Consider the following 288,358-nt stretch of genomic DNA (forward strand, 5'->3'; position numbering starts at 1 on the left):
ACAGGAATGGGGGAAAGAAATACAGTAGAAGAAGAATGGGTAGCTTTGAGGGATGAAGTAGTGATGGCAGCAGAGGATCAAGTAGGTAAAAAGACGAGGGCTAGTAGAAATCATTGGGTAACAGAAGAAATATTGAATTTAATTGATGAAAGGAGAAAATATAAAAATGCAGTAAATGAAGCAGGCAAAAAGGAATACAAACGTCTCAAAAATGAGATCGACAGGAAGTGCAAAATGGCTAAGCAGGGATGGCTAGAGGACAAATGTAAGGATGTAGAGGCTTATCTCACTAGGGGTAAGATAGATACTGCCTACAGGAAAATTAAAGAGACCTTTGGAGATAAGAGAACGACTTGTATGAATATCAAGAGCACGGATGGAAACCCAGTTGTAAGCAAAGAAGGGAAAGCAGAAAGATGGAAGGAGTATATAGAGGGTCTATACAAGGGCGATGTACTTGAGGACAATATTATGGAAATGGAAGAGGATGTAGATGAAGATGAAATGGGAGATACAATACTGCGTGAAGAGTTTGACAGAGCACTGAAAGACCTGAGTCGAAACAAGGCCCCCGGAGTAGACAACATTCCATTGGAACTACTGACGGCCTTGGGAGAGCCAGTCATGACAAAACTCTACCATCTGGTGAGCAAGATGTATGAAACAGGCGAAATACCCTCAGACTTCAAGAAGAATATAGTAATTCCAATCCCAAAGAAAGCAGGTGTTGACAGATGCGAAAATTACCGAACTATCAGTTTAATAAGTCACAGCTGCAAAATACTAACACGAATTCTTTACAGACGAATGGAAAAACTAGTAGAAGCCAACCTCGGGGAAGATCAGTTTGGATTCCGTAGAAACGCTGGAACACGTGAGGCAATACTGACCTTACGACTTATCTTAGAAGAAAGATTAAGGAAAGGCAAACCTACGTTTCTAGCATTTGTAGACTTAGAGAAAGCTTTTGACAATGTTGACTGGAATACTCTCTTTCAAATTCTAAAGGTGGCATGGGTAAAAAACAGGGAGCGAAAGGCTATTTACAATTTGTACAGAAACCAGATGGCAGTCGAGGGACATGAAAGGGAAGCAGTGGTTGGGAAGGGAGTAAGACAGGGTTGTAGCCTCTCCCCGATGTTGTTCAATCTGTATATTGAGCAAGCAGTAAAGGAAACAAAAGAAAAATTCGGAGTAGGTATTAAAATCCATGGAGAAGAAATAAAAACTTTGAGGTTCGCCGATGACATTGTAATTCTATCAGAGACAGCAAAGGACCTTGGAAGAGCAGTTGAATGGAATGGACAGTGTCTTGAAAGGAGGATATAAGATGAACATCAACAAAAGCAAAACGAGGATAATGGAATGTAGTCGAATTAAGTCGGGTTATGCTGAGGGAATTAGATTAGGAAATGAGACACTTAAAGTAGTAAAGGAGTTTTGCTATTTGGGGAGCAAAATAACTGATGATGGTCGAAGTAGACAGGATATAAAATGTAGACTGGCAATGGCAAGGAAAGCGTTTCTGAAGAAGAGAAATTTGTTAACATCGAGTATAGATTTAAGTGTCAGGAAGTCATTTCTGAAAGTATTTGTATGGAGTGTAGCCATGTATGGAAGTGAAACATGGACGATAAATAGTTTGGACAAGAAGAGAATGGAAGCTTTCGAAATGTGGTGCTACAGAAGAATGTTGAAGATTAGATGGGTAGATCACATAACTAATGAGGAAGTATTGAATAGAATTGAGGAGAAGAGGAGTTTGTGGCACAACTTTACAAGAAGAAGGGACCGATTGGTAGGACATGTTATGAGGCATGAAGGTATCACCAATTTAGTATTGGAGGGCAGCGTGGAGGGTAAGAATCGTAGAGGGAGACCAAGAGATGAATACACTAAGCAGATTCAGAAGGATGTAGGTTGCAGTAGGTACTGGGAGATGAAGAGGCTTGCACAGGATAGAGTAGCATGGAGAGCTGCATCAAACCAGTCTCAGGACTGAAGACCAACATACATACAAGACAAAAAAAAGATACACCACGAAGGAATTATCTGAATGAGATGGAAATCGGTAGACGTGATGTATGCATACAGAAAAACAAATGATTACGGTTTCAGAAACATTGGACGATTTATTCAAGAAAAACCGCTCCCCAAATTGATCAAGTCAATAACGCATTGGTCCACTTCTGGCCCATAGCAAGCAATTAGTCGGCTTATTATTGATTGATAGAGATGTTTGATGGGCTCCTGAGGGCTATCATGCTGAGTTCCGTCCGGTTGGCGCTTTAGATCCTCAGTATCACGAGCTGGTTGGAGGGCCCTGCCCATAACGCTCCAAACATTCTAAATAGGGGAGAGGTTTGGCGACCTTGCTGTCAAAGGTAGGGTTAGGCAAACACGAAGACAAACAGTAGAAACTCTCGCCTTGTGTGGGCTGGCATTATCTTGCTGGAATGTAAACACAGGATGGCTTGCCATGAAGGGCAACAAAAGGGGGAGAAGAATATCGTCGACGTACCGTTGTGTTGGTAGGCTGCCTCGGTTGACAGCCAAAAGAGTCCTGCTGTTAAAAGAAATGGCACCCCTGACCATCAACCTTGGGTGTCGAGCAGTATGGCGAACGACAGTCAGGTTGCCATCCCATCGCTGTCCGGGTCGTCTCCAGACGAGTCTTCGGCCTGGAGAAGAATTGGCTGCAGTGCTGAGTCACGCTTCGCTGCAAATTGAGCTCCAACGACCTGCGGGATTGGGGACCACGAAATAGACGAAGTGAAGAAATTCGGCTACGTTGGAAGCAAACTAACCCACGACAGACTGAGAAAGGAGGACATAAAAAGCAGACTAACTCAGGCAAAGAGGGCATTCCTGGTTGAAAGGTGCCTGCTAGAATCAAACATCGACCTTAATTTGAGGAAGAAATTTCTGAGACTTTACGACTGGAGCACAGCACTGTATGGAAGTGCATCATGGAGTATCGGAAAACCGGTTCAAATGGCTCTGAGCACTATGGGACTCAACTGCTGTGGTCATAAGTCCCCTAGAACTTAGAACTACTTAAACCTAACTAACCTAAGGACAGCACACAACACCCAGCCATCACGAGGCAGAGAAAATCCCTGACCCCGCCGGGAATCGAACCCGGGAACCCGGGCGTGGGAAGCGAGAACGCTACCGCACGACCACGAGATGCGGGCACGGAAAACCGGAAAAGAAGAGACTCGAAGCGTTTGATACGTGGTGCCACACAAGGATGTTTAAAATTGCTGGAATGATAAGAAACGAGCATGATCCCCTCAGAATCGGAGAGAAAAATACTGTCAAGAAGAAGGTTCAAATGGTTCAAATGGCTCTGAGCACTATGGGACTTAACATCTATGGTCATCAGTCCCCTAGAACTTAGAACTACTTAAACCTAACTAACCTAAGGACATGACACAACCCCAGTCATCAGACAAGAAGAAGGGACTGGATGATAATTTTCATGATACTTGAGGGACCTAAGGAGGGTTCAAATTGATGGGAGAGACAGAGTTGGAATACATCGAACAAGTACCTAATGATGTTGGTTGTAAGTGTTACTGTTAAATGAAATGCCTGGTACAGGAGAGTAAATCGTCCCCCTCCCTCACCCTCGAGAAAAAAATAGTACTTAGCCGCTCGTAGCGCCACTATATTAATCCTCCTAGTACCAATAGGGTCAGTATGACCTTATAATCACAGTGAAAATATAAATCTCCCTTGTTTTCAGAACTATCGTTTTCAAAATATGTGACTTTCTCCCTCTGAGTCAGTTGCATCCAATGGTGCTTTTCTCATTTTTTATATTTACAATACATTAAAATTTATTCATGGTTTTTCCTCTGAGTACCAGTGGGGACAATAAGCCCCCCCCCCCCCTGCAGTTAAAATTGTTTGTTTCTTGAATGCAACATTTATGAAAGTAGAATGATGACTGTTACATTGAACAGCTATTACAGGGAACACCTGCAACAATGAAAATATTATTTCCCATTAAGTTTAGTACCCATTATTAGGTTAGCTTGCCTCAGCTGTTGCTCTACCCTTTCTAGTATCACTGGGATCATATGACTCCATACGAGTAAGCGCATTGCAAATATATATCTTCCTTGTTTTCAAACCTATTATGTTCAAAATATATTATTTTCTGCTTCTGCATCAAATGTATCCAATAATGCTTTGTTCGGTTTTGTATGAACATAATATTAAAATTTATTCATACTGAGTACCACTGGGATCAACATGACATCAATCAAAATTTCTTTTTGTTTCTGGAAAGTAACATTTATGAAAATAGAATGATGACTGTTTGTTGAACGTTAGTAATTTATGTTTTTACGTTAGTTCCTTAAAATACTGGCAAAATATCCCGTGAAAATTAGTTGGGGTCCTTATGATTCTACTGATGCTCAATAAAACAAATAAATCCTGGTAGGAGGGTTAAACGAGACAACAAACGTGGCATGCTGGGACTCAGCACCTCGATAGATAGATGATACCTGAAGGACTTGCTCACAGCCACGTAGAAGAATGATCATCTTTGGGTCATTCAACCGACCATACTGGTGTCACAGTTGGAAAAAATAATCTTCAGGAATAGGGCGTTAGGGTGCCGTCTATATTTTATGAATGTGAGAGTCAGCAGCGTCAGACTACTCGCAGCGGCGACTACGTCTAATTTTGTTCACCACACAGATCTCGCAGCGGCGACTACGTCCAATTTTGTTCGCCATACAGGAGGATTTCCCAAAAACTGCGATCAGTGCACTTGATGTTGCCAAGCAATGTTCTGCAGTTTTTCAAGTTTTTTGTTATGTTTCTAATCCGTCTTTAGTTAACTTGGGCACATAAGTCGTGCAGGCTATTTGCTTTTGACACAATAAATAAATAAATGACTACTTATGCTATACAGAATCATCACATTCTTTTTGTACATTTCAAACACTAAATGATTTCTAACATTATTTCTTTATTTGTCACAATGATTCTGTGATTTGTTTATCGCTGATAATGTGTGTTACGCTTCGGCTAAGTTTCATTACACTTGACACATAAAGTTCCGTTTTATCGCTATTTTCGTCATTGTTTCTCTGTGATTTGTGGACCCCAGTTTACTATCTGAAAAGGGCTCATAAGTCTCACGTTTGTTGCACGCATAATCCAGTAAACGCCGTGTGGTCAGCGAGGACGTCACACGACAGACAACGTCAAGATAACGCCCGAAGCGGCGATTGTGGACGGCTGCACGCCAGACGCAGATCAATAACTGGCTGCCATGACAACAGCCCCCTCCCCTTGGCCACTTCGCCACCGCCACCGCACCACGGGCTAGCTTTACGCCTGGCGACCTAGTTCACTGCGTGTGTACGAGTTTGCATGCTCGTCGTCAGGTCGACGTAGCGGATCATCGCATCCGACGGGTTTCACACGACACGAGCTTCATGCCGTCCATGGGTCTCCGCGGAAGATAGCTTTAACCAGCTGAAAGAGGTTAGTGAAGGTAGTTAAATGGGCTTCCGGTCAAATTGGGCTCGGAATCCACGCTTTCACCTTATTTCCTGGCATCCGGGATGAACAAGTCCACTTACACGTCCAGAAACACAACCTACATTTAGGTACCCGCACATCGCTTGTTAAATGCAGAGGTTACGAATTTTTAGTGGCATAATATTAAAATGTGCCACCTGTGCAATAATAGTTTCAGTGTATTGCGTCACTGCAGAACCAGCGTTTGAAAAACTTAATAAAGCTGTAGGTACAATAAAGCACAAACAAAATAAGAAGGGTAGTAATTTCTGAACAATAGTCGCATATATGTGTTGTCTGTGTACAATGAAACACCTGTTCCGGTTGCAACTGACAATTCTGAGAATTGTGTGTACACAAATATCTCTGGATGTAAGATATGTACACACGCTGTAGTCTAATTGAAAAATCGCCTAAAAACCAGTTATGAAACTGAAAGATAAATGCGATCTATTTTAATAAATGAAAATGAATCAAAAACTTCTTTCACAAAATATTGTTATTATCTTTTATTTTACATGGTTGCGATTCTTTTTCAGTAGTCCTATGTTACTAACTATTAATTTAATTGATGCCATTTTGGTTTTGAATAGACACGCGTTGACGTAAAATTACAGCTTGAAATAGGCAAAATAAATGAAACCGCGTTGTATCTTAATCATTATTGACAATGAGAAAAAAGACTGTCAGTAATGTAAGTGAGAACTGGTCTGGTAAACTAATGACTATCGTTGAGATCTGCAATGATAACACGCATAATTACAAACATCATACAAAGTGTAATTTGCTGCAACGTTCTACGAATTTTAATTGAAAGTTCGTAGTGCTGGTGCTTCCTCATTAATTCAGAACATAGTAGAAAGATATTACTACGTCTCGTGTGTCTGCCATTTAAGGTTATTGTTTATGTTTTTTCAGCGACTGAGATATTCCACAGCAAAACTATGACGTTGTGGGCAATTGGCGTTTTTTTTGTTGATGACATGGGGAGATGTTGCCCAGAATCGAAATTATTTTTTGATAACAGTATTTGATAGGATCTCACTTAATATCGTATGTTGTTAGAGATTTGTCACAGTCATTAAAATAGTGATGCGAAATCCTGTTTATATCCATAATTTTCAAATAGAATCAGGTGTTGCTATTTTTCCGCGAAGAGTAAACGACTAGCGGATTGCAATGCATGCAAAATAAGAAAACTGCTGACTTACGGAGAGAATTGTATTTCAACTTCTTTTGTGTTGATTTACTGCAAATTCGCTAACAACTCATTGTCGTCATCTCTTCATTTGTAATGAATGATTCAATTTATCACTGTAGCTGACAGTATATCAGATTTTGAGCTTGAAGTTCGACATTTTTCTTAACATTAAGTCTGTTACGTAACGCTATGTTGAAATGTGGCATTTGATAGGAGATGTAGCATGACGAAAGACATTGTTTATTTACTTTCACTATTTGTTTTGATGTACTCGCTATGTCTGCCGCATGTAAAACAGAACGTAATTGAACTATACATAAAAGAACTGTTTTCAGTCGAAGGAACTGGGACGAAAAATGTGGGATGTTCAGAGATAACCTACTAGGGGTCTGCAAATAAACATATACGCAGTAAGCGAGGAGAAGTATTATGGTAGAATGTAGTACTTTATCTGTTCGGTGTTACATTTAAAATTCAGTGAATGCTTCTTCCTAACTTTTCTAATAAGTTCACCGACAACAAACCGTTGTTTCGTGTGACAGAAGCACAGTAACACGACATAACATGCCATATGAATGCCGAGAATCGTCGCTGATGTAGAATAACTTTTATGCTTAGTTTTAACTTGAAACAGTTCTGCAGCATTGTAAAACGAAAATTATTCGGACGAACTATTATAGTAAACTACTTCAACTTCAGCCATGTGAAGAATGTGATAGCCAAACACCAAAATAAATCACGAACTGCTATGTAAAGATCGAGAGCTGCACAGTTGGATGGGGGTAAAAAATTAATAGCCTGTTTGACAGTTATTTTTAATTATGTATTTGCATACTCCGCATCTTGCATATTTCTATGTTAATAATCATCCATGAGCACTTTTTTTACTCGTTAGTGAGCCAGAAATGTATGTCCACATCCTTTTTAATGACTGCAGCTCGTATTCTACGACAATTTGTACAATGATTTAACCGGTATAAACCTATTTTGTTGATACAAGAGTAAAATTTTGTTTATGTTGTGAAAATTAAGATTTAGCTGCGCATTTCTGGGTTTATCAGAAAGTTGTCCACGATTATTCGAGAATAATATCAGCCTTATCCTTTGGCAGCAGCAGAATACGAAAAAAGAAGTTCTTTCTCCAAATCCAAAGTCTGCCACTTATCTGACATACGACTGAGCCCATGAGATCATCCAGTGTTCATATCTCCACAAATTTACAAACTAGGTACATTCATGAGTCGACGGGTTCCAATACTGGCTCACTCACGTCGGAATCATTAGCTAGTATTTTCCAGAACTTGTGAAGTGCACAATCATTTTTTACATGAAAAACAATTTGCCAATCTTTACTTCACTTTGAAATCTCATCAAGATCCGACCGGATGTTGGCGCGGCTTATTTCCGACAGTACTTCATCACAGATAGCATCATCCGTAAATATTCTGAATTTGCAATTGATATTGTCTGTCACGTCACTGACGCACAATTTTAACGTCAATGGTCCCAACACACTTACCTGTGGCACGTCTGAAGCTGCTTCCACTTCTGTCGGTGACATTCCATTCCAAATGGAAGGCTGCGTGCTCCCAACCAAGAAATCCTCAACCCAGTCTCACGTTTTGTTTGATGCCACATATAACTATACTTGTGTCAAGAACCAAACCGTTGGTGCGTACAGAGTCAAATGTTTTTGGGAATCAAAAAAGCCTCCACCTGACTGCCTTGATCCACGGATTTCATGTGAGAAAAGTCCAAGTTCGGTTTTGCATGACCGCTGTTTTCGGGATCCATGTTGACTGGCATGGAGGAGGTCGCGCTTGCCGAGATACTTCCATTAAGATCCTGCGTCATCTTAAAATACGTAAACTACAAAATTCATATCCAACGTTCGCTCATGTTACACTGGTAGAATTTGAGTATTTTATCGTTTACCCGTTTTACTCATATAAGTTTATGCGCCTGTACTTACAGAAGGATTTTAATGAAATTGACGCTGGCTGTGGAAGCCTACGTAATTATGGCTTGTCCCGGTTTAACAGAACACCCATTTCTAGAATGTCCCACACTGCGTCTTACTAGGGGTTGCACAACTGATTTTGGAATGCGATTTTCATCCAGTCCCATTGCATTTCTGCCCAATTCTTTGTGATATTTATAAATATTTGCCTCGGAAATAAGAGATATAACTCCTTTTTGATACGATAGTACGGTAGGTTCTGGAGAAGCCCTTTCCTACACGTGGAAACTTCATTTGTGCTGACATTTCTCAGGTTCCCTCGGAATGATTGCTTAATTGTGAGCTTCCGGGTGTTCTGCCGAGTTGATTTTTTTCCGTTTTGTGTGCAATATTTCGACTACCGACCAAGCCGTTCTCTTTAAGTGCTGCGGCTTTTGCTATTATGTGGAGGCCTACTCGCTTCCTGCACTACAACCAGGCTGTGTTTTCGATCTTTCCAGATACTTGGTCAACAGAAAATAAGTAAGAGATCTTTGACTTCTCATCCTCGGTCTCAGTCTCCACCTCTTTCACAGATATTCTTGAGTTTGACTGCATCATTCTTTCAGTTTGATGGTTTCACTACCCAGTCCTTCGGGACACTATTCGGCGAGGTACTCCTTGTTTGAAAGTGTACCAGAATCTTTAGCATCGAATTTCTTTGTGACGGACGGTGATGGGTCGAGACGTGGAGACAGTACACTATTAACTCATTTATGCTGCTAACTTCGCATGTTAGTACCCATGTTTCACCGTTATCCAACTGAGTTGAACAATTATCTTTTCGTTTAATTTGTATTTCTTTTCGGTCAGAGTTCCATTGGGTCCTTTACGTAAGTATCCTGAGAAAGTGTACTAACAAAGTTTCAAAAATCGGCTTTAAATGATTACTCTAGGGATATACTACAACCTCCTACGTATCGCTCACACGTCGTAAGGCTAGAATTAGAATAATTACTGTACGCACAGAGGCATTCAAACAATCATTCTTCCCGCGCTCCATACGTGAATGGCACATAAGAAACCCTAATAACTGGTACAATGGGACGTACCCTCTACCATACACTTCACGGTAGTTTGTGGAGTATAGATGTAGATGTAGATATGGTGAAGGGAACATAATTATTCATGTACTGATATCAAAAGATGCTACCAATGCCTAGTATCCACTTAGGATGTAAGTGTCAGAAGGAAGGTCCAAATGGCTCTTAGCACTATGCGACTTAACTTCTAAGGTCATCAGTCCCATAGAACTTAGAACTACTTAAACCTAATTAACCTAAGGACATCACACACATCCATGCCCACGGCAGGATTCGAACCTGCGACCGTAGCGGTCGCGCGGTTCCAGACTGTAGCGCCTAGAACCGCTCGGTCACCCCGGCCGGCTCAGAAGGAAGGAAGATTTATAATTTTACTGAACACTTACAGTGAGTCCAAAAAGTATTCGTCCAGCAGTAATTTTTTTAACTATATGTCACGTGAAAGAAAGGGAACATAAAATGTGAACTTCCAGTCATATGCAACGAACCTTGGTTAAGTCATTTTTATTGATGGACAAGGAAATAAATAACATCCATAGCGATAAAAAAATTTGACAAAATGGAGGATTTGTTCAAGGGCTACTTCAAAAAGTTTTCGTCCACTCACATTTTTTTTTATTTACAATCAAAAATTAATATTTAGTGGGGTTTCTCTTTGCTGCTATTACTTCTTCTAGTCGTCTGGGCACTCGTCTGAAAGTGCTTCTTTTAGGTCTCTCGTGTCAGAAATGTGTCTTCTCCTGATGCTGTCTTCCAGTACTGTTCAATAGGATTCATGTCTGGGCTCTGAGGAGGGGTGTTTAATTGTTTTGGGGTATTGTACAGGAGCCACAGCCTTGATTTAGAGCCGTATTCTTTGGGTCGTTATCTGGTTGAAAAATATAATTTCCTTGCAGACCTAATTTTTCGGCGCTAGGATTCAGATTTTTTCCCGAATACCCGCACTTTCATTATGAGGTACACGTAACCATATGATTTTTAAATCTTTGTAACAATTAGCACATTGTGATATTTAAACAAAATAACACTAATATCGTATGCCAAACAACGAGCACAACGTGATATTTTAACGAATACACCTGTATTCCGAATTAAACAATCAGCGCTGTGCAATGCTTACAGCGTTCTTAGATGGTGATGAGATGATGAAGGCGCACGGTAGGAAGATCTGTAGCGCCAGTACAAAAATGCGATGAGATGGGTGTCAATAAAGGATCCAAAATTATAAAAACGGGGCTGCAAATAAAGACATAAGGAACGTCCTAAAAACTTGCAAACTCTCTCTCTCTCTCTCTCTCTCTCTCTCTCTCTCTCTCTCTCTTACACACACACACAAACACACACACAAACACACACACTCACTCACACACAAACAAACACAAAACAATGCGTATCATAACGTCAGATGTAATACACAATGATAAGGGAAAAAGCGAAAGGAAATAAGTAAAAGAAGATAGCAGATGCCTTCGGATGGCTGGTCACTGGAATGGAAGGGATGAGCCAGCCGCTCTGCAAGACACTAAAATCTGTAGCTTAAAAGCTTACGCTAGAGTTTACACAAGTCACAGATTTTCAAAGCTTGATCACACTTGTCCCGTCATCAGCTAGAATAGAGGACAGATCCGTAGCTAAATTTGCTTCTGCCCACTTATTACAAAATAAAATGCGCTCAGTTAAAATGTAACGTACAGTAATTTGCACGCCACAAGTATCACAGACTGGAGGGTTCTCCCACCCGAGCAGGAAGCCATGCGTTAGACGACAGTGTCCAATTTGGAGGCGGGTCAGAGCCACTTCATCCCGCCGAAGTGACCGGCAATAGGACCACCACGGCCGGACAGTTTGCTTCACCAAGCGCAGTTTATCGTCTGTCACTACCAGCCACTCCTGCCCTAACTCTGTTATCTGCGACTCAACAACGAGATGATAGCCTGCAATGGGATGACACACTGCGTACCGTTACGCTCCCTGCAGGCTTCCTTGGCGACTTTGCCTGCATTTCATTTTCACAAATTTCCATGTGCTCTGGTACCCAGCAGAATGACACCACCTTCCCCAAACACAACGGTACAGGTGAGCCCCTGTTAATCAGACGCCATTACTGGATATCCAGCTGGAATACACTGCCGAATAACTACCACCACGCAGGGTAGCTGTACCGTACACTGCATGCAGACAAGCTCCACACATCCCCCACACAGTGAGATGATCTATGGCCGATCTCCCACTACTGTATAACGATCTAGATTGTTCCAGGAATGTAGCGGCTGCAGCAACTGGGATACATAGCCTCGCTTGCCACGGTAATGATGCATGATACCCATACTAACAAATCCAATCTTGCATGAACTATCGCAGCTAGTAAGCCACTACTGCTCTTACTACCCATCCCACTGTCGCAGAGGGTTTTTTTTTTCCCACGGCACGAGCCTTGGCACTTTTTTCCCTCTGCTCTTCAAATCGCTACCCTCACTCGCGTTTCGTCCACTATCTATCACCTGATGGATCGTGTTAATACGTAGTCTTACCCAGACGCACGGATAACATCACAGCCCAGCATCCTGTGACCCACTTACTAGATAACTAACATGTTGACGGAGGTGACAGTAGAACTTTTGATTTGGTCACCACGTTGGTGCGGGCGTGGATGCGCCCCATCTCTTTTTTTTTTTTTTTTTTTTTTTCCCTGCCGCTGTAGGAAGTACAGTTGGTCATGTGTGAACTGGACCATTTTCTCTGTTGGGTACATGCGCTGCAACGATTGTAGGACACTAAGGAAATCGGAGCTGATGAGGGACTGTTTGCCCTGCAGGCGGCCCATCTGCTCCATGAGATGACGTCATTATTTTATAGTACGCCATAAATTATACCACCGTTTTGCAGAATATGCCATGATGACATTAAATTATAGAAATTCGGTCGCACACCGTAATGTCTATGTGCCTTAACCTCATACTAGGTTGGTGCATGAGTTCGTTGCATTTTTGTTTCGCATGTCTGTATTCCGGTTGCTATGGATTTATTTATCAGTTGTCATTTTTTTATTTGTAGTTCACCGTTGTTATGTGAGTTTACATACTGTTATTTTGTCATTTGGAGGTACTGAGTGGAGCTGTGGACGCTAGAAAATTGAATGCCCAAGAGGAGGACAGAGGAGGAGGAGATTAGTGTTTAACGTCCTGTCGGCAACGAGGCTATTAGAGACAGAGCAGAAGCTCGGATCTCGTACGGATGGGAAAGAAAATCCGCCGTGCCCTTTCAAAGGAACCATCCCGCCATTTGCCTGAACCTATCGAGGGAAATCACGGAAAACCTAACTCAGGGTGGCCGGACGCGGGTTTGAACCGTCGTCCTCCCGAATGCGAGTCCAGCGTGCTAACCACTGCGCCACCTCGCACGGTGAATGTCAGGAGCAGAAATCGGAATATTTCCGACATTCTTGTATCTGAGTTCAATAGAGGGGCGACAGCAGCGTACGCAGCCAAAAACATGTGCTTCGTGTCTGGGGATAATACCATTGGACAGAGCACGACAAGAAAATGGCTTTCTCGTTTTAAGGAGGATCGTTTAACAGTGACTCTACACGTTCAGGAAGAAACGAAGATCGTTTAAACTCATTAATCCACAATGATCCACGTAAATGTACTCGAGAACTGGAAAATGTGATGAACTGTGATCATTCCACCATCGTGCGACATTTGCATGTAATGGGGAAGGTCCAAAAATGTGTGCTCTCATCCAAAATCACAAAAATCAGCGGGTGGCCATATGTGCATCTCTGCTTTCTTATCATGAATTAGCCGCCCGGAGTGGCCGAGCGGTTCTAGGCGCTACAGTCTGGAACCGCGCGACCGCTACGGTCGCAGGTTCGAATCCTGCCTCGGGCATGGTTGTGTGTGATGTCCTTAGGTTACTGATGACCTCAGAAGTTAAGTCCCATAGTGCTCAGAGCCATTTGAACCATTTTCATCATGAATTGACTCGTGATCAACATCGACCCTTGCCATCCTGAATCGTTACTGGTGTGACGAGAAATGGTGTCTTAATGCTAATATAAGGAAAAGAAAAGAATGGTTAGCCCAAATAAAGCAGCAGGTTCCCATACAAAGATCTGCGAGAGTTCACAAAAGACAATGTTATGCATCTGGCGGAACAGGGACGGTGTTGTGTACTACGAATTGCTCCCCCGAGGTGAAACCGTCACTGCTGACGTTCATTATCAACAACTGAGACGTTTTGCAGACCCATTCCGAGAATAACGACCAGGAAGACTACGTGAGTGATGCTACTCCACGATTACGGCCGCCCCACAGTCTGCTAGACTAACAAACACTATACAGGAATTGGGCTGGGAAGTCTTTCCGCACCCACCTTATTCACCTGAACTTGCGACCTCCAATTTTCACCTTTTCCGCTCTCTATGAAAGAATCTTTAAGGAACTTGCTTTTCAGACGAAAATGCGCTCCGAACACGGCTCTACATCTACATCTACATGAATACTCTGCAAATCACATTTAAGTGCCTGGCAGAGGGTTCATCGAACCACCTTCACAATTCTATATTATTCCTATCTAGTATAGCGCGCGGGAAGAATGAACACCTATATCTTTTCGTACGAGCTCTGATTTCCCTTATTTTATCTTTGTGATCGTTCCTCCCTATGTAAGTTGGTGTCAACAAAATATTTCCGCATTCGGAGGAGAATGTTGTTGATTGGAATTACGTGAGAAGATTCTGTCACAACGAAAAACGCCTTTCTTTTAATGATTTCCACCCCAAATCCCGTATCATTTCTGTGACACTCTCTCCCACATTTCGTGATGATACAAAACGTGCTGCCTTTCTTTGAACTTTTTCGATGTACTCCGTCAGCCCTATCTGGTAAGGATCCCACACCGCGCAACAGTATTCTAAAAGGACTGACAAGCGTAGTGCAGGCAGTCTCCTTAGTACGTCTGTTACATTTTCTAAGTGTCCTGCCAATGAAACGCAGTCTTTGGTTAGCCTTCCCCACAACATTGTCTATGTGTTCCAATTTAAATGGTTCGTTATTGTAATTCCTAGGTATATAGTTGGATTTACGGCTTTTAGATTAGACTGATTTATCGTGTAACCGAAGTTTAACGTGTACTTTTTAGCACTCATGTGGATGACCTCACACTTTTCGTTATTTAAGGTCAACTGCACTTTTCGCACCATTTCGATATTTCTTCTAAATCGTTTTGCAGTTTGTTTTCATCTTCTGATGATTTTATTAGTCGATAAACGACATTGTAGGCAGCTGCTCAGATTGTCTCCCAAATCGTTTATACAGGATGTTACAAAAAGGTACGGCCAAACTTTCAGGAAACATTCCTCACACACAAAGAAAGAAAATATGTTATGTGGACATGTGTCCGGAAACACTTACTTTCCATGTTAGAGCTCATTTTATTACTTCTCTTCAAATCACATTAATCATGGAATGGAAACACACAGCGCCGACCGAAGTGGCCGTGCGGTTAAAGGCGCTGCAGTCTGGAACCGCAAGACCGCTACGGTCGCAGGTTCGAATCCTGCCTCGGGCATGGATGTTTGTGATGTCCTTAGGTTAGTTAGGTTTAACTAGTTCTAAGTTCTAGGGGACTAATGACCTCAGCAGTTGAGTCCCATAGTGCTCAGAGCCATTTGAACCATTTTTTTTTTTTTTTTTGAAACACACAGCAACAGAACGTACCAGCGTGACTTCAAACACTTTGTTGCAGGAAATGTTCAAAATGTCCTCCGTTAGTGAGGATACATGCATCCACCCTCCGTCGCATGGAATCCCTGATGCGCTGATGCAGCCCTGGAGAATGGCGTATTGTATCACAGCCGTCCACAACACGAGCACGAAGAGTCTCGACATTTGGCACCGGGGTTGCGTAGACAAGACCTTTCAAATGCCCCCATAAATAAAAGTCCAGAGGGTTGTGGTCAGGAGAACGTGGAGACCATGGAATTGGTCCGCCTCTACCAATCCATCGGTCACCGAATCTGTTGTTGAGAAGCGTACGAACACTTCGACTGAAATGTGCAGGAGCTCCATCGTGCATGAACCACATGTTGTGTCGTACTTGCAAAGGCACATGTTCTAGCAGCACAAGTAGAGTATCCCGTATGAAATCATGATAACGTGCTCCATTTAGCGTAGGTGGGAGAACATGGGGCCCAATCAAGACATCACCAACAATGCCTGCCCAAACGTTCACAGAAAATCTGTGTTGATGACGTGATCGCACAATTGCGTGCGGATTCTCATCAACCCACACATGTTGATAGTGAAAACTTACAATTTGATCACGTTGTAATGAAGCCTCATCCGTAAAGAGAACATTTGCACTGAAATGAGGATTGACACAGTGTTGGATGAACCATCCGCAGAAGTGTACCCGTGGAGGCCAATCAGCTGCTGATAGTGCCTGCACACGCTGTACATGGTACGGAAACAACAGGTTCTCCCGTAGCACTCTCCATATAGTGACGTGGTCAACGTTACCTTGTACAGCAGCAACTTCTCTGACGCTGGCATTAGGGTTATCGTCAACTGCACGAAGAATTGCCTCGTCCATTGCAGGTGTCCTCGTCGTTATAGGTCTTCCCCAGTCCGAGTCATAGGCTGGAATTTTCCGTGCTCCCTAAGACGCCGATCAATTGCTTCGAACGTCTTCCTGTCGGGACACCTTCGTTCTGGAAATCTGTCTCGATACAAACGTACCGTGCCACAGCTATTGCCCCGTGCTAATCCATACATCAAATGGGCATCTGCCAACTCCGCATTTGTAAACATTGCACTGACTGCAAAACCACGTTCGTGATGAACACTAACCTGTTGATGCTACGTACTGATGTGCTTGATGCAATGAGACGCATGTTAGCACAAGCACCGAAGTCAACATTACCTTCATTCAATTGGGCCAACTGGCGGTGAATCGAGGAAGTACAGTACATACTGACGAAACTAAAATGAGCTCTAACATGGAAATTAGGCGTTTCCGGACACATGTCCACATAACATCTTTTCTTTATTTGTGTGTGAGGAATGTTTCCTGAAAGTTTGGCCGTACCTTTTTGTAACACCCTGTATAGATAAGGAACAGCAAAGGGCCTGTAACACTACCTTGGTGAACGCCAGAAATCACTTCTGTTTTACTCGATGACTTTCCGTCTATTACAATGAACTGTGACCTCTCTGACAGGAAATCACAGATCCAGTCACATAACTGAGACGATATTCCATAAGCACGCAATTTCACTATGAGCCGCTTGTGTGGTACAGAGTTCTCCGCCTTAAAATACACGTGATTTCTACAGTCGCGGAATCGAAAAGTTACCCCAGCTTTGACAGACTGTTGTAAATTGTGAAGGAGAATACGTTACTGATGAGTAAAGTCTCTGTTATGTGTATCTGTTTTGTTTAATTAAATTTATGGAGAAACGCTACGGACTTATGCAGCAAGCCAATAAATTAAGTAGTATAACTATGCTGCTTATGATTCTTCCTCTCGCTGTGGTGCACATTGCACAAATGATGAGGCTCATGCAACTGAACTAAAGAGAAAGTGTGAGGATGGGATGGGTTTTCCGCCGCAGAGCCATGGGCTTGACCAGGACACCTGCCAACTTCATTTTCCCACGAATTTTTTCCGCACAAGTGCCCGAGACATGACCTGGGCATGTGTCAGCCTCAGCCGGGGTGAAGGGGTTGATAATAGGCTTCCAGTATGTCTTATCTCATCACCACGAGATAAGATAGTTATCTGTCCAAGTTCTCTCCTTAGCACACTAGTATAACACTGCGTATCACTTGGCACCCATACCATCATGCCAGGCGCTGGGCCTTCATGACGATGAGAAAAGCAATCTGACAATGTTCATTTTACTCGGAGCCTCCACACACGGATAAGTCCATTGTGATGCTATACATAAAAGCCGCGCGGCCTACGGCGCCTTTTCACAGTCCGTGCGGCTCCCCCCGTCGGATGTTCGAGCGTGGGTGGGTGTATTGTCCATAGCGTAAGTTAGTTTAAGTTAGATTAGGTAGTGTGTAGGCTTAGGGACCGATGACCTCAGCAGTTTGGTCCAATAAGACCTTACCACAAATTAAATTAATTATACATAACACCAAGACTCTGAAAGGACGATGACATGGCACTTCTACACTGAGGTGACAAAAGTCATAGGATACCTCCAAATATCGTGTCGGTCCTCCTCTTGTCCGGTGTAGTGCAACAACTCGACGTGGCACGGACTCAATACGTCGTCTGAAGTCCCCTGCAGAAATGTTGAGCGACGCTGCCTCTGCAGCCGTCCACAATTGCGAAAGTGTTGCCGGTGCAGGATCTTGGGCTCGAACTGATATCTCGATTACGTCCCATAAATGTTCAATGGGATTCATGTCGGACGACCTGTGTGGCCAAATCACTCGAATTGTCTGGAATGTTCTCAAAAAATGTGTGTGAAATCTTATGGGACTTAACTGCTAAGGTCATCAGTCTCTAAGCTTACACACTACTTAACCTAAATTATCCTAAGGACAAACACAAACACCCATGCCCGAGGGAGGGCTCGAACCTCCGTCGGGACGAGCCGCACAGTCCATGACTGCAGCGCTTAGACCGCTCGGCTAATCCGGCGCGGCGGAATGTTCTCCTAAGCAATCGCAAACAATTGTGCCATGTGTCATTGCGCGTCGTCACCCTTAAAAATTACATTCATCTTTGTTTGTACATCTACATCGACGTTCCGCAAGCCACCGTACGATACGTTGCGGAGGGTACTTTCTACCACTGCTTGTCATTTCCTTTGCTGTTCCACTCGCAAACAGAATGAGGGAAAAACTACTATATGTACGCCTCCGTATGAGTCCTAATTTCTCGTATCTTATCTTCGTGGTCCTTACACGCAATGTACACGCCTGGAAATTGAAATAAGAACACAGTGAATTCATTGTCCCAGGAAGGGGAAACTTTATTGACACATTCCTGGGGTCAGATACATCACATGATCACACTGACAGAACCACAGGCACATAGACACAGGCAACAGAGCATGCACAATGTCGGCACTAGTACAGTGTATATCCACCTTTCGCAGCAATGCAGGCTGCTATTCTCCCATGGAGACGATCGTAGAGATGCTGGATGTAGTCCTGTGGAACGGCTTGCCATGCCATTTCCACCTGGCGCCTCAGTTGGACCAGCGTTCGTGCTGGACGTGCAGACCGCGTGAGACGACGCTTCATCCAGTCCCAAACATGCTCAATGGGGGACAGATCCGGAGATCTTGCTGGCCAGGGTAGTTGACTTACACCTTCTAGAGCACGTTGGGTGGCACGGGATACATGCGGACGTGCATTGTCCTGTTGGAACAGCAAGTTCCCTTGCCGGTCTAGGAATGGTAGAACGATGGGTTCGATGACGGTTTGGATGTACCGTGTACTATTCAGTGTCCCCTCGACGATCACCAGTGGTGTACGGCCAATGTAGGAGATCGCTCCCCACACCATGATGCCGGGTGTTGGCCCTGTGTGCCTCGGTCGTATGCAGTCCTGATTGTGGCGCTCACCTGCACGGCGCCAAACACGCATACGACCATCATTGGCACCAAGGCAGAAGCGACTCTCATCGCTGAAGACGACACGTCTCCATTCGTCCCTCCATTCACGCCTGTCGCGACACCACTGGAGGCGGGCTGCACGATGTTGGGGCGTGAGCGGAAGACGGCCTAACGGTGTGCGGGACCGTAGCCCAGCTTCATGGAGACGGTTGCGAATGGTCCTCGCCGATACCCCAGGAGCAACAGTGTCCCTAATTTGCTGGGAAATGGCGGTGCGGTCCCCTACGGCACTGCGTAGGATCCTACGGTCTTGGCGTGCATCCGTGCGTCGCTGCGGTCCGGTCCCAGGTCGACGGGCACGTGCACCTTCCGCCGACCACTGGCGACAACATCGATGTACTGTGGAGACCTCACGCCCCACGTGTTGAGCAATTCGGCGGTACGTCCACCCGGCCTCCCGCATGCCCACTATACGCCCTCGCTCAAAGTCCGTCAACTGCACATACGGTTCACGTCCACGCTGTCGCGGCATGCTACCAGTGTTAAAGACTGCGATGGAGCTCCGTATGCCACGGCAAACTGGCTGACACTGACGGCGGCTGTGCACAAATGCTGCGCAGCTAGCGCCATTCGACGGCCAACACCGCGGTTCCTGGTGTGTCCGCTGTGCCGTGCGTGTGATCATTGCTTGTACAGCCCTCTCGCAGTGTCCGGAGCAAGTATGGTGGGTCTGACACACCGGTGTCAATGTGTTCTTTTTTCCATTTCCAGGAGTGTATGTTGGCGGCGGTAGAATTGTTCGGCAGTCAGCTTCACATGCTGATCCTCTAAATTCTCTCAATAGTGTTCGCCTTCCCTCCAGGGATTCCTATTTGAGTTCCCGAAGCATCTCCGTAACACTTACGAGTTGTTCGAAGCTACCGGTAACAAATCTAGCAGTCCGCCTCTGAATTGCTTCGATGTCCTCCTTCAATCCGACCAGGCACGGATTCCAAACACTCGAGCAGTACTCAAGAATTAGTCGCACCAACATCCTATATGCAGTCTCTTTTATAGTTGAACGTTCTTTTCTAAAATTCTCTCAATAAGCCGAAGTCGACTAATCGCTTTCCCTACCACAGTTCTCACATCCTCGTTCCATTTCATATCGCTTTGCAACTTTATGCCCAGATATTTAAACGACTTGACTGTGAGAAGCATGACACTAGTACGAGAGCAGTTCAATAAGTAATGCAACACATTTGTTTTCTGAAACAGGGGTTGTTTTATTCAGCATTGAAATACACCAGGTTACTCCCCAATCTTTTAGCTGCACAACACTATTTTTCAACGTAATCTCCATTCAATGCTACGGCCTTACGCCACCTTGAAATGAGGGCCTGTATGCCTGCACGGTACCATTCCACTGGTCGATGTCGGAGCCAACGTCGTACTGCATCAATAACTTCTTCATCATCCGCGTAGTGCGTCCCACGGATTGCGTCCTTCATTGGGCCAAACATATGGAAATCCGACGGTGCGAGATCGGGTCTGTAGGGTGCATGAGGAAGAACAGTCCACTGAAGTTTTGTGAGCTCCTCTCGGGTGCGAAGACTTGTGTGAGGTCTTGCATTGTCACGAAGAAGGAGAAGTTCGTTCTGATTTTTGTGCCTACGAACTCGCTGAAGTCGTTTCTTCAATTTCTGGAGAGTAGCACAATACACTTCAGAGTTGATCGTTTGACCATGGGGAAGGACATCGAACAGAATAGCCCCTTCAGCGTCCCAGAAGACTGTAACCGTGACTTTACCGGCTGAGGGTATGGCTTTAAACTTTTTCTTGGTAGGGGAGTGGGTGTGGCGCCACTCCATTGATTGCCGTTTTGTTTCAGGTTCGAAGTGATGAACCCATGTTTGATCGCCTGTAACAATCTTTGACAAGAAATTGTCACCCTCAGCCACATGACGAGCAAGCAATTCTGCACAGATGGTTCTCCTTTGCTCTTTATGGTGTTCGGTTAGACAACGAGGGACCCAGCGGGAACAAACCTTTGAATATCCCAACTGGTGAACAATTGTGACAGCACTACCAACAGAGATGTCAAGTTGAGCACTGAGTTGTTTGATGGTGATCCGTCGATCATCTCGAACGAGTGTGTTCACACGCTCCGCCATTGCAGGAGTCACAGCTGTGCACGGCCGGCCCGCACGCGGGAGATCAGACAGTCTTGCTTGACCTTGCGGCGATGATGACACACGCTTTGCCCAACGACTCACCGTGCTTTTGTCCACTGCCAGATCACCGTAGACATTCTGCAAGCGCCTATGAATATCTGAGATGCCCTGGTTTTCCGCCAAAAGAAACTCGATCACTGCCCGTTGTTTGCAACGCACATCCGTTACAGACGCCATTTTAACAGCTCCGTACAGCGCTGCCACCTGTCGGAAGTCAGTGAAACTATACGAGACGAAGCGGGAATGTTTGAAAATATTCCACAAGAAATTTCCGGTTTTTTCAACCAAAATTGGCCGAGAAAAAAAATGTGTTGCATTACTTATTGAACTGCCCTCGTAGTACTGTATCCGAATATTACAGGTTTGATCTTCCTAGGCCGCGCGGGGGTGCCGCGCGGCAAAGGTGCATTGTCACGGACCGCGCGGCTCCCCCCGTTGGAGGTTCGAGTCCTCCCTTGGGCATGGGTGTGTGTGTTGTCCTTAGCGTAAGTTACGAGGGGCGTTAGAAAAGTCCGTGCAAAGTCTGAGAGATGGCACCACTGGCGCGTATCGAGGTCATGTTTAGTCAGTAGCATCTTAGGAAAGAACGCACGCCAAGTTTCAGGCATATTAGTCTCTTTCTTTGTGTTTGGCATTCGTGTGAATCAAGGAAGTCGAGTGATTGTCAAAAATGGACTAAAAAGAATTTCGTGTGGTCATTAAACATTACTTTATGAAAGGCAAAACGCCTCAGGAGACTAAAGAGAAGCTTGATAAACATTATGGTGACTCCACCTTCGATTAGAAGAGTTTATAAGTGGTTTCAAAATTTTCGGAGTGGTCATATGGGCATAAGTGATGCTGAACGTTCTGGACGCCCTGTGGAGGTTATGACTCCAGAAATCATTGATAAAATCCATGATGTCGTGATGGATGACAGAAGAGTTAAGGTGCCTGAGATTTCTGGTGCTTTGGGCATCTCGAATGAACGGCTACACAATATTTTGCATAAACATTTGGACGTGAGAAAGCTATCCGCAAGATGGGTTCCGCGACTGCTGACGCTTGACCAAAATCGGATTCGTGTGAAGCGTTGCAAGGATTGTTTGCAGCTGTTCAGGAAGAATCCGCAGGACTTTAAGCGTCGTTTCGCCACTGTGGATGAAACATGCATACATTACTATACTCCTGAGACCAAAGAACAATCTAAACAATGGATTACCAAGAGAGAATCTGCACCAAAATAGGCGAAGACCATTCCTTCGGCCGGAAAGGAAAAGAGTAAAACTATTACAGGTGCATATTATTCATCTTTACTGGACAGTTTGAAAACCGAGCTGCAAGAAAAATGCCAGCGATTGGACCGCAAAAAAAGTCCTTTTCCATCACGACAATTCACCAGCACACACCTAAGCAGTTGTGGTCACAAAATTAATGGAAATAGGATTCCGGCTCGTTTCACATCCCCCCTGTTCTCCAGACTTGGCTCTCTCGGACTACTATTTGTTCCCTAATTTGAAGAAATGGCTGGTGGGACAAAGGTTTTATTCAAACGAGGAGGTGATTGCAGCAAATAATAGCTATTTTGCAAACTTGGACAATTCCTATTATTCGGAAGGGATCTACAAATTAGAACAGCGTTGGACGAAGTGTATAAGTCTAAAAGGGGACTATGTCGAAATATAAAAATGGTTTACCCCAAACACGTAAGCAGTTTTAGTTTTTGGACGGACTTTTCAAACGCCCCTCGTAGTTCAAGTTAGCTTAAGTAGTGGGTAAGCTTAGGGACCATTGACCTCAGCAGTTTGGTCCCATAAGACCTTACCACAAATTTCCAATTTTGATCTTCCTACTCATCCGCATTAACTTACAGTTTTTCCACATTTAGGGCTAGCTGTCATTCGTCACACGAACTGGAAATTTTCTCCAAGTCGTCATGCATCTTCTTATAGTCACTCAACTTCGACACCTTACCGTACGCAACGGCTTCATCAGCGAACAACCGCAGACTACTGCCCCCCTGTCTGCTCAATCATTTATGTATACAGAGAACAACAGCGGTCCTATCACACTTCCCTGGGTACTCCTCAAAATACCATTGTCTCTGATGAACACTCGCCGTCGAGGACAACATACTGGTTACTATTATTTAAGAAGTCTTCGAGCCACTCACATATCTGTGAACTTATTTCACATGCTCGTACCTTCGTTAACAGCCTGCAATGGGGCACCGTGTCAAAAGCTTTCCGGAAATCTACAAATATGGACTGTCTGTTGCCCTTCATCCGTATCATATGAGAAAAGGGCAAGTTGAGTTTCGCACAAGCGAGGCTTTCTAAATAAGCTTCTCAGTCCCAAGAAAGTTTAATATATTCAAACTGAGAGTACGTTCAAGGATTCTGCAGCAAACAGAAGTTAGGGATATTGGTCTGTAATTTTGCGGGTCCTTTCTTTTACTTTGCTTATATACTGGAATCACTTGCGCTCTTTTCCAGTCGCTTGGGACTCTGCCTGGGTGAGAGATTCACGATAAATGCAAGCTAGGTAAGTGGTTAGTGCCGTAGAGTACTCTTTGTAAAATCGAGTGGCCGTGCAGTTGTAGGCGCTACAGTCTGGAACCGGGCTACCGCTACGGTCGCAGGTTCGAATCCTGCCTTGGGCATGGATGTGCGTGATGTCCTTATGTTAGTTAGGTTTAATTAGTTCTAAGTTCTAGGAGACTGATGACCTCAGAAGTTAAGTCGCATAGTGCTCAGAGCCATTTGGGGTTCCATCCGGACCTAGTGATTTATTTGCCTTCAAATCTTTCAGTTCTACTCTGCGCCAGGTATGGTTATTACTGTGTCGTCCATGCGGAAGTCTATGCAATGGTCAAATGACGGTACGTTTGTACAATTCTCCTGTGTAAACGATTTCTTCAATGTGAAATTCAAAACTTCAGCTTTCGTTTTGCCAATTTCAACTGCCACACCAGACTAGTGAACAAGGGACTGAATGGAAGCCTTAGACCCGCTTAGCGGTTTTACGTAAGACCAGAATTTTCTCGGGTTCTCTGCCAGATCTTTTGCTAATGTGTGACGATTGTGGTTCGCGCATAGACCTTTTCAGAGACGCACGAATCTGTACTAACCTTCGCTTGTCGTCATATATGCTGCTTCCTCAGCATCGCCGTGCAGGGTAGCCGTGCGGTCTGCGGCGCCTTGCCACGGTTCGCGCGGCTCCCCCCGTCGGAGTTTAGAGTCCTCCCTCGGGCATGGGTGTGAGTGTTGCCCTTAGCGTAAGTTAGTTTAAGTTAGATTAAGTAGTGTGTAAGCCTAGGGACCGATGACCTCAGCAGTTTGGTCCCATGTGAACTTACCACAAATTTCCAAATTTCCCCAGCATCTGCCGAATTTCGTTATTAAACCATGATGGGTCTTTTCCATCCTTTATCACATTATAGGCACATAGCTCTCAAGATCACGATTTACACTCTTGTTAAACTTTGCCCATAATTCCTCTACATTCATCTTACTGGAACTAAGTGATGACAATTCAGTGTCGAAGTGAGATGTTAATAGCTGCTTATTTGTTCTATCTAGCAGAAACACTCTCCTGGCCTCCTTGACTGACTTATTAACTTTCGTAATCTAGTTGCTATAATGACATCATGATCGCTAATCCTTGTTTCTGTACTGACAGCGTCGGTAAGGTCCGGCCGATTTGTAGCTACAAGGTCTAAGATACTTCCATTGTGTGTGGGTGCCGAGCTACCTGCTCAAGACAATTTTCAGAAAACGTGTTCAAAAATATTTCGCGTGACTGTCTGCACCCCCCCCCCCCCCCAATCGCCTCCCCGCCCCCAATGAATCCATAGACATCCCAATCTATACTCAGCAGGTTAAAGTCACCTCCAACCAGTATTGCATGATCTAGGTATTCATGCGCTAATGACCGTAGACTTTCTGTGAGTGACTCTAGTAAAAACATCCAACAATTAGCTTTATTTCATCTGCTCCTGTTATACGCGACCAAATGACTTCACTGTCACACTCACGTTCGACCTCAATAGAGACAAAATTTTTGTCAACTGCAGTGAACACTCCCCCCTCCTATAGCCTCTAATATGTCTTTCCGATATACGTTCTACGACTTGCTAAATATCTCAGAGCTTTCCACTTCGGGTTTCAGCCAGCTCTCGGTCCCAAGAATAATTTCAGAGCGAGAACTTCCCTGGAGGGCAGTAAATTCGGCAACTTTATTACGAATATTTCGACAGTTTACTGATAAAACTGTTACGGTTGAAGCGTCTTTATTCTGAACGCCGTTTGACTTACCTTGCTGCATATCGACTGGCGAGTGCTCGTCAGAGGACTCAAACTACTCACGTTCAATCCACAAGTATTCTGTTACCCGAGTTGCTGCTTGCTTAGTGTAATGCATCACTGACCTATCAAGGGAAGTCCTACAAATTCCCACACGATAAGGCAGGTCTAGAAATCTGCCGCCAAGACCGTCACAGAGTCGACAAAGCCGTTGATTGAGACTGTCCACTGGGCTCTTAACCAAAGCACCCTCATCAAATCTGGGAACGATGCTGCAAATTGCGAGCTCTGCTTGTACCCCTCGCGTGGGGCCAGCAGTCTTCACCACCTTCACCAGCCCACCTATACGAACTGAGGGTCGCCTCAGAACTCATGCGATCGCCGTTGTTGGAGCCACGACATGCAGGCGACTGCGCCCTGCACGCTCGATAGCCACAGGCAAGACTTCCTCCACATCTCGGATGAGGCCCTGCGGCAGACATACTGAGTGCACATTGGCTTTTGTTCCAGTCCTTAACAATATCTGCGTAAGGCGCTCCATAATGCGCCTAAAATTGGAGCTCCCCTTCCTCCGTGTGCCTGCTCGGGCCTGCTGAAGGAGTGGTCACCTGTCCAGTCACTGGATGAATGGGTGATGCCAATCTCCACATTGTCTCTCCGCCTCGAGTGAAGCGAACGCATTACCACCCACCACTCACCTTGCTGTGAGGGTAGATCCACTGCGCTAGGCGCAGAAGGTGCCTCGGGAGCAGAGCCCGTGGACAAAACAAGTGACACCTGAGGTCTCTCACGCGGTGCGCCAGATTCTCCGCCAGAGCTACAAGCCGACGCCACAGCCTGAAGGTGACTGACCGTAGCCAAAAGCACAGTCAGCTGTTCGCGAACTGCGGTGTCCGCACACCGCACGCACAAATCCTAGCCATCCTAGCAAGGGTAACTGAAGAAGTGAACTATAAAAGCGGACAGTCCTTGATATGCAACTTGCTACCCTCCTGATGTTTCAGCAATGGACGCTGATGCGTTAATGAGATACGTAGCTGGCTGTTCAGTGAGCAGCTACAAATACAAAATGCGAGAGTAAACCTCATAAACAGAGAATAAATATACTACGTGCAAAACACAGAGAAAGATAAACACTTAACTTGCCGCTCTGTAGACGTGTGTCAACTGAGAGCTGCCATGAATAGCTGCAAATGGTCTCCAGGTAGCCGATCGTAACGAATTCCAGTCAATGATCAGTTCAGTTGGATTAGAGGACCCAGTCCGTTCCATGTGAACACAACCCACACCTTTATGGAGTCACCACCAGGTTCCACAGTGCCTTGTTCACAACCTGGGTCCATGGCTTCGTGGGGTCTGCACCACACTCTAACCCTATCAACTGAAATCGGCACTCATATGACCAGGCCACGCTTATATAGTCGTCTAAAATCCAAGTGTCCGGCCGCTGTGGCCGGGCGGTTCCAGGCGCTTCAGTCTGGAACCGCGCGACCGCTACGGTCGCAGGTTCGAACCCTGCCTCGGGCTTGGATGTGTGTGATGTCCTTAGGTTAGTTAGGTTTAAGTAGTTCTAAGTTCTAGGGGACTTATGACCTAAGATGTTGAGTCCCATAGTGCTCAGAGCCATTTGAACCATTTGAACAGTTGCTCACAAAAGTTCCAGTCGAATCTGAGCAGCGTGTTCCGGTACACTGGTCTCCAGATCAGGTACAGACAACGTGTCCCTGGTAAGTGCGCCCTTTTAGATACCCCCAGAGGCAGGTCACATGGATTCAGATCAGATGATATTGCAGGCCATGCGTCTGGAAAATCTCTGGAGATAACACGTTCGTGGAAGGTTGCATTAAACAGAACTTTCACTGGGCGAGTGATATGATGTTTTGCCCAATCTTGCGTGAAAACTGTGATTTCCACACTGTTGCGCCCTTCCAGCGCTGGAATTACATGCTGTACAAGGAGGTCTCGGTAACGTCCAAATATCACGGTACACCTGACAGGCCGTCTGGGTGTATTCTCTTCAAAGATGAACGAGCCGGTTATAAAGGTGCTTGTGAATCCGCACCACACAGCCACATATGGAGAGTGCAATGTCCCCCGAATTCGGCAGTTCTGTTCAAAAAATGGTTCAAATGGCTCTGAGCACTATGCGACTTAACTGCTGAGGTCATCAGTCGCCTAGAACTTAGAACTAATTAAACCTAACTAACCTAAGGACATCACGCACATCCATGCCCGAGGCAGGATTCGAACCTGCGACCGTAGCGGTCACGCGGTTCCAGACTGAAGCGCCTTTAACCGCACCGCCACACCGGCCGGCGGCAGTTCTGTGTTATTCACTGCACCCTGCAGTGTAAATTGTGCTTCGTCACTCCACAGAATATTGCCTGACCATATGTCAACATCTTCAATCTGTGCCACAAACTGAAGATCAAATTCAGAACATTGCTGCGGATCCAAAGCTTTCAGTTGCTGCACCATCTGGATATTGTACGGGTACCAATATAAAACAGACTACAAAACTTCCCGTACTGTTGACCATGGGATGGACAATTCTCCTGACACTGCTCGAGCACTAGTACCGCCTGGAGTACGAGCTGCAAGGACAGTTACAGCAACAGCAACCTCGTCAGTAACTTCAAAAGGGATAGGACACCTACCTCTTCCAGATGCCACCCCAAGCTCACCCGTGTTTTCGAATGTCATCATCATCTTCTTTAAACAATTTTAGGGTATCGGGCCTCTTCTCAGACCTTTCAGTCAGTGATACTGTCTCAATGCAGAACTGTAAGTATTCACACAAAACAGTTTCGCCGCGCGGGGTAGCAGTGCAGTCTAGGGCGTCTTGTCACGGTTCGTGCGACTCCCCCCGTCGGAGGTTCGAGTCCTCCCTCGGGCATGGGTGTGTGTGTTGTCCTTAGGATAAGTTAGTTTAAGCTAGATTAAGTAGTGTGTAAGCCTAGGGACTGATGACCTAAGCAGTTTGGTCCCATAGTCCTTACCACAAGAAAAAAAAAACAACAGGAACTGTTTCACTAACAACGCACGGTCTCTCATCTCAGTAACCATACTGTTCACTCACATCATAGCTTGTCAAATGACAATGGGGATGTCATAGCATCATATAAACAGTGCACAGCGCCATATTTGCACCTGGTGGCCAAAATTTGAACTAATTTGTTTTCCGGCGTACATCAGTTCCGCATTAATGCACTAGCATCTGCACCCAGTTTCGCTACTGTACCATAATTACTGCCCACACTGGACCTCCATGAGTTGCTTGCACTTTAATTATAACCACCCGATACAACATTCAAATGTGATTTCTTAACGAGAAACCCACTACATGATCTCGTTACATATAGAATGCAGAAGACACTATTCATACCTTCTTCGTGCTGTTGCACCGAAATACTAGTCATTTTCATGTACAACCATGCTGTACAAGTCATCCATTTTGACGTTTGTTGCATGCCACTTTCATGGCGTTGCAGTTTTAATGGCCAGTAATGTTACATGAGCACCTCAGCCTGCTCGCTCGTGTATGCAGTAGCGCTCACACAGCAAAATAAAAGAATCCACTCGGGCTCGCTTCAGAGGTCGCTCCTTCCAAAGGCAATTTCACACCCAAATATCAAAGGAAGCCACGGGTTGGCGGTCACGTAGGGAGCCGCCGGTGTCGACGCGATGGCGCAGCACTCGAACAGAGTTGTCAACATTGCATACAGGTGCAGCAGCATGAAAAAGACATCCGTCACTTCCCTACTGCCAATTTTTTGTATAATTTTGACCGATCACAGTGTATTGCCAGATGCTAATTGCACAGTCTAAGAAGGCAGTTCTCTGATTCGTGAAATTCGACTGACTTCGGATGGCTACGGAATGTTTACACTCGTTGTGAACTTTGGCTATTAAATAATATTGAGCGCTGTAACCATAGAGTAAATGTCTCTGGAGTGCGCATTCACATGCGCAGAACAGATTTTGTGTTGTCAACATACATTGCCGGCCTGGTCACGTGTTCTTGGGACGTCGTGTGTTTGTCCGTATAGCGCCCTGTATATTTAGAATGTCACTACATCCCTAGTAATGACGTATTCTTTTCGTATGTGTCGTGGATTATTTATATATGTTGCGCAGACATTTTAACAGTATCCATTTGATACCGGGAATAAACCAGCTACATAACTTTTAAGGGCAAGTGATATTACATCCTGCTTCTTTGCGATAGGTTGGTTGGTTGGTTGTTTGGGGAAGGAGACCAGACAGCGTGGTCATCGGTCTCATCGGATTAGGGAAGGAAGTCGGCCGTGCCCTTTCAGAGGAACCATCCCGGCATTTGCCTGGAATGATTTAGGGAAATCACGGAAAACCTAAATCCGGATGGCCGGACGCGGGATTGAACCGTCGTCCTCCCGAATGCGAGTCCAGTGTCTAACCACTGCGCCACCTCGCTCGGTTTTGCCATAGGTGTCACAGTTCAGATGCACTCGATTTTTGGTAGTTTTCGGTATGATACGGCACTTCATAGTATTACAGAGCCTGACGTACATTTTTACAGCGATAGTCTTGCAAAACGACTTGTCAGTACGCTAGTACTTTTGCAAGTGTCTGAAAAACACCGGATTTGCCACACATTAGCGATTACATTCCTGCTAATTCGTCCTTTTTTCCTGCTATTTCTGCGTATTTGTTTTCTCGTTTTTGCGACCTAACGCACAATTTTTCTTACTGGTGACACTTTGAAGTATTTATTTAACGCATTTTACATACTTTGCTCCCAGTTTATTAAATAATTAGTAGACTGAGTAATCTATATACATAATCGACAAGTCACTGATAAATGCATGGAGGATAGTATTTGCTGAAACAACTAACCATTCCCTTTCCTGTTCCACTAGCAAATTTACGAGAGGAAGCGATTGTAAGTTTTTGTACGAGTCGTAATATCTATCATATAGTCATAAAATCGTAGAAAAACAGGTCTACAGAATCAAGCTTAATTATAATACGTTTCGAAATTTTTATACATATACAGTCTCTCTTACTAATATGATAACTATAATTAGAGGTACATGGTATGTACACATGAAAAGTTACTATCCCTCCTTTCACATATTTTTATTTGTATCCGTAGCAACAACAGTAATTCACCATCGCTATTACACTATCAACAAACGGTGAAACACAACGAAAAACGCTTGATATTATAAGATGATGATGAGGATGATGATGATGATGATTAGTGTTTTAGGGCGCACAACAGCGAGGTTATCAGCGCCCGTTCCCAAAAGTTCAATTCAGAGCCGAATTGTGAGAGAATTGGTATTGTTCAAATTGCAAGATTGGACACAGCACATCAAAACAGGGAGATAAAACTAAAAATAAAATAGCAGTACAAACAGGGAAAAATAAGTAACGGTGGCTGAGTGACCACTTACAAATAATGGGTGACCAAACCACTGGACAGCACATTAAGACTTCAATCCCAATATTTTGGGAAGAAGGCCAGACATCACACAAAAACGTAAAACTCTAGCAACACTCGCCTCATTATTAGTTAAAAGAGAGGGTAGGTCTGGTGGGAAACTGAAATCGTCCCTCAAACCCGCATATAAAACACACTCAGTTAAAATATGTCGTATCGACAGCTGTGTCCCACATGTCTGACACGTTGGTGGCTCCTCACGACGTAACAGGAAACCATGTGTCAAAGGACAATGTCCTATTCGAAGCCGTGTAAGGGCTACTTCCTCAGCGCGTCGGTGGCGGAAGGAGGTGAGCCACGGTCGGACAGAATCCTTCACCGCTCGCAACTTATTATCCCTCACGTCCAGCCACTGAGCCTCCCACCAACGCATGACCTTCCGAGTCACGAAAGACGTAATGGCCTGCAGGGGGACGGAACAGCGAGCAGGAGGTGGGATGGAGCAAGCCTCCTTGGCAGCCGCATCTGCAAGTTCATTGCCAGGAATCCCTATGTGCCCTGGAACCCAGCAGAAAATTACATCCTTACCCTGCTGTTGCAAGAGCAGGAGTGCGTCCTGCACCTCGTGCACCATCCGATCTGCTGGGTACATCTGTTCAAGAGCGTGTAGAGCACTTTGGGAATCGGAGCAGATGATGAATTTCGTGCCACGATGTCGGCGCATATGCTCTAATGCTTGCAGAATGGCAAACAGTTCTGCATAGTAAACTGAGAACTGCTCTGGGAGCCCTATCCGATGGACAGTATCGGGAAACACAGCAGCGCAGCCCATAAAATCACCCTGTTTAGACCCATCCGTGTAAACAGTAATAAAATCGGAATGGCGTTCTAAAATCTCAGTAAGTTTAATTTTAAAAAGATGGTCTGGGGTACAATACTTCCTGTAAGCAGCCAGATCAAGAAGTAATCTTAACCTTTGTAGTCGCCAGGGAGATCCCCTACTCCATCCCTGGTGGAGTACCTTAATGCCCTCCAGGTGGACTAACTCGAGACTCTCCTTCGCACGGATGCCAAACGGCTTTGTTGCCTTCGGACGGTGGCGGAAGAGACGTTCCAGTGCCGGCTGGGAAAAAGTGTTGGACGCCAATGAAAGAGGAGTGGACTTGGCCCTGTACGCGTGCCGTACCACGAGGAGAAGACGCCGAATGGACAGCGGAGGCTCTCCCGCCTCGACACACAGACTAGCAACCGGACTCGTGCGATAAGCCCCCGTTGAAAGCCTAATACCCTCATGGTGAATCACGTCCAACATTTTGAGGTAGGAAGGTCTGGCAGAGCCATAAGCTTGACATCCGTATTCCAGTCGAGGTCGCACAAAGGCCTTATAAAGTTGGAGCAGACGTGCCCTGTCAGCGCCCCAGGATCTATGACTGACGCATTTAAGGACGTTTAATGCCTTGAAACAGCGGACCTTTAGATCCTTTAAGTGTGGCAACCATGTGAGCTTCTCATCAAAAATAAGCCCGAGATATTTCACTTTTCCCATAAAGGGGAGAGCAGTGTCTCCTAGTTTTAAAACAGGGATATTAAAAAGAGAACGGGAACGGTTAAAATCTACACAAACGGTCTTCTCCAAAGAGAATTTAAAGCCCGTGGTCTTAGACCATTCCTCCAATCGCACGAGTGTCAGCTGTAATTGGCGTGTAGCAGCTGTGAGGGAGGAAGACGCACAGAAAATGGAGAAATCGTCCACAAACAAGGAGCACTGCACGGGCCGTCGTACTGTGGACGCAATACTATTGATGGCAATTGCGAAAGCTGTCACACTGAGGACACTTCCTTGAGTGACACCGTTCTCCTGCTTAAAACGGTCAGACAGGACATTCCCAACCTTATACTGAAAATATCTGTCCGACAGAAAGGATCGGATGAGTGTGGGTAGACGCCCACGGAAACCCCACTCATAAAGCTGCCGCAAAATGGTATGCCTCCAGGTAGTATCGTATGCCTTCTCCAGGTCGAAGAAAACCCCGATAAGGTGTTGCTTACGTAGGAAAGCATCTTGTATCGCTGTTTCGAGTAGGATCAGGTTATCGAGGGTGGAATGATACCTCCTGAACCCACACTGGCAGCGGGTAAGTAAGGATCTGGATTCGAGAACCCACACCAGGCGCCGATTGACCATACGCTCAAATGTCTTTCCTACGCAGCTCGTGAGACTAATGCTACGATAGCTACTGGGTTCGGTCCGATCCTTCCCTGGTTTTAAAAGGGGAATTAAAATCGATTCTTTCCACGAACTAGGAAAGTCGCCTGTCTTCCAAATTTCATTAAAAAGTTGGAGGAGGACTTCCTTCGACCGCAGATCCAACTGCTGCAGCATGCTAGACGATATCAGGTCTGGACCAGGTGCGGTATCCCGAGATACGGACAGAGCAGAGTCCAACTCCCACAAAGAGAAAGGCTGGTTGTATTCCTCAGCGTTCGTTGAACGGAAATCAAAACCAGCCCTCTCCTGTGTACCCCGATAGCGCAGAAATTCCGGGTCCTGGCTAGAATCGGCCGTAATAGTTTGGAAAGATTCTGCCAACGCCCGGGCGATGTCTCTCGGAGATGTTAGGAGACACCCCCGCTCACGTATAGCCGCCATTGGCGGTCGAGAGTATCGCCTTGAGATCCTCCTAATGGCTTCCCATACTTTGCTTGAAGACGTGGACCTATTGATGGAGTTCAGGAACTCACGCCAAGACCTCCGTTTACTCTCCCTAACGATTTGTCTCGCCCGCGCCCGTGCTATCCGGAAAGTTGTCAGATGCGCAGCAGTGGGGCACCGACGGAATCTTCTCAAAGCCGCCCGTCTATCTCTGATGGCGGTACGACAGTCGTCATTCCACCAAGGGACAGGCTGCCTCACAGGTGTCCCCTGTGACTTTGGTATGGATACATCAGCGGCATGGTGCATCACCGCCGTAATGTGATCCACCCAATCCTGGACGCCTTCACACCGTTCAAAAACAGCCAACTGCCGGTAGAGCGTCCAGTTTCCTTTCCGGAACAACCATTTCGGCGGCTGTGCGACACGACCCATTTCAACTGGCAGATGAAGCCAGATAGGAAAATGGTCGCTGCCATGAAGGTCGTCGTCTACGACCCACTGAACAATGTCCGCAAGCACAGGCGAACAAATAGAGAGGTCTATGGCAGAAGACGAACCTGAAGCGGTGCTAAAATGCGTGGCCTGACCTGTGTTCAGCAGTATGACGTCGGAAGTCCTGAGCAACTGCTCAATCATCTGGCCTCTGGGGCAGGTTTTGTGGGAACCCCATAATGCATGATGAGCATTAAAGTCTCCTAAAATGAGAAAGGGTCGGGGTAGCTGATCAATGAGCCGTGCGAGGGCTTCACTGTCAATGTGCTCAGCAGGTGGTAGATACAGGGAGCACACTGTGACATCAACCTGGGCCAGCATCCGAGCTGCAACCGCTTGTAGCGTTGTGGTTAAGGTCACAGGTGAGGAGTGGAACGTGTCCTTAATGAACACGGCCACCCCACCCTGAGCCCTATTACCAGTCAGGTCGTCTTTCCTGTACACGCGATATCCTGGAAGTACAGGCGTATCGGTCTCTTTAAAATGCGTCTCTTGCAAAGAGATGCAAAAGGGGTTTGCCTGTACTAACAGCCGCAATTCTGCAAAGTGAGGTCTGACTCCATTTAGATTCCACTGAAGTATGGGAGCCATATCAGCGTTTCGGTTTAGATTTCCCCCTGTCTTTGCGCCGCGCTGGTGAGGCACTTGTAGAGCGAGTGGCAGCAGAGGGGCAGCCAGGTTCTGGGGAAGAGGTATCAAAATCCATGACGATTTCCTCCTCATCAGTCAGGGATGCCATGACGACATCCGATGGCGCCTGCGGCAGGTTTGACGTCAAACGCCGTGCCCCTTTCCCTGGTCCCGTTTTCTTTGTGGAAGTCGGGGATGGGGGAAGTGGAGAGGCACTCTGTTTCTGGAGGGCCTTCGAAGGCTTCACTGGAGCTTTCTCAGCAATAGCGGTTGGTGCAGGTGGAGCAGCCTGAATAGCTATATCGGTAGTGGGAGTGCTCTGGCAGGTACAAACGCAGGTACAGGTATTGGTGGAAGATACTGCGACGCTGGACATGGTCTGCGTCGAAGCGTCCACTTTCGACGCACGGTTGTGCACCAAGGAGGCATAGGATGTGGCAAAGACAGGGGGTTTTGTAGCCCGATACTCTTTTTTGGCTTCCACATAAGGTAGCCTCTTTGTCACCTTGATCTCCTGAATTTTGCGTTCTTCCGCAAAGACGGGGCAGTCTCTGCTCCAGACGGGATGGCTCCCAGAGCAGTTGATACACAGCGCTGGAGATGTGCAGTTGGTCCCAGCTTCATGGGCTGCCTTGCCACATATACCGCAGGTCGGTTCACCCCCACAACTCATTGTCGTATGGCCAAATCGCTGACATTTGAAACAGCGCATAGGGTTAGGTATATAAGGCCGAACCCGAAGTCGGAGGAAACCAGCCAGAACGTATTCAGGTAAGACAGGCGAATTGAATGTCACAATGAAGGTGGCAGATTTCTCAAGAACTCCATTATTCCTACGCGTCCTTTGTTCCACGTCTACAATCCCCTGTGTTGCCCATTCTTGCTTCAGCTCGTCGACATCGATATCCATTAAATCACGGCAGGTGACAACGCCTTTACTGGAGTTGAGGGAATTGTGCAACTCGACAGTAATATCATACTCGCCTAACTTGGTTGACTTTCGAAGCAGCTCCACTTGCTTTGCCCTAGTAGTCTCAACTAACAGGGTACCATTCCTCAGGCGTTTGATAGATTTCAGTGTACCTGCGAGTCCTTCTAAACCTTTATGTATGTAAAAAGGAGACACTTTTTCAAAGGAGCCCTCCTTCCTCTTAATCACGATGAAAACATTGTCATTAACGACTCCAAGAGCCCTGTTACTCTTTTCCATCTGCATATCTGGAGGACTAGCCTCCCTCATGCGCTTGACTGATTGCGAAGTTGGTGAAGGAAAATACGTGGTTGCCATGTGCGTCCCACGAGCAGCTAGGGAACGAAACGTCAGCCCAGACAGAGCCCCGCATGCCTGGGTAAGCCTTATACAACTGAGGTGCGGCAGGTTCCTCAGAGGTCGCCCGCTAGCGACTGTTCCACCTCAACAGCCATGCATCTTATCGGCGCGCAGCACACCTTAAGATTGAAGGGTTTTTTATAGAGGTATGTACCATCCTCGCGATCCAGGCAATCAAGCCAAGATCCCCGGACCCTGCGACACACAACGTTCCACCGTTGCGCCACACGGTGGTCGCTGAAGCATGCCCAGAGCTTACGGTGTCAGAGGACTGGCGGCGCACACCAATCCACAGCTCGGGGACCCCGGGTTCGCCAAGCCCGTACCCAGCAAATAAATGCTGAGTCCCCTGAGGGGGATATTATAAACTTCAAACGTTGCAGGAAGCACACACGCACAGCAAAGTCCCGAAAACACGTGACAATCCTAGTTTAATGTTGACAACATGCGCAGAACGCAATGCTCACTCCAGGCTGTAAGAATAAACTAGCTTTTGTGGAAATACATAGATAGAAACAAAAATCGCAGCACCAAATAGGGGTTGTACGAAATAAACGAAATTTGGTAAGGGTGTTTTACATTTCACAGATGATGTCTATTGAAATTCCCTTCCAGTGGTGTAACAGTGGTGCTCGTAGCGCCTCTATGAGGATGCAAATGAGGTTCGCTTTAAATACACGCTCTAACGGTCGTGAGCATTAATTACCTTTGAGATTGGACGTGTTGATTGATTCAAATGGCTCTGAGCACTATGGGACTTAACATCTGTGGTCATCAGTCCCCTAGAACTTAGAACTACTTAAACCTAACTAACCTAAGGACATCACACACATCCATGCCTGAGGCAGGATTCGAACTTGCGACCGTAGCGGTCACGCGGTTCCAGACTGAAGCGCCTAGGACGTGTTGAGTTCACGTTAGTCAAGAATGCCTTTACGGCGACAAAGACGCCATTATCAATTCGTCACTGAGTTTGAACGAGGTTATGCAATAGGTGTACGAGAAGCTGGAATCTCCTTACGCGATATTGCAGAAAGACTTGGTAGGAATTTAGCCACTTTACGTGATCGCCGGCAGCGGTGGTCACGGGTATGGACGGTCGCGAGAAGTCCGGGCTGTGGACGGCCAGGTGGTACGACCGGAAGGGAAGACCATCGTATTCGGTGCGTGGGTCTGGCCCATAGTACTGCATCTGCACCAGCAATCTGAGCAGCAGTTAGTACCACAGTGACACAACGAACTGTTACAAATCGGCTACTTCAAGGATCACTCCGAATCAGAAGCTCTGTAGCGTGCATTCCACTGACCTCAAACAACTGTCATTTGCGACTTAAGTGATGTCAAGCGAGACCTCATTGGAGATCCGGATGGAGGTCTGTTGCGCATTCTGATGAAAGCTGATTCTGGCTCGGTGCTAGTGATGGCCGTGTGTGTCGGTTAAAGGTGGCCAGTCACCAGTTGTGGACCTGCGACCAACCTGCTTGCATGCTAGACACAATGGAACTGCACCTGGAGTCTGGGGTGCGATTTCGTATGAGAGCAGGAGCACTCTCGTGGTTATCCCACGCGCACTGACTGCAAATTTGTACGCCAGTTTGGTGTTTCGAGCTGTTGCACCGCAATTCATAAACGGCATTCCAGCAGGTGTTTCCAATAGGGTGACGCTCGCCTACATACCGCTGTTGTAAGCCAACAGACTCTACAGAGTGTCGACAGGTTACCTTGACCTGCTCGATCACCGGAACTGCCCCCAATCGGGCACGTATGGGACATCATCGAACAACTCCACCGTCATCCACAAACAGGGTTAACCGTCCCTGTATTGACTGACCAAGTGCAACAGGTATGGGGCTCCATCCACAAACTGGTATGAGCCCCTGCACAACACAACACGTGCCTGTTTGGATGCTCGTATTCAACATTCTGGCGATTACACCGGTTATTGATATACCAGCATTTCACATTTGTAATGGCTTATCTCGCGCTTACATTGACCTATGGTCTTGCAATGTTAACCACTTACATACGAGGGTCAAAAATGGTTCAAATGGCATTGAGCACTATGGGACTTAACTTCTGAGGTCATCAGTCCCCTAGAACTTAGAACTACTTAAACCTCACTAACCTAAGGACATCACACACATCCATGCCCGAGGCAGGATTCGAACCTGCGACCGTAGCGGTCGCGCGGTTCCAGACTGTAGCGCCTAGAACCGCATGGCCACTCCGGCCGGCCATACGAGGGTCACTCCAAAAGAAATGCACACTAGGTTTTTTTAATCCATCTTTTATTCTACATGTTTGAAAGTTTTACAGTGTGTAGATACATCCTTTAGGAACAATATTTTCATTTCTCTACATAATTTCCGTCCCTCTCAACTGCCTTACGTCATCTTGGAACCAGCGCCCGTATACCCGCACGGTAAAATTCTGGACCAACTTGTTGGAGCCACTGTTTGGCAGTGTCCACAAGGGAGTCATCTTCAAACCTTGTTCCACGAAGAGAGTCTTTTAGTTTCCCAAAGAGATGATAGTCACATGGAGCCATGTCAGGACTGTAAGGCGGGTGTTTTAGTGTTGTCCATCCGAGTTTTGTGATCGCTTCTATGGTTTTTTGACTGGCCTGTGGGCGTGCATTGTTGTGCAACAGCAAAACATCCTGCTTTTGCCGATGTGGTCGAGCAGGACTCAGTCGAGCTTGAAGTTTCTTCATTGTCGTCACATATGCATCAGAAGTTACGGTGGTTCCACTTGGCATGATGTCCACAAGCAAGAGTTGTCTGGAGTGTCTGCAGTTGCGAGGCCTGCCACTACGAGTACAATCCTGAATATTACCGTGCCCCCTTTCATCACGTAACCTGCTTGCCCACAGACTAACTGTACTGCGATCGACAGCAGCATCTCCATACACCTTTTTCAACCTCTTGTTCCCCACTGTCACGTTTTCACAGCACAGGAATTCTATGACAGCACGTTGCTTCTGACGAACGTCAAGTGTAGCAGCCATCTTGAAAAAAAAATGGCTCTGAGCACTATGGGACTTAACTTCTAAGGTCATCATTCCCCTAGAACTTAGAACTACTTAAACCTTACTAACCTAAGGACATCATACACATCCATGCCCGAGGCAGGATTCGAACCTGCGACCGGAGCGGTCGCGCGGTTCCAGACTGAAGCGCCTAGAACCGCTCGGCCACACCGGCCGGCTGCCATCTTGAAGACATGCTGTGACGGCGCCACTCACGGGAAGAGGTTGAACCAAGTTTGAAAACAAGCGGGAAGGATGTATCCTCACACTGTAAAACTTTCACACATGCAGAATGAAAACTGTATTTTTACAAAAGTAGTGTGCATTTGTTTCGGAGTGACCCTCGTATGTTGCCTAGACAAATATATTCCCAAAATTTCACTACTCCACATAGGCATTTTTTGGTGTTGCGATTTTTTTCCATCAGTGTCGTATAAATTCGTGTTGTACGTCGTAGTTATTATTTTTCAGAAAAGTGAGCAAAGGGGTTGTAGCTGGTCCTTCTAGAGGCTCGCCATCAACTTTCGTGTCACTGCGACGCATTAACCCATAACATAATCGTTGCTGTTATAAGCTACGAAATGGCAGCCCTGGGAGAAAGTGATGTTTGTTCCAACACTGTATGTGCTACGAACCGATCGTAAGCTTTTGCTCCCAACACCCATCCCAAAATGGATATCATACAGTGCACAGAATGTACTCTAACTGATCAAAAGTATCCGGACACACCTATGTAATGGCGAGTTGACCACTAAATGTCAGCCGCGCGGGATTAGCCGAGCGGTCTAGGGCGCTGCAGTCATGGACTGTGCAGGTGGTCCCGGCGGAGGTTCGAGTCCTCCTTGGGCATGGGTGCGTGTGTTTGACCTTAGAATAATTTAGGTTAAGTAGTGTGTAAGCTTAGGGACTGATGACCTTAGCAGTTAAGTCCCATAAGATTTCACACACATTTGTACATTTTGAACTAAATGTCACGAGAGGCGGACACGCCAGGAGAAAAGGAATTGGGGATTTTTCTGTTATCAGTATGGAACCAGAATGGGTTTGCAGGAGAGCTCTTTGACTTAGAACGTGGATTAGTCATTGGACATCGTTTGAGAGAACAATCCTTCAGGGACATGTTACCCTTTCTAAAGGTGTCCAAGTCGACTGTTGATGCAGCTATGAAGCAGAAACGCGAAGATATAAACATAGGTAAACCAAGACCAGAAAGACCTCATGCCCTGATGGTGTGCGGACATTTTCCACGCCGGACATTTGCCACGATTTTACCTGCTCCGAAGGGCTGAGTCCCTTGTCTCCCCCTCCTTCTCCTCCTCCTCATCACTTACTGAGCCTTTCCGCTGGTTTGCTTAAGATAGAAGCAGAACTCTTTCGATTTTCCGCCACATTTCTAGAGAGAGTTTCGTTGTTGTAACTATTAAATGCATCTCACATTGAAATATGCACCAAATTTCGAGCCTCAGTTAAACTTCGCCAATCTTGGACATTTTGCGTTCGTCTAAATTATACTTGGCTTTTTCGGTGCTCCTGCATCAGCTTTCCGTCGTGTTTTGTGTACCATGGGGGATCAGTTCCGTCTCTTATTAATTTATTTGGTATGAATCTCTCGAGTGCTGTTGATACTATTTTTTGAACTTAAGCCACATATGGTCTTCACTTAGACAGTTTGGAAGGATTAGAGACTGTCTCTTAGAAAGACGTCAACCGAATTTAAAAGATATATTTTGCGTTTAGTTTTGGTGAATTTCTTTGTTATGGAACTGAGCCTCGCTACGACTGTGTGTTCACTAATCCCTGTATCCGTCGTGATGCTCAGGATTATTTGTGGCTAAGAGGTCAAGTGTGTTGTCGTAATCATTTACAATTTGAAAGGCCTCGTGAACTAATTGTTCAAAATATTTAAAAAAAGCATTTAGAACAATTGCGGAAGTTGTTTTCAATCAACAATAGGGTCTGAAAATGTATTTTTGTCAACATAAGGAAGGTAGATTGAAGTCACTGCCAACTATAATTGTATGAGTGGGGTACCTATTTGTGATGAGACTCAAGTTTTCTTTGAACTGTTCAGCAACTGTTTCATCTGAGACCGGGGGTCGGTAAAAGGAGCCAGCTATTAATTTATTCCAGTTGTCGAATATAACCTCTGCCCATACTAAGTCACAGGAACTGCCTGCTTCAATGTCGCTTGTGAGCTGGAACACACATTAATTTTTTTTTTAAGTTGTGCTTCTTGTTTCTGTTGTAGTGCAGATCATTAGAATCACTGCTTTTCCCTCCAAAACCTAGGATGCTTTCTCTGTGACCCTGTAAATACCAGAGCTAAACAATGTAGAACAACTACGTACGTTACAAGCATAGCATTCTGTATTACTTCATTTCCTTATTTCAAACATTTTAAAATTGTATGTCGACTTTAGATGACATGTCAATCATAGATGAACTTATCTCTATTTAGTGAACGTATTTTCAGTCATGTTTTGAACATTGTCCCGCTACACTTTATTAACTATGTTTCGCCGCAAGGGATATCACATTTTAGAGAGTAAATTAATATGGAGTATGTCGTTCTTCTTTTTTTTAAACATTCGCATACCCATTTCTTCTTTCCTTATTGTCTTTTGGGCATTCAGTTGTAGTAATTAAGGTAGGCACAAATGCAGTGATCAAAATGAAATGATTAGCGTACATTCGCATTATCTTTACATCGTTCCTTCCTTGTTGCTCTCACGGCGATGGGCTGTTTCTATCGCAATCAGTAAGCGTGAAAGGAAGCTACCATACAGACAGAGGGATCTATATTTATACTTGGCAGAACTAATTACATACTGACATAATCGTCGATATTGCTTTCGTTTCCCAAAAGTTATAAATATTTCTGTTTCGGAAAAGAATGTATTTGGCCAAGATGTCGAAGAAGAAGGTCCCTTACGTACTGGTTGTATCGAGTAAGATGTGGAGACGGCGGTTTGAAAGCGGACAGAAGTAGGAAGGGCGTCCCTTACCTGAGGGATCGCTACCTGGCGAAGGGGCAAGTGTGGCAAATGTCCGGCGTGGCAAATGTCCGGCATTCGTCCTGATGGACAGGGACCATCGAGCATTATACTGTAGATGGTGGTTGTAATAAATCGCTTTAAATCGGTGGAAGGAAACACTCCGCTCGTTTGTTCCCAAATAGTACCAGCGGTCAAGCTAGCACAATGACCATGCGTAGGAAGTTGAAAAGAATGGGAAACATAGGAAGTTGAAAAGAATGGGAAACAATGGTAGAGCAGCTCTGCATAACCGCCACATTTCTGAAGTCAGTGTTAAGCGACGCTCGATGTGGTTCAAATGGTTCACATGGTTCTGAGCACTATGGGACTTAACATCTACGGTCATCAGTCCCCTAGAACTTAGAACTACTTAAACCTAACTAACCTAAGGACATCACACAACACCCAGTCATCACGAGGCAGAGAAAATCCCTGACCCCGCCGGGAATCGAACCCGGGAACCCGGGGCTCGATGTGGTCCGAACAGTGACGCCACTGGACAGTGGATCACGAAACGGGCGATTTAGAGCGAAGAATAACGCCATACCCTGCAGCAGTGCGATGGAAGGGTTTCGTTTCGGTGTATGGTTAGAGAATGTTACTTGTCATAGTGTGCAGTGCCAATAGTGAATTACGGGGGAGGTGGTGTTAGCGAACGACGGTGTTTTTCGTGATTAGGGTGCGGCCCCCTTATTACTACATAGAAAATGCGAAATGCAGAAGGGTACGAATACATTTTGCAGCATAGTGTGCTGCGTACAATAGAGGCACAGTTTGGAGGTGATGACTGTATTAACATAGCAATGCACCCTGGCAGAAAGCATCATCTGTGAGTCATTTGTTTGTGGACAATAACATTTGTGACGTGGGTTGGCCTGCCCACAGTCCCGACCTGAACCACACGGAATACCTTTGGGATGAGTTAGAACGAAGGGTTCCCTCCAGACACCAGTCACCGACATCACTAACTTGCCATATTTCCATATTTCGTCTCTTGAGGAAGAATGGGGTGCCATTCCTCCACAAACATTCAGATGCCTCATTGAAAGTGTCCCCATCAGAGTTCAAACCTTCATACAGGAGAACAGTGCACACATATTTCTGATCAGGTAGTGCATCTGTCAAAAAACAAGAATGCGTTGCATCTGGCTGAAAAAGTTGGGAGAAAACCGATACAAAAACAATTTTTATCAAAAGGCTTGTCATTTATCAAAGTGGTTCAAATGGCTCTAAGCACTATGGGACTTAACATCTGAGGTCATCAGTCCCCTAGACTTAGAACTACTTGAACCTAACTAACCTAAGGACATCACACACATCCATGCCCGAGGCAGGATTCGAGCGTGCGACCGTAGCAGCAGCGCGGTTCCGGACGGAAGCGCCTAGAACCGCTCGGGCACAACGGCCGGCCTTGTCATTTAACAGAAATTCCCGAAATTTCCTAGAAACTTATTGGGCTCATCAACTGATCCATTGTACATTGCATCGTTCATGACCAGAATGCAAAAGTCTGGGCATACAGCCAACAGGTTCCAAAACGTGACCAGAATACAGAAGTCTGAGCATGTAGATAACAGGTTCAAAAATATTTTATTTATAGGAACCCTTTGGCATAATCACAGTTTTGGACAACCTAACCAAGCTACCAGTTTCCGCCACCGTGTGCCACCTCAAATCTAGAATATAATAATTAATACTAAAATAGAAAATAATGTTTGAGAGACGGCATCAAATAAAATAACGGAACACGACTGTGATATTGTGCAACATTTTATTATTCTGCAGATTGTAAATAGCTGCTTATTTGTTATTTTTTATATAACCCTCTTTTTGGATAAAATTTTAACAATGTTTCAACAAATGCCAGCGACAGAGCGCGCTTTACTTGCATCTCATTACAGGGTCACACCAACTGAAAATGTGGGGGTCTGACACGGCCTCCTTCCGTACAGCTGCGTATGACAGTTTGATGTCTTGACGTTGTTATTCACAGATTTCTGGTTATACTGTATAATGCCTATGATTATTTTATTCTGAATTTTTTTGTTGTCAATTATAATTTTCTATACCCCTCTTTTCTCTTTTCGTATTTATCAGTTTTTACTACATCCGTAGGTGGGATATAGTGGCTGAAACTGGTGATTTGGTAACTGATTATCAAAAACTGTGAGTGCACCAGGGGTTCATTGCGTGTTGTTGTTGTGGTTTTCAGTCCAAAGACTGGTTTGATGCAGCTTTCCACGTTAATCCATCCTGTGCAAGCCTCTTCACCTCAGTTAACCACTGCAGCCTTCATCTATTTGAACCTCGTTACTGTAGATTATAAAACAGTTCACGTCATGTTTTTTTTACGTAAATAAGTGATTACTTACAGTTCTTCACGTTTTTGGTTGGCATCTGCGTTACCTCTCCTCTGGTCACACGCTGGAGTGTGTATGCTTCGTAAGTGAGGTTATAATACGACCTCCAGTATATGCCCAGATGGGAGGAAACGCAGATGCCAACTAAAAACGTAAGGAGCTGTAAGTAATCACTTATTTACGTAAAAAATAAGACGTGAACTGTATCATAATTTGTATATCTCGCATATCAAACAAAGCTGTATCATTCTAGATTCCACTGAAGATGGCTTAAAGTAAAAGGCGAAACGCGTCTGGAAGAAATAAAACACATTGCACCAAGAAAAGGGGGTATTTATTTACAAAACGAACCCATGATCACTGCTGCCGAAAGAAATGTATTTTTCTCAAATGTGACAGTAGAGGACTAGGGGCGTGTACAGAAAGTTAAAACATCCATAAATATATCAAGCTGTTCTAGAAAACAACTCGAAGAGCATCAGAGGCTCGGAGGAGACGTATATCCACTTGTATGGTCAGGGAGGCAGCTTGTTCCAGAAATAACCACACCGTCGAAGGTGCTGCGGGGGAATGCCCCGTCGTCGTGTTTTGTCGCCACGCTCAACGCAAGAGGTGAGAACAGTGCCAAATGTGCGATGCGCGGTGTAAATTTGAGAGGGCCACTCGGCCGTCACTGGGCTTCCCAGAAGTCTCATTTGCACCTGTGCCGATGACTCGACAGATAATTGTGGCCCCCTCCGAAGTATCAGGGATCCGACAAGTCTCGAAGTAGACGTTAAGTCGCAAAATAATTGTTGATCAGGGGAATCAAAAGAGCACTTCTTTTCAGAAACAATTGCTAGTGCTGAGCGCACCGTCCGCCGTTCAGTTTTTTTGGAGTCCAAACAGAGAGTAACAAATCGGCCTTCGATTCCTGAGAAGGGTATTAAAGAGTTTGTCGAAACATTGTGCGAAGATAACGTGCCAACTCAGCTGTAAACCATCCTGTTCGCCGAGAAACTCTGAAAGTTCTCTGTCATTCATCGTTTCACATCGATTGTCTTCGTATTCATCTGTTTATGTAGTTTTCACATTAATGCCATATTCCGAAGTTTCGATGACTTTGCACATCATGGACTTCAGTAGTATGAGGCGCAGGAAATCACAACCTTGTGAGATTATTCACCTCTCAAATAATTTATATTTAATGGAACGCTCATTACTTTATTCCTTTTTCTTGAATTTACAGATAAGTTCATGTTCGTAGCTATTTTCAATTTAAAAAGAAATCTTTTTAACTGCAGCAAATGAAGCTGGCCCAAAGGAATACAGACGCCTACAAAAAAGAAGTTAGCAGAAAGTTGAAAATAGCTAGAGGAGAAATGCATGAATCATGCATGACTTTGGGAAAGATGGAAGCCATCTTCACTGATGAGTCAAAACATTATGACCACCTGCTTAATAGCTTGTTTTTCCAACTTTGGAACGAAATACATCCCTGATGTAGTGTAGCAAAAAGCGCCGACGCATTTCCATTGATCGACGGTCGAATGGCGATGGTCCCGCGCTCACTGCAACCGTAATTGACGGTCCCCTTGGGTCAAAATGTGAACACTGTAATCTCCTCCCTTCTTCCTAATTCCAGTTACTGTCCACAATAAGCAAAGTCTTTTATGAAAAATTTGAGAGGAGCGAAGATTACAATACCGTACACATTCTAGTTACTTAGCTTTTCGTGTAGAGCTGGCTCCAGCTCTTCTTGTCTATGGGATTCTAGAAAGCCGAAATTCTCACATTTTAGGTCCTCATACTTGAATTGATCCAAATAAATTTGAAGATTGTTGTTGCAGAATTTTTGTCGTTAAGTTTATATATTTTTTCAGATTTTAGTATAGCGTACAGACTTTTGAATTTTCACATTAACAAAACCGAAATTACATTATTCGCCCAAAATACAAAAATAAGTCTGATCACAGCAGAGAGATGCTTATTACTACTTAACTCTGCGGTAATAATCATATTCGAAAGCGTTTACAATTTTCCTTGACTAATGAATTTCTATTAATTTCGATTGTTATTTCATAAATGAATCCGGAAATAAACATAGTGCACAGTATTAGATTGTGTAATTATTAATAGAAATTTAAAGTGTGCCAAATAATTCGTAATTTCAAATGTTTCAAAAAAAATATTTTTAACTGTACATTCAGAGCTAGAACTTATCGTTTGGAAAGACGAAAATAAAGTAAGTTCTTTCAATAAATTTTAACTTGATATGTAACATATTGTATATAAAATTATATGAAAGTTTTCAAAAAGGCAGCTAAGATAATGTTGACCTGTCCAAAGTTCGAAAAATATTACTGGTATCGACAACTACTGTTGAGGAAAAGTAATGCTAGAGGAGTATGTCCCATTACAACAGTAAGGGTGTTCTGCTACGGAGCTCCATGTTCATCAATGTACGATGAACGGTGTGTATGAAACACTTGTGCGTGCACACCCTTCGGCAGAGATGCTACAAATCGCCATCTATCCTACTGTACAGAGCAGTTTCCGAAAACCACGTTCTTGAAGAGTAATGGACAGTGAAACTACCACTTGGCGCTGAATGGTTGACTCAGCGCCAAGTCGTAGTTTCACTGTCCTTCTACCTCTTTCCGCAGATGCTCACGGCAGTAGCATGTGAACATTCGACCAGCTTCGCCGTTTTCTAAATACTCGTTCACAGGCAATGCGTAATAATAATCTGCCGTTTGTCAAAGTCGCTTATCTCAATGGATTTCCCTATTTGCAGCCCTTATCTTGGCTACGTGATCCCCCCGTCCGTGTCAGCTCCGCTACCGCGTCACGTGCCCCCAACGCAACCAGGCGGCAGCCAACCGCACGGTGTGCAGTGGTCATAATGCTTTGGCTTATCAATGTAGAATGTTTATAGCGTGCATCAACTAACAGCCACAATTCGGTTTTGGTTTAATTGAAAAAGCAGCTTGCATCGTACGTTGGTTTTTAGCTTAGTTGCCCTAAACAGAAACACTATGTTTACACAGAGATTTAGGAACCAGGTTTTAAATTGTAAGACATTTCCAGGGGCAGATGTGGACTCTGACCACAATCTATTGGTTATGAACTGTAGATTAAAACCGAAGAAACTGCAAAAAGGTGGGAATTTAAGGAGATGAGACCTGGATAAACTGCAAGAACCAGAGGTTGTACAGAGTTTCAGGGAGAGCACGAGGGAACAATTGACAGGAATGGGGGAAAGAAATACAGTAGAAGAAGAATGGGTAGCTTTGAGGGATGAAATAGTGAAGGCAGCAGAGGATCAAATAGGTAAAAAGGCGAGGGCTAGTAGAAACCCTTGGGTAACAGAAGAAATATTGAATTTAATTGATGAAAGGAGAAAATATAAATATGCAGTAAATGAAGCAGGCAAAAAGGAATACAAACGTCTCAAAAATGAGATAGGCAGGAAGTGCAAAATGGTTAAGCAGGGATGGCTAGAGGACAAATGTAAGGATGTAGAGGCTTATCTCACTAGGGGTAGGATAGATACTGCCTGCAGGAAAATTAAAGAGACCTTTGGAGAAAAGACAACCACTTGTATGAATATCAAGAGCTCAGATGGAAACCCAGTTCTAAGCAAAGAAGGGAAAGCAGAAAGGTGGAAGGAGTATATAGAGGGTCTATACAAGGGCGATGTACTTGAGGACAGTGTTATGGAAATGGAAGAGGATGAAGATGAAATGGGAGATATGATACTGCGTGAAGAGTTTGACAGAGCACTGAAAAACCTGAGTCGAAACAAGGCCCCCGGAGTAGACAACATTCCATTAGAACTACTGACAGCCTTGGGAGAGCTAGTCCTGACAAAACTCTACCATCTGGTGAGCAAGATGTATGAGACAGGCGAAATTCCCACAGACTACAAGAAGAATATAATAATTCCAATCCCAAAGAAAGCAGGTGTTGACAGATGTGAGAATTATCGAACTATCACTTTAACAAGCCACAGCTGCAAAATACTAAGGCGAATTCTTTACAGACAAATGGAAAAACTGGTAGAAGCCGACCTCGGGGAAGATCAGTTTGGATTCCGTAGAAATGTAGGAACACGTGAGGCAATACTGACCCTACGACTTATCTTAGAAGCTAGATTAAGGAAAGGCAAACCTACGTTTCTAGCATTTGTAGACTTAGAGAAAGCTTTTGACAATGTTGACTGGAATACTCTCTTTCAAATTCTAAAGGTGACAGGGATAAAATACAGGGAACGAAAGGCTATTTACAATTTGTACAGAAACCAGATGGCAGTTATAAGAGTCCAGGGGTATGAAAGGGAAGCAGTGGTTGGGAAGGGAGTGAGACGGGGTTGTAGCCTATCCCCGATGTTATTCAATCTGTATATTGAACAAGCAATAAAGGAAACAAACGAAAAGTTCGGAGTAGGTATCAAAATCCATGGAGAAGAAATAAAACTTTGAGGTTCGCCGATGACATTGTAATTCTGTCAGAGACAGCAAAAGACTTGGAAGAACAGTTGAACGGAGTGGACAGTGTCTTGAAAGGAGGGTATAAGATGAACATCAACAAAAGCAAAACGAGGATAATGGAATGTAGTTGAATTAAGTCGGGTGATGCTGAGGGAATTAGATTAGGAAATGAGACACTTAAATTAGTAAAGGAGTTTTGCTATTTGGGGAGCAAAATAGCGGATGATGGTCGAAGTAGAGAGGATATAAAATGTAGACTGGCAATGGCAAGGAAAGCGTTTCTGAATAAGGGAAATTTGTTAACATCGAGTATAGATTTAAGTGTCAGGAAGTCGTTTCTGAAAGTATTTGTATGGAGTGTAGCCATGTATGGAAGTGAAACGTGGACGATAAATAGTTTAGACAAGAAGAGAATAGAAGCTTTCGAAATGTGGTGCTACAGAAGAATGCTGAAGATTAGATGGGTAGATCACGTAACTAATTAGGAGGTATTGAATAGAATTGGGGAGAAGAGGAGTTAGTGGCACAACTTGACTAGAAGATGGGATCGGTTGGCAGGACATGTTCTGAGGCATCAAGGGATCACCAATTTAGTATTGGAGGGCAGCGTGGAAGGTAAAAATCGTAGAGGGAGACCAAGAGATGAATACACTAAGCAGATTCAGAAGGATGTAGGCTGCAGTAGGTACTGGGAGATGAAGAAGCTTCCACTGGATAGAGTAGCATGGAGAGCTGCATCAAACCAGCCTCAGAACTGAAGACCACAACAAAAACACGTTTACACGAGGCTCCCTAAACCGGACCTCATAAACCAATTTACCGGTATCGCTTTTGGTTGGTTATGTAAATACTTCAATATCGATTCTGGAAATGCGATTCTATCTGCCGTATGTTCTCCTCCACAGTCGACTGTCGCTCCCATGTAAAAACACAGGCGTTTAGGTCGTCAGGTTACGTCTTGTTTGCTGGCCGATATGGCCGAGCGGTTCTAGGCGCTTCAGTCTGGAACCGCGCGACCGCTACGGTCGCAGGTTCGAATCCTGCCTCGGGCATGGATGTGTGTGATGTCCTTAGGTTGGTTAGGTTTACGTAGTTCTAAGTTGTAGGGGACTGATGACCTCAGATGTTGGGTCCCATAGTGCTCAGAGCCATTTGAACCATTTTACGTCTTGTTAAAAAAAATTCTCCTAATCTGGACGGAGCGACTTTTCCTGCAGTGAAGGAGAAGTTAAACTGAGCATGATGTCTACCTCGGGCATTTAATTGGAAGAGAAACAGCCATTGTGCTTGTAATGTCTCTTGCAGCGGTCTCTTCGCGATATTTTCAGAAATTTTATAAATTATATAACTCAGTACATATCTCGAAATATCTCTTCTTATCTTACCGATTCCTAGACTTTAATATACGATGATTATCAATGCAAAGTAGTTTCAAGCCCTATTATTCCTTGGAGCGTGCATTTACTCCACGGAATAGTTTCTCTTCTATCTACACTCCTGGAAATTGAAATAAGAACACCGTGAATTCATTGTCCCAGGAAGTCCCCTTTATTGACACATTCCTGGGGTCAGATACATCACATGATCACACTGACAGAACCACAGGCACATAGACACAGGCAACAGAGCATGCACAATGTCGGCACTAGTACAGTGTATATCCACCTTTCGCAGCAATGTAGGCTGCTATTCTCCCATGGAGACGATCGTAGAGATGCTGGATGTAGTCCTGTGGAACGGCTTGCCATGCCATTTCCACCTGGCGCCTCAGTTGGACCAGCGTTCGTGCTGGACGTGCAGACCGCGTGAGACGACGCTTCATCCAGTCCCAAACATGCTCAATGGGGGACAGATCCGGAGATCTTGCTGGCCAGGGTAGTTGACTTACACCTTCTAGGGCACGTTGGGTGGCACGGGATACATGCGGACGTGCATTGTCCTGTTGGAACAGCAAGTTCCCTTGCCAGTCTAGGAATGGTAGAACGATGGGTTCGATGACGGTTTGGATGTACCGTGCACTATTCAGTGTCCCCTCGACGATCACCAGTGGTGTACGGCCAGTGTAGGAGATCGCTCCCCACACCATGATGCCGGGTGTTGGCCCTGTGTGCCTCGGTCGTATGCAGTCCTGATTGTGGCGCTCACCTGCACGGCGCCAAACACGCATACGACCATCATTGGCACCAAGGCAGAAGCGACTCTCATCGCTGAAGACGACACGTCTCCTTTCGTCCCTCCATTCACGCCTGTCGCGACACCACTGGAGGCGGGCTGCACGATGTTGGGGCGTGAGCGGAAGACGGCCTAACGGTGTGCGGGACCGTAGCCCAGCTTCATGGAGACGGTTGCGAATGGTCCTCGCCGATACCCCAGGAGCAACAGTGTCCCCAACTTGCTGGGAAGTGGCGGTGCGGTCCCCTACGGCACTGCGTAGGATCCTACGGTCTTGGCGTGCATCCGTGCGTCGCTGCGGTCCGGTCCCAGGTCGACGGGCACGTGCACCTTCCGCCGACCACTGGCGACAACATCGATGTACTGTGGAGACCTCACGCCCCACGTGTTGAGCAATTCGGCGGTACGTCCGCCCGGCCTCCCGCATGCCCACTATATCCGTATGCTACGGCAAACTGGCTGACACTGACGGCGGCGGTGCACAAATGCTGCGCAGCTAGCGCCATTCGACGGCCAACACCGCGGTTCCTGGTGTGTCCGCTGTGCCGTGCGTGTGATCATTGCTTGTACAGCCCTCTCGCAGTGTCCGGTGCAAGTATGGTGGGTCTGACACACCGGTGTCAATGTGTTCTTTTTTCCATTTCCAGGAGTGTATGTTTTCTCTTATGAGAAGAATGATTGAGATCTTGCGGATTAGCCGTGAAAGAACGAAGATGTATATGTATGTATTTTTGAGGTAGTCGCCATCTTGATGAGATTCTGTATGAGAAGGAATTTAATACATGAACTAAACTAAAGTAAGTGTGTTCGCGTATTATTTAACTGATTATTGACAGTGTCTGCTTACTACGCTGTGTTGCACGGGATCAGTGGGGAACGTCTGATTTACACTGGACGAACCTGCCGTTTTGTATGCTCAAGATATCCAGTTTATTACTTCCAATAAATAGGCTAACACGGTCTTACCAGCAGATCTCCGGTCTTCCCCATGTAATCACCGAAAGTTAATAATTGTTACAAATGTTTTCAGGAGATCGACTGACAATTTTCGTCGCACCGAGACTTCGAAATTGCTTCACTGCCTTATGGAATTTAAGTTAAGCTCAATTTAATCAGGATTGAGCAGTATTGAACTGTGTGAATGTGATAAGCCTGCTTTGTGAATGAAAATCCCCTTAATATACGCATGTTTCTTACTATCCTGATCAGTGAAGCTAAATCAGGCCGGTGTGAGAGAGGTTTTAAATTTTAGATCCCACACAAAAATATTAAATGCTGACTAAATCAGAAACCGGAACAACTGATTCCCAGAGACTATTTGTGTAAAACAGCTGGCAATAGCTAAACCGATATCTGATCAGCCTAGAAAAATCGCTTCATGCTTTTACATGTAAATACGACAGTGGAAAACGGTTTCCGAAATTCGGTTTTCGTCTTCCGGAAGATGTCTCTCATATGGACAAAGCATTTACGGTTGCGCTACAAACTCAACTGTTAACGTGCTGGATAGGGAGAGGTTGCATCCTGTACTCTCCACACCACCCTGAAAACTTGGTCAGGAAGTCGTGAATAAACTATCGACGGCACTATTGAGGTGAGACATTAGCATTGTTTTGAAATCTGTCATTTGTTATTGTTAAAACGATGGCAGCTCAGAAACTGAACGAGTAGTTTGTTTACAGAACGTGTTTAAAGAGAAAGTGTCGTGAAAAAATGAAACTTTCACTCGAAGGTTTTAATTGGATGATTGTTTAGGATTTTCATAAATGACTAACTCAATGATTATGCCTCGAATTCCTTCTTCCTTTTGTCAAAAATCAAAGTGGCCCTATACTCTCAGGGAATTAGTAAGGGAGCTGATGCAATATTCCTGCATCGCCACTCGTGGCAACAGCAGAGCGTAACTGGTTCTCTGTGGACTTCATCCGAACTGTTTTGAAATGTCAGGTGTGTACCTATGCCGTGCGATGAGTGCTTGTGCAGTGTAGTTTTGGATATGTTTAGCCTTCCGCGTGGGGAATATCTGTGACTCACCCATTTCGTTGTCTATAATTGCATCGTGCGTACGCGTTTCTTTGTATGTACGTGTTTAGTAATAAAGTGTGTGTGTGTGTTTGTGTGTGTGTGAATTGCATCTTACTGGCGTTTTGCCACGGTAACACAGCCGAGGTTTTCTACCACCCTGATAGGCCTACATTAGGCCGGCCGCTGTGGCCGAGCGGTTCTAGGCGCTTCAGTCCGGAACCACGCGGCTGCTGCGGTCGCAGGTTCAAATCCTGCCTCGGGTATGGATGTGTGTGATATCCTTAGGTCAGTTAGGTTTACGTAGTTCTAAGTCCAGGGGACTGATGACCTCACATGTTAAGTTCCATAGTGCTTACAGCCATTTGAACCATTTGAGCGTACGTTATGTGTGAAACACAGAAGTGACATTCTACCGTGACGTACTGCGACTACAACAATGATGGGCGTGTGAGAGAACAGTGCATAATGACTTTCGACCTCCTTGGCAATTTCGGTCATAAGTTCAGTCTTTCCCCGCACGAACAAGACAGTATTTCGCCAGCTGCTCCATGTGTATGGAGCATCACCTCGTGCGATTTTACCGGTCTGTCCGTCTCGGACAGCCCAGCTTGCTCGGCCACGCGAGAAGATTTTCGGGCTGCCATCCGCGCACTGTGTGGTCCCGGTGATCTCATCTGCGTCGCCCTCAAACAACGACAAAATATCTGTGGAGAATGTATACAACCGAGTTTTCTCCTTAAACTACCGCCCTTCCAATCGGAACACCTGGCAACGTGGCTCAGATCATCGACTGCATGCTATACTGCGTTCGTCATTAATGTAACATTACACTGAGTATTCTTCCGTGTTTGCTGGAATCTCAGTGGATTTCGTTTCACGTGGAAATTTTTGGAAATTTGTGATAAGATCCAATTGGGCCAAACTGCTGAGGTCATCGGTCCCTAAGCTTAAACACTACTTAATTTGACTTAAACTAACTTACGCTAAGGACAACATACACACCCATGCCCGAGGGAGGACTCGAACCTCCGACTTGGGGGGCCGCGCGAACTGTGACAAGGCGGCTGAGACCGCGCAGCTAACCCGCGCGGCCGTTTCGCTTGGAAAGCCAAGTTGCCTCGAAAACAGTTAACTACGGTAATAAGCAGTGACGGCTGCTGTGTAAGAGCACAAAGCATGTGAACACCTTACGTTCTGCGGATTTATTGGTTATTTTTCTTTGAATGCTGTTAAGCGTAACATACATGTGGTAATCCGAAATATACGGCCCTAAATCTACCACGCCGTGTTACATATGAATGGCTGTTCTATATTTGGTGAAGCTTGGCATCAGGGTCGCGAGCACATATTCACTCGCGCACGTTATAATGAGCTTCTGCGCATGCGCAAGTGGCTTTTTTGCCTTACGGGCCAAATACGCACGGATTTGATTATCGTTGTGCAAGGTGCAGAGTGCACTGCCAGCCCTTACCACTCAGCTACAAGTTTACGTCAATGCCACCAGGTGGTAGCACACTGCAGTTGGCTTTTATCTACGTTCTCTTGATCCGCTAGCGGTTGCACGCTCCACAGATAACACGACTTCACTCACTATGTAGTAGAATTTGATCGCACTTCAGTATATGTTTACAGTTATACCAGTAGAAAAGCTTATTTTGTGGAATTCTAAATGAGATATAGTACATTAAGTTTTGAATTTTATCATAGAGTAATCCATTTGAGGCGCTGGAACCCATAAAGCACTTCATCGTCGATAGTGAGACGCATTTTTTCATGCTTCTGACGTCTATTGTCCTGTTGTGGGTCAGGTTTATCTGCACTGTAGGCGCACTTCGTACGTATCTGAACATTAACGAAAAGCTGTCTCACTCGTTTCTCTGATATTCACTTAAATATGGGGGTTGCTTTTGGCCCTTATAGCTCTCTGCATCTCAATTGTATTCTAGTCGGGTGACCTTGTTGGTAGGAAGTAGCACCAGAATTTAATCATTTCCGCAAACGGCAGTTTGCGTTTGGAGTTGGTTGTCTACGGTGCAGGGATCGGCTTTCCTGTGCAGTGTCAATATGAGCTATGCTGAATCCGTATTAAACGCTAACAGAAAAGAAAATTACCAAGAAAAGTTAGCCGCAAGGAAGATAGGCCATTCCAGACCAGGTCCGTTCTCTGAGAGACGAAATCGGATAAGCATGACCGCAAGCGAACATTTAACAAAGGAGTGTGTAATAAGCGTAAGCTGTTGTGTGGGTGTACCGTAAAAATGCCTCATTTTCAACTCAGAAGTTGATTTGTTAACTTATACATAAATTAGGGATCTTGTACATTTTCACACCCTCATATGTATCAGAATTTAAAAATTTGTGAACAACCAGAATGTATACCTACGAGCCGCCTATGATAATAAGGTTACATTTCATGCTGTGCATTACGTACACAACGACTCAGCGATAATACGGGACAACAGCTTTACCGGCACATTTAACTTGCACAAACTGCCCAGATAGCTGGTCAAACTAATCTGCAGTGACTTGAATAGCTGCAGTTAAGAGGTAAAAAGAGACAGCAGAGAAGTAATACAGCGTCGAATGTCATTTAATTTTTAAGCAGAATGAAAAAATACTGCAGAACTTCCACAATACACTTCTTGGACGGCAAACGTTAACATGCTCTCGTTCTTAATTAACATACTATTGTAATTAAATACAAGAGTGGTGGAAATTCATAACTTAACCACAGGGTATTTTTTCTGCATAAGCTATGTGTGCCGTATGAGAGTATTGCAGGGATTTCACCTTACAGTTAAATATTGAAGTCACTGAAGGGATTAATTACAGTCAATCAGATGGTAATCTCTGAACACCTTCCACATCCGAACCCGAGGAATACATTTCAGCCCTCGAACTGTCATTTGCTACGTTAATAACGAGGCGATCGACGACAGAATCCACGAATCCATCCAGGCGCCAAATTTTCTCCTCTTCTTTTAGCCGGCCGAAGTGGGCGTGCGGTTAAAGGCGCTTCAGTCTGGAACCGCAAGACCGCTACGGTCGCAGGTTCGAATCCTGCCTCGGGCATGGATGTTTGTGATGTCCTTAGGTTAGTTAGGTTTAACTAGTTCTAAGTTCTAGGGGTCTAATGACCTCAGCAGTTGAGTCCCATAGTGCTCAGAGCCATTTGAACCTCTTCTTTTATGGCGTGCTGTTCTGCATCCCCCTAGCGTTCGGGAGTGACGTGTGACATTGCTTCGTACATTAATTGCAGTACGTCTGGCAACTTAAAATATCGTTTGTTATTCCTCACGACAAGCCCCTTAACCTGACTCCAGGATCAGCTATATAGAGTTCAGATTGTAGTGGTACGGTGCGATATCCTAACGACAATGTGACCTGCAGACTTAGCAGCTTCATCAAAAATACAGGGTGTACATAAAGTGAACACGTTCAGTCATTTATTGCACAAGAACTAAACATTGTACAGATGCCATTTTGATGAGAAACTCTGAAAGTTTTTTTACAAACATTCTATGTGAGAATCATGAGTGACCCGGCAGACGTCAGTACGGTAATCGAATTCTTGCCATACCCGCCCCAGCATGGCATCGTCGAATGTGGCAGTCGCTTCCCGTATTCTCTCCGGGAGCGTTACATACACCAGACCTTTATTGTGTCCCCAGAGAAAAACGCCAGACGGAGTGAGATCCGCTGATCGGGGAGGCTATTTCATGAAACAGCTGTCCCCTTCTGTAGCACGGCCGATCCATCGATGCGGCAGCTCCGTGTTCAGGTACTCACGAACTTCACGATGAAAACGGGGTGGAGTCCCATCCTGCTGAAAGATGAACGGAGAGTCCGATTGCATTTGAGTCATCAGCCATTGCTGCAACATGTCCAGGTAGGAATATCCAGTGGCAGTGATCTCGGCGAAGAAGAATGGCCCGTAGAGTTTTCGCCGTGAAAAGGCACAAAAAACATTTACCTTTGGGGAATCACGCTCAAATTCAATGCATTCATGTGGTGCTTTGTACCCCAGACTCGACAATTATGCCTGTTCACTTTCCCGTTAGTGCGAAAAGTGGCTTCTTCGCTAAAAGTTATGCGATCAACAATGTCATCCCCATCCTCACTCAACTGTTGCAACTGCGAACAAAACTCAAAACGCTTGTTTTTGTCGTCGTCAATGAGCTTCTGCAGTAGCTCCAATTTGAATAGTTTCATAGAGAGCTTCTGTCACAGGACTTTCCACACTGTTATTCGAGCCATTTCGAGTTCATGGGTTGCACGACGCACCGATTTCTTTGGACTCCTGATGAATGTACGCGCTCACTCACACTGGGACGTCCACTTCTCTTTGCCGGGCACAAGCAACCCGTCGTAACGAATTTGTTGTGCCAATGGTAAATGGCCTTCCTTGTTGGTAGATTCTTATCGTACTTGGTTCTAAACATCCGTTGAACAGCTGTAGCACACTAGTTTTTGTCGAACTCCAACACACAGAAAGCTCGCTCAGCACCTGAACTCGCCATGTTTGCGACTGACGCTATCGGCAAATTACCAAACTACGCTTTCAGGGTTTCTCTTCAAAATGACATATGTATGATATCTGTACAATGTTTGGTTCTTGTGCAATAAATGATTGAAAGTGTTCCCTGACTTTATTTACACCCTGTCTATTGTTCTACGGTATAACATTGGCTTGTAGCAGCAATTCAACTTTAACTGCGTTAGGATTGACATTGGCTGCCTTTTCTACCAGCCAGTTTACAACGTCTGCTTTTTCCAATATTTTTAAGGCCTACACTCAACTTTCACACTGTGATAAAATTCATTTTTCACTACAATAATACTGGAGGGCTCCAATTTTGGCAGGACATCTCTAAACCACTTAAGAAACCATTCACCAATAATTTCTTCGTAATAATCTCCTGTTTTCCTAGATTCAAAAATTAAATCACCACTTTTCACAAAACCACAGTTGCTACCTATATGCACAGTAATTAACCTCTTTTCCTTTTTTATCCCCTGTGACAGACCTGCAACAAAAACACGCCTATTATCGGTAACTGTTGTGTCAGGCCATACTTTTTGTGCGATATGCCACGCATTAACCCAAGTCTCATTAAAGTAATAAATATTACGTTTCTCACGTCTAAATTCGCGAATCTGCGAAGATACTGCCTCTTCCACAAAGAAATATCATCCCTCTCTGTTATTACACTCAGTGGCGGATTAAAAAATTTTGCTCCCCTAGGCACATCGTATTATATGCGCCCTCCCTCCCCCCCCCCCCAAAAAAAAGGAAACTTGTTTTAAATAATAGCTATTACCAGTTCACTTAACAATTGCCGTTTCGGTTGGGAGTGCTGTGAGCCGTTTCCGTATCTGCTATTCGTTGTTCTGAAGGACGCGTCAGCGGTCTAGTCGCGCTAAATCAAAGTGTAATATGGTTCCTGAACTGTACTTGGTGTACGGCAGAGGATAAAACGAACTTAAAACTGCATTGTGTTAACACATTCTTCTGTCGAAAGGCAACAGAAACAAACACAAGGAAAATAACTTTTCTTTTACGGCCTAAAAACTCAGCAGAGCGAGTAGGAGAAAATGGATTTTTGTTATACATTCACTTTTAATATGGTCTTTTACATGAAACCACTGAAACTGAAAATAGAAAAGTTGTGTTACGCTCTAAAAACTGAAGCGAACGTATCATACATTAGGAATTAATACTTACTTTTACAGAGATGCGATCAAAACTAAAATCAAACTGTCGTTTTACTATCTAATAACTTGAATGTGTAGCTGATAAAAAAAAACACGTTTGGTATTAATACGTGAATCTGTAGTAAAGCATAAGAATTGAAAATGAAATAGAGATGTCGGTGCACGAACTAATAACTAAATACTACGAACAAACACATAACTGGATTTGCTGTTACATAATTTTACAGACTACTGTGGAAAAATCAAATTTGTTTTCTAATCTAATAGTTAACATGTAAAGCATTAGGGTCTGTGTAGCTAGATGCTGCATAATAAGTGTACACAATACCTTTAATCCATGTAAGGACTGAACAGTTTTGTACTGCAGTTAATGCTGTCACCATAGCCCTTTCTAATGGCACACTACTGGCCATTAAAATTGCTACACCAAGAAGAAATGCAGATGATAAACTGGTATTCATTGGACAAATATATTATACTAGAACTGACATGTGATTACATTTTCACGCAATTTGGGTGCATAGATCCTGAGAAATCAGTACCCAGAACAATCACCTCTGGCCGTAATAACGGCCTTGATACGCCTGGGCATTGAGTCAAACAGAGCTTGGATTGTGTGTACAGGTACAGCTCCCCATGCAGCTTCAACACGATACCACAGTCTATCAAGAGTAGTGACTGGCGTATTGTGACGAGCCAGTTGCTCGGCCACCATTGACCAGACGTTTTCAATTGGTGAGAGATCTGGAGAATGTGCTGGCCAAGGCAGCAGTCGAACATTTTCTGTATCCAGAAAGGCCCGTACAGGACCTGCAACATGCGATCGTGCATTATCCTGCTGAAATGTAGGGTTTCGCAGAGATCGAATGACGGGTAGAGCCACGGGTCGCAACACATCTGAAATGTAACGTCCACTGTTCAAAGTGCCGTCAATGCGAACAAGAGGTGACCGAGACGTGTAACCAATGGCACCCCACGAATACACGCTTCCAATGTGCGTTCACCGCGATATCGCCAAACACGGATGCGACCATGATGATGCTGTAAACAGAACCTGGATTGATCCGAAAAAAGGACGTTTTGCCATTCGTGCACCGAGGTTTGTCGTTGAGTACACCATCGCAGGCGCTCCTGTCTGTGATGCAGCGTCAAGGGTAACCCCAGCCATGGTCTCCGAGCTGATAGTCCATGGTGCTGTAAACGTCGTCGAACTGTTCGTGCAGATGGTTGTTGTCTTGTAAACGTCCCCAACTGTTGACTCAGGGATCGAGACGTGGCTGCACTTCTTCTCCTTACACGAGGCATCACAACAACGTTTCACCAGGCAACGCCAGTCAACTGCTGTTTGTGTATGAGAAATTGGTTGGAAACTTTCCTCATGTCAGCACGTTGTAGGTGTCACCACCAGCGCCAACATTGTGTGAATGCTCTGAAACCCGGGTTCCCGGGTTCGATTCCCGGCGGGGTCAGGGATTTTCTCTGCCTCGTGATGACTGGGTGTTGTGTGATGTCCTTAGGTTAGTTAGGTTTAAGTAGTTCTAAGTTCTAGGGGACTGATGACCATAGATGTTAAGTCCCATAGTGCTCAGAGCCAATGCTCTGAAAAGCTAATCATTTGCATATCACAGCATCTTCTTCCTGTCGGTTAAATTTCGCGTCTGTAGAACGTCATCTTCGTGGTGTAGCAATTTTAATGGTCAGTAGTGTATTAGCAAAACTGTTACGTATTTATCGACAGAACTGAACTACGTTATTTATTAACAACTTTTCATCTGAGGGTACTCTCCGATAACGTATATTTCCGCAATAACTATACATTTTAGAAGACGCCAAGAATAAGTATCAGCTGTATATACTACAGTATCAGTGTGAATTGACTGTACAGCGCCGAGCGGCCTGGGTCGTTCGGGTATCCTTTAAACACGGAGCGATGAACTGACCAACTTGGATTACTCGGCGTAATTGTGCTATGAAAGAACGACAATACAGAATAATTTAATTTCATTGTCGTCTGTTTTTTTGTTGTCAGCGAACAGTAGAAGCACACCTGCCGGCTGGAATTTCTCGTGTAGAGAAAACGGGACCGTCCCTTTTTTGGCTTCTCTTTCCCGCATCACCGGAATTTTAGCTGGGACGCAAATATGTTCTGAATACTCTTGACACTGTCTTCCTAATTTAAAAAGCAAATAATGTTTGCAATTTCTTGCAGTGAGGATCGACTCTTATCCCACTTATAAATAACATTTTAGCGGTTTCTGTGGGGAGGAAAGACAAAAGTTTAAGTAGTCTTGTTGGCAGTTGATGTGGTGTATTGTTATTTGTGTGAACACTGCTGTTAACGTCTAAACGCAAATGCACCTTTTGTTCCAACATAAAAATAACCTTTCCTCGAAGAAAAAAGCTTAGATATGAAGTTTAATATAAAATTTGCAATGCCACGTACTATTCGATTGCACACAGTTGGAATTTTGACATCGTGCAGGATGCCGCACAATAAATGAGACAAACGAAAGTTGGTTTCTTCTTTTTTTTTCGCCAAAGAAGTAACTAAGTAAATAAATAAGTTACATTTTTAAACTGTTGTGAAGTGTATTTCACACATAATTAGATATTCTGTTTATGTTCTTTTCGCATAAACATGTGTTTAAAAACATTCGCAGTATCAACAAGTTTTGTTAAATGGGTGTCATTAAACCAAAGCTCAGATATTGAAAACCACGGAGCTTTCAGATTAATTACAGTAATGGAGGGTTGACTTGGCCGGCCGTAGTGGCCGTGCGGTTCTAGGCGCTGCAGTCTGGAACCGAGCGACCGCTACGGTCGCAGGTTCGAATCCTGCCTCGGGCATGGATGTGTGTGTTGTCCTTTAGGTTTGTTAGGTTTAATTAGTTCTAAGTTCTAGGCGACTGATGACCTCAGAAGTTAAGTCGCATAGTGCTCAGTACCATTTGAACCATTTTTTGAGGCTTGACTTGACACTTCCCCGTAATTTCCACAAGAAATTTTAGTTTATCACAGCTTTTCAGGGGTCCCGGTATTTTCACAGGGAAAATATGGCATGGTTAATTAGAAACTGACAACATTCTCAGAATAATAACGTTTCAAACATTGTATTGTAGATTGCCGTCCTGCCAGCTTACTTCAAAATATTTTGAATAATCATGAAGACGATACCAGACAGAAACCCAATGTTAAATTTCCATTCAGTCACCAAGTAAACTATGTATATTTCCAAGCTTGTATTGTCGAATTTTGATCTTAAGACTTATTTAAACTAGCAAGTTGTTTAAAAATATTAAAAAATTTTGTCATTTCAAAGCGCATTTATTTTAAAACATAAAAGGTTAAAAATGAGTTGTTGTTGTTATTGTGGTCTTCAGTCCTGAGATTGGTTTGATGCAGCTCTCCATGCTACCCTATCCTGTGTGAGCTTCTTCATCTCCCAGTACCTACTGCAACCTACATCCTTCTGAATCTGCTTAGTGTATTCATCTCTTGGTCTCCCTCTACGATTTCTACCCTCCATGCTGCTCTCCAATGCTAAATTTGTGATCCCCTGATGCGTCAGAACATGTCCTACCAACCGGTCCCTCCTTCTAGTCAAGTTGTGCCACAAACTCCTCTTCTCCCCAATTCTATTCAATACCTCGTCATTAGTTATGTGATCTACCCATCTAATCTTCAGCATTCTTCTGTAGCACCACATTTCGAAAGCTTCTATTCTCTTCCTGTCCAAACTATTTATCGTCCATGTTTCACTTCCATACATGGCTACACTCCATACAAATACTTTCAGAAACGACTTCCTGACACTTAAATCTATACTCGATGTTAACAGATTTCTCTTCTTCAGAAACGCTTTCCTTGCCATTGCCAGTCTACATTTTATATCTTCTCTACTTCGACCATCATCAGTTATTTTGCTCCCCAAATAGCAAAACTCCTTTACTGCTTTAAGTGTCTCATTTCCTAATCTAATTCCCTCAGCATCACCCGACTTAATTCGACTACATTCCATTATCCTCGTTTTGCTTTTGTTGATGTTCATCTTATATCCTCCTTTCAAGACACTGTCCATTCCGTTCAACTGCTCTTCCGAGTCCTTTCTGTCTCTGACAGAACTACAATGTCATCGGCGAACCTCAAAGTTTTTATTTCTTCTCCATGGATTTCAATACCTACTCCGAATTTTTCTTTTGTTTCCTTTACTGCTTGTTCAATATACAGATTGAATAACATTGGGGAGAGGCTACAACCCTGTCTCACTCCCTTCCCAACCACTGCTTCTCTTTCATGCCTCTCGACTCTTATAACTGCCATCTGGTTTCTGTACAAATTGTAAATAGCCTGCCGCTCCCTGTATTTTACCCTTGCCACCTTTAGAATTTGAAAGAGAGTATTCCAGTCAACATTGTCAAAAGCTTTCTCTAAGTCTACAAATGCTAGAAACGTAGGTTTGCCTTTCCTTAATCTAGCTTCTAAGATAAGTCGTAAGGTCAGTATTGCCTCACGTGTTCCAACATTTCTACGGAATCCAAACTGATCTTCCCCGAGGTTGGCTTCTACTAGTTTTTCCATTCGTCTGTAAAGAATTCGCGTTAGTATTTGGCAGCTGTGACTTATTAAACTCATTGTTCGGTAATTTTCACATCTGTCAACACCTGCTTTCTTTGGGACTGGAATTATTATATTCTTCTTGAAGTCTGAGGGTATTTCGCCTGTCTCATACATCTTGCTCATCAGATGGTAGAGTTTTGTCAGGACTGGCTCTCCCAAGGCCGTCAGTAGTTCCAATTGAATGTTGTCTACTGCCGGGGCCTTGTTTCGACTTAGGTTTTTCAGTGCTCTGTCAAACTCTTCACGCAGTATCGTGTCTCCCATTTCATCTTCATCTTCATTCTCTTCCATTTCCATAATATTGTCCTCAAGTACATCGCCCCTATATACTCCTTCCACCTTTCTGCTTTCCCTTCTTTGCTTAGAACTGGGTTTCCATCTGAGATCTTGATATTCATACAAGTGGTTGTCTTTTCTCCAAAGGTCTCTTTAATTTTTCTGCAGGCAGTATCTATCCTACCCCTAGTGAGATAAGCCTATACATCCTTACATTTGTCCTCTAGCCATCCCTGCTTAGCCATTTTGCACTTCCTGTCTATCTCATTTTTCAGACGTTTGTATTCGTTTTTGCCTGCTTCACTTACTGCATTTTTATATTTTCTTCTTCCATCAATTAAATTCAATATTTCTTCTGTTACCCAAGGAGTTCTACTAGCCCTCGTCTTTTTACCTACTTGATCCTCTGCTGCCTTCACTACTTCATCCCTCAGAGCTACCCATTCTTCTTCTACTGTACTTCTTTCCCCCATTGCTGTCAATTGTTCCCTTATGCTCTCCCTGAAACTCTGTACAACCTCTGGTTTAGTCAGTTTATCCAGGTCCCATCTCCTTAAATTCCCACCTTTTTGCAGTTTCTTCAGTTTTAATCTACAGTTCATAACCAATAGATTGTGGTCAGAGTCCACATCTGCCCCTGGAAATGTCTTACAGTTTAAAATCTGGTTCCTAAATCTCTGTCTTACCATTATATAATCTATCTGATACTTTTTAGTATCTCCGGGATTCTTCCATGTATACAACCTTCCTTTATGATTCTTGAACCAAGTGTTAGCTATGATTAAGTTATGCTCTGTGCAAAATTCTACCAGACGGCTTCCTCTTTCATTTCTTACACCCAATCCATATTCACCCACTATGTTTCCTTCTCTCCCTTTTCCTACTCTCGAATTCCAGTCACCCATGACTATTAAATTTTCGTCCCCCTTCACTACCTGAATAATTTCTTTTATCTCATCATACATTTCATCAATTTCTTCCTCATCTGCAGAGCTAGTTGGCATATAAGCTTGTACTACTGTAGTAGGCGTGGGCTACATGTCTATCTTGGCCACAATAATGCGTTCACTATGCTGTTTGTAGTAGCTTACCCGTACTCCTATTTTTTTATTCATTATTAAACCTACTCCTGCATTACCCCTATTTGATTTTGTATTTATAAGCCTGTATTCACCTGACCAAAAGTCTTGTTCCTCCTGCCACCAAACTTCACTAATTCCCACTACTTTTAACTTTAACCTATCCATTTCCCTTTTTAAATTTTCTAACCTACCTGCTCGATTAAGGGTCCTGACATTCCACGGTCCGATCCGTAGAACGTAAGTTTTCTTTCTCCTTGTAACGACGTATTCTTGAATAGTCCCCGCCCGGAGATCCGAATGGGGGACTATTTTACCTCCGGAATATTTTACCCAAGAGGACGCCATCATTATTTAACCATACAGTAAAGCTGCATGCCCTCGGGAAAAATTACGGCTGTAGTTTCCCCTTGCTTTCAGCCGTTCGCAGTACCAGCACAGCAAGGCTGTTTTGGTTATTGTTACAGGGCCAGATCAGTCAATCATCCAGACTGTTGCCCCTGCAACTACTGAAAAGGCTGCTGCCCCTCTTCAGGAACCACACGTTTGTCTGGCCTCTCAACAGATACCCCTCCGTTGTGGTTGTACCTACGGTACAGCCATCTGTATCGCTGAGGCACGCAAGCCTCCCCACCAACGGCAAGGTCCATGGTTCATGGTGAGTGGGGGGGGGGGCGTAAAAATGAGTACGGGGCAAAAAATGCCACCTCCCTTAAGTTGCCCCCCCCCCCCCCCCTAGGCCCGTGCCTAATGGGCCTATATGTAAATCTGCCACTGGTTACACTATTTCGTTTCCTTTTTCCAAAGTGGAAACCAGTGTGTCATTAGTCTATAAAATGTTGTCCTTTTAAAATTGGGCAGGTCATCATCATCATCATCATCATCGCTTACCACTTGAAGTACATTTTTTGTAGAATAAATTTATCTTGCAACTTTTTCATTTGTCCGTGTTTACGTAAAAACAACTTTATGGGATTGTGAGTCCTCCTTGATGCAAAACACTTTTGTGATTTATTTATTTATTTATTCCCAAACTAGTTTCAGCGACAATATCGTCATCATCGGTGGGTTCTTTGATTCTAAAACGTGAAAAAACTTATAAAGAATGTGAAACATTATTACCTGTGTACTGTTTGGTTCCAAATATTGTTTTCTGTGAATAATTCCATAACGCCTAATTTACTTTAAAGCACAGCACGGTTTTTACAATTGTTGCCGTTGTTTCCGGCGTATTTTCTGTGTTTTTTGTTGCCGTTTTTCTCGGCATACATCATGTCATCTGCAGCTATGTGAATGGCTGTTAGTAAACAAATATACACTACTGGCCATTAAAATTGCTACACCAAGAAGAAATGCAGATGATAAACGTGTATTCATTGGACAAATATATTATTCTAGAACTGACATGTGATTACGTTTTCACGCAATTTGGGTGGCCGTGGTGCGCCAATTGCTTGGACCTCACGTTCCCCAGATTGACACTACTCGATTTTGTGTGTGTGTGTGTGTGTGTGTGTGTGTGTGTGTGTGTGTGTGTGTGTGGAGATTCATCAAGGATATCGTGTTTGTACCTCATATGCCGGCTTCTCTACCTGAACTTGGTGCAATAATTTACGCCGCCACTGAGCAAGTTACACCTGCAATGCTACAGCGCGTTAGGGAAGAAATTGACTTCCGATGGGGTGTGTGTAGGATAACCAGCGGAAGCCACATACGACATCTTCAGTTTAAGGTAAAAAGCTCGATGCGTTTTCCTACAACAAAATAACACTAAACCCAGCTCTATATCTTCTTTCAATAAATTTATATGAATTTTTAAAGTTGTGAAGTCCTTTTTGAAATACCCTGTAAAATAAACGTGAAACGACGTTGTCATGGTTGAAGGACAGGGCGGGGAACGACGGGTTCAGAACGGTTTTATTTCCAGACAGATCACTTGCCACTACGAAATACCCAGCGGCATTGAACCTGTGGCAATAACATCACAGCTATCAGCCGACGGTTTCCTAATGATCACGGCTCCAAGGAAACGACTGCTGCCAGCAAGCACGCCACCAGAGACGGATGATACCGCTCCTCCTCTCCAGTCACCACAGTAGTCGAGCTCTCCACCCTCACAACTTGATTATCACAGTCCCTACCAGCATTCCCGCTACGGGCATCCCCGACGACCGCCCCCCTCTCCTCTCAGGGTCACCAGCACTAAGTTTTTTCTTGTCGCCGAGAAAGGGCCCAGCCACATCCTGCAGTGCAGCCAGCCATAGCACAATTGGCCAAGTGCAACTGCGCGAAGAAATCAGCAGCTGCGACCTTCGACGACATACTTCCGCAAGGGCTCCATACCCTGATGATGGAGTGCCTCTGTGGGGACCTCACCATCGATGAGGTAAAATATTAGAAAACAAGACTACAATCAGCCAAAACATTATGACCACTGTCCATCACGACGTTAGATGCCGCCTGGTGGCGTTTCGGGGACGTGATGAGGTAAACATAAGTATATAAGCGGAGCAACACGGTTGGGGGATCACCATAGAGAAGATATTGGCTGCAGATGGGGAGATCCATTGAGATAAGCTACTTTGACGAAGGGGAGATTATTATTATACAGAGTCTGTGAAGGAATATCTTGAAAAGGGCTCAGCTGGTCGCATGTTCATGTGCTACTGTTGTGAGCTTTTGCAGAAAGTGGTAGATGGTTCAAATGGCTCTGAGCACTATGGGACTTAATATCTGAGGTCATCAGTCCCCTAGAACTTGGAGCTACTTAAACCTAACTAACCTAAGGACATCACATACATCCATGACTGAGGCAGGATTCGAACCTGCGACCGTAGCGGTTGCGCGGTTCCAGACTGAAGCGCCTAGAACCGCTCGGACACTCCGGCCGGCTTGGTAGAAGGACAGTGAAATAATCACTAGGCGCTAAATGGTTGGACGTCCACGGCTCTTCACAAAACGTAGGGTTCGGCTGTGATCGGTGACGTCTCTGCCGAAAGAACACAATGCTGGTGCACGCACAAGTGTTTCGTAGCACACGTTCATCATACATTGTTCAACATGGAGCTCTGCAGCATACCACCCCTACGTGTTCACATGTTGACCCAAAGACGTCGTCAATTGTAATTGCAGTGGGAACGGAACCATCGGGATTCGACCGCCGATCGATGGAAACGTGTCGTCTCTTCGGATGAGTCTCATTTTTGCTACACTAGGTCGCTGGTCGTCTCCACAGACGCCGTCGTGGAAGTGAACAGCGGCTCGAAACATGCGCGCCACGAACGCAGGCTGGTGGGAGCAGTATTATGCTAAGGGAAACATTCTCCTGCGCTTGCATGGGACCTTAGGTAGTAATCGAAGACACATTGACAGCTGAGAACCAACTGCAACCCTTCATGCTTGATGTCTTCCCCGACGGCGATGTCATCTATTAGTAGTATAATTGCCCCTGTCTCGGAGCCAGAACTCAAGTTGATGTCTCGGTGACCAAATTCGCTTGATGTAAATCCTACGGAACTCATATGGGTCGCTATCGGGCGCCATCACCGCGACAGCAGATCAGTGGCTCGTTCTGTACGCTGTGCATAGATATCAATTGAAAAATACCTCTACAAACCTACCTGATACGCAGAATCAGTGATGATCCAAAGACGGCCAGACAAGCTGTTTAGCAGGTGATCTTAATGTTTTGGCTCATTAGTACACTACTGGCCATTAAAATTGCTACACCAAGAAGAAATGCATATGATAAACGGGTATTCATTGGACAAATGTATTATACTAGAATTGACATGTGATTACATTTTCACGCAATTTGGGTCCATAGATCCTGAGAAATCAGTACCCAGAACAACCACCTCTGGCCGTAATAACGGCCTTGATACGCCTGGGAATTGAATCAAACAGAGCTTGGATGGCATGTACAGGTACAGCTGCCCATGCAGCTTCAACACGATACCACAGTTCATCAAGAGCATTGACTATCGTATTGTGACGAGCCAGTTGCTCGGCCACCACTGACCAGACATTTTCAGTTGGTGAGATATCTGGAGAACGTGCTGGCCAAGGCAGCAGTCGAACATTTTCTGTATCCAGAAAGGCCCGTAAAGGACCTGCAACATGCGGTCGTGCATTATTCTGCTGAAGTGTAGGGTTCCGCAGGGATCGAATGATGGGTACAGCCACGGGTCGTAACACATCTGAAATGTAACGTCCACTGATCAAATTGCCGTCAATGCGAACAAGAGGTGACCGAGACGTGTAACCAATGGCACTCCATACCATCACGCCGGCTGATACGCAAGTATGGCGATGATGAATACACGCTTCCAATGTCCGTTCACCGCGATGTCGCCAAACACGGATGCGACCATCATGATGCTGTAAACAGAACCTGGATTCATCCGAAAAAATGACGTTTTGCCATTCGTGCACCCAGGTTCGTCGTTGAGTACACCATCGCAGGCGCTCCTGTCTGTGATCCAGCGTCAAGGGTAACCGCAGCCGTGGTCTCCGAGCTGATAGTCTATGCTGCTGCAAACATCGTCGAACTGTTCGTGCAGATGGTTGTCTTGCAAACGTCCCCATCTGTTGACTCAGGGATCGAGACGTGGCTGCACTATCCGCTACAGCCATGAGGATAAGATGTCTGTCATCTCGACTGCTAGTGATACGAGGACGTTGGGATCCAGCACGGCGTTCCGTATTACCCTCCTAAACCCACCGATTCCATATTCTGCTAACAGTCATTGGATCTCGACCAACGCGAGCAGCAATGTCGTGATACGATTAACCAGACTCGCGATAGGCTTCAATCCGACCTTTATCAAAGTCGGAATCGTGATGGTACGCATTTCTCCTCCTTACACGAGGCATCACAACAACGTTTCACCAGGCAACGCGGGTGAACTGCTGTTTATGTATGAGAAATAGGTTGGAAACTTTCCTCATGTCAGCACGTTGTAGGTGTCGCCACCGGCGCCAACCTTGTGTGAATGCTCTGAAAAGCTAATCATTTGCATATCACAGCATCTTCTTCCTGTCGGTTAAATTTCGCGTCTCTAGCACGTCATCTTCGTGGTGTAGCAATTTTAATGGCCAGGAGTGTATATAGGGCAACGAGTTAGCCTTCAGCAGGGAGAAAATCTTTGACTCATCCGGTTTGTTGTTTACACTTTTATTCGAAGCACGTGCTTCTCTGTATCTCGTGTTTAGTAGTGAAGTGTTTGTTAATTGCATTGTACTGGCGTTCTGCTCCTTCCGGTGAGCATTCCCAGCCGGAACTCTCACAAAGGGAAGGAAGAGGATGGAACTCGATAGGCACACATAGCCTGCTCCTCTCAAATTCCACGAAGCGGGCCATCCAGCTTAACGCCCTCATACGTTGGACAGATCGAAATTTGTAGAGTTAACAGAGAAGGTAAAAGAAACACTTTTGTCATGTGTCACAAACATCACAAGTGAATCATTTCCCCGCTAGGTAAGGGGTTGACGGTGTGTATCCATTTTAGTAGTCAATATACGAAGGTTTGCTGAAAAGCAATGCCTCCGAGTTTTTATGTGAAAACCTTAAAGCTTTTTAAATAAAACAAATGTTATTAACTTTCTACATATTTATTCTTGCTGTCTACATATTTATTTCACAACATAGTTAGCCTGTCGAGGAACACGTTTCTCCCAACGAGAGGCCAGTTTGTTGATACCGTCACTGTTGAATGTTTGCCTTTGTTGATGGAGCCCCAATCTCATGTCTGCTTACACCGCTTCATCACTGTCAAATTTAAGTCCAAAACGGTTCTCTTTAAGTTTTGGAAGCAGACGAAAATTTGATGGGACAAATTCGGGACTGTGTAGAGGATGATTGATGATAGCAAACCCAGGGTGTCGGATTGTTGCAGGGACAGCAGCGCTCGTATGTGGTCTGGTATTGCCATTATGAAGAAGAGGGTGCTCCATGTGTAGACGAACTCTTCGAATTCGATATTCGAATACAGCACACCGTTTCTCACGCACCGACATAGTTACGTTATGCACTGCAATTCGGAGCTCTCTAGTGGTAGAGGGCTGCAAATATGTAGACATCAAGAATAGAGCTGTAGAATTTCAATAACGTCTGTTTTATTTAAAAGACCTTAAGAGTCATTGCTTTTCAGCAGTCCTTGGTATATCACTACTATGCTGCTAGGGGAGTGGTAGGACACGGTTGAGCTGTGAGTGGTTCTTGCTCCTTGCTAAAATAGTTTTTATTTGATTTAAACAATTTCTGAATATTTATTTTCTCATAAAAATGGCACAATTCAGTAATTTAAAAGACAGTTACTTTTTCCAGAACAAAACTGTTACAGTAAGGGCAAACAAATCAGGTTTTTAGCTACTCAATAAGAAGAATTTACTCAATGCCCAAATGCTCACTTAACATTCTGAGATTCCAATACAGTGAAAACACAGTATCAATCCCGCTTCGTAATAAAAAATTGATTTAAAATACATACGTATTAAAAGTTATGCATGACACCATTACGCAAGGAGCAAATTCTACTTCAAATCTTTAAGAGAATTTTTATAATAAAAATACGCTCCGAATAAGCATCACCTGAAACGTGACTGTTAAATAAGGAGCGGGTTGATTGATAGAACATAACGAAAACTAATGACATCAGATCCAGTGGTCAAAACAATACACATCTGAAAAAGCTAGAGAGTCGAAATTTGACTGATATGAAGCATAGTTAGAAGGCAAGTACTGGTTTCATAATGTGTGCTTATCACGTTGAATTCACTCAATACACACAGCCGCGCACACCACTTAACATCTGCAGACCTTCCGCATAAGAGAACAGCCCTGTCTAGTAACACACTCACACAGGCAATTCCGCTGTCTCCAGGTTCTGCTTCTGTAACAGCTAGCCAGATAGCCCTGAAACAAACTGCGCCCAGTCTCATCGTATTGCAAGTCTCCGTCCATCTTCCTCTTTCTCGTTGTTGCCGTCCACCACGGCAGCCACGACGCGCAGTTAAATCCAACGGCCGCTTCCACTGCTGAGCTCTCGCCGCCCAAACACCTGATTCCTCGTTCTTCTAGCTGTTCCGCGTAGTTTCGCTCAGTGGCACCTGTGTCGCGATGCATGTGGCGCAGCACCGCCCCTGAGCTGCTCAACCATGTATGCAGAGCAATGGCGCTGGTTTTAACGTGTGGCCCCCCTTCTTGCAGCGGTGTACCGTAGGTCTCTAGAAGAGCGTAGCGTTCCAAAGGATTGGAAAAGGGCACAGGTCATCCCCGTTTTCAAGAAGGGTTCGAACAGATGTGCAGAACTATAGACCTATATCTCTTACGTCTGTCAGTTGTAGAATTTTGGAACACGTATTATGTTCGAGTATAATGACTTTGCTGGAGACTAGAAATCTACTCTGTAGGAATCAGCATGCGAAGAAGACGATCGTGTGAAACCCAGCTCGCGCTATTCGTCCACGAGACTCAGAGGGCCATAGACACGGGTTCCCAAGTAGATGCCGTGTTTCTTGACTTCCGCAAGGCGTTCGATACTGTTCCCCACAGTCGTTTAATGAACAAAGTAAGAGCATATGGACTATCAGACCAATTTTGTGATTGGATTGAAGAGTTCCTAGATAACAGGACGCAGCATGTCATTCTCAATGGAGAGATGTCTTCCGAAGTAAGAGTGATTTCAGCTGTGCCGCAGGGGAGTGTCGTAGGACCGTTGCTACTCACAATATACATAAATGACCTTTTGGATGACATCGGGAGTTCACTGAGGCTTTTTGCGGATGATGCTGTGGTATATCGAGAGGTTGTAACAATGGAAAATTGTACTGAAATGCAGGAGGATCTGCAGCGAATTGAATCTCAATGTAGACAAGTGTAATGTGCTGCGAATACACAGAAAGAAAGATCCCTTATCATTTAGCTACAATATAGCAGGTCAGCAACTGTAAGCAGTTAATTCCATAAATTATCTGGCAGTACGCATTAGGAGTGATTTAAAATGGAATGATCATATAAAGTTGATCGTCGGTGAAGCAGATGCCAGACTGAGATTCATTGGAAGAATCCTAAGGAAATGCAATCCGAAAACAAAGGAAGTAGGTTACAGTACGCTTGTTCGCCCACTGCTTGAATATTGCTCAGCAGTGTGGGATCCGTACCAGATAGGGTTGATAGAAGAGAGAGAGAAGATCCAACGGAGAGCAGCGCGCTTCGTTACAGGATCATTTAGTAATCGCGAAAGCGTTACGGAGATGATAGATAAACTCCAGTGGAAGACTCTGCAGGAGAGACGCTCAGTAGCTCGGTGCGGGCTTTTGTTGAAGTTTCGAGAACATACCTTCACCGAGGAGACAAGTAGTATATTGCTCCCTCCTACGTATATCTCGCGAAGAGACCATGAGGATAAAATCAGACAGATTAGAGCCCACACAGAGGCATACCGACAATCCTTCTTTCCATGAACAATACGAGACTGGAATAGAAGGGAGAACCGATAGAGGTACTCAGGGTACCCTCCGCCACACACCATCAGGTGGCTTGCGGAGTATGGATGTAGATGTAGATGGCGGCTGCGTGACGTCTTGTGACGGCACAACTAGTTGGTTGGTTGGTTTATTGGGGTTGAAGGGACCAAACAGCAAGGTCATCAGTCCCTTGTTTCAAATGCGGTCCATTCAGACAGATTGACATCTCAGAAAAGTCAAAACGATAAAAGGTAAAAGGCTAAAAAACGTAAAAGTGCAGTCTTGTTGTCAATGGTAAAAACAAAATGAGGGAAGTCAAGAAGTGAGCAACCCCAAGGCTATGCTAGAGGCAGGAAATATCCCACCTCTGATGCAGTACAGGCAAGACCACCTGCTATTCAAAAGCGTTCAACCGCTAGAATGTAGAAGTGCGTATTGTAAAAGGAGACTAATCAATTCTAAAAAGTTATAAAAACCGAGTAAAAGGGAAAGAAAAGAGGATCTTGGTCGGGGAGGGGAGTGAGGAATCTCCAAACAAAGCTCACAGTGGGAGACATCCAACCCTCACCGCCCTGCCCCTACTCCAGAGTGAGATTAAAAACCTTAAAACTGAAAATAAGCCGCCCGTTGTGGGCGTGCGCTTCTAGGCGCTTCAGTCTGGAACTGCGTGACCGCTATGGTCGCAGGTTCGAATCCTGCCTCGGGCATGGATGTGTGTGATATCCTTAGGTTAGTTAGGTTTAAGTAGTTCTAAGTTCTAGGGGACTGATGACCACAGATGTTAAGTCCCATAGTGCTCAGAGCCATTTGAACCATTTTTTTAAAAATAAAAACCACTTTCACAGAGGAAACTGAGAACCAGTTCGACCATCCGGGAACCGTCTGCCAATATTAAAGGTAAAGTGCGGGGAAGTCTGTACTTGGTACGCAGAGCCAAAAGAAGGGGACATTCCACCAAAATGTGGGCTTCTGACTGGAAGAGTCCACAACCACAAAGTGGAGGTGGCTCATTACGCAGCCTGGTACAGCCGATGCGGAGACGACACAGGGTGGTCGAGTCCTTTCGGGAGAGGCACGGCACAATTGCATGGCTAAAACAATTACCAGGTCTAAGTTGCAGGCTGCCTATCTAACGTCTCCAAGGGCAACACAAATTTGATTTTCAGTATTTCATATAATTACTGACGGAATTTAAAAATTTAAAGTCCGTCATAATCTACTCATTAAAAGGTACAGTGTTCGTTAAAATTTTAACACAACGAGTCACGTAATAAAGTTAGGTATTGTGTACATGTGTTGAGACAGTGTAACTGCCTGACTATATACGTCCACTATTTGAGAATGAGAGAACTTAGCGATCTCCAAGAAACGTTGCACATAATTTCAAGTCTTTTCGAAACATTTCCTCGCTGACACCCCACACATAATTTTGAAAGGAAAAACGTTTATCGCTTACTACATCTTCATTGTTCATGCAGTAAAACTTCAGTAATGGGCGTATCATTTTAATTTATTACTTCTGTATCACTGACTATTCGCAACTCATTTTGCGGACAGCATCCGAATACACCACTGGATGTGACTGCAAAATTATATCAGTACGACACATTGTACTGAAGATATGACACCACAAACACAGGGATGCATGAAAAGTTAGCTTTTTTTTTTTAATGGGTCACAAACTGCCCAGACTGTGCTTATGCAGTGATTAATAATAGGAGCACTTACCGATTTCCAGCAAACGTTAAACGTAATTTGAAGCTGTTTCCAGTATGAGAGTTCGGTTCTTTAAAGGATCAGTGGTGGAGAGGAGTGATGGGATGGGGTTTAGTGGTCACCTTCAAAAATACTGTTTACAATTTGTTTCGTCGTGTTCGTGTTTCTGTCACCGCTGAAGTTTGACCAAAATCGGTTGTTGTGCCAAAACAAACATTGTTCGCGTGCACAACACGATTAAGGGGTATCAGCATATTGAAGCATGCAGTACATGAATTAGCATGAATATTTAACTGTGAAAGAGAGTAATTAACAATGTATTCCGTGCCAAAGCCCAAAAACACGTTCGTCCATTTACTGTCGAAAATGCTAAAAAAAAATTACCTTGAAAATGGAAAATACGTTCATAACATTGTAACAGGAGACAAGACTTTGGTATCTACACCACTAAATGGGTAAAACACTCATCCGGTCCCAGTCGCAGGTTGCCAATTCAACAGCTTACAGGGTCAACAAAAATTTAACCATCAGTTATTGACCGAACTGAAAAATTAAAATGTGATCTACTTATTAAGAGATATAATTTTAAGTCAGCGGTTTAACACAATAAACCAAGTATTAAAGTTAGAAACTGCGTACATGTCTTGAGGCCGTAATCAGGTGTTTGAAGCTGTTTTGTACATGGGATGAAGATGATGTTTGATTTATGGGGTGCTCTATGACGCGGTTATCAGTGCCGGTACAAAGGCAGTCTTTTCACAGCCCAGTCTCGTCATTTTGGCGAATGATGATGAAATGATGAGGACAACCCAGACCCCAGGTGGAGAAAATAACCGACCCGGATGGGAATCGAGCCTGGGACCCAATGATCCAGACCGAGCGAGGTGACGCACACTGCGCTCGCATTCGGGAGGACGACGGTTCAATCCCGCGTCTGACCGTCCTGATTTAGGTTTTCCGTGATTTCCCTAAATTGTTCCAGGTAAATGCCGGGATGGTTCCTTTGAAAGGACACGGCCGACTTCCTTCCCCGTCCTTACCTAATCCGGTGAGACCAAACGCCTCGGTGTCTTGTCTCCTCCCCCAAAAACAACCCAGTGATCCAGAGGCAGCAACGTTAGCGACTAGACCACGAATTGAGAACTTATAAGTGAGAGTTCGATTCTTTAAAGAATCAGAGGTGGTGGTGTATTTGTAATAAGCACCAGTCAACTGGTAGGGTGTCTCAAGATGATCCCGAACCAAAAAAGTGGTTCGTTCCCTAAGTGCTGGGCCTGGGCACATTGCTCACCAACATGACTGAGCCGTGGTAAAATTTCCTGTTTTGAAGAGCGCGCTGCAGCGCGTAGTGTAAAGCAGTCGCCTTCCGTTTCTGGCGGTGGCGCCGCTGTGGCAATCGCAGCTTTGGGGTCTCCCTCTGGTGGGAAAGGGGAAAAGTTGCCTGTTCACGTGCATCTAAGGGATGCTATGAGCTCGGCAGTCGGTGAGTCTGTCAGTCTCGGCGAGTATGGTCAGTTGGTCAGCCGGGTCAGTGTGGGGCAGTCAGTGTCTGTCTGTCGTCCGGAGTGTTAGTATGTGTTAGGCCGCCAGTCTGCTCGAGTTTGCTCAGGCAATGGTCATTGGCGGTTGGATCGATTGGTTGGTCGGTCGCGCACTGAGACACAAGATGACTTGTCCGTCTTGAGCGTCGGCGAGTGTGAGGTCCCACGTGAGTCCAGTAGCCCCCCGTGCAGCGGGAGGAGTGGCTTCGCGACCGACGCGGGAGCGGCAGGGGTCGGCCCACGACGTCGATCTGGCCGGTGCGAGCTCTAACGCCGTGAGTCGGGAGATCGGCGCGCCTTCCTGCGTTCCTTGAAGCGGCTGGCAGCGGACGGTTCGGGAGAGCGTTTTGGGGGTGCTACGCCAAGTCTTCGCCAGACATCGCAGTTTATTAGAAGTTAAGTGATTCGAGATATGTTGTTTCATTTCACTTGTTAAATTCTACTTGTTTTCTTGGTCAGTCTCTCGTCCCCAGCTTGCTCATCTGTCTCTAGTCCGCATTTGTTTGGCACTTAGTGTCTGTCTGTCTGTCGGTCTGCCATACGTTAATAGCTGCCTCTGTCATGTTTGTCGAATTCGGTGTTAACGGATTTATTGCTTCAAGTGTAAAGGCCGAATTCCTGAGATATGTTTTTATCTTGCCTATCATCTTGCGAGGTGGTAGATGTGTAATGCAGAGCATGTTGGTACATCTTATGTAATACTGCATTTCATGGATTGTATTTAAATGGTCATTTTAGTATATAAAGTTGCCACCATTCCACCGTAAGAGTTCGTTTAAAAAACAAGTTGCACTTTCGCTGGCAAATAATTTTTAATGTGACTGTTTTGTACCATCTCCATCCCTCTTACGGGCCGTGTTAAAAGGGAGCGGCAAGTTTCTCAGCCCGAAAGCTCATACTACAAAAAAAGTTATTTCTGCCTCTAGATAAATTGTAACTTGATATTTACAGGGTGCTTTCAGATTATAATTTTAAATCTGTTTTTAAAAAAAGGCTTTTAGGAATAATTTGTTTCATCAGTTACCAATTGGCAACTACTTCCATGCTCACATAGTGTGATTAAATGTGTTAATGTTCTTGATGAATAGCTAGTAAATAAAGTAAATTCTTTAAGAAAAGTTTTTGAAAGTAAATTCACGGTTAAATGACAATTCTCTGCCATGGTTTACCTACACGCGAGAGCGTAGGTACTGTGCCGTGCGCCCACGTTTAATTTCGCGTAATTCCCGCGGATTTGGAATCCCTCTGGCCGCAAGAGCGCACGGGGCGTTGCTGTCGCCGGTAGAGGGCAGATCGGAGGAGAAGGTAGTTAAGGGCTGCGGCGACCTGGAGAAAAGGGGAGGGTGACATAGGTGGTGGTGGTTAGTGTTGTGGCGTAACAAGACAGCCACGCCACTCGGAAGTAGCCGAAAGGCACGCGCTAAGCTCACGCAGATGGGCGTGATGTCTGAAACAGGATACGTAATGAATGCTATAAAGAAAAGTACGTAGCTCCTGGAATACTTAACTTTAATCCATCATTGTTGTACATCGCTCTTGACGATACAAGTGAGACTCTGTAGATTCATGCAATGTCATAATAATGGCGCCTTGCTAGGTCGTAGCCATTGACTTAGCTGAAGGCTATTCTAACTATCTGCTCTGCAAATGAGCGAGGCTTCGTCAGTGTGCATCGCTAGTTAAGTCGTCCGTACAACTGGGGTGAGTGCTAGTCCGTCTCTCGAGACCTGCCGTGTGGTGGCGCTCGGTCTGCGATCACTGACAGTGGCGACACGCGGGTCCGACATGTACTAATGGACCGCGGCCGATTTAAAGCTACCACCTAGCAAGTGTGGTGTCTGGCGGTGACACCACAGTTAGTGTTTAACGTCCCGTCGACAACGAGGTCATTAGAGACGGAGCGCAAGCTCGGGTTTGGGAAGGATTGGGAAGGAAATCGGCCGTGCCCTTTCAAAGGAACCATCCCGGCGGTGACATAGGCGGCGAGGAGCGCAAGTGAGGCGGCGTATTGTTACGAGCAAGCGTCCGGCGTGGCCCGTTGGCCAGAGTTGTGCCTTTGCTCACTGCGGGTTTGGCGCGGCCGAGTGTTGGTCGCAGCCGTGAACATTGCTCGTTAAAGGCTACTTCGGCAGGACGCACAGAATTCGGAGTGTCCTCTGCTATTGAAGTTGAAGGCAGTTTGTGTCCATTGTGGTGCCGGGTTGGAGTCCGGTCTGACCTTTGCAAGTACTGGACGCGGTGGCGTCTGCTGGATGATACCCGTGGGTTTCCGACTACGAGTAATCTTCTTTACATCCTTCTCTCGGCGCTCTCTAAGCAAGCGTTTGTCAATGGGCGCTGGATTTTACGAGAAATCACGGTGAGCATCCGATCAGCGTGCACGTCACTTGGTGTCGCGTGGTGGCTATTTTGACTCCGTATATTGGTTGCCCGTTCTTACATACAGGGTTATTACAAATGATTGAAGCGATTTCACAGCTCTACAATAACTTTATTATTTGAGATATTTTCACAATGCTTTGCATACACATACAAAAACTCAAAAAGTTTTTTTAGGCATCCACAAATGTTCGATATGTGCCTCTTTAGTGATTCGGCAGACATCAAGCCGATAATCAAGTTCCTCCCACACTCGGCGCAGCATGTCCCCATCAATGAGTTCGAAAGCATCGTTGATGCGAGCTCGCAGTTCTGGCACGTTTCTTGGTAGAGGAGGTTTAAACACTGAATCTTTCACATAACCCCACAGAAAGAAATCGCATGGGGTTTAAGTCGGGAGAGCGTGGAGGCCATGATATGAATTGCTGATCATGATCTCCACCACGACCGATCCATCGGTTTTCCAATCTCCTGTTTAAGAAACGCCGAACATCATGATGGAAGTGCGGTGGAGCACCATCCTGTTGAAAGATGAAGTCGGCGCTGTCGGTCTCCAGTTGTGGCATGAGCCAATTTCCGCGGGCTACGCGTGGAACTTGCCCGCACGCGTTCAACCGTTTCTTCGCTCACTGCAGGCCGACCCGTTGATTTACCCTTACAGAGGCATCCAGAAGCTTTAAACTGCGCATGCCATCGCCGAATGGAGTTAGCAGTTGGTGGATCTTTGTTGAACTTCGTCCTGAAGTGTCGTTGCACTGTTATGACTGACTGATGTGAGTGCATTTCAAGCACGACATACGCTTTCTCGGCTCCTGTCGCCATTTTGTCTCGCTGCGCTCTCGAGCGCTCTGGCGGCAGAAACCTGAAGTGCGGCTTCAGCCGAACAAAACTTTATGAGTTTTTCTACGTATCTGTAGTGTGACGTGACCATATGTCAATGAATGGAGCTACAGTAAATTTATGAAATCGCTTCAATCATTTGTAATAGCCCTGTATATGTAGATGTGTTACTTATGAAGGTTTTGCCTGGTACTACTTGAGTGTACTTCTGTCAATGTGTGTGGGCTTGTGGCTGTCACTATTCCAAACTGATTTTAGAATCTAAGGGTATAGAATGCATATGTAATTCTTCTGATTTACCAATTTTACATCATAGCCAGTGAAAATTGTTTAATCTACCTACCTTATTTCTGAGGCGTTACTATAATTATCTGTTGGCTAGTATCATGAGCTCGAGCTGTTTACTAAATTGTCTGCATCTTTAAAAAAAATAAAAATAAACTTTCACTCCTCAGTAGCCAAGTCCAAGTTTCCTCAGTAGTCAAGTCCAAGTTTCCTACATAACGTTCGTACTTTTCTGCATTTGTAGTATGCTAAATTTTTTACTACATAATGAACGAGTTCTCTCTGTGTAATAGGATAGGTATTTGTATCTCTTCTCAACTGTCTAGTTAAAGATGTCTGTGTACCATGATTGAAATTTTTAATGAAGTTTTCGAGTACTGCGTTAGCGCCGTCCTATGTTAGTAGAGAAGGAGGAATTATTGCTGCTGGTGTTGCCTGTGCCCCCACCTCTATCATCATAAATCTGAACCACATTTATCAGTCATTTTGGCTACTTCGAAGGCACTCTCGTTTTGATAATTACTAACAATAGCCGATGGTTGATATTTGTGACCTATTCATTTGATTATAGGTTTTGCTGTTTGTAATGTAAATATATATCTTACTTCATTTAATATGGCGGTTTTGAGGTGTTTGTTATCAGTTGTGTTATTGAAATTTAGTGTTTTCAGTTGGAGGCAATTTGTTAATGTCATTCTTGGATTTTTGCCTTTTAAAAATAAATTCATTGGTGTTTTTAGAAACTTTAATAAATTCATTATGGCTCAGAACCTGTCCACTCATCACCAGCTCCCTACCGCATTTCAGCTACCGTAACAGGGCAAGCAGAACAAAGTGTGTCAGTAGGACAATAACAGTAACAAGCCATGTTGTGGAAAACGACTTCGGATGCCACCTCTGCTACTCAGAACGCTCGATTCGCCGCCAGATGGCAGCGGCATCGCTCCTGTGAGGCACGGTTAGCACAGACCTATTTGCTTCCATTTTCACTATCCTTTTTACGGTAAAAGAGTTTCGTGGCTATGTGTATGTACAGCGATTCTTTCTTTCAGCAAACCGTAAGCCGCTTCTGCCGTTGTTTAATTCCCACACTAACTTACCAAGACCGTCTGGCGCCTCCAACAGTGGGCGCTACTCGTCTCTGAGTACCACTACGACATCTGTTACCACTCTACAGTGCAGTATGCGAATACAGGTTCGCTATTCCACCTCCCGATGGGAGGACCCTGATTTTGTTGTTGCACCAGAGTCCTGTTTCCGTAAGGAATCATAGTAGAAGGCACCAATCAGACGTTTGTCAATAGATAGCAAGACTGCCACCCAGACCCAGGGATCACCAGAGGACCTAGCCCTCCTGGACACTGTGAAACAACGGTGGCTGATGGATCGTAAACTCATCAAGCAGCCTGAGATCCAGGTGTGTTGGCACCATCGGCATGAATTATCCATGCTGAACTGCGTCTTGTTACTGCACAAAGGCAATGGTCACAGCAGAGTAATCATCCCAAGAGCTGTCCAACGCCGGCTATTGGCGTTGTTCCATCAAGGTCATTGGGGAATAGTTATCGCCAAAAGATTGGCGTGAGAAAATGTCTTCAGGAAGTGCATTGATAAAGGCATTGAACAGAACATTGCGGTGAATCAAACACTCCAGATCGTCAGGCAGTTCCAGCATGTCAGTATCACCCGTGGCCCGAAGCAACATATCCTTGGTCCTGGATTTGTGTGGATTTCACTGGTCATTTTGTGGGTTCCTCTTGGTTGATGCTGGGAGCAAATTACCCTGTGTGTCTCAGACGCTATAATTTCGTTTCTTTTGTGAAGAGGACATCATCAGTTTAGTCTATATGGACCATTCCATCTGGTTTCCAACAACATGGCTGTATGCTTTGCCTGTACTTTTACCTCACAGAGGGTAAAGTTGCAACAGCATCTGGTCTCAATGGGGCACTTACCTTGCTTGTCGCCTGCTATTGCTCCACACCAAGGGACGGATGAAGCCTGGCAGAAAAACTGCATGGCAGACTGCAACGATCCCAGGTCTCCATAATTCATCCCACCACTCATAAACTCCTACCCTGGCATCCTCGCTGCTTTCACTATACCCTTTGGGACGATGTATGGGGACTGGTGTTCTTTGCTAGCAGCCAGCACAGAGTGCTGCCTTGCATTACATGCCTCCCGGGCAGGGCCAAGGACAAGGTCGAACTTACAGATCGTACCCAATGCTGCAACTGTATCAATCGAGTACACCCTCGCAAGGCTACAGTTGCCATGACAGAGTTTTCTCCTCGATTTCTCTTCCAGATCCATCCCTTGCAACATCCAAGAGTGACAGCCACTAACGCCAGTTGCTCCAACCTCATCACCCAACAGCCATGGCACACACGGACACCAGCCTCCTGGCAGGCACATCTTCAGCACCTGACACCCCCATCACTGTAGATGTCAACAGCAGTTCACCATGTTCGCCACTTCCTCTACTGTTCGAGGCGCAGTGGTTAGCACACTGGAACTGCATTCAGGAGGATGACGGTTCTGACCACCCTGATTTAGGTTTTCCATAATTTCCCTAATTCGCTTCAGGCTGGGATGTTTCCTTCGAAAGGGCATGGCCAATTTCCTTCCCCATCTTTCCCTAATCCGATGGGGCAATGATCTGGACGTTTGGTCCCTCCCCCAAACCAACCAACCAACTATCCAACCAACCACTTCCTCTGGACACCAGCAACAGCAACGTCATCTTCTGGTACGCTGAAATCTGTCACCCTTTCTCCCCTGGGGCAGAAATGGATGTGCTGTCTGAGCAATATAGCCATCCAACATGACAGTACTGCACACGGGTTGGGTGCACATGAGAGTGCAGGGGCCGAGACATTGCAATAACAAGTCATGTTATGGAGAACAATTTGGACCACTGTGACTCAGGGTGCTCGACTCGCCGACACACATCAGCAGCATCACTCCTAGGAGGCATAGCTAGTGAAGACCTACTTGCCTGAGCCACATCGTGCGGCCACAAATAGTTCACAAACACTTCATCTGTTTGCTGGTACTCAAGCCATAACCTGGCTCGTAACACACAGCTGCAACCACTTATAATTGGAGTCACAAACGACGGCGGTCAAGTTTAGGACCTTTCCTTGCACCTCTGTCAGATATTCTCCGCCAGCCAATGAGCATTTGTAGTGTTCTGAGCCCTATGCTGTGAATGAAGTACCCAGTGCAAGCGTTAAACGTAATTCCAGAATGAGATTTTCACTCTGCAGCGGAGTGTGCGCTGATATGAAACTTCCTGGCAGATTAAAACTGTGTGCCGGACCGAGACTCGAACTCGGGACCTTTGCCTTTCGCGGGCAAGTGCTCTACCAATTGAGCTACTCAAGCACGACTCACACCCTGTCCTCGCAGCTTCACTTCTGCCAGTACCTTTTCTCCTACCTTCCAAACTTTACAGAAGCTCTCCTGCGAACCTTGCAGAACTAGCACTCCTGAAAGAAAGGATATTATGGAGAGATATCAGCGCACACTCCACAGCAGAGTGAAAATCTCATTCTGGAAACATCCCCCAGGCAGTGGCTAAGCCATGTCTCCGCAATATTCTTTCTTTCAGCAGTGCTAGTTCTGCAAGGTTCGCAGGAAAACTTCTGTAAAGGTATTAGACGAGGTACTGGCAGAAGTAAAGCTGTGAGGACAGGGCGCGAGTCGTGCTTGGGTAGCTCAGTTGGTAGAGCACTTGCCCGCGAAAGGCAAAGGTCCAGAGTTCGAGTCTCGGTCCGGCACACAGTTTTAATCTGCCAGGAAGTTTCACTAAACGTAATTCTTACTACTTCTTTAGTGAATATTTATTCCATTTGTTGCTAATTGTCATGGATAATGGTGATGGTAAGCCAAAAATTCTACACAAGCAAGTGAGAGACATATTTTGCAGGCTACACGATTGCATCAAGCGCAAAGGCGCAACTGTCACTTGGAACCGATAACAATGCAATGCCCATCTGTTTCCCGACTGCACGGTGCCATCGTTCATGGATCGGACTATAGCCAACCTGGGATCGCATCTTCCAGAGCTACGTGGTCACCAGCAGTTTTCATCCTGGCTATGCAGAGACTTGGCCTCTGGACACTTGCGTTCCCACGAGTTTGAAATTTCGGCTCTTTACAAATCCGCAGCTCGTGGTCTTGCAGTAGCGTTCTCGCTTCCCGCGCGCGGGGTCCCGGGTTCGATTCCCAGCGGGGTCAGGTTGTTTCCCTGCCTCGAGACGACTGGGTGTTGATGTGTTGTCTTCATCATTATGCATCCCCATCATGGTCGGAGGAAGGCAATGGCAAACCACCTCCGCTACGACCTTGCGTAGGCGGCGGTGCAGGTCTCCCGCATCGTTCCCTACGCTCCTCGGAGTATAGGACCTCATTATCATCATCATCACTGTGATTGTGTTAAGAGATAATTTCGGTTCATTGCTGTAATTGTGTCAAGAGACAGTCGTCGCACAGTGTGGGCGTGAAGACTTTGACCCTATCATGTAGTAGTGACTTAGCCATTCAGAGCAAACATTTGAACTTTGACTTACCTATTAGAAGTGTAAAGAAAGTCAGATATAAAGGTCAGATACTTTGACTGAGAAACTATTTTTGTGTTCTTGTGAATTTATTTTCCTATTCGGAGGAGAATGAATTTATGTTATTAGTAACAAAACTGCTTTTGATGTTTGCATGCGCAATGTCAGCTCAGAAGGCTTTAAATAGCGGAGCTCAGCGCGTACTCGCCAGTACTACTACAGTGGCATTCACCTGAAGATGGCCAGAAGACTCTGCGCCGAAATATCGTGGCAGGAAGTTACTGATATCCGGCAGTTCTCCCGTGTTTTTATGGAACAACAAAACTGCTTTTCATTGTCTACAAGGATGTTAGTTTCTTCGCAATGAACCCAGTGCGGGCCACTTTGCTAAGCGCTTTCAAGAAAGTAGTGGCGTCTTTCTATTGTTACACTGCACATACCGCTATCATTGCTTTAGTGGATCGAAGAACAGTTAAAACTGAGTGCTATGTAACAATTTATTTTTGAAGAACTGACAGACTGCCAAGCGGCAGTCCGCGACCTTATTAATGTTTAAATAACTATTTACGTTACCGGTTTCGGCACTTGATTACTGTCTTCAGTTCGATTAATCCATCTCTTTTGCTATGTGGACGATGGGACGTATAATTTGTTGAGGTATTTTATACGACTCCATTATGTTCAAAATGCATAATCACAATTGTTATATGCCTTACCCAATTATTAACGTTCTTAACGTAGTAAATTACTATACCAACAATTTGTTTCACAGTAGTCATCGATGAAATGAGGAAAAACAACCCCAAAACGTCACATCGTTCTTCATCATGAGAATGACAGCTGTCACGCGATACGTCAAATAATTAATTTTTTGGAGGAGAAAACACTCGAATTAATGTCTCATTGTCCATATTCACGTGATTTGTCGTGTAGCTACTTTTTTTTGTTCACTTATGTAAAAAAATCCATGGACAGAGATTTTCACCACTTCAGACCACTGTTATAGCCTCCCAAAATCATGTCTCTGATGTACCCAGATGTATACCAAAGTGCAAAAAATATTTCCAGAATTGTTTCAGAGTCATACAGAAATGTACAAATTTTAAAGGCGAATATTTTATGAAATACTACAAAGAATTGTAGGTTGAATTGGTAGTTCCATTGTTTTTGTAAAAACTTAGAAGTTGACTCTCACGATACTCCAGACAAAACAGTTGCCACCTCTTCATATCAGAGCAGTACTTGCACCCTCCGTCTTCAGTGACTTCTTGGATGTATTCCAGTCTCTGTCTTGCCCTACAGTTTTTACCCGCTAAAGCTCCCTCTAGTAGTGCCCGCATCTCGTGGTCGTGCGGTAGCGTTCTCGCTTCCCACGCGCGGGTTCCCGGGTTCGATTCCCGGCGGGGTCAGGGATTTTCTCTGCCTCGTGATGGCTGGGTGTTGTGTGATGTCCTTAGGTTAGTTAGGTTTAAGTAGTTCTAAGTTCTAGGGGACTGATGACCATAGCTGTTAAGTCCCATAGTGCTCAGAGCCATTTTTGAGCTCCCTCTAGTACCATGTAAGTTATTCCTTATGTTCCTAACGTCTTAGACTTTCTTCTAGTTACGAAAGTTCTCTTTACCTGTGATAGTCTGATTCTTATGTCCTTGCATCGTCCTTCATGTGTTATTTCGATTACAACGTATCAGGTGTTTTGCACTTGGTCTACTGTGTAGTCCCCAATTTGAACGCTAATTTGTAGTTAATCTCGTATGTCATACTCCTTTTTACGTTCGTCTTTCTTTGCGCTCTTTAGATTCTTCATAGCATTCAACACGTTCTTTAATTCTTCTTCACTTTCACTGAGGATGACAATATTATCAGCAATTTCACTGATATCCTTCCACACTAAATGTTAATCCACTCTTGCAGGATAACAAACGATGAAGTAGTCATTAGCCCAAAGTATGGTTTGGACACCTGTTGTAATAAATAACAATGATCATATACAAAGTGGCAAGCTTTAATCGACATTAAAACTGACGAGTAGGAGAGGGAGACCTGAAATTTAATGCAACTTTTTATTCCAATTGTTGGTAGCTCTGGGTAAGACCACCAAAGCAACGAATGTTTGCTGTGTAATCGAAGGAGAAGCAACGTCTCCAAGCAGATGTCGTTGATGGCGATGAGCCAAGAACTTTCTAACTCTCTGTCTTATTTGCTGCTGTCAAATCTGAATCACGGAGCCATGTGACAACAAAAATCTGCACGAGAAAACTATGGCTTCCCTTGCAGGATTAGGCGACTGAAAGCTCATACGACCTATGCTGAACTACTAAAGCTATGACGCGAATCTACATCACATGCAAACCTACAATCATAACGAGAATACTGTAAGGAAAAGAGGTACAGTTGTAGCTTAGCTGTACCGTCCCATTGTCGCGTCCAGCGAACGGTCTAGACCAGGTGTCTCCAAACTTTTTAGTCCGCGGGCCACATTGACTCCTTCATGAAGTCATAAGGGCCAAGATCTACCTAGTGGGATTAAAACACCCTAGCACTCCATGATCACCTTAATGTAAGGCTAAAGGAAACATGAAATTGCAAAAATCTAAGGTTGTGGGAATAGCTAGCACTGAAACGAACTACGATTTTTATTTAATTATATAATTTTGATTGGTGGACGTACTTGACCGAAATTCTGGCGTATTTTATTCTGGCGAATTTCACCAACAAAAAAGTATGTCACTGCACATTCTTCACGAAAGCGTCCAGCAAAGTTAACGAAATCTCAAAATCATTGTTAGCAACACTATTACTGCAAGACGTAACAGAGGTAGGGTATGTCAACGCATTGTTATTTCAAGCGGCGCAACAATAAGTTTAGTTATGTAGTATTGTAGCGAGTAGCAGAACCAGAGCATATATTTGATAGTTCTGTTGCGTGATTGTGTCTATGTTGCGAGTGTCTCACGAGTTTTTTTAGTGTTTTATGCGCTGTACTAGTAGGTGAGACGGCGAAGTGTGGGACAATTCAATGTCTGAATTCGAAGAGACAAGGAAAATCTGAAAATCTAAATACGTATAGCACGACTTGAGTGTTTTTTAATTGTATTTTTAGAGGAACTACAGTGTAATTGTATTTAATTTAGTAATTAAAGTACCTTAAAAATAAATTCATTGCATTTTGTTTAGGCAGACTACTCCTTAGTTTTATTAGTATTAAATAGCATAATTTTATTTTCAGGTTACAATCTTTTGTGAAGTTCTGTACAAATATGGAAAAGAAACGAAAGGTTGACAGTGACTAGAATTTTTAAAGAGCAGTGGGGATGTCAATATTCCGTGGTGGGGTCAAGCAACAAACCAATGTGTATTATTTGCAATGAAGCAATATCAGCCTTCAAAGAATACAATATAAAACGTCATTATGAGACTAAGTATTCTCAGAATTACTCAAAGTTTACGGGATGGGAACGATTAGAAATGTATGAGTCTCTGAAACGCCATCTATCGTATTGGTCACGATAGCCCTCGAAACTCAATTGTTGGCAGTATAGGTACCATCTCAAATATTTGGCGGACCGGATACCGGGGATGTCCGGCCAGCTAACGCGGGCCGGTTACCCGCGGGCCGTAGTTTGGAGACCCCTGGTCTAGACCCTCATTGACATTGTAGACTGCGGAAGGTCCGTCCAGTCAGCTAACGCGGAGATGGCTAACAGGAAGTCTGAAAGAGTTATGAAACTCGGTCGAGAAATAATCGAACGAAGACAAGACTTGAATAATTACAATCTGTAATTGCTCGTCTGAGCAAGAATTTGATAACAACTTGAATGTAAGTACACTACTCCTGATTGCAAAATCCCAGATGATTATGATGTTTGGTTTGTGGGGCGCTCAACTGCGTGGTTATCAGTGCCCGTACAAAGTCCCATCCTTTGCTCATCCCAATCTCGCCAATTTGATGAACGATCGCTACCGAATACTGGTTTCCTTCTAACCGTAGGCCTACCGGTAGGGGTTGTTGGCGATTCCCGAGATGGGCCAGCAACTGCCTCTTCACTCATTTTGATAATGTTTAGCACAACTGCACAATACAAACACGCAGAACAGTACAGCGCAAAACAATAACGAAGCAGACGACAATGGCTACCTTGTACAACACAGTCAGCTACGTAATGTTGGCAGCAGTCGAAACTGCGTCCCTACCGAAGCCTCCCGACGTTTACCGACTTCTACCGATTCAGGACTACGGAGAGGTCTGCCATCTAAAAGTATACACACTATACTAGTGGTGGGCAGGAAATCGCATATCTGTTAGAAATCGCAGTGACTGAGAAGTCACAGATATCACAGTAGCAACTTTACAGAATCTAACTGCGATTTCAGTCACAGTTAGCAGTCGCAAGTAGTATTTCACATTCAAAGACGTGAGCCATCTATTGGTCGAATTTAGCACTGCTTTCTGCGATTTCAGTGACAAGTCGCAACTAAGAGTCGCAAGTAGCAACTAAAAAGCGCGGTTAACAGTGGCATCTGTTGGCCGAAGTTCGTACTACGTCCATCTCAGCGGTACGCTATGGAGTCTAACTGCGATTTCCGTGACAAGTCGCAACTAAGAGTCGCAAGTAGCAACTAGAAAGCGCGGTTAACAGTGCCATCTGTGGGTCAAAGTTCGTACTACGCCCATCTCTGCGGTACGCTATGGAGTCTAACTGCGATTTCCGTGACAAGTCGCAACTAAGAGTCGCAAGTAGCAACTAAAAAGCGCAGTTAGCACTGCCATCTGTTGAGCAAAGTTCATACTACGCTATTCGCTACCGAGTCAAACTGCTATTTCTGTGACAAATCGCAACTAAGAGTCGCATGTAGCAACTAAAAAGCGCAGTTAACATTCTTTTCCTAGTGCCATCTGTTGACCGACGTATGTACTTCGTTATGAGAGCTTCGTGCCTCACGAGATCGGTGTGCTGTGTGTGCATATGAAGGACTTATTTTATTAGTGGTACAAGTCCATTTTTGTTCATTTTGAGATACAGAGTCGTAAAGTTAAATGAGCGCTGAAAAATCTGCAGTTGAGATACCAGAAATATTCAAGCATATGGCTTCTTGCTAGAGATGAACCTTTATTTATGTTTGTCTGGATCACTAATTTCAGAAGCATTATAGACAGAAAAGTGGAGGTAATGGACTTGTACCACTATTGAAATAAGCCTTTCATATTATATGACACATGCACATTCAGCATCAGTTATGGTTGGTCAAATACTGCTGTGACTCTGAATGTATTATATTAATAAGAAGCAACATTGCCGTTTTCTCCTGAAAATATCAAGTAACGTAACAAATGTGTTTGATTCTGCTTCCAATATGACAGTTTTGGTTAATACTCCACATGCCTACAGGACTTTGCAATGTTAACACAGCAGAACTCAGACATCTGTATAAGTGTAGAGAAATGAAAACAGTCATATGAATGCCTCACTTTTGTTCCGACACAGTTCAAGACTCGGGAGAAAAGTTTTACACCTGGTGTTCTACATGGCAACTTCACACACAAGAACTTTTTGCCGACACTACTACCACCTACATAAGTAAGCTTTTCCTGTGTTACTTTCAAGTAATGCACTTAAGCTATTCCTGATTTAACTGGAAGATCTGTACTTCTCACTTTCATATCAACAGCCTCAAAATGCATATTGTAGACTTCGGGATATGTTACAGGTCAGTGTCACACCAAGATTGGGGAGAAAGGGGGCGGGGGGGGGGGGGGCGGCATGTCGCTCTCCAACAAGTGTTTACCAATAAGTAAGTGGCGGAAAATTATGGGTATAGGACGGCTTAACATGTGGAAAATGAGATTTTTATTATTCACTCACTGTATTTGACATTTATTATTCCTTTAAAATCGCACAACTTCAATAAAACACAGCTTAATCATTCACACACTTATTTCACAATTGTTTCACTTTTAAACTGCAAATCCTCTAAGAGCTGTCTTGAATCTTCACGAGTCTCTCCCAACAGCCTTGATGTGGATAGATACGTACAGCAACCAGTAATCAGAGTCAGAACTGTGTCTGCAAAAACACAAGGATTATTAAACAATTTTTGCTGTCATTAATTACTAGAAATATAATGGACAGAGTAGATTGCTAATATTTGCTATAATGAATATCACATTTGCAAGAACGATCTCACTGAAGTAATTAAGTCCATCGAAACGCTTAGAAACTAACCTCTCGTCTGACGAAAACGGTCTAAAGACGCAGTGGCAATTTCTTCAGATCTGTTGACAATGATATTTTGAGTTATCACTTTACTGAGTGACTGAAATGTAGTTCAGGTACCTGTGAACATAACAATATGTTAGAATTCATTTTCTAAAGACGAACTATTACGGTACTGTACGGCTACTTACATATTAATTACACTATTAATATTTTCACAGTTGTTTCTTTAATACAAAATTAAAGCCAACGGAAGAAAAAACGTAAAACATACTTGCCAATGACAGGTTTGTTGGGATGCAATTTTCCGTGTTGACAGATGTAACTTTTTCATACAGTAGTAAGTCGCAGAAATCGCAGGAGTCACAGAAATCGCAGAAGTAGCAGAAGTCACAGAAATCGCAGAAGTAGCAGAAATCGCAGAAGTCACAGAAGTAGCAGAAATCGCGGAAGTAGCAGAAATCGCAGAAATAGCAGTGGCGGAGGGATACACGACCTATGTTCCTTAACTGCGACTCTTAACTGCGACAAATCGCAGTTAAGAATAACAGATACTGAAAAGTAGCATTCACAGAAATCACTGATATCGGAAAATCGCAGTTTAGCCCATCACTACACTATACTGAACTCTCTACCCCGCCTCCGCCTTTATACTGTGTGGCAGGCCATGCCACCCCTTCCATGTTATCGCTTCCGAACACCGCCCTGCGAGGTTTCGTGCGTGAGCATATATGGTCATCGCCAACGCACTGCCGCACCTCGTGGCTCGACCTTTGATTACCTCGTAAGTCTATGTAACACTTTTGGCCGACGCCCAGACCAGTGTTCTTCCTGTGGCGTCTGCTTTATTATCTGAGTACCTTCTAAAAAATTTATTCGTTCTGGCTGCTGTTCTGTTGCCTTCAAAATCGTTAAAATGGCTCTGGGCACTATGGGACTTAACATCTGAGGTCATGAGTCCTCTAGAACGTAGAAATACTTAAACCTTACTAACCTAAGGACATCACACACATCCGTGCTCGAGGCAGGATTCGAACCTGCGACCGTAGCAGTCGCGCGGTTCTGGACTGAAGCGCCTAGAATCGTTCGGCCACATAGTACTGCTGTTGCCTTCAGGGATTGCATTTTTTAAATATGCATTTTTTAAATATGCATCACCACTACTATTACTGTTTTGTTTGAAATTTTTAGAACATTTCTCATGGAGAACAGAGGTCTGGCAAAAAGCACTTTAAAATGAGCGCAAATAGTCTCGACCGCAAACAGTCTCTATTTGGTGCTAACCGCTTTTGGGCAGTTTTTGACCATGGTAATGAGGTCTGAAGATGGTCAAAAACTGACTGAAACCCTACTTTAGTCTGTTTATCGAAAATCTTTTGCCCCGTCTCACTTGTCACAAGTTAGTGTAGGGTTGCCATCCGTCAAGTTTTCGTCGGGATTTTCCTGGAATTTAAAGTACCGTCCGGAGTAAATGGCTCGGGACACACTTTTATCCCACCTGTTGCCGAATTTGCAAATCATGCAGACCAATGCGAAGAATGATACGTGCACTCTCACCCCCCTTCCCTAAATCACTACACATGATTCAAAATGTGTATTTTAGTCTGAAATTAGTGGTTACTGGGTAAATGAGTTAGCAGCGCATTACACGTGTAGTTTGAGCATTTTAGAATTATAAAGGATTGGCGTTCGGAAAAGATGTTTCGTCCTTTCTCTGATGATGAAAAATATCAAGTTCGTCTCTTCCGAAGAAGGGAGTTAAGTTACACCGTTTAATAAAGACTGGTTAGAAAAAAAAAAAATGGCTCTAAGCACTATGCGACTTAACATCGGAGGTCATCAGTCCCCTAGATTTAGAAATACATAAACCTGACTAATCTAAGGACATCACATACATCCATGTCCGAAGCAGGATTCGAACCTGCGACCGTAGCAGCAGCGTGGTTCCGGACTGAAGCACCTAGAACCGCACGGTCACAACGGCCGGCATGGTTCGAAAACAAAGATTTTTGCACGTGCTTGCTGAGAGAAAACGACTTGACAGCAAAGTGTAACTGTAAAGTAGCAACATCCTCCCTACTGATTGTTGCATCTAATTATTCATAAACCCTTGGGAGAGTAGTACAAAACAATTTCAATATCTTCAATATTTAGTCTATAAATAGAACCCAATAAGCTCCACCTACAGTCACGAGCATTATCACGTATTATGTTTTAAATTTCAATTAATTTTCCTGTTTAGATAGGAAAGCATTATATGATCGCGTGGCTGTACTGTTTTGAGTTACATGTTGTAACGTAGACTGTGGTAGGGAAACTTTCGTTTTTGTGTTCACAATTGTATTCGGTATGCGCAAAAATAAGTGAATGAAAATAAAGGACAAAAAGGAAACTAATATGCCTGACAGAGCTGTTCTATTCCCTGTCTTCACTCAGTAATGTTATTTGCTCTTCAACGTGTGAGCTGAGTTTTTAATTTTCGGGATGCAGAGAGCGAAAAGTATTGGAGACACATAAAGTATCAGGTAATATTATTAAATAATTTTCATTTCTTTCCTATACTCTCATACATAATGGCACTGCATTGACACCTTTCAGAATGTTCTGAAAAATATGCCAACTGTTTCAGAGCTCCTACTCTTGTTGTTAGCTGCGTTCGAGATATCGATATAGCTGTCGCTAACGTAACACCGCAGTTTAATTAGACTGTGGTAATATGTAACACTACTAATGATATTGGCATCCATGGATTTCAAGATGTCAGTGTTGCCACTTAATTTTGTGTTTGTGAAATGCGTGTGGGAAACAACAATGCAGTCCAGTTTTTTGTGGATTACCAATTATGTGCTTAACAGTTATTCTCAAATAACAAAATGAGGAAAAGAAATTATGGAGCCAGATTACGAGTGGATTATGACAACAGTGCAGCCCGATCCAGAATTACACGCATCTTGCACTTATTTATACAAAAAAAGATCTGACCGAATCAAAAAACAGCGTCATACGAAGTGTGGTAAATGTCAGGTAAATTAGGCTGTGATATCCCGCACTGATGTACCAGATTTACTAAAAGGGTAGCGTATCGAGGTGCCATGTGGCGGGAAATGTTCATCGTATTGTACCTTGCAGATTATGTTACTTTGTATCTTCACTCTTTTAAATTGTTATATTTCGCTCCCCCTTTTGGGGGCAGGCTGATAGTAGCTGCATTGTTGCCCTTTAGCATCAGATTATTAGATTCGTAGCCGAAAATTACGGTATTTACGATGTTGGTAAAGGAAAGATGTGATTGTGTGGTGATAACATGTGCGCAGCTACGCTCAAGTGCAGGAATGGTTACTGATGGGTGAAGCAATATTCTTGATGTTCATTTTGTGACGAAAGTGATGTAATGCTCCTGATGGTGGAGGTAGTAGAAATGCCCGTTGTTTGTTGGTTGGATTAACATTTGATCCTAGGTGCTCATGGTAGCTGTAACTGTCTGAAAGACTGCAGAAGTTGATGGCGGTATTGAAAGAGAAGGCTAGGCAGCGTGTTATTAACAGGAGGAATCGTTCTAGATAATTGGTTTGAGTGCATGTTTGGAAGCTAAAGAATGTAGCAGTGTTAGGATGATATTTTTTAAATGAGAAGTTAACATTTGCTTCTTTGCTAACATATACGTCAAGTTGGTTGAATATGAAATGGGATTGGTTTTGGGAAGGCAGCTTTTAGATTTACTGTAATGTGATTTGATGGAGAGCATGTGGCTTTTCAGAAAGATTAATGTTACGAATGGAGCTAGCCAGTAATACATGTGCCTTCTCTTGTGGGATCGGAAAGTAAATTGTGATAAAGTGTACCAACGGGACTAATGGCTACAGCGAGTTCGAATTCATAACGAGGGAGTTTTATCGTAAACTTGTAGGAGTGTCTATGTTGGGCCTGGTTGCAAATATTGAAGGTGGACATTAAGTAGGTACTTGATTTAACACTAAGGCCAGTTGTTGGAGTTCTAGTAGTAATGTGTGTTTGGCACTTCGAGGTTTCGTTAAAAGTAAGATCCATTGCGTTGACAAGTTTGTGGAGTTTTGATGGGTAGTGAGAGGTCAGAGTTAATAATACGCACAGTTCCGTATCCGTCTGGAATCTGAGGGTATAACTTTTTTATTCATTGCAGAATTTTTGGCAATGTTTGTCTTCGACTCTACTAAACTGCACATTTAACATTACCGAGCGCAACGGGAAACACTGTGAGTTTAGCAGTGACTACGTATCTGAGATATTTGTTTTTGTCACAGTGTTCTCGGGAAATTATGCGGATTCTTCCGTGCGGCGGCGGTTTCGACGCCATTGTGCTGTCAAGATGGATTAAATCTGTACAGAGCAGTGGATTCCCGGCCAAATATGCCATACGCATATTTTCATTGCCGAAATATGGTCCTCGCGCTTTTTTCTTTGTCGTCCTCGTACAGCCCTTTCTGAGCTGCAGGTAGGGGCCAATATCGTGAAGCGCAGATTCTTAGTACAGCACAAGCACAGCGGCAGTAGACACGTGCCCATCACATGCCCAAATTCCCACAAGAACGCGTCCTGCACTTGCTGCCCAACGGAAACACAACAGTAGTTTATCATTTTACTGCCCGCAATAAGACACTCCAATTGGCTTGCTTATTCTACTTTGTTTTACCCGGCAAAGCTAGTGTAGTAAACTCTGAAGAACATAGCCATGCTGTGTGTCCATCTTCACTCAATCAATGGGGCCAAATATGTCAGCGCAAGAAGAATGAGGAAGAAATGTCAGATTTCGAGTTCAAAGAGATATCATCCCCAGGAACTGGAATGTTCTCAACTTTTTAGCCCTAGCCCTATAGCCTAATGGCTCAAAGCTGCACTTTACTTAACCAACCTCAAAAAATGGTTCAAATGGCTCTGAGCACTATGCGACTTAACTTCTAAGGTCATCAGTCGCCTAGAACTTAGAACTAATTAAACTTAACTAACCTAAGGACATCACACACATCCATGCCCAAGGCAGGATTCGAATCTGCGACCAATGCGGTCGCTCGGTTCCAGACTGTAGCGCCAGAACCGCTCGGCCACACCGGCCGGCATCAACCTCAAAAATATAGATTTCAAAACACATATTTTTCAGATTTAATTTTTGTTCAGATTTAATCCAGTAAATCCAGTAATGCTTTTGATGTACTAGGTGAAGTGTTGTAAATGGTATTAAGGTTGAATAAAACTTATTTAAAGTTTATATCCTGTTTCTCCACGTCAAGGAATATTAATGGGGCACTATCTGTTTATTATGTTTGTTGGTATCCTACTCAGTAGTTCTGATTTTTCTTTTCTCTATCAGGTTTGTAATTTTCGGTTTCGACCCAACGTTTTTGGAATATGACATGTCTCGTGAATGCTTTCAAGCTTTATACTCCACAACTTGGTTTCCCTAGATTTGTTCTTACGAGGGGATAATTTTAGATCGTTGAATGAGAGATGTGACTTCGTATTCAGTTATATTCCATTTGAATGGAATATTTTCAAAAAAGTGAACATTTTAGGCGTTATTCTGATTTTTAGTTTTTGCAGTTTGAAGATTTTAATTGCATCACTTGTTTGATCTCACATTTCTACTCCATAGCTCTTTTGGAGAATAAATATGGCCGAATTTAGTTTGATCGGTATCATAGCAGTGTGGTCTTCCCACAGTAAACAATTATCTATGGTGAGTCCTAATAATTTTGTTTTTTGAACTACATTTATACCCAGTGCTTGTAAGTGTTGAGATTCCTCTATTCTTCTACTGTTGTTGTTCCTGAACAGTATTGTTTTAGGTTTCTCATAATTGAGAATTAGCCTATTGGTTTCAAGCCATTGAGTTGTAGACTCAAAGTATCATTTTGTGTTCTTTTATAATATCCTGCAAATTTGTGGCTTTGCAGGCAACTGAGCCTATGTGATCATTCCAGTTTGGATCCCTATATGTTTTTACTCATTGGTATTTGTATGAATTGACTGATTCTGATTGTGATTTATTGATATTATTATCACAGAATACTGCATTTTTTTTGTGAAATGCATAATTTTATATTTCAGTACATAAAGCAAGTTGGCTATCATTGCACCACTTTGAAATCTTATCAACTTCTTACTAAATTTTTCTGCAACTTTTTTCAGACAGTACTTCAACCATTTGCGATATAGTCAATAACCATTATTAGAACTGAAAAAGTTTTGAGTACAGTTGTGAAAATAAATGTGGTAGGCTATATTCCTCAGAACATGACAATAAATCTGTAGTTTGAAATGCTTCATACCATAGACAATGGCAAGGGTGTAGAGTGAGAGGGGGCATTGCACTCCTCCATCCCCCCCCCCCCTTTCCTTTCCCTAGAGAATACAGAGATTTTATTCATGTATTGAGTGCATAACCATTAATTCTCTGGTATTTAATAAGTTTTGATGTTACATATAAAATTTACCCCTTCTGGCAGCACAACTGACCAACTCATTTACATAAAAAATATCAGTGTTTGAGTCCAGCCATCTAGCCACTACCAGGTGACCTCTGTAAGTGACCTGTGAACTGTATGTATGTGCAAACTCTGAAATCACACACATCTGATTTGTAACTGTGTTTTTTGCCATCTCCAGTAACACTCATCTGCTTGTGGGCAGTTGAGTGTTTCATTAGGCTATCATGAATATTGATTCCATCCAGAAATTTACACTTTCATAGGTTTTCTTTTTATGACAAAATCTAGTGAGGTGATCACTGAAGGCTGAATAACATTTCTTGATTACATGTATATCTACTCTGCATAATTTTTCATTTCAAACTTGGCAGAGCTTTCTGCTGCCTGTTTGATGTATGCATTTCTTGAAGATCTCCTTTTTGCATTACAAAATATGGTAAATATAGATTTTTCGATCTGAGTAATAAACCTGTTGCAAGGATAGTTCGATGGAGATTCCTCATTCGTAGCTGGTTGGTAGAAATCCATAGTTTTTGCCTTCGTTGCATTCTACTTTTCCAGTTTATAAAGGAAGCTATTCCAGTTTCACATATTGTTTGTATTGGTAAAAGGCAGTTCTTTAATAACAGCTCAAGGATTCATAAACAGAAATAAATGATTTGTATGAATTAATTAATTCTGGATAGAGTACCAGTGGCAGTGCAACTGTTTCTGGAAAAATAACCATGTTTCTCTAACACACACTGATTGGTTCTTATGTTATCCCCTCTGAGAAACGCCCTTCTTGAAAGATTCAGTATGTGAATTTCATACTTCTGTTAACTATTTCATATGCAAAATAAGCACTGCCTCAAAAAAAGTGAAGCACCCAGAAGACGTGATCGAATGTCGATGTAACTTTGTACATGTGCACACAAATTGTCGGGTAAGTGAATGGTTCTCTGTGACATGTAGAGTGACCTCCATAGTGTTTTTGTGTTGTTCATGTTTATTGTTGTTACCAGGCATCATAGGGTGTATAAGGGATGTGACCAGCATCAGATGTTAAATGATCACGGTGAAGGACAAGGAGATACTTGTGTGAGAGAGCATTATCGGTACATGAGTTTGAAAGGGGCCTCATTGTGGGTCTCCATTTGGCCAGGTAGTCGAAAAATGCAATATCCAGATTTGTGGGGCATTCAGATGTGACAGTGGTGACCCAATGTTGGGCTGCATGGGAATGTGAGCACAAGTATACTTGTCGTTGAGGTTCAGGTGGATCATGTCTGATGATCTCAAGGGAAGATTGCCATATTGTGCACCAAGCACATTGTAATCCCTTCACATCTGCACCTGCCATCAAAGATCAAGTAATGGACTCCCTGCAACATTCTGTGTCATCCCACACAATAGGTCAGAGACTAGCAGCAGGCAGATTATGGAATTAACATCCATGCATAGACTGCCATTAGCACCACAACACAAATGGCTACACTCGGAGTGGTGCTGTGACTAGGAAGCATGGACTACTGATGAATGGCATCATATTGTGTTCAACGTTGAGTTGCATTATCCCAGATAACCAACGTCGGTATGTATGGTGGCAACATGGGGAAAGGTCCCATTTTTCGAATGTTTAGGAGAAGTACAGTATTGTTATGCCTGATACTCCCGACATTGTGATTTGTGGAGCCATTGGGTATGTCTTCAGGTTAGGGCTGGTAATGATTGAGGATTCTGATGGCACAATAGTACGTCCAGAACATCCTGTGTCCTCATGTGTTACTGCTCATGTGACAGTATTATGGTGACATTTTTCAACAGGACAATGCTTGTCCGCACTTGGCACATCTAGAGAGACTGCCTGCATGAAGTTGAGTTATTCCACTGGCCGGCCAGATCCCCAGATCTTTCCCTGATAGAACATTTGTGGATCCGGCTCCTACTTCAACTCCATCCCAGTGCCATGTCAAAGACCAGTTACAACAATTGGGGTCGACAGAAGCGTCCGATCCCACACATCGGCTTTGACCCGTGACGTAAGGGCGTTGTGGTGTGTGATGTCATGACGGCGCAGAGTTTGGTTTGTGAGTGTGGCGTGTTTGTAGATGTCGCCGTATTGTGGTTTGTTGTGCCCTCTGGTGGTATGTTCAGGGTTTTCGTTTGTTTGGTGTATTGGGCTCAGTTTGCTGTTGCTCGGTGTCGAGTATTGTTCGAGTGTGTTTGAAGTGGAATTCATTTCAGTGAGTTAACGATTTTGTGGTTTTGTGTGAAGGTTAATGTAGTGATGATCGCTGTATGTCGTGTGGTATTGTTATTAAATTTAATCAGTTGTTGTTTTTCGTTCAGGAATGGATATGACAGATAAGATTAATAGTTCCCGTTTGAGGGCTATGATGGGGGCACCCCTTTAGAGCTGATTAAGTTTCTGCAGCTTTTTGGCTTAATTGCCAAGGTGGTCAAGTGCAGTGTTTGCCGTGAAGATATGAAGTTGGCTAAAGTTCCGGCCTCTCGGACCAGGGACGGTTATATGTGGCGCTGTCGGAAAGACGACATTTGGTGTTCCATATGGCGCGGTACCTGGTTCAAGAAGTCTAGGTTGGTAGGTTGGGCATGCGCGAGATTGTACTGGTTACTTATTATTTTTGTTATAGATCCCCACACAGTTTTTGCGCGCATGAGACTGGTGTGAGTGAGAGGAGTGTGCTTGATTGGTATTGTTTTTGTCGTGAAGTGTGTTCAGACTTTATTAAGTACAGGGGTAAGCTGGGGGGGGGGGGGGGCATGGGGTTGTTGTGGAGGTGGACGAGTTGCAGTTTAGGAAAAGGAAGTATGGGAGGGGTAAGTCTGTGGCTGGTCTCTTGTGTGGGGGGCTGTTGTTCCGGGGGGGGGGGGGGGGGGGTGTTCCGAATGTGTTTTTAGGGTTGTGGAAGGAAGGTCTAAGGCCGAATTAGTGGGGTTAATTGAGGAATATATAATAGTTTCTTATGCTTTTTCTTGGTATAGGGGGTTGGGTGAGAGGGGATTTTATCATTTAGTAGTGAATCATAGCTTAGAGTTTAAGAATTATGAGACGGGGGCTTGTACCAATACAGTAGAGGGGATGTGGGGGACGGTTAAGTCAGTTCTTTGGAGGGGGAAGAGGCGCTCTTCCAACCTTCAGTCTCATTTAGATGAATACTGTTGGCGGAAGAGTGTCCCTGAGGATTATTGTGTTGTTCGGGTTTTCTTAAGGGCTGTGAGTAAAATGTATAGGCCGAAAGTGGTTGGTTAGGGTGGTCTGGGTAGGTGGGTGGGTGGCTGTGGCTTAGGGTGGGGTGGATGGTTTATTTTGTGTTTGTTAAAGGGGGGGGGAGTGAGTGTGTTTGTGTTTTAGTTGTGCAGGATCTATTTTGTTGAAGGTTTTGGTGAGTTGTAGTGTGTGATTGAGATTTTTTTATGTTACATTTGGTTTTTGTATGTGGGTTTTTTATTTTGGGGGAGGTTGGGTTGGTTGGGGGGGGGTTGAGGTGTGGGAGGGTTGGGTTTTTCTTTTGGTTGAGTATTTTTTCGTTGGTTTGTGTGTGTGTGTGTGTGTGTGTGTGTGTGTGTGTGTGTGTGTGTGTGTGTGTGTGTGTGTGTTTTTTGTTTGAGTGTATGCACCTATGTGTGATTGTGGTGGCCAATCTAGTTTGTGGCACCGGAACTTTTTTGTGGTAAGTTTTTATTTTTTTGTTTTCGGTGTATGTGTTGTGTGTTGGGGTCTAGGGAAGTGTTTCATTGAAATTTGTGGCTGTGAAGGTTGGTATTGGTATTGGGAGATGTTTTTGAGTTACATAGGTAAAGGGAAGTGTTCGATCCTAACTCATGGGACTGGGAGCTGCTGTTGAGCTATATAGGTTGAGGGAAGTGTTCGATCCCAATGTTTGGCGGAGTATGTTGTTATTTGTATTGGGGTATGGGATCGGGAGTTGCTGTTGAGCTATATAGGTCAAGGGAAGTGTTCGATCCCAATTTATGGGACTGGGAGCTGCTGTAGAGCTATATAGGTCAAGGGATGTGTTTGATCCCAATGTTTGGCGGTGTTTGTTGGTATTTGTATTGGGAGATGGGATCGGGAACTTCTATATAGGTCAAGGAAAATGTTCGATCCCAATTTATTCTAGATGATATTGTGTTTAGTGGTATTTGGGGAGTTTTGTGATGTAAGTTTTTTTTGTCGTTTTGCGTGGCTTTGTATGGGGTTGGGTGTCTAAATTTGTATATATTTAGTTTGTTCCCACCCAAAAACCCCCAATCTCCCGCACTTGTCCTGTCAGTGTCATTAAGCTTTTTGTGGAACATATGTGTGTTTGTTTTTCGATGTATTTTCGTCTTCATAATGTGTACGTAACGACTTTATATACGCCATATTGGAATTGTCATTGATGGTCGTTTCCGCCATATTTGTGACGTTGTGGGTCCAAGCAGGCGGGCGGGATCGGATGCTTCCGTATTTCCAACAATTGAGGGTCAGATTGCCTCAGGAGAGGATACAACAGCTTAATGACACCCATCCCAACAGAATCAATGCACGCACCCAGGCCTTAGGAGATGTAACGTAATACTGATAAGTGGGCTCAAACTGCCAAGTTCTTTGTAAATTTTACTTGATTTTGTAAACATCACATACCCTCTCAACCTCAACCCACGAAGCTTCATTTTGTTTCCACATCCCCATCTTTGTGCTTCACTTTTTTTTGTGAGACATTGTTCATTCATGACTTCTCTATCTGTAGTAGGTTTCTGTGATGATTACAGTACCGTAGTTAAATCAAACTCACATGAGCTGTGCCTTCACAAGACCACATCCAAACTCCACACTGTAACATGTAATTACAATCGTGTGTGCTGCTCTTGGAATACAGTATGTTAAAGAAGTCTATTGCATTTCTTGTCTTTCACACTCAGTACTACCGGGGTTGCCACAAGTTCTGGAAATCAGAGAATTTCAAACATATTAGGGAAATTTGGAAAAAAACACAGGAAAAATCTCGTTTTTGTATCAGTAGATGAAATCGTTTGATTACTGAGATGTCATGCGTTGTTGCTGGCTGGGTGCAGCTGAGAACATGCGTCATTTCCCTACTCCCTCATTCTTACTCCATCTTCCCTTTCTACCACTCCCCTCAGCTTGCAGTCAGTGCTGCCACCACATCTTGCCGCTAGCCTAGCAGCAGCTGATGAGAGGCAGGGAGGCATGAGAAGTGGTTTGTTTGGACCTGATTCTCAGAGACTGTTGACACAGTGGCTGGAGATGGCAGTCGTGACTGCATGAGTTGTGTCTGAGTGATTGTGTGAAGGTGTGTGTGCTCTCATTTTCTGACAAAGGTGATTGTCTTTTCTATCTGCCTGCCTGTGGCTCAGCGATCATATTTACGATGAGTTGCTACCTGTCCTCATCAGCATTGATTCTCAAGAATATTCACGCAAGTTGTCTGTTGCATGGATTGACTGCTGCAGTCTCATTTCATCAATATGGTGCCAGTGGCACATAAATACCTGGCCACACAAGTGAACTTCCATGAGGGATCAAAACCGCAGGTCTTTTCTGTGGGTATCACTAATGAATCGGGCCTGCTGATCTGTAACCCATCGTTTCCCACTAATGTGCAGGCCCTGCCCATCAGATATAGTCTCACCGATCTGCCTGCAGCACAGCTCTGTTTGTGTGTAGTGTAATGCGGCAGATTTTTGTGGTTTATCCATGGACCAAGAACTGTGGTGCTCCTTGGCAGGCCGGGGCCGCGAGCGATGGATTTCAGGAATTGCTACTGTCTCACTGCAAGTACATTGTACAGTGTGGTGTTATATAGACATTTTATTGATTCTAGTACATTTTGGCACTTCGAAAGTAGTTTATACATTAGAAAGTATGGACAATGAGAAGAAGAGAACTGTGGCAGTCACTGGCAGTTGGTACGCTATGTACTTACATATTTCTGGAAAGAAATACCACACAATAGCTGTAAAATAATAGACATAACACAATAGGTAATAAACGACAATAACGAACATAGTGGAGCCAACATTTTATTGGTGGTCACCTATAGTGTTCGTTTACACGACTCTTCCCTGCCTTATACTCTTCTTTCAAGAGGCCTACTTTTTTCTGAGGTTATTTCTGAAATCAGTGAAGGGTCAATCCATTTCAAATCACCCAGGTGATGTTGCTCAACATTTTTGATTTTCTTGATTTTTTTATCATGACTTCCCTATAGACAGACATTCACAAAACACTGTTTTAAAAATTTTTATGTCATAGTTTTTTTCTGGCAGCTGCTTCTACAATGGCGGTTGGGCAAATTTTAGTGGAAATCGACATTTGCGGAAAGTTTAATTGCCAAGTTATTTTAAAAGATATCAGAATAATTCAAAAACCAGTGTGCTCAGCATGAAATGAACTTCAGGCATAATTTTTTTTTTTAAATTTTTCTGTCATGCAAGAGAGTCACTCAAACTCTTTCTGTAAAGACTCTGAAAAAATTTATCAATCTTCACTTTTTAAGGCCTTCAATTTTCATGAAGGAAGAGAGACTCACTAATATGTTATCTCTGTGTTGTGTACTTACATAACTACCTGCAGTAAAAGTTGCAGTCCTGAGAATGCACCCCTGTTTTTTCTAGAGCTTTTCAAAAATGGCCAAAACCCTTCTAACGTCAATTTTCGCAGGTCAATATCTAAAACGGAACTGAATGAAAATAAGTGAAAATTTTACAGCTAATGTTCTTTATTCTCGTGAGAATATCTGACAAAAAAATTATGACTGAGACTCAACTACATTGAGAGTAATAGAGCAGCAAATTTCAGTAAAAACGCTACCCCTCTACATGCTCGTGCAGTGCCAAGTTAGCAAACAAGAGCTTGAAATTATTACAGTTGACATTGGTCAAATGATGTTTAAATCATTACATACAATAAATGATCAAATATTTCTACTTTTAAATAACAATGGGCAGAGATAACAATTGGTAAGGGTTCTAATTCTTAAAATTAACAGTACATTTGTTGTACTACACTTGCGTTCAGTATACACATAATAATGTTTCCCCATGTATACAGATTTAAAACTTCAGTTGTAACTACTTGCCAGCTGCAATTTTCATTAGGGAGTTAAACAAACACGATATTTCATTGCATAGTTTATCAGTTATGTTGTGTGTTCTACCAGACACTTAGTGAATTCCATTGGAGTTACTTTTCATATTACTTTCTTTGCAGGACCCAAGACAATAAACAAGTGAATAAAAGTTTTGTAAGTGTAGATCTGAAGTCTCCCATCTTCAACTGTTTTCAAGAATAGTAGATTTTTCAAGTATTGAAATGAGTTGTTTTGTGGGTGAACTAATAAGTGAACAGTGCCATAAACAACACTACAAGAAGAAAGTGGATCAAGAATTAATAAGTGTGAGTGACTTGTCAGCTGAAGAACAATGTTTGTTAAAATTAAGAATTTCGAAAGAAATTTCTAATATTTCTTATTTCCACAAAGATAAATATTTAGACAAATACAACCACATTTTTGGTAAAAAGTGTTGTGACCCATTTGGTACTCACAAAAAGCCAGTTAAAAATGGTTTGCGTAAAATGCTAGTTGAACACCTTAACAAAAAAAAAAAAAAAAATGTGGATACTAACCTAATTCCTGGACAAGCTCTATGCCCAACTTGCGCATCAAGAATATTTGTAAATAAACCAGCTGAAAAAGTGGCAACTAGTGTTGAGAATGATCCTGAATTTCTCCCTGGGCCTTTTGAATTGGTTGAGGATGATCGTTTGCATCAAGTAGAATCAATCTGTGAAACTTTGGAATTATCTCCTTTACGTAAAATAACAAAGCTCAACAAAGACCAGCGACTATCAGCTTTACAAAGAAAATCTTATAAAATTACAAGTGCTGTCAAGCGAAAATTGGAAGAATCTTTCCATAATGACTTAGATGCTCAGAATGGAAATAGTACAGAAAATGTACAATGTGAGTATGATATACTTATTACCAAAATGAAAGAAAAATTCAAAGTTTCCAGTAAAGATGACAAAATTAAGATAATTAGCCTCTTGCCAAGATCATGGTCAAAGAAAAAAATAATCGAGGAATTTGGTGCATCTGAATACATGGTGAAGTTAACTAGGCAGCTAGTTATGGATCAAGGTATCTTACCACATCTTTTGAAAAGACAAGGTGCCAACAAAATAAGTGAAGTTGTTATTAATAGTGTTAAAGAATTTTACGGGGATGATGACAATAGTCGCATGTGTCCTGGTAAAGAGGAATGTGTTTCAACTGTGATTGACAATGCTAAGGTGCAGAAGCAGAAAAGGTTAATTCTTCTCTCGCTGAATGAGCTCTACAGCCTCTATAAACAAAAATACCCAGATAACAAAATTGGCTGCTCTGTGTTTTGTGTTCTACGGCCAAAGTGGTGTGTTCTTCTGGGTTCATCAGGAACTGATACTGTATGCGTTTGCAAGCATCATCAAAACACAAAGCTTATGATGGAAGGAGCAAAGCTTAATGCAAATTATAAAGACCTGATAGCTTTCATGGTATGTGATATTGGTAATGAAAAATGTATGCTTGACATATGTGCAGGATGTCCTGGAGCAGATACCCTAATTGATATCTTAAAAAATGAACTTGACATCTTGCCTGATGATGAAGTAGTTTTCAAACAATGGGTACAAACTGATAGAGTTGAGCTTATTACACAGGTAATGCCCAGTGAGGAATTTTTACAGTCTCTTGTCGATAAGCTGGTGCTTTTAAAATCCCATCACTTTATCTCAAAAGCTCAAGCTCAATATTTTAAGGAAACGAAAGAAAACCTGAAAGAAACCCACTGTTTAGTGATTGGCGATTTTGCAGAAAACTATACATTTACAGTACAGGATGAAATTCAAAGTTTTCACTGGACTAATGCACAAGCAACACTGCATCTGTTTATCATCTACTTTAAAAAAGAATACGTGTGTTGCAAATCTATTTGTGTAATTAGTGACCACCTAGAACATAATACCACGACTGTGCATGCATTTCAACATCACCTCATCAGAGAAATTAAGAATATCGTACGTAATGTTGAAAAGATAATCTACTTTCGTGATGGCGCTAGCAGCCAGTACAAAAATAAGAAAAACTTCATTAATATCTGCCAACACAAAAATGATTTTGGTTTACCAGCAGAGTGGAATTTCTTTGCCTCATCACACGGAAAGAATTCTTGCGATGGGATAGGCGGAACAACAAAAAGAGAAGTTACACGAGCTTCCCTTCAAAGACCTTACCCAGAACAGATCCTGACTCCACACAATTTGTTCAAATACTGTCAACAGAATATTACTGGAATTAGATACATATTTGTTTCTTCAACTGAAATTGGACAAATCAAAACAAAGCTGACTGAGAGATTTGATTGTTGTTTACCATTGAAAGGAACAAGAAGCTATCACAGATATGTTCCCATAAGTGACAATCAAATAAGATGTTTTGTTACTTCCAAAGGCTCCAATTTTGATGATCATCAAACTTCAATACTTTTTACAAGTGTATCATCTTTTACAAATAATAATTTTGTTGTTTATATGTATGATGAGAAGTGGTGGCTTTGAAAAATTGAAGAGAAAAGTGAAGATAACAATGATGTTTTAGTGCATTTCTTTCACCCTTCTGGTCCAAGAACTGCCTTTCAACTTTCCAAAAATGACATTGCTTGGGTGCTTGCAAATAAAATAGTACGAAAGCTGACTCCACTGGAACTCACAACAGTGTCTGGTAGAACACACAACATAACTGATAAACTATGCAATGAAATATCGTGTTTGTTTAACTCCCTAATGAAAATTGCAGCTGGCAAGTAGTTACAACTGAAGTTTTAAATCTGTATACATGGAGAAACATTATTACGTGTATACTGTATGTAAGTTTAGTACAACAAATGTACCGTTAATTTTAAGAATTAGAACCCTTACCAATTGTTATCTCTGCCCATTGTTATTTAAAAGTAGAAATATTTGATCATTTATTGTATGTAATGATTTAAACATCATTTGACCAATGTCAACTGTAATAATTTCAAGCTCTTGTTTGCTAACTTGGCACTGCTCGAGCATGTAGAGGAGTAGCGTTTTTACTGAAATTTGCTGCTCTATTACTCTCAATGTAGTTGAGTCTCAGTCATAATTTTTTTGTCAGATATTCCCATGAGAATAAAGAACCTTCTGTAAAATTTTCACTTGTTTTCATTCAGTCCCTTTTTAGATATTGAACTGCGAAAATTGACGTTAGAAGGGTTTTGGCCATTTTTGAAAAGCTCTAGATAAAACAGGGGTGCATTCTCAGGACTGCAACTTTTACTGCAGGTAGTTATGTAAGTACACAACACAGAGATAACATATTATTAGTGAGTCTCTCTTCCTTCATGAAAATTGAAGGCCTTAAAAAGTGAAGATTGATAAATTTTTTCAGAGTCTTTACAGAAAGAGTTTGAGTGACTCTCTTGCATGATAGAAAAATTTTAAAAAATTATGCCTGAAGTTCATTTCATGCTGAGCACACTGGTTTTTGAATTATTCTGATATCTTTTAAAATAACTTGGCAATTAAACTTTCCGCAAACGTCGATTTCCACTAAAATTTGCCCAACTGCCATTGTAGAAGCAGCTGCCAGAAAAAAACTATGACATATAAAATTTTTAAAACAGTGTTTTGTGAATGCCTGCCTATAGGGAACTCATGATAAAAAAATCAAGAAAATCAAACATGTTGAGCAACAAATTTTATTCATATTGGGTGATTTTTAAATGGATTGACCCTGAAGGTATTTCAAATCTATTTTGCGAGTCTAACAGATTGCGTATTTTTGTTGAAATAAGGTAACATCAGTGGTCTTAATGAAACACATATACCATTTGGCTTGCTTTCTTGATCTAAAAACGGTTCATTACAAAAGATGTTGATGCTAGTACTTAAGATTTTTGCTTACACATTTAGAAATGCAGAAGTCTTTACATTTTTTGACAACTTAGATTGTTACCCATCATTGAGATCTCAAAATTTGTCATTGAAAAATGCTGAAACTTGTCTGGAAATCAGGGAAATATCAGAAAATTACACTCGGGGAAACTTCTGGCAATCCTCACTACTAAGGGTGACATGCAGCACCATTTTGGCACTGAACCAGTGTTTGTGTAAACAGCAATAAACTAATGTTAGATTTATCTGGTAAACAGATCAGTAATTTATTTGAGAAATATTACAGGTTGTATTTGTCATCACAGAAATAAGCTATAATTAACAATGAATAAAAAAAGTAATCCAAGTACAATAATTTGTGGCGAGGGAGATAAAAATAGCATTATAAATTTATAGAACTATCATGTTTCATTTAATTATATTAATGAATTTAACTGAATCAATGATGGTTGAAGTTCATAATAATTCTGAGTACATACTGTACTAAAGTTCATAATTTGTGCATTAATGACTATACATTTTTTGGTTTACTCTACAAACTGTAGCATCAAACAGTCAGTGTCAATTGTAAGTCATTGTGAAAGATTTTCTGATTTCTTAGGCTTTCTTAGCATGATTGGCTGTTATTTTCAGATTTATAGGTGAGTTAACAATTCCATTTTAATCGGCTTATTCATTTTTTTCATGTGTTAATCTCATGTATGTTCACTCTCTGTGTAACATAACATTTGCTATCTGCCCAGACCTGTTCACTATTGTAGTTGCCTCGCCAGTTTCTGCTTTTTTTCTGACCTAAATATGATTGGCCGGTCTGTCCCTGCTCTTCAAAACTGGTTGGTGGTTGGACATGACTAAGCTGAATTTAAGGGTGAGAATTTTCTTCATGACAAGTGTTTCCAGCACCTGTGGCAGAGAAATTTCTGAAACTGCTGAATGAAAGGATCATTTCACCTGAACACCAAATGGTCTGGTTTGGCTCCAGACAGCAAGAATATATAAGACCACTGCATGAAACATCTGAAAAAGCCTAGATCAGTCATTAAAGCCTTATGTGCAAAATGGAACAGACAACTCAGCTAGATACTCAAGAACACCTAAATCTGAATTACATTCATGACTTATTATTTGCATGTTGTAACTCATTTGCAGCCACATTTAGTAATTCTGTTTCATTGTAGATATGTACCAGAGATTCTAGTTCTATTTTATTTCAACTTAATTTTATTCGTTATGCATACTATTCCCAAAATTATGTAACTGTTCAAAATGGTTCAAATGGCTCTGAGCACTATGGGACTCAACTGCTGAGGTCATTAGTCCCCTAGAACTTAGAACTAGTTAAACCTAACTAACCTAAGGACATCACAAACATCCATGCCCGAGGCAGGATTCGAACCTGCGACCGTAGCGGTCTTGCGGTTCCAGACTGCAGCGCCTTTAACCGCACGGCCACTTCGGCCGGCTATGTAACTGTAAAACATAGACTGAAAAGAAGGCAATCACTTTACCTGCTTGGTTTCTTCTCTTGAATCTTACCTTATTTTGAACTGATAGGGGCTGATACTTCAATTTGTAGTGGCATATCGTTGAAGAATATGACTGCTTTACAGGATAAAACAATGTAACTTTGTGGTTTAACGCTGTGATTGTAGTTCTTCACTGCGCTCGGAGGCTTGGACTGCATCTAGATTAAGTGTACAAGCTATTCCAGGACTAGGAAGTACTTGCTGAGCAACAGTCTCCATAGAGTAAAGATTTCTTTGCTGCCTATGCAGAATTCTTTAAGTCACTTATCATCATAAGTTCAGGAAGTTAACTCATTATTTCTTAAGCTCTTTTGTATCTTGAGGTATTGCTTTTGCCATTCTCTCTTCCTTTACTAGAAAAATAGCTAATGCTTGTCTGTTGCAGGGTATTACATGATGGCCAAAATTGATGGAGCAGGTCTTGGATATTCATATCATCTGCCTTCAGCTGGATGGGGATTAAAAATCCGCAGTACGTTATCACAATTTAGTGACCTGTTCAGCGAGTTCAATCGATACATTGCTCCAGCATACCATCATGACCGGTGTGAAAGGTGAGACGGCTATATCTAGCTACACAAATTTTACAAAATTGTACGTGTTAGATGGGCTGATCTACATGATCAATTCATATTCTGAGGTTTATAAAATACGCATTCTCAGTCATTTGCAAAGGATTTTGGATTACTTTTATTTATGGATTTGCTAAGAAGGGCACAGGAAGCAGGCAATACTAGACTGTGGCGATTAGGAAAACTCAGGTTATTACATTGGGAGAAAGCTGAGTAGAGGATCTTCGGTTCATTTCCAGAAATAAGAGCATAAGCCATTGACCGTTCACCTTTCCATTAGAGGGTCAGTGAAGTGCTAATACTGGTGTGAACTCTATTCTAATCACAGCCCATTACAAAATGCATGACAGTATACAGTGCCTGACAAAAAAATGAAGCTACCAAAAAGAGAGGAGGAAATGATATGAAAATATGAAACTTCACAGGTTGAGAGGATTGTAATGACATTTCAGTGGTAATTATGTCGTTAGGTCACAACAGCAGTAGGCAACATCACACACATAATATAATATAGTTTATAATTTAAAAAAAAAGCTATAGTAGTTCTTAACATTACTGTTTTATGTACAAATTTGCTAATTGGTAAATTTCTTTATATTGTAGAATAGTTTGTCTATTAATTAGTCATGTAGTGTTTGTTTGAATGCTTGTTCTGGTAAATCTTGTACAGTTTGTGGAAGCTCATTAAATAATTTGTGCCCCATGAGGTCATAGCTGTTAAGTGATGTTGACAGTCTGTGGTATGGAGTATAAATGCATCTATTGCTTCTTGTGTTTAACAGTGTATATTTTCTCTGTGTTTTGCTTCTGCTAACTTCTTCTTTGTATAAATTAAAACATACAGGGTGGCACACGAAATGTGTTACCATTTTGTTTTTGAATATAAACTTTATTGTCAATACAATCTGAAAGGAACATACACCACAATGAAGAGCTGTCCATGGATATTTGTTCTAACTCAGCACATGCTCAATATGTCCACCATTTCGTTTCCTAACTTCCTTCAGATGAACACTGAAGTTAGTGATTGCCCTACGGCACATGTCTTCCGTAATTTCACTGCAAGCTTGAAGAATAAGTCTTCTGAGCTCCATTAAATCACGTGGATGCTTCGGGAAAATTTTTTCCTTTAGGTACCACCAAAGAAAAAAGTCACATGGGTTGAGGTCTGGACTATTGGCGGGCCAATTTTGTCCACCATTGAAGCGACCTGGAAATCTGAGTGAAATGATCTGCATGTCGAAATGATCATGTAAAAACTCCAACATAGTGTTTGCAGTATGTGGCCTTGCTCCATCTTGCATGAACCACTGCATGTTGAAGGGCAAGGCAGTAGCAAGAAGCTGTGGAATGAAGCTATTGCGAAGCATGCTCAAATAATGCTCACTGTTCACAGTTTCTTCAAAGAAAAAGGGTCCAATAAGTCCGTGACTGGAAATTGCTGCCCACGCTGTAATCGTCGGAACATAATGTTGTCGTTCATGAAGCACTTGTGGGTTTTTAGTGGCCCAAAAGTGTACATTTTGTTTGTTAACCACACCGTCTAAATGAAAATGCGCCTCGTCTGAAAGCCAAACGTTGTTGAGAGTTTCTTCCCTATCTTCCGCCCACTGAGCAAACAGTAGTCTCAGCTGCTTGTGTTCTTCAGTGAGCTTCTGTGCACTAGTCATTTTGTATGGGTACATATGGAGGTCACTTTTAAGAATGCATTGAACGGAGCGTCTGGATATTCCCAGTTGCACTGCTGCATTTCTACACGATTTCCCGGGACTTCTCTGTACAGCAACTCGTACCCTTTCAATATTCTCCAGCGAAAAAACAGGCTTAGGCCGAGGTCGCTTCGCTTCCAGTACTGTTCCTTCCTGTACAAATTTATCGTACAACCTGTGGATGGTCTTTTTGCAAGGGACCCATCGTGTGTTAAACTGTTGTCAAAAACGCCTCTGAGCCACAACAAGGCTTTTCGTTTCATGAAAACGTAACACAATTGCCGATCGTTGCTGTGTCGTCAGTCTTCCATTGTCAGCCATTGCTGCTTACTAGTCTCCTAGCGGCAGTATCGTGAATTACATGTCATTTTGTAACTCATTTGTTTTTCCAAGCTCTGCTGGTACTGCTGTAGAGATCCCAGCGGTATATGTAATGTGCGTCGTAAATTGTGAAAGAAACAAGTGGTAACACATTTCGTGTGCCACCCTGTAGTATATATCTAAGTTTATTACTGTCAATATTTTTTTGTTCACAAAACAAAAATTTACATTGTGCTTTATATCAAGAACCAGTAATTACTGTAATAGCTTTCTTCTGCAATATTAAGATGTCATGAACACAACTAGAATTACACTGTAAAATAATACCATTACAAAACTGTCTCAAATTAAAGTATATGCCCACTTAGCACTGTGATGTTGCAATCCATTTTGCCTTTATGCATGCACTTAATTCATTTGGGGAGGGTATCATAGGCCGTTGCGACCATTCCTGAGGCAAGCTGACCCACAGCTGTTGCAACAGTTCTTTGTCACCCCTGTCCTTTGACATCCTGGAGACTATACTGGGACAGAGTTGACATTTGAGCTGATCCTACAATATTCTATTGGGGGCATATCTGGGGATGTTGCTGGCCATGGGGGCACTGGAACATTATCAGGAATTCATAGAGATACATGGCATGTGTGGATGAGCATTGTCTTGTTGAAAAATGTCACCATGATACTGTTGCATGAGGAATAACACACGAAGACACAGCATGTTGGTGACATACTGTTGTGCCTTGAGGGTGCCCTCAATCACTGTCATCCATGACTTGAAGTCATATGTGTTGATTCCCCACACCATGATGCCTGCAGTAATATTGCTTTGCCTCTTCAGAACATTGGATGAATGGGGAGTCCTCCCCAGGTTGGTGCCATATTGCTGATGATGGTCATCTGAAGTAGTGCAGAACTGCAATTCTTTGACTGAACACAGTGGGGTGCCATTCATCAACAGCTATTCTTCCCAGTGATGGCACTATTCCAGACACACTTGATGTGCTGATATGTTAATGGTAGTCTGTCTGTGGTACAGTAATTCCATAGTGTGGCTGCTGCTAGTCTCCAACAAATGGTGTGAGCTGGCACAGAATGTTGCAGGGAAGCCATTACTTGTTCTTGGATGGTATATGCAGAAATGATTGGGTGGTAATGTGCTTTGTGCACAATACAGCATTCCTCCCTTATGGTGGTCAGAAATGGTTGACTGGAACATTGACAACCGATATATCTGCCCTTGCATTCCCTTGCAGTCCAACATCAGGCTGCTGTCACATCCAAATGTCCCACAAATAAGAATATTGCTGGATTCAGCCAACCAGCCAGATGGAGACCCACAATGATGCCTGTTTCAAACTGTCAGATGCTGATAATGCTGTCATATGAGTACTTGGCATCTTTGTGTTCTTCACAGTGATCAGTCAACATCTGTTCATGCCCCCTGTATACCATACCGGGCCTGGTAACAACACTAAACACAAACAATACTAATGCACTCTGATGGCCATTCTCCCTATCACAGATGATTGTAACTCTAATCATTTACATATCCACTAATGGTGTGAACATGCTTGGAATTACATTGACATCTGACCATGTCTTCTGAGTGCTACAGATATCGTGTCAGGCATGGCATTTTTCATTGGAAAAAATACTTTGCTAGAGAGTAAGCATTTCATCAGAGTACATAAGAGGTGAAAGTATGACATTGAGATACAAAGTAGGACTTAACAACAAAAATGTACATATTAGTACAGGAGTAAATTTATTGAAGTATTTGCATTCTTACTGTCACCCGACTCGTCATCATCGATTTGCCTGGCTGTAAAGTGATAAAGCGCTCAGATGTTTTATTGGAATAAGAGAGTCTGGATTCCAAGGTGACAAGGAAAGAAGCACAGGGATGAAAGAGTGATAACAATACAGAGCCATAGTTCATCATCTCAGTAGTTTAAATTATATTTTGAAGAACCAGTTAAGGAAATAAAATAATTATGAATAGCAAGAATGAATTGTAAGTAGGCTGGATGCCATTCCTAAGCTTTGAAGAAGTGATGAGAAGTGCCAAGAATAAGAGTAAATACCACACACTTATGTCAAGGGACACTAGCAAAATTGACATCAAAGTTATTCTCAGTCTGAACACTGAGAAGATTTTTCTACAAGCAATAAAGTTTTTGTGGCTGGCTCAATGGAGGATTTAAAAGAACTGTGCAGATTAATCAACTAACTTTGTTACTCAGAAGTTGAAATGATATTTGTAACTAACACAGAACTTATGAAGAGCAATGAGTCTGAAAGTAACAGCCTGTTAAGCATGAAAATTCAGAGTGTATAATAAAAGCAATGCATTGATATAGATATCTAGGAAATAAGATGAGCACAGCAAAGGAGCGATAATGAGTAGAATGGTGAAATAAAAGGAAACATCTACCACTGAAAGAAGCATCCTTTTGTCAAAAATGATTTGCAAGTGGAAATGTATGTGGGCAGTGGGAAAATTGGGCCAAAGGTAACTAGAGGTGTACAAATGTGCTACAGAGGCTGCAAAATAATATCAGCAGTATAGAAGACTGCTTGTTTCTAAGGTATATTATTCAGCTGCTATGTGTCTGTTGTTATATACTTAATGAGTATTGCTGATGGGGATTTGCAACTTAAGAACACAGATCTTATATATAAAAGCATTTGGCTGTGCATGTCAATTATAATTCGGTTCTAAAGATTCTGTTTCCTACTTCACTTATGTGAGTAACTTAGTAAAAAATTATTCCAATCATATGTGATCTGCATTTGTAATGCTGTAATCTCTTCCTTACAGCATTTTTAAGGATCCATGTTTCACAACCAAAGATGGCTATGATAGTAATGATGCCATTAATCAGTTTGAATTTCATAAAGCTTCTGACTCCCAGAACCATATCTGTACACTTATTCCTACAGGGTTCCCAAATTTATTTTAGCATCTCTCAAAATGCTATGCACCCGTAGATACCAGGGACACTTTTATCTTTGGTGACTGTGCACAAATATATCAAATGAATGTGATATTAGTAGGATTAATAAATTATCATCATCTTGTACAGTTTCAAGCCACTGGCTGGATCTGTTTGGAAAATAACCTCTCCCTCATTTTATGTCACCTATCATCTGTCCGTTTCACCTTCATCCAGTCTTCTCCTCTCTTCTGCATCCTGTCCTTTCAGCCCCATGTTTCTTAGTCTTCCACTTGGTCTTTTTCGCTCCCCTTTCATCTTGTTCACATTTCTGGGTATCCTCTTATCCTCCATCAGCTTAACATCTCCATTTCATTAAGCCTTGATTCCTCTATCCTACCGAGCGAGGTGGCGCAGTGGTTAGCACACTGGACTCGCATTCGGGAGGACGACGGTTCAATCCCGTCTCCGGCCATCCTGATTTAGGTTTTCCGTGATTTCCCTAAATCGTTTCAGGCAAATGCCGGGATGGTTCCTTTGAAAGGGCACGGCCGATTTCCTTCCCAATCCTTCCCTAACCCGAGCTTGCGCTCTGTCTCTAATGACCTCGTTGTCGACGGGACGTTAAACACTAACCGCCACCGCCATCCTCTATCCTATCCGGTAATGGTTCATGCTTCACTAATTCCCTGATCCTCTCATTCCTTAACCTGTACATATTTGTCACTCCAATACTATTTACAAAGAATTTCATCTCACTCGCTTGCATTTTGCTTCCCCCCTTCCTTTCATTACCCAGTAATAGTAATAAATAGATGGTATAACATTTCATCTGTTCATGTTACAATGTTAGTTTTGATGAGATCATTGTGAAGTAGGGCATGGGAGAGAAGAAAGAGTTACAGTTTCTGCTGCTTCAATTACATCACATCAGCATAGAATGTATTGTAGGTAGTTTTCATAGAAAGCATTAAGTTGTAAAGTATTACAAACTTGGTTATTTTTATTTGAGGAACCCTTCACTTCTTATTTACCTCATACCAGCTCTATGCTAGCTGAGGCTACATTGAAATTACTACAGTCCTAAGACTTTTTATTAGAAACAGGAGTCAGAATTTTAATATCCTTGGTGTCATGTCTCCTGTCTACTTTGGAGCCCATGTGAATGTGTTTAATGTGCTGATAATCAAGAAATCTGGTACATGATGTTGTTAAAAATGTAACATAAAATTCATTTTGAATCTTTTGTACTAGCACACAATGCAGGTATCCAGGATAATATAATTTGTCCACTTGCTGGAGTTGACAGTAAACAAATTGAAACACAAGGAAAATGCACACTGGCTGTTCTGCTAGCTTACATTCTCCATAGATGAATAGCACTTCTACACTCAGTTCATTGGTGTACATCGTATTCCGACAAACCTTTTACTGGAATTGGTTGCTTAAGTGATCAATGTGCATTTTCCTTGTTTGTTTACTGTCAGCTCCAGCAAGTGAATGAGTTACATTACTCTCGATACCTGCACTGTTTGCTAGTACAAGAGAGCCAAACTTAGTTTAGTCTTGCGTTTTTAATAGGTCATTTTTATGTGAAAGGTACACTGTGCTACATCTTTGAAAATATCTTGAGGAGAGGAAATGAATAACCGAATAATAAATATAGGGTGCTATTTAAAAAAGATGTAATGCTATTCGTATCTGCAGTTGAACATAGTTACAAGAAAAGCATTTTTGGTAGTTAATGTTCCCAGGTGATTAAACAACATTTGCTTGATTGATTTTTGCTTCTAGATAAAATTGGTTAAGACAGTTGTGGCACAATATAATAAAAATCTCTACTGACAACATTTTTGGAGTTATGAATGGTGGGCTCCATGTGGTTCCCAAGTCATGCAGTGACCGCAAACCATAAAATTACCAAATATGCAGCAACCAGTCGAAAAATCATGTTTTATTTATTCACTTTTGCAAATGGATTTCAACTGATTAACAGCCATCATTGGTGCTACAAAACAAGAATAAAAATAATTAATAAAAGTGACCAAATGAATAAATGTACATAAAGCAACGTAAACCAATTAAATGTATATAGACGCATTAAACCATTTAAAATGAACCCTTGAACCAATATGTGCCTTGAGTAGTAATACTGTCTTAAGCAGAGGTCAAACATAAAGTGATACATTGAGAATTTACTATGACAACGAGAAACAATAAGGGGGCATTTGCAAAGCAAACCTGCCCTCTATGCGAAAAGATACAGCTAAAATAAAAAAGAGAAGAAGAAGAAAGAGGTATGACATACAAAGTGAGGTAAAATATAATGATATAATACTAAAATATTAACATGAAATGGATATATTGACAAAGATTTTGTCAACCACATAGTACAGTTATATACACTAAAAAGCAATTGTAAAAATTAGTAAAAAGGAACTTTTGCTCTTAGAAAAAATATGATAAATAATTAAAAAATTTAAAAAAAGGTTTTTTACATTTTTTCGATGGTGTGCTTCTCATCTATGTTTGTTCCTTTTTACTAATTTGTACAATCGCTTTTTGGCATATATAACTGTACTATGTGGTTGACAAAATCTTTGTCAATATATCCATTTCATGTTAATATTTTAATATTATATCATTATTTTTTACGTCACTTTGTTTGTCATACCTCCTTCTTCTTCTTCTTCTCATTTTTATTTTAGCTGTATCTTTTCGCATAGATGGTGGGTTTGCTTTGCAACGCCCTCTTATGGTTTCTCGTTGCCATAGTCAATTCTCGATGTATCACTCTATGTTTGACCTCTGCACTGAAATCGATTTGCAAAAGTGAATAAATAAAACATGATTTTGCAACAGGTTGCTGCATATTTGGTAATTTTATTTTTGGAGTTATTCAAGGATATTTTCTGTGCATTTTGGTGTAGGTGACTCCTGGAGTGCAGTAGCTCATTACACAGTAATTTCAATTCATTTACCCCCGTTTATCTTCATATCTATACTTCACTGAATATATCTGTACTTCACTGAATATATCTGTACAACAATGCAAATTTTGGCATTATGTGCTTCGTGTCTTGTTTTGAAACAAACTGTCTCCATTTATTCGTGATGCTTGCTGTTGACAACACTAACACCCACTTTACCCTTCAGCTCAAGCTCGCATTTAGTAGTATTTGGTTCCATCTCAGGTTCATTTTTCCAGCAATGTTAGATGTATGATAACAGACACTGACACTCTGCCATAATCATGGTGGTCGACATTTTGAATAATACCTGCATGGAAACATTTCTGCATTTGTTATGTATTGTACTGTGCAGTGACAGAACAGATTAAATGCTCTGAGATAAATCTATATGAGGTCTGTTCAAAATATTCTGGAACTTTGTCCACAAAATTTTTCTGAGCTTATCTTTTACTTATTGTGCATGGTCGCCTTTGAAATACCCTCCTCCACAATTGATATATCTATCCCAATGCCATTTCCACTTCCGGAAGCAGTCTTGGTACACCTCTTGCTGGATCATATAAAGCACCATCTGTAAACTTTCTTTTATCTTGTCTATTGTTGCAAATCTTCATTCTTTCAATGGGGTTTTCAACTTTGGGAATTAAAAAAAGTGAGCAGGGGCCAGGTCTAGAGAGTACAAAGGATGGGGCAGTGCAGTGATTTTGTTTTTTGTGCAATAGTCACACACAACTTGGATGAATGTGAGGGTACTTCATCGTGATGCAAGAGCCATGAATTGTCTCGCCATATTTCAGGTCATTTTCTTCTCTCATTTTCTCGCAGACTCGCTTCATGTCCCAATAGTACCATTGATTAACACTTTGTCCCTGTGGCATGAATTCTTGATGAACTAATCCTTAAAAATCAAAGAAAAGTATCAGCATGGTTTTGACATTTCACCTGACCTGATGAGCTCTTTTTTTTTGTCTTGGAGAACCTTTCCCAACTTATTGTGACTGAACCTCGGTCTGAACATCATAACTGTAGACTCACATCTCATCATCAGTTACAATTCTCTTAAGGAACATCTTGTTCTCATTTGCACAATCCAAAAGCTCGTCACAGATTGTAAGGCAAAGGTCTTTCTGGTCTTGATTCATGAGCTGTGGGACGTACTTGGCAGCAACATGATGCATTCCAAGATGCTGTGTCAGGACTTCATGACATAATCCAGCTGAAATGTTACATTCTTCTGCAGTCTCTCAGACAGTCAGTCTTCGATTGGCACACACAACTTTATTGACGTTCCTGACATGAGCATCGTTGGTAGACGTCTAAGGGTGTCCTGAACGAGGGTCATCTTTAACTTCTGTCTGGCCATTTTTAAACCATGTCAACCATTTGTAACATCAACTACAGCTTAAGCAATCATTATCATAGGCTTCCTACATCATTTGGTGTGTATCTGTAAGGGTTTTCTTGAGTTTCACACAAAATTTAATGTAGATGCGCTGCTCCACTAACTTGCCTTCTCGTAATTTGCAAACTGTGTGTCACATCATTCTGCTCAATGCAGCGCTGACACCGACAGACAAACAACAATGAAACTTCCGGCAGTTACTCTTTAAACTCAGGCATATGCGGGGATGCCAACCACATTTCACTCCAACACACCATGGCACAAAATTACGAATGTTCCGTGATTTTTTGAACAGTCATCATATGTGTTTCATATGTGATATATATTTCGGTAGTTGCATATTACATGCTTTCAATTGAGGAGCTACTTGATTAAGGGGTAGTGGCACCAGTCATGAAAACTGACAACAGCTGGGAGAGCAGTGTGCTGACCACACACCCCTCCATAATCCACATCTGTGATGCCTAAGGGCTGAGTATGACACGGTGGCTGGTTGGTACCATTGGAACTTCATGACCTGTTCGGACAGTGTTGTTATATTACAGGCGTTGTCACTGTTGTGAAGATATGGTCACAGAGAGGAGGGTGATTGGGATAATAAACTGAATAAGCCATAACTACTTTATTGCCTGTAATGAGCCAGTTGAAACCACATGTCCCTTGTATCAAATACTAAGAAAATGTCCCTGAACAACCTCAGAAAAATTTGTTGGTGGAGTTCAGGTACACACTGTATATTAACATGACTTGTTGAAGCACAGTATCTCACTTTTTGAGGAAATGCACTTTATAAGTGTTCCAGTTTTGTAACAAAATCAAGGTAATAGAACAATCATTTTTCAAAATGTTTCCCCAAATTTTTCCATAATAAAGCTAATTGTTTCTTGTGTCTGTAGCTCAGTACAAAAAAATGCAATATCTTCACTTTTTTAAAATTGGTCTACACCATTAATATGTTAACAGGTCAGTTCAGATGCGACTGTATTCTATGCACAAGAGGGAATTTGTCATGGTATTCCTTGCATTCTTTGCGTGTTTTGGACTTGGGGTCTTCATTGGTTTGGCAGGTGAGTATGTCTTCACTATAGGCACATAATTTAGAAGCATCTGGTTCACTGATAGCCCTAACATATACTGTAGTTATTTTTTCTTTCTAAATTGTGTAGATTTACTGCCAAAACCTGAATGAGGAATGGTGTCCTTGTGTCAAACCTTCTGAAATTCTTTTACATCGATATTGTGATCACATGCCATGGGTGATGTGTACTTGCTGCTGAGTGTTTTTCTCTTGTATAGCTCAAGAGTGTCTTCATTAATCTATTGAATATGCGCACCGAATCAATGCACATTATTGCTGGTAATACAAAATCAACATCTATACAATTCCCGTCTGATCTGTTCCACATGTCCTCACCATATTTGTACTAGAAAACTGCACTTATGAGAGAATACAAAGAATCTTGGCCAGCCAGATCCTTCCAGTTCACCAGTAACTCAAAAATCCCGAGGTGTTCTAGACACCTATCTCTGCCAACAGCTAGATGCTGGCACAGAGATAATTTTATCCTTAATGGTACTTATGAGGACAATCATTAAATCTTAATCTTCCTTAAACATTTACAGTTGAGACAGAATAAGAAGCTCTGTGGCAGTTGCAGAGGTCTGGGTGCAACAACTTTGAGTGTCCACATCAGCAAGTCACATAACACGACTTGATAAAAGTCTCTCTAGCAATGCCTCAATTTCCTCGCAGTGCTACAGGGGGCACTTGTCTCAACTGAAGGCATTTGTGCTTCACAGTTAAAAACTGTCCATAGTGCTGTTAGCTTTCAGGGAGCCTCTTAAGCTGTCTCAACTATAGTACATTTTTATAGTATTCTCTAATTTTTAATTATGCTGTAATGACCAAACTGCAAAAAGTAAATAGATAAATGTTATTTTCTATTTGTACATGCTTGTGTACGACAGCATTTTCTCAGAAATGCATTGTCACAAAATATAAAGATGTAATGATCATTTTTAACAATAAGTATATAACACTCGGTTGTTACCATAAAATATTTCAATGGCTACACTGTTTTCAACTTATTTGTCAGTTTTAGTAGCACTATAAAACAATGAGAAAAAAGCATGGAATGATTCGTAGTTTCATCTGTACATGTGGAGGATTAGTATACAAGAAGGGCTTGTAATAACCTACCAGTCACAGTCTGTGCAATAGAACACAACACGATTTAAGAGAAACAAAGTTGATGTGGGAGAGCTAAGTGATTATATTGCAGTCATAATTTGACAGAGTACTTGATGATTTGAGCTCAGATAAGTCAGTTGGTCTCAGTGAGATTCAATAAAGTTTATTACAGTCAAACAGGAAAATCCAAGATGGAATGTAACAATATTATGAAAAGGATAGCTGCTACTTATCATATAGTGTAGGTGCTGAGTCACAGATAGGCACAACAAAAAGACTGTCAGAAGTGAACTTTTGACCAACAAGGCCTTTGTCGAAAATAGACAACACATGCCCACACAGTAACACAAACATAACACATGACCACAATATTTGGCTGCTGAGGCCTGGCTTGCAGTCTAGCCTCAGCAGCCAGAAACTGTGGTCATGTGTGCGCAAGCTGTATTTGCTTGAGTGTGTGTGTGTATGTATTTTGGAAATTTGTGGTAAGGTCTTATGGGACCAAACTGCTGAGGTCATCGGTCCCTAAGCTTACGCACTACTTAATCTAACTTACGCTAAGGACAATACACACACCCATGCTCAAGGGAGGATTCGAACCCCTGATGGGGGGAGCCACACAGACAGTGACAAGGCACCTTAGACTGCATGGCTGTGTGTGTATGTTGTCTATTTTTGACAAAGGCCTTGGTGGCTGAAAGATCACTATCTGGCAGTATTTTTGATGTGCCTATCTGCAACTCACCATGTCTGCTATATGGTGAGTAGCAATTATCCTTCTCATAATATTATTACAGTCAAAGATACATTTACCTGTCAGGCCTCAGGGTTAGTACAATACAATGTAGTTGGCTGGGGCCATGCAGTTGTATTTGCAAGTATTTGTATGTATGTATGTATACTCTGTTAGCCCTGGAAAAGGATTCATCTGAAAGCTTGATTATGTTCTAAGTCTTGTGCATCTGTCTGTTAGTCACACAACTGTATGATGAATTGGTACTTTTACTCTCATCATTATTTATATTCTACCAAGGAATTTCCAAAGCCAGTCTTGAAGGTTGCCATTGTTTCCACCATTTTGAATGAAGTTTGTAGTCCCACTTTTGTTGCTGTGTTTCCCAGATGTTCAGTTTGGAGCTGTCTCTTTCTTGCTGATCCCAATAGTTTGAGACCATGTACAAATACGATGCACTCAACTTTTATATTTCTACCAATCTCAAATATTTTATCACCATTTCATTTGCTACTCACCTGTGACTGCCTCCATTGCACAGTTAAACAGTGTTGGTGAGAGTTCATCCCACTGACCTAGTCTAATTATGATTAAAACAGTCACCTATAAATTTAACTCTTCATTTAATATTACAGTGTCTGATTTCAATGATGTCAGTAAGTTTTGGTGTGCACCAAATTGCTTATGGTTTTCCATAACAACTCCCGGTTGGCACTGTTACATTTTTTGAAACAATAAAAGTAATAAAAGACTCTTAGTTCAAACTGTTTGATGGTCATGATACACTAAGAAATGATGATTAGGTCCAGAAAACTTTGCCTGGACGGAATTGACCTCTGTTTTCTCCAAGTTCTTGTTCAAGCTCTTGAATTCCTGTGTGACTAATTTTGGATAAAATCTGAAATGAAATGAAATGAGCCATGTGGCATAGTTGGCCAGGAGGCCCCATCCAGGGAAGTTTGGCCACCAAGTGCAAGTCTTATTTCAGTTGATGCCACATTGGGCGACTTGTTGTGCCAATGATGAGGATGAAATGATGATGAGGACAACACAACACCCAGTCCACGAGCAGAGAAAATCTCCAACCTAGCTGGGAATCGAACCCGGGCCTGCTGCATGGGAGGCAAGCAAGTTACCACCCAGCTAAGCAGGCAGACAGGATAAAATCTTATATGTGATAACCAGTAGTGATAACCCCCTGACAGATATAGATTACCAATTTTTTCCATTCCTCAGGCATTCTTTCAGTTTTCAAAATGTTGATTGTATGTTTATGTGGGTTCTCAAGTGTTTGATCATTGGCATACTTCCAAAATTCTGCCATCAGTTGAATTTCTGCTGCTGCTTTGTAACTTTTGAGTGAGCCAATTTCTGTGACCACTTTGTTGTAATTTGGTAGTGGAAAATTTTTGGGTGGTGTTTTCCTTTTAATGTTGTGGTCAAACTTGAGGTAGCCATTTTTCTCTTCACACTTGGGTAATTAATGGCAGCATTCTGCGAAGTCTTGCCATTGTCTTGATTGTCATGTGCCATTTTCATATTTCATCATAGGTGTCAGCGAAGTATATTTAGACTGATATTTAAACATGTAGCAATAGTCCTTTATGCAGATTGAATACTTCTTCTGTTGAGTTTCATGTTGATGATTCCTTCTAATTCTTGTAATGTCTTTGGCTGTTTGTCGTCTGGCATTTATTAGGTTCTGGATTTTTTCAGTTTTCGTTTGTTGGTCATTTAGCGATTAAGCCTTTTTGTAATTGCCTAGTCGCAATTCTTGTTTTCACCATGCAAGTTTCTTGTCTCTGTAGTAGGAGCTCCTATTTTTTAAGCTATGGCTTTCTATTTATTAATTATTGTCCCCAGTTTTTCATTTAAGTGTGTTATGGATCTACCTGTGTATACTTTGTTGTTTATTAAATGTCTGGGGTCATAATTCCTCCTCCTCCTGGCTTGAAAAGGTGGTTATTTCCTTTTGGCTTTAACTTAATTTTTATTTTTGAAATGTAATGAAAATGGAAGAAGAAGGAAAGGGGTGACCACCTAATACTTGGATTCAGGAATTCAGTACTTAATGAGGGAGAAGAATACTCTTGGGGGGACAATCATAAGTTCAGATAAGACATGTAAACATTGTTAAACCATATATACGAGGGGTGTTTGGAAAGTAAGGAATGATCGGTAATGAAATGGAAACCACAGTGAAAATCAAAACTGTTTTCTTTGGACATTTAGCTATACCTTCCAGGTACTTCTATACATAGTTGCCACTCTGACTTAGACATTTGTTGGAGCATTATACCAAATTTCCAACACCATCGTCATAGAAGGCAGCTGCCTGTGCTTTCCGATAATTCTCTACGCTGGTCTATAGCGCGTAGCCTGCGCCCAAGTATTGTCTTCGTATCCAGTGTTTCATGTGAACAGAGACAAACCAATTATGGCTGTGTTGTGGGTGATCGAACACTTCCCATCGAAAAGGCTGCAGGAGCTTCTTCACAGCCCCTGCAGAGTGCAGCTGAGAGACACTACCCAAAAGTCTGTGAAAAGCCTCATTGGATTATTCACAGTGGTTTCCATTTTGCGACCGATCATTCCTCACTTTCTGAATAGCCCTCGTGTTATCATCATCAACCAATTTTTGACATCATCACTTGGTGATGTGGGCTCTTTGAGATGGCATGCAACATAGGATCCTAACAGGTTCTTCAATCCTGAGCTTCCCATGTCGACTTGAATGCAGCTGTCTTTCATATGTCTCTGGCCCCTCTGTCTGGTGACCTTCACCTCGGTCCTTTTCTTTTAACACAGGGCTCCAGTCTAGTATTTGTTTTGAGGCTCCAATCTAGTATTTTTTTTTAGCATCTGCCATCCCTTCTTTGAGTGATTTCACCAGCCCATTGCCTTTTGATGGTGTTCACTCTTTCCTCTATGTCACTGACCTTTGTTGTGTCTTATGTCTTTTGCTTTCTTTCTTTCTTTGTGTAGCCAAACACTGATCTTTTCATTCTTCTTTGAGCTGCCTAACAATGAACTCACTTAATGTCCTTGTCTCACAGCCATAAGTTATTATTGGTAGTATACACTGGTCAAAAACTGTTTTCTTCAGCTCAGTCGACATCTTAGACTTGAAAACTGAAGAATATCTTCCATAAACTTCCCAGTCCAATTTAATATGTCAAAATATTTCTGATTTTAGGACTGCTTTTATACTTACAAATTGACTCTGATGACTACATTCTGTGACCGTTTGGAGTTGTGTACCTGCAACATGTATTTCCCTCTTGTTTTTGTTCATTCATCATGATATTGGTTTTGTCGTAGGTCATTTTAGACCAACTTCAAAGTAGACTAACATAAGTTTTCTAACAAATATTTGAAGTTCTTCTATTCTATTTGTGACTAGAACAATATCATAAGCAAAGCTCAGGTTTTTAATCTCTTTTTCCAGAACGTGGATTCCCTTCGTTTTTCGAGTTCAGTTTGGACATTGCTTAATTCCCCTGCCCCTCCCTTCTCCTTACCACCCTCTTCTTCATTCTATAACACACTACATCTATTGAAATACGCTTAACATCCGTACTTTGACCTGTAGTCTTTGTCTTAAAGAAGTCCACTTTTTCTCATATAGTCTGATGTTATCAATATTACATTTTTCTTCTCTTGTGATACAGAAAGATTGTGCTCTCTAGAAACAGTTGAAACTTATCTTAGAACTCCAGAAGACATGTCTCACTTATTTCCTTGCGATAGTAGTCTTGTATATTTGTGCATTTCTTTCTGCTCCCTTCTGTTGCATTGTAATCACCATCCTCAAATATTTCACCCACTCACTTATTTCGTATTGTCACTTTGTTTTGTTTTGTCATCATAAGCATTTAAAGTAAGAATATAAATCTGTAGAGTGGCGAAACCTCTCCATTGATTAATATTGATTGCTCTACCATTGATGAGCAGTACTGTTATCAACTGATTTATGCAAACACACCTTTTGGCCCAGATCCTACCATTATCTGCTTCCACATTTACAGTGAGTCTTCTACATATATTACTGTGGTAGTACTACAGGATTCTTTGAAGAAGAATGGAAGTTTAATGGGTGAGTTGTAACATTGAACTTATTGTTTGTGTTCCTAACTGCTACACAATGTTTCCTTAATATGGTAAATGGTTATCTTTATTTTCCCATTTATTGTATTAAACACAGGATTTTCCATTGGCATATTACTGCAGTTCACTTATTTTTTCCACAAAGCAGCAGCTTATAGATTGTTGCTCTGAAGCTGCAGTTTTTTTACTAGTGCAATTTCTGCACTACTAGAAATGCCAACACTCTTTTAGAGCACGCTGAGAAGCTCAAGCATCAAAATATATTGTTACTAGCAGTTGCAGTTATTTGCCTGTAAAATTGTTCCATGAAAATCAGGTGGACAACTTGTTAAATAATTATGTGTTTCAGTAAAACTGCTATTTTTCTTGTACAGGACCACCAATTACGAGTACAACAGAAAAAAGAGTTCATCTGAATGCAAGTGACTCAGTAAATCGAGCTTTCATTATGAGGAGTCCTGCAATGACTACGTACAGCCAACAGTTGTGGGTTATTGCCAAGGTGTCTACTGAAAACACTGACGGTAAGTATTCTCTGCAAGAAACGTTAGTTGATGTGAACAGAAGTTCATTTCTGAGCTGTGCGTCTGTGAGAGAAATGGTACTTAGCAGGCGCGGCTCATAATTAAAGGCTCTGAGGCAGAGCCGCCCCAAAATATATGTTAAAGTAAATTTCACAAGAACATATTACAAAATTTAAATTATGAGGATGAATTTCGCACATTTCCCATTCCGATTAAAATAACGACGGTCAACGTTTTTGGAACTGTTTGTATCGATAGATGTTTTCCGAACGGTTAGTAGTGTTTAGGCTGCGCCTTGGAACGTCCGTAAGCTGCATGTAGTAGCGGTATGGGGGCATGGCTTCTACATAGTACTGCTCTTTATGGGCGACCCGAAGGCTCAGAGCTTGCAGCCTAAGGGTGTCATACCAACCACCACACGTTTTTTACGTTCCACTATCTATGTAATAAAGGAATGCAGAGTGGCCGAAACTTCGCTATCCAATCTCTGTCTCTGCACATCTCTACTACGCTTCGATGTGTCATTAATCGACATTTAGTATTATTGTTTTGATAATGTTTTACATAGTTGTTTTGTTTCTACCATTGGCTATTTTATCCACATTTACAATAAGTTTGCAAATATCCCGCCAGAGTGCACTACACGACCGTAACTACAGGCTCTCTAACCGTAACACCAGTACTGCCATCTAGCGAGAGTTTCATAAGTGATTAGAGGACAAAGCGCGCGAAATTTGTCCCGTGACTTTACTTTCCTTGCTTGCTGATGCTGACTGCTTTTGTTGATATCGTGTAGATTTTAGTGAGTTTTACTTGCTTGTGAATATCTGCGACATACCGCGAGTGTGAAACCAGCGCAATATGAATTCAGTGTGCAATTTAATAGGTAAAAACTTGGAACACGGCCATAGGATGCAAGTGAAAGAACTTGGTGCACCCAGACCTGATCTAACGATCAATCAAGAACAGAAACAGTGCAAATCTAGGCAAGGATACAAACGCGGTTTTAATAGAGCAATGTACGATGCAGCTGAGTGGTTGTGTGGTTGTGAAGTGAAATATGCATTTTTCTGTTTCACCTGTCTTTGTACAAATAGTACTGATAGTGCCTGGACTGAAACTGGTATCACTGACCTAAAGAATTTTCACGCAAAGTTGAAAAAACATAATTCCAGCGAAAAACATTTAACTTCGAGCTTTGGAGGTAAACTACAATAAAAGCCTTAAATTTAGAACTCGAAACACCAAAAATATTAAGCAACCGCAAAGTTAACATTCATCGCATTAAAGATCTCTCCGAAACGCGTCTTTTCATATGATTTGCTGCGAAGTGTCTGAAAATGTAATGATGACGTATAAAAACACTAACCAAAGATTTTAACTCGAAGTTAGCTTCTAATGATATTTAATACCTGATTATAGAAGACACAGTACGTAAAATTATGGGTAGAGAGTGATCTGCCCACCCCCCTCCCCCTGAATTCTTAGTTGTTTATGTCAGACTAGTCTGTAACGTAACCAGAGGTCTATATTGGCTCCGATTGATAAACGCCGCAGCCTTCCCCAGTATAGAAACCACGAGCCGCGCCTGGTACTTAGCAAACAATTATGAACATAGTTTCTTGTATGAATGCTGTTAGAGAGTATTAACTACCTTTCTGCAGTTATATACATTTTGTAAAAAAAAATATTTCTATTTGAAAAGCATTGTCAGAGATCTGTAAAAGTACTATAACAGAAACTTTTTTTATGTGAAGGCTGGAAAATTTTGTTTGAAAATGGCCAAACACACCTCAGTTTAAATGTTAAAGCAGTGAAAATACATGGAAGCAGAACAGAGATGATGATCTGTAATTCAGAATGTGTAAGTGTGTTCCTCTGGAGACCTAGATAGGGACAAGATCAAGTTGTTTTTTCCTCTTCGGCAGTAAAACTCACTCTCTCTCTCTCTCTCTCTCTCTCTCTCTCTCTCTCTCACACACACACACACACACACACACACACACACACACACACACAAACACTGCAGCATGATCTCTGCTGAGGAGGTGCAGGGTGGGAAATGGTAGATATTCTTGTGAAATGAAGAGAGAAATGAGAGAAGATTGTGAGAGAAAGACAAAAGCTCAGGAAAAACTCGCTGATACCACTGCACTCTGTTCTGTGCATCAATATGAGTACAGATCAGTCAAGCAGAAGAGAAGAAGGATAACACAAAATGGGAACCAGTAAAAATAAACAAAGGAACCTGTGGAATAGGAAAAATGAAACAAATTTATCAACGGTAGTGGAAGAGTGAGGCAATGGAGGGCACTATATAACTAGCACTCTCTTGCAAGATAACATTATTTCCACTATGACCATAAATGTAGTGAGCCATTAAGTAATAATTATCACCTCAAAAAAGTCAAGCAGCCACCTTGAAACTTGGTGATGATGTTATTCCTTCTGTACAATTTCACCCTTCGATATGACATATTTTCCCTAGTGATGGACGTCTTGCCACTGACCTTGGCTGTAGAAGTCTGCATTTCGACTGTTCAGGAATCATTCTGTCTCAAAAATCAACTTGAGATCATTCTGGAATGCCAACCACACAATGTTGTCTGTGTTCGAGGAAAGAGTAACAAATTGTTAAGTTTGTCAAACCCATTTAAATGATATTGATATGTGAGGAGCTATGTGTGTGTTATCTTTGACTGTTTCTACATCTTTGTTGCTACAAGCTGTTCTCTTCAGTTCTATTTCGTCCATATTCATTGTATGTGTGCTAACATGTAGTAAAGTGTACCAATGTGAAATGTTATAATAAATCACCGAATGTGTACATGTATATCATGTTCTCAATATCCACGGAACCTCAACAGGTTATGGGCCCAGGTACACAGATAACCCAATCATTAAAAGTATCAGGAATCACTGATTAAAACCCACGTGTCATGATTCAAAGTCCAGTGCGTGCTGCTGTTCACAAAGGGGAATTGTTCGAGTCGACAAATACGCTGACAAATTATCTGATTAATGTGCCGAAGCTGAAAGGACGTGAGAACTATGGAGATTCAGTGTTCCCTATCGAAAATGTGCTTATTCTTGAAGGATTAGTGAAATGTGTCTCAGAAGTAGTTTCACTGGAAGATTCAAAGGCCAAAGTGAAGATAAATCTTATGATTGATTCATCTTTATATGTGCACATAAGAGAAGCAAAAACAACAGTGGACTTGTGGAAGAAACTGAAATCAATGTTTGATGACTCTGGTTTTGCGAGAAGAATAAATATATTGAGAACACTGATATCAAAACGTCTAGAAAAACGTGATTCAATGACGAGTTATGTGAACCAGATAGCAGAAATGGTTAGAAATTACATGGAACAGGTTTTGCTATTAATGATGAATGGATTGGTTCATTACTACTAGCAGGATTGCCAGAAAAATATTCTCCCATGATAATGGCAATTGGGCATTCAGGAATACCAATTGCAACGGACGCAATCAAAAGTAAGCTTCTTGACATGGAAGAAGACATTACCACAACTGGTAGTGCTTTTAGGTCCAAAAGTTGGCAAAGTAAACCAAAGTTTTCTCACCGAAATGGAAATACAGTGGAAAATCAAAACAGGAAGGACGTTGTTTGCTATAAATGCAAGAAACCAGGACATTTTGTAAGTAAGTGCCCTAACAGTGACAATGAAATAAGACAAAGTAAAACTTCACATGTTTTCAGTGCAGTGTCTATAAGTGGCTCTTTTGACAGAAGTGCCTGGTATGTTGATTCAGGTGCTAGTGTGCATCTCACAGCAAATGAAGAATGGCTGAAAAACAAAATAAATGATGTTAAGATGCAAAAAATGATGGCTGCAAACCAGACAGAAATCCCAGTGTTGTGCTCTGTAGAAGCTGATTTAACAACAGTACCCAGAAAGAACTCGTTTGATATTACTGTAAAAAATGTAGTGTATGCTCCTGAACTAACTACAAATTTGCTGTCTGCGAGCAGGTTGATTGAGCAAGGAATGACATTACTGTAAAAAATGTTGTGTATGCTCAAGAACTTACTACAAATTTGCTGTCCGTGAGCAGGTTGATAGAGCAAGGAAATTTTGTTGAATTTAATAGTGATCAGTGCAATATTTATAACAAGCATAAAGAATTAGTTGCAACTGCAGATCTGATTAATGGCGTGTTCAAGCTAAACATTGACAGAAGAAGTCATTTTTTGGAATGATTACAGCATCTGATTGGCATAGAAGATTAGGTCACCTTAATGCAAAGGATCTTATTAAAATCAAAAATGGTGCTGTAGAAGGAATGGTATGTGAAGACATTAACATTAATAATCAAAACTGTGTAGTATGCAATGAAGGCAAACAAACAAGACAACCTTTTCCACCTGGAGGCACTAGATCCTCTAAACCACTTGAAGTTGTACATGCAGACCTGTGTGGACCAGTGGAAGTTATGTCATTAGGTGGTGCAAAGTATTTTCTCATTTTGGAAGATGATTACACCTGAATGGGATTTGTGTATTTTCTGTAGATAAAGAATGAAACTTCTGAAGAATTTCAGAAAATGGTGGAGAATTAGCAAGAAAGAAAAATCAAAACTGTAAGAACAGATAATGGAAAAGAATTCTGTTGTGTGAATTTTGACAGTTTGTTGAAAAAACATGTTATTATACATCAATTATCCAACAGCTATACACCAGAACAAAACAGTTTGGCAGAATGGCTGAATAGAACTGTTGTAGAAAAGTAAAAATTGATTGTAAACTTGATAAAAGATTTTGGGCTGAAGCTGTTAATAGCGCAGTATATTTTCGAAATAGGTCAGTGAGTTCAAGTTTAGGGAATAAAACACCATGTGAATGATGGACTGGCAAGAAACCCAACATTACTCATCTCAGATCAATTGGAAGCATGGTCATTCTGCATGTTCACAAAGTCAAGAGAACAAAATTGGTTAAAAGGCAAAGGGAATGATCTTAGTGGGCTGTAGCAATACTACAAAAGGTTATAGACTCTATGACCCTGAGACAAATGATGTAGTGATGAGCCATGATGTGACTATAGTAGAAAATATTAATGTTGCGGGAACTGAAATAAAGAACCATGAAGAAATCACCACTTCAGTGGAGGATGATGAAGAAAATGATAAGTCTGATGTTGTATTAAGAGAGGACTTACATGATGTCTCAAAAGAAGCAGTTACATCAGAGAAAGAAACTGATGTTAAAAAATGTGTTACACAAGAAGATGAAGTAAAAAACATCACGAAGGCAGCTCAAACCAAATAGAAGATTTGATGATTATGAGATTTATTTTTCTGCTGGAACTTCAGACCAACTCGAGGACCCAACAACTGTGCAGGAGGCCCTTAGCAGACCTGATGCAGAAGAATGGAAACATGCTATGGGTGACAACATACAAGCTTTTGAAGATAACAATGCATGGAAAGTGGTAAATCTTCCATAAAGTGCAAGTGATGTGCAGTGTTAGTGGGTGTTCAAGAAAAAAGTCAACAGTGAAGGTGAAGTGCAGCTTTGTGCTAGACTAGTGGCAAGAGGATTCACTCGGAAATCTGGAGTTGATTATGATGAGACCTTTTCTCCTGTGGTAAGCATTCAACACTTAGACTTCTAATGGCTTTATACGTTGAACTAGATTTGAACGGTACACGTCTTGATGGTAAGGCTGCTTTTTTAAATGGTATTCTCAAAGAAGATATTTTCCTACAACATCCCGAAGGATTAAATCTCTGTAATGGTAAAAGAAAAGTTTTGAAGATCAAAAGGGTTATGTATGGTTTAAAGCAATCATCCGGAGTGTGGAATCAAAGAGTAAATGATGTCTTAAGCTGCCTAGGTTACAAGAGATCTGGTTTAGAACCTTGTTTGTTTACAAAACATAAAGATAAAGGCTTAGTTACTATGATAGCTTTATATGTTGATAACTTTTATATTTTTTCAGATGACTCAAGTGAGACTGAATTTTTGAAAAGTAAGTTACATTCAGAGTTTGAAGTAAAGGATTTAGGAATGGCTAAAAATTGTGTCTTTTGCAGAATGAGGTGCGATGTTGTAGTGTAGCATGTCCTTGTGCCACTTTGCCCCACATAGGAATGATCTGTTAGTGTCAAACCATACCAGTCCCAAGAAACACTCAGCATCACCTTGGCCTATGATATATGTTAAAAAATGACAAAATTCCTGTCATTTTTTTAACTTATATTAAACTGGCTGACTTCCCAAGTCATCCATTTCAATTATGGATTTACGAATATTGCCCTATGATGGTTGGGTCTTCACTTCTTTCAAGCGATGATAAAACCACATGTTTCCATTACTTGCTTTGCTGTTTTGTCTCAGGGTCACCCCATCAATCATCCATTGTGATAAGGTGGTTGAAGAAGTCATCAGAATAAGCTTGACACAGCTCAACGTATCGGCTGCCGCCTCAGTTCAGCGTGCTTTTTGAGACAGTATGAGCTGTCACAGAGTGCACTGGGTGGCAACCTTTGTCATATTGAAAATGTCATGCAATATGTTGTAACTGATCCATGACTGGTTTTTCACTTTATTCACTAGTGACTCGAATATGTTACACAGGTCTTCAAGAAAGAGGGCTTCCAATTCTCTAGCAATTCCTGGTTCTTCACAGAGAGATGGTCTTCTGCTTTGTTCTTTGTCATTCAGGCTCATTTGACCACACAGGAAGTGTCGTGCCACCTAACTACTGTGACGCAGTGTATGTAGTTGCAGTGCTGTTCCCCTCCAAATTCAGAAAATAAATTACCACACAATAGTCCACTTTTTCAGTGGGCTTCAGGTTGTCTCTTCCTCCCCCCTTTCTCCCTCCCCCCTCCCTCTCCCACTCCCAATTCTATCAGTGTTGCTACACTACTGTGGCACAGGGATTTCAATGTGTACCAGGAATACAGATGTTCTTGTAAACAAATAAAAAAATTACAACACCTTTTTTTGAGTTGATAATTAAAACTTTATAATGATCACATCTCAAATCTGAATAAAGCAGTATATACGTAAAACATTATTCTCCAAGTGAGGACCATTTTCACGAAAGTCAACATCTACAAAACACAAACTTTTCAGGAAACACATTTTACCGAACTGCTTAAAAAATATACATTGCTGATGTCCTACAAAATAATATTTCACAAATAAACTCCTGATACATTATACAACTGTGGAAAAACATTTCTATCTTTCAGTTGCAAATAAAAAAAATATGTAAAAAATCATGAATTTTTTCCAAAACTGACCCTCTACAGATTAATTATTTTATAGCTGTAATGTTTTAGTTTATTTTAACCTGCTGAGCACGTAATAATTTAATAAATTGGTTCATTAAGGTACTGTGCTTTATTATTTTCATTGTCACTTTCATTGTAACACTCTGTCGCCTTCCCAAAGAACTCAAAGGCTTCTTGTGGTAATTTATCAAAAAATATCTTCAGTTTCTTTTCGCATCAGCTTTTTTGACACTCACTTGATTTCTAGGTGTTATTCTAGCTGACTGATGAATGTTCTTTAAACTACCTGTATTAGTTTTTTTCACTTCATGCATTATCAGAGAGGAAAAGTATGTGTTTTGACTTTACAGATGGCACTATCTTTTTGTGTGCTTAAGACATTTTGAGTGGTAGCTTCTCTCTTATTAATCTATTAGCAGAGATCTTGAAACAGTACACCTGCCAGGCCATGCTCAGAACCATATGAGTGCCATGGTTGTTCAGAACCTCATGATAGCGTGATGCTAAGGTTGTGGATTTCAAGTTTTCTCAATTCCTTTTTAACGGTACCAAATACCCGATTGGTGGTATGAAACTTTGACCCCTGATTGGGAAGTTGTGAGCTAATTTGTCTAAAACCAATGACAAATGTCATTTAGAAGTACATGAATACATATATAACTCATTTTTGCAAATTTTGTAGTTGAATTTTGAGAAAATGATCCTCAATTTCAGATATATAACCATTTTCAAATGGACAAGTCCTTGAATATATGGCATACGGCATCCAGACAATAATCAGGGCATCTAATTGGGCAATGTATCCATACACACGACACAATAATTCATTATCAGTGGCTGATACTCATATCCGAGTTTGGCTTAACAGACAAATTCTGGTATGAAACATATGGCCACATAGATGACACATAATAGAGAGTGGAGGGCGTGGTTGGGCCTGGCGAAATTTGAATCTCGGACTTTCTCGTTTGTCAGCTTATGCCTTTCCTGCCCAAAACATAAAACAGTGGCTGAATTAGTTGTGCACTAGTGAGTGTGAGCTCCTGTTGTGGCACACCAGTTACTCAGGTTAATGTTTAGATTCTTTATATTCTTGAATTGATCCTTTCGGCACCTCAGAGGAACACCCTTCGCCCTTCCATCTGTGCTGAAGTCACTGTATAAAATTTGTTGAGGAACACTCTTGTCCATCATTTGCCTACATAATAATTAAAATTCCAAGAACAGTATAAAATGCATAATGGATATCAGACAACATTATAATACACGTAAAATTATAAAATAATATTAAATAGTAAACATGTATGAATGAGTCCTGTGAAACTGAGTGCAGTTCATATTCTCATTTGTGCTTGTTTATACTAAAGGTGATGGCCCACTGGTTAGCCAACTGGACTTGCATTCAGGAGGATGACGATTCTAATCCCCTTCGACGATCCCAGTTTAGGTTTTTGATTATTTCTTTAAATTACTTAAGATAAATACTGGGATGGTTCTTTTAGAAAGAGCTCATCCAGTTTTCTTCACTATCTTTTACCAATTCTAGATTTTGCTCTGTCTCTGATGGCTTCATTGTTGACAAGATGGTAAACCCTAATCTTGTTCTAATGAGTGATAATATTTACTGTGATTTTATACACAGTAATCATGCTTCCATGTTTACTGATGATGTGATAACTATGGTGTTATGATTTGATGGGCTCATGATGTAAACAGTGTTGTCTGACGATAATTATTTTATTCTTTGAGATGCACATCATATTGTTCTTCACACTAGTAATGATTGTCATGTGCGTATGTATAGGTATATCGTGTTCTGTGTATGGTCTTATAAAGATTGAATGCAAGTCAGATGTCAGTTGTGTAGTGCTGTGCACACACTGTGGACCTGGTGATGGCAGTCAATGACTGGGCTGCCCCTGGTACCTGGGAGCCGCCTCAGGTAGTTGCGGGTGCACCATTTGAATGTTGGCCAAGATGCCCCTGGTGGCTGCCTCAGCTAGTTGCGAGCTGTATGTCTGTGCACACTATGACTATTGTAGTGGTCCGACTTAACATCCACAGTGGGCAGTAGATATAGTAACCAGCCAATTAATCCACTCCTCCTTCCTTGTGGGGGTAAAGACCAGACATCGCTGTCCACAGTTCTGCGATTGAAGAGATGCCAATAGCATCCATTGTGGTGCTGGGGCAGCTGCCATAGCTGTGGGAAGTTCCTGATCTGCCTGGACCAGTGGATACAGACAAAGTGAGTGGGACAAGGGCCACTCACAGACATTTGGGTGCCTGGTGGGAGCCATCTGGACGTTGGAATCGATGCGAGGGGAGTGCCGCCACAGGCAGTGGCGTCGGCAGACTGGAAAGGAGAAGCTGTGGTGATGGAGACTAGATTTCTGTCCTCACTGACGGCAGCACCTGCTCAGCGCAGTGGAAGGCGCCGACATCGGCCACAGGAAGCAAACCTGCCATCACTGCTGATGTAGCCCCAATTGCTGAGGTAGGCAGGCATGACCAGGCCAGCTCCATCCCTGGAGTGGTCAGGGCAAATGAAGAACAAGATGTCAGGCCCATGGCCTGAGGAGGGCCCTACACTCATCCATGGAGTGCAGCTGTTTCTGGATGCATGCCACAAGTCAAACATTGGTGCAAACCATGAAGATGCAATGAGTATGCTGGCTGTAGATGACAGCCAGAATCCATTAAGGGTGCCGTTCAAAAGCCCTGACCCAGATCGGTGTGCCGGGCATGAACATCAACAAAACTGATGCCACTAGAAGATGCCTTCCGAGCAGCAGGAGGTTGAACACTGTGTGCGCTTGATAGCGATGCAGGAGCTCGGCAGGACTCTTAGCCACAATTGTTCTCATTCTGTAAGAGCTTACCAAAAAATGATAGCCTCCTTGGCTGGAAAATTTTGTATATACTTGCATATCTATGTCTTAAATGATTGGACAAGGAGTTCCGCCTTGCTGTTTGACTGCAGGTGGAAGTGAGGCGCCATTGTGTATACAAAAGTTTTCAAAAGATTCATAACAAACTTAGAACCCTTCTCCAAAACCAGGGTACAAGGCAAGCCGTCTATGGAGAATTTCTTCAACAGGGCCTTGACAGTTGTGTCTGCTGTCACCAACGGACAATAAGCGACATAAGAAAAATGAGAAAAAGCATCAATTGCCATCAGCCAGAAAGTGTGTAAAAAAGGAGCAGTGAAATCAGTGTGGACTCTTTCCCAGGGCTGTGTAGGGGTCAGCCATGGCAAATAAGCAGCACCTGTTCATCTAAGCACTTGCAACAGGCTGCAACAAGGTGTTCCACTCCCTGAACGATGCCTGGCTGAAACACATGATATCATGCCAACAGTTTTGTGCGAGAGATCTCCCAGTGACCCTGATGTAATGAGCAGAGGACACTCCACCACTGGAACCACAATGCGTGGAGTAAAACCTTCTGTCTGCCGGAGCATAATGCCATCCAAGAGGGAGAGGCAATGGTGCAACACAAAAATTCTGGAGAGGGGCCAGTGGCCAGCCTGGCAGGTCGGACCTCCCATATTGTGTCAAGCCAGAGCAATAGATCCGCCACTACAACAGAGCCAGTACAGTCATTGGTGATGGGAGAAGCCATCCACTGTGTACCTCATCTCCGTATCCTGTTGAGAACAAAGCTGTTCCTCATGGATGAACAAGGGGGACAAGAACAGAGCCCAATGCTGAGGATGATAAGTGGCTTTGTCCAGTGAGGAGACCGACATGCCAAATAAGGAAACTGGGGGCTTTTACTCCACACAGGAACACACAATTTTTTAAGGCATAAATAACAGCAAGAGGTTTTTTCCACCTGAGAATAATGTTGCTGAGCCACGTTGAGAGTTTTTGATGCAAAAATAATAGGCTGTTCAGAGCCATGTGAATGGCGATGGGTCAGGTCTGTAGCCAGTACCAGATACTCACTGGGTCGAAATGTTGCAAGAAATGGCATGGAGTGAAGACTAACCTTAAGCTGCACAAAGGCACACCTACAGCCTGCAGACTAAACAAAAGATCCCCTTTCCCAAAGCAATAAATGCAAGGGATGGGTGATAGTAGCTGCTCTGCAAATAAACTCGTACATCGCTTTGCCGAGGAATGCTTGAAGTTCTCATAGATTAGATGGGCAGGGCAAAGTTGTAAAGGTGGTGATATGTTGCTCTATGGGATGCACACCCTGCTGGGAAATTTCATGACCCAAATAACCAATGGAAGGTTGGAAGAAGTGAGGTATAGTGTGGTTATGTTTCAGGCCTGCATTATGTAAAACAGTAAGCAAAGAACAGAGGTTAGATGGGTGATCCTCTGTGGTAGCACCTTTCATGACGATATCATCAAGGTTGTTAATGCAATGGAGGACAACTGTGGTAACCTATTCTAAAAAATCATTGAACGATGGCAGGTGCACTAATTACCCCAAACATCAATTGTTGATACTGATAAAGGCCGAAAGGCATATTAATCACAAGCAGTTGTTTTCATGCTTTGCCCTATGGAATCTGAAGGTCTGGGTGTAGGCTCCAACCAGATCAATTTTCAAAAAGAATTGACCCCCAGCCAACTTTGTGAGCAACTCCTCTGGGCATGGAGGAGGTGGCTGTCTATGACTGCCTGCTCATTAACATTGACCTAAAAGCTACTGGCACTGGTCATGGACCAAAAAATGCAAGGATGGGCAGAAGACCTGATGTGTGCCATGAAACTGTCTGCACAACCCAAGCCTGGGGCAAAAAGATCTGATAACTCAGAACACAAGGAATACAGTTCGGAAGGCACTTGGTCTGACACTAGATGCACTACATCCTCAATAAAAAATCCAACAGTAGCAAAGGCAACTAACCCAAACAAATTTTTGAATGAAATGGAGCAATGGTTTATAAATTGTCTTGCCATGAATTGGCTGAGAATAGGAGTTTGAATTTGCTATTTGTTACAGCTTATCAACAAACAGTAGACATGTGCCAGTGGTGACAAAAGGGACGCGAAGGAATGGCATTTGCTGTTCCTTTTGCTGACGACATGTTCGTCTGCTTTGGCCCAGTTCATTTGCCTCCTCTTCCCCCAGCGCACTATGCTCCCTGTGCTGGAGCTGCATGCTGTCAACAATGGCACCATCATTCCAAGCCTCTGATTGGCAGCCCATGGCACGGGAGACCTCGAACAACTGTGCAATATTCAAAACCTCTTTTAGTGAAGGTTCCTCAAACTGAAGGCCATAATGATGCACTTCATTACCAGGGGCTAACGAATGATTGCATCTCTGACTGTGATGTCAGCATAAGACTCCTGAAACTTAGTCTTGAAGAACTGACATGTGTGACTGAGGTAATGAAGCTTAGTCGTCCAAACTTGATATTACTGCTGTGGCTGTTTGAGACATTCGTAGAATTCAACATGCGCAGTGACCACATGCTGCTTGTAGTGTTAAGAGAACAGCAAACAACACATATTGTCGAAAGAAAGTGATGCTGGTTCTTGCAGAGGAGCTAACTGGCACAGTATGTGATAAGAACAGACCCTTACAGACCTCTGTGATCCCACCCGGAATGTCACAAAAGCTGCTTTTTGTACGTGCCCCAGTATTCTACGGAGTGGTGGTGGATGAACACCCCTTGGCTGACATTGGGTTGTCGTAGCCAACAAATGCTCCAACTTGGCTGTAAGTGCCTGTTATTGTTGCAGAAGTGACCAGAGTAAAGCCTCTATGGAGAGCCAAATGGCGAGAAAATCACAGAATCTAAAACTGCAAAAACTCTACCCTGCTCTAACTAGGAACACAAGGAAATATATGGCCATAAAAGAGATACAATTTATTGGATCATTGATTGACATCAACGAGAATACAATGAACTAGTTCACACATCTTTTAACAACTGAGGACCTGGAGGCCTGTGCTTGCCATTATAAAGACGTTATCCACATCATGTGTCACTGGTGTAGTGCTGCGTGTGCACGGTGAACCAATCGGTGGCTGGGCTGCCCCTGGCAGCCGCCTTGGGTAGTTGTGAGCAAGCTATTTGAAAGGTGGCACGCTCTGTACTTTCTCTGGTGGCCTGACTTGCATCTGCTTTGAGCAGTAGGTATAGTAACCGACATATTACTACACATTATACAGTGTGGCATCCTGGTTGTTGCCTGGATAACGTATAGCATGTATTCACAGACTTGTCAATTATAAAATGGCTGTATAGCTGAAATTGGTTAATTGTGGTTTAAATAAACACTGTTCCATGCAAATACACAGTATTTGTAAAAATAAGGTCATCTTTCAAGAAAACAGGACTTCAGAAACAAATCTCAAGACAAATTACCAAGCAGTTGTTTGGATAAGCATGGAGATGACAGACTGTGCTATTGGTGGGGCTAAGTAAAGGGTGTGGAAGAACCAATTGTCATGAGTTGCTGTGAGCATCAGTTTCATGCAGTAGGGGATTCTGTTAATCCCTGATCATGACTTTGCACTACCTTATTTCCTAATCATATGCATATAATTGCCAAACAGTGGCTTGATATCAGTGGTTGAGTAAGGTGGCAGATGTACAGGGAAGGTTGTATGTCAGACTTGTTATCAGAAGTTTGAACACAGCATGTAAGTTTGTAAATGTGATAACCATAAAGAGAAATGCAGGTGGCAAAATGTCACTATCATGAGAATGAACCAACTTCTAGATACTATTCTGTGACAGATGGTTGTAAGTAATTTAGAGACTTTTAGCCGATAGTTTTGACTTCTTGTAATTGTTGTCCCACAAATGAAAATGCAGCAGTAATGACAAATATTTCCTATTAATGAAGTCTCCTACAGATGTGAGATAGTTGATGGATGTAGCTTCTAAAAGGCATGCGGAGAAATCATTTTATGTCGTTTTTGTGGGGAAAAAGGAAGGAATGGCCATTATGGAAATCACTTTTAAAAAAGAAAAATAAATAATGCAATAATGCTACTGAAGACAACGGCGACGTGCAAGACAGACAATCTATAAAACAATTGAAGACGTCGAAATGACAACTTCAGCCGCCGACAAGAAGAAGAACACAATTAAATCTGTCGCCGCACACGCTCTTCTAGATGGACCAGCAGTATTCTGTGGATGTAGATTGAACTTCAGCATTGATCTCAATGATCAGTGTATAAACAGTTGCCAAAAAATTGTTTTCATGAAGTGAACAATAACTGCTTCTCCTAACACTTAGTATCTGAGCACTATGCTGTGTGTATGTTTTGAAGCAGTAAACAAAATGTATTGAAATTGATTACTGGAAATCACCTTGAAGTTTTGTCAACTTTATTTCAACTGACCCTCCCCCTTCTTGTTGCTCCAACCTGCCAACTACTTTTCTTAGTCAAATGTGTCAAGTCGTAAGCACTAGCTGTGACTGGTGTGTGCAGAGTGTAGCATCAGGCTTTTGTGTTCATGGTGTCAGCGAGAGAGATAAGAAGTTGTGTAATCCCAGTGACAGCACAAGTCTTCTCTTCAGTAGCATCAAGTGGACACACAATCTTAATATTCTCATCCAATTAACAACTTACAATCAGCATGCTTATATGAAGAGGACATATTTTCCTGACATCGTCAGTGTGGGGGCGATTTGCAATGTGTGCAATTCTTCTTTAGTTATCACTCATTGTGAAGACAGTTTGAAAGAAAAATGAAGGTTACCGTTTAATGTTCCACTGATGACAAAACCATTAAGAACAAAGGACAAGCTCATAGTGGAAAGGGTGGGGAAGGAAACTGGCTTTTGTTCATTTTGGAAGGACCATATGGCATTTGCACTAAGCAGTTTAAGAAAACTACAGACAACCTAACCTTGATTGCCACTCAGGGATTTGAACTCCACTTTCCCAAAATATATCCAGTGTCATAACCACTGCATCACATCATATGGTGACAGGGTAGAAATTTAATCCAGAACCATGGTGCATGGTTTTGATGACTGAGAAGTTTACACTACCACCTTTCATTTCCTTGTCTGCCAAATAGTATGGTAATATTTTATGTGTCACCATGATTTGCACTAGTGTGTATTAGTGACCTTGTCTAGTGACAGAGGCAAGTCGTCAACATAAAGTTTTCTGTACATAATGATGTCTTACCACCTTTTAATATCTTGATAATTGTACTGCTCTTTCTTTTATTGTCTTTCTATTTCCAGATGAGACTTTTGACAAGACATTCCATGTCAGTGTTTCTATTGAAGGTTTAACTGCAGACCATAAACCTGTCACCATAGTACACAGTGACAGGGCCCACAACAGGTAACCAAAAAGTTGATATGTACCGTCACATGGTCAAATTTCTTTAGTATTTGAAATGTGAAAGAAATATACTGAGATAGAGAATAGTTTAGTTTTGCATTAACCCTCTTTTCAGCTTCCTGTACCTCTCTCTGCCATCTGGTATCTCAGGTGTAAATAGATTACAACTGTTAATAAATCTGAGGAAATTAGTAATTCCATGGGTGATAAAAGTGTATCTAGTGAACTGTACAAATCATATACCAGTGTGATAGTCTTCCCTCCATCTTGAGCCTTTTCACTTGAATTATCACACAATATTAATTTTTCCCCTTTCAATTTGAGACTTATGAACTGTATTGAGATTCAAATTTTTTCACCACCTTTGGTGTCTATAGATGTCATTAAGTATATGTTTTCAAGTAAATTGTTTGTAGTTGTGTATTATTCTCCATGCAGTGAGTTATGAATAAAGTTGTTCTGTAACTATGTGCTGTGTCTGTATTGTCAACCCATGTCTCAGCAGATGGCATGTTGACAATCAGAATCATTTTCGACATTTAGATCTTATTGATCTGATAATATTTTTCGAGCCCATTAGCCATTTTTTCTTCTGTCTCGGTAGAGGCTCTTGCTGTCACCTGTGTTCTGGTTCCACTTCAAACTTTGGAAGATTTGTATTATCTGCCTTAATTTGTTGCTCTCAGTGATGGTGTTTTCCTTCTATAAAACTTTTCCTTCTATAAAACTTTCACATGAATAACACTACATGCAGGCAGTTGTTAAAGGCAGTAATGGGGCAGCACAAGGGAGGACATCTGACCACCCCAGAAATAAACTACACGAGATTCGTTCATACCTGTACCGATCCTGTACCAGGAAAAATGCATAAGAAAAAGAAAGAAGAATAATGGTCTGTTCCAGGGCAGCAAATTGTCAGATATTTCTTACGTTTCTGAAATAATTTTGATTGTTCTCTTTGGGTTACAAATTTCAGATCTGGGTCAGACAATCATGGGCTACTCTGAATGCATTAAAATAGAACAGCAGCCACTTCTTTCTATTTAAATGTGTTATCAGTTCTATTTTCTTGTACAATTACTAATTTGTCCATCACTCTACCTATTGAAATTACCCACTATTCTCGTTTTTAAGTCTTCTGTTTTGATAACTGTGCCCTGTTATGTTATCTTAACTACAAAACAGAGTGTCAGGTGACAGGATCAGTTTAATTTTGAGATGCTACTATTTATTTTCTTCCTGTGCTACCAAATTATGTGAAATATTTTGTGTCAACAGCCTTTTCACCCATGTACCATACATGAATAAATAGGAAATGGGGAAATAAATATCATTTAATAAGTACCCTGTACCGTGCACTGTATGACACCATGCTGAGTACAGATGTAGTCTTCATAGTGGTCCTCCATTTGTGTCCATCATTGAAGTCAGCCATGTTGTTCAAATGGTTCAAATGGCTCTGAGCACTATGGGACTCAACTGCTGAGGTCATCAGTCCCCTAGAACTTAGAACTGCTTAAACCTAACTAACCTAAGCACATCACACACATCCATGCCCGAGGCAGGATTTGAACCTGCGACCGTAGTGGTCACGCGGTTCCAGTGTAGCGCCTAGAACCGCTCGGCCACTCCGGCCGGCAGCCATGTTGTCTTAAAGGAAGTTTGTAGTCCTGGTGTTCTGGCAGCTTGCTTTAGATAGTTGAACTTCCAAATTATGTGGTAACCTGGATAATTTTTTTCTGTTTCTTTGCTCAATTTTCCTCAATACTTGAACTACTTTTTTCCAAAACATAGTTGAAAATGAGTAATGAAGAATGTCAGTCACCTTGCCTGACACCATTTTTGACCTTGAATGCTTTGGAGACATCATTCATAAATGTCTTCAACACTTTTTTATCAGGGCCTTGGACACATCATTGACATCAGACTCATCCAGAATATTAACTGGTTCTGCTTTCAGTTATATCACAGTACATATTTTATGGAAATCTAAAATTTTCATATGTGTAGTTCATCTATGAAAGTCATGTTTTGCTTTACGCTAGGAAAAATTATTCTCGCAGAATATTTTCTGGTCTCATAGGGACTGTTGATACCACAGATCATAGATGTTTATTTGAATAATTTTAATGCCACAATATTAATGGTAGTTACATCTCTTTGCATTCTGTTGATTTACCTCCTTAACAGAAAGGATGATGTTTAGATTTAAAATATTTCACTATAAAAGTAAAATTAAACACAGAATAGAAAAATATCAACTATGGCATTATAACAAAAATCGAAATTTCTGGATGCAATAATATATAAAATTAAGGAAAGGAAGTCACTCACCTGTAGGTGATGTAAGTGTGGAGCATAGAAACATGCAACAGGAAAGATCATTTGCACTAGCTTTCTAGCATTTGCTGCTTGTCTATTATAATTACTAGTGCACACAACCACACAAACACCCAGACTTTGGGTTTTGGTGTATGTGTGGTTGTACGTGGGAATGTGTGTACCAGTCTTTTCTGTTGCATGTTTCTATGCACTACACAGTGGGCTCCTGTGGGTGAGTGGCTGCCTTTCCTCACTTTTACATATAAGTATGGCATTACACAGTTTTGGGCTTTAGCCCTCCCAATTTTTGCTTACATAAATTTTTAACCAAAGCTGATTGAAACATTTTTCAAAAACTATGTTAACTGGCGTTAAAGTCTAATGATCATAAGCCTAAACTCAGTCATCAGCCTCGCCACTATTTCTAACAACTATGCTGTTGTGAATCGCTGCAGTTACTAACAACTAGGCTGTTGTGAATCCTATAATCCATTCATCATAAGAATAAACCTGATGTAAACAAACACACACGCGATGATTGGTCAGAAGCCGTAACAAACGTACACTGGCGCTGTTACGCTTTTCGAGGTGGGTCCTACTTATGTATTAGATATCATATTACTAAGTTATGTTAAATGGAACTTTAAGAAATTCAAATGTACTAATAGCCATCAACGTTTCTCGTAATCATGCTTCAGCTACGTAGTTTTTATTTAAAAAATCCTGCATAGTCACAGCCTCTGCAGCAATGTTAATGCACAGTGTGAAAATGGCTAAGGCTGCTTTCTGTTCCGTAGTGAAACACGCATGTGGAACACAGTTAAAAAGTGCTGAGAAATAGGCTGGTCTTAATGTTTTCATAAATTTATGGAGATATTCGGCTTTGAAGTTTTTCCAGTGTTGTATATAATGCAGTCGATCAATAAAGTTACATTGAACGTGTAGCGCAGTCAGTTGCGTAATGGAATGGGAAACAAATGCGGCTATTAGTTTGTTAGTTCAGATCTCTCCAGTATCACTTTTTTTTCCTCATTCTATTTGAAATGTCTACATCTCTTAATTATAAAACTCATCACCATTTTTTATGAATAATGCACGTCTTCTTATTTCTAATTACATATTGGACACAAAATTCCTGTTTCCATTTCAAATACAAATTCTTAATTATTGATGTTTTATGAAAGACTGTTCAATATTTAATTAACTATATGGTGAAATCCTTCAATAGTGTCTTGCATTACACACAGCTTATGCAGAAAAATTACAGTGTGGTTAAGTCAGGAATTTTCATCATTCTTGTTTTTAATTACGATAGTATGTTAGCTAAAAACAATAACATGTTGGGGTTTTTGTCTAGTCGTCTAAGGAGCATATTGTGGGAGATTTGCAGTGTAGTATTTCATTTTGCGTAAAAATTAAATGACATTCGAAGCTGTATTGTTCCTCTGATCATCTCTTTTTACATGTGAATTGCAACTGGTCACATCACTGCAGGCCTAGCTGTAGCAGCTAAACGGCCAGTGCTGTCCAAGTTAAATGCACCGGTAAAGCTGTTGTCCCGTATTATCGCTAAGTCATTGTGCACGTAATACATAGCACAAAATGTACCCTTATTATCATTATTGACGGTACTCGAGACAGCTTGGCTGCAGTCCCACGTGAAGCAGAAATCCAATGAGGTTCCAGCAAATGTGGAAGAGTACATATGGACATGTTTACATCAGGTTTATTCTTATGATGAACGGATTATAATACGAACAGCAAACAATGGTCTGGGTAAAGACAATCATTCATGATATAGAAGATCTGTAAAACAATAGACATCCATTTAAGCAAGAAATTGATCATAGTAACACAACTTTAGAAGTCATGTTCTTCTTGAAAGATCATCGGTGCAGCACATAGATACGTCCTGCATTGTCCCAACTTCGTGATCGCACTGGAATGATTATTTGTCTTGGACAGAGTGAGTCGACTGAATGCTTAAAAGGTGAAAGATAAAGAAGGTCTAGAGAGAGAGAAAGAGAACTCAAGCACATGCAGGCAAGAGTAGTCGCATATTATGCCAAGGTAATTGAAGGAGAAAGGGCAGCAGCATAGAAGCAGTTCTCTGTCTTTATTAAGCCAATCATCCGTCAGTAATATGTCCACTTCAGTAGCTGTCATTCCTTTTACACCAAAAAAGCTGTCCTTTATATTCTTGCAAATGGTGCATCTGCAGTGATGGACATTATTATGTCGAAAACCTCACCAAGACCTTCAGGGACAACATCTAGCCACCAAACTTAGTCCACAGAACAGATTGTTGTTGCTATACCCTCCCATACACCCACACCTAATTCGCAATAACAGGATAATTGAGATTTAGACCTGAAAGCAGGTGAATTCTACAGTACCCACGTGCACATTATGCTGTGAGAACAACAGCCATGTAATTCAATACTGAATCCTTCACACATTTCCAGTCAGCATGCAGTACAGAGTTCACTTTGCAGTATCATAATGACTTTATCACTTTCTTCCTGACTTTCACTGCTAGCTTCAGACAAGCTGTCACTTAAAATAAAGAAAATCAATACAGTGAGATGAATCACATTACCGAAAAGATCATAACAGCTACATTAGTGACCACAGTTCTCATTCACAGCTGCATTTGGTAACTGGGCCCTATGATAATATGGTGATATTACAAAAATGAAATGAACACATGGTGCAACCAAGCTTGTTCTCTGGCTGTAAACAACTAACCAATCATTTTGTTAGCCCAACCTGGGTATAATACTCATTGTATCCTCACTAGCAACGCTGATAAGTATTTGGCTCCTATTCTGCCCAAATGTCAATCCAGTTCTTAATTACTGCATCATCTCCCATACATGACCCTTGTATTTGAATGTTGTTTGGTCCTTCCTCCCCCACTCACCCCAGCCCATCTGTCCGACTGTCTTGAGCTGTGGGGCAATGATTGCCCCTCTTTTTTGTTGTTATATCCTTTAGTTTGTAATCCTCATGATGTCAGTCTTCGTTAGTTCTTGTCATCCACGTCCATCTGTCCTTATTCCCATCCCATATGCCTCCATCTCCCACTCCCTCCCACACACACACACACACACACACACACACACACACACACACACACACACACACACACACTATTCAGCTTTGTACTTCTCTGGATCCATTGCTTCACTTATGTTGATAAACATAAACTTATATCTAAAAACAAAGATGATGTGACTTACCGAACGAAAGCACTGGCAGGTCGATAGACACACAAACAAACACACACACAAAATTCAAGCTTTCGCAACAAACTGTTGCCTCGTCAGGAAAGAGGGAAGGAGAGGGAAAGACAAAAGGATGTGGGTTTTAGGGGAGAGGGTAAGGAGTCATTCCAATCCCGGGAGCGGAAAGACTTACCTTAGGGGGAAAAAAGGACGGGTATACACTCGCACACACACACATATCCATCCACACATATACAGACACAAGCAGACATCTCACAAGCAGACATATTTGAAGACAAATATGTCTGCTTGTGAGATGTCTGCTTGTGTCTGTATATGTGTGGATGGATATGTGTGTGTGTGTGCGAGTGTATACCTGTCCTTTTTTCCCCCTAAGGTAAGTCTTTCCGCTCCCGGGATTGGAATGACTCCTTACCCTCTCCCCTAAAACCCACATCCTTTCGTCTTTCCCTCTCCTTCCCTCTTTCCTGATGAGGCAACAGTTTGTTGCGAAAGCTTGAATTTTGTGTGTGTGTTTGTGTTTGTTTGTGTGTCTATCGACCTGCCAGCGCTTTTGTTCGGTAAGTCACATCATCTTTGTTTTTAGATATATTTGCTTGTGAGATGTCTGCTTGTGTCTGTATATGTGTGGATGGATATGTGTGTGTGTGCGAGTGTATACCCGTCCTTTTTTCCCCCTAAGGTAAGTCTTTCAGCTCCCGGGACTGGAATGACTCCTTACCCTCTCCCCTAAAACCCACATCCTTTTGTCTTTCCCTCTCCTTCCCTCTTTCCTGATGAGGCAACAGTTTGTTGCGAAAGCTTGAATTTTGTGTGTGTGTTTGTGTTTGTTTGTGCGTCTATCGACCTGCCAGCGCTTTTGTTCGGTAAGTCACATCATCTTTGTTTTTAGATATATTTTTCCCACGTGGAATGTTTCCCTCTATTATATAAACATAAACTTAAATCCATGTCACCACAATGTTTTCATAGTGGTTTCCTCATCATGCCCCTCTTCCCTTTTCAGAACCCACACACCACTGCAGAGTAGAAATTCATTCTAGAAACAATCCCATGGGCTGTGGGTAAATCATTTCTCTGCAGTATTCTTTCTTCCAGCAGTTCCAGTCTCGCAAGGTATGTAGGAGAACTTTTGTGAAGTCTAGAAAGTGGGACAGAGGTACTGACAGAAGTAAAACTGTGAGAACACAGATGTTTAGCCAGAGAATCGCTTGCCCACGAAAGACAAAAGTCCCAGGTTCAAGTCCCAGTTTGACACACAGTTTCAATCTGTCAGAAAGTTTCAGATCAGTGAAAATTCCACTATAGAAAGAAAATTCATTCTGGTTGAGCACTATTCTTTAACTACTTCATTATCTACTTAACACTTTGTCTACATGGTAACTGTGTTCACTCATTTAATTTTTTTATTCAACCCAAAATGTTTCATTAAAATACACACAGCCAGTACAATAGCTGAAAAGTCTTATATATTTTGTGACATTTTTTGTAAAATCGTGAGGTTAACTGTGTTTGGTCACAATTAGTACAAGAAGCGATGTAAGTGTTCCTCAGCATAATAAAAGTAACAAATTTTAGCAACCTATTGGAATTTCAACAACCTTTTTTTGACTTTATATAAGAAAACAAACTCTAAATCATAATTTGGTTTTGATTATCATAACCATCATTTGACCAAAATTAATTTACCCAGATCACATGAGGAACCAGCGATCAAAACCAGTGTATCAGCTCCATTCGATAGTACTCAGTGGCAGTCATGTAGTCTGGGTAAATTAATTTTGGTTAGATGATGGTTATGACAACCAATACCAGTTTTCAGCAGTAGAAAGAAAAATAATTGTGGTTTAGACTGTTACTTTTTATTCTTATAAAAATATATAAAAATAGGCAATATAGTTGCTACAATACTGGTGGCCAATAGACATTTACCTAAATCAATGACCTGTCTTTGTTGACGGAATCCAAACTGAAGAAAAATAATAATAATCCATGAAGAAGATAGGTTTTGTAAAAATTCCAGCATGGTGGATAACAGAGAAACAATTTTTCTCTCAACAAAATTACACAACATGATGATTTCAGGAATGCACGCAGATATTCTCTTATAACAGAAGTGTGCCCAGAAGGCATACTTTCCCATAACTGTGCTAGAATTTTGTACAAATTTCATAATTTGAAAACTTGTCTAGTTGGCAGTAGTATTGTTTTCTCATTGGTGGTCAGTTGTGATACATTGAAAAGTAAAAACAGAGACTAGTATTTGTTTCCCTCCCTTAACTTTATGTAACGTAAAAAATGAAACATTAATTTTTCCATATTCTTTCTCGTGTTGAAAAAATATCCCCATATACCGAATTAAAATGTACACTCATTTCACTTGAATTTTCTTCTCAAAAGGAGACCAAAATAATGGAGTAAAATAGAATCAACAAACTGAATAATATTTAACAAATAAATATAGCTTGGAACACAGGAGAGAGGTAACGACAGAATTCAAGATGTGAAGGTGTTTTCTGAGCTGTGCCTGGGTAGCTTAGTCACTAAGCCACTGCCACTGCCACTATCTGGGAAACTGCAGTCAATCTGCAAAGGAGACCTTTACCAAATGGGGCTGACAAGGATGACGGACATATACAATGAAAGCCAGCACTACTGCTCACAGTTTTCTTTGACTCTTGGAAAAACATCATGGAAATACTAAAAATCCTTAATTGGCAGATGTTTGAGGATCAGCCTCCTAAGTATCCCTTCTGTAGGGATCATGAAAACAAGAATAGACTATTTACAGCATGCACAGAGTCATTAAAGCAGTCATACCTCCCGTACTCCTTACACAATTGGAAGAGGTAGAAAAGTACTTTGCTAAGTGCCCTCTGCCATGCACTTCACAGTGGTTTGCACTTTATGTATTATGTAGAGGTTACCATTGCCCATAAAAGGAAAGATCCAGGATCAAGTTCAAGTCCAGCACACAGTTTTAACCTGTCAAGAAGTTCCAGAGTTATTGCATTCCACTTGGAATTATCTCCCAGTGTGTTGAGCTACAGGCTACTGAGGTAATGCATAGATATCAGTAAATAATTGGTTTTAAAAACTGAGCAGTAGGACACTGTATAAACTGTGTAGTTCAAATGGCATTTCTGCCCAGTTCAGATAATTTGTTACATATACAAATGTAACACAATATAGAAACAGTTTTTATGTAAATGTTGTATCTTTGTCTTGAATTTGAAGTGGAGTATTCTAATGCACGACTGCTACGGTCGCAGGTTCGAATCCTGCCTCGGGCATGGATGTGTGTGATGTCCTTAGGTTAGTTAGGTTTAAGTAGTTCTAAGTTCTAGGGGACTGATAACCACAGCAGTTGAGTCCCATAGTGCTCAGAGCCATTTGAACCATTTTTTTATTCTAATGCAAATCCACAAGAAGTTGTCCCAAGATGAATGGTGGGAAGTTGAGGATTCATAGAAATACTATTCCAATGTGATAATAAAATCTTCACACACACACACAATCTGCTTACTGTTGTGATGGATCAGGTTTGTAGTGTAGCGACGCTGCCGCGCGCTAATTCAAGCTCGCCAGTGTGTGTGTGTGTGCTGTGCGCGTGTGTCAGTACAGTGATGTAGCGACGCTGTGTAGTTCCGCGCCCAGCCTCTAGAGGCGCTGTGTTTTATAACTTTTATGTACGTTCTGTTTCTTATGATTATTATTCCTTGTTTTTTAGAGTTAGTGAGTAGTTCCTTGTCTCCTGACTTGTGTGGACGGATACTATTTTCTCTCCTAACTACAGAAGTTCCCGAGGATTGAGGATCCTCTGTATAGATCGGAAGCAAAATTTTATAGCCCCGAACTGTCCACGCATGCCGGGCGTCGTCAGATACGCGCCGCAATAAAGTTATTATTACTCAACTGAAGGTCTTCATTCTTCCGAATCACGTCAAGCAAAAGTCGGACAGCCACCAGTTTAGCTGTACCCGACAAGTGGTGACCCCGACGTGATTCAAGCAGAGACCGACGTGATTCAAGCAGAGACCGACGTGATTCAAGCAGAGACCGACGTGATTCAAGCAGAGACCGACGTGATTCAAGCAGAGACCGACGTGATTCAAGCAGAGACCGACGTGATTCAAGCAGAGACCGACGTGATTCAAGCAGAGACCGACGTGATTCAAGCAGAGACCGACGTGATTCAAGCAGAGACCGACGTGATTCAAGCAGAGACCGACGTGATTCAAGCAGAGACCGACGTGATTCAAGCAGAGACCGACGTGATTCAAGCAGAGACCGACGTGATTCAAGCAGAGACCGACGTGATTCAAGCAGAGACCGACGTGATTCAAGCAGAGACCGACGTGATTCAAGCAGAGACCGACGTGATTCAAGCAGAGACCGACGTGATTCAAGCAGAGACCGACGTGATTCAAGCAGAGACCGACGTGATTCAAGCAGAGACCGACGTGATTCAAGCAGAGACCGACGTGATTCAAGCAGAGACCGACGTGATTCGAGACCGACGTGATTAAGAAGAAGCAGTCGTGAGCTACGCAAGTAACGAGCACATAATGACCGAACAGCAGGCCGTCTCCAGGATTGCAGTCCATTTGCCGCCGTTCTGGTCCGACAACCCAGTACTCTGGTTCGCGCAGGCAGAGGCAAGTTTTAGCTGCGCTGGAATAACGGTCGAAGCAACTAAATTTGCGCTGATTGTGAGCCAACTCGACCAACGTTATGCAGCCGAGGTGCAGGACATAATCACAGCACCGCCCGAGGCTGGAGCTTATGCCAGGCTAAAATCAGAGTTGATTCGACGGGTTGCCGCGTCACAAGAGGACCGGATACGTCAGGTTCTGACACAGGAAGAAATTGGCGACAGGAAGCCTTCCCAATATCTGCGACATCTACGCAGCAAGGTTGACACCGTTACTGTGCCAGACAGTCTGCTCAGAACGCTGTGGAGCAGTAGGTTGCCGCCGCAAATAAAAGCCATAATCGCCTCACAAACGGACATGCCGCTGGATGACGTGGCGCAGCTAGCAGACCGGATTCAGGACGCGATCACACCGGCTCCGGTCAGCGCAGTCGCGGCGTTGGACAACAGTGCAAACAGTACCGCGTCTGTGGCACGAGCCGACCATGATTCTCTCGCTGCCAAGGTTGAGCTTTTGTGCGCCCAGGTCAGTGCGCTGCTAGCACGGGACGACGACAATAATAGAAGAAGTCGATACAGACGGCGGCGTTCGAGAAGCAGATCTTCCGGCAGTACTACCACTCCGCAAGGCGAGGTACCGTTGTGCTGGTACCACCGACGATTCGGCGATCAGGCAAGGAAGTGCACATCGCCATGCTCGCACCCAAACGCCACCGGCGGTCGACAATAGGCGCAACCGACTGCCAGTTATCCCCCAAGCGCCTGTTCGTTACCGATAGGAGTTCCGGCGTTAAGTTTTTAATTGACACTGGATCGGACCTGAGTATCATACCACGAACAGCCATACATCGTTGCCGGCCGCCAACTGCCTTCCGCCTGACGGCTGCCAACAATTCTTCCATCGCAACATATGGCACACAGAGGATGGAGCTTAATCTCGGCCTACGTCGCGCGTACGAGTGGAATTTTACAGTTGCTGACATCACGGAGGCGATCGTCGGGGCTGATCTCCTCGCGCACTACCACCTGCTGCCGGACGTCGCGAACGCACGCTTGGTAGACAGCGTCACTGGCTTAGCTGTCACGGGTTTCCGTCGCAACACCGCAACGCACAGTGCCAAGTTGGTCCATGCTACGGAGGGTGAGTACACTGAATTACTGCTTAACTATCCGAACTTGACCAGGCCGCCCGGCGCTCCCAGGTTCATACCACATGACACGGTGCATCACATTCAAACGACTGATGGTCCCCCAGTAGCATGCCGACCTAGGCGTCTCGCTCCGGACAGATTGAAGATAGCGAAGGCAGAATTTGACGCCATGATTCGCGAGGGCATAATGCGGCCATCTAAGAGCCCGTGGTCCTCCGCATTACATCTTGTTCCGAAGAAGGGTGGAGCTTGGCGCCCATGCGGTGACTACCGTGCGCTTAACGCGCGAACGGTGCCGGACAGATATCCCGTTCCGTTACTGAGGGATTATAATCACGCTTTACATGGTGCCACGGTGTTCACAGTCCTGGACTGCGCTAAAGCGTATACACAGATTCCGGTGGCCAATGACGACATTCCAAAGACTGCAATAATAACGCCTTTCGGTTTATTTGAAAGTAAATTTATGACTTTCGGTTTACGCAATGCCGCTCAGACCTGGCAAAGGTTTATAGACTCGGTTCTCCAGGGGCTGCCGTTCTGTTTCGCCTACCTGGACGATGTGTTAGTGTTCTCTGCTGACCACGATCAACACCGACAACATCTGCGAGAGATTTTCGAGCGATTGGAGCGTTACGGTGTCGTCTTGAACGTGGACAAGTGTGTTTTTGGGCAGTCAGAGGTGACATTTCTTGGCCATAAGATTTCTGCTGAAGGCTCTCTTCCTCTGTCCGAGAAGGTGGACGCTATCTTGCAGCTACCCCGACCAACTACAATCAAAGAATTACGTCGTTTTTTGGGGATGCTCAATTTTTATCGACGACACCTTCCTCACGCTGCGGAGCTGCAGGAACCTTTGACGGCGGCATTATCAGGCCCTAAAGTAAATAGCAAGTCTCTGATACAGTGGACAGAGGACATGTGTTCTGCGTTCGAGGCAACAAAGAGGAGTATGGCCGACGCGGCGCTTCTCGCACACCCACGACTCGACGCGCCATTAGCAATTGTCGTAGATGCGAGCCAGACGGCGATCGGTGCCGCGTTACAACAATGGTCCGACAACGCATGGCAGCCACTGGCGTATTATTCCCACAAGCTTTCGCCTGCACAGAGAAAATGGAGCACATACGACCGTGAACTCCTGGCAGTATACCAAGCAGTGAAATATTTTCGCCCTCAAGTGGAAGCGCGAACTTTCACGGTATATACAGACCACAAACCACTCACTTTCGCCTTCCGTCGGAATAGTGTCAACTGCCGCCTTCCGTCGGAATAGTGTCAACTGCTCTCCCCGTCAATTTCATCACCTTGAGTTCGTGGCCCAGTTTACTACCGACATTAGACATATTTCTGGGATCGACAACATTGTTGCGGATTGCCTTTCACGGATCAGCAGTGTTTCCAGTAACATAGACTTTCCTGCACTGGCACAGGCACAGAGAGACGACGAAGAACTCCTTGCCTATGTTAAGGACACGGCTTCAGCATTGCAACTGAAACTTGTTGATGTTCCGGGGGAGGACACACAGCTATACTGCGACGTTTCTCGCGGCCGACCTCGTCCCTTTCTGACGGCGGCTTTTAGAAGGCAAGCCTTTGATACGGTACATGGATTGTCCCATCCAGGGGTACGCCCGACATTCCGCCTAGTATCGCAACGTTTCGTGTGGCCAGGCATGCAAAAAGACTGCCGCGAGTGGGTCCAATCTTGTCTTCAGTGCCAACGCTGCAAGATTAACCGCCATGTACACGCACCGATCGGCGATTTTCCGGATACCACCGCCCGCTTTGCCCACGTTCATTTGGATGTAGTCGGACCACTTCCACCTTCGAACGGGCAAAGATATCTGTTTACAATGATCGACCGTTTTACGCGTTGGCCGGAGGCAGTGCCGGTGGATAATATCACAGCAGACACATTAGCTTCCGCTTTTGCAATGACTTGGTTGGCAAGATTTGGATGCCCACTACATATTACCACTGACCGCGGACGGCAATTTGAATCAGACCTGTTCTCACAGCTGGCCAAGTTTTGTGGTTACACCCACCATAAGACCACAAGTTATCACCCAGCAAGCAACGGCATGATCGAACGCTGGCACCGTTGTTTGAAGGCCGCGCTGATGTGCCACGAAGAAACCTGGACAACCGCACTACCAGTGGTCTTGTTAGGCTTACGGACGACTTTCAAACCAGACCTGGGGTCGTCAGCGGCAGAACTGGTTTACGGAGAAACACTGCGCCTTCCTGGTGACTTTGTAGACGCTGATGCCACAGAGACAGTTGCTACTGGCCAGCCGGATTTCTTGCGACGATTGAGGGACCATGTATCAAAGATTCGCCCTCCGAAAACCACACGTCATGGTAAGCCGCCCACTTTCGTGCACCAGGACCTGGAACAATGTCGTCACGTCATGCTCCGCACTGAGGGCGTTAAACCGCCTCTACAAGCTCCTTATTCTGGTCCATATGAAGTGCTACGGCGCAGTGCCCACACCATGGATATCCTAGTGAACGGCAAAACGACGACTGTCGCGTTGAATCGGGTTAAACCTGCATATGTTTTTCCTGACACCCCACTAGCGGCACCTCGTCGTAGGCGTCCACCTACCGCTGTTCCAGACACTGACGCCACATCTCCGGCGCCGGCTCTTCAACATTCGCCGCCCAACGCAGCACAACATCCGCCTCCTGACGTTGTTCCTCCTCCTCCTCCGATGAGGACGACCCGTTCTGGACGTCGGGTGCACTTTCCGGCGCGGTATCTCGACGCCGACGCTCCGCTTCCGCCTGGGGGGCTGATGTAGCGACGCTGCCGCGCGCTAATTCAAGCTCGCCAGTGTGTGTGTGTGTGCTGTGCGCGTGTGTCAGTACAGTGATGTAGCGACGCTGTGTAGTTCCGCGCCCAGCCTCTAGAGGCGCTGTGTTTTATAACTTTTATATACGTTCTGTTTCTTATGATTATTATTCCTTGTTTTTTAGAGTTAGTGAGTAGTTCCTTGTCTCCTGACTTGTGTGGACGGATACTATTTTCTCTCCTAACTACAGAAGTTCCCGAGGATTGAGGATCCTCTGTATAGATCGGAAGCAAAATTTTATAGCCCCGAACTGTCCACGCATGCCGGGCGTCGTCAGATACGCGCCGCAATAAAGTTATTATTACTCAACTGAAGGTCTTCATTCTTCCGAATCACGTCAAGCAAAAGTCGGACAGCCACCAGTTTAGCTGTACCCGACAGTAGTAAGAAAACTTAACACATCATAGATAAAGGTAAAAGTTTTCTGTCGACAAATAACCACATACTTACGTACATCTAAAACATATGTTATTGGTAAGCAGCTGATGAGTATTGCAACTAAAAGAGAAACTTTTTTTTATTTATATTCTAATTTTTTTCCAAAGTAGCACTTTCCAGTGTATGGAGTAAATTGTCATTTACTATCATTTTATGTATCAATTGATTGTCTGGCAGTAGAAAGGGTTACATCATGGTAGTTAACAGTCAGTGTATCTTTCAGGATCTATTTTCCACTACCAATGAATTCCATAATACGAGGTCTGTTTAAAAAATTCCAGAACATTTGTAATTTCATGCCAGTGGTGCACTGGAAAGAAATGCAGTTGGCATCCCTGCAAATGCGTGTGTTTAATGTGTAACTGCCAAAAGTTTCATTGTTGTATGTCTGTTATTGTTCAGTGCTGTATTGAATAGAACATTGTTTCACACAGTCTATGAATTTTGAAATGGTAGAGTTAGAGTAACAATGCATCTGCATTAAATTATGCGTGAAACTCATGAAATCCTTTCCAAATGATCCATGAACCCATACTCAGTGTTATAAATAGTTCGCATTGTTTAAAAATGGCCGACGGAAGTTAAAGATGACCCTTGTCCAGGAAGCCCATTGACGTCTACTTATGACACTCATGTCAGGAACTGTGCATGCCAATCAAAGACCAACTGTTCAAGAAATTGCAGAAGAATGTAACATCTCATGAAATCCTGACATCTCATGAAATCCTGACATCATCTTGGAATGCATCATGCGGCTGTCAAGTTTTGTCTCACAGCTCATGAGTCAAGACCACAAAGACCTTCACACTCGCAATCTGTGAAGAGCTTTTGGACTGTGCAAATGAGAATGAGATGTTATTTTAGAGAATTATAACTGATGATGAGATGTGGGTCTATGATAATGTTGTTGAGACCAAGGTTCAATGTTCACAGTGGGTTGGGAAAGGTTTTCCAAGACCAAAAAAAAGGTTGTCAGAGCAGGTCAAACGTCAAAGCCATGTTGATAGTTTTCTTTGACTTTGAAGGAATTGTTCATCATCAATTCAAGCCACAGGGACAAACTTAATCACTGGTGCAATAGACACGTGTTGCGACGCCTGCAAATAAAAATATGTGAGAAGAAAACGGCCTGAAATGTGGTGAGACAGTTCATAGCTCTTGCATTGTGATAATTGAAGATTTGCAACAATAGATGAGATGGTAGAAAATTAATGGCATACTAAGACTGCTTCCGGATGTGGAAACAGTGTTGGGAGCAGTGTATCTATTGTGGAGGAGAATATTTCGAAGAAGACCATGCACAATAAATAAAAGGTAAGCATAAAAAAAAAATTTGTGGACAAAGTTCCAGAATTTTTTGAACAGACCTCTTATGTAATGTATTCTTGACTGTTTTCTTTAATTTTGAGACCTCCATAACTAAACCAATTAAAAGGAATACGAGAGATTGAAAGGGTAGAAAGCCGGCCGCGGTGGTCGTGCGGTTCTAGGCGCTCCAGTCCGGAGCCGCGCTGCTGCTACGGTCGCAGGTTCGAATCCTGCCTCGGGCATGGATGTGTGTGATGTCCTTAGGTTAGTTAGGTTTAATTAGTTCTAAGTTCTAGTGGACTGATGACCACAGCAGTTGAGTCCCAAAAAAAAAAAAAGGGGGTAGAAAAGGAAAATGATAAGTGACATGTATTGCATTAAAGCAGGTCTGTCAAACTTAAAAGCATTCTGCATACATCTACGCGGAGCAGAAATTGTTAAGTATGTAATAATATGTAATTGCATCCTCAGGTAAAGATTAATGTTAATAGACATCATGTTCTATGTCTCATAAAAACTGCCGTTCCCTTTTTTTCATGTTTATCCCTAGGACTGAAATGCACTGTGAAGAACAGAGAGGACCAGGGAAAAGAAAGTGAAAAGCAGGTGGGGTCTGTGCTCCATTATTGTTTGACAGGCCTGCTTTACAATACATTTGCATCACTCTACAGTAGTAACAAGATTGTAAGTTTGGTAAGTCTCACACATTTTTTATATTTTCAGCTTCTTGTCCACAACATTTCATGGAACAATATATTTGAAGATAATTTTCTGATAATTTTAGTACATAAAAATACTACAGTTCATAAATCAAAAGCTGGAAAAAATTATTGGAATGGAAAAGTATGCTGCTTAAAAAGTGAATTAAGGAACATAGTGTTTGCAGTGATTTTCTGAATCCATTCATGTTGTTGTTGTGGTCTTCAGTCCTGAGACTGGTTTGATGCAGCTCTCCACGCCACTCTATCCTGTGCAAGCTTCTTCATCTCCCAGTACCTACTGCAACCTACATCCGTCTGAATCTGCTTAGTGTATTGATCTCTTGGTCTCCCTCTACGATTTTTACCCTCCACGCTGCCCTCCAATGCTAAATTTGTGATCCCTTGATGCCTCAAAACATGTCCTACCAACCGATCCCTTCTTCTAGTCAAGTTGTGCCACAAACTTCTCTTCTCCCCAATCCTATTCAATACCTCCTCATTAGTTACGTGATCTACCCACCTTATCTTCAGCATTCTTCTGTAGCACCACATTTCGAAAGCTTCTATTCGATTCTTGTCCAAACTGGTTATCGTCCATGTTTCACTTCCATACATGGCTACACTCCATACAAATACTTTCAGAAACGACTTCCTGACACTTAAATCTATACTCGATGTTAACAAATTTCTCTTCTTGAGAAACACTTTCCTTGCCATTGCCAGTCTACATTTTATATCCTCTCTACTTCGACCATCATCGGTTATTTTACTCCCTAAATAGCAAAACTCCTTTACTACTTTAAGTATCTCATTTCCTAATCTAATTCCCTCAGCATCACCCGACTTAATTTGACTACATTCCATTATCCTCGTTTTGCTTTTGTTGATGTTCATCTTATATCCTCCTTTCAAGACACTGTCCATTCCATTCAACTGCTCTTCCAAGTCCTTTGCTGTCTCTGACAGAATTACAATGTCATCGGCGAACCTCAAAGTTTTTATTTCTTCTCCATAGATTTTAATACCTACTCCAAATTTTTTCTTTTGTTTCCTTTACTGCTTGCTCAATATACAGATTGAATAACATCGGGGAGAGGCTACAACCCTGTCTCACTCCCTTCCCAACCACTGCTTCCCTTTCATGCCCCTCGACTCTTATAACTGCCATCTGGTTTCTGTACAAATTGTAAATAGCCTTTCGCTCCCTGTATTTTACCCCTGCCACCTTCAGAATTTGAAAGAGAGTATTCCAGTCAACATTGTCAAAAGCTTTCTCTAAGTCTACAAATGCTAGAAACGTAGGTTTGCCTTTTCTTAATCTTTCTTCCAAGATAAGTCGTAAGGTCAGTATTGCCTCGTGTGTTCCACATTTCTACGGAATCCAAACTGATCATCCCCGAGGTCGGCTTCTACCAGTTTTTCCATTCGTCTGTAAAGAATTCGCGTTAGTATTTTGCAGCTGTGACTTATTAAACTGATAGTTCGGTAATTTTCACATCTGTCAACACCTGCTTTCTTTGGGATTGGAATTATTATATTCTTCTTGAAGTCTGAGGGTATTTCGCCTGTCTCATACATCTTGCTCACCAGATGGTAGAGTTTTGTCAGGACTGGCTCTCCCGAGGCCATCAGTAGTTCTAATGGAATGTTGTCTACTCCCGGGGCCTTGTTTCGACTCAGGTCTTTCAGTGCTCTGTCAAACTCTTCATGCAGTATCTTATCTCCCATTTCATCTTCATCCACATCCTCTTCCATTTCCATAATATTTTCCTCAAGTACATCTCCCTTGTATAAACCCTCTATATACTCCTTCCACCTTTCTGCCTTCCCTTCTTTGCTTAGAACTGGGTTTCCATCTGAGCTCTTGATATTCATACAAGTGGTTCTCTTCTCTCCAAAGGTCTCTTTAATTTTCCTGTAGGCAGTATCTATCTTACCCCTAGTGAGACAAGCCTCTACATCCTTACATTTGTCCTCTAGCCATCCCTGCTTAGCCATTTTGCACTTCCTGTCGATTTCATTTTTGAGACGTTTGTATTCCTTTTTGCCTGCTTCATTTACTGCATTTTTATATTTTCTCCTTTCATCAATTAAATTCAATATTTCTTCTGTTACCCAAGGATTTCTATTAGCCCTCGTCTTTTTACCTACTTGATCGTCTGCTGCCTTCACCACTTCATCCCTCAGAGCTACCCATTCTTCTTCTACTGTATTTCTTTCCCCCATTCCTGTCAATTGTTCCCTTATGCTCTCCCTGAAACTCTCTACAACCTCTGGTTCTTTCAGTTTATCCAGATCCCATCTCCTTAAATTCCCACCTTTTTGCAGTTTCTTCAGTTTCAATCTGCAGTTCATAACCAATAGATTGTGGTCAGAATCCACATCTGCCCCTGGAAATGTCTTACAATTTAAAACCTGGTTCCTAAATCTCTGTCTTACCATTATATAATCTATCTGAAACCTGTCAGTTATCTCCAGGCTTCTTCCATGTATACAGCCTCCTTTCATGATTCTTGAACCAAGTGTTAGCTATGATTAAGTTATGCTCTGTAAAAAATTCTACAAGGCGGCTTCCTCTTTCATTCCTTCCCCCCAATCCATATTCACCTACTATGTTTCCTTCTCTCCCTTTTCCTACTGACGAATTCCAGTCACCTATGACTATTAAATTTTCGTCTCCCTTCACTACCTGAATAATTTCTTTTATCTCGTTATACATTTCATCTATTTCTTCATCATCTGCAGAGCTAGTTGGCATATAAACTTGTACTACTGTAGTAGGCATGGGCTTTGTGTCTATCTTGGCCACAATAATGCGTTCACTATGCTGTTTGTAGTAGCTAACCCGCACTCCTATTCTTTTATTCATTATTAAACCTACTCCTGCATTACCCCTATTTGATTTTGTATTTATAACCCTGTAATCACCTGACCAAAAGTCTTGTTCCTCCTGCCACCGAACTTCACTAATTCCCACTATATCTAACTTTAACCTATCCATTTCCCTTTTTAAATTTTCTAATCTACCTGCCCGATTAAGTGATCTGACATTCCACCCTCCGATCCGTAGAACGCCAGTTTTCTTTCTCCTGATAACGACGTCCTCTTGAGTAGTCCCCGCCCGGAGATCCGAATGGGGGACTATTTTACCTCCGGAATATTTTACCCAAGAGGACGCCATCATCATTTAATCATACAGTAGAGCTGCATGTCCTCGGGAAAAATTACGGCTGTAGTTTCCCCTTGCTTTCAGCCGTTCGCAGTACCAGCACAGCAAGGCCGTTTTGGTTAATGTTACAAGGCCAGATCAGTCAATCATCCAGACTGTTGCCCCTGCAACTACTGAAAAGGCTGCTGCCCCTCTTCAGGAACCACATGTTTGTCTGGCCTCTCAACAGATGCCCCTCCGTTGTGGTTGCACCTACGGTATGGCCATCTGTATCGCTGAGGCACGCAAGCCTCCCCACCAACGGCAAGGTCCATGGTTCATGGGGGGAATCCATTCATATGGGCACCATAAATTTTGAGTACCAGAATTACTTTGAATTAGTTATCCATTTCATAATTATTGACCCCTATTTTGGAACTCATAATCTGATTACATCGCATGATGAACATCACTGTGTTGTACCTTGCTGGATTTGTGGAAATATCTACTTTTATTTGGTGTATGAATATTACGTTTTTGTTGAAAAGTGGGTGACATGCATGGTATTATTTAAGATAAAGCTTGTTTTTCCAAGCACTTTTTGTTTGGCGTCAATTTTGAGAAGTCATAGAAGCCAGACTGTAGTTAGGAGAAAAAATTTTCCATGCATAGTTTCATGATACAACCTTTTTCTATTTCCAGGCAGACTGTCATTATTTTCTGTTTAATCGTTTCATTGCTGTAATGACAGATGTAAGACACAGTGACTAAGCTTACCACTGCAGCTACTGTGCCAGAGAGAACATGAATGTAAAGCTGAATCTTTTGTTGGTTGCATCACATGTCATTACTAATAAATACTCCCCATGTTTCTCAATTAAGAATTTGTAAAGCAGTTGCATTACTAACTGCAGTCTTTGCAAGGCTGTGGTGAAGCATAGGTGCCATCCCAACATTCTGCCACTGTAGTAATGTGTGACAAGTGCCTATTCACCAGTGAAGAATGGCAACTTCGTACTCACATTCCAATATAGCATTGCCATATTCGGTTGTTATTGCGAGTGAACACTTAATATACAAGCGGGTCTCAATAAATGAGCATTGAAATGTATTGTAAATTTTCAAAATAAATGAAAAATCGATTAACTTGAATAAATTTTGCAGGAAAGAATGATAAATAAAATAAAACGTACCTGAATCACTTTTTTGATGACTGAGGTGTCACTGCTACTGTTGCAGTCATCTACTTCGATCACAGTGGTTTTGTTGCTATGTCAAGACTGTGGTTTTATAGTGCGTGTCTGTTTTCAAGTTTGTGCACATAACTCATTGAATGCATTCAGATACCTTGGGGATCAGTTTCCAGAGCTAAATGGCATGATTATAAATTACCGTTCATCTTAAAATACTTCTTCACTTTTGCTACTTTGTTCTACACAAGGGCCCATATAAGTTCTATGGTGTTGAATTTGCAATGTGCCACAGGCAACCACAGAACTTTAATTTGGTTATGCACTGAGTGCAGTACATTTTTCAGAAGATATTCTTGTGACCTCAAGTGCAGTCCCACATGCTACTGGGGCACCTACCTGATTTCGTAAATTCCTTATATGATGTAGTAGCATCAGATGGTATTATTGCATTCCATCCATTAAACAATAGAATCCGCCTTTCATTTCATAAATGGATTTTGTAATATTAGATTTATCATCATTTATGGAGCTTGATCTGTAGCAATTGCATATCTGTTTGGAAATCGATAATGTAGTTGGATGCAGGTGCACTACATGCCGATGTCAGCAGCCTGAGGCAAAGCACCCATTAGTAATGAGTGGTACTGACATCAGCGAAGCCGCCAAAGGCTGACGCCATCATGTGCTGCTATCAATGTGAAGATGGCACAGCTCCTGGCTTCCTACCAGCCTCGTGGTTGCAATGTATCACACCAGGAATGACAGTGTTTATGCCTTGGTACCCAGAAAGCCTGAATTCAAAGGCATATGTCCACACTGGGTAGTGATCAGCAATGATCGGGGCCCATAGGAACCGGTGTACAGTAACAAGAGACCAGGCAGCCCCTAGCCCAAGCTCAAACATGCGACCTACCAGGAAGGTAATCAATAGAAGAAGATAATCACCTGGCATGTGACCTAGCAATGGGAAGGCACCAAGTTGTCTGGATATGTTCTCCAGCTCAGGCAGATGCCTAATGCTAGTAGAGATGAAGTATTGGAAGGTGAGTGGATGTTTCATCTTTCACTGCAGTAATATTTGTCTTGAAGTTAACAGCTTATGAAGGCAGTGGCATTCAGCATCACGCAAAAATCCCTATACTGTCATGTACAGAAAACATCGGCAAGCATAAGAGAGTGAAGGTTTGATTTGGGGTGGTGGTGGAGGGGGTGATGTTTATGAGAGCCTACTGCCAGTACTGATTGCATGCTTTTACTTGGCCCCTGAGTGGAGGATGCTGGGAGCAGAAGCTTTCAATCAGCTCATAACACATAGGCTGCTGAGGCAGGTCACACATCCTTCTCCCAAAGCAGCCAACTCATAGAGTATAAAAGAAATGAACATGTAAGGGGTTAATGTGTCGAAGAAGTGACACGAAATTTGATGTCTAATCACTAGGGGGACCCTCTCTCATTATGTACATGATATTAACAGTCACTATGCCCAACAGCGCTCACAGATCAGCACTATATTCACAGTGGTTACTTATTGTTACAGCGCACAATACCGTTATGTAGGTAATGTTGGCAATCAGCGTAAACATTACAGAGCGGCACAAAGTGAGGCAACGTCCATAGATCACAGAGCGGTCAGGATAAAGTGTGCAGCTGTTACTTTCCCAACAGCTGCACCCTACTCCAGAAGGGACAACAGGCATTCACAGCATAGTGTTGCCATTGTGTGATGAAGACTTCATTTGTTCTGGATTTTTTGTTTAGTCACCTCTTGCAGGAGCCTAATGGAGCTGTAATATTGCCCAGCTTTACTCTTCAGAAGCACTGGCTAGTTTGTCATGCTACATCAGCTTCCTTAATAAATTTGCGAAGTGCTCTTTCATTCTGAATATGCCTTTTAGTGAAACAGTATCTGGACTTCAGGCTGACGCTTGCTTCCCTCTGTATGATGTCGTTTTGCTGAGCGTTGCTGTAACAGTTCATCACACCCATCAGAGTCTTGGTGCTCTAGTTCCTTGCAGAATTGCTTTGGAGACTTCCATTAATTACATTATTTCAAAATAGTGATGGAGGCATCTGGCAAAATCTCACCAAATCTCATTTTTCTGGGGTGTGGGGCAATGAAAACCTCATTTCAACCTTTTTAATTCAGAGAATATACATTATTGTAACAGATAACCTTTTTCTTTTATATAATTAATCTTAAGCAAAGTGGCCACCAATCTTTGTAGTCTCCCTGAATTGAACCAAACATTTTATATGCGTGCATGCCCAGGATTCCCCAATTTGAAAAAAGCACTGCACAAGTGTTAGATTTCATTTGGGGAGCTGTCTGCTGCACCAGTCAAAATCACTGCATTCAGTGAGTGAGTTGTGGTGTTCTGCAATGCATATAAAGCTGATGTTATTGTGTTCACATGAATTTGCCTTAAAATTCTTACAATGCTTGTGTTAAGTGGCGTGCTGACAAGTCGAAACACTCATGCAAGCAAGAAGTTAAATGCTTATGGAAGGAAGCTTAACTGAAGTTCAATGACAAGAATTCTCTTAAAGAGCATGTTAATCAAGAGACTGAAAAGCTACGTAATCATATGGTTCAAAGGAAGGTACAAATAATGTCATTCATCTGCAAAGTAAGTAAAGGTTCAGTGACATTTATGTACATAACATACAAAGAAAAGTTGGTTTTAGCGATCCTGAAAAACTGTTAAGAGTATTGCTGTGGAGCCTTTTCATCTACCTGTCTCTGTTCTGCCCATCCAAATAGTACTTGGGGTTGGCATTTTTGAAATGTATTAAAAATACTGTTTAATATGCTTCATAAATAAAATGTGGATCTGTTAAACTGTTTTAATCTATATTTAAAACAAATTTTAAAAATTTCATTGTTACATATTTTTACCCAATTAGGGGGTCAGCCTCATGTGGGGAAGGGGGAGTGATACAGACGACATCACACCAGAGAAAACCTCTCACCTAATTAATGGATCTTCCCTCAATTGAGGAAAATACTTGAATCCTGCTCCACTCAGCATTGTGTTTCTCCTTCTGTAATTTGCACACCATAGACTTAATGAACTTATGCTTGTCAACATTTGCTTGCACATTATGTCACCTTCTCTGTTGGCTTTCTCATCTTTCTCATTCTTAAGTCAGTAATAGTAACAGTGTTAACAGCAAGTTCTTTTAGCTTTCAATGAAGTCATTTTCTACCATTATTTTCACAGTTTACACTGTGAGGTAACAAGGCACACTACTTTGAATTGGAACATGATTGTACCTAGTCATGTAACCAAGTTAGTTTCTGCTATATCACCATTAACCAGTTTGTTTTTCAGAGTAATGTAATGGGTACTAACAGATATTGGTGTGCCAAGAGAGATATTGGACCATAGGATGTCATTGAAATTAACTATGATGTACTCAACCCTGTTTTCTGCCACTGGGGGTCACACTTATACATGTGCACACCTTGCCGAAGAGTATTTATACAGTTGTCAGTGGCTGCTTTGTAACCTGCACCAATATAATTTCCTTTGAACGGCAAACATGGGAATAGATTTCCAACACATCCTTGGGTACTGCAGTTCTCCTAGCCTCAGTTTCTGGTAGCTTTTATCCTACAACTAGCCTCTGTCTTCAACCCTATTCCTAACACATTTCTTGCTCATTCCTCTCAGTAATAGTTTTCTCTCACTGGGTTTCAAGGCTGCCTGGATCTCGGATCTGTACACTAAGCTGTTCGTATAAGGCTAAGAAAGAAAAATTTATTACTGCACTGTGGTTCAGAATAAAAACTGTGAAATGTAACTTTCAGTTGCTGCTAGGGTGCAAATCTGTTAGGGACAGCAACTAATAAATAAAATAAAAAATAAATAATTACTCCACTCTGACCCATAACCCTCTTAGTATGGTGTGTAATGGACATGGAAAATGTGGTTAACCTGTTCACAAAGATGAAACTGAAGTGAAGGATGACAATCTGCAGTCATGAGGTAGATGGTAGGCGTATCTGTGGAGTTTCAAATGTTGACCAAATGTTCAGAATGTTGTCTGGTTCACAAGAGTGAAATGTTATCATATAATAAAAGACAAAAAAAGAGTTAGTGGCAGCAAAATTGTTCCCCTAAATCATCTATAGTTTGGGAAGGCATCACAAGGATTTCTGGTAATGGTGCAACATGTTCTGTTAATACTCTCACGAGGAATGGGATTCTCCAGACCAGCAAAGGAAATATCACCCAGAGTATTTTACTCGAATTATCCTCACCTCCAGGCAGTATCCAACTTCCCACCACCAGCACTCAGCCTCTTCGAGAAACAGTTGTTTCCCATATTTACTGTTTATCAATATGGGATCAGTATTTGACATTTTCTGTGCCGCATGACATGGTGTTGCCTTTGTGACAGCAAGTGAAAAATAGACCCTATCTTCCCAGCATGTCAGCAGGTGATAAATGCACAGCAGCATGTCTTAGCACCTCCTAGAAGTTTTAACTTCATATATGTTGTTGTTGGTGCAGTCTTCATTCCAACAACTGATTTTATGCAAGTCTCTTCATCTCTGCATAACTGCTGCAATCTGTGTACATTTGAACCTGCTTCCCTCCATTACCAAATTAATCATTCCTCATTACTTCAGGTTGTGTCCTATAAATCTCTCCCTTCTTTTAGTCAAGTTGTACCACAAAAATATTTTCTCTGCGATTCATTTCAGTACTTGTGTGTTGCTTATCCTATCTACCCATCTAACCTTCTGCATTATTCTATAGCACCATATTTTTAAAGCTGCTTCTCTTCTTTCCGGAAAGCATTTGACATGGTGCCCCATTGCAGGCTGTTAATGAAGGTACAGGCATATGGAATAAGTTCACAGATATGTGAGTGGCTCGAAGACTTCTTAAATAATAGAACTCACTATGTTGTCTTCGATGGTGAGTGTTCATCAGAGACAAGGGTATCGGCAAGAGTGCCCCAGGGAAGTGTTATAGGACTGCTGTTGTTCTCTATATACCTAAATGATTTGGCGGACAGGGTTAGTGGCAGTCTGCAGTTGTTTAGTAATGATGCAGTGGTGTAGGTAAGGTGTCAAAGTTGAGTGACTGTAGGAAGATACAAGACAACTAGGCAAAACTTCCAGTTGGTGTGATGAATGGCAACTAGCCCTAAATGTGGAAAAATGTAAGTTAATGTAGATGAGTAGAAAGAAAAACCTGTAATGTTCGAATACAGTATTACTAGTGTCCTGCTTGACACAGTCAAGTCATTTAAATATCTGGGTGTGACGTTGCAAAGCGATATGAGGTGGAACGAGCACGTGAAAATTATGGTAGGGAAGGTATGTGGTCGACTTCAGTTTATTGGGAGAATTTTAGGAAAGAGTGGTTCACCTGTAAAGGAGACTGCATGTAGGACACTTCTGTGACCTAATCTTGAGTAATGCTCAAGTGTTTTGGATCCGTACCAGTTCGGATTGAAGGAAGACATCGCACAACACCTAACCTTTGGGAACTCAAATGGGTATTCCTATAGGGAAGGTGTTGTTCTTTTTGAAAAACACTATTGAGAAAATTTAGAGGACCGGCATTTGAAGCTGACTGCCGAACAATTCTACTGCCGCAGACATACATCATGCATAGGACGATGAAGATATGATACGAGAAATTAGGGCTCATACAGAGGTATAAAGACAGTTCTCTCTCTCTCTCTCTCTCTCTCTCTCTCTCACACACACACACACACACACACACACACACACACACACACACACACACTATATATATGGTTATAATAGAGGGAAACATTCCACGTAGGAAAAATATATCTAAAAACAAAGATGATGTGACTTACCAAATGAAAGTGCTGGCAGGTCGACAGACACACAAACGAACACAAACATACACACAAAATTCAAGCTTTCGCAACAAACTGTTGCCTCATCAGGAAAGAGGGAAGGAGAGGGAAAGACGAAAGGATGTGGGTTTTAGGGGAGAAGGTAAGGAGTCATTCCAATCCCGGGAGCGGAAAGACTTACCTTAGGGGGAAAAAAGGACGGGTATACACACACACACACACACACACACACACACACACACACATATCCATCCACACATATACAGACACAAGCTTGCTTCTAGATCTACTAGTCCTATAAATGTGGGTTTTCCATTCTTCAGTTTATCTTCTAAGATATGTAGTAGGGTCAAAATTGCCTCTCTTGTTTCTACATTTCTGTAGAACTCAAATTACTCTCCCAGATTGGCTTCTATTAGTCATCCGATTCTTCTTATACGTTATTCATGTTGGTATTTTCCAGTTATGACATATTAAACTAACAGCTCTGTAATGCTCACCCTTTCACTATCTGTGTTCTTTGGTATTGCAATTATTATATTGCTCTACGACCCTGGAGATATTTCTGCTCTCCCACATGTCTTGTATGCCAGATGTAACAGCTTTGGCATAGTTGATTCCCTCAAGGGCATTAATAATTCTGAGAGAGTGTCATATTCTCCCAGTGTCTTGTCTTGACTCAGCTCTTTCAGTCCTCTGTTAGGTTTTTCACATGGTACTGCATTATTGTTCTCATCTTCCCCTTCATGTTCCTCCAGTGTAATGCTGTCTCCAAGGTTTTTCATTTCTTATATATGTTCCTTCCACATTCTAACCTTCCTTTCTTTGCATAGTTCTGGCTTGCAACTGGACTCTTGATATTTGTACAGCTGCTTTCTTTTCTCAAGACAGTTTCTTATACTTAGCATTTAACTTTCCTATACTCATGCACACTTCTACAGCTTTGCATTTATCTTGTGCTCTCCCACTTTGCATCTACTGCCAATCTCATTATTTAGATGTCTGTCTTCTGTTTTTCCTGCTTTGTTTGGCACATTGTTATACTTTCTCCTTCTTCAATGAAGTTTAGTATCTTGTGTGTTCTCTAAGGACTTGTTCTGGACCTTGTGTTTTTGACTAACTGTTCCTCTAGGGAAAGGATGAAAAGTTTCATGTATCTGGGAATTATAATGCAGGAAAATGATAGAAATGACAAAAGAGAAAAGTGATGTGCAAGAAATATGATAGCTTTTTGAGGAGTATGAGAGCCATGACATGGAAGACATAAGTACATAGAAAAGTAAGAAGGTGATATACCAGACCTATTATACATCAATTCTGCTGTATGCTGCAGCAGCCTGAGTCATGAATGCAAGGAAAAAAAGTGAGACACAGGCAAGTGAAATTAAAATTTTCAAGTCAGGCAGGTTTAACATAAATGGAAAAGATTGGAAATGAAAGTGTGAGGAAAGGTTCCCTGCAAAAGAAGATTAAGTAATGAAGTATTAAAATGGTATGAGAATGCAAAGAGAATGTCTGAGAAGAGGACAAGTAGAAAAATACATGATATTAAGATGGAGGGCAGGAGACCAAGGTGGAGGCTAAGTGCAAGAACTAAAAGGAATGGAAGAAAGCATTCGGAAAACTGGTGACTGAGAGATGGTGGGAAGACCAAAGAAAATGGAGAAGCATACACCAAGTAGACCCTGCCTGTGGCAGGAAACTGCAAGATGATGATGACATTAGTGACATCTTATCATATCCTTTTATTCAAGAGAATGGTATCCTTCAAGTTTGTATTTGAAGGGCAAACTTACTTTTTAAATCACCACTCATATGTATGTGTGGCGTCTGTGAGCATAGACGGCTTATGGTAATTTCAGTGCAGATGCCCACAACATCTGAACTGTTGCAGGACTCAGCCAAAAGCTGTGAACAAAGGCATTAATGGACAGTGGAAACTACTAGCATATGACACGTTGAGAATTTGGGTTGGATGGGAAGTGTGTCCAGATGGCCAAGGCAGTTAAAGCGACTGGTCATATGAAGCAGGAAACCCGTGTTCAAGTCACAGTCCAGCACAAATTTTCACTCATCACTGTTGTAAGGAGTGTTGTTCAGTGTTCCTTATTCATGGATAATTTCTAAGTTTTCTGTTCTTCTTCAAACTGTCCAACAATTAGTTGATAAGACTGTGTAGGGTTGGGGTGGGAAAAAATACTGGTTTGAAATTTTTTTCTGCACAGAAATCTGTATTTCTCCTTTTTAACCACTCATATCTTGCCTTTAATCTTCCAGAATTTTGGAATGAACTACGCCATTTTCAGTTTTAAAAATTTGTGATCATTACTTTTGATGATTACCCTACTTGGTTGTCACACCAGAGAAACCTGAATAAGTATGTTTTCACAATATTTGAGACAAATTATTCCAAGCAGGACGACTCCCATTTGCTGCTCCTTAGTTTTCCTTGGCCATGCCCTGAGGATTCTGCAAGCTGAAATATTTATGGTTGTAGCATTCTGCTATGTGCCAATTCATTTTGGTATCCAGGGAAATGAGCAGACAGACATTGCAGTCAGGGAAGCTTGTCACAGTTGACTTAAAAGCCCATGAGCCCTTGTGGGGAAGAGAGGTTAAAAGTGATGGACAGTGTTATGTCTTGTGGAAAACCAACTGTCTTGCTGTGTGATAATTCCTGCTCATCACAGAAAAGGCAGAATGTCTCTGACCTGTGTCTTCTTAGGACATTGTCTTCGTGTATGTAGCCTTCTACTGGCAGAAATAACCACTTGATAATGAAACATGTGGCAAAATCATTTCAGATCACTGCAGTGTAAGTGTATATTATGTGCTCATGACAGGGCAGAGGCAAAGTTAGTGGCTATGTGCCCTTTTGTTAGTTCACATTGAAGTATGTATTTTAAATTTTTGTGATTTGTCCAGTCTCCAATCTTAATGCCTTAACTGCTACAGATGTGCTTGCACAGGCCGTTCTGAGTGCTGTGTCATTAGCACCAAAGCTGATTACCTATGCCCACACCTTTCTTAAGAGACCTGTTCCTGCATGGTGCATTACTTGTGTCGAGCCTTCTGGCTCTGTTCTGAATACTTCAAACACAGCTTGCGAGCTACATGCTGTACAACCTGTACATCCAGTCTCTCCAGTTTGTTTGTGCTTTTTGTGCATGGTAGCACAATAATTCATTCATAAACAGTTTGTGAGGGAAACAAAGTGCTTACTAGGAGACACTTTTGATGTACCCAAATAAATTTTGAGTCCATAAATAAAATTAATTGTTCTCTGGCAAACTTCAAGGCCAGAAATCAAAGTTTTTGAAAACAAAATCTTTCCTTTATGTCAGAGTAAATTGATCACATTGTAAAGAGATGGAACTGCAAATTTTTTATTAATTGATACTATGTATGTGGTGTATTTATTTCATGAATGGAATAAATATTGCTGCATATGAAGAATCAGTTCAGTCTGTTGCCAACATACTACTTCAGTTGGAGAGATGCTTCAAACTCAGAATCTTTAAGTGTCTGAATACTTTTTACAACATGCATACATATTTTCAGTCCTTTTTTAAAAGGTAATCTACCTTTGAACAACAAGAGACTTTCATCAATGCCGAACTTCTGATGTGGGCTAAATATACAACAAAACGTTGTAAGAGCTTTATTGACAATATTCCTAATTTCAAACAAATCACATCGAGTACTCACTGGGTGGTCACTAAAGTGTAGCATTCACGAAAGTAAAGTAAATGAGTCTCAGGACATAAATGTCTGAAAACTGGAGTGTTTAAAAGTATATCTTTGGACCAAAAATCACTTATTTTCAACTTTTTAACTTGAACCATTAGAAGACAAATAGCAAAGTTCTTCAAATTCAATATCTTTCCACTTTGACAGTCTAGCACACACAGGTTCTAGAGTATTTTACCTGGGGGATACATAAAATAAATTTTCATCTGCTATAAACTGCAGAAATATAAAAAATTACAGAGTTCTCATGTCATTAACCACTTGACACTTGTGTCCTGAAACCGAGTCATCAAAGGTGTGCTTTAATGACTGCAAATTGGTTTGTTTACAATCAAAATTGTCACTAAGGCATGCTTTTTTCTGAAGCTTTTTGCTATCACTTTCTGATTCTGAGTAACTGTTGACCGTACAGCTTGTAGCAACTTCAAACTAGTGTGCTCTACCAGCTGATGGAAAGGGATGAGAACTACTACGTCGAGATTCCGTTGAAGACTCATCAGTGTCCCAACATCTGAGAATCTTGAAAATAATTTTATGTTATCTTAAATTACACAAAATCTTAATTAGTGGCCTAGTCAATCAATAAATAATCTGTGCTATCTGATTTGGAAATGTATAGTAACAAAACTACAGTGTCAAAGTTCAGAATCCAGTAACCATTGAGGCAAAATAAGCAGTTGAGGTTGTGAGGATCCAAACTTTCAATATCAGTTGTTTAGCAAGTTAATTAGTTTCCGGTAATTTAAAGTATGTTCTCAGAAAGAGTGAAATATGTACATTCAAATGAATGGTACCAGCACTTCTTATTCTGCCTACTAGCTCAAAATGTTTCTGCATTACATACTATAGTAAGAGTCTCAATTAGCTTTTAGTAAAACTAATTGCATTATTGAAATCTGTAGGTCCAATATAATCAACCAGACAATAAATTTAACTGGAACTTTGCTTCAATAACACTTTGACATGGCCCTGTGCTTCTCTCGTGTTATGTGTATATCTGTTCTGAAAATAACAAGAATAATCAGGAAAAATTTAGTTATTCATGGGAGTAGGAAACATAAAAAATGGAGGAGTTTCCAACTTGTTATATCTGATACCACTCCCACCCCTCTCCTCCTCCCATTGAATTATACAGTTATTGAGAAATAGCTGACTCAACAGTCCATAAGATAATAAATTATTTACCAAAACATAATAAAAAAAAGTTTCATGGCACTTTAAAGAAATTTTTGCCCAAAATACTACAATTGTGAATCATCTAATTACCTTCCATGACCATCTTGTGACATGAAATTTACAGAACTTCAAAACATATGTACATTCTGTTTCACCATACAAAAGAACGTATTTCCCTTTTGGGAATTTCTTTAGAAAGTTTTTCTTTTTACTGTGAATGATTACAGGAGAAAAATTCTTTAAATCTTTTATCTGTCTCACAGTTTTTCTTCAAACACTTCACTAAAACACTACTGTAATTTGGCCAGTTCCTTCCACAAGTTCAAATCACAGGTCCACGTTTAAGAACCTCAGTCAGTGTCCTTGGACATTGATACACTCAGGAATCATGTGCAAAGAAGACACAAAATCCTCTACTTTAGTACACTAACAATTTTTATCTCTAGAATTGTACAAAAAGTGCTTTCTTATTAATTATACCCTGCTCACATGTTAGAAATGCACATCAGTACAAAACAATACAGAAATGAAACATGGAAAAAGAATGGAAAAGAGTGAAAGCTGCTTCGAATATCCAAATGGTCTGCTCCGAAATATGACCACATAACTTTCTTGAAACTGAACTTTAATTACTATAATTTACAGAATTTGACTCTATATTTGCAAAATTTACCATTTCATTTTTTGCTAATTCGTGTTAGAAAACTATCAAGTTTTAGTTCATGTATTGAAAATGGTTAATTGTCAAAACCTTTTTGTGAAAGTCTTATTGAAATTACTTGAAATGAAACTTAAATGACAGGTACACATCACATAGGAGGTAAGAACAATAATCTCATGAAAATGAACTGTGCTACGGTATATACTCAACATTTCTTAAACAAATTAGTTCTTCAACTAGCTGTACCAAATAATTTTTCACTGAATTTCATTATTACCTTCATTTTTCATGTAAAATATCAAACTTTTCCTGACTAATGTGCCACACTTTTTCAGGCACTAGTTTACCTTGTACTATGTGGATTTGTCATCGCAATAAAAAAATACTCTCTTGTAATCATTCATTTCTTTATTACAAACAAGTTGACTGCAGAAGTGCAGCCACAGAATAAACTACTATAAAAAAGACAGGGTCTCTAAGCATTGCTGCTTCATATAGACCTCATAATGCTTCATTAAACTTGTCACTTCTTGTACCTCATATTTTGTCACTTCATTACTATATACATCTCCATTACTTAATATGTCTCTTGCATTTATGCCTCATTACTTCATTAAGTAAACATCAAAATCCCTGCTTTGCTTTACTCACAAAAAATGGCTCTGCTGAGTGCCACTCAACAGGAACACGTCACATTACTAACAAGACATTTCTTTGTAGTATATAACTGACAGAACCTTATTTAATTCAATCCTCTTCATCATCCTAAAGGACTATTTTATGACACACACACTAACTGACAAGATAATCTGTTGTATCTTACTGACATAAATATTTGCTTTAAACTGAACAAATGACATTATATTGCTATCAAATATTTACGTAAATAATACTGAATTTATTATTAAAACCATTTCTTTTACTGCTTCTGTACAAATTATCATTGATTTATATTCTTACAGGTTTTTTTCGGTCTTTGTAACAATCTGTGAAATGTATCCACAGTTGAAAATATGGACAGCCATCAGTTTTATATTGGAATGAAGACAATGAAAATATGTGCTGGATTGGGGCTTGAACCCAGCTTTCCCACTTATCGCGAGTGGTTGCTTTACCATTAGGCTATCGGAGTGTGACACATGGCCAGACCCATGCTTCCATATGTCGTTAACCTGCAGTCATACATTCATTATGTATATTCCTGTACAGGGAGACATTTTAATTGAAAGTCACTTGCCTGGTATCAATGTGTAAATACAATATTGCTGTGCCTGTGTTGTTCAGAATTACAATGCAGTGTTCCTTCAGACATACATGTCCAAAGGAACAGGCACTGCAGCGACTACAGTCGTTGTGAAATACATGAAATGTATCTACAGTTGCAAATATGGACAACCATAAGCTGTATAATGGAATGACAACAATGAAAATTTGTGCTGGACCAGGTTGAAGAGGCCGGCTGGAGTGGCCGTGCGGTTCTAGGCGCTACAGTCTGGAACTGCGAGACTGCTACAGTCGCAGGTTCGAATCCTGCCTCGGGCATGGATGTGTGTGATGTCCTTAGGTTGGTTAGGTTTAAGTGGTTCTGAGTTCTAGGGGACTGATGACCTCAGAAGTTGAGTCCCATAGTGCTCAGAGCCATTTGAACCAGGTTGAAGACAGATTTCCCACTTAACGTGAGTGGTCACTATGCTGTTAGGCTATCCGACGATGCCCCACGACCAGACCTCAACTTCCGTATGTTGTCGACCATGTGCCATTAACCTGCACACGTACATTCATTATGTATATTCCTGTACAGGTGAGACATGTTAATTGAAATTTGCTTGCCCAATGTCTGTGGATAAATATGATACTGCAGTGCTTGTGTTGTTCAGAAGTACAATGCAGAATGCTCCTTTGGACTTGCGTGCATGCATACACACTTGTCCGAAGAAACATTGTATCATTTTTCTGAACAACACATGCACTGCAGTATCATAGTTTCTACAATCTTTCTTAAAAATTTCACATTTTCTCATATTTTGGATTAAATCACTATTTTTACATCAATTTTTGCTGAAAGAGATGTGATATTTGCCAAACTTTCTTCATTAATATACTTAACAACAAAATAAGACACTTTTTCCAAAATTTCTGCTGACAAATATTTTACTTCCATTCTCTTATCTTTTATCAGTATGAACTGACATACAAAACTTGTAATTACAAGCGCACAGAAAATTTGATTACTGGAATATAGTCAAGGGATTGAGTGATTCCAGAAAGGAAGAGTGAAATCACACAGCTTGGGAAAACATTATGTGCCAAATAGTGTGCTAAAGAATAGTGAACCTCCTACTTACTGGTGAATTCACGGTTAATTTGACCCCTTGCCATCTCATTTGTTTTTGCAGCATTGAGTGAAATCCCACATTTACCTTTCAGAAAGTTTGCCATACCAGTGCAAAACACAATAAAATCTCTGAATGTCTGACATCCAGCGAATGCAAATGCATTCACCATTACCATCTACCTTGCAAATCGTCTTTTGCTCATTTACATTGAACATTAGATACTTTATTACTAAACACATACATTTTACATCCATTATTAACATAATCATCAACTTTGTTAGCCATTTCATTTAATAAATGTCCACAGTCTGTTTCAACATCAGCAAAAATACCATTATTTACAGCAACAATTTGCTGATCGACTCCCAGTTAGAGTACATCAGCAATATTCCTTTGCACTACATCAGAAATCAGTTCATTACTTGTCAGTATTTAAATCAACATTTGTCCGCACTATCCCCAGATCATCAACCTCAATTTTCTTTAAGCATCCTCATACTGAGGAGTGATCAAAGACAGTTTGAAAGAATAACTATTTATTAACAAAACGAAACTTAATTATAATGTCCTTAGACGAATACCAACACAACTACACACAACAGAAATGTCTCTCATGTGATGTTGTCTGTAATGTGCCTACATGACAAACCCCAGAGTTGCAGTAGGCAGTGGCATGAAGATCTGGGACTTTATTGGGCTGGTGCTGCTGTAAACTCACTTAGCATGGTCCAGCGGTGGCCTAAATAGTCAGATGCAGATGGATATCCACGTGACACTGTGAGGGCACGTGACCTGGTGTAGCAAAAGAGTGCCCTGCTGACTGCCTGGCACACTGCCTGTAGGTGAGGTTGGCATGACCAGATGCTGTGGAGACAAAATGTAAGTCCATGGTAAACAGCCCAGCCCACACACAAAAAATATTTTAGTGTTGATGAGAGCTGTTTACACACGTCCGGCTGGCGGGGCGACTGCCCACATGGCCTGCCTGGTGTGCAGAGGAATAGGCTACCAGGCAGATACAATTGCAGAAACATGGCTCAATTACTTCTGAATTGCCCTGATAAGAATCAATAACTGCTATCTCCAGCCTCTCATAACTTTGCTTTCCAATTGCATTTTCCTTTGACAGCTTGTCAGTACTAAAAGATTACAGTCACATACAAGAGGTTAAGTTATGTGATGATGGCCTAAGAAGTTGAAAGCCAGTTCATAATGAACTATTAAATAACTGTTATTGTGGAACATTAATACTGTGTATTTTAACATCACCTTTTTCTTTCAGAACACGTCATCTGAAATGTAAACGGCAGGACTGTGAAGAATTCATTGTCCTGCATCTTGGATTTCTTGATTATACACACTACATCCTCACCATCCATTTCTATGGCCTTGAAAGTTTTCATCAGCGTTACACAATCCATGATGTAACATTCTATGTAAGAAATATGTTTGTTTCTATGCATTTTAGAGCTAGCTAATAATTTGACTGGTTTTTTAACTTCTTATCTGTTTCATATTCATTATATTTCGTGTTTGTTATTAGTACTTTTTTCCCTAAATCTGATGTATCAGTCTTTTTTAAAGAAATATATTGTTAATGAGAGAGTAGCAAGCACTTAAGTTACTATTTTCTTTCTTTGCAGTTCAAGAGCTACAATCCTGCCTTCACTCAGATTGAAATCTGGTTTCGTTTTATTTTCTTACTTATTACATTTGCTGTCACAGTAAGTGCATTCCATTATAATCCTGGAAACATAGTAATCATTTGCATTTAAAATTATATTTTATTAACTCTGTTATTCATGCTCTGTTATAAAATATTAATCTGCAAGATAACAGTGTACAAAGCATAAAGCTTCTAAAGCTGAAATAAGGAATATGAAGAACAGCGATATAACTAGTTCAGTTCATAACAGTTTTTTGTTTATAAATGTCACTGTAGATTGCAATTCAATTTGATGATGTGTTAATCATACGTTGTTACCCATATCAATAGATGCATATTGCTGCATATGAGAGATGCCAAGACACACAAGTGAATACATTATCAAGCTATGTCAAGTATCTTTGTGAGCCTATCCCATTAATTTAAAAGACTTAAGCTCAATGTTTCTGAAACAGTAAAATGTGTATACATTATTATAAAGTACTGACCAAGTGAAAGTTAAAAGCAGTGTGAAAATTACATCACATGTTAAGCAAATAAGCAATATTGGCTTGAAATGAAAATTGGGGGAATTTAAGCAAAGGAGCAGCCACTTGTATGCAACTATTTCAAATGCATCTCAAACCTTTTCATACTACAGGCAGTTACTCTACTTTCACATGACAAACTGGGAAGATCAGTCATGGACATGCAGAATTATAGAACACCACCAGAGAAAGAAAGCTGCTACTCACCATATAGCGGAGATGCTGAGTCGCGATAGGCACAATAAAAAGATTCACACAATTAAAGCTTTCAGCCATTAAGGCCTTTGTCAGCAGTAGACACACACACACACACACACACACACACACACACACACACACAAACGCAACTTGCACATTCATCAGCAATCTCAAAGAGCTGAGACCACACTAGAATTATAGAACAGACATAGAATGAAAAAAAAAAAATGTTGTGGCTCAATAAACACCAGAATGTAGTACAGAAGAAAGGTGATTAGAGTTTAACGTACCGTTAATAATGAGATTAATAGAGAGGAACAAAAGTTTGGACTAAGGAAAGTTGGGAAGTGAATTGGCCATATCCTTTTCACAGAAACCATCCCAGCATTTTTCATAAGCGATTTAGCGAAACCACAAAAAACTTAAATCTGGACGGTTAGATGGGGATTTTTGAACAGTTGTTCTCCCAGATATGTGACCTGAGACATAATATACACAGGGTGGTCGGAAATTCCCATTACAGACTTCTAGGGCTTGTAGAAGGGAGTGAGTATATCGTATTTTGAATAGGAACCTATGTCCGGAAACGTCATCCAACGAGAGTACAGAGTGTCAAAGTTATAGGTGCCGGTGTCTGTAAATGTTTGTTGTTAACATTTCCCTTTCTAAAAAAACTATTGTAATGCATGAATACCATATTTACCCAATTGTAAGACGAGGTTTTTTCCCAAATTAATAGTTAAAAAAAATACAGGTCATCTCATATTCGTATATTAAAATATTCCTTTAGAGATTAACATTTTTACATAGTTTAATAGCTTTATATGGAGTCATCTTACATTTACAGATGCAGCTTTGGCTACTGAGGTTTCATACAAATTTATTTCGAAGAGCAAACAATGTTTTCATTTGAATAGGCTTGAGATTTCCCGATGCACCAAAGTGTTTAATGCAGTATCGATCTTCCTCAAACAATCACCTGTCATTTGACTTGCGGCAGTAGTGCAGCGGATACACTAGAAACTTGAACTAGCTACTTCACAACAGTCTAATGCTCTGCTTAAAAATTGACAATTTTGGGAAACTCAGGAGGAAATAGTGTTAAATTCTATCAATTTACACACTTTAGTTGTGTCTGAACGAGTTTGCAATAAAAATTCTTGTATATGTATGGCTGTTGTATACACACATTTATGTGGCTTGTCAAAAACCATCACTCGATTCTGAAACCAAGTCAGTTTTCTATTGGTTATGAGAAATTGTAATGATTTACCAAGTGGGTTTAAATGAGAAATTCGTTTGCTGTTCACGCATTAGAAATTTAGTGAAAAATGTCATCAGATTTTAATTAGCATTAGAATAAGATGGTGATACAAAGATGAAACAAGAAAGAAAATTAATACAGAATTGTGGAACAAATGAAATAAACCACAATAAACTTACTGCATTTGTTATCCGAAGAATAAATTACAGCAGAAAGACCCCATTGTGGTTATGGTACCAACAGTTGTTAGTAGATCATGCAGGGTGTATATGACCCGGGACAACCGGGAGACACGGGAAAAACCTGGAAATTTTTTCATCCGGGAGAAAAGCGGGATAAACCCGGGAATTTTTTGGAATTGTGGGAATTTTTCATTGTTTTAGTTTTCAGTTAAATTTTTGTGATTTTGACGGGTAAGAACCAATACTCTAACAAAAGATATTACAGCTTGTGGACTGGTCTCCTGTATATGCTACAGTTGATGTTAATTCAAAATTTAATATATTTATCAATGAAGTTACAAGCCTTTTTGAAGAAGCATTTCCTAAAAAATCAGTGAGAGAAAACCTGTTCAAATCTGGAAACAAGCCTTGGATTACTAAAGGCATCAAAATCTCTTGTAAAACAAGAAGAGAACTATATGCTGCAGCCAGGAGTTCAAATGATAACAGTAGGATTACACACTATGAAATCTACAATAAAGTTCTGAATAAGACAATTCAGGCAGCAAAGAACATGTGCTTGAAGGCAGAAATTGACAACTCGAGCAATAAAGTAAAAACTATCTGGAAATTTGTAAAGAAGGAAACGTGGAAAAATGCAGTTTGTAGTGAAAATATCCAAATCAAAAGTGAGGGTAATCTTGTTAGCGATCCAAAAACAGTTGCAGACACATTCAACTACAATTTTTTAACAGTAACAGAAAAAATAGGTTTACAAGGGTCCATGAAGCAAGCCATCAATCTTTTGAAAGCTAGAGTACCTGGTTTAGTGCAACACATGAAGGTAAAAACAGTCACTGTTCAAGAAATTGAAAGAGTTATTAAATCCCTGATAAGTAAAAACTCTGCTGGAATTGACAACATTTCTAACAAATTATTAAAATACTGCTCCAGCCATGTAAGTAAAGTCCTTTGCCACATTTTTGATGCATCACTTAAGCAAGGAATAGTTCCTGAGAGGCTTAAGTATGCAGTTGTAAAACCGCTGTATAAGAAGGGGGATAAGACGGATACTGCTAACTATAGGCCAATATCACAACTGACAAGCTTTTCAAAAGTTTTAGAGAAACTAATGCATGCCAGGATAGTTAAGCATCTCAGTGAACACAATAGCTTCAGCAAAAGTCAGTTTGGATTTCAGAAAGGTTTGTCAACAGAAGATGCAATATTTGCATTTACTGGCAAACTCTTGGAATCTATCAACAAAAAACTGAAAGTGATCGGCATATTTTGTGACCTAACAAAAGCATTTGACTGTGTAAATCACCAAATTCTTTTACAAAAAGCTGCACATCTCGGTATAAGTGGTGCAGCAGGGAAATGGCTCGACTCATATCTGTCAAACAGAAAACAAAAAGTTGTAGTAGATAGTCAAGATGGTGTCCCAATATCTTCAGAATGGGGTACCATTACATGTGGAGTGCCGCAGGGCTCAGTTCTGGGCCCCCTACTTTTTATTATACACTCCTGGAAATTGAAATAAGAACACCGTGAATTCATTGTCCCAGGAAGGGGAAACTTTATTGACACATTCCTGGGGTCAGATACATCACATGATCACACTGACAGAACCACAGGCACATAGACACAGGCAACAGAGCATGCACAATGTCGGCACTAGTACAGTGTATATCCACCTTTCGCAGCAATGCAGGCTGCTATTCTCCCATGGAGACGATCGTAGAGATGCTGGATGTAGTCCTGTGGAACGGCTTGCCATGCCATTTCCACCTGGCGCCTCAGTTGGACCAGCGTTCGTGCTGGACGTGCAGACCGCGTGAGACGACGCTTCATCCAGTCCCAAACATGCTCAATGGGGGACAGATCCGGAGATCTTGCTGGCCAGGGTAGTTGACTTACACCTTCTAGAGCACGTTTGGTGGCATGGGATACATGCGGACGTGCATTGTCCTGTTGGAACAGCAAGTTCCCTTGCCGGTCTAGGAATGGTAGAACGATGGGTTCGATGACGGTTTGGATGTACCGTGCACTATTCAGTGTCCCCTCGACGATCACCAGTGGTGTACGGCCAGTGTAGGAGATCGCTCCCCACTAGAGATGGGCAAAACTGTTCTTTTCACAGATTGGATCAGAACTGTTCACTCCCTGAAATGAATTAGCTCTTTTTCATGACTCGCCACTCATTTACAATAGAAAATAAATGGAAGGCACATTGCCCTTTAAACTTGGTTTATTCCAGTACTATACCTGTATTTTGATCTTATTTGATATTATTTTGAAGTAACACACATAATGAGTAAGAATTTTGTATTGTTTATTGAAATTTCCACGATATGACAAAGTTTTTGATTATTGATGTATTTTGCACTATCGTGGTTTTTTGGGTGATCGGAAAATGTTGTAACTTGAGATTTACATTAACAATATATTTGGCTATAATGTATTAAAATTTCATTAACCTCATACAAATACATCGCAAGCCATATATTTTTAAAGTGAACGTTTCCTTCCGAAGACGCCTAAAATCGCAAAATCCGTACCAGAATAAGAAAAAATATATAAATTTGACTGTAAAACGAAAGTGCTGCATATAGCCTTACGCAGAATAAAACAAGGAAAATATTGGTGTATCACATTTTGCGATACGTTTATCGGTTCGCTCGTAATTAAAGCGTAAATTCGAGTGTCCATAATAAAAATCCTATGGTAAGAGGAGTCATCAGGAACCTAATCTAATCAGTTTAAACAAATAAAAATAAAATAAAAACGATTGATGTATACATAACATAATAATGTAATATACATAGCGGTATTACTACGAAGAACAATATCCAGTGGGGACGAACTCCGATGCAGAGGCGCTGAGTCGAGCAGGTCGAGCCGCGAGCTGTATTACTGCATGAGCTGAGACCGCAGAGACCAGAGTGACACCTGAGTCGCTTTGCTCAACGCTCTGGCTAGAGTCGAGACGGTGGGGTGAGCGTTGAGCGGGCGAGTTCCGAGGCTGGGGGAAGCGGTGAACTCACCCGCTCGGAGCCAAATCGTCCATTCCCTTGCGAGCAGGTTTTTGCAAGTAGTTCCTATGTTATCCGCTAGGTGGCTCTCTGTCCTGTTGCTCGCATCAACTGCCCAGAGGGCAGGACGTGCGACTGAAACGATCGCCGACAGAGTGCGATGCGAAGTTAACCTGCGCCAGACACTGCACACGGCAGACGACGCACAGAGACGGCACGGCATATGTGAAACACAAAATCCAATGGGGCACTGCACAATGCAGGCAGCCAAGGTAGAAGCAGGGCAGAGGCCGGCGCTGGCTGTGTTGTGTGGCGTGCACTGTGCTCTGACCAGCAGAGGCGCTGCTGATATGCTCCGTCTCTCTCTCTCTCTCTCTCTCTCTCTCTCTCTCTCTCTCTCTCTCTCTCTCTCTCTCTGCCGTGGGAAACATTTGGAGCTACCGTTCTTTTTTTCTGAATCACTGATTGTTCATTCCTTTGAAAGATTCCACTCTATGAATTAGTTCAAGAGCGGATCCCCCATCTCTACTCCCCACACCATGATGCCGGGTGTTGGCCCTGTGTGCCTCGGTCGTATGCAGTCCTGATTGTGGCGCTCACCTGCACGGCGCTAAACACGCATACGACCATCATTGGCACCAAGGCAGAAGCGACTCTCATCGCTGAAGACGACACGTCTCCATTCGTCCCTCCATTCACGCCTGTCGCGACACCACTGGAGGCGGGCTGCACGATGTTGGGGCGTGAGCGGAAGACGGCCTAACGGTGTGCGGGACCGTAGCCCAGCTTCATGGAGACGGTTGCGAATGGTCCTCGCCGATACCCCAGGAGCAACAGTGTCCCTAATTTGCTGGGAAGTGGTGGTGCGGTCCCCTACGGCACTGCGTAGGATCCTACGGTCTTGGCGTGCATCCGTGCGTCGCTGCAGTCCGGTCCCAGGTCGACGGGCACGTGCACCTTCCGCCGACCACTGGCGACAACATCGATGTACTGTGGAGACCTCACGCCCCACGTGTTGAGCAATTCGGCGGTACGTCCACCCGGCCTCCCGCATGCCCACTATACGCCCTCGCTCAAAGTCCGTCAACTGCACATACGGTTCACGTCCACGCTGTCGCGGCATGCTACCAGTGTTAAAGACTGCGATGGAGCTCCGTATGCCACGGCAAACTGGCTGACACTGACGGCGGCGGTGCACAAATGCTGCGCAGCTAGCGCCATTCGACGGCCAACACCGCGGTTCCTGGTGTGTCCGCTGTGCCGTGCGTGTGATCATTGCTTGTACAGCCCTCTCGCAGTGTCCGGAGCAAGTATGGTGGGTCTGACACACCGGTGTCAATGTGTTCTTTTTTCCATTTCCAGGAGTGTATTTATAAATGATTTTCCTCTCTCTACAGAATATTGTAGATTCACCATTTTCGCGGATGACACTACACTACTTGTTAATAATTCGGAAGATAAGCTTGAGGTAACGGCAAATAAGGTTTTAAATGAAACGGTGAACTGGTTCAACATTAATGGTCTTATTTTAAATTATTGTAAAACAAACTACATTCAGTTCCACAAAACATCCAAAGATCAGGAAATATTTGTAAAGGTAGGTGAGCAGACAATAACCAGGGTAGATTCCTCAAAGTACCTAGGCTTGCATATTGATAGTAAACTGAATTGGTCCAACCACATCGTGGATCTGTGCAAAAGACTAAGTTCAGCAACATATGCATTGCGCATTGTTTCTTCTTATAGAAATATGGAAACCATGAAGTCAGCGTATTATGGTTACTTTCATGCAATTATGGCATTTGGAATTATATTTTGGGGAAATCAGCCACTGGCTAAAAAAGTACTGTGTGTACAAAAAAGAGCCATAAGGATCATGTGTGGAGTCCATCCTAGAGCCACATGCAGGAATCTTTTTAAGAAGCTTGAAATACTTACATCCACTGCACAGTATATATTCTCATTGATGTGCTTCATAAGGAAAGAAAAATCCATCTTTAAGCTGAATAGCACATATCACAGTCAATACTAGAAGGAAACATGATATCCACTATGAACAGCCAAATCTAAGTATGGTGCAGAAAGGAGTCCATTTCAGTGGCTGTAAGATTTTTAATGCCCTCCCTTCAAGAAGTAAGTGTTTGGTAGATGATGATCTCCTGTTTAAAAAAACCTTAAGGCAGTTCCTATTGCAAGGATCATTTTATACATTAGAAGAGTTCCTGAACTACAGTGTTTAACATCTCTTGTATTGTAAATTGCAAATGTATGCCCAAATTTGTATTTGTAATACCGAATATTTTTATTGTAAACATATATTTTGCAATATTTATTTCTCTGTAACACTTATTATTTTGTAATCTTTATCTCTCTCTAAAATGTATTTTTGTAGTGGGACCTAAGTTACTGTTTACTGTTTTTTGTTTTGTAATCTCTATCTATTTCTAAAATGTATTTTTTTTTGTAGTGGGACCTAAGTTACTGTTTACTGTTTTTGTTTTGTTTTATGTATTACCATAAATTCTGGCCAAAAGCTTGTAAAATTGATACGTTCCATATCCTGTGATACTGTCACAACATGGATCACCGGAACAAGAGATAAATAAATAAATAAATAAAATAAAATACTGTATCCCGCTTCTGCAGTATAATACCGCAGCAACAAAAGATGAACGGGAGAAAAAAAAAACGAAAAGAAAACGTAAGTCGCAAAGGAAATACACCATATACAACAATAAAACACAGTTCTCATACAAGCGTTTGCCAACTGCAAAGTGTGTCAAAGGCTTTGGGAAGACTATGCAGTGCTTCCTAACAACAAATTGTCTCCGATGAGCGTGACGTCACAACTGTTTACTTTAGATTCGTTTGAGCAGTTGCGGGACGGCCCTTGCGCGTGTGCAGTTGAGTCGCGTATGAGAAGTACCTTTTCCCGCTTCTCGCTACAGACGTGTGGTTGGGCGCCACTATCTAATATTGCTCCGGTTCGGAAATATCGGAGGTCCGGGGCTGATTCACAGACACAGAGCAATCTGAGTTCTAGTGGGGAGTCTCCACGTGACCCATGTTTACGTTTAGTGATTTTGCTGTTTCCTTTTCATTTATTGCTCTCACATTAAACGAAAACAAAATGGATATCTATGGCCGTGAGCTATCAAATGAATTAAAATACGTTCGCATAATTACGGAAGGCTAAAATATGTTATTAGTTTCAGGTTTTATCTTCACCTTTCTGTCAGTCAGGCATTAATCTTCTTGCAGAACAAAGAAGTTATTTTTGTCGGTTTGCCAAAGAAATTTGGCTTTTATTAATATTTTCCGCTGGGGCAGTCAATTTATTTGAAACTAAGTGTTTAATTTCATACTATGGGCTAGTTTCAACTGTTCGCAGCCTTTCAAAAGTGCATGTTTTCATCTTCAAGCACGTATGGCATTACGCCGTAATAAAGAAGCAAACATGAGATAATACAGTACCGGTACTGAAGAAAATTTACGTCCGAATCTGGACATGCGAATGTGCACTTTAAACCGAATTACGCATTGTAGTATGGTTCACGAAATTCCGATGTTCTTGGAGTATCCTCTGATGTCTTGTTTCTTTTATGACACAGTGTAAGATCTTTTAATGTTTTACACCTACGAACATACGGGCTTCCTGCATCATCGTAGCTGCGCAAGCACAGTGACGTGTTTCTGGCGCTCTCTGGCAACTACTGAAACGAACCCATTTCTAACAGGTCACGGGAAAATATTTCGAATGGTTGTTTGAAAAGCGTTACTTTCAGAGTAAATTTCCTTTTATGCAAGATGAATTATGTGCGAGAATGTATGATGAATTTCTTAAATCACAGAGCGTTTGACTCTCATTTAAAAATCAAGTCTTTGACGACGTACATTTAAAAAAATTTTGAGCTCAGAAGATCAGACATTTGTCTTTATTAAAAATTTTACTGATGCATTTGTGTGTTGTACCTTGAAGTGTAACACGCGCAAAAAAATCAACATTATATGTGAAAGCTTAGCTTCTCTTGCAGCTTATTAATCTCGGAGACCAATATTGTATTTGAAAGCTTTTCTTTTCTTGTAGTAACGCTGTGTATGTTAATTTAAATCATTCACGTTTCCTATTTGTGTGTACACGCTACTTAACACTGATATTGCTATTGGCTGACTACATCACATATCCTACACTAGAAGATCCGCTGTTATCGGCTGGCGAGATCACGTGACGAGCTATGACTGACTACAAAAGCGCATTGCAATCTTGATTTCAATGCTTCGGAAAGTAACGTGCGGTGTTTGGGGGAATTTAAATTTACACTTTCGTAATACGAAAATATGCAGCGAACATGTTGCTGCACATCAAAGATCTTTCCAAAACGTGTTTTTTTACTATTACCATTCAAAGGATTGATAAGTTTTACAGTTTCGAGGAAAAGTATACTGTCACTTGACAGGGAAAAAGCGTATTTTCACCCGGGAGAAAGTATAATTTTAACCTGGAAATCCGGGAAAAATCTGGGAATTTTTTTTTCTTGTCCGCGTATACACCCTGTCATGGTACGAGCTAAAGTCGAGAATTGGACTGAATCATGATTGCTTTTTATTGGTGTATTAGTTATGTTGTTACATATGTCCTGCACAGAGAAGATATTGCAGTCTGTGTTTCATATTGCTCAAGCACAGCAGTATGTAAGTATTTGAAGCTGAACTTTGATGAGGGGAGTGGCGAGTGGGCAGCAGATTTCGCCATGCAGTAAACCATGAGAGAATCTATACTGTATACTTGGGCTTTTTATGAACATCTGCCACTTTAAACTGCAGTTTTCCTCTATCATTTGTACTCAGAATCCAATAATTGACTTTGAAATTGGACAAATATATGACAATAGCAGAAATGCTAAAAGTCTAGATTGGGCCAGTAGCATACGGTACTTACGTATTTCTTGCAGCAAAGTTGTCGACGCTCACCGTGAGGTGTGATGGCAACAATAGGGGATATGCAGCGGCTGGTTCTACGCAACCAATTAGGGAATGGCGAATTGGCAGTATGATCGGAAGCAAGAGACATTGTAGCATTCTCATGCCAGTACAAAAGTTAAATCCACTGTTTGTTCGGGGGGGGGGGGGGGGAAGAACTGTGTTCTCAGGTGTCATTGTAACCACAACCTTAGAAATCACAACATATTAGGACGAGATAGCTAGATACTTGTGTCAATGAAGATGTAAGTTTCACATCTGACCAGTTAAAGTGATGGTTAAAAATAGTGATACCACAAATGACAGGCTAAGTAAAAAGAAAGAAATAACAGGTGCTGAAGACAAAAATTAATGTAAAAAATTCCTTTTTGTGAGTTTAGAATAGGTGTAATGTTAACTTTTTAGAGAGGTACCTTACATCAGTAAAAGTTTGTAATTTTGATTAGACAGAATATGTTAAAAAATAAATAAGATGTTACATTTAAGGTCATCTTATACTCAGGTAAATACAGAATACAGCAATACCCTGGACTTATGTGATAGGTGGGACAGAGTGATAACCTTGAAAGTCAAATTCATGTGAGTCATGATTCAATTTTGCATATAAATACATACAAATTATGTTCAATTGGGACCAAAGACTAAAGAGAACAATGTAATTTAGAAGAAAATTTTTTAATAAAATGTTCAACAATACAGCAAATCATATTACACAAGGTGTTATACATTGCAACAATGTAAAGTAAAGTTATTGTGATGTAGAAAGCTTCATAAAAACTAACAGTGTCATCTGATGAATCAATTTTTTGTTCTTCTCACAAAAAAAATTCCTTGTAGCATGCTAACAAATTTTTTATTCTCCACTTTTGAGCAGAAATGTGCATTTTGTTGGAGTCTTTTTTTTCCAAAATTTATAATCTTTTTTCAGTTCAAACGAGGCCTCGTGTCAAGTTTGCAACTGTAGTTTGATCCTTTGCTTGAACTGAGTTTGTTCATTGTTTTGCTCTTGCTCATGCAATTCTATAAGCTCAATTTTCAGCTCATGATTATATGAATCCATCAGTTTTTGAGTGTCACCACCGTCCACTCTAAATTTAACTGTCTGGCAAGATAGAGCACTTCTTCAATCGCATTATTGATTTGTTAGGATCTGGTGCTGATCCCCCCCGGGGTTTCAGTGGTGAAAAAAATGTTCACAGTTTTTCCAGACACCATTTAAAGTTTTCTGTGGAATTTCATTCCACGACTGTTCATTAATTCTCGTGGCATGTTAAACATTGAATTGCTTCCAAAATTTTTTAACAGAGAACTTTTTGTTTTGTCTCATAGCTTCATGTAGAAGGGCAGATGGTCATCTCTTGTACTAAGCTTTAACTATTTCAATGACTCCTTGGTCCGTCAGTTCCAGGAAGATGGTTGTTTTTGGTAGCAAAATTACAAATTTCACACATGGGTCCAAATTAATTATTGTTAACAGTAAGATGACCTGGTGTTTAGTTGAGTAATAGCATCACTGCAAATGGGATTTGTTTTAACTGGCAGTAATGTTCGACTTCAGGTATGTAGTGATGACCAAACCAGTCCTCAAAAAGGGAAGTTGTCACTCAAGCTTTAGCTAAATCTTTTGACTTCCAAACCACAAGCAGCCCAGCTTCAGATATTTTTTTGAAAGCTGTTGGACTATCTGAGAAATAAATTAAGAGAGGTTTTAATGTACAGTCACCAACTGCATTCGTGCCAACTAGCACTGTCAATCGATCTTTGGTGACTTTATAACCCAGAAAGGTTTTCTCTTTTTTTAGGCATCTGCTTCCAGAACAGACCAGTTTCATCTACGCTGTATATGGTTTGTCTGGTTTGGCCACCTTCTTCTATCATTGCCTTGAGTTTCTCTGGGAAATACGGAAGCGTCCGATCCCGCCCGTCTGCTTTGACCCATGACGTCACAAATATGGCGGAAACAAAAACAAACACACACACTTTCCACAAGAAGCCTAATGACACTAACGGGACAAGCGCGGGAAATGGGGTGTTTTGGGTGGGGGGCAAACTAAATATAAACAAATTTAGACGCCTTACGTAGCAACAACGTGTAAGTGAAGACAGCCATGCATGAATACCCACCCACCTCCCCAGGGGTCGTAACCCCTGCAACCCATAGAAGATAAAGATGCTTCAGTAGCTGATTAGTGTTTTTTGTCTTAAAAAAAAAAAAAAAAATCTCACGGGATAGAACGAACAGATCAGAAAGATAAATATAATAAACTAAAACAGAAATTGGAGGAAACAGATAATTAAAATAAGTAATAAGTGTTTTTAAATTTTAAAAAAAATCTCACGAGATAGAACGAACAAATCAGAAAAGTAAATAAAATAAGATAAAACAGAACTGGAGACTGCCACACTCAAACCAAACTCCACGCCGTCATGACGTCACACACGACAACACCCTTAAGTCACGGGTCAAAACCGACACGTGGGATTGGACGCTTCTGTCGACCCTTTCTCTGGATACAGTACTGCAGTCTCTTTATCAGTGCTTGCCACATCTTCACTTTCTCCAATGCTATGCCAATTGTAATGACTTTTGACTGGGCTAAACCATCCATTCCTAGCTTTAAACATATCATCTTTGTCTGCCTCCCCAGCCATTCCTTTCAGTCTCTCAAAGCTCAGTTTAGCATGAGAGCATACAGCATTCTGATCAACAGGACAGTTTTTCACTCTTAATTGATTATCACATCATAATTTTAACATTGTTTCCCTCTGAGCAACGACACTATGATGTTTACTAATGATACTTGACGTCAGAAATTGAGCATTTGTCATAACTTTGAGAACTGCTTTATTTACGCTTATTCTGACTGTTGATTCTTGCACATCAAACTTCTTTGCCATTTCACAAATTTTAATTTTTGTTGTTAAACTCTTTGGTTATATTAAGTTTTCTTTCAAAAGATAATGATTTTCTTTTCTTGTTTGAAGCAGACGAATCAGCTCTTTTTTGTTTGGATGACATAGTTAAAATCTACCTATCCAGCTCCACGCAAAGTTTGTCCAAACCTGTCATAAGCCAAACACTGTGTGGTCAGAGTGAGGGAATAGAGATGCGTGGCACTCTAATGGATGAATCATGTAACTCTGGATTTGCATAAAATGGTGTAGCACAGGTCAGAGTATTGCTGTAATATTAGGACCAAATACAACTTCTCCAAAGACTCTAGGAGCTTGACATTGGTGTATGAAATATATTCAGACATGTGAACACACTCAGAAATCTGCCAGAGCATACTAAATTGTTTTTGATGATGTGGTAGAGTTCAGCAACATTCAGTTTCTTAAAAGAAGTAATTTTCATGCAGTGAAGCTGTTTACTCATTTGAAATAAACAGTTAATTTCATTTCATTTGCAATTAGCTTATTTTGCCTTCTTGAGAATTATCATGTTAAATTACACAAAAATTACTTTATACACTTACAGCACATCATGATCCTCACAGAAGTCTAGAAAGAACAATATGTAATGGTGTCTCATATTATGAGAAAAGGTTATAATTTAAGTGTGTGATTGAGTGATAATCCCCTAGGAGACAAAATTAGCTAATCATAGATTAAATGAAAGAAAAGTATTTATTTCAAATAAAGAACTGTCATGCTCAAGAAAATGACTTATTTCAGGAAATTCGGTGTGTTACAGGACTTTCTTGTGGGCGATGTCTTTTACTCTATTAAATATTGTCTTCACAGAAACTTTTAAAATATGTTTGTTAAGTTGTAATATAATTAATATTAACATTTCAATATTTCACAGTATTAAAGTCATTTCATTATATTTTACTTAAACAAAATGTATAGCCTTGATTTCTACCCACATCCCCGAGACCTCTTTCAGTGGTATGCATGTAAGCAGATTAATTTTAACATATCTGTTGCATACAATATAACCAACATCTTATAAAGACATGTTGCCCGAGACCCAATGTGCTACAAATGCAATATACAAGGCCTATAAGTACCTTGAATTTGGAACAAAACATACAGGACATTTAAATCTTCATTTTCACATAACCACAGACAGTCTTTGTGACTGCAATTGCATGCAAACAAACTTAATAACAGATGTGACTTATCTTCAGAATAAATAACAATCAAAAACTGATCATGATAGTTGAGCAGTAACATGTACTTAATGAGAAGACAAGAATTAGCAGTCCTACTCTTCTTGGACATAAAAGACCTAACAGATGACAGATGCTTTAAAACATATAAATGTTATACACTATCACTAACAAAATAATCAGAGATCAGCATGCCAATAGAATATATAACAGTGTGAAAAATATGCAGAACACACTCCAGTTGAGGCATAGAACATGGTAAGTATCATCTACAAGTCATGATGGGAGGGACCCTCCGTAGTATACAGTTGCTGTAAAGAAACTTCTAAAGAGACAGAGACTACTGCATAATAGGTGTAAAACAAAGCATAGGTCTGTAGGAAGAGAGTTGCTGAATGAAACGCATTTGCCTATCAAGAGGACAATGCACGAAGCCATGTACAACTACTGTAGCAGTATGTTATTGACAGATCTCTCACAAATTCAAAAGAAATTCTGGTCATAAGTTAAGGCTGTTAATGGTCGAGACAGTCATGGATGAGACAGGAACAAATTGAGGGTAACAGAGCAAAAGCAGAAAAGCTTAACTCAGATTCAAACATTCCTTTACAAATGAAAATCTGTGGGTATTGCCCCATTTTAATTCTCATACTACTACAAAGATGAGTGATACAAGTGTTAGTGTCAGTGGTGTTAAGGAAAAGTGAAAACTGAACAAAGCTCTAGAAAGAGATGGAATTCCTATCAATCCCATACCGAATTTACAGCTGAGTTAGCCTCTCTTTTAACTTTAATCTACTGTAGATGCCTTGGGATGGGGGAGTGCTCATTAGTTGGAAGGAAGCACAGATCACACTCATCCACAAGAAGGATAGCAGAAGTGATCTGTAATCAGCCATCCAATCCTTTTGACATCCATTTGTTGTAGGATCGTAGAACGTTTGTGAGCTGAAATGTAATGAATCATCTCAAACAGAATGACTTCCTCCAAGCCAACCAGAATAGATACTGAAAACATCAATCAAGTGAAACACAACTCGCACTTTTCTCGCATGAATCCTAAAAGCCGTTGATGGATCAAGGCAGTTATGTAAATGCAGTATTTCTCTGTTTCCAAAACTACTTGATTCAGTTCCACGTCTATGCTTATTATCAAAATTACAATCATATTGAGGTATCAGGTGAAATTCGTGATTGGGTTGATGATTTTTTGGTATGGAGGATGCATCAAGTTAACATGGGTGGAGTGCCATTGACAGACAAAGGAGTAAGTTTGCATGTCCTCCAGGGAATTTTGTTGGAACCCTTTCTGTTCATATTGTATGCTAATAACTTTGCTGGCAATATTAACAGTAACCTCAGACTTTTTGCTGATGATGCAATTACTTGTAATGAAGTACTGTCTGAAAAAAGCTGCACAAATATTCAGTCAGATCTAAATCAGTGTTCGAATGGTGCAAAGATTGACAACTTGCTTTAAATGTTGAAAAATGTAAAATTGTGTACTACATGGCTGCAGTATCAATGAGTCACAGTTGGAATGAGTCAATTCCTACAAATATGTGGGTGTAACACATTGTGTTTGTGAAATGTAACCATCACATAGCATCAGTGGTAGGTGAAATGGATGACGGACTTCAGTTTATTGGTGGATTACTATGGAAATGGCTACAGAGGAGATTGCAGACAATCATAGAATAATGCTCAAGTATGTGGTGCCCATACCAAATAGAACTAACAGAGGATATCAGACTTACACAGAGCAGGACAGCACAAATGTTCACAAGTTTGTTTGATCCATAGGAGAGTGTCTCAAGGATTCGGAAGAAACTGACATGTCAGGCACTTGAAGACAGATGCAAACTATCCTCAGAAACTCTACTTACAAAGTTTCAAGAACTGGAACAACTCTAAGAGTATCCTACAACCCCATATAGATCACTACCATAGTGATTATGAGGACAATATTAGATTAATTATAGAACATTCAGAGGCATTTTAACAGTAATTTTTCCATATGTGAATGTAACACAAAGCCCTAATATACCTATAAGTACCTTCTGCCACTGTGGTTTTCACAGTACAGATGTACAGATTTTTGTCATATTTTGTGTCTCTGCAACCATACCTTAAGTTATTTAATGGATTTTTAAGTTCTCTTAACGTACGGTTAAGTGGGTATTTGTAAAGGCTAATTGAAGGATTCTGGGGGGTGCAATTAAGTTAAAGGAATCATTCATTCCTGTGCTTTTCTTCATGAGTTGCATCTTACCATTTTAAAAATCATTGGATTTTTTCACTTTGTACAAACAATAGTACTTTTTTGCATCATTAAGCACATCTTTAGCATGCTGTGAATGAATGTATTTAATCACCCAGAGATCACATAGCATCATTAATGGATGTCCTGAAATTTTACATTATGTTGGTTTACAGACATTGATTTCAGATTTTAAAAAATTTACATAATAATCGAAAATCAACATCAGTACAAAAAAGATAGTTTAACATTCCAAGACAAGCAATAAAGGCAAAATAATCTGGGCAACTAAACATTGATTTTCAGCGTGCAGAGGCATTTTAATTGATACAAATTATATTGCTGCTGCAAAAAATGGCCACTACAAGAAAATTGTTAGTAGTACATATGTTTGTTGCATTTTATAAATTCAAGTATGTATTGTAAAGTTTAATTTTTTTGTGTTGCAGTGTTGGTTTGCTCATTCTCTTCGGGCATTCCCAGTCTTTGATTGGTCGATAGAACAGAAATGGATGTCAATTCTTCTGCCGCTTCTGTTGTTTTATAATGGTAAGCCATAATTCTTTTTATGACTTGAATTCATCATGATTTTTCAGAGTGATGTTAAGTTAGATTATGCTCTGAGTATAATTCAAAACTGAAGCAAGAAATGAACATAACAATATTTGAGAACAGAAGAGGTGTGTATATTTACCAGGCACCAGTATAAAAACAGCAGCAGTGAGGCTGTCAGTCTCCTAAATTAAACAGTGCTCTTGAATCTGTAGCCTTCAGAATATCATAACTATCCTTCCACAATGAAAAAAGAAAATATATGAAGAAGAAAAAATCAGTAGTGAGGTTTAAAACTAACGGTTCAGTAATTCTCATCAGCACTGTATATCTCCTGATGTAAACAAACAAAAACAGTGGTCAGATGTAAAGCATAAGAAATAAATGAGAATAAAAAGGCCTTTAAATTTGTCTGGAAGGTTGGTGCCACATTCCCATTGTGACTGAAATGGAGTCTATAAGTGCGTACTACAAATTCTAAGTTGCGACAGTGAGATAAGGAATTTAGCTGTGTACACTATTATAAATTTGAGTAGTATATTAGGAATAATTCAAAAGGTCAGTGCCATCAAATTGAGAGAATGAGGGTGTGCAGTCAAAGTGACTAAGAAAATTCTTTGCTGGCTTCCTCAAGACAAGAAAGAATCCAGACCACAGATAGGCACATGTGCTATGCACGTGTGGGCGCCTGTGAATACCCACACTGCTTGCCTGTGGGGATTGGTCATTGTCAGCAAGTAGCTCCTCCTCCTCCACTTCTGTGATAACCTCAAACAATGGAAACTCCAGTTTGGAATATCAGTAACGTAAGGAAACGATGGGTTGCCACTGACTGTAAAGATGACACTTTAAGTTGCAGACAGGCACAATTAAGTGACACACATTAGCTTTCGGCCACATCCTTTATAAGAAAAAGAAAGAGAAACACATACACATTCATCCATCAAGCAAGCACATCTCGTGCACATGGTCGTCATCACCAGCAGCTCAGACCAGAATGCCATTCTTTCTAATGTGTAAGTGTATTGTAAGTGTGCCTGTCTGCAACTTAACATGTCATCTTCACTGTAAGTAGCAGTCTATCTTTTCTCTGCCAACATCGCTTGTTTGTTAATAATACACGCATGGCAATACAGACCTATTTTCTTCATGTTATTAGAGTTGTCAGTGTCGAAGTCTCTCTGGTATTCATAGTAGGTCACAATTGATGAGAAGAAAATGGCTGAGACTTAGGTGAGGTCCCTCAAAACAAAAATTGGGTAAATCCCTGTGCTTCAAGCCAAAGTCGGAAGAAGTATATTCTTTGGAAATGCAAATTGGCCCTCAGTGTTAGTTTTGAATTCCTATTTTATTGGCGTGGAAGAAGTACAGTGCCAGCAATGGAGAGTTTGTTTAGGAGTGCTTTGTTGCTGCCACAACAATCTTGTGTCCATGATACTTACAGTTTTCAAACAGTTCCTCTTTCATTTATTGATTTAGTGTCAAAGCACATTACATCGTTGGTTGGCAACATATATTCTTGCTTAGGAAACATTATCTACAAATATGAGCAATAATGGGAAAAACTTCAGTGATTGCAATAGATGAAGCTCCTGTAATGATTGGTTGAAAGTCTGCTGTCATTGCTTTGATAAGAAATAAGTGGGTATCCAGCAGGAAATACTTATCTAAGGGTTTCTCTCCTGCTGAATTATCTGTATTATCTGAGGGTCTCACTTTCAGACTTAAACATGCATTTAATTATGCTGATTTGGTTAAAGATCCACTTTCTTTCACTCGTACTGTCAGCTTGCAGTATCACTTTGCAACCCAATCTCAAAACGTTTGCATTAATTGGCTGGCAAAATGTGCCAAAATATGTGGTGTCATGTACATTGTTGTAAAACAGTTAATAAAATTGAGATCACGTGGTTTGGGACATTGGCAGTTTATCTCTTTCCTGGCAAGCTGGGGTGTGATTATAGTGATGTGCCGTATGAGTACAATGGTTGTGTCCAGATGCAGTTTTAGAATATTTTTTCCCAACTTGCGTAAAGACATAGGATTGTTCATGGACATAAAAAGAATGCCAGTAAAAGAGTTTGATCATCTGCAGTGGATATTAAAGTTTGCTTTTCTAGATGTCCTTACAAAGCAACTGAATGTTGCAGGTACAACTTTGCATGGTACACATAAACTAATTACTGATGTTTTTGATATTAGCTTTGAGTTTTAAAAGAAAATTACTGTTGTGGGTAAAACAACTTTCAGAAAGATCATTTGTGCACTTTTCAAAAGTTGCACTAATTATAAATAATAATTATAAAGTTGCACTAATTATAAATGAAATTAATCTTGAAATGAAATTAATCTTGAAAAACAGACATTGAGTGAACATTTTGATGAGTTTGTTACAAAACCTTGATTGTAATTTTAGTGACTCAGACCAGTTTGAACTTGATGTCAGTGGTTTTTTGCAACTCTTTATACAATGGACGTTGAAAGTGTGACTCCTGAATTCAGTTGAAGTTAACTGATTTTCAGTGTAATCGTGTGCTCATGGACAAGTTACACACTGCAGGAAACATTGAAATGTTTTACAAGAACTTCCTCCGAGAACAGTTTCCACAGTTGTTGAAATTAATGAAATCAAATCTTCTGAGTAGTCCTACTGGCGTTTAACACATGGGAGCAATGCACTTGATGAACAATAACATTTCAAACATCGAGATGCAAGTGATAAAACATTTAAAGGCAAAAGTAGAGTGATACAAGGAGATGTTGCTTTCTTTTCCTTAAGTAGTAAGCCAGCTCCAAACATAATACCTCTCATTAATATGGCATGTATTAAGTTAGTAGAGGTTTAATTAAAGAAGGATGTGTTCTTTGCTTATTACTTTACATCTGTGCTGTTAATGCGAGCAGTATTTCATTTTCTTCCCCCTTTCTCACCTGAACTGAACAACAATTTGGAATTTCATTAGGGCATTACACAGTGAAAAGGTTATCCTTTATTTCCTTCTCTGTCACTCTGTCAGAGTGCAGATAGTCAACTAATTTTCTGTTGTTTGCTAGTGTATTGCAAGAATACATTTGTGCTCAAAAGAAAGTGGAACATTGAACTATAAGCTGGTTGCAGAGGGGGAAAAAAATCAAAAGTAAAATTTCATTCACTGTGAAATACAGTGGAACCTCACTTAACGAGTGCCTCCCAGAACACACAGTTCACATAATGAACAAAACAAATGTTAAAAAAATTACTCACTTAATGAGCAAAGTTTCACATAAAGCGTGATGACGATTTAGTGTGACACTACCAGCCGTTTGTGCATGGTAGGGGAAACATTCAAGAATATGAACACCTTTCATTGCCAGCAAGAGCATATGGACAATATCTTTAGTACATACTGCAGTCTGGGTTTAGCACCCTTTCTGCTACCATCTTAGAGCAGCTTTTGATCAATCATTTTTCTAAACTTGTGTTCTCACAGTTTTTTTATGTTCAAATTTTAATAACCTTCATAGAAATGTTCCCAATTATAAAGTCATAAGATGATGACCATAAGGGGAAAAAAAACGAAAAACGCAAACATGATGTGAGCTTTACTGATTTAGCACACACATACAATCGACCTTCATCAACTATTTGCACTGTCCTCAAGAACAAGGGCAAGATTAAGGAGATACATGCTCCAAAGGGAGTGACAAGAGTATCAAAACAATGGTTTCATATTCTGGATGATGTTGAAAGGTTGCCCCTTATATGGATAAATGAAAAGCAATTGCAAGGCGACACTATTAACCAGAACATCACTTGTGAGAAGGTGAGAATGATTTTCACCAACCTCATTAAGAATACACTAGGACCATCAGAGGCCAAAGAGGTGTTTAAGGGAAGCTGTGGGTGGATCGAAAAGTTTAAGAGAAGATCCAGCATCCACAGCATTGTGAGGCACAGTGAGGCAGCCATCTTCGACACAAAGGCAGCAGTGAACTTTATCAGCAACTTCAAGATGCTTTTAGATTTTGAGGGTTATCTGCCACAACAGGTTTTTAATCATGATGAGATGGGTCTATTCTGGAAATAGATGCCAAAGCATACCCGTATATGACAGCAGAGGAGAATGCATTGCCCGGGCACAAGCCAATGAAAGACCATCTCACACTGCTATTTTGTGCCAATGCAAGTGGCGTTTTGAAAACTAAACTGCTGCTTGTTGACCATTCAGAAACTCCATGAGCCTTCAAGAAGTGCAAAGACCAGAAGAGCAGGTTAAATGTGATGTAGAAGTCCAACAACAAGGCTTGGATGACACACAATCTTTTTTTGTAATTTGATCAATGATCAGTCAGTGAAAAAATGTTTGCTTGACATGAATCTGCCACTCCACATCTCGTTCGTTCCGAACAATGCTCCTGACCATTCTCCAGGCCTACAAGACTGCCTCCTTGAAGAATTTCAATTCATCAAGATCCAATTGTGCCTTCCAACACCACTCCATTACTCAAGCCTATGGACTAGCAGATTATTTCTAACTTTAAGAAGGTATACACTAAAGTGTTGTTTGAGCATTGCTTTGAGGTGACTGTAGCTATCAATCTCACTCTCAGAGAGTTTTGGAAATGTCACTTCAACACCATTGGCTGCACCAAGATGATCAGAAAGGCTTGGGAAGGGGTTACCAAGAGAACTTGGAAGAAGCTTTGGTCGGAGTGCATTGTTGAATGTGACTCTTGAGTCATTTGAGTCTGCACCTGTGGAGCCTGTAGTCAATGAGTGTCTTTGGCCAAGAGTATGAGACTAGAGTTTGATAACAGTGATGGCGATGAGCTTGTGGGAGGAGATCACAGCCAAGAAATGACCACTGAAGAACTTATGGAGTTGCAGTGTGTTTCACAGCAGGAAGTTGTGGAGAGGAGTTCTTCACAGGAGGAGGAGGAGGCAGCAATAATAGCAAAGCAGCAGTCTTGTTGTGCAACAAGAGAAACGCTGAAAGCATGGCTATCAGTTGCATTGTACAAAGAAAAACATCACCCCAATAAAGCAGTGGCTATCCTTCCTACAAATGTATTTGGCGATAATGCTGTTTTGCGTTTTTGTCAAGTGTTGAAGCATTGTCAGAAACATTACTTACGTACTGTCAATAATAAAGTACATAATACTGTATGTATAATTTTCTTGAATAAATGGCATGAATAAGATAAAACTTCTAGTACTCTTTCTGCACGGAACACATTTTGCATTTTACATTGATTTATACGGGGTAAACTGATTTGCTTAATAGGTGTTTTGCACTATGTTTAGATTCTGGAACGAATTATGCTCGCTGTGTGGGGTTACACTGTGTAGGGGGGGGAATCTCTTTTACAACCTAGTAATTGATATACAAAGCCTTAAGTGACGAGATGTTGCATAAAAGCAATACACATGCCCACAGTGCCCATGGGCAGCTCACATGCCCAGCCATGTCTAGCTGATAACCATATGAAAAATAGGTAGATGACATCAGGAAGCAGGCAAGATATATTTATGTCCATAAGAATGGATATCATAAGTAAGTGACTAACTCTGTCAAATGCCAGAATCTAGCAGTATATGTAAAATAATTACTGTTGTTAAGTTAATTATAAACTAAATTAGGTACTTAAACTATGTGCATTTCAATTTCCTCTAGAGGTTTATTTTTCCTGTTGCCATTATTTTAGTTGTTAAAACACTTGTCCGTGTTCTACATAAAAATTACCAACTGATTTCCTGATAATTTCTTTTTGCTATAAATATAATATCTGCTGTAATAAACAGAAAATAGGAAAAACAGTTTCAGGTAACATTTCACCTGCAAAATAAAGATGTGGGAAGAGAGGCTATGAGTGATGGAAGAAACTTTATAGATATAGAGATAAACTGGGGCACAAATGGAAGGAGAGAAATTTACTAAAACAGTAGAAACCTGTTGGTGTAGTAAATTATTCTCAAATGCAGTTTACAAAATTTTTTTATTGTCTTGATACTTTGCAAACATTGTTGTTTTTTATTTATTTTTTATTATGTTATCAATTCCTGTCCAGTTATTATCCTAAATAGCTTTCTATTTTGTTGTAATAGCATAGAGTTCATATTTAAATATCTGAAAGTATTCATTTTTATTTTTTCAGATCCCATTTTTCCTATGACATTCTTAGTCAATTCCTGGTTACCAGGAATGCTGGATGCTGTTCTACAGGCTAGTTTCCTGTGTGCATTGCTGCTTTTCTGGCTGTGTATGTACCATGGCCTCAGGCAGGTTGTATCATTATTCTTAAAATTGTTAAATGTTATCCACTACTTACAATAATCCTCTGTTATCTCTTATCTCTCTCTCTCTCTCTCTCTCTCTCTCTCTCTCTCTCTCTCTGTGTGTGTGTGTGTGTGTGTGTGTGTGTGTGTGTGTGTGTGTGTGTGTGTGTGTCTATCTATCTATCTATCTATCTTTTTCTCTGTCTCCAGCTGTCTAACAAATTTTTTTACAGTATAAATACTTTCATAGTTCTGGAAAATGTATAACATTCACACATTTCAATGATTTTGAGCTGCTGTAAGAATAAAGGGGAAACCAGCATTGTTTCTACATTATCCAGCAAAATGAAATCTTAAAATTGTTGTTGCTGTTTGCCATTTAATCTATTTATACCTCAAGAAACTGCCACAGCTCTACATTTTTGTCTGTCAGTTGTGTTCTTCTTTTCTGCAAGCCTTTGAACAAATTTAGTACACTTCATTTACATTTGACACCTAAAATGGTTGAGAAGTGCACAGAAAAATTAATATGTGATTTTAAACAAAATTATATCTTGAGACACTATTCTCATTTTTAATCACTGTTCAGATGCACATACTGTATGAGATGATCACCTAGTTTTCACACCTAAGAAATTTTTTTAGTAATAGTTTCCAAATCATACAGCACACTGCAATTTGGCAGAACCATGGTGTAGAAGGTAGACATGTGTTCGCCATTACTGTTCTAGAATGTGGAGCATTTTTACATCAGCACATCATTCATGCTTGAAAGTCTTAGATGCAGCTTCACATGAATGGTTTGGATTAGAATGCAGTGCATCCATAATGATTAACCTGAACTTTCCACTATTAGATTCCTGTAGTGTGACATGCACTGATGTCTATTTGAGCTTAATGTCTCCATTCTTTTTATTATTTTAAATAGCATTACCGAAATTGCTTGCCTCTCAATCATGTAAGATAAAGGTACCATTTCTGGTCCATTAAAGGGAGCGTCTCTTAGAACTGAATATGACAGAGGAGTGATAGATCAGATGGTTTATATGTATTTAACTTGTGGACTCTAAAAGGATATTGATAGTAACTACTATGGCTACACTATTTATGCACATCAAAGTGAAGACTGGCAAAATTACATAATTTTTTAATGAAAAACAAACTTGGAGGGCTTTGACAACCTTCTTAACATGCCACACCCCCCCACCTTTTCAGCACTGTCTCCCCAAGAATGGCAGCTCAGGGTCCCAAGAACCAACCACAACAGTGCAATGTTTTCAGCATCTCACCTAAGGCTCTCTCCCCTCCTGAATTATCTCTTTTATCCAAGGGTCTCATTTTCAGACTTAAATCTGCATTTAATCATGCTGCTTTGGTTAAGAACCTACCATCCTCACTCATAATGTCAACTCAAAGTACCACTTTACAACCCAGTCTCAAAACATTTCCCACAGCAAAACTGATGTTGAATGCTGCCTTGAACAGTTCAGACCACTTTCCCAACTTGATCCACCACCACTATCTCAGAATCATTCCTTACAACCTTTCCAAGGATTCCAAACATTCAGCATTGCTTCACCATTCTTTTTCAGGTCTCTAAGCTGTCTGCTGTAGAATTTCAGGTGTTTTGTTCCCTAAAAACAGTTGCCTCCATCATTATCCTCACAACAGACAAGGGATCTACCACTTTGTTACTTGACTGATAGGAGTATGCAAGTGAGGGTCTACGTTAGCTTTCTGACATGCTACATATAGCCTCAGCAATCAAAATTGCAATGTTGTGGTACAGTCTGACCCACAGTCCCTCCTTAAAACCTCAGGCCCCTCACAAGGAATAACATCTCAATCAACAGAACTTCTTACACACCCAAACCACATACTTCCACCTTTTACCTTCTTCCTAAGATCCACAAACCCAATCACCCTGTCATCCCATAGTTGCTATCTTCAAGGCGCGTATTAAACGTACCTCTGCCTTGGTCGATCAGCATCTGCAAAGGTCCTCTCTAATATTAAAGTCACCAACCATTTCCTAGATCGTCTCAAGTATGTGCCCATCCAACTCCCACCCCACACTCCTTGCTCAATACCACCTCCCTCTAGTCCACAGCTTATAGTCTAGTGGCTAGCGTTGCTGCCTCTGGATCGCGGGGTCCCGGGTTCGATTCCCGGCCAGGTTAGGGATTTTCTCTGCCTGGGCACTGGATGTTTGTTTTGGCATCATCATTTCTTCCCCACCATCATAATAATTCATGATGGTGGCTAGATTGGACTGTGCAAAAATTGGACTGTGTAAAAATTGGAACTTTGTATGGGTGCTGATGACCGAGCAGTTGAGCGCCCCACAAACCAAACATCATCATCTTCTCCCTCTACATAAGCATTCCCCATGTACATGGTCAGCTGCTGGACATTACCTCTACCAGCACTCACCCGATTGCAAACCGGTGACATCCTTCTTGCTCACATTAATCAGCTTTATACTACTTTACCTTTGAAGGGCAGTCATGTGAACACACCAGGGGTATGGCATTGGAAACCAGTATGGTTCCTTCTTATACAACCTGTTCGTGGTTCACTTGTAGGGGTCTTTTGTGGGATGTGTCAGCAGCTCTTGGTCTTGTGGTTAACACTGCTGACTCTCGATCATGGTGCTCCACATACAGTTCCCCGCTGGGTCAGGGATTTTCTCGACTCAGGACTGGGTATGTGTGTCATCATCATCATTTCATCATCATCAACATACAAGTAGCTAATGTGGCATCAAATAAAAAAGACTTGCAACAGGCAGTTAAATTACCCAGAAGGAGATACCTTGCCAACAGTGCCATACACACATTTTTTTCCTGGGATCTGTAAGCCTTCAGTCTCTGATTTGGTTTAGACATGTGACATCTGTGACATATGGTCTGATGATGAGGCTTAAATGTTGAATTTTTTGGAATCTCTAAATACATTCTTCCAATTAACCTTCATGGGGTCCTATTCTGAATCTTGCACCACTTTCCTTGATGTTGACCTCATCTTCATCGAGGGTCGGCTACACACTGCTGTTCACATTGAATCACATACAAATAACTGTACTTACGTTTTGACAGGTTCCATCCTTTTCGTGTCAAGCATTCCTTCCCCTACAGCTTCGGCATTCAAGGCAAACATATCTGTTCAGATGCAGACTCTTTACAGTGATACATCACCACTCTTACTTCAGCCTTCATTGTAAATAGTTATCTAACCAGCCTAGCTCAAAAGCAGATTTCTCGGGCCGTCTCATCCAATCCTGGTACTGCTAATCCCTCCAAAAAACAACTAGGAAGTACACCTCTTGTACTATCCTGGTTCTGAATATATTAATCAGCTACGTCGATAAGGCATTATATGTATTCTGAAAGGAGAAACTCAGGCCCTGAAATGAGGTCCAATCTGTCTTGACATTCTGTCCATCACATCTAGAATAGCTTTTCATCCCCCCAATCCTTGCAGCATCCTGGTGAAACTCTATGCTACTTCTTGCACTTATTTTCCTACCGTTTGACTACTATTCCTGTGACCATCCCCTCTGTAAGACTTACCAAACGGCACCTTCCTGCCCCACCTATAACAGCCCTGTAACTGGCAAAACAAACTATCAAAGGGAGAGCCACCTATGGAATGACACGTCATGTACAAACTATACTATACTATAAATACTGTTTGACCGTCTACATTGGCATGACTACCACCAGCATAGTCCTTATCAATTCAGGCAGACTAGGAACAAATAATACCTTCATAGCCTCGGACATTATTGAATTTTTCGTATGTTACAATGAAGGACTAAGTAAGGAACACGTATGTTTTTATTTTCTTCAAAAAAATTTCTACTCTGAGATACAGCCTTCCAAATATGACACTGTGCATACCATTTTGCAGATGTGAATTTTTGTTTTTTTTAATTGGAAAGATAATTGCTCAATGATTACAAAGAAATCCTCCATTTGAATTTACCTGTCAAAGTTCTTTTACTATAGCGTTCTGAACTCTTTTTATAATTTATGGAAAAAATTCATTTTTTTAAAAAAAAATGCCAATCCATAAAATTTTGATTTTTTTCTGTTGATTAGTACCATATAGTTCTACATTCCGTGAAAAGGAGAGCTTCCACTTTTAGGTTGAACAGGTTTTATGAACAATTGAAATTTGTGCCATACATAAAACCTGTTTTATTACCACATTATCACATAACAGGCTCATAAAAATCAAAACCTAGCTTTATTTAACATAATTTTAGTTTTGAAAGATGAGTAAGGCACTCATTTTTCAAGCATTTTAAATGGTTCCAAAATGTATGTGTAAGATCCAAAGACTTCAAGGTTTCGATTTATACAACTTCTGTGCACTCTGTTTTGTACTGAAATTAGCTAGTCAGTCAATTAAAAATGTGTTCCATTGCTTCAGTATCTTCCTATGATATAGGGTGATGCCTTCCTGTTGAACCAATAGGAACTGGACCACTTACAATCTTCAAAACATTGTGAACAGGAAGTGAGCACTGATGGCATTGTTGCTGTCCTTCAGCTCAAAACCTATATCCAGCAGCTGATCCATGTGATAGCATAAAGTTCACTACAATTTTGTTTAACTCATAACTGGTGTCCATAACCTCTGCAACCCACGAGTCACAGTCATACACACATGCCACAAACATATCGCTTCTCAGGTTGTGAATCTGAGTAGTATCCTGCTGTTTCTGATCTGTTGGCTGAATGAACGAAATTTCTTCTTCTTGCTCTGTAAAGTGTGTGCAGTATGAGTTCGCCCATCACTTTGAGTCCAAAAATGTGTGTTCTGAGTTCCTTTCACAGAAGTAGTTTGTTTGGACCATTCTTCTTTTTTCTGCTCGTGGAATTCTTCAATTTCCTCTTTGGACAAAAGAATGGAGAATGTGGATGTGTAAGATTTCACAACTCTCGTAAAATCCTTAATCACAGCTGTATTTGGTCTGGAAAGATTATGTTTTGTAGCATGGTGCTTCAGCAGGCCTCCTACACCATCACAAGGCCCCTTTTTGTGACCAGTAGCACTGTATATCCCGTCAGTTGGCACAAGTGACTTACTCAATTCAAACAGCTGTTAACAATTTTTAAACTGACTAGGAGCACCATCAGAAATAATGATGATCTTCTCTGCCCTTGTTTCCAGTTGAAGAATTGTGCGCATTGCTAGCAAAGCATGTACTGAGTCATGTCCTGTGTCATCACTTATAACTGCAACACTTATGGTCTTGTTTTGAAAATATGTCACGCCCATAAAAATTGAAACCAGGCACTAAACATAGTTCTTCAGCCTGTACACACCCTTTCACTTCTGCAATGTGTTGTTGCAATTTCTTCAGATGCTGGTGTGTTACTGCTTTCACTGGCCATTTACCAAGTTGATCAATGAAACTGTCAAAGGCAACAGTTTTCTTAATTAGTTTATTTTCCTCGCATGTCACATATGTAATTTCTGCAGACTTATCTGCTATGTCTTCCAGTCCTCCCTTTCCAGGGCAGTCATCACATTCTTGAAACAAACAAGTCTCTCGCTTTACGTCACAGACTACTAATGACTTCAGACGCCCAAACAAGGTGTCATATGTCACATGCTCCAGTAAGTTCTTCAAAGTTACCACACAAAGTTCAAAATTCGCACAGTACACCTCTAAACAGACATCTCTAGGTGGGTGTGGAACTACCCACTTAGGTCGTAGTGCATACAATTTTGATCTTCCAATATGTGAAGTTGTATAGCTGCTCTTATAAACTGCAAAAGTTTCTTTAATGCTGCGAGTCATGTACCTCTTCACTTTCACAACTTTTTGACCTTCAACTATTACAGTGTCTTTTTTCTTGGCATTACGGTGAGAACAGTCCCATTTATCTTCCAGATAAAATGACTGCACTATTTGAACTTGAGCTGCTTCTACAGGATGACCATAGTAGGGATCTTGTCTGCCAAAGACTCCTTTTACAGACCTCACATTTCTTGATTTGTATACCATGTACTTTGATACTGATGGGATGTGGTTCAAAATTGTTTTCTTTGAAAATGTCTCTCAAATAATTGTTAAAACTTGCACCTTTTCACTGTAGGATGCACAATATTCAACAGCTGAATTGATATTTGTGAAAAATTCCTGGCAAGAGGTACAGGAGTGCTTTGGTTCATTTTCTCTTGAAGATGGAATTTCTACTTTGAAGAGTGTGGTCAGTTTTACTGTAGTGTATTCATCCATAGCTTTAGTAATTTCTCTGTGCTTTGTTGTTGCATAGAGCTTATGACTCGACTTCACTGACCCTGGTTTCTTAACAGGACTAACACCTACTTCTGTAGTTGACTGATTCAGGGTATTTAATTCTTCCTCTATTGATGCAAAATCTGCATCATCTGCACCATGGGAGGCTTCACATTGTTCAGATACTATCATTGTTGTTATTCTGTCAAAACATTTAGAACACAAAAAGTTGTCACTGGAAACATCTTCACTTTGAAACAGAATCTTCAAATGAGAACACGTGTTCCCAACCTGAACAAAGTCTGTTTTTTTGTTTGTCTTATATATCACTCCTTCATGGATATGCAAATAGTCAGAACACTTCACTCTCCTGTGACCCCAGTCAGAAGACATTTCAGACAGTCTTTTTCACAAAACACACTGCAGCTGTGTCAACAGGCAAATTTGTCATGAAAGCACAGAACTCACTGGATGGTCTCAGATTTCTTGGAAGCCTCTTCAGTAAACAAATTAGCACTGAGCAACTACAATACAGAAACCTGCAACGAACAACCATGACAAAGAAACAGACACAAAGCTACAACAAGGTGTAAGAAATATCTGCAACAATGAAAGTGAAAAGATATAACTGCAACATAGAAAGTGATACGAAATAACTGCAACAAAGACAGTAAAAATAAACAATGTAACAAAGAAATTAGTAAAAAACAACTACAGTGAAGACATACATTACCCTCGAAAGTTAAAAAAATGATTTTTCAAAATAAAACCTGTCCAACTTAAAAGTGGAAGCTCTCCTTTGCAGAGAATATAGTATTACATGATACTAATCAACAGAAAAAAATCTAACTTTACAGGATTGGCACTTATGAAAAAAAAAATTTCTGTAAATTATAAAAAAAAGTCAAAAGGCAACAGTAAATGAACTTTGACAGATACGTCCAGACAGAGGATACCATTGTAATCATAAAGCAATTATCTTTCAAGCAAAAAAAACTATAACAAAATATCTAGAACTGTTACAGAGATACAGATTTTAAAAATTTTTGTGAAATTCGCATCTTCAAAATGATGTTAGCAGTGTCATCTTTGGAGGCCTGTATCTTAAGGCAGGAATTTGTTTTTGGAGAAAACAGAAAAATATGTGTTTCTTACTTACTCCTGAATTTTAATATATGCTAAATTCAATAACATCTGAGACTATGAAGGTAACCCCCCTGCCTGAAGTGATATGGATTATGCCCACCAGTTATCAGTCAAGATGAATGGGCATAGATAGATGGTCTATGCTGGTGACACACAAAATCCTGTTGCTCAGCACACTCTACAGCATGACAGTTGTGACCATGGTGCCTGTTTCACCACATGTGCTATCTGGATTCTCCCTCCTGATACCAGTCTCTCAGAACTCTGCTGGTGGGAACTGGTGTTACAACATGTGCTTAGTTCTCATTACCCACCTGGCCTAAATTTACATTAATTTCTGTGGTCTCAGCATTTCTTTTGGGTAACTGTTCTTCTTCTTCACTCCATTTTACTTTTCTATATGTTTTATTTTCCAACCTGTCTACTTTTCCCTACCCACCTCACCATCCATATAAAACTCACTTTGCTTTCCACTCATATTGACTCTTGCATGATGTATTTTCAGTAATCTTTGTCTTGATTATTACCCTATCTTCCACCTTCTAGTTCTCATGATTTCAAATCTCATCCAGGTTAGGCACCAACAGTTAGTATTTCATTCTCATCCCGTCCAGTAAGTCTCCTTTACCCAAGTTTCTGGGTGACTTTTCCATAACTTTTCTTATTGTCTAAACCTTGTAAGTCCTTTTCTTCACCCCTTCTTTCACTTCAGACCTCCTGCCAGGAGGAGGAGCCGCTATCTCTGAAAACTTGCAGATTTCGATATGGTTTTTATGCTCTAATACAAAAATAAGACACACCATGAAGGCATTATCTGAATGGGACAGGAATTGGAAATGTGATGTACATGTGCAGATGAACAATTGATTAAAATTTCAGAAAATTTGGATGATTTATTCAAGAGAAAGAGTGTCAGAAATGTGTTGGTCCACCTCTGGCACTTATACAAGCAGTTATTTAGCTTGGCGTTTGTTGATAGACTTGCCCTCCTGAGGGATATTGTGCCAAACTCTGTGCAGTTGGTGCATCAGATTGTAAAAATCCTGAGATGGTTGGAGGGCCCTGCCCATGGTGCTCCAGACATTCTCAGTTGGGGAGAACCAGCAACCTTGCTGGCCAAGGTAGGATTTGGAAAGCATGAGGACGAGCAGTAGAAACTCTTGCAGTGTGTGGAAGGACGTTATCTTGCTGAAATGTAAGCCCAGGATGGCTTACCATTGAAGGGTAACAAAATGAGGCATAGAATACCATTGATGTACTGCTGTGCTGTAAGGGTGCTGCAGATGACAACCAAAGGGGTCATGCTACAAAATGAAATGGCACCCCGTACCATCACTTCCGGTTGTAAGGCCGTATGGCTGGTGACACTCAGGTTGGTATCCCACCGCTGTCCAAGGTGTCTCCAGACATGTCTTTGGCCTGGAATCTCATTGACTGGAGGAGAATTGTATTCAGTGATGAATCTTGCTTTGAACTGAGCCCCAATGACCAGTGAAGAAGTGTCTGGGGACGCCCTTGACAGCTGTGGGATACCAACCTGACTGTCACCAGCCATATGGTCTGACAACCTGAAGTGATGGTCAGTGGTGCCATTTCTTTTCATAGCACGCTCCCTTTGATTGTCATCCACAGCACCTTTGCAGCACAGCAGTACATTAACAATATTCTACATCCTGTTTTGTTTCCTTTCGTGGCAAGCCATCCTGGGCTTACATTTCAGCAAGATAATGCCAGCCCACACAGTGCAAGAGTTTCTACTGCTTGTCGTCATGCTTGCCAAACCCTACCTTGGACAGCAAGATCACCAAATCTCTCCCCAAATGAGAACATTTGAAGCATTGTGGGCAGGACCCTCCAACCGGCTTGGGCCTTTTACAATCTAACATGCCAATTGGACAGAGTCTGGCACAGTATCCTTCAGGAAGATATCCAACAACACTGTCAATCGATGCAAAGCCAAGTAAGTGCTTGCATAAGAGCCATAGATGGACCACCTTCATAGTGAATTATTTATTTTTTTCTTAGAAAGTATGTATTTCCTCCTGGTGATCACATATTTTTTCTGTCTACATTATAGTATTTTTTAGCGTAACAGAAGAGTTTATTGGGATCTTTGTTTATGAAAAGAAATTTTTATTCTCTCTTGCATGAAAATCTTGTTTTAAACTGGAAGTAGAGGGTTACTTATGAATAGATGCTTAAAACTAAAATGAAATTAACACTGTAACATAAAATCCCTAGTATACTCAGGCAACTTAAAACCAGACCTAAGAAAAAGTAAAACCTCACTTATATCCGTTTCAGAGCTGGTAGTTAAGTGTTTGGCCTTTGGAGAGCATCCAGTTCTACTTTTGTAGCCTGGCTATCGTGTTTTGGTTGAGGTGGTTACCATTAGATACAGTGTTTACTGTGAGCAGCTCTGGATACTTGACTACAAAGCATGCATTTTCTGCTTCTGTTCTATTTGGTTGTTTAGGCAGTGCTTTCAAAAAGGATGACTGTAGTGATGCTGAGTTTGATATTGAATTTAGCAGCTCAGAAAGTGAAGAAGAATGCAATGCTACTTCATTAGAGATAAAGTGATGACAGTTTGTCACTGACTGACAAGTGCTCACAGTGGTATGAGAAATATGTCGTTTGTACTTCACCCAGCTTCTCAAAGACTTCTGTTCACAGGAAACCCTTGTGAAATACATGCTCAACTTCAATTCCACACAGAAACGAAAAAATTACTTTAAGTTTCAAGATATTTTAGTCGAAGTCCAGTGCATGATTATACTCTGGATTTTATTACAGATGATTTATTTTGTGAGCTTTAAACACTTTCTTTATGTGTTTATATGTAATGTCATGTATTATAGAATGTTTTTCATTAATTAAAAAAACTATTTGTGAAGCAAAATTTGAAAAAAGTCACTTGTTAGTGGGTTAAAATTAAAGGTAAATTTGTATTTATGACATTAATATTTACGTAAAATCAGTTTCTTACAAATGTACAAATTGCTTCCCCACTTAACTCACTTCACTCTCATAAATATGTCATAAGAAATTTCTCCTAATTATATCCATATTCATTTTTCTCATTACAGGTGTAATATAGTACCTTACCCTGTTTAGATTGTGTTTTAAACCAATAACACTAATTTATTGTTCGATCAGTACGCACACATCAAAGACAAGGTATAATACAATTAGACACAAATGGCCGACGAAACCTTGCACTCTGGCCTATAGGGTCATTAGTTCCAAAAAGGGCACAGCAGGCTGCGCACACAACTGCTGTCACATTAATAGGCTGGGTGGCCTTTAGTGGCTGAGTCAAGCAAAAACTTCGTATGGGAACTATGAAGCGGCGCACACACTAAATTGGTAGTTACAGCACTCCTCTTCCATTTTGAAGAAGTGAGCACAGTGCTCACGTCCACTTCTTCTGTGGTCTATGTAGGTTGTTAAGTCATGTGACTCGCTGCCTCCGGAGTGTAGGGTCGTTAGTGGCGAGAGTGCGGACAGGTTTGGTGCCCACCCCCTGTGATGGGCTATATGGTAGGACAGGCGACACTGACACAGCTTCCATTTCCATGTCCAAGTCCAACCCCAAGGAAGGATGTTGCGGAAAAGGGGGCAGAACAGGTGGCACCATCTGTGATGTAGGGGACAGTGGTGGAGGCGACGACTGCAACAGCATAGGAATCGGGCTCCCACCATGGCCCACGACAGCTGAAGGAGGCATCCACAGCAGAGGAGGCAGTTGTGAAAGTGTTGGGAGTGGCGGCGGAGAAGACAAGGGCACCAGCTGCGATGTAGGTGATGGCCAAGCAGACAGAGTACGTGAGGGCAGCGGAGGCGTGCCCAAAGCACAGCCGGCCACGTAGCTGGTCAAAGTGTTGCAACACCCTCCTCTCAGCCATGCGTATAAAGCAGAGGCGTCGACCACATATACTCTGTCACCATTGGTGTCTGTTTCGGCCAGTGGCCAAACCCGTGAGCCCAAACAGCATTGTGGCGCTAGTGCCAGAGGTAGCCTGGCGTCAGCCCAAGCATATGTAGCAGATTCTGGGGTCGATGACTGTGCAATAACTCTGCCAGACTCTTTATTGCCAACAGATGGGAACCTGCAAGAAGTGAGGGATCAGTCAAGAGGTACTTCTGGTGACATCCAAAATGTATTTTTTCATCTGAGTCTTAAATGTTCGTACTATTCATTCTGCTTCCCTGTTCAATTGAAGGTGGAAAGAGGAACCATGATGTGGCAAACATCACATTTTGTACAAAAATATTCAAATTCCTGAGATATGAACTGGGTGCCGTTGTCTGCAGAAGACCTTCCATTGTAAAATTTTTTACAAAGCTGAGTTTGTTGCCACCACAGAAGTAGGCAGATAACACATCACATACAGAAACCTAGAATGAGCATCAGTTACAATAAACAGGTATAAATTCAATAAAGTTTCCACAAAATCTACATGAATTCATTCACAAGATGGATATGGCCACTGTGACAAAGAAGCACGGTGTACTGTCTGATGAGTGGCACACTGCAACAACTCGCGCTATTTCCCCATCAGTGCCTGGCCAAAAGACATGACTGCATGTTAGCACTTCTGTACATGACACACCCCAGTGGTCCACATGTAATGAACGCATAACCTCATGCTGAAGGGCGAACAAGACTACAACCTGGGGAGCGATGCCCTCCGTAGCTAACAGCAGTACTCCATTCCAAACAGAAAGATAAGTTTGTAATGCAAAATAATTACGCAAAGGATCAGAAACACAACCCAGAGATGTTGCACAGAAGAAACAACGTTATGTAGAACAGGATTGACGGCTACCATGGCTGCAGTTTTGTGCTGGTAATAGAAAAACCATCAACATCTTATTGAGCTTCCACAACTAAATTAAAACAAAGTAATTCTACTTTATCAGATGCTGAATCTGGACAGTTGGCAAACACAATAAGGCATCAACATTGGCGTGTTATGCCATAGATAGAAAATGTATCTCGTCATTGTATCAAGAGCCACCATTGTAAGCAATGTGCAGCTTTGTATGGCAAGGATGTAAAAGGGCTAATAAGTGATTTGTGGTCTGTGGTCAGGTGAAACTGGGACCCATATAGAAAAACGTAATTTTTTTAGAACATAAACAATTGCCAAAGCCTCTTTTTCTATCTGAGAATAACGCTGTTGCACGGAATTTAAGGATTTAAAGGCATATGCAATAGCGCATTCAGATCTGTCCACATACTTATGAGCAAGGGCATCACCAAGACCAAATGAGACGCATCCATTGCAAACACCAGGTGCTGAACTGGCTGAAAAGTGACCTAACAAGGGGCCAACTGCAGCTTTGATTTCAACAAGTCACAAGTCTTGAACCAGTGGAAAGGAATCTCTTTACGTAATATTGCATGGAGTGGTTGTGCAACAGTAGCAGTGTCTAGTATGAGTTTGTGATAGTACACATTTTTGCCTAAAAATGCCTGCAAGTCCTTGATGGACATGGGTTATGGCAATGCAACAATAGCATCAATATGCTGGCACAGTGGTTTAATGCCAGCACGTGTCACTTTGAAACCCAAATAAATAATGGATGGTTGAAAAAACTGGCTTATTCAAATTGCACAGAATATTGTAAAATGAAAAACAGAGCACGAAGGTTCTGCAAATGTTCCTCTGTAGAGGCACCAGACACTACTACATCATCTATATAGTTGATGCTGTCTGGGACAGATGCAGTGAGTCACTCTAAAAAGCATTAAAAAATAGATGGTGTGCTTGCCACACCAAAAGGCGTATGCTGGTATTGATAAAGCCCGAATGGGCTATTGATAACTAGAAGGCATGTAGATTCCTCATTGAGCGGCAGCTGTAAATATGCCTCTTCCAAGACAATCTTTGAAAAATAATGGCCCCGAATTAATTTGGCTTACAGCTCTTCAGAGTGTGGCAAAGGATAGGTATCAATGATCGGCTGTGCATTAATAGGTTTTTTAAAATCACTGCAGAGATGTAATTTACCTGTAGCTTGTTTGAATATCACCAATGGTTTTCACTATTCACTGGAAGAAACAGGTCAAATAATATTCTGCTTTTACATGGTCCTGTAAAGTTACTTGTACTGGGCAGGCCCGGAAAAAACAAGGGTGGGCAGACTGTGTCATCATAATATGAGCCTGATTCTTTTGCACAACCCAGTCCTGGAGAAAATAGAGATAAAAATTTGGCACAGAGAGCATCTAACCCTTGATATTGAACTTGTTCAGAGATCAAATGCACTTCATCAGTTTAAAAGCATCCAAACCAAACAGATTATCAGTGTAAGCATTGTTCAGAACTAAAAAACCTAAACTCCGTCTGAACAGGTCATGAAGGCCCAACGGTACCAACTGGCTGCCATGTCATCCTCAGCCCACATGTGTCACTGGAAGCAGGTATGGAGGGGCATGTGGTCAACACATCACCCTCCCGGCTGTATGTAAGATTACGAGAGCTGATCGCTACTTCTCAGTCAAGTAGCTCCTCAGTTTCTCTCACAAGGGCTGAGTGCACCCTGCATGCCAACAGCACTTGGCAGACTGGATTGTCACCCGTCCAAGTGATAACCCAGCCCGACAGTGCTTAACTTGGTGATCTAATGGGAACTAGTGTTACCACTGTGGCAAGGCCCCACAACTAGGAACGTTAATGAATGAACCATAGCCTTGTAAGTCATAGGTGCAGAAAACTGTCCAAGGATGTGAATCTGTTGTTTGCTATTACTCACCAGCCTGTGTGACAATGGAATTAGAGGGGGCGCACCCAAATCCACATAAGTTTGAGAATTCACCAACATTGCCGCTGCACCTTTATCCACTTGCATCCTCAAAGGTTTTTTTAAACACACACACACTTCAGTGTATAACTTGCTTTGAGACACCATAACTGCTGATACATTCATCACACCCATGTTTGTTACATCCTCACTTAGGTTTGGAAAGGAGTTATATACAGAAGCAATATGGCCTTTCTTATGGTACCTATAACACACTGCTCAGCACCTGGGACATATGGTCCATTCGTGTGAAATGAAACAGTATGGCATGAAGGTAGCAGAGCACAAGGCTGTTGCTGTTGTGACATGGACTGTTGTTGTTGCGAACAATGATTACCTATATGGTGCAGAGACATCTGCTGGACAGCTGCAACAGCATCTACATTCCCTTGTGAACTGACAGAAGTTTGTCATATTCATAAAAATTTTCTATTATTTGTCTAATAACAAACAGCTTATGCCTGTGCCTGTATTTGGCCAGAAATCACATTGATATTCTCTGAGGGTATCTTCTGCACACTTTTTATCCTGTCATCCAGCACTCCAGAAAACATCTAATGAGCCATTTGCTATGCTTTTATAATTTTCACATGCAAACATTTCTTCCTTCTTATAAAGCATGTAATTAAATTCCCTTTATAGACTTTTGGGATATGTAGTGGAGACCAAGACAACCGTCTTTAGAGTAGGAACTCTTGTCCAGTTTTCCCACTAACTGCAAAATACCTCAACACACGATACTCTTTGACTCCTGCTTGTTGTCTGGGTCCACTTACAAGTAGGGGTCGATGTGATGAACACCAACATCAGCACAGATAGAGTACCTTCATACCATGTTCTGGTACACACAATCATCAGTCCCTGGTTCTTCAGCATCCCCCACAGCCATAACCGATGTCAGTAGGTCTTCATTGGACCTAACAGTGGCCTCGTAACTGAAGGATTTCATGTGACACCATAGGTAATAGTCACAACCTATCCAATGTTGCCCAAACTGTTAATCCAGATGATCTTGGACCATACGTAGAAAATGAGGTGGTGCGTCAGCATGCTGGAACCACATGTGTTGCCATTCATGGATAGGCACATTGGTGAATTCCAAGTACATGGCACCCTTGAGGTATGGTGGAGGAAGGTGTGGCCCAATCGCACATCCATCAAAGAGCCCTGTCCAAATGTCCAGACCTTATCGTTCCTGAAACTCATAAAGGGCCGCAGCATGTATGTTTTCATGAGTCCACAAATGACAGTTATGGGACTTGTAAACACCTTTCCTAGTGAACTCGGCTTCATCCATGAAAAGGATCTGCTGCCGGAAGCCAGACTTGTCCGCACATTGTTGAAAGAACTACCTGCAGAAGTGGGCTCATGATGTAAAATCCTGTGGCTGCATTGCATATGCCTTCTGGGGGTTGGTATGGGTGTAGCTGCTGCTCATGCAGAACACAATAGACGGTTTGGCAATCAACATTCAGTCTACCAGGTATGTTTCTGATACTCATCATTGCATCCTCTTCCACTGCATCGAGTACAGCCTCTTCAAACTCGGTTGTGCAATGCTGCCTAGGAGCACCATAGTCAGCCCTGCTGGTGGTCAGTGTACCCGTCTCCAAGGTTCACTGGCATCTTAGCAAAGAGCAAGTGCAAAGGTGTCTGGCAGTGTGGAAAACTCTTCCAACTGACAAGCAGCCCTCCCATTGCGCCTAGCTTCACCGTACAATAACATCATGTCAGTGTATTCCACAAATTTGTTGTTCACCATGGTCAACATCAACACACTAAAATGAAACGTACACACAGCTTGCATCATGTATTGTAGTGAATGATTACTACTGTACTGTAGAACAGTATGAACAAAAACCAAAGCACAGCAGTAAGTACAAACCTCTCCGGGCAGATCTACAAAGTCAGTTGAATGGGAGGTAAACAAGCCTGTAATGGGCATGAGGAATCAGGTGATCGGTAGACATGTGCTGTGGTATTTCATGTATAGCAGGAAAATGGTACATTTCCATACAACTTAACTGTCTTTGTCACCACTACAACTCCTCAATGTTTGTTAAGGGAATTTAGTTATACCCTGAGTATAGGGCATATCATCATATCCCTGTTTTCCAGTCCTCAGGGATGCTTTCATTTTCCCTAGTTATACATTAGTGGATGTATCACGTTTATTAGAGGTAGAATGCCACACTTTATAAATTCTGACACTATCCCATCTTCACCAGGTGCATGGTTATTTTTTAATTTATGTCTCATCGATTCCACCTCCTGCATTGTTGGTATTTTCGCTTCTTCCCTTTCTTCTTCTCTTGCCTCTCAGTTCTCCTCCTGTTCTTGTGGGTTCTTGATACCAGGTTTGAGTTGGTACTAAGCATATCTTCAAAATATTTTGCCCATATCTGCAATGTTTTTGTTCATCTCTAATTGTCTTACCTTTTATATTTTTACATGCATTTTGTATTAGTTGAAAATTTTCTCTGTTTGATTCTGATGGATGATACAATTTTCATGTTTCTTTCTATTTTTAGTTCTTCTATCTCTTGAAATACAATTTTCATGTTTCTTTCTGTTTTTAGTTCTTCTATCTCTTGAAATTTTGCTTCCGTTCATTTCTTTTTCTTTCATAACATATGAGCATTAGATCTTAATTCTTTATACACATTTCTTCTTGTCGCCCTCCATGTCATTCATCGTCTTGCTGCATTTTTGTGTTCTGTTGCTAGTCTACATTCATCATCACACCATCTATTTCTTTCCTTTTTCCTTATCCCAATTCCGCTGCCTCTTCCACCACTTTCTGGATCCTGCTCCACCTATCTTGATTTCCCAGTGGTTCCTCACCAGATGTCAGACATCTTTAATTTTTATTAAGTATGTTTTTACATCTTTGGGATCATTTAATTTTTCAGTAATACAATTTGCTTTTATTTATTACAGATAACATCTCTTTCGCAACATAGTGGTCTGAATCACAGTTTGGAACCCAGCAGCTACATACATCTATTACTGACATGGAATATTGTAATTTTGCTAACACATAGTCTATTTTGTTAACTATTCTACTTGACTTCTATATTCCAAGATGTATTCATTTTTATGGAAAACAGGTACTCTTGATGAGTAAATTACTTGTAGCACCAAACTGACATAACACAGCTCCATTCTCATTAGTTTCATCATGTAAAGTGTATTTCCCTGGCACTCTCAGCATTCAATCGCTTAGCCTCTGCATTAGAGGCTCCCAAAACTATCAATAGGTTGTAGTTTGGTACTTTACTACATGTACTTTCATGATCTTCTCAAAGCTGTTCTTTTATTCTTTCTTCTGCTTCCATTATTGGTGTGTATACTGTTATTATTGTCACAGTCCTGAATTTCCCTCCTGTTCTTGGTCTGCTTAGTCTTTCATTTATAGGTTCAAGTTCCAAAAGACTTCTCCTAATCTCTTTTTATTATACACCCTGTTCCAAATGGGCTTGTTCTTCTTTCTGGTCCACTATACAGCAGAGAATACCGAGATATATATATATATATATATATATATATATATATATATATATATATATATATATATATATATATATATATATATATCTGTCAAAGCCCTTGCAATCTCACTTCTAGTAGGGACACAATATTGTACTTAAACTTCCTGATATCTTCAACTGTTTCTTTCGTTTTTCTGTACTTCATCATTTTTTGTATATTCCACATTGCTATTGCCAAATCTGTTGTCCATTTCCTTTGCCGAAGTCATTTCTGTACATTCCAAGGCTCCCATTGTGCTTCTGTAATATGACACTTTTACATTGTGGCTTTATCGGCCCCCCACCCAGTGTCCGTGCTGGAGGACTTGGATATTTTTATTGTTTATTCCTCTAGGAACTTTGAATTTTCTACACCTTTTGAGCTCTCCTATCCAGTAATGTGGGACACACTTTGTCTGGCTCCTCTGCTGAGGCCTGTCTGGCTTGGGACGCCCTGCCGGTAGCTAAGCTGCTGTTGGCGTAGCCCTCAGCTTCTTTGAAGTACACAAACTCTGTTGCTTGACAATGAAAGTGTCTTTGAAAAGGTGGTGTCCCATGGGAGGGGTGTGAACAAACACTGTGATTTATTGTTATGTCCTTTATAAAGTTAACCTAAAGTTCATCTTTAATTATTGAGAAGTAAGTTGTGTCTGAAAGGTTTCTTTTCCAATAATATGAGTTGGTTGTAGAAGCCAAAATTGTCATTGAAAGTACATGGAAATAACTGCCTTAATGCTCCCACTTCAGAGTATTGTATGGTTTATAAAATGCGATATTAAACCATAATGTTTCTGTATTATCAAACACATTGCTAATGAGAGAAACTTGACTTCATTGTCTGTTTTACTCAAGATATCAGTGTTGTCAACGGAATTCAGTGTCAGAGGTTGAAAACTTTCTTTTAGTTAGAAGCACTGTGTGAGCTTTCATATAGTTTCTGCTGTACTAAACAGCATATACGTATAAAACAGTCATACCAAACTTTCATGGTACCGGTACATGTTTGATGTGAAATTCAATCACAACAGTTCTGTAGAGTGATTTTAATACTCTGTGCCCTTGCAAAACTAGGAGAATTGTCTCAGGTGTTCAACATTTCAGTTTCATCACATGATAACCATTTCAAAAATAGCTGAAAAAATAGAAGATTCAGTATTAAGAGTTACTGGGCTTATGTGAAGAAAATTGCATAAAATTAATGTATTGGCAACAATTAGTGGGTTATAGAAGAGAAGTATATTTTATTCACAGCAAGAATTACAATTTCCTATTCACCATATAGCAGAGATCCTGAGTCGCAGAGAGGCACAACAAAAAGACTTCCAAATAAAGCTTTCGCCGGTAAGGCTTTCGTCAAAAATAGACCACACACACACACACACACACACACACACACACACACACACACACACACACACACACACAAAAGCAAATGCAGCTCACACACACACATGACGGCAGTCTAAGGCAACTGTGGCTTACAGGCTGAAAGCTGTGTTTAGAACAGTCTTTTTGTTGTGCCTATCTGTGACTCAGAATCTCCGCTATATGGTGAGTCAAAGCTTTCCTTTTCATAATATTGTCACATGCCATCCTGGATTTTCCATTGTTTAATGTTTTATTCATTAATTCACAGTTCGCAGTCTGTAAGTGTTTTTATGTTATGATATTCTTTTGAAAATGGGCTTGTTTTTGCAGAATGAACGACGACTTCTAACATTCTATTTTCCAAAAATGGTAATAGTTGGTATGTTGTGGTTCTCAGCCATTACTATGGCCACGTGGCAAAAGATAAATGAAGTACAAGATCCAACGTACAGTTACAAGTTGGACACTAGCCACTTTTATGTGAGTATTCCTGCATTCTGCTGGTCGATAGTTTTGTAACTGTATATTTTCATTCACCATAAGACTTCTCTAATCAGTACATATAATTAAACTTTTGATACTAGGGAAAGTCAACTGCAACTGTTTACAGTGCAGTTAGCTGTGTTTCCTTATTCGTTCCATTTGTAGCTCTGTTGCTATATGTCTCTATATGTCTCAAATTAGAGGTGTTAGAAAGAAAATTCTGTCACATCAGCAAATTCAACAGTACGGCTTTGTATGTATGTGGTACTGTCAGCTGATGAATTGTCAGTGGTGTCAATTGCAGACTGGATGAACAAGGCATAAGGTTTGTGCCTGTTTGATAACAGCCACATGCTAAATGCATGTGTCACTATGGTGTATGAGAAAGGGTTGCCAGAGTATATGACACACATGGAAGAGTACAAATGAATTGGTGATCACAGAGACTTCAGTAGTCCGTTTTCTAAATTTTCCAGGAGAACAAAGAACTGTATATTGCTTCCAAATTGAGAACAAGTGTCATGATATTTTTTACTAGCTCAGCGCACTTGGTACTTTGCTGATGTAAAATATATGGCGTACACAGATTTTATTTTATTTTATTTTTTTAACTGGGTTTTCAAGTTCCTTTCATGTTGCAACACTTTCTTTATATCTAACCAAGAAACAAAATATCAATTTTCATAGATTTAGCTTTAAAAATTTTTTAATATATCAAAATATTTCCTTAAAAATTTTCGTCCACTATTTCCCCCATTAGTGGTCGAATTTCCATAACCATAAACAGTGAAATAAATTTTTTTTTATTTCTAGCAGAGAAAGTAAATACAAATTTTCATAGGTTTACCTTTGAAAACACTTTCATCGTGAAATAATTTCGTAGAACTTTCCTTCCCTTTCCTTTCCTTAGGGGTAGAATTTCGAAAAATCACTTCTTAAATGACACCTTCGCTATTAGATCAACACCCTCTCCAAATATCAAGTGACTATCTGTAGCGGTTTGGACAGGGCGATGATGTGTCAGTAGGTCAAGACATTGCCTCTATGTATTTGTATAGATATATGCATCTTATATACAAGGGGTATCCGGAAAGTAAATTCTGATCGGCGGTGAAATGGAAACCAGAGTGAAAATCAAATATGTTTTATTTGCAACAGTAAGCTACAATTTCCAGATATTTGTCTACATAATCACCCCTCTAACTGAGACATTTGTTATAGCATTGTACCAACTTTCCAATACCCTCATCATAGAAATCCATGTATGTGCCAGAATGTTGTCTTCATAGCCAGTGGTTCATGAAAACAGATGAAACTCAGAGGGGGCCAATTACGGGCTGTATTGTGGGTGATCAAACACTTCCCATCGAAAAATGCTGCGGAAGCATCTTCATTGCTCCTACAGAATTATCTTGAAGAAGGAAACATGTGACATTTATGTTATATGGGCTGCATAGCTTCAGGTGAAATCTTATCAGGCCCTCGTACTTGGTGGGAGATACTATTTTCTTGGCACCTTCATGTGCTCACTGTGCAATCATAACTGAAAAGAGTGACATGATGTGATAGACTGGCATACTAGAGACACTGCCCATCACATCTGTGCAAAGTTTCATTGGATTTTTACACTGGTTTCCATTCTGCGATCAATCGGAACTTCCTTTCCAAACAGCCCTCATAGAAAAATACAATGGCGTGAGTAACTTCTCAATTTGGTTTCAGTTGCAGTTTCCAAAAGTAATTATTCAGAAAAACCTTACATTGTGTCTGCACTAAGTGAATAATGCTTGAATGAATTTAAAGAAAAAAATATTGTATTTACAGGACATAAATATTTTATAATCAAAGTTAATGGAACTCATTCAGCCATATTTCCTAGATGAAAAACAAACATGGAAACATTACAAAACACATGACATTTTCAGCACTTTTTTAAAAATACATGTTGTAAATACAATGCCATACAAAACAGCACACTAGAATTTTTTTTTTTCTGAAGACAAGCAATAAAATCTAGTGAAATCCTGTTGTATAGCTGGGTTCTGTGTGGGACATGGTAGCCGATGCACAGTAACCAATTTTCATCCAAAGTGCTGGGTGAGTTCATTCGTTTTTTCAGAAGGGGAAACTGACAAGTTCACAATCTTTTGGCCGGTTGGCGATGAAAGAATCATGGCACACACCCTGCAATATTTCTCAAACAATTTTATGGAAACTATTTGGTAAAAATATTTCATTTTTGCCTTACTTATTTGTCAGGTTCATAACGATATAACCACCAATTCATTAATGGTCATAGTTTTTTACATGGACGTAAGACACTGCAAGACATATGAAAAAGTTTGCAATGAAAATTAGGGATTACAATTATTTTGGGTTGGTTGTGTATTATATAATATACACATCAAAAGAAGTTTTCCATCAACCCAGTTCCCAGAACTCCTGAAGATAGATGTTGACTGTGGATACTGTCACTAAACCTGCCCAAAGATGTAAACAACTATACATGAGCAGTGCCTATTAGACAGAGAGGTTCCGACAGCTGATCAGTTCCAGTCATTACACAGGAAGGAGGTGCATGGTTCGTGTTGTCTTTAAACATGCCTAGATGGTCAATACCAAGGTTCGATCGTGTCCGCATTGTTACTTCGTGTCAGGAAGGGCTCTCAACAAGGGAAGTGACCAGGCATCTCGGAGTGAACCAAAGCCGATGTTGTTCAGACATGGAGGAAACTCAGAGAGACAGGAACTGCAGTGGATGACCACTACCTACGGATTATGACTCGGAGGAATGCTGACAGCAATGCCACCTTGTTGAATAATGCTTTTTGTGCAGCCACAGGATGTGGTGTTACAACACAAACAGTGCGCAGTAGGCTGCATGATGCGCAACTTCACTCACGACGTCCATGGCGAAGTCCATCTTTGCAACCACTACACCATGCAGTGCGGTACAGCTGGGCCCAACAACATGCTGAATGAAACGCTCAGGAAGGCATCACGTTCTCTTCATTGATGAGTGTCACATATGCCTTCAACCAGACAATCATCGGAGATGTGTTTGGAGGCAAGCCGGTCAGGCTCAATGCCTTAGACACACTGTCCAGTGAGTGCAGCAAGGTGGAGGTCCCTGCTGTTTTGGGGTGGCATTTTGCAGGGTTGACGTACACCGCTGGTGGTCATGGAAGGTGCCGTAATGGCTGTAAAATACGTGAATGCCATCCTCTGACTGATAGTGCAACCATATAGGCAGCATATTGGCGAGACATCTGTCTTCATGGATGAAAATTTGTGCCCCCATTGTGCACATCTTGTAAATGACATCCTTCAGGATAACAACATCGCTCGACTAGAGTGGCCAGCATGTTCTCCAGACATGAACCCTATCAAACATGCCTGGGATAGATTGAAAAGGGCTGTTTATGGATGGTGTAACCCACCAACCACTCTGAGGGATCTATGACGAATCACCGTTGAGGAGTGGGACAATCTGGACCAACAGTGCCTTGATGAACTTGTGGATAGTATGCCACAACGAATTCAGGCCTGCATCATTGCAAGAGGACTTGCTACTGGGTATTAGAGATACCGGTGTGTACAGCAATCTGGACCACCACCTCTGTCTCTGTATTGTGTTACAACATGCACTGTGTGGTTTTCATGAGGAGTAAATAGGGTGGAAATGATGTTAATGTTGTCCCTATTCCAATTTTCTGTACAGGTTCTGGAACTCTTGGAACTGATGTGATGCAAAACATTTTTTGATGTATGTATATTGTTGCATTTTAAATTTAGCTCAGCTTTTTTTTTAGGCTTTGGTGAAGGTCTCAATTCATCACCAGTCTCGAGAAAGTTGACCTGATGTAGCATACTCATTTGTGATCACGCTGATGCCTGTGATAAAACCAGAGTGAAATGTCCGTAATATCCTACCCCATATTTCATAAGTAATAAGAGATATCTAAAAGAGATTTTGGCAAATGATAGTACACAAAGAGGAGAGTATTTTGCCATATGTTTATTATGCAAAAATTCATTGTGTGCCATGCTATTCGACTAACTACAGACTTTCAATGAAAGGATTTAATTTTTAAGGGCAACCAATAGCTGGTGAAATGAGAAAATCTGTGGGTTTGGGAACAGCATGATTGAAGACATTATATGTTATTTTTGTACAGAGGTGTGCTTTTCCTCAGTTCCTCATTTAATAAACTAATAAATCATTGTCTCAAAATTCTCTCACAATTGTGTCTGAACAATATGTTAGTGATGTGACAGCAAGAGAACTGTATAGGTTTTACTCAAAATTTGCCACTCAGGATGCTTCTCTGAAAGTTACAAATGATTAATAGGCCAAGCATAAATAAACTGCTGCATGTTCAGTGGAATTCTTTTTAGATACTAACCAAAGCATACCACCCCTTCTACATCCAGATTGTGCACTACCTTGGCCCACATACCACTCTCCTCTCCCTCCATGCAAGTATGTAATATTTACAAAAAATGTGAGCTTCAGTTTAGAATGGCAATTCCCATCCAGCACTTGACATTTTTCCTACAGTGCTTGACCCTAATCCCCACCACTATAGCTGTCCCCACACATGCCCTGCTGACTGCACATCTGCCAGCCATGGTATTTTGTGCGGAGTGTACAGAGTGTTTCAGCAGGAACAGTATATGCTTTAGGAGGTGGTAATATAGACGACTTTTACTGAAACACTCTATGTAACATTTGTCCAGTTTTCGTTGGTTACAGAGATAAATTTGAATTTTGTATGTTGATATGCCAGTTGCTTTGTGTTTATTTGTGACTGTCATTTTTGTTTTGATTTTGAAGTTGTGCTGGTGTTTACATAATTGGATTTTTCAACTTTAATTATGATTGAGATCTGTTGACCAATTCTACTGTATTAAGTATTCTATACATATTTACAGATGCTGAGTTTGCTGATATGGTATTTGTGTATGGGTTTTGAAATGGAAACACTGGTGCTGTTTGTAGAGAATACAGTAGATGATTTCCTAACTGCAGCATACCCAATTAAGAGTGTTTATTCATGTTTTCACTACACTGTGTGGAACTGGTGCAATGCCCAGGAGTCATCTGAAGGTGCAAATTAACATTGTGTGGTAGAATGTGGTCCTTTAACAAGCACAGATTGAATTTTTACATGTACTGGTGTTCCACATAAGTTCTCTCTCTCAACATATCCTGAACTCTTGCATTCTGGCTTCAGCTTCTGCTAACCTGTTCCCACTGCCTCCCTTTTCCTTTTCCTTTCTCTCGTTTGTCCACACCACCCCTTCTACATCCAGATTGTGCACTACCTTGGCCCACACACCACTCTTACCTCCCTCCAATGTGCCCCCCCTCTCTCTCTCTCTCTGCCTCCCTCCTTCCTCCCCCTTCCCCCTCCCCATTCTGCTCCCCCTCACTTTCCCCCATCCCTCTCTCATCCTACAGAACTTTTTGCTTTAATCTTTTCATCTTCTACAGCCAGGGAGTCATTTGACAAAAAACCTACCTCTTTCTCACTGTCATCTCCTTGCCTCCTTCCTTACCTTCCCCACCCCCAACACTTCAAGCAGCTGCTTTCAGTAATTGGGTATCAATAATCAGTCTTTCTGTAGCCAGGTAGTGTTCATTTCAGTGTCTGTGTAATTGTTTGTGTGAATATGTGTAAATTGGTTAGAAAAATAGCTTGTGCTCAAAAGTTAGTGTAAATGCTGTTTTCTGTTACATGTTTTTGTGCTCCATGCATCAGTCTGCAATAGGTGGGTGGTTGCCTTTTCCTTGTTGTATGTATTGCTCCATCCAGGTATTTCCATTATTATCATACATGGACAGACATTGCATGTGGGCATCCTGTATCCTTATTATTTAGAGTGGATTCAACACCTCCGAGGAGAAGATGAAGGTATGCAACTGAAATTTTGTCATTGGTTAGTTGCAAATCGCTGCGGAATTCCATTAATATCCTTTATTAGTGATGTAGCACTCATTTGTGAAAGAAACTGTAATACTTGTAACTAATACTGGTGGTCCACCAAAAACCCACTGTGTTTTGTGGAGAAACATTATCAAGAATCCTTTGTGAATGTATGGTGTGGTATGCTAGACAGTTGTGTTGCTACCCCATTATTTAACAATATTAGAGAAGGAAAGTTGCTACTCACCATATAGTGGAGATGCTGAGTTGCGATAGGCAAGAGATTCACACAATTATAGCTTTTGGCCATTAAGGCCTTTGTCAGCCATTGACACACACACACACACACACACACACACACACACACACACACACACACACACACACACGCAACTTGCACACACGTCTGCAGTCTCAGACAACTGAAACCACACTGTGAGCAGCAGCAGCAGTGCATGATGGGAGTGGTGACTGGGTGGGGGTAAGGAGGAGGCTGGGGCGGGGAGAGGGAGGGATAGTATGGTGGGGGTGGTGGACAGTGAAATGCTGCAGTTTAGACGAAGGGCTGGAGAGAAGGTGGGGAGGGGGAGGGAGTAAGTAGCGAAAAGGAGAGAAATAAAAACAAATGAAAAGACTGGGTGTGGCAGTGAAATGACAGCTGTGTAGTGCCGGAATGGGAACAGGGAGGGGGTCGGATGGGTGAGGACAGTGACTAACGAAGGTTGAAGCCGGGAGGGTTATGGGAACATAGGATGTATTGCAGGGAAAGTTCCCATCTGTGCAGTTCAGAAAAGCTAGTGTTGGTGTGAAGGATCCATATGACACAGGTTGTGAAGCCGTCATTGAGATGAGGGATATCATGTTTGGCAGCATGTTCGGCAACAGGGTGGGCCACTTTGGCCACAGTTTGTCATTGGCCATTCGTGCGAACAGTCAGCTTGTTGGTTGTCATGTCTACATAGGATGCAGCACAGTGGTTGCAGCTTAGCTTGTAAATCACATGACAGGTTTCACAGGTAGCCCTGCCTTTGATGGGAGTGACTGAACTGGAGTAGGTGGAGGTGGAGGATGTACGGGACAGGTCTTGCATCTAGGTCTATTACAGGGGTACGAGCCACGACGTAAGGGCTCGAGAACAGAGGTCGTGTAAGGGTGGACAAGTATATTTTGTAGGCTCGGTGGACGGCGGAATACCACTGTAGGGAGGGTGGGAAGGATAGTGGGCAGGACATTTCTCATTTCAGGGCACGACGAGATTTAATCGAAACCCTGGCAGAGAATGTAATTCAGTTGCTCCAGTCCCAGATGGTACTGAGTTACTGTCCGCCACCCCCACCATAGTATCCCTCCCTGCCCCAGCCTCCTCCTTACCCCCATCCAGTTGCCACTCCCATCATGCACTGCTGCTGCTGCTCGCAGTGTGGCTTCAGTTGTCTGAGACTGCAGACATGTGTGCAAGTTGCGTTTTTGTGTGTGTGTGTGTGTGTGTGTGTGTGTGTGTGTGTGTGTGTGTGTGTGTGTCTGTTGCTGACAAAGGCCTTAATGGCCAAAAGCTATAATTGTGTGACACTTTTTGCGAACAGGATCTCTGCTATATGGTGAGCAACAACTTTCCTTCTCTAATATTGTTACATCCATCCTGGGTTTTCCATAGTTTGATTTTTACCCCATTATTTGAAATTTCTTGAGAATGGGCTTCTAGCATTATTAGAAGAGGTTTCTTTCATGCAAAAGACGGATATGTTTTTCCAGCTTAGAATTTTTATTTGAACTAATCTACACTACCACCTAAAATATTTACTATACTTTCTGAAACATCCAATATATTAATACTGAAGAGCCCCAGAAGGGCAAGTTGAGAGCTGGGAAGTTACATGAAATCATCAGTAAATTTGTTGACAGTTTCAAGTTCCCTCCATTGTGAATCATATTGAAAGTCCATCTATTTACTAGGCAAAAATTTAACTTTCTGTTGGGCTACAATAGTCTTTCCGAGTGATTTGTGACTAAAGGACTTTCTACAAGTTATCAAAATCCAAATTATCGGGATTCAAATTATGACAGTTGAAACTAAGCACATGGATATTTAAGTATGGCTACATACTGTTCTGGAACATACAAATGGTCATGTTTCTTGATTTTTTTTTCTTTATTATACCTAAATCTCAACCATTGGGAAGAAAGAAATGGCATTTAATGAAAAAATAATGCATCACTTTTTTGAAGCATCTCTTCTTTGGCACACCCTCAGTGCTACTTTCACTGGAACTACTTATGAAATTTCTTCAGGAAACAGCACAGTCTTTGGAAGTGGATATAATGAGAACACATTTTTGTAAGCTCATCCTGTGTCAAAACTGAACACAGATGCATAGTACCATGCCACATCATTGTGATTCCATCTAACGATTGGAACAAAAACCATATGAGTTGCTCTCTGACATTATTTCTGTAATAGTTGAAGGCTTCAATGTCCCAGTATCTCCAAATGAGGCAGTTTATGTTGACTCCAGACAAGTCCATCAATGCTATAAAATGTGTATAAAAAATTCTGGACTAGACGTGGTTTCTGGAATCATCAATCCAAAAGTAAAATAGTTGACCAACAGTCCAATTCTGAATGTACTGCAAATACTGCAGCTGTACCCCTTCCATGCCACAAATTCAGCTCACTTTTGACCTCCTACCATGTTTAGCTGATAATTACTGCAGTAATGTGTGGGAGTGGACATCAGTTTCACACACATGTAGCTTTCACTAATGAAGCCTTTCATTAAACAGCCCAAATAACTTGTTTGGGATTATGTAAATTTTAATGCCACAGTTATAAGACCATGAGCAATGATATGCATTGTGAACAGTTTTTTAATTGGCATGTATTTGCATCCATACAAACAAATTTAATGAGTATACTGTATTTGTAAGAGACAACCTCCTGCATATATCAGAATATGGCCTTTTTGTTTTTTGTTGGAGATGTGTGTTCAATTTGAATTTGAGTAACAGTTTCCTAATTGTTTCCAGAACATCAGCAACCTTGTTTTGGCTGCCAGCAATTATCTTAGGTTAGAACCTTTAACTGAAGAGTTTCCTTACCAATATTGCTTACCTTATTTTGATACTTCTGTGCTTTACCATTATACATAAAAGTTTATCTGATCATTATCTTGTAGAGAGTCTGTTAAGAAAAGGAAAAGAGAAACTTAAATTCTTTATGCAGCAGTGAACTGTCCTGGTGTCTCGCACTGTATCCCTCACAACCTCATTGTCTTACAGTATCAGTATTTCATTTATTTTCCAACCTATTATTACTTGTGTGATACAGTGTTCCTGACGATTTTTGGAGCTGGTGATTCTTGCAATGTCTGACTTATAGGACTTGAAATTTTTGCTCGACAGCTGAGAAAACATTTATCAAAACTTCTGAAACAAGCAGCCGATTGAAATGGTACACTGGTTAAAACATTGACCCCCACATCTGGGGCACTGGTATTCAGTTCCCTGTCTGGCCATCCAGAATTAGCTTTTCCATTCTTTTCTTAATTGTTGTAAGGCAAATGTCACATTCATTATTCAGAAAAGGACATGATAAATTTCCTTCTCCATCTTTCCCAAAACCCATCTGTTGGCTCCACCTCTGATGACCTGATTATCAGCAAATACTAAATGTCTGCCTCCTGAGAGACCTACATTCCTAACACGGACATGTCCGTGAAGTTTTGAAGTAGTAGTCACAAAATTTGGTAACATGGGGCTGTTGCAATGTACAGCTTGGCATACATAAATGAATTCATCTTCTGCAAGCAGTCTTTCCATTCAAATCACAATCTTTTCAAGTCTCACAGGAGGCGTGCCAGAGATAAGTCCCTGCAGTCGCACTATCCTCTGTGTCCTCGGTGGGTCAGATGGATAGAGCATCTGCCATGTAAGCAGGAGATCCTGGGTTCGAGTCCCGGTGGGGGCACACATTTTCAACTGTCCCCGTTGACTTATATCAATGCCTGTATGCAGCTAGGGGTATTCATTTCATTGTAATGTCATTCTAACGAGCTCCATGGTCACCGATAGTATCTGTTCTTTTGGACATGATTAAAAAAATATCATTTCTCAGTGCAGAAAGTGTAGACCTCTTTAGTAACAAGGTAAAATCATTTCTATTGTTTTAATTCCAAGACGACATTATTCACACACTTTTTGTGTTTTTGATCATTAGTTTTAAGTAGTTAGGCTTATGTCAGTCAAATAATTCAAAATCGTCCTGCTTCTGCTCAGCTATTTTAATTTTTGTTTCAGGGTCTCAAGGTTTTTTTCTTCATAGCATGTGGTGTCTATTTACTGTACCTGGTGTGCCTCATATTGAGGGCATACAGTGAACTTCGTGCCATGCCTTATTTTGGTAAGTTGTTCCTTGTAACTTAAGTAGTTCCTCCAGTTTCATTAATTCCTGTTTGCTAACCCAAGATACTATAACAAAGGACTCCCTGATTTTAAAATTAAATTATGTGAAAACAAAGACTGCTAGAAGAATGTAAATGGCCATGTTTATTGTGGAAGGTCTAAGAATTTTATGCAGAAGTTTTGAAGTAGTAGTCACAAAATTTGGTAACATGGGGCTGTTACGATGTACAGCTTGGCATACATAAATGAATTCATCCTCTGCAAGCAGTCTTTCCATTCAAATCACAATCTTTTCAAAATGTCCACTGCTTGCAGTAAGGAGGTGACGCAAACAAACAACGAAATTTGGCATCACATCTTGTAGTGTGTCAATGGAAAGGGATTCAGCTGTCACACAGATTGTTAGTTAATTTGTCCAGTGCAGTGCGATAGTTCTGGTAGGCAGTGTCTTTCAATGTACCCCAAAAAAGTAGTCACAAGGAGTCAGATTGGGTGAACATGGAAGCCAGCCCACACCTGTGCCATTGAGTTTGGCTTAATCCATGTTAGTAATGCCCCATCTTCCAAGGACCACTCGGTACCTGGTCGGTCCTCCCAACAGTTCCTGTGTCGCAACAAATTGTTCAAAAATGTCCACTTAGGGCCAATAATGCCTCTGCTGTATCCCACACCCCAAACAGAAACACTTCACACAAAACACCAGTTTTGCTTCTTCACTATCATTCAGGTGGAAGCGTGTGTCATCTGCGAGCGTGAGCCGACATCAGATCCTTCATTATTAATTACTAGCAGCAGTGCCCGTCACTGCCCAGGATGTTTAATATCTGCCACACTAAGTGATTGGCCCTGAGTCTTGTTGATTCTCTGAGTGGATGCAAGCCATGTGGGAAACTGCAATAGCTTTAAATCAAAGGCCATATTTGAGTTACTGGGTGTCAATGGAATGCAATGAATGAATACATCTTCACGTACAAAATTCATAAATATCGGGTTCTAGGTTTCTGGTTCTGATTTTTGCAAATATGCAAGGTGTGTAAGAAAATTAATGGAACTGACTGACAACAGTGCAAACAATCTGGCAGTGCAGTGTTGTTCTACTTGTGTAGACTGGTCTGTTCATCTCTTCCAGATGCTTAGTCTGAGTTTCAGCTGTGTACAACTATCACCTGATTTTTGAGAGTGACCTCAATGAAATTGTTTTCTTGTTGTGTGTTATGAAAATGGAGCAGAGAAATTTAAAGCAATGTTATGCTAATAAGGTTTGTGGTAAACTTGAGGACTCCACGAGTGTGATGTTTGAAAAGTTGAAGCAGGCCTATTAAGAGGACAAGTTTTTTGCTGGCAAAAGTCATTTTTGCAAGGCCAAGAACAAGTTAAAGATGAACCTCGCTTAGGGAAACCACCGACTTCAAAAACCAACAAAAATTTCACATGTGTGCGTGCTCTTGTAAGACAATTCCTCCAGTACAAACTGTCAACCAAGCATTTTACAAAGGTGTCCTTGAAAGATTCAGGAAAATGGTGGATCGATTGAGTCTGCACATGCAGACAAGTGGGTGCTGCATCATGACAACATTCCATGTCACAAGACACTTCCATCATAGAATTTTTTATCTCAAAGGGCATTCCTGTTGTGAATTTTAAAATTTTCCCGGCAAATTGACTGTTCAAACAAATTTCGGGCTTGCAGCCGGTCGTCGTTCAATACTTCGCACGATATTTCAACTGGGCACCTGCCAGTCGTCTTCAGGTGAGCCGTCGCAGACTGGCGAAAACGTCCTCCGTTCTGCAATATATAGCGTACTGTAACTATTCTGTGCATGCGTCGAAAACTTGATAGTTGAACCACACTGCCCGCCAGCAGCGCCCTCACCGGTGGAATAGCGGAACTCAGTCGCCCTCTGCGTTGCTGTTTGCCACGGCCGTTGACGCACTCTGTCGTCTGTGATTTGAGCAAATCGTGGAGATGATGGGATTCCATGCACTGTCCAGCTGGTAGCCGCTGTCACGGTTTAACAGATTTTCCGCCAGTCGTATTTCTACGGATTCTTTAATAATGGAGTCCCAGAAAGACATTGCCGTGGACAAAATCATTGTTTTCTCATACTCCATTGAATGTCCAGTAGAAATACAATGTTCAGCAATAGCGGACTTGCTTGGCTGCAAAAGGCGGGTGTAACGTTGATGTTCAGTGCAGCGTTCTTTCACGGTGCGTGTGGTTTGACCTATGTAAGCCGTACCACATTGGCACAGTATCTTGTAAATTCCAGCCTTTCGTAGTAACAGATAGTCCTTAACTGATCCCACAAGGTCCGCAATCTTCGATGAAGGGCGGAAAACCACTTTTACCTGAAATTTTCAGAGGATTCTTGCTATTTTGAACGAAGTGTTGCCAACGAAAGGAAGAAAAGCTAAAGATTGTTCCGGCATGTTCTCTTCTTTATTCTCGTCCTGCTTCTTTGTTTTAACTGTTAGTGCCCTGTTAATCTGCCGGATGGAATACCCATTTTCGCTGAATACTGTCTTTAGATGGGAAAGTTCTTGAGGTAAGCTATCTAGATCTGAGACAGTATGAGCTCTATGAACAAGTGTTTTAAGCAAACTCATGGTTTGCGATGGGTGATGGCAACTCGATGCTTGCAGGTACAAATCAGTATGAGTGGGTTTCCGGTAAACTGAATGCCCTAGAGAACCATCATTCTTCCTTCGAACCAGGACATCCAAGAAAGGCAAACAACCATCTTAATCTATTTCCATGATGAACCGGATGTTGCTATGAATGGAGTTGAGGTGATGTAGAAACTCCATTAATTTATCTTCTCCATGAGGTCACACTATGAAAGTGTCATCCACATACTGCCAAAAAACTGTTGGCTTCAGGGCAGCTGATTCAAGCGCTCTATCTTCAAAATACTCCATAAAAAGGTTGGCCACCGAAGGAGACGGGGCTACGCATGGCGACACCGTCAGTCTGTTCAAAATATTTTTTCGATGCATGCGCAGAATAGTTACAGTACGCTATATATTGCGGAATGGAGGACATTTTCGCCAGTCTGCAACGGCTCACCTGAAGATGACTGGCAGGTGCCCAGTTGAAATATTGTGCGAAATATTGAACGACGACCGGCTGCAAGCCCGAAATTTGTTTGAACGGCATTCCTGTTGTTCCACAGCCCCCCCCCCCCCCCCCCAATTCATCTGATATAAATGCTCGTGTTTTTTCTTTTCCTAAAATTGAGAAGCGTCTTAAAAGGATCTCATTTTGGGGTTCTGGAGAACATTCAAAAGAATGTGAATGACTTGTTACAAAGGTCCTACCAATTGAAGCCTTTCAGCACTGCTACCAAGGCAAGAACAGTGAATCTGCCAGTATGTAGCTGCTGAAAGGGACAAGATTGTTGTTTGAAAAAAATAAAAGATTTGATAGATAAAAAATCAGTCTCATTACTTTTCTCACACACCTCGTTCACCAATTTCACACCAAAAGTTTAGTAATAACAATTATGTCATAGATTATGCTTTGATTCCTTTTTAAATTACAAATTAAAGTAATATAACTGTAAAGTGTAATGTACCTTTCAAGGGATTGTGTAATGTACCTTTCAAGATATTTATGTCCGGAAATGCTTGGTTTCCATGCTAGAGACCATTTATTCAATCATACTTTGCTACAGAGAGACTGATATCTAATGGGCACTGTACCATGCAGCCACAGTTACAGTATCCATGGTTTCCTCCTAGATGATGGTACTATTCCCCATACATCATGCCCAAACTTACTCTCCTCCCATATTAATTGGCAACATTGTGTCCAATTCACTTCTCTTGCTGACTCACCCGGTGGTGGTTGTGCTACGGCATTGTACACTATGTTCTGTATTCAAATCTAGAGCTTGCTGACAAAGTGTTTGCTTACAGAAAGGCAAATGGCAACGGGCAGCGGACAGCAAGGTTGTATCAGGAGACCTGTCCCTGCCAGCAACCCCAGCATTAAATGTTTGCAACAGGGTTTTGCCGTTTGTCTGAGACAGGGTCATTTCCAAAAGCAGGAAATCATGAAAGACATACCCATAATGTTCAGACACAAGGCTTGGAGGAAAATGTGATTGAGACTGTGGAATGTGACTGCCGTGTCAGTAACAGGCAGTCGGACTGCCAGTGTGGGGTAAGCCAGATGACCATGTGGAACATTCTCCATGACAAATGTTACTGCCCTTATCATGTACAGTGTGTGCAGGTCTTACAAGTGACAGACTTTCCACATCACGAGCAGTTTTGTCACTGTTTCTTCACCAGGCAACCACAATACTGGGATTTGTGTCATCCGTCCTATTCACGGGTGAGACCACCTTTACACAGAGTGGTATCTTTCAACATTCATAACAGTTATCTGTGGGATAGTATGAAGAACCCCCATGGTATGGTGGTGGTAAATCATCAGCATCGATGCGACTGGAATCTGTGGACCAGGATAATTGGCAACCGTATTTTGGGACGTCTTCCTTCCACATCGTCTAAAATGCCGGAACTATTGGTGTTTCTTGTGGGTGACTTTGCCTCCCCAGCTGGAAGAAGTGCCATTGATGATTCAAAAGGTTTAGCCCACTTTGCCATTAATGTCCTGATACATCTCAATAGTGTCTTCCCTAGTCGATGGACCAGATGAGGGGTTCCAGTTGCATGGCCTGCTCGTTCACTGGATCTCAGCCCGTGCAGTTTCTGGTTATGGGACCATTTCGAAAGTATCATGTATAAAGAGCCCATTCCAGATGTGGAGACACTGGAGCAGTGTATTCGTGCTGCCTTTGACATTGTTCGGATGCAACCTGACTGAGTGAACACGTGAGATAAGAACATGCTACGGTGTACACGTGCATGCCTTGAGGCATGTGAAAACCATTTTCAACACATACTGTAACTGTGGCTGCATCGTATAGTGCATATAAGGCCACAGTCTCTGTAACAATGTAGGATTGAATAAATGGTCTGTAGTGTGGAAAACATGTGTTTCCAGACATAAGTTCATTAGACCTCTTTTGTTCTGTATTCTTCCATCAATCAATCACCCTGTATATGAGTCTAGTTTGCAGAGACAGGCATTTGCCACACAGCAACAAATGACCAGGTAACTTTGGATTTTGAATGGAAACGTGTAGACTGTTTCTCAGTATTGAAAGCTTGCTGGAGCACTTCAAACCAGTCTACTGTAATCCTTCAGATGGATATTCTCAGATGTTGCTAAATAAGTTCAGAAAGTATGATGACATTTTCAGAAATAACTACAGTTATATGGGGCTGCCACACTGTCTGTTTGATTTTGTTGACGAACTTACGAATTGTTTTCTCATCCTTTTGGAACTTAATCATGTTTGAAAACTATACCTTGTTGCTGCAATACGAGATGCATTCAAGTTCTAAGGCCTCCGATTTTTTTTCTCCGGACTGGAAAGAGATAGAAACATGCGCATTGTTTTAAAATGAGGCCGCGTTCATTGTCAATACGTCCCAGAGATGGCAGCACCGTACGGCAGATGGAATTTTACCACCAGCGGCGAGAATGAGAACTGTTTTAAATACTTAAAATGGCGACGTTTTCCTTACTTGAACAGCATGCAATCATTCGTTTTCTGAGACATGTGGTGATGGAGTTATGGATGTGTCAAAAGTGCGTTCGTGGGTGCGACAGTTTAATGAAGGCAGAACATCGTGTGACAACAAACCGAAACAACCTCGGGCTCGCACAAGCCGGTCTGACGACATGATCGAGAAAGTGGAGAGAATTGTTTTGGGGGTCGCCGAATGACTGTTGAACCGATTGCCTCCAGAGTTGGCATTTCTGTGGGTTCTGTGCACACAATCCTGCATGACGACCTGAAAATGCGAAAAGTGTCATCCAGGTGGGTGCCACGAATGCTGACGGACAACCACATGGCTGCCCGTGTGGCATGTTGCCAAGCAATGTTGACGCGCAACGACAGCATGAATGGGACTTTCTTTTGGTCGGTTGTGACAATGGATGAGACGTGGATGCCATTTTTCAATCCAGAAACAAAGTGCCAGTCAGCTCAATGGAAGCACACAGATTCACTGCCACCAAAAAAATTTCGGGTAACCGCCAGTGCTGAAAAAATGATAGTGTCCATATTCTGGGACAGCGAGGGCGTAATCCTTACCCATAGCGTTCCAAAGGGCACTATGGTAACAGGTAAAATGTTTTGAAGAACAAATTCCTTCCTGCACTGCAACAAAACCGTCCGGGAAGGGCTGCGCATGTGCTGTTTCACCAAGACAACGCACCCGCACATCGAGCTAACGTTACGCAACAGTTTCTTCGTGATAACAACTTTGAAGTGATTCCTCATGCTCCCTACTCACCTGACCTTGCTCCTAGTGACTTTTGGCTTTTTCCAACAATGAAAGACACACTCCGTGGCCGCACATTCACCAGCCGTGCTGCTATTGCCTCAGCGATTTTCCAGTGGTCAAAACAGACTCCTAAAGAAGCCTTCGCCGCCGCCATGGAATCATGGCGTCAGTGTTGTGAAAAATGTGTACGTCTGCAGGGCGATTACGTCGAGAAGTAACGCCAGTTTCATCGATTTCGGGTGAGTAGTTAATTAGAAAAAAAATCGGAGGCCTTAGAACTTGAATGCACCTCGTACTTTGTTCTAACCTGTGATATTGCAGTACAATAAACTCTTTGTTATTCAATGGAATACTTCTACATCTACACCTATACTCTGCAAACCACTGTGAAGTGCATGACAGAGGTTAAATTTCCATTGTTATTATGGCTTTTTCCCGATCCATTTCCATATGAGGTGCAAGAACAATGATCACTTTAATGACTGTGCACACCCTGTAGTTAGTCTAATCTTGTCTTTGTGATTCCTGTGAGAGTGATAAGTACAGAGTTGTAATATATTCTTAGGTTCAACATTTAGGTTGGTTCTAAAAATTTTCTGTCTTCATGGAATAGTTTTCATTTGTCTTCAAGTGTCTGCCTATCCAGTTCTTTCTTCGTGACACTCTCCTGTGGGTCGAACAAACTTGTGACCATATTTGCTGCCCTTCTTTTATCCATTCATTATCCCTTGTTAGTCCTATTTGGTACAGCTCCCACACACTAGAGCATTATCGAAGGATGAGTCATATTAATGTTTCGTCTGCAGTGTACTTTGTAGACTGATTACATTTTTCTAGTATTCTACCAGTTAATCTCAACCTGCCACCTGCTTAACCTCCAACTGACTGTTCCATTTCATATCCCTACAGGTATTTGTATGGACTGGTTGCTTCCAGTTGTGACTCTTTGATATTATAATCGAGGGATGCTATGTGTTATCCCCCCCCCCCCTCCCCCACTCTTCATTTTGTGAAATGCGTAATTTTTTAATTTTTGGAGATTCGAAGTAAATTGGCAGTCTTTGCATCATTTTGAAACCATATCACAATCTGACTGTTATCTGTACCGCTTTTTTCAAACAATGCTTCATTATAAATAACTGCATCATCTGCAAAAAGTGTGAGGTTACTGTTAATATTATCTGCAATGTCATTAACATACAACATGAATAGCAATGGCCCCAACACACTTCCCTGGGACCCACCTGAAGTTACTTCCACATCTGATGATGACTCTCCATCCCAGATAACTTTCTGTGTTCTCCCTACCAAAAAATCCTCAATCCAGTCACAAATTTTGCTTGATACCCCCAGCATGATTTCAACTAGTTCCTTCGGTACCCTTATATCTTTTCATGTTTGAAAGGTGGAATACATTGCTCTGGGTCTTGGAGTGCAATTTATAGGCGCTACGCTACATGTTGTGATTATAGTGCCATCTGTTGGTAGATTTTGTAACTACTATTTTGAAACTGCTGTATAAAATTCTTAAAGCTTTCACAGTAAACACACCATTTGTTGCATTCTTCTATCTGTCTTTATTTTCATGTTGTCTACATTTATAATGAGAGTCCTTTGTTGGACACTACACTTCATCAGCAGAATAAGGAAACAGTAAGGCCTATCTTGTAACAACAGTAAAGTAGTCACAAGTATGGAAACCTGCAAAAAAGATCTGTGAAACGCGAAACCTGAAAAAAAAAAATTGATTATTTGTAAAACAATAAAAATCTATATGTATTTAATATCTTATATAATTCCAATTATTCAGGAATGTCTTCTGTTCTTAATTAACTCACATGGTAGTGGAGATACTTCAAACAATGCACCTTTGTAGATTACATTACATTACATTTCACCATTCACCATTTACTATTTTATAATTGTTTCATGCAACCTTTACCAGTTTGCTTTTGCTAGCTGTCATAAGGTGTGTCACTGTTCCTCTGTTTTTGTTCCAGATATGCGGCTCAAATTTTTGACATTGTTGATGCTTATTGTCTTGGCAGTAAGTCTTACAATAACTGTACTTAGATTTGGAGTCGGTATACTGGAAGATAATTTTGTCGCAGAATTATCTACCAACTACAAGAATTCTGCAGAATTTATGTCATTTTATGGCCTCCTCAATTTCTATTTGTATACAATGGCATATGTGTATTCTCCTTCAAAAGGAACAATATTTGGTAATTATGTAACCATAAAATATCCTTGAAGTGTAGCTAATTTGAACAGTGCAATATGTTTGTTTAATGAGATGATTTTTTCATTGCAGAATCTCCCATTACCAAAGATAATCCAGCATTTTCCATGATAAATGACTCTGATGAGGACGTTATTTATGGATCTGACGAAGAAAGTAGAAGACCACTTAATCGTTGCAGAAATGATGATGACAGTGATTGATTGAGAATTTTTTACTGCTATTTGATTATTACCTGAGGACTGTTGTATTAAATAAATTGTTTTTATGTAAAACAAATACTAATGTAGTTTGTGTTATTTTTCTAATCCCTCCATATCAAAAAAAGGGTATCTCAATGGTTTATACAGGGTGATTCAAAAAGAATACCACAACTTTAGGAATTTAAAACTCTGCAACGACAAAAGGCAGAGCTAAGCACTATCTGTCGGCGAATTAAGGGAGCTATAAAGTTTCATGTAGTTGTACATTTGTTCGCTTGAGGCGCTGTTGACTAGGCGTCAGCGTCAGTTGATGCTAAGATGTCGACCGCTCAACAGAAAGCTTTTTGTGTTATTGAGTACGGCAGAAGTGAATCGACGACAGTTGTTCAGCGTGCATTTCGAACGAAGTATGGTGTTAAACCTCCTGATAGGTGGTGTATTAAACGTTGGTATAAACAGTTTACAGAGAATGGGTGTTTGTGCAAAGGGAAAAGTTCTGGACGGCCGAGAACGAGTGATGAAAATGTAGCACGCATCCAGCAAGCATTTGTTCGCAGCCCAGGAAAATCGACTCGCAGAGCTAGCAGAGAGCTGCAAATTCCACAATCAACTGTATGGAGAGTCCTACGAAAAAGGTTAGTTATGAAACCTTATCGTCTGAAATTGGTTCAAGCACTGTCTGCAGCTGAGACTGCCGCCAGGCAGCCCGTGACAGAGCACTTCATCACTGGCCTCCAAGAAGCCCTGATCTTACCCCCTGCGATTTTTTCTTATGGGGGTATGTTAAGGATATGGTGTTTCGGCCACCTCTCCCAGCCACCATTGATGATTTGAAACGAGAAATAACAGCAGCTATCCAAACTGTTACGCCTGATATGCTACAGAGAGTGTGGAACGAGTTGGAGTATCGGGTTGATATTGCTCGTGTGTCTGGAGGGGGCCATATTGAACATCTCTGAACTTGTTTTTGAGTGAAAAAAAACCTTTTTAAATACTCTTTGTAATGATGTATAACAGAAGGTTATATTATGTTTCTTTCATTAAATACATATTTGTAAAGTTGTGGTATTCTTTTTGAATCACCCTGTACTGTTAAACACTGATACAGGTTTGTTGTGTGGTGTATTTTAAAGTAAAATTTCCTTGTACAAAAATGAGATTAAGGGTAGAAGACTTGTTTAACAAAACAACATAGTATTAAAAATTAAGCTACATGCAGGACTGTTGCTAAAAACTTACAATTGTGTAACTGAGCAACTTCTTTTCTTTGCTGACTGTGAATCTCCAAGCACTGTTGAAAAATTGTTTGCCTTCACTTAGCATCTTCACGGAAAGGCTCTCCAAAATAAACATTAAAGTATTTTTATTTGATTGTATGTATTTAATGTCAGCAACACATACATGAACAAAAAATGACAAACAAAATCTTGGGAAAGGTTTGCCTTATTTTCTTCACCTTAACCTAGCTCTTATTTAAGCTTATGCTCTTGGTGCGTGTTCTATTTAACACCAGTTTAATTTAGTGTTATTCAACCATAGCAGTGTAATGGATTACAGGATCATGTTTTAAGAATTGTATCAGTTGTTAATTAGAGAACTACCTGCAGAGATTCCTTCAAAAAACTTGCAATTTTGGCAACAACAATGTAGGAAAAGATAGAATGCTACTTACCTTAAAGAAGACTTGTCAAGTTGCAAACAGACACAATTAAGACACTCACATAAAATCTTAGTCAGTAAAAGAGAAACACATACGCCCAACATCCACACACACAGACACATATACTAGCAAGCACATTCCATGCACACATGACTGCCAACTCCAGCATCTCGGGTTGTAATGCAATATCACATGGGATGCAAGCAGCAATCTGGAGGGGGTGGGGAAGGGCAAGTGGAAGGGGAAGAGATAGTTGTGTACAAGTGGGGAGAGAGATGAACGCTGTCTGGTGGAGTGTGCAGGGACTAGACTGCCAACAGGCACAGCTTCAGGAGGCTGTGGCATAGGAAGGTGTGGAAAAAAGGAGATAAGTGGGGAAAGATGGACGGATGAATTTGCTGAGGGCTGCAAATAAACATGGTGGGAGGTGAAAATGGGGAAGGTGGAAACTGTTGGGTGGAGGGTGTGGGGACAGTATGTTACCATAGGTTGAGGCCGGGATAATTATGGGAGCGGAGAATGTGTTGCAAGGATAACTCCCATCTGCGCAGTTCAGAAAAGCTATTGGTGGAGGGAAGAATCTAGATGGCTTTGGTAGTGAAGCAGCCATTGAAATTAATTGTGTTGTGTTATGTTCGGCTGCATGTTGTGCCACATGGTGGTGTACTTTGCTCCTGGCCATAGTTTGGTGGTGGCCGTTCATCCTGGGTGACAGCTAGTTGGTTGTCATACCAATATAAAAAGCTGTGCAACAATTGCTGCAGAGTTGGTAAATGAAATGATCGTATGGCATTGTTGGCCATCCGGGGAAGTTCAACCACCGAGTGCGAGACTTATTTCAGTCGACGCAACATTGGGCGACTTGACTGCCGGTGATGAGGGTGAAATGATGATGAGGACAACGCAACACCCAGCCCATGAGTGGAAAAAACCTCCAAACCGGCCGGGAATCAAACCCAGGCCCGCTGGATGGGAGGCGAGCACATTACCACTCAGCTAAGCAGGCGGACTAGTAAATGTCATGGCTACTTTCACAGGCGGCCTGGCCCCTGATGGGGTAGGGTAAACCTGTGACAGGACTGCAAAAGGAAGTGCTGAGTGGGTGACCTGGGCAGATTTTACACAGGGGTATGATCCTTATGGCAAGGGGTTGGGATTGGGAGTGACTTAGGGCTGCAGGAGGGATGTCGTGGAGGGTTGGTGGGCAACGGAAGGGGGTGGGAAGTATCTCGAGTAGGGCATCTGTCATTCAGGGAATGATCATAGGTAAAGAAAGCCCTGGCAAAGGATGTGATTCAGTTGTTACAGTCCAGCGTGATACTGGGTGAACGGGACACTCCTTCGTGGCTGGTTTTTGTGGGTGGTTGGAGGATTGGGGGTGTGAGGGGAAATAGAACAGGAGATGTGTTTGCGGAGTAGGTCTGGGTGTAGTGCCTGTCGGTGAAGGCCTTGGTGAAACACTCAGCAAACTGAGCATGGGAGTTTTTGACACTGCAGATATGCCTCCCCCAGGTAGTGGGAGGCATTTTTTGGTGTGAAACAGATGACCAGGTGTCAAAATGCAGGTACTGTTGGTTGTTGGTGCATTTAATGTAGACAGAGGTGCAGATGGAGCCATCAGAGAGGAGGAAGTCAACGTCTGGGAAATTGGCATGCTGGGTTGAGAAGGACCACATGAAGCAGAGGGGAGAAAAGGTGTTGAGGTTATGAAGGGACGAAGATAAGATGTCTTGGCCCTGAGTCCAGATCATGAAGATACCATCAATGAACCTAAACTAGACTAGGGATTTGGTGTTTTTGGAGGCTAGAAAAGTCTCCTCTAGATGGCCCATAAAAAGATTGGCATAGGAGGGTGCCATGCGGTTGTCCATGGCTGTGCTGCAGATTTGTATATATATATATATATATATATATATATATATATATATATATATATATATATATATATATATATATATATATATATATATATATATATATTCCCTTCAAATGAGAAGTAGTTGTAGGTTAGGATAAAGTTAGTAAGGTGTATGAGGAATGAGGTAGTGGGTTTGGAGTCTGAAGGATGTTGGGAAAGGTAGTGTTGAACAGCAATAAGACCATGGGCATGAGGGATGTTGGTGTATGGGAAGGTGAGATCAACTATGACGAGTAGGATTGGGATGGTGGAGAGTCGGTGAAGGATGTGGTTGGTGTCTTTGACATGGGAAGCTAGATTACAGGCAATTGGTTGGAGGTGTTGGGCAGTGAGGGCCAAAATTCTTCTGTTGGGCGCACAATAACCAGCCACAGTGGAGCATACAGTAATGTTGGGTTTGTGGATTTTGGGGAGCATGTAGAAGGTTGGTGTGTGGGGTGTTGTAGGGGTGAGGAGGGAAATGGATTCAGGGGAGATGTTCTGAGAAAGGTCTAAGGGTTTAAGCAGGGACTGGGGTTTGTTAGAACTGAAGGGGATCACTGCTGTCCTATTATATGGAATTATCGGCTATAAGCAAAAATGTGTATCGCCAGGATTTGAACCCAGGATCTCATGCTTACTAGGCAGGTGTGTTAACCACTGTGCCATCTTGGACACAGCGTTATCACAACAGCGCAAACTATCTCGGCATGGCTCAAGGCTGATTCACATTCCCACCGAGTGCCACCTATCCGCAGACCGTCATTTTACTCATGGTTCACTGCTCTGAGATTCCCACAGGAGATTGGATGTAATTGTGCATCCACACTGAAGAAAGTGGATCCATTTGCCAGCTAGGCATATCAGCTATATGAATACGGACATGTCCGAAAGATCAGACACCACACATTCATATAATTGGAGTTTGTGGATCCACTGCCCAGCTAGGCTTATCAGTTATATGAATGCAAACATGTCTGAAAGGCCACACCCTCATACACACACATCAAAAAAATTTTTGCATCACGTCGGTTCCAAGGGTTCCGGAACCTGTACAGAAAATTGCAATAGAGATCAACACAAACATCAATTCCGCCCTTTTTATTCCTCATGAAAACCACATATTGTGTGCTGTACAACCACACAGCGAGACCTACAGAGGTGGTGGTCCAGATTGCTGTACACACCGGTACCTCTAATACCCAGTAGCACGTCCTCTTGCATTGATGCATGCCTGTATTCATTGTGGCATACTATCCACAAGTTCATCAAGGCACTGTTGGTCCAGATTGTCCCACTCCTCAACGGCGATTCAGCATAGATCCAGTGGTTGGTGGGTCACGTCGTCCATAACAGCCCTTTTCAATCTATCCCAGGCATGTTTGATAGGGTTCATGTCTGAAGAACACGTTGGCCACTCTAGTCGAGTGATGTCATTATCCTGAAGGAAGTCATTCACAAGATGTGCTCTATGGGGGCGCAAATTGTCATCCATGAAGGCAAATGCCTCGCCTAAATGCTGTCTATATGGTTGCACCATCAGTCGGAGGATGGCATTCATGTATTGTACAGCCGTTACGGCGCCTTCCATGACCACCAGCGCTGTGCGCCAGCCCCACATAATGCCATCCCAAAACATCAGGGAACCTCCACCGTGCTGCACTCATGGGACAGTGTGTTTAAGGCATTCTGCCTGACCGCGTAACCTCCCAACACATCTCCAACGATTGTCTGGTTGAAAGTATAAGTGACTCTCATTGGGGAAGAGAACGTGATGCCAATTCTGAGTAGTCCATTGAGCATGTTGTTGGGCCCATATGTACCATGCTGCATGGTGTTGTGGTTGCAAAGCCATGGATGTCGGGAGTGAATTTGCACATCATGCAGCCTGTTGCGCACAGTGTGAGTCGTAACATGACGTCCTGTGGCTGCTCGAAAAGCATTATTCAACATGGTGGCGTTGCTGTCAGGGTTCCTCCGAGCCATAATGCGTAGGTAGCAATCATCCACTGCAGTAGTAGCCCTTGGGCGGCCTTAGTTAGGCATGTCATCAACAGTTCCTGTCTCTCTGTATCTCCTCCATGTCCGAACAACATCACTTTGGTTCACTCTGAGATGCGTGGAAGCTTCCCTTGTTGAGAGTCCGTCCTGGCACAAAATAACAATGCGGACGTGATCGAACCGTAGTATTGACCGTCTAGGCATGGTTGAACTACAGACAACACGAGCCATGTACCTCCTTCCTGGTGGAATGACGGGAACTGATTAGCTGTCGGACCCCTTCCACCTTTTAGGTGCTGCCCATGCATGGTTGTTTACATCTTTGGGCGGGTTTAGTGACATCTCTGAACAGTCAAAGGGACTGCGTCTGTGATACAGTATCCATAGTCAGCGTCTATCTTCAGGAGTTCTGGGAACCTGGGTGATGCAAAACTTTTTTTGATGTGTGTAATTGGAGTTTGTGTTGGACTTCTGGGATGGGATGACACTGGCAGAGTTTATCGGTGAAGGAGTCAGATAATTGGAGGAGGCTTAGGCCAGTTAGTCACTGCAATTCATAGCAACAACATTGGGAGCTTTCTCTGCAGGTAGGATGATTAGGCCAGGATTTTTTTTTTTTTTTTTTAGGTTGTGTATGGCTGTTATTTCTTCCACTGGAAGGTTGGTGTTCTGAGAAAGGGACCTGCAGAAGGATGGTGAGGCGAAATTGGAGGGAAGGAATTCCTGGAAGGTGACCAGTGGGTGGTTAGGTGGGAGGGGGCCAGGATCATGGTGGGATGTTGGTATTAACTGGAAGGGGCAGGGTTCAATGTTGGAATTATGGTGGTTTTGGGGGAGGGATTGGTGGCAAAGAAGTGCTTCCATTGCAGGGACTAGGGAGAAGGACAGTAGGTCTTTGATAAGTCCAGAATGGTTAAATTTGGGTGTAGGGCGAAAGGTGAGGCCTTTGGATAGGACTGAAACATCTGTGGAACTGAGGATTTTGGTGAAAACAAACTTTACATATTCACATACACCTTTACCTTTTATCCAAATAAATACAGATTCATTAGGATTGAGTTTTCTTTTGTTACGAGTATACAATACAAGTGGAGACGTAGAGTCATAAGCAGATATTCCAAAGTCTTTATTAGCAAGTTCCAACATATTATATGTACGATAAGCAATTTCATCTCTATCATTAAAACTTTCAAGTCCAGGTACACTAGAAATTCCACTACCACCTCTCACTATGGCAACAGTGAACCATCCATTTCCATGTGAGAATATGTCTAGACGATAAGCGGGCAGTATGGCACTATGCTTCATAAATTTTTTCAAACTGTTGCATCCTTGAGCCCCCGGTTTGAGATGTACCCTTGTCTGGTTAGTGGCTGACGCTACAGATCTTTATTTATGAAAATATACAGTACAATCACCAACAAACTTTACATATTCACATACACCTTTACCTTTTATCCAAATAAATACAGATTCATTAGGATTGAGTTTTCTTTTGTTACGAGTATACAATACAAGTGTCATTTATATCCAAGCTAAAATTAAGTGAACATCCAAGAAACACGCAGGGTCCATCGACAAGGGCGTGGGCTGCAACACTCTTTACTGGAATGTGATTTTTCTTGTCTCCTGATGTTGTTGTAAGTTCAATATTTTCTATGCTTTTGTAGACTGTTGTGCGTCGACGACGTCGATTTCTCCTGTAGGGCATGTTGGCGGCGTTCAATGCAGTTGCCTGTGCAGCAGCAAGACACAGAATGAGCGTAGCGCGAGAGCGCGCTCGCTTATATACTGTGCGGGGACTTAGCATTTTCACAGTAGCCAGCGGGAGCGTTATCCCGGACGCGCACACTGGGTGTTCTAGAGTGTGCATGCCCGCTGGCGCGCTGCCAACGCCGAGCCAGACGGCGTATGTAACGTCCAAGAAATACACAGGGTCCATCGACGAGGGCGTGGGCTGCAACACTCTTCACTGGAATGCGACTATGCATTTCAGAATCTGAGTAGCTATCATAAAGTTATTCTCTTTGAAGAGTTTTCATGGGACAGATGGAGATCTTATTCACCAGAACTTAAGAGGTTGTTTGAAGGTAAAAAGTTTGGTATTAATGTTAAATTTCAAGATCAGAGACCAATCAATTTTACAGGACCTATTATTTGTGTGAGTAATGCATATGAGATTACAGACGCCACGTTTGATAGACGCCTTATAGTCGTGGGTGCTTGGATATAAACGACACATTCTCACATGGAAATGGATGGTTCACTGTTGCCATAGTGAGAGGTGGTAGTGGAGTTTCTAGTGTACCTGGACTTGAAAGTTTTAATGATAGAGATGTAATTGCTTATCGTACATATCATATGTTTGAACTTGCTAATAAAGACTTTGGTAAATCTGCTTATGGCTCTACGTCTCCACTTGTATACTCGTAACAAAAGAAAACTCAATCCTAATTAATCTGTATTTATTTGGATAAAAGGTAAAGGTGTATGTGAACATGTAAAGTTTGTTGGCGATTGTACTGTATATTTTCATAAATAAAGATCTGTAGTGTCAGCCACTAACCGGACAAGGGTACATCTCGAACCGGGGGCTCAAGGATGCAACAGTTTGAAAAAATTTACAAAGCATAGTGCCATACTGCCCACCCAGTGTGCGCGTCCCGGATAATGCTCCTGCTGGCCACTGTGAAAACGCTAAGTCCCCGCACAGTATATAAGCGAGTGCGCTCTCGCGCTACGCTCATTCTGTGTCTTGCTGCTGCACAGGCAACTGCATTGAACGCCGTCAACATCCCCTACAGGAGATATCGACGTCGTCGACGCACAACAGTCTACAAAACCACAGAAAATATTGAACTTACAACAACATCAGGAGACAAGAAAAATCGCATTCCAGTGAAGAGTGTTGCAGCCCACCCCCTCGTCGTGGACCCTGTGTATTTCTTGGATGTTCACTTAATTTTAGCTTGGATATAAACGACACATTCTCACGTGGAAATGGATGGTTCACTGTTGCCATAGTGAGAGGTGGTAGTGGAGTTTCTGGTGTACCTGGACTTGAAAGTTTTAATGATAGAGATGTAATTGCTTATCGTACATATCATATGTTTGAACTTGCTAATAAAGATTTTGGTAAATCTGCTTATGACTACATCTCTGCAGCCCACGCCCTCGTCGATGGACCCTGTGTATTTCTTGGATGTTCACTTAATTTTAGCTTGGATACAAAACGACACATTCTCACATGGAAATGGATGGTTCACTGTTGCGTTAGTGAGAGGTGGTAGTGGAGTTTCTAGTGTACCTGGACTTGAAAGTTTTAATGATAGAGTTGTAATTGCTTATTGTACACATCATATGTTTCAACTTGCTAATAAAGACTTTGGTAAATCTGCTTATGACTCTACGTCTCCACTTGTATTGTATACTCGTAACAAAAGAAAACTCAATCCTAATGAATCTGTATTTATTTGGATAAAAGGTAAAGATGTATGTGAATATGTAAAGTTTGTTGGTGATTGTACTGTATATTTTCATAAATAAAGATCTGTAGCGTCAGCCACTAACCGGACAAGGCTAATGTTTTGGCTCTGGATTTGGTGAAGGGCTGGTAGGGAATTTTGCGGGATGTGACAAGCTCAGAAGGTCAGCTAGCCAGGGTTTAACTGCTATGAGGGGTGGACAAGAAGGAATATTGTGGGTATGATAGGGTTTGGATAATGGTGCCCGAAGGCGGCAGTAGGATATCAGCAGGTGGAATAACTTATGGAGGTGGTGTCTGGAATGCTCCTCCAGGTGCTGGAGAGCAAGGGATCCAATTTCTGAGATGTGACATATGGAGTAGGGATTGCCCTGTAGTAGTATCTTGAGGACGGAGCTGAGATGGTTCTAGGATACCTGTGCCGTGGAGAAGTGTTTTTGCAGTACCAGGTTTGTGAGGAATCTGAAAAGGTGTAGATCATTGTGAAAGGAAGTGTGGGATCAGAGAAAGGAATCTTTAGGGACTTGGTTTTAGCCAGGGAAAGGGATACTTTTCTGAACTGCTGCAAAAAGAGGAGCAAGGGTCCATTGCAGCAGGAGTGGTGCAAAGGAAACGGGAATGACGCAGAAATGGACAAAATTAGTGTTGGTGGTTGTGGGAGAAGCGAAGATATGCGTAAAGATGCGTAAAAAATACTTAAAGACAGGCACATATATGCAAAAATTAGCACAGATACACACAAATATGCAAAAATACTTGAAACCACGTAAAAATAATCACAAGTAAGTTAAAAAAGCACAGTAATGTGGGGGAAAAGGAAGGATGAGGTAAATGGTTTTTTTTTTTTTTTTTTTTTTTTTTTTTTTTTTGGCAAGTGAAGAGCGAGAGGGAGTGGGGTGGAAGGGGTTGGGTTAGGTCGAGCATCAAAAGTTCATTTGGTATGGGTAGGTGTGGAAAACAAAGCACTTAAGTACATTAGGATGGGGGATGAAGTGGGATCAATAGGAATAAACGTAATTATAACTGTCAGAGGAAAGAATGTGGGACATTAGACACAGCATCAACAATCCACACGGTCACGAAGTCTGTGTCACGGGTGGATGATCGTTGAGACAGTATGGCACGGAAGTAGATGCGATTTGCAAAGCAGTGAATAAACACAGGAAAGAACCGACACTGAGAAGAGTAATGCTATAGAGAAGAGTAACAAAGGAAAACATTACAGTGTTGTAGGGTGGAAAAAGACCATTTGGCAAAAATGCATGCAAAAAAGCATGGAAACTTCAGGTAGGAATATCAACAATGTAGGAAAAGACAGATTCCTACTTACAACAAAGAAGACACACCACGTTGCAGACAAGCACAATTAAAAGCTTTCAGCCACAGCCATCTTCAGCAAAAGCCACAGAAACACACACAGACACACACACACACACAAAAGCAAGCACACACATAAGACTGCCAACTCCAGCATCTCAGGCCAGAATGCAACATCACGTGGGATGCAAGCAGCAATCTTGAGTGGGTGGGGAAGGGGAAGGGATAGTAAGTACAGATGAGGGGAGAACAAACACTGTCTGGTGGAGTGTGCAGGGACAAGACTGCCAGTAGGCGCAGCATCTGGAGGCTGTGGGATGGGGAGGTGGGGAAAAAAGGAGAGGAGTAGGAATAGATGGGCAGATGCATTGGCAGAAGGCTCCAAATAAACAGCGTGGGAGATGAGAATTGGGAGGAGATGATACGACAGGGGAGGGGGGGGGGGGGGGCATGGGAACTGACGAGTGGACAGTATGCGGACAGTATGTTACCATAGGATAATCACAGGAGCAGACAATGTGTTGTAAGGATAACTCTCATCTGCACAGTTAAGAAAAGCTGGTGGTGGAGGGAAGGATCCAGATGGCTCAGGTAGTAAACAGCCATTGAAATCAAGTGTGGTATGTTCAGTTGCATGTTGTGCCACATGGTGGTCTACTTTGCTCCTGTCCACAGTTTTGCAGTGGCTGTTCATCCAGCGGGACAGCTGGTTGGTAGTCATACCATTATAAAAAGCTGTGCAATAATTGCAGCAGAGCTGACGTGGCTGCTTTCACAGATGGCCTGGCCTCTGATGGGGTAGGATAAACCTGTGACAGGACTGGAATATGAAGTGCTGAGTGGGTGGATTGGATAGGTTTTGCACCTGGGTCTTCCAGAGGGATATGACCCTGGTCACAAGAGGTTGGGATTGGGGGTGGTGTATGGATGGACTAGGACATTGCAGAGATTGGATGGGCGACGGAACATCATTTTAGGAGGGATGTATCTTGGGTAGGATGCCCTCATTTCAGGGCAATACGATAGGAAGACCTGGCAAAGGATGTGGTTCAGTTGTTCCAGTCCGGGCATATACTGGGTGACGAAGGGGACACTTCTCTGTAGCTGGTTGTTGGGGGGTAGGGGGAGGATTGGGGGTTTGAGGGGAAATGGCATGGGTGATCTGTTTGTGGACTATGTCTAGAAGATAATGCCTGCCTGTGAAGGGCTTGGAGAGACCCTCAGCACACTGAGCAAATGCAGCTGAACATAACACAATTTCAATGGCTGTTCACTACCTGAGCCATCTGGATCCTTCCCTCCACCACCAGATTTTCTGAAGTGTGCAGTAAGGGGTTATCCTTACAACACATTCTCTGCTCCTGTAATTGTTGTGGCCCCAACCTACGGTAACATCCTGTCCCCACACCTGCCACCCAATAGTTTCCACCTCCTCTGTCGTATCATCTTCTCCCCATTATCATCTCCCACCCTCTTTATTTGCATCCATCTGCAAATTCAGCTGCCCATCTTTCCCCACTCCTTTCCTTTTTTGATCCTTTTTTCCCCACCTTCCTGTACCACAATCTTGTGATGCTGTGTCTGTTGGCAGTCTAGTCCCTGTTCACTCCACCAGACAGCGTTTGTCTCTCTCCCCATCCGTACACTGCTATGCCTTCCCCTTCCTCACCCCCTCCAAATTGCTTCTTACATCCCATGTGACATTGCATTCCGACCAGAGATGCTGGAGATGGCGGTCATGTGTTTGAGGTGTGCTTGCTAGTGTGTGTGAGTGAGTGTGTGCATGTGCGCGCGTGTGTGTTTGTGTGTGTGTGTGTGTGTGTGTGTGTGTGTGTGTGTGTGTGTGTGTGTTTCTCTTTTACTGACGAAGGCTGTGGTCCAAAGCTTTATGTGAGTGTCGTTCAAGTGTGTCTGTCTGCATCTTAATGTGTCTTCCTTATGATAAGTAGCAATCTGTCTTTTCCTACATTGTTGATATTCCTACTGGGAGTTTCCATTGTTTCCTATTTTGACAGGTATTTGGCAATATGTAATATAACTCATGTTCTCTATAATTACCACTATTTCTCTTTTCTCAAAAAATATTGTAAGGCATGATCATAATACTAAGATCACAGTCAACCTCTACAACAGGATTGACTACAGCATGCCAAACTACTTAAGCTCTATGTGTAGTCTTAGGCTAATCCTCTCTTTGCTTTGCTTGGTACTTGTCAGAAGTGTTTGGTACAGCGTGACGTTTCATTTAGTATTGCAGTAGGCATTTCTTGTTCGGCACGAATTTCTTCAGTTTGGCAGAATCATGGTGTCAGCACTGTTTACCCTTTGCTATTTATTTGTGGTATAAAAGTTCACAGGTCCAGTGGCTGTTTACACAAAAATAGGCAGTTTAGTGATCTACCATCACAAGCCTTTGAAAGTGAACGAAAATGACAGAAGAGAAGGATAAGAATTCTCAGTATCTATCATGATCAAACAATGGAAAATCCAGGATGGAATGTAACAATATTATGAGAGGAAAGTTGCTACTTACCATATAGCGGAGATGCTGAGTCGCGGATAGGCACAACAAAAAGAATATCACAATAAAAGCTTTCAGCCATTAAGGTCTTTGTCAACACTACACACACACACACACACACACACACACACACACGCACGCGCCGCGCTTGCATCTCACTCCTGCCCACTATCCTTCCCACCTCTACGACAGTGGTATTCCGCCATCGTGTCTTCCCACCACCACCTGCACTCCAGTCCGGTCACTAAGATCACCTATCCCATCAAAGGCAGGGCAACCTGTGAAACCTGCCATGTGCTCTACCAGCTAAGCTGCAACCATTGTGCTGCATTCTATGTAGGCGTGACAACCAACAAGCTGTCTGCCCACATGAATGGCCACCGACAAACTGTGGCCTAAAAACAAGTGGACCACCCTGTTGCTGAACATGTTGCCAGACACGATATCCTTCATTTCAATGACTGCTTCACAGCCTGTGCCATATGGATCCCTCCCACCAACACCAACGCTTCTGAACTGCGCAGGTGGGAACTTTCCCTGCTATACATCCTATGTTCCCGTAACCCTCCTGGCCTCAACCTTCGTTATTCACTGTCCTCACCCATACAGCCTGTTCCCTGTTCCCATTACAGCACTACACAGCTGTCATTTCACCACCACACCCAATCTTTTTATTTCTCTCCTTTTCCGCTCCTGCTCCTCCCCCTCCCCACTTTCCCCTGCCCACCGTCTGACCTGCAACACTTCACTCTCCCCCACCCCCACCATACTATCCCTCCCCCTTCCCACCCCAGGCTCCTCCTTACCCCCACCCAGTCGCCACTCCCATCATGCACTGGTGCTGCTGCTCGCAGTGTGGTTTCAGTTGCCTGAGACTGAGATGCGCATGTGTGTGTGTGTGTGCTTATATGTGTCTAGTGTTGACGAAGGCCTTAATGACCAAAAGCTTTAATTGTGAGAGTCTTTTTGTTGTACCTATCTACGATTCAGCATTTCCGCTATATGGTGAGTAGCAGCTTCCTTCTCATAATATTGTTACAGTATCTTTTATGATGGATACCACAAATTTGTTATGGATCGGCACTGCGATAACATACAGCAAGAATTTAAAGATTTAGTTGACGATAAAAGAGCAAAAAGTTAAAACGATCAATAGACAGGACACATTGGTGTGTATGTCAGGAAGCACTTTGTGCTAGATTTGCATATTTGGAGTATGTGATGAAATTTTTGGTGTGAATAGTAAATTTTCTGAAGTCACGCGAATCATTCCATTGTCAGTTCAAACAGTTTTTGATGGAACTGAACAAAGAGTGTGAGACCAGTACAAGATTGGAATAACATTGAATATAGAACGTATTTAGAGGAGGGCAGCACAAACAGTCACAGGTTTGTTTAATCTGTGGAAGAGTGTCACAGAGATGCTGAAGGAACTGAACTGGAAAACTCTTGAAGACAGACATAAAATGCCCCAAGAAAGTCTATTAACAAAGTTTCAAGAATTGGCTTTAAATAGGGATACACTATAACCCCATACGTATTGCTCATGTACAGATCATGAGGATAAGATTAGAATAATTACTGCAGGCACAGAAGCATTCAAACAATCATTCTTCCTGCATTTCATATCTGAATGGAACAGGAAAAAACCCTAACAATGGGTATAATGGGACATACCTTGTGCCATGCACCTCATGGTGGTTTGCAGAGTGTAGGTGTAGATGCAAATGTAGAAAGAGTATGGAGACTTTCTATATTACCACAAAGTAGACTGGTAGCAGGAATGAAAATCAGAAAGGTCCAGCATGGATTGCAAACCTCACAGTGTAAGTGGGCTTGACAGCACACTGCTGACAGTGAGACATTGCAATGTGAGAAACAACTTATTTGTAATATGACGGGGATGCATTTAAAAAGATTCACATTGTGGAAGAGATAAATTTTGACAAAAAATGTAATTAGTTACTCTGAACTCACTGTCGTTGAAGAAAATACAAGATTTGGAGAACTCATAGTGGCCTTGAAAAATTAAGAGGGTAGTTTTCTAAATGTTAAGGAAACTGCCAGTCTTGAATCTGTTTTCAAGGCAATTTGCCACTTTAATTGAAAGCACTCCTTTGCAAGTGCTGACTGGAACTGACTGATCTGCAATATAATTCCCATTTGAAAGACAAATTCTTTTGCATTGTTTTCTTTGAGGAGTTTTCCCATATCTCCATAATTAGTTTGCAAACTTGATAAAATATTTCAATCTACATATGTGTGTGTAAGTCTTTTTCTGATTATGCAATCAGTGTGCGTATGCATGTGTAAAACGCTTTTTTCAATTATGAAACTAAATAAGTCACGTTTATGTGGCAACCTGAGCCTGAAATCTAATGAAACTGTCTGCGTCTGTCCGTATACTGACAATTTGTACCGGACAAAAGTTCTACTATGACTTCAGCATGCAAAAAAATAATTAAATAATACTGAAAATTTGTTTGATTTGCAGTATATGTTATGAAATATGAAACAGAGCCATGTGCAGTGCAACTGCATTGTCATTTAAGTGTGATGCTCATTTGCAGTTTCCTCCTCTTTCCCTTCCTCACACTGGGACAGCATGGCTGTAGTTGAAGTGCACAGCCAGGTGTGAGAGCTGTGGCATGTAAGTCGGAGCCCAACTTGTGAACTGAATTCTTGGCTGTCTGTGTTCTACAAAGACAGAGGAGAGTCAGGTACACATTCAGCAGCCTGCCAGAAAATATTTAATGCCTTGAGGATAATGTGCTATAATTTAAGATTGAATTAAAAAAATTCTCTCTTAGGGACTGTAAAGTATCTTCACAGAAACTCTTAAAATTAATGTGAAAAGTCATAATGTATTCAATATTAGCTCTGTCTACATCTACGTGATTACTCTGCTATTCACAATTAAGTGTCTGGCAGAAGGTTCAATGAACTACCTTCAAGCTGTCTCTACCGTTCCACTCCCAAACCTCGCACGGTAAAAACAAGAAATTTTTCTGTGTGAGCCCTCATATCTCTTATTTTATTGTGATGACCATTTCTCCCTATGTAGGTTGGTGCCAACAGAATGTTTTCGCAATCAAAGCTGGAAACCGGTGATTGAAATTTTATGAGAAGATCCCGTCGGAACGAAAAACGCCTTTGTTTTAATGATTGGCACTCCAATTCATGTATCATGTCTGTGGCACTATCTCCTCTACTTCACCATAATACAAAATGAGCCGCCCTTCTTTGAACTTTTTCAATGCCATCTGTCAGTCCCACCTGATGCATATCCCACACCGCAAGCAATACTTGAGAATATGGCGGACAAGTGTGGAGTAAACAGTCTCTTTAGTAGATCTGTTGCACCTTGTAAGTGTTCTGCCGATGAATCGCAGTCTTTGATTTTCTCCATCCACAACATTATCTATGTGATGGTTCCAATTTAGGTTACGTGTAATTGTAATTCCTAAGTATTTAGTTGAATTTACAGCCTTCAGATTTGTGTGACTTATCGCGTAATTGAAATTTAGTGGATTTCTTTTAGTACTCATGTGAATAACTTCAGACTTTTCTTTATTCAGGGTCAATTGCCACTTATCACACCACACAGATATCTTATGTAAATCATTTTGCAATTCGTTTTGGTCATCTGATGACTTTACAAGACAGTAAATGACAGCATCATCTGCAAATAATCTGAGAAGGCTACTAAGATTGTCTCCTATGTCGTTAATATAGATCAGGAACAATAGAGGGCCTATAATACTTCCTTGGGGAACGGGAACTGTGACCTTTATGATAGGAAATCACGAATCCAGTCACACAGCTGGAGTGATATTCCATAGACACGCAGTTTGGTTAGAAGATGCTTGTGAGGAACAGTGTTAAAAGCCTTCTGGAAATGTAAAAATATGGAATCAATTTGACATCCCCTGTCAATAGCACTCATTACTTCAAGAGCGTAAAGAGCTACTTGTGTTTCACAAGAATGATGTTTCCTGAATCTGTGCTGACTATGTGTCAATAAATCACTTTCTTCGAGGTAATTCATAATGTTCGAAAACAGTATATGTTCTAAAACCCTATTGCAAATCGACATTATTGATATGGGCCTGTAATTCAGCAGGTTACTCCTATTTCCCTTTTTGGGTATTGGCGTGACTTGAGCAATTTTCCAGTCCTTAGGTACAGAAGTACCTAAGTGTGAGTGAGCAGTTGTATATAATTGCTAAATATGGAGCTATCACATCAGCATACTCTGAAAGGAACCTGCCGGTATACAATCTGGACCGGAGGCCTTGCCTTTATTAGGTGATTTAAGCTGTTTTGCTATTCTGAGGATATCTACTTCTGTGTTTCTCATCTTCACAGTTGTTCTTAATTCGAATTCAGGAATATTTACTTCATCTTCTTTGGTGAAGGAGTTTTGGAAAACCATGTTTAATAACTCTGCTTTAGTGGCACTCTCATCAGTGACTTCATCATTGTTATCGCAGAGTGAAGGTATTGACTGCGTCTTGCCACTGGTGTGCTTTATGTATGACCAGAATCTCTTGGAGTTTTCTGTCAGATTCCGAGACATAGTGTCATTGTGGAAATTATTAAAAGCATCTCGCACTGAAGTACGTGCTGTATTTTGAACTTCTGCTAAACTTTGCCAATCTTGGGGATTTTGTATTCTTTTAAATTTGGCGTGCTTTTTTTGTTGCTTCTGCAACAGCGATCTGACCCATTTTGTGTACCATGGGTGATCAGTACCATCACTTATTAATGTATTTGGTATATATCTCTCAATTGCTGTTGATACTCTCTCTTTGAAATCATTTCACAACTTTTGTACACTTTCATGATCAGATCGGAAGGAGTGAAGACTGTCTCTTAAAAAAGGCGTTAACAGCATTTTTATCAGCTTCTTTAAATAGATATACTTTGCATTTCTTTTTGAAGGTTGTAGGTGTTATGTTATTCAGCCTAGCAGCAACTGCCTTGTGGTTGCTATATCCCTGTATTCGTCACAATATTCACTATTCGTCCAGGATTATTTTTTGCTAAGAGGTCAAGTATACTTCTGCAACCATTTACGCTTCGAGTGGGCTCATGAACAAATTGTTCCAAATAATTTTCTGAGTGAGCATTCAGTACAATTTCGGATGGCGTCTTATCCCTGCCACCGGCTTTAAACATATAATTTTTTCCAGCATATCAAGGGTAGATTGAAGTCACCACCGACTATAATTGTATGAGTAGGATGCCTATTTGAAATGGGACTCAAGTTTTCTTTGAACTGCTCAGCAACTATATCTCCTGTGCCAGGAAGTCAATAAAACGATCCAATTAATAGTTTAGTATGATAGTCAAGTATAACCTCTACCCATACTATTTCACAGGAACTATCTACTTCAATTTCACTACAAGGCAAACTACTTCTGACAGCAATAAATACTCCACCACCAACTGCATTTAATCTGTACCTATAACTATTTGAGCTTCAGTGCTTTCTATTAGGGCTTGGAGCTCTGGTTCTTTCCCAATGCAGCTATGACAATTTAACTACTACAATACTGATCGTTTCTACAACTAACTTACTGTGTTTTACTTGCCCCCTTTTAGATGGACGCCCTTTCTGTGGTTTCCTGAGACCCTCTAACCTAAAAAAGCGCCCAGTCCCTTCCACACAGCCCCTGCTACCCGTGTAGCCACTTCCTGTGTGTGATGGACTCCTGACCTATTAAGCGGGACCCGGAAACCCACCACCCAATGGTGCAAGTCAAGAATCTGCAGCTTACATGGTCACAGAACCGCCTGAGCCTCTGATTCATTACCCTCCAATCAGCTGTGCACCAAAGGACCACAATTGGTTCTGTCAACGTTGCTGCAGATGGTGAGCTCCACCTTAATCTCGCAGGCAAGAGTGACAGTCTTTACTGTTTCCTCTAGCTGCCCAAAACCAGAGAGAATCTCCTCTGATCCAAAGCGACACACATCATTGGTACCGACATTGGCCACCACCTGCAGTTGGCTGCACCCCACCCTCTTCATGGTGTCTGGAAGCACCCTTTCCACATCCGGAATGACTCCCCCTGGTAAGCACACGGAGTTCACACTGGCTTCCTTCCCCTCCTTGGCAGCCATGTTCCTAAGGGGCCCCATTATGCACCTAATGTAGGAGCTCCCAACTACCAGCAAACCCACCCTCTGTGAATGCCCAGACCTTACGGGCCGAGAAGCTTCCTCTGGAACAGGGTGGACAACTGCACCCGGCTCAAAGACTTTGTCAGCCACAGATAACGCCCAAAACCTTCTCATCAAACGAAACGAGAAGGCCCTACAATCGGCCCCTCGGAAAGTCTCGCTGCCTGCCAGACCTTGAAATGATCTCCCACTCAACCACAGTTGAGGGGCAACCTCAGTGCAGGCAGTACCTGGGGCGGTCACAGCAATGGACCAATCAAGGCACACATGGGCCGTGCTCAACGTCCCTCGCATCCCCGCGTCTGAACCCCTACAGTGATGCCCATTGGCAGCAGCCTCAAGCTGTGTGACAGAAGTCAACACTGCCTGGAGCTGTGAGCGAAGGGTCACCAACTCAGCTCGCATCTGTACACAGCAGTCACAGTGCCTATACATTAGTGAAGTCGCACCTGTTTGAAAATAAAATATGTAATAAACAAATGTTGTACTTGCCTTATTAGCAGCAGGAACTCGAGCAGCTCTGTCACTGATGGTCTAACTGACACTGAGCTGTTCTAACCAAAACAAACAAAAGCCTGTACAATTTGAGGGTCAATACAAGGGTCAATAGCAACGGCGGCCCTGTATGCTACACTGTTTTTAAAATAGAAGGTTGTTCCTACTAAGCACTCAAACATGGAAGAAATTACAAAAATACACAAGTAACTACACAGGTAACTGAAAATAAGTCACTTCTGTTTGAAGCTCATAAAAATATGTAATAAACGAATGGTGTACTCGCCTTATTAGCAGCAGGAACATGCGGTGTTCTCTCACTGATGGTCTAACCGTTAATAATATTATCTTTATTAAATTTAAATCATTTCATTATATCGCCTTTAAACAAATTCGTCATCCTTGACTTCTTCTCACATCCTTGAGACCCCTGTTCACGATACTCTTTGGCATCTGATTCATGTAATTAATTGTATATATGAGTAACAGTTCGTAGCCACAGCAACAGCCTCTTGGGCGCATGGTGGTAAACAAGCTGGGAGCAGCTCAGTCAGGTCCTGAAAGATGTCGATAGGTATCTGAAACCATACTGTCTGTAGCACTACCCACAGCTTCTGAAAGTGCATAGTGGAGAATTCACATAGTAAATAAGTTGATCAAACTGGTCACAAGGATGCTAAACGTTTCTGTGATCAGGAAAGTGGAAGTGTGGATAATTTTGTGAAAATCTGATGCATGTATACTGCAAAGAATGTCCAAGCTCCCAAGGATCATCACAGTCTGGGAAATGCAGTACTTGGGAAACAAATTTGAATGTGTGGAACTATCACAGTGAAATGATGTGTTTTTTAAAGACAGCATTTACAATTTAGTTGTAAAAGAGGCAGTCTTTGTATTGTATCAATTCTGAACTGACTTGTTTACGGTTGCACCATGCTAGTATTATTGCAGTTATTACTGGTTAAAGCTATTAGGAGGATTACTTTTTCAATGTGTAATGCCTGTTTTTAAATCAACAATTGAAGGTTTATTTCACAGATTGAACTGATATGGAGCTGAAGATTTAATCATTTTGCTTTGAGTCCATTTCAGGAGTGTACAGTTTTTAAATTTCTGTGTGAAATTACAATGAATAATTATTCCACGAAATTGTCACTTTCAGTTCAGTTGTTTTTGATAGTGGCACCCATAGTGATAGAATACTTTATAATGCAGTCAAATAATAGATCCAAGAATGGATAGATGGATGGATCGCTGGTGTTAAAGGGACCAATTTATGAGGTCATCGATCACTTAGTCCAGGGCTTAACAACTGGCCGGTTTTGAGCGCGAGTACTCGCGTCTGCTCAGGCACTTGCTCGCGAGCAGGTGCAAGATGGCGGATTAGGGAGGGAGGGGAAATGCGCGCGCACGTTTGAATAGGGCCGCAGCTTGCCTATTGAAATCGCGCCGACTGTGTAACATTTAAAGTACTACGATCAGCTCTAACAGTCACTTTGCTGGTTAAGAATCATGTCAAGTCGCCGTTGTGTAACCCCAACCATGCTTTCGCAGTTGGGAGGAATTGTATCTGTTTACAGAAAAAGATGGTGTTTGCAAAATGTTTAGTATGTCACAAAACGCTGAATTCTTTTAGGAAATTTAATTTGCAGTGACATTATATGTCGTACCACGCGAAAGACTACGGAAGTGGAAAATGTGATGGACCAGATCGTGCACAGGAAGTTATTAAACTTAAAAGAAAGCTATCCGAAGAAGATCTGGACGACGAAGAAAAATCAACTGAAGCAGCTCTCAGAGTGAGTTACAAAATTGCTTTGCTTTTAGCAAAATCCCTGCGCCCCTTCACTGATGGCGATTTAATAAAAGAATGTTTGGTAGTTGCAGCGGAACATTTGTGTCCATCTCAAGTTGAACAGTTTCGGATTGTGCCATTATCTAACATGACCATTATGCGTCGCATACAGGACATGGCAGACGACGTCCAGAGCCAGCTTGCAAATATCTGTAAAGATTTTATGGCTTATTCTCTAGCTCTGGACGAAAGTGTTGATATCACTGGAACAGCACAGCTTGCCATATTTATTAGAGGTGTTAAAAGAGATCTTCAGGTGAAGGAGGAGCTCCTCGATGTAGTAGCCATGAAGAACACTACAACCGGAGGTGATATTTTAAGTAGTATTGAAGAAAGTGTTGAAAATATAGGATTGTCGTGGAATTCTTTAGTTTCAGTGTCTACAGACGGTGCACCAGCGATGACACGGAAAAAATCAGGTTTCGTTGCGCTGTTGAAGGAGAAAATGCAAAAACTGACCGTGCCGAATGAAATATGGGGCGTTTACTGTGTGATCCACCAGGAAAACTTATGTGCAAAGAGTATCACTCTAAAAAATGTGATGAGTGTTGTTGTTCGTACAACCAATTATAGAAGGAAGCATGGGCTACAAAACAGACAATTTAAAAGCTTTCTTGAGGATGTAGAAAGTCAGTGTGGTAGCCTGCCTTATTACAGCGAGGTCCGCTGGCTTAGTCGTGGTGAATTATTAAATCGATTTTTTTTGCCTATTAGATGAGATAAATATGTTCATGGAAATAAATAACATGTGTGTTCCTGAATTGAAAGAGCCTTCATGGGAATGTGATCTCGCATTCTTAGCAGATTTAAGTAGCCATCTGAATGCTTTGAACATTTCACTACAAGGTAAAGATCTGCTAATTACTCATTTCATAGATCGAGTACGAGCTTTTAAAATGAAATTGACACTTTGGGTGAGTCAGCTGGAAACAGGAAATCTAGCTCATTTTCCTAAATTATCATCCATGCAAGATGATCACAAAGACTGTGAACATTATTCACATAGTTTAGTTTCCCTTAAGGAAGAATTTGATCAACGCTTTCAAGATCTGACAGCACTAGACAGTGATTTTGATCTGTTCTCCTCTCCATATTCAGCTAATATTGAAGAGATTCGTCCTGAGCTGCAACTAGAAATTATTGACCTGCAGTGTGACAGAGAATACAGAGACAAATTTCAGAACAAGAAAAAAATTTTGGAATTCTACAGACACTTCCCTCAGGATAGATTTCCTCGTTTGCACAAACTGGCGGCTACAATAATATCAATGTTCGGTTCCACGTATCTTTGTGAACAACTGTTCTCTGCAATGAAATGTAACAAGACGCGCCTGAGAAACGCATTGTCTGATCGAAATTTAAACTGCACGCTGCGCCTACGTTGCACAAGAACAATTACTCCGAACATAGACGCAATTATAAAGGGCAATAAGTACAAGATAACCGAGAATCCCACACTTAAGTGACACCTTTTATTGTGTAATAGTTCACAAATTAATACGAATGTAGAGGCATACCCTAAGCTAATAAAATTGTGTGGCACGTGTACATTCTCCTTTATTTGTTTCATTTGTCGCAGTAATAATTCGTGAGTGATATCCCTGCAGGTGGCCGCGGATTTACATTGACTGGCGGCAGCTGTTGTGTGCACCACGTGACTCTCCCCACTCTCCGCTCTGGTCCGGTAGTGGGGGTAGCGTGCTCGCGCCGCTCCGTGCTCGCGCCTTGCTGCTCACAGCTTGCTCCGCGAGCACGTGTGTTGTGAAGCCCTGACTTAGTCCTTTGTGTGCCTAAAGAGGCAGGAAACAAAATACAAATTCCAATAGACTCAATTGTATCAGAGAATCAAGAAAACCAAGAGACAGAAGCAACTGCTAGTGGAGGAGGGGTAAAAGGGTAATGTGAGAAAGTTCCCAGTCCAGAAAGCAGCTGGAGGCCCCAGGACGCACATGCAACTGGAGTCACACCCTCTGCATCCGACTAGTTCTTCCACAACCTCCATTACTGTAAGAAAACTAGCTGCAAGAACAAGATAAACTCTCTGGAAAAGCAACAGTGATGACAAGTCAATCAAAGTTGGGAAGGGCAGTAGCCAGGCCAGACCAGACCAATGAGCAAGGGCAGCCTTGGGTCAGAGCAGATGATATGGCACCTCTTCAATCCCTGAAGTGGCTGATGGCATAGAGTTAAATGAAGATCTGGTTCCAGTAGCCCATCTCCAAAGTCAACATTCTGGCAGCCAACTTGGCCAACCAGTCAGCATGTTCATTCCATGGGATCCCAATGTTACCAGGAGTCCACACAAAGAAAATCGACCATTTAGTGTGGTAGGTCATATAAGAGATCCTGGGTGGCCCAACAAATGGGTGTCGAGGGTAGCAGCAGTTGACTGCCTTAAGACTACTCGAGGAGTCCCTGCTGATTAAGAATGACTTGCCAGTGCAAGAATGAAGGTGGCTGAGGACTCGAGCAGTGGCCACCAATCCCATTCAGCAGGGAGCATAGTTCACTGCATCTTGCATGTGTGTAGGCAAAACCAGTTCATCTGTGGGCAATAGAACCATCAGTTATAACACGTGTGGCCCAGAAATGCATCAAGGAAATCCAGACACAGGTGGCAAAAAACCGCAGGGTTTGTTGAGTTTTTCAGTCCATAGGAGAAGTCAAGGCAGATCCGAGGATGGTGTGCTCACCATGGAGGTGCATGTGATTTCTCCCTGACAGGAGGCAACAGTGGGGAAAGATGGACTTCAGAGCAGCCACTCTGTATGCAGACTGTAATTGTGACTCCTGACCTTGGCATCTTTTGTCGGAGGTAGATCTCCCTGCAAGGGATAAAGGGCTCGGAGGTAGATCTCGCTGTAAGGGATAAAGGGCACAGTAGTTCAGATGCTCAGAGGAGCACTGAATGTGTATTGCATAGTCGAGCAGCAGTTGTTGATGCCTGATCTATAGGGGAGGGACACTAGCCTCTGTGGGTCGGCTGTCACAGGGCTTGTCTGAAAGGTGCCTGTCATGAGGTGGACCAGACAATGGTGTATCGGGTCCAGCAACCACAATGCTGAAATTGATGCTGAGCCATACTGCAGGCTCCCATAATCAAAATGTGACAGGATCAGAGCTTTGTAAAGCTGCAGAAGTGCAGAGCGGTCTGCATCCCAGCTGGTGTTACTGAGACAGCGAAGAGTATTAATGAGTAATCAGCATGTTTGCTCAGGTTCACAAAGAAGGGGAAGCCACGTTATCTGGGCATTGAAGACCAATCCCAAAGAACTCACAAATTTGGAAACTTTGAAATTTGTGGTAAGGTGTTATGGGACCAAACTGCTGAGGTCATTGATCCCTAAGCCTACACACTACTTAATGTAACTTAAACCAACTTACGCTGTGGACAACACACACACCCATGCCCGAGGGAGGACTCAAACCTCTAATAGGAGGAGATGCATGGACTGTGACAAGGCACCTCAGACCACGTGGCACCAACACCCACAATTGAGGAGCAGTAGTAGATGCAAAAGTTATCAGCATACAGGGAGGGTGACACTGTAGACTCCACAGTTGCAGCTAGATCATAGATAGCCACTTGAAAAAGGGACACTCTCGATACAGAGCCCTGTATATTCCATTCTCTTGTGTATGGGTATTACTGTAGGAAGCACAATTTGAACCCGGAAAGTGCAGTGAGACAAGAAGTTCCAGACAAAAATTGGGAGTTGGCCCTGGATACCCCACTCGTGGAGGATAATGAGGATGTAGTAACGCTATGGTGTCATAATCACTATGCAAGTCGAAGAAGACAGTGGTAAAATGTTGACGCCAGGCAAAAGCTGACCAGATAGCAGACCAAACTGTCAGCAGTAGAACATCTTTGGCGAAAACTGTCCTGGGATGGAGCTAAAAGACCCCAAGACCAACATAGCCTTCAGCTCACCATATTTTCCGGCAGTGCACGGATAACATTAGTGAGGCTAATTGGGCAATAGCTATCTATATCAAGGGGGTGTTTGCCTGGTTTCAGTACTGCGATGATCACACTTTCTCACTACTGAGATAGGAACTCACCCTCGCTCCAGACATGGTTGAAAATGGCAAGGATTTGACGTTGGCAATCCACTGATAAGTGTTGGAAAATTCGACTGTGGATGCGATCTGACCCCAGAGCAGTGTGACAGCAAAGGGTTAGGGCACTGAGGAATTCCCACACACTGAACAGAGCATTTTAAGGTTCCAGGTGAGGTTTAGTAAATGGTAAAGGAAGTCACTCTACCCATGGTTTGAGGGCAAGAAATGCAGGCTGATAATTCTCAGGCACAGAGGCTTCATCAAAATGTAAAAAGCAGTATTTTCAGCAACAGCATCTGGGTCAGTGTAGAAATCACTGTTCATAGAGATAACAGGTCCACACACAGTGTACTGGATGTCCCAAGAGGCGCCGAAACTTCACCTAAATCTGCAAAAGAGGGGTACATGATCCAATGGTAGCAACTTATCGCTCCCAGAATTTTTATGTCAGTCATTTTATGAGATGGCAGACTTTGACACAGAGCTGTTTAAAGGCAATGAGGTGCTCTGTCAACAGATGTCACTTACAGGACAGGAGAGCACACCTGTGATCTCTAATGATCACGGGGTCCACTGTCTTCCGATGGGAGGATCCAAAGACAGGTGATAGCTGCTAATAGAATGGCTGCAGCTGTGCTCTGGACAGCCAAATCCATACCTCCATGTGGTGGGTTGTGAAGGGCAATGGCAGTGGTGAGAGCATCCGAATCAGCTTTGGACAGAGCGCAGCTGGGTGGAGGTCCAGGCGAGTGACAATGAGGGAGGGCCAAAATGATTGGAAAATTATCACTGTCACACAGGTCATCATGGACTCTCCAATAAATGGATGGTAGAAGACTTAGGCTGCAAATGGAAAGATCAGTGGCCGAATAAGATCCATACATCACACTGAAGTGTATGGGGAACACCAGTATTTAAGAAGGAAAAATCAAGCTCTGGAAGCAAGTTTTCAACAGCTTTACCACAGCCAGTGGTCATAGTTCCTCTCCACAAAGGGTTGTGGGCACTGAAGTCACTCAGTATTAGGAAGGATTGGGGGAACTGAGAAAACATGCAGACAACCCCACATTCTGGGACACTTGACCATTGGGAGGGAGATACAGATTACAGATTGTAAATTCCAGAGATGTCTTCACACGATCAGCCACACCCTCCCAAGTCATACTGAGTAGCACAAACTTGCTGTAGACAGAGTCCATAACGTAAGTGGAAACACCACCTGACACTCTCTCATAGTGTGATCCTTAAAATAGCCCTGATGACCACAAAGGATAGGTGTCCGTATTGCTGGAAATCAAGTTCCCTGGAGGGCAATTGAAAAAAATGAGAAATGCACAAAAGACGTCATAGCTTAGCCAAGGGGTAGATGTAACCTCTACAGTTCCACTGGAGGACCATGCTATCGGCATCCTGTAGGGGTGTGATGGGGCCAAGGAGGCAGGTCGTGCCTTAGGGCCACTTGCTGCCACTGGTTGTGAAAATACAAGGTAATACCCAAAATATCTGAGAGTTTCATTGTAAAAATCAGAAAATTGTACTTACATCCTAATATCCTCTGTCACCTTCAAAGTAGTCACCTTGGGCAGGTATGCAACAATTCCAGCATTGTTCCCATTTTGGAATCAAGTGAAAAGACCAACCTTTCAACACGATTTTCACCTTGAGGAACAGGTAGAATTCTCATGGAGCTAGGTCTAGCAAGTAGGGATGTTGGGGGACCATTGTGTTGTTTTTTCCACAAATTCCTTCACAATGAGCGAGGTGTGTGGGTGCGTTGTCATGGTGCTCCAACCAGTCTTTCTTTTTCCACAACTCTGGCCACTTGGGCCAAACATTTTCCTTCAGTCGCTTCAAAACCTCACAGTCTGACCAGATGGAGCAAACTCCTTATGTATTATTACCTGAATGCAAAAAAAAAAAAAAAAAAAAAAAGTCGGTGTTACTTTATGTTGCCGCAAACTTGTCATTTTTTTCCTGGCCTTGCAGAAAATGGCGTTTTCTGTTGTGATGATTGCTGCTTCATTTCAGCATAATAACTGTAGACCCAAGATTCATCACCTGTTGTGACTGCGGATACGAATTTTGGACACACTTCAACTCTTCATTGCAGCTCAGGGGATGTCTGAAACCTGAGGTTTCGTAGTTCAGTGCTGATAAGGGAAGAGACAAACTTCACTGCAGTTCATCTCAAGTTCATTTCATTGGCTAGAATTCATTGACATGCAGGTGTATGACAGCCCAAGACTATAACAAACATTGTGAATTGTCTGCCTTTAGTCATCATCTCTTCTAGCACTTTCATGATCATTTTCTGGCATTGTGCATGTTGACAGTCAACCAGAAAGTTTGTCATCTTCCACAGATTCTGGGGTCTTCCTTGAGGTGCTTGAACCACTCAAAAGTTCTTGCTTGACTCAGTGCACTCTCACCAAGTGCCTCAGTCAGCATGGAGTGGTACTTAGCTACAGTTTTCTTCAACTTGAAACAGAATTTGATGCAAATCTGTTGGTCCTTTATGTTACTCGTGTCACAATTTGCAGAAGCACTGAAATACATCCCAACACACACCACTATAACTCACAACTGCATGCACCAAAGATGACACAACTTTGTGCCACAGCAATTTAAGACGTGTACCTCAAGATATTTAGTGGTAGAATGTTGTACTGCTACCGATTTGACTGATACAATGAAATTCTCTGATATTTTGGATAGTACCTCATACACCATCAAAACACATTTGTTCTGAATCCAGGTGATTGGATGTGAGGGATGGGGAGGGGGGGGGGGGCAAGGTTTCTGGGCCCACAGGGGGGCCTCAGAAGCAGAGGTGGAACATGTGCCACCAGTATCTCCCTCTTTGTGGAAGACTACTTCTTGTCCTTAGACAATTTAGAATTCTGTGAGGGCTTGTCTGCGCCAGATTCTGGGACAGAGGAGGAACAGGAAGTCTGATCTACAACCTGTGGCTCCTTCTGGCACTGGCTGGCACACAGTTGCAGGTCAGCAGAGTCCTAGGAAGGGAGCATCACGAGGAACCCCTTCCTGACAAAGGGGTGCCGGAGGAGGATGTTGCTTTCCAGCTGGGTGTTGGTAAATGATGTCCCTGATGGATAGAGAGGGGGGTGTGAGGGAAGCAGTAAGAGGAGGAAGAGAACACCAACCACCAGAGGAGTGGGTGTAATCGAGTAGCCCCGAGGGCCAGACATAGAAGATACAGAGGGCGATGGCACAGTCTGAGGATTATATCATCATAGCAGTAACATAGATCATCATCTTACATGTAGAATGTAAGCAATCATACACTGAAGCGGGGAAAAAAAAACTGGTATAGGCATGCATATTCAAATACACAGATATCTAAACACGCAGAAGATGGCACCACGACCGGCAATGCCTATATAAGACAAGTGTCTGGTGCAGTTGTTAGATGAGTTACTGCTGCTACAAAGGCAGATTATCAAGATTTAAGTAAGACTGAATGTGTCTTTACAGTCAGTGCACGAGCGAGGTAGCGATGAAGTGGGGATTTTCCCATATGACCATTTCATGACTGTGCCATGAATATCAGGATTCCGGTGAAACATCAAATCTCCAACATTGCTGCAGCCAGAAAAAGATCCTGCAAGAATAGAACCAACTAGGACTGAAGATAATCACTCAACATGACAGAAGTGTAACCCTTCCATAAATTGCTGCAGATTTCAGTACTGGGCCATCAACAAGAGTCAGCATGTGAACCTCTCAATGAAACATCATCGATTTGTGCTTTTGGAGCCAAAGGCACACTGCACTGACAAAACTTTACACTTTGCCCTAACTTGTCAACACCAACATTGGACTGTTGATGACTGGAAACATGTTGCTTGGTGGGGTAAGTCTTGTTTCAAAATGTATCGAACAGATGGATGTGTACAGATATGGAGACAACCTCATGAGTCCATAGGCCCTGCATGCCAGCAGGGGACAATCATTCTTCTTGTGTTTCATATGTGAAAGTAACAGGAAGGAATCCTAACAACGGGTACAATGGGACATACCCTCTGCCATGCATCTCACGGTGGTTTGCAGAGTGTAGATGTAGACATACATAGAGTATGGAGACTTTATATATTACCACAAAGTAGATTGGTAGCAGGAACGAAAATCAGAATGGTCCAGCATGGATTGCAAACCTCGCAGGGTAAGTGGAGTTGACAGAACACTGCTGGCAGACAGATATTGCAAGGTGAGAAACAACTTATTTGTGATTTGATGGGGAAGCATTTAAAAAGAAAATCACGTTGTGGAAACAATAAATTTCGACAAAAAATGCCGTCAGTTTCCTTAAACTTACTGACGTTAACGGAAACATGAGATTTGAAGAACTCATAGTGGCCTTGAAAAATTAAGAGGATGGTTTTCTAAATGTTGAGGACGCTACCAATCTTGAATCTGTTTTCTAGACAATTTGCCATTTTAGTTGAAAGCACTCCTCTGCATGTGCTGATTGGAACTGGCTTACCTGCAATGTAATTCCCATTTGAAAGACAAATACTTTTGCGTTGTTTTCCTTGAGGACTTTTCCCATGTCTCCACAATCAGTTTGAAAACTTGATAAAATATTTCAGTCTACATGTGTGTGTGAAAGGCTTTTTCGGATTATGCAATCAATGTGTGTGTGTGTGTGTGTGTGTGTGTGTGTGTGTGTGTGTGTGTGTGTGTGTGTGAAAGGGTGTTTTCAGTTATGAAACTAAATAAGTCACGTTTATGTGGCAACCTGAGCCTGAAATCTAATGAAACTGTCTGCGTCTGTCCGTATACTGACAATTTGTACCGGACAAAAGTTCTACTATGACTTCAGCATGTAAAAAAATAATTAAATAATACTGAAAATTTGTTTGATTTGTGGTATATGTTATGAAATATGAAACAGAGCCATGTGCAGTGCAACTGCATTGTCATTTAAGTGTGGTGCTCATTTGCAGTTTCCTCCTCTTTCCCTTCCTCACACTGGGACAGCATGGCAGTAGTTGAAGTGCACAGCCAGGTGTGAGAGCTATGGCATGTAAGTCGGAGCCCAACTTGTGAACTGAATTCTTAGCCATTTGTGTTCTACAAAGCCAGAGGAGAGTCAGGTACACATTCAGCAACCTGCCAGAGAATATTTAATGCCTTGAGGACAATGTGCTGGAATTTAAGAATGATTTAAAGAACTATCTCTTAGGGACTTTAAAGTATCTTCACAGACATCAAAGTACCTTCAGACATTAGCCGTGTCACTGCCATGTCGTGTTGTGGCACTTCTGTGTTCTTGCAGGTGCCCTACATGATATCAGACAGGTGTACCAGTTTCTTTGGCTCTTCAGTGTATTTCTTCTTGGCCTCTTGATTGGTGAGATGGTCAAGGGTCTTGTATTCCTGGATTTTTTTTGGTCTTGTTTGTAAACGATGCAGTATGGGGAACATGGCGAATGGTGCTCTTCACAGCTGACACATATGGAGGAGAGGGGAGGGGCACAAGGAGGATTTGTGTGCAACAGATAGCCACAATCCCCACAGAAGGGCGACTGACACTGCAATTCTAAGACGTGTCCAGATGTCATGCATTTGCACCACCGCATGGAAGGAATATACGGATTTAAATTACAGCAACACACCATCACCTTTACCTTTTTTGGCAACGAGTCACATTCAAAGGCGAAGAGGAAAGCTCCAGTATCCATTCATTGTCTTTTGGTCCCCATTGCTCGCGATGGACAAAATGCACATCTTGTCACTCCAAATCAGTAAGCAACATGTTGTTGTTGTTGTTGTTGTTGTTGTAGTCTTCAGTCCAGAGACTGGTTTGATGCAGCTCTCCATGCTACTCTATCCTGTGCTAGCTTCTTCATCTCCCAGTACCTACTGCAACCTACATCATCCTGAATCTGTTTAGTGTATTCATCTCTTGGTCTCGCTCTACGATTTTTACCCTCTGTGCTGCCCTCCAGTACTAAATTGCTGATCCCTTGATGCCTCAGAATATGCCCTACCTACCGATCCCTTCTTCTAGTCAAGGTGTGCCACAAATTTCTCTTCTCCCCAATTCTATTCAATACCTCCTCATTAGTTATGTGATCTACCCATCCAATTTTCAGCATTCTTCTGTAGCACCACATTTCAAAAGCTTCTATTCTCTACTTGTCCAAACTAGTTATCACCCACGTTTCACTTCCATACTTGGCTACACTCTGTACAAATACTTTCAGAAAAGACTTCCTGACACTTAAATCTATACTTGATGTTAACAAATTTCTCCTCTTCAGTAACACTTTCCTTGCCATTGCCAGTCTACATTTTATATCCTCTCTACTTCGACCATTATCAGTTATTTTTCTCCCCAAATAGCAAAACTCCTTTACTACTTTAAGTGTCTCATTTCCTAATCTAATTCCCTCAGCATCACCCGACTTAATTCGACTACATTCCATTATCCCCGTTTTGCTTTTGTTGAGTTCATCTTATATCCTCCTTTCAAGACACTATCCATTCCGTTCAACTGCTCTTCCAAGTCCTTTGCTGTTTCTGACAGAATTACAATGTCATCATCGAACCTCAAAGTTTTTATTTCTTCTCCATGAATTTTAATACCTACTCTGAATTTTTCTTTTGTTTCCTTTACTGCTTGCTCAATATACAGATTGAATAACATCGGGGATAGGCTACAACCCTGTCTCACTCGATTCCCAGCCACTACTTCCCTTTCATGCCCCTCAACTCTTATAACTGCCATCTGGTTTCTGTACAAATTGTAAATAGCCTTTCGCTCCCTGTATTTGACCCCTGCCACCTTCAGAATTTGAAAGAGAGTATTCCAGTTAACATTGTCAAAAGCTTTCTCTAAGTCTACAAATGCTAGAACCGTAGGTTTGCCTTTCCTTAATCTACTTTCTAATGTAAGTCTTAGGGTCAGTATTGCCTCACGTGTTCCAACATTTCTACAGAATCCGAACTGATCTTCCCCACAGTTGGCTTCTACCAGTTTTTCCGTTCATCTGTAAATAATTCGTGTTAGTATTTTGCAGCCATGGCTTATTAAACTTATACTTCAGTAACTTTATATCAGTCTGCAAAAGGAGATCTCAGTGGAAAATGATACCCTGTACCTTATTCAGACTTTCATGGGGAGTTACATTGACAGGAATGTCACCCAGTTTGTTGCAGGCGAACAGCTGTTTTAAGCAGAACAGAGCCACTATTCATTTTTCAAATTGTTGCCACTTCTACATACCTTTCCTGAATGTGTTCTACCTGAAGGAAGTTTGATTAGTTTCACGTGGGAGTCTTCCACTATGGTGCCACCCATTCTGAACAGTGGCTATCCCCACGCTACCTGGCCAGTAAACCAGTGCCAGACTCCATGTGCCGCAGCCATGGTAGGCACACACTCCTCAGCTTGCAAAGAGAGTTTCCAGCTCAGGCCCCAACAGTGCAATCCCTGTACGGGCAGGGGCTACCACGATGCAAATACTTGACGCCCCCCCCCCCCCTACCTCCTCCCACAATGTAATGGCTACCATGATGGGTTTTACACCAAAGTACAATAGTAGTGGGTCCACCTGACCTGTGGCACCACACAAGCACCCTCAAGCCCATGGAGCACTCTCAAATTATACTATGACAGTTCGTTAGCTGTGAGATGGTGCATTGTCTTGATGATGGCACAGGTTACCTTTGGAGTGCTGCACCTAAACAATATATCCCCCACACAAGAATACACCCAGTAACCACATCAAAGTGCTCTATTGGCTAGCAGTATCCCATGAACTATGGACGTCGCTGTTGGTGGGGAGGCTTGCATGCCTCAGTGAAACAGATAGCTGTGCCATAGGTGCTACCACAATGGAGGGGTATCTGTTGAGAGGCCAGACAAACATGTGGTTCCCTTCCCTTCCTAATATCATGTAGGGCCCCTGTAAGCATGCAGAAGTGCCGCAACACAATGTGGTATGGACTCGACTAAAGTCTGAAATAGTGCTGGAGGGAACATGAATTCTACAGGGCTGTCCATAAATATGTAAGAGTACGAGGGGGTGGAGATCTCTTCTGAACAGCACCTTGCAAGGCATCCGAGATATGCTCAATAATGTTCACGTCTGGGGAGTTCCATGGCCAGCGGAAGTTTTTAAACCCAGAAGTGTGTTCCTCATGTCCTCTGCAGAAATTCTGGACATGTGAGGTGTCGTATTGTCCTGCTGGAATTTCCCAGGTCCGTCGGAATGCACAATGGACATGAAAGGATGCAGGTGATCTGATAGGATGCTTACATACATGTCACCTGTCAGAGTCATATCTACATGTATCAGGCATCTCATATCACTCCAACTGCACACGTTCCACACCATTACAGAGCCTTCACCTGCTTGAACAGTCCCTGCTGACATGCATGGTCCACGGATTCATGAGGTTGTTTCCATACCCGAACATGTCCATCTGCTCTATACAATTTAAAATGAGACTTGTCCGACCAGGCAACATGTTTCCAGTCATCAACAGTCCAATGTTGCTGTTGACAGGCCCAGGTGAGGCGTAAAGCTTTGTGTTGCATTGTCATTAAGGGGTACACAAGTGGGCCTTCGGCTCAGAAAGTCCATATCGATGATATTTTGTTGAATGGTTCACATGCTGACATTTGCTGATGGCCTAGCACTGAAATCTGCCGCAATTTGCAGAATTGTTGCACTTTTGTCATGTTGAACGGTTGTCTTCAGTTGTCATTGGTCCCATTCTTTCACTGTCTTTTACCGGCCTCAGCAATGTCAAAGATTTTATATTTTACCAGATTCCCAATATTCATGGTACACTTGTGAAATAGTCATATGGGAAAATCCCCACTTCATCACTACCTCGGAGATACTGTGTCCCATCACTCGTGTGCCGACTATAACCTACATTCAAACTCACTTAAATATTGATAACCTGCATTTTAGCAGCAGTAACCTATCTAACAAATGTGCCAGACACTTATAGCCTTATATATGTGTTGCCAACCACAATGCCATATTCTGTCTGTTTACATACATCCGTATTTGATATGCATGCCTATACCACTTTCTTTGGTGCTTCAGTGCATATATAAGAGACCATATTGAGGGTATCATTGACAGTGAAAGTATGTATGCCTTAAGTTCTTGAAATGTAAATTTTAGTTTGTACTACTGATTTTGTGAGTGTTTCAAAATGAAACTGCTGGGGCAGTAAGTACTTTTAATTCAAATTTATTAAATTTTCAGTTCATTTCTGTTTGTTATGATTATGATTTGTTGTCAGCATTATGATTTTACATGAGTTTTGAGAGTTGAAATTGTCTAAGACAACTGTGAAATTGGTTTCAAATGGGGGTTGAAAACTATGTGCCCCAGTGGCTCAAGAGTGAAACCACAGTGTAATGTTAAGTCGCAACACACTGTCTCGTTTTTGTTACCAACTGCGATAGCTGTGTAGCAAGCGGCCAGGGACACTGCTGAATATGATATAGGATGAGTGCAAATACTATTGTTTATATTGATTTGTAACATAGTTTTTACAACTCGAAGCATATTGAGTACCATAAAAATCAACAATAACTAGAAAATAACATTACATTTGTCAATCTATAGTTTTCTAAGGACACAGGGAAGTATGAAAAAGTATGTTACAGGATTAAATGATTAATGGAAAATCTCATATAAAGATGTGAAACAAATACTAACAAAGAGATAGAGGGGCTGGCCAGTACTTACCTCAGCTCAGTAAAGCTGATAGATACACAAAACAGAACAGAAAATTTACATTCCTAGCTTTCGGAACTTTATTCCTTCGTCAGGGAGGAGAGAGGGGAAAGAATGGGAAGAAGGGAAGGTGGATTCAGTTACTCACAACCCAGGTTATGAAGCAACAGGGAAAGGTAAACAGGGAGGGTAGCAAGGATGGAGGCATGGTTGTCAGAGGGAAGCCAAAGATATTCTACTGTAAGTACTGTGCCAGCTTCAAACCAAAGAGGATGCATACAGAAGTAAAGAGGTATATAGTATAAAGATAAACACAACTATGTAGGATGAAAAGATGCGTGAATGGCTAAAGAGGAAAGGGAAAGAGGAGAAGACTGAAGAGTAAATGGGAGTGAGGTTGGTTAACGTAGGTTCAGTCCAGAGGGATGGTGGGATGAAAGGATGTGTTGGAATGCAAGTTCCCATCTCCGCAGTGCCGAGGGACTGGTGTTGGGTGGAAGAAGCCAAATGGCACGTACAGTATAGCAGGTTCCTAGGTCCCTAGAATTATGCTGGAGGGCATGCTCTGCTACTGGGTATTGGACATCTCCTAGGCGGACAGTTCGTCTGTGTCCGTTCATGAGCTCAGCCAGTTTAGTTGTTGTCATACCGATGTAAAAGGCTGTGCAGTGCAGGCATGTCAGCTGATAAATGACATGTGTTATTTCACATGTGGCCCTGCCTTGAATTTTGTATGTTTTACCCGTAGCGGGGATGGGGTAGGTGGTTGTGGGGGGATGCATGGGGCAGGTTTTGCAGCGGGGTCGGTTACAGGGGTAGGAACTGCTGGGTAGAGAAGGTAGTCTGGGAATATTGTAGGATTTGACAAGGATATTACGGAGGTTAGGGGGGCAACAAAAGGCAACTCTGGGTGGTGTGGGGAGAATTTTGTCAAGGGATGATCTCATTTCAGGGCTTGACTTGAGAAAGTCATATCCCTGGCAGAGTAATTTGTTGATGTATTCGAGGCCAGGGTAATATTGGGTGACAAGGGGGATGCTCCTGTGTGGTCTGGGGGTAGGAACATTGTTGTTGGACGGGGAGGAATGTATTACTCGGTAGATCTGTTTGTGGACAAGGTCTGCAGTATAGTTGCGGGAGACAACTAAACTGGCTGAGCACATGAACGGACGCAGACGAACTGTCCGCCTAGGAGGCATCCAATACCCAGTAGCAGAGCATGCCCTCCAGCATAATTCTAGGGACCTAGGAACCTTCTACACCGTACGTGCCATTTGGCTTCTCCTACCCAACACCAGTCCCTCGGAACTGCGGAGATGGGAACTTGCACTCCAACACATCCTTTCATCCTGCCATCCCCCTGGACTGAACCTATGTTAACCAGTCTCACTCCCATTTACTCTTCAGTCTTCTCCTCTTTCCCTTTCCTCTTTAGCCACTCACGCATCTTTTCATCCTACATAGTTGTGATTATCTTTATACTATATACCTCTTTACTTCTGTATGCATCCTCTTTGGTTTGAAGCTGGCACAGTACTTACAGTAGAATATCTTTGGCTTCCCTCTGACAACCATGCCTCCATCCTTGCTACCCTCCCTGTTTACCTTTCCCTGTTGCTTCATAACCTGGGTTGTGAGTAACTGAATCCACTTTCCCTTCTTCCCTTTCTTTCCCCTCTCTCCTCCCTGATGAAGGAACAAAGTTCCGAAAGCTAGGAACGTAAATATTCTGTTCTGTTTTGTGTATCTATCAGCTGTACTGAGCTGAGGTAAGTACTGGCCAGCCCTTCTGTCTCTAGGTTACAGGATTGTTTATTTATGGTTCTCTTATAATGTGCAGACATTTACTGAAGAATGTTCTCTTTCTTTAATAACAAAAAATTACTAGTAAACACCAGAAGACCTGACTTTTTGCAGAATGACATCTAGTATGTACCCAACAATATGAAGTTTTGTTCGCTGCTCTTCCAGCCAAGTCGGTGAATGTGGGACATGATAATCCTGTATGGGATGCAATACCTATGTTATTTAGTGTACCAAGTAAGACACTAGACCTGTATCTGAAGGGAAAAATCACACAGACATAATAAAATGTCAAAAGCAATAAAACTGTTTCCCAACAGAAAGGAAATCAACCTTTCTGCTGTCGTTGCCTCTGAGCCACAAAATACAAGTATCTTCACGTCATTCACTTTTGAAACAAAAGTAACTGCATTTACAACAATATTCATGTATCAGAAAGTCGAGTGATGTGTAGGACTGGGCAAATATTTTGTGTGTCAATGAAATCATCATAATAAGAACAGACATATATGCTTCTGATGCTTGAAGTATGTGTTTATATTCTCTTGCTGTCAGGAGAGTAAGCTTCAATTATATACATATTCGAAGGTATTTGTTGATGAATAAGATGCAGCTTATGTCAGAATAAGTGAAATTCGGCAGTTTTTACATTTAATTCACAATAATTCATGTGCCTTGATACTTTACTAACACATGGAATGGAAAAAAATATAACAATCATTTCATTGATTAAGCAGAAAAATAATTAAAAACTTATATTATCCTTACGACACGTGACTGCTTTCTCACCGCTTGGAGCACTAGTGTTGCTCTAGCTGACAAATGGTAACAACTTTTCCACCAGAATGTGTTGCGACTGTATGTATTACTATTTAATACGATTGTTTACTTTTTGTCAATTTCTTGTACTCATTCAGGCTTGCCACAAGTTGTAGAAATCAGGGAATTCCAAACAAGTCAGGGAAATTTGGGAGAAAAAAAAAACCCACTGGAAAAATCTCGTTTTTGTCTCAGTAGATGAAATGGTTTGTTTAATGATGTATGATGCATCATCACTGGCTTGATGCAGTTGAGAACGTACGCTGCTTCCCTATTCCCTCATCGCCTTCCTACCAGTCCCCTCAGCTTGCAGTCAGTGCTGCCACCACTTCTTGCCACTAGCCTAGCAGCTGCCATCAAGAGGCAGGGAGGTGTGAGGATTGGTTTGTTTGGCTCTGATTTTCAGAGACTGTAGATGCAACAGCTCGAAAAGGCGGCTACATGCACATGAGCTGTGTCTGAGTGATTGTGTGAATGGGTGTGTGCTCTCATTTTCTGACAAAAGCTATGACCAAAAATTTAGTTGTGAGAGTGTGATTGTCTTTTCTAGGTGCCTATCTGCAGCTCAGCGATCATCTTTACAGTGAGTTGCTAGCTGTCATTATTACTGATTCTCAGAGTATTTGCACAAGTTATCTGTTGCATGGATTGATTAATGTGGCCTCAGTTCATCAACATGCTCTCTGTGACTCCTGAATAGCTGCCCACGTGAGTGGAATTCCACGACGGGCCAAAACAGCAGGCCATTTCTGTGGGTTTCTCTAATGGATCAGGCCTGCCAATCTGAAGCCCCTTATTTCCCACTAATGTGCAGGACCTGCCCATCGGATCTAGTCTTACTGATCTGTCTGCAGGCCAGATCTGTCTGTGTATGGCATAATGCAGCGGATTCTCATGTTCTATCCATGGACCCAGAACTGCAGTGCTCATCGGTAGGCCAGAGGCGATGGATTTCAGGAACTGAGAATGTCTCATTGCAAATACACTGTACAGTGCAAGGTTTTATAGACATTTTATTTAATGTAGTATATTTTGGCACTCTGAAAGTAGTTTGATGTATTAGAAAGTATGGATGACAAGAAGAAGAAGAAGAAGAAGAAGAAGAAGGAGGAGGAGGAGGAGGAGGAGGAGGAGAAAATTGTAGTAGTGACTGGTGGTTTCTACGCTATGTACTCATATTTCTCGAAAGAAAATGGTTCAAATGGCTCTGAGCACTATGGGACTTAACATCTACGGTCATCAGTCCCCTAGAACTTAGGACTACTGAAACCTAACTAACCTAAGGACATCACACACATCCATGCCCGAGGCAGGATTCGAACCTGCGACCGTAGCAGTCGCGTGGTTCCAGACTGTAGCGCCTAGAACCGCTCGGCCACACTGGCCGGCACTCGGAAGAAAAATCACAAAATACCCATAAAATAATTGACATAACACAGTTGGTAATAAACGACAATAACAAGTATAGTAGAACCAATATTTATTGGCAGTCACCTATAATGTTGGTTTACACAACTCTTCCCTGTCTTGTACACTTCTTTCAAGAGGCCTAATTTTTTCTGAAGTTATTTCTGAAAACAGTGAAGGTGACTCCAAGGAAGTGCATATTTTTGTCACCAAATGTGTTTTGTTTTATTGAAATAAAATAACAACAGTGGTCTTAATGAAACACGCAGACCATTTGACTTGCTTTCTCCATCTAACAACAGTTTATTACAAAAGATGTTGAGGTTAGTACTTAAGATTTTTGTTCACATGGGAGAGAAATACAAATGTCCTTACATGTTTTTGAGATCTCAAAATCTGTCAGGGAAAAATGCTAAAACCTGTCTGGAAATCAGGGAAATATCATGAAAGTTTACTTGGGGAAACTTGTAGCAACCATGTCCTTGCTTCCTATGATAAAAAAGGTTAATTTTGCAAAAAATTTAATAAAACTACTTTTTCATATTGTTGAGATTTCAAAGAGCTATAATTTTTTATCTGTTTTAAAGTTATTTATACTTGAACAAACATTCACCCACTCAGAAATCTGAAGCAGTAGGAATAGCTATGATTTCAGTTTGTGTTTGAAGTCAATTTTGTTGTATATTAAATTCATTAGGTTACTGGGAAAGTTGATAAAAGTTTTTAATAGCCATATACCTCACTGCCTTTTGTACCATACTAAAGTTGAATGATGGTTCAGTCAGATCTTTGTCTAGTATTATATTTATGAATGTTACTGTTGTTTTTGAACTGTGACTGACTGTTCATGACATACTTTGTAATGGAGTAAATGTACTGTTAGACTGTTGTCAGTTTGTGCAGCTGTTTAAAGAGCAGTCTACAAGAGGTTCTAAGTAAACACTATTTTCTATGATGAGTTACCCTAGAATATAATGGCATAAGACAATCAGTGAATTAGAATAGGAAAACCTTATCCAGATGATGTGATGATTTGAAAAGAAAATGAGCAGAAATTGGAAGAACTAAATACCTGGCAGAGAGTAATTGAAGAAACAGGCTAGTTTAACAAAAAGTAAAACAATGAAAATCATCAGGAAAGTTGCAATGAAAAGATTGTTGAAGAAATAGGTGGTTTCAAGTAATTTATTTGTGTGTATCAACATACTTAAAAATTAGAAAATACTGCCAATAATTACAAGGCATATTGCCACAGCCTATGTGGAGATCTGCATAGTCTGTTGGCTGCAGCCACTGGCTGAGACCATACAGGTTAATGGTACTGCAAACACTTGTGGTATCTGGGACTTACTTATGAATCTGACATTGATATGTTCTTGAATTGTTTATTCGTGAATAAATAGGACAGTTCAGTTGCATCCATGCTTTCATTGTGTCAATAAACATTCTTTCAACATGAAGTGTTAGTTCTTATTGAATGCCCTGCTCTTGTGCCTGGTTTTAGTTTCTTGTTGTTGCGTGAGACTATTTTAAATGGTCAGTACGTACAACACCTTTTACTTGCTGTTATATGCTGGTCATTTAAATACTTACTCTTAGATTTATTTCTCCTCTGATTGGGATGAACAGAAATTAATTCTGAATTTACTGCTGAGGTGATAAAAGTAAAGTTGATGTTAAGCAAATAACTTCTCTTTAAGATTACCTTTACTGTACATTAGACATTTCATATCATTGCATAACTTATCATGATTCCACCCCACCCCTTTCTGTTGTATGTCAGGAAAATGCATAGAGTATTTTTTACTTTCTTATTCTCTATTTATGGAGAGTGTCATTGTTCTTTACACTACCCTTCTTGACAATGCTGTTCATAAGGGAGTAAAAGTAGTATCAAGTTGTTACTGGCATGTTCAAGTGTCTAATTACCTGCTTATCTAAAGACAAATGACAGGTCTTGCACATTACACTTATTATCTCTTACTCAACGGAATATCATACCTGGGTTCCCAGAAAAACTTACCCTACAATGAACATAGCCAACTCATAACAATATGTTAGAAAAGAATTCACTAACTCAACTTATTATTATCTTAATCACTCTAAGCCAACAACTTTTTTGAAACTTTTTATGACATGATTCATCTTGGAATAATTTTTGAGAAATGTATGAAAATGACTCAAAATGGATGTTGTAGGGAGCACATTGTGCTCATGTGGGAGGGATCTAGATGCTTGTAAAACAATAAACTGGTAGCCAAGATCGCAGGAATTCTTTTTATTCCATGATTACAGAGCCGGAGTTGTGGTAGTACCTAGCTTGTGCTTGTATGTGATGGAGACACTTAACATTTATAATGTCATATCTCTTGGACACCTATGTGCTACTTATGACAATTCTGTAAGACCTGCGTGTTATAGGCAACTATTAATACCACCATTGTTTGCCTTGATGTTGCAACCTGTACGTGTCCCAAGGTATGTAACTAAATTTATATGTATAGATGTTATATAAGTGGAATCCAAACTCACTTTTATAGTGTTTTCTGTCATCCCTAGATCATGGCGGTTTTAGTTTTGCCGAAACCGGTAATCATGGAATAAAAATAATTCCTGCAGTCTTGGCTACCAGTTTATTGTTTTACAAAATGGATGTTGTTTTTGTCTGTGCTTATTGTGGTAAATTATCTTCCATATAAATATTTTGCTTTTGGAACATAAATCTCTTTTCATATGTCATATGTTGGATGTGTTCTTGCTTTGGTAATAACATGGTTAACACCTTTTTTCAATGGTTTACACAGTAAAGGAGACCAATAAGAAATAACTGTAAGTAACCAAAGTTATGGGGACTCAACTTTATTTACACTGCAATGAAATGGGCAGTACTTTTTGTATACAATAATAATTCAACAACACTTTTACACAACTGCAGTCAATGGATAGAAGTTTTATTATAAACAGTGTTAATATGTAAAAGCCATGCACATTGTCATCTGATCTGTTTACTTGTACCAGCCAACACACTTAATAGTAAGCTACAGTTGCTTAGAGAGTAGAACTTACTGAGTATGTCAGCCATTGAATTAAAACATGAATTGTACAAATGAGTAACACATCAACAAGTTAATTACGAAAACTGTGGCCTCAGATTTACAAGCATTATCTGCCATGTTAAAACACTATAATGAATTGCAGACAGTTAGTTTCAAAAATTTAAGAGAGATAAAACATCATTTAAAAGAACATTCAGGCACAGCAATTTAAATATAGAGGCCACTCTAACTAATAAAAGAAAAAAGCTAGAAAAGAAGTGAGTTTACAGAAAAGAGAAATAGAGTAAAGACTGACATCATTGCAAAATGTCAAAAGAGAGAACATTAGGACATAATAAAATCAGAAAATTGTAGAAGTAACAACACACAAAAGTGTACAGAAAATGCATTATTTATGCATTGTCATCATATCATATCTAAGAATTTCCCATCAGTACATCATATGTGCCTTGCAGGCTGTGCTTCCATACTGCTTCAGCATTAACAACTTGTTAGCAGGTTTACACGATTAAAAACAAAACAAGGAGTTTAATATTAGCCACCATTACGCCCCTAAGGACTTTTCACTTAATACAGCTTCCCAATAAACAGAGTGTTATGTACATTCATGTTGTGTTCAAACTACAAGCTCTGAATATGTCTTCGGCACCAGTTCTCAATAAATAAAGACCTAGTAACAAACTGCATATTTTTTTAAACATGACCATCTTCAAATTCAGGTAATAAGAATGTTAAATTGCTATATAAAAATTGAAACATGGCAATCAGATTATATCATTATTCATATGTAGTAAATTCTTCTTAAACTACATCTCTAATTCTTCATGGAGGAAACCAGGACGCTTTCCTTCTTATCTTTGGATTATGGGCATTTGCAGCCCATTTGATAAATAGAAAACTTGAGTACAGCTCAATGAAATTAATGTACTCAGCAAGAATAGGTATCACAGTTCAGCCAACAAAAACATGAGGGGGAATATAGAAACCTAAACTGCCCCTGTCTCTGTATTCAGAGAGAAAAAAGGAGGAGGAAAATAAAATATGTAAGCACTGAGCAAACACAGACACAAAAACTCTAAGGAGGACTGAGTCATGTGTAAGAGAGCAGAAAGAGAATATCTTGAGTGTAAATGGTAAATGAATGAACAGTCAGGTGGCATTCTTATGCCTCATCAATTTCCAATTCCTGCTCTTTCTTTGCAGTTATAAAACCTACGTCTTTATGACCACTTTCTCATGTCATGTCTTCCACAATGATTGACAGATGAGATGTTTGCACACTACCCATGCACATCTTAAAAGTCATTCATGTTACCTGCCGCAACAGATGCAAGCAGTGTCACTAACAATAAAACCCATAGCATAAATAGGCACAGGTACAATAAATACGTTATTTCAGCAGGAGCTCTCCAATGCATCTAAACAGATCAAGGTGCCAATTTTAGTGACTGAATCCTCAAGGCCTGCAATTGCACAGACATCTTTGTCCATCATATTATTTCTGCAAGCTGTCTACCCTTTCCTCATGGTTCTATCTCCTGTTTGTATCCTAATTTTACCTTGACTTTTTACTCTCTCTTTCCATTCTGTAGCATTTCTCCTGTACCAAAATGCCTCTTCTCATCATATACTACTTCATTCCTTAACTGCTTTATCCATGACCTGCTATTTAATGGAAAGACTGGATAAAGCCACCTCCTTTCATTCATTTCCCTACACCTTTTATTTTCTCCCACTTTGTAACTCCTCTCATTCCAAATGCTAGTGTTACAGCATCCACTTTTTCACGTTTTTGGCTCAACTGTGAACCCTCATTCTGGTGAGTACTACCTTTTTACCTATATTCTCTCCATTTAATGCAACACACTTTACACAGAGGGAAATAATATGCAGTAACTGAGATTTCTGTATTGTTTAGTAAAAATCAGATCTCTAGAGTGCCAGCAAAGACACTTTCCAAATTGTCAGTCATTTACAAAAACTGAGTCTTTTTAACCCCACGACTGTACACAGTCCGATGAAGATTTCACACTATACACAGTTCAAGTTCTGCCTGAAAAATAATTTAACTTGCTTCACAACACACAGGGTGAAACTTTAGAAACTTGGGCATCTTCATATTCTTAAAAACAACTATTTCAATTCGGCCATATTATCCCAAATCACTGCCTCGTGCTCAGCTCCCAGACCACTCCCACAGATCACCACCACTGCGCAGCATCTAGCAGAACCGGAAACACAATCTGTTATCAGATGAGCCATCCACAGTCTAATAACACGAGTTCCACTAATATCAGAGCTTCTGTCCAGAGCAAGCCAGCATACAGTCGAACACTGCCTTCGACACCACCTACCTCGAATAAAATTTTATTGCCAATACAATGCGAGTTACAAATCAAAGCCTCAAAACTCCGAATAACGAGGACTCGGTGTACATTTCAGATCAGATTATTACTCTATTTTGTGGTTAGTCAGATTCCATGTGTTAAAATTGAAAAGGATCTTTGACACACAAATTGCACAATCACATAACAAGTTAAGTGATACAAGAACAAACAACAAGCTCTACACAAAACTGATAATAACACGCAAATCTCCTTGCGACACATCGGATCGTGGGACATCACTATGGAACACTCCGTCGCATTATGTTTGTGTGTTTGGGCATGTGGACAGGCCACGGTCTCTTCAGACACTACGCCACGCGGGCCAGCCGCATCTAGCGGCGGGCGGGCATGGTCCACGCAGACCGTCACAGTTGGTCCTTCGACGGAACCCAGATGCTCGGTCCGGACTGCTCCTCAATCACTTCCTTCACCTTCATGTATATGTCCTCAGGAGTGTCACCCTGGACTACAGCTGAAAATGAAGGAACAGCATCTTTATATTGTAGAGAGAGACTGTGCACAATACGTGGCATAAATTACATCATACCAATTTTGTCAATTTTCTTTCCTAATGCTTTCACGTACTGCACAAGGGAAAAATGTCTATCTACATGCTTATGCAGAAGTCCTAAGTCTTATCTTTTTCTGATGATCTGTACCTGAGATATTTGTTGATGGCATCACCGTGTTTGCAAAGTCTCCTTCAAACACACATTCTCCAAATTTACCCTCCAATGGTGCTTTTGCGAGGACTAAATTGTCTTTCTTCTAAGGACTCTCATTCGACTTCCTTGAGCATTTTTATTACATTTTCTTATGGGCTACACCAACATGTTACAATCCTAGTAGAGCATCTCTGAATTCATTCAGAGTATCTTGTCTTACCAACAAAGGACCAGTTTGAGAACATTTTTCCACACAAGCTACATACATTTGACACTCCTCCCCCTTTCTTTCCTTCCTTGGGCTCTTGTAAGATCTCTAAAAATAAATACAAATCTAGTGAACATGGAAATGGGTTGTTTTCGCTCCTGATTGTGATACATTTTGGGTACAAATTTTACACTTGCACTCCTCTCATCTCAGCAGCCCAAGTGGCCAACCATTGTAACAATCTAACTCTTCCATATGCTCTCTCCCATACTGATTCTATGTGATCGTACCATTTCACACAGCTAGTATCACCCTTAAATACTTATACTCCGTGAGATGCTTGTTGTTCACCACTAATAATATTATTAAATATTACACGGTTCTTTCTCTTTGTACCTTATGTTTATTCACATTTAAAGAGAGCTGGCATTCATTAAACCGAGTGAAAATTTTGTCCAATTCTTTCTGCAATTCTGTAAGATCATGCACCTTTCCTGCACACAACAGCATTGTCAGCATCTTAGACAGCTGCTGATCATATCTGATTGGTTAATTATAAAGACTGAAATCATTGGAGGCTGTATTATGCTTCCTTGGGGGCACACCTGATGTTACTTTCATTTCTGCAGAACATTCACCTTCCAGTGTAATGTATTGGGTTCTACAAGCGTGGTTTGGTAAGTCTGAAAAATTTCCATGAAAGAATGGAACATTTTTGTTATTCCTTCATAGTTCGTAAGCTTGATTACTCCATGAATCATATAAAGAATTCCAACTCTGTGCCACGTACAGTTCATTGTTGACAGCTGTCTGAGTTGGTCAGTGTGTTGACTGTGACTGAAAAATGAAGAACACTGAGTTTTATGTTGTTATTAAACATTTTCATTTGAAGGGTCTGACTACTGCAAAAAATCAAAACAGAAATGGATGAAGTTCATGCAGAATCATCACCATCATTGAAGACCATTTACTTACTAGTTCTGCAAGGTTCGCAGAAGAGCTTCTGGGAAGCTTGGAAGGTAGGAGGCGAGGTACTGGCAGATTTGAAGCTGTGAGGATGGGTCACGAGTCATGCTTGGGTAGTTCAGTC

At 41.6% G+C, this 288,358-nt stretch overlaps 2 protein-coding genes across 6 annotated transcripts in view; one reads left to right on the forward strand and one right to left on the reverse strand.

Moving 5' to 3' along the window:
* Nucleotides 1-5,344: 5,344 nt before the first annotated feature.
* On the forward strand, nt 5,345-241,740 carry LOC126234751 (transmembrane protein 181). 2 transcript variants are annotated; one of them, XM_049943498.1, is made up of 13 exons: nt 5,345-5,511; nt 110,527-110,695; nt 121,020-121,123; nt 127,462-127,611; nt 143,063-143,165; nt 179,239-179,392; nt 179,600-179,680; nt 196,615-196,714; nt 202,853-202,980; nt 222,417-222,566; nt 232,793-232,895; nt 241,264-241,488; nt 241,578-241,740. In XM_049943498.1, the coding sequence occupies exons 2-13, from the start codon at nt 110,535-110,537 to the stop codon at nt 241,706-241,708; spliced, it is 1,590 nt and encodes a 529-aa protein (XP_049799455.1). In that variant the 5' UTR covers nt 5,345-5,511; nt 110,527-110,534; the 3' UTR covers nt 241,709-241,740. The 2 variants fall into 2 exon arrangements, with proteins under 2 accessions (XP_049799455.1, XP_049799456.1); XM_049943499.1 differs by lacking the exons at nt 5,345-5,511; nt 121,020-121,123 and having other exon boundaries at nt 110,546-110,695.
* A 42,055-nt stretch (nt 241,741-283,795) lies between these two features.
* Nucleotides 283,796-288,358, reverse strand: part of LOC126237311 (disks large 1 tumor suppressor protein) — a 963,837-nt gene continuing 959,274 nt past the window's right edge. For 3 of the 4 annotated variants that reach the window (XM_049947277.1, XM_049947275.1, XM_049947276.1), the window contains one exon: nt 283,796-286,867. In XM_049947277.1, the coding sequence (XP_049803234.1) occupies nt 286,761-286,867 (107 nt within the window). In that variant the 3' untranslated portion in view covers nt 283,796-286,760. The remainder of the gene's footprint in view (nt 286,868-288,358) is intronic. The other variant, XR_007545059.1, reaches the window with a different exon arrangement.

The sequence above is a fragment of the Schistocerca nitens genome, chromosome 2 (genome assembly GCF_023898315.1).
Source record: "Schistocerca nitens isolate TAMUIC-IGC-003100 chromosome 2, iqSchNite1.1, whole genome shotgun sequence".
NCBI lineage: Eukaryota > Metazoa > Arthropoda > Insecta > Orthoptera > Acrididae > Schistocerca > Schistocerca nitens.

Bases quoted from the DNA above. Each gene is read 5' to 3' on its own strand.
- LOC126234751 (XM_049943498.1), top strand. From the start codon at position 110,535: ATGATGGCCAAAATTGATGGAGCAGGTCTTGGATATTCATATCATCTG. The intron at 196,715-202,852 runs GTAAGCCATAAT...TTATTTTTTCAG, and splicing joins GCTTCTGTTGTTTTATAATG to ATCCCATTTTTCCTATGACA. The intron at 232,896-241,263 runs GTAAGTTGTTCC...TTTTTGTTCCAG, and splicing joins TCGTGCCATGCCTTATTTTG to ATATGCGGCTCAAATTTTTG.